At 46.1% G+C, this 256,762-nt stretch overlaps 1 protein-coding gene across 1 annotated transcript; it reads left to right on the forward strand.

The window, feature by feature from the left end:
- The first annotated feature begins 81,101 nt into the window (after positions 1 to 81,101).
- Positions 81,102 to 215,020, forward strand: LOC309891415 (E3 ubiquitin-protein ligase KCMF1-like). Its single transcript, XM_082785786.1, has 7 exons — positions 81,102 to 81,279; positions 144,092 to 144,259; positions 161,665 to 161,804; positions 201,793 to 201,894; positions 204,474 to 204,648; positions 210,449 to 210,728; positions 213,654 to 215,020. The coding sequence occupies exons 1-7, from the start codon at positions 81,264 to 81,266 to the stop codon at positions 213,913 to 213,915; spliced, it is 1,143 nt and encodes a 380-aa protein (XP_082641912.1). The 5' UTR covers positions 81,102 to 81,263; the 3' UTR covers positions 213,916 to 215,020.
- The last annotated feature ends 41,742 nt before the right edge of the window (positions 215,021 to 256,762 follow it).

Here is a 256,762-nt window from a genome sequence, read left to right on the forward strand (position 1 = left end):
AAGCAGCGCACCTTTTGGTGACAACTTGATCTGGACCATATCAATATAAAATTGGCCTCCATCCCCTGGCTGGGGATTTGGCTTTTGGAAAGGCAAGCTAATATCTTGATTCTGAATAAACATGACTTGTTCCTAGACAAGGGAATATTGTTATCAATGAAATGTCAAGTAAAAATGTGCAGCTTTGTTTTTAAAATGGAAATAAAATTTGTTAAACAGTACCTCCCCGTCGTGAACCCATGTTGGCTGGGACCAATGACTGCATTGTCCCCCAGGTGCGCTTCAATAACTTCAAGAATCATCTCCATAATTTTACCAGGCAATGAAGTGAGACTGACAGGCCTGTATTTGCTAGGGTCTTCTTTCTTGCCCTTCTTGAAAATTGGCACATTTGCCAGCTTGCAGTCTATTGGGACCTCTCCAGATTCCCAAGATCGTTGAAAAATAATTGAGAGAGGTCCCACAATGATGTCAGCCAGCTCTCTGAGCACCCTGGGATGGATCCCATCCGGACCCATGGACTTGTATGGATCCAGGTGGAGCAGCAAATCCCGCACACGTTCAGGGTCGGTTGGGAGTTTGTCATTCCCACCGTCATGGTCCTCCCGCTCAGGGCACCCAGGATCCCGAAGCCCATCATCAGCACTGAAGACAGAGGTGAAGAAGGCATTAAACGTCTCTGCTTTGCCTATGTCCTTGTCTGTGAGGAGACCTTCCCCGTCAAGTAGCGGACCTATGTTTTCTTTGGTTCTCCTTTTTCTGTTCACATATCTAAAAAACACTTTTTTATTGTCTCTCACAGACATGGCCAGCTTCAACTGTAGTTGGGCTTTGGCCACACGAATTTTTTCCCTACAAACATGGACAGCATCCTTGTATTCCTTCCTTGTCACCTGACCCTCCTTCCAGCAGCCATACACTTTCTTTTTCCATCTAGGCTCCAGTAGAAGATCCCTGGTCAGCCAGGCTGGCTGGCTGTGCCACCTGCCTGTCTTCCGATATTTTGGAATTGCCTGATCTTGTGCTTTTAGGAGGCAGTGCTTAAAGACTAACCAGCACTGATGGATGCCAACGCCTTCAAAAGCAGCTTCCCAGGGGACCTTGCTGACTAGTTCCCTGAGCAGCCTGAAGTCTGCTTTCCCAATATCCAGGGCTGAAGTTTTGGTGGCAGTTTTCCTTCTGTCACCATAAATTCTAAATTCAACCACTTCATGGTCAATATGGCAGAGATGGCTGCCAATTGCCACGTCCCCCACAAGACCCTCTCTGTTCTCCAGCAACAGATCTAGGAGGGCACCTTTCCTAGTGGGATTCCTTAGCACCTGCATCAAGAAGTTATCATCTAGGTGCTTTAGGAACCTTCTGGACTTGCTCGTGTCAGCCGTGTGGTGATCCCAGTTGACGTCTGGCAAGTTGAAATCCCCTGTAAGGACAAGGGAAGTTGACCTCGAGGCATCTCGTAGTTCTGCAAAGAATAATTCATCGGCATTGTCGTCCTGGCCAGGTGGTTTGTAATAGATTCCCACAACGACATCCCCTTTATTTGTTCGTCCCTTAATCCTTACCCAGAGGCTCTCAACTTTGCCATCGCCAACTTGAAGTTCCATGCAGTCCAGCCCATGCTTCACATACATCGCCACCCCGCCACCTCGCCTACCCTACCTGTCCCTCCTGAAGAGCCCGTAACCATCTATTGCAGCACACCAGCTACAGGACTCATCCTACCAGGCTTCGCTTATGCCAACGATGTTGTAGCTGTGGGACTGGGCCAAGATTTCTATCTCATCCATTTTATTCCTCATACTGCGTGCATTTGTGTAGAAGCACTTCAAATGCGCTTCCCTACACACAGCACCTTGTGGAGCCGACCGAAGGACCTCTCTGGCACACAGTCCCTCTGATTCTAGCGCACCATCCCTTAGCTCATCACCGGCGTGCCTGATTTTATCCCCTTCCCCCTTCAACTCTAGTTTAAAGCCCTAACTACCAGCCCCGCCAACTCCTGAGCCAAAATCCTTATCCCTCTCTGAGAGAGGTGCATCCCATCTGGTGACAGCAGGCCTGGCGTCACATAGACCTTCCCATGATCAAAAAACCTGAAGTTCTGTCGGTTGCACCAGTCCCGAAGCCACATGTTAATGTGGTAAGCCCGCTTGTCAGCATCGATCCCCCCTATCAGAAGGACAGAGGCAAATACAACCTGTGTCCCTAAACCTTTGACTAGTCGCCCCAAAGCCCTAAAGTCCCTTTTGATCGCTCTTGAACTTCTCGTTGCTACCTCATCATTACCAGCCTGAAAGACCAGTAGCAGGTAGTAGTCGGTGGGCTGTACCAGGTGCTTGACTTTCTTAGCTAAGTCTCTCACCCGAGCCCCGGGGAGGCAGCAGACTTCCCTGTCGGTTGGGTCCAGTCGGCGTATCAGGCCCTCTGTCCCTTTCAAAAGGGAGTCCCCCATGCCAATAACCCCTCTGTCTTTCTTGACAGACAATGTAGCAATGCGGAGGGTAGGTTGCCTTGCCTTAGGCACCCTCTCCAACTGGGATGGGCTTTCGTCTACTTCATTGTTCTATGGTGTTCTAGAGCGTCATACCTGTTACATAAGGGTAGATGGGAAGGTGAGGTGGGCAGGGACAGGTCTGACCTACCACCCCAAACAGGAACCTGCCTCCATTCCCCCCCTTGGCCTAGGTCCCCTCTTACTGCCTGGTGGGATGAGGGGACTTTTGCCTTCTGCGCAGCAGGAGGCACCTGTGCTGCGGCAGGCTCCTGAGTCTGTCTCAGGGAGGGTAGAGTACACCTCCACCAGTCAATTTCCCTCTCTGACTCCCTGATGCTCCTGAGCCTGCTCACCTCCTCCCGAAGTTCCGCTACCTGTTTGAGCAGCTCTTCAACCTGGGCACACCTCCCACAGGCATACCCCTCGCTGCTGCTGTCTGATAGGGACAGAAGACTTGGGCACACCCTGCAGCCCAAGACCTGGATGGAGGTGTGTTTCCCCGAGCTCTCCATCTGAGTGGCCACATTGGTGACCGCGGCTGAAGAGGCTGCAAGAGATGCGGAGGCCATGTTTTTCTGCCTGGTTGATACCATGGCCAGGTTTCTCGCAAGCAGGCTACCAGTACCAGTACCGAAGCGAAAGACCGCTGCAAGAGAGCTGCGAGGGGCCCTCCCTGCACGAACTGCCGCACAAACTGCTGCTCCACTCCCTTCTGATGCGTCACGCCCTGTTTGCCCGCCCTGCTCGACGTGCTCCTGGTAGCTCGTGCTCCCTAGGGGCTGCTTTAGAACGTCCGGGGAGGGGGCGCTGCTGGCTCCACCTATGCCTTGTCAGCCTCCCTCGCGAGGGCTGCCGGGTCCTGGCGGCTTCCTTGGCTGCTTCGAGTGGACTCGATGCCGAAGAAAAAGCCCTGCCCGTCTCGATCCCCTGCTCCATGGCAGAACGCGTCTGCCCCGGAGCCGATCACCTTGGCAAGAAATAAAACCTTACTTAAAGTAAGTTCATGAGGAAAAAAAAGTACTAAAAATGTCTTTCAAATTTTCAGAGGAAGTCAGGGGGTTCAATGAGCAATTCAAAAAGCCTCAAACTCTTTGAAGTGAGTTCCTGTGGAGGCCTCCTTCTTTTCTTTCCTTGCCGTTTCCCGTCTTCCCTCTAGATTTGGCATAAAGCAAAAAAGCAGCAAAATACAAAAGCAAATACGTAAAAGTCAGTTTAGTCCTTAATAGATCAGGCCCTAGAGAATAAGAGAAATAGGAATGTGAAGGTAATTGCAGGTAAAGGTTGGGAGCATGATGAAGATTCCTTTCTGACAGAAGTGTGACCTAGAGCTAGTAAATTGATTACCTAAATAGTACATATACAAATAGTACTTACTTGGCTTAGACTATATTGCTATTGTGTCACTGGAAAAAAATAAGAGTGCTTTGTAGGAAACTTGTTAGTAACTGGTAGGAAAAGATGACCTGTATAAAAACAAACACAGATCTTGCTGGTTTCTTTTAGTTCATAATATCTTAAAAACAAAACAAAAAAAAGTGCATTGCCCAAGAAGTACATCATACAAGCAAAGCTACTGCTTTTAATTTAAAGTAAATAACGTAGAATCACAGAATATCCGGAGCTGGAAAGGACCCAAAAGGATCATCGATTCCAACTCCTGGCACCACACAGGTCTACCCAAAAATTCAGACCATATAACAAAGTGCACAGTCCAAACGCTTCTTAAACTCCAACAGGCTTGGTGCAGTGACTAAATACCTGGGGAGCCTGTTCCAGTGCACGACAACCCTCTTCAGGCTGGACATCAGGAAGAACCTCCCCTGAACCTCCCCTGTCACAGCTTGACACCATTCCCACGGGTCCTATCATTGCTCACTAAAGAGAATAGATTGGCGCCTGCCCCTCTGCTCCCCATCGTGAGGAAGCTGTAGACTGCGATGAGGTCTCCCCTCAGCCTCCTCTTCTCCAGGCTGACCAAAGCAAGAGACTTCAACCGCTCCTCATATGTCTACCCCTCTAGACCCTTCACCATCTTTGTAACCCTCCTTTGTACATTCTCTAATAGTTTCATGTCTTTCTTATACTGTGGTGCCCAGAACTGCACACAGTACTCGAGGTGAGGCCAGCACAGAGTGTAGTGGGACAGTCACTTCCCTCAACTGGCTAGCAATGTCGTACTGGATGCACCCCAGGATATGGTTGGCCCTTTTGGCTACCAGGGAACACCACTGACTCATACTTAACTTGCCATTAGCAGAACTCCCCGATCCATTTCTGCGGAGCTGCTCTCCAGCCTCTCGTCCCGCGGTGTATACATATATACAGGATTGCTCCATCTCAGGTGCAGATCCCAGCACTTGCTCTTGTTAAACTTCATATTGTTGGTGATTGCCCAGCCCTCTAACTTGTCAAGATGTCTCTGCAAGGCCTCTCCACCTGTGTGGGAGTCCACAGCTCCTCTCAATTTAGTGTTATCCACAAACTTGCTTTGCACACCTTACAGTCCTGCATCCAAAAAATGGTGCCCTGCAGAACCCTATTAATGACTGGCTGCCAGCCTGATGTAACCCCATTTACTATAAGCCTTTGAGCCCAACCCGTCTGCCAAATGTTAACCCGTCTTTTTATGTATTTGTCTAGCTGTAAACTGAACATTTTGTCCAGAAGGATACTGTGAGAAACAGTATTGAAAGCTTTGCTGAAATCCAAAAAGATCACATCAACTGGCTTCCCTTGGTCAACTAGATGGGTGACCTTGTCATAAAAGGAAATTAAGTTTGTTAAACAGGGCTTTTCATTTGTTGGCCTGTGTTGGCTGCGTCCAATGACTGTGTTGTCTTTCAAGTGTTTTTCAGAATAATCTTCTCCATAATTTTACCAGGCGCTGAAGTGAGACTGACAGGCTTGCAATTACCAGGGTCTTCACAGACCGGACCCAGCACCGACCCCTGGGGAACACCGCTAGTCACAGGGCTCCAGCCGGACTCTGCACCACTGATCACCAACCTCTGAGCTCGGCCAGTCAGACAGTTCTCAACCCACCTTACTGTCCACTCATCTATCCCACAGGGAGGCTCAGTCTGCCTCCCTGCCAGGAGCTCTTGCTGCAGTCAATCCACACCAGGTCCTCACTAAAAATAAAGTTCTTTCTTGTCCTTGAAAATCGGGACAGCATTTTCCACCTTCCGGTTGACTGGGACCTCTCCAGATTCCCACAGCTGTTTAAAAATAATTGAGAGAGGTCTCGTGAAGACATCAGCCAGCTCTCTGAGTACCCTGCGATGAACCCCATTGGGCCTTATATGCATTCAGCTGGAGCAGCAGATCCCGCACAAGTTTGGAGTTGGCTGAGAGTTCATCATTACCAGTGACAGTCCTCCCCAACTCAGGGCTCTGGGGGTTCCAGGGCCCATCACTGGTGTTAGCGGTGTTTCCCAGGGGTCAGTGCTGGGTCCAGGCTTGTTCAACATCTTCATCGACGACCTTGATGAGGGAATAGTGTCCACCCTCAGCAAGTACGCCGATGGCACAAAGCTGAGAGGAGTGGCCAACACGCCAGAAGGCTGTGCTGCCATTCAGCGAGACCTGGACAAGCTGGAGAGCTGGGCAGGAAGAAACCAAATGAGATTTAATAAGAGCAAGTGTAGAGTCCTGCACCCGAGAAGGAACAACCACTTGTACAGGCTGGGGGCTGACCTGCTGGAGAGGAGCTCTGTGGAGAAGGACCTGGGGGTCCTGGTGGACGACAGGTTGACCATGAGCCAGCAGTGTGCCCTGGTGGCCAAGAAGGCCAATGGGATCCTAGGCGTGCGTTAAAAGGAGTGTGGCCAGCACGTCAAGGGAGGTGATTCTCCCCCTCTACTCTGCCCTGGTCAGGCCTCACCTGGAGTACTGTGTCCAGTTCTGGGCTCCCCGGTACAAAAAAGACAGGGATCTCCTGGAAAGAGTCCAGTGGAGGGCCACAAAGATGATATGGGGCCTGGAGCATCTTCCTTATGAGGAAAGGCTGAGAGACCTGGGTCTGATCAGCCTGGAGAAAAGAAGACTGAGAGGGGATCTTATTAATGTTTACAAATATCTTAACTGTGGGAGACAGAGGGATTTGTCCAACCTCTTTTCAGTGGATTGTGGGGACAGGACAAGGGGAAATGGCCAAAAAATGGATCACAGGAAGTTCCGCACCAACATGCGAAAGAACTTCTTCACGGGGAGGGTGACAGAGCACTGGGACAGGCTGCCCAGGGAGGTTGTGGAGTCTCCTTCTCTGGAGATATTCAAGGCCCGTCTGGACGCCTACCTGGGCAGCCTGCTCTAGGGAACCTGCTTTGGCAGGGGGGTTGGACCCGATGATCTCTTGAGGTCCCTTCCAACCCCTACAGTTCTGTGATTCTGTGACCTGCACAAGAGATCCATTTTTCAGGAATAAAATAACAAGAGGGACGTCACGTCATCAGATCCCAGTGGATGCGATCAACAAAATAACAGCTATGTCTCCACCAACTAGCAAAAAAGAAACGCAAACTTTCCTAGGTGTCATGGGGTTTTGGACAATGCACATTGCAAATCACAGCCTGATTGTAAGCCCGCTCTATCAAGGAACCTGTAAGAAGAATGATTTCAAATGGGGCCCCAAGCAACGACAAGCCTTTGAACAAATTAAATGGGAGATAGTTCCTGCTTCAGAAGCAGTCGGTACTGAAGCACAGCTCCTCCTGGCACCCCGACTGCTGGCACTGGGCTGGATGTTCAAAGGAAGGACCCTGTTTACATATCATGTAACTGATGCTACACGGAGTAAGTAGGTTGCACTGATTACTCAGCGGGCTCAGATAGGAAACCCTAGTCGCACAGGAATCCTGTAAGTGACCGTGGACTTGACAGAAGGCAAATATTTCGGGATATCACTGGAGGAGGAGGTGGCCTGTGCTGAAGAAGCCCCACTGTACAACAAGCTATCAGAAAATGAGAAAGCAATTGTGGTGGTTTTACTCGGGTGGGCAGCCGAGCTCCACCACAACTGCTCTCTCACCCCACCCCCCCCCCCCCCCCCCCCCCAAAGAGGAAGGGGGAGAAAATACAACACAGAGAACTTGAGGTTTGAGATGAGCATGGTTTATTTTAAGGGAAAGGGAATGGGGAGAAAAAGAAACAAAAGAAACAATAAGTCCGCACAGAAGCACAGAGAGAAAGAAAAAAAAAGTTGCTCTCTACTTCCCATCAACGAGCGATGTTCGGCCATGTCCTGGGAAGCAGAGCCTCAAAATGCGTAGTGGTTGCTCAGGAAGACAGCCCCCTCCCTCACAAGAACCCCCCTTTTTTATTACTGAGTGTGACATCAGTTGTTACGGAATATCCCTTTGGTTGGTTTAGGTCAGCTGCCCTGGCAATGTCCCCTCCCCATCACTTGCCCACCCCCAGCCTACTGGCTCCTGGGGGCTTGGAAGGAGTCCTGATGCTGTGCCAGCACTACGCAGCAATAGACACAACACTGGAGTGATACCAGTGCTGTTCCAGCTACGAGTGCAGAGCACAGCACTGTGTGGGCTGCTGCAGGGAAAGGTGACTCCATCCCAGACAGACCCAACACAGCCTTCACCCCTTATTCCATAACATTTGTGTCACACTCAGGTCCCACATAGTTTAGTATATAGGTATTCTCATCACCATTGTTCTTCGTCCATTGAAGTATTTATACGATTTTACTTTTTTTAATTCCATAGGTCTTTACCCAAAATGTTCATAAAAACTGTTGATGGTTTCAGCTTCATCTGTCAAAGTGGTCACTCAGGGCAGGCGAAGTTGGTTTTCTTGACACCAGCACCAGCTTAGCTCAAATCACTGTTGCAGTTGCCTAGTTCCTTGTGATATTGACCTGTCATTGGTTCTGCAGTGTCCTCTTACAACATATAACTTGGATTACAGATTAATTTTCTCCCAAGGTTAAATCTCCTTGAGGCACACACCTGATATCCCCATCCTTCTGCATTACCCACCAGGTATACCCTGGTCCTTGGGTGAAGACAATCCCACAAGCGGGTTTGCCTTTTCCCATGGCAGGAGCAACCCACACCGCCTTCCCCAGCCACTTCCCTACATGCGCTACAGGGACTTTAGCTTCTCCCATAGTGTGTAGGGGTTTTGTTTCGGCAGGACCAGCACGGCTGTCAGACCCCCTATTGTTAACTAGCCAAGTGGCTTCTGGTAGATTTGTGTCCCATTGTTTCCATGTCCCAGCACCTAATGCTCGTAACATAGTCTTTAACAGTCCATTGTACCTCTCAACCTTCCCAGAGGCTTGTGGGTGATAAGGGATGTGACACACCCACTCAATGCCATGTCTCTTGGCCCAGAAGGTGACAAGATTGTTTCGGAAGTGACTCCCATTGTCAGACTCAATTCTCTCTGGTGTACCATGTCGCCACAGTACTTGTCTTTCCAGGCCCAAGATAGCGTTTCAGGCCGTGGCATGGTTTACTGGATATGTTTCCAGCCACCCAGTAGTTGCTTCTACCATGGTAAGTATGTAACGTTTGCCTTGGCGGGTTTGTGGGAGTGGTCCAATGTAGTCAATCTGCCAGGCCTCACCGTATCAAAATCCAAGCCATCTCCCCCCTATTCCAGGGAGACTTTACCCTCATGTCTCATTTGATTGCAGCACAGGTCTCACACTCATGGGTAACCTGTGTAATGGCCTCAGTGGTCAGGTCCACCCCTCGATCACGAGCCCATCTGTATGTGGAATCCCTCCCTAGATGTCCTGATGTTTCATGGGCCCATCGAGCTACAAACAGCTCACCCTTACGTCCCCAGTCCAGGTCCACCTGAGCCACTTCAGTTTTCGAAGCTCGATCCACTTCTTTGTTGTTATGATGTTCTTTGGTGGCACAATTCTTAGGCATGTGAGCATCTACATGACGTACCTTTACAGACAGGTTTTCTACCCAGGCAGCAATATCTTGCCACAGGGTAGCAGCCCAGATAGGTTTACCTCTGCGCTGCCAGTTGTTCTGTTTCCATTGCTGCAGCCACCCCCACAGAGCATTTGCCACCATCCATGAATCAGTGTAGAGATACAGTACTGGCCATTTTTCTCTTTCAGCAATTTCTAGGGCCAGTTGTATAGCTTTCTCTTCTGCATACTGACTCGACTCACCTTCCCCTTCCATGGCCTCCACAGCTTGTCGTGTGGGACTCCACACAGCAGCTATCCACTTCCGATGGCTCCCTACCACACGGCAGGATCCGTCAGTGAACAACACATACTGCTTTCTGTCTTCTGGCAACTCATTGTATGGTGGTGCTTCTTCAGCACGGGTTACCTCTTCTGTTGGTACTCCGAAATCCCTGCCCTCCGGCCAGTCCATAATCTCTTCCAGGATTCCCGGGCGGTTGGGTTTCCCCATTTGAGCCCGCTGTGTAATTAACGATACTCACTTACTCCAAGTAGCGTCGGTTGCATGATGTGTAGTGGGGATCTTCCCTTTGAACAGCCAATGTAACACAGGTAGCCATGGAGCCAAGAGGAGTTGTGCTTCTGTACCAACAACTTCTGAAGTGGCTCGAAGCCCCTCATATGCTGTTAATATTTCCTTTTCAGTTGGGGTGTAATTGGCTTCTGACCCTCGATAGCCCCGGCTCCAGAAACCCAGAGGTCGACCTCGAGTTTCTCCTGGGGTCTTCTGCCAGAGGCTCCAGGTGAGCCCATGCTCCCCAGCTGCAGTGTAAAGTATGTTTTGCACAGCTGGTCTAGTACGGACAGGCCCAAGGGCTACTGCACGAGCTATTTCTTGTTGTTTTTGTTCAAAAGGCCTGTTGTTGCTCAGGACCCCACTTGAAATAGTTCCTCTTTCGAGTGACTCGATATAGAGGACTCACAAGCTGACTATAGCCTGGCACATGCATTCTCCAGAATCCCACAAGGCCTAGGAAAGCTTGTGTTTCTTTTTTGCTAGTTGGTGGAGACATAACCATTATTTTGTTGATCACATCTGTCGGAATGTGGCAACGTCCATCTTGCCATTTTACCCCCAAGAACTGGATTTCCTGTGCGAGTCCCTTGACTTTACTCTGTTTAATGGCAAAACTAGCTTTCAGGAGAATTTGAATTATTTTCTTCCCTTTCTCAAAAACATCTTCTGCTGTGTTACCCCACACGATGACATCATTAATGTACTGCAGGTGTTCAGGAGCGTCCCCCTGTTCCAGTGTCGTCTGGATCAGTCCATGGCAAATGGTAGGGCTGTGTTTCCACCCCTGGGGCAGTCGATTCCAAGCGTATTGGATGCCCCTCCAAGCGAAAGCAAACTGTGGCCTGCATGCTGCAGAGGGATGGAGAAAAACGCATTAGCGATATTGATTGTAGCATACCACTTGGCTGCCTTGGACTCTAGTTCGTACTGGAGTTCTAGCATGTCTGACACTGCAGCACTCAGTGGTGGCGGGACTTCGTTCAGGCCACGATAGTCTACCGTTAGCCTCCACTCGCCATTAGACTTTCGCACTGGCCATATAGGACTATTAAAGGGTGAGCGAGTCTTGCTGATCACTCCTTGGCTCTCCAGATGATGAACTAACTCATGGATAGGGATCAGGGAGTCTCAGTTGGTGCGATATTGCCGCCGGTGCACAGTTGTAGTCACAATTGGCACTTGCTGTTCTTCAATCCTCAGCAATCCTACAGCAGAAGGGTCTTCTGAGAGACCAGGCAAGGTAGACAGCTGCTTAATCTTCTCTGTGCTCAAAGCAGATATGCCAAAAGCCCACCGGTACCCTTTTGAATCCTTGAAATATCCTCTCTTGAGGTAGTCTATGCCAAGGATGCGTGGAGTATCCAGGCCAGTCACAATACGGTGCTTTTGCCACTCATTCCCAGTTAGACTCACTTCAGCTTCCAATACAGTTAGCTGTTGGGATCCCCCTGTCACTCCAGAGATACAGATGAGTTCTGCCCCTTGGTGGCCTGACGGCATTAGGGTATACTGTGTGCCTGTGTCCACTAAAGCTTTATATTTCTGCGGGTCCGGTGTGCCAGACCATCGAATCCACACAGTCCAGTAAATCCAGTTGTCCCTCTCCTCTACCTGGCCAGAGGCAGGGCCCCACTAGTCCTGGTTGGAGCATCTATCAATTAATTCTTCCAAATGTGAAGCAGAGGTCTCTTTGTCAGCGTCAGGAGTAATACTAGCCCTTCTATTGCCTCCGGGTGACTGCCCAACAGAAACTGGGGCAGCAATCCTCCTAGGGACCTCTTTTCTTGCTGCTGTATCTTTCTGCAGTTCATGTACCTGAGCAGCTAGGGCCAAGGTTGGTTCACCATCCCACTTCCTCATATCTTCCCCATGGTCACGTAAATAAAACCACAAGGTACCCCGCGGTGTGTGTCCTGGATTCTCCCTTGCTTGAGCCGGAGAATGCTGGTACTTAATGGATGAAAGATTCTTCCATCTAGGTGAGGAGGAAGTTATGTGTTCTTCTAACCATTGGGACAGTCTCTCCACAGCTGAAATGCAGGCCCGTACTGGGGCAGAGAGATTTTCTTCATATTTATGAAGCTGGTTGGACACATTATCCACAGTTGGCCCCATCCCCTCTTCCCAATCTGTTGCTGCCAGCGTGCTGGCATGTGATGAGGGTGCAGCCTGTACAAACTTCCGCCACATGGATGTTGTGCACTGGGCTTCATCAGGGTCTTTAGGTGTCTGGGCATTGTTCAAATCACTATATCACTATATCACTGGAGTGATACCAGTGCTGTTCCAGCTACGAGTGCACAGCACAGCACCATGTGGGCTGCTGCAGGGAAAGGTGACTCCATCCCAGACAGGCCCAACACAGCAATATGCCCTGTTCACTGATGGGTCCTGTTGTATTGTGGGAGATGGAAGGCTGCTGTATGGAGTCCTGCATGACAAGTTGCAGAAGCTGCTGAAGGAGAAGGTGAATCAAGTCACTTTGCAGAAGTGAAAGCCATCCAGCTGGCTTTAGATCAGGCCACCTGGTTAGTCAACACTAGGGGATCTGCCAACTGAGCTGGACCTGACCAGTCAAACCTGTTACATACTGTAGAAGGGGATGAAGTCCCTGTAGTGCTCATAAAATACATGCTGAGGAAGACAGTCTGACACAGAACTGCACACATTACTCGAGGTGAGGCTGCACCAGCACAGAATAGAGCAGGACAATTACTTCCCTCGACTGACTAGCAATGCCATGCTTGATGCACGCCAGGATGCAGTTGGCCCTCCTGGCTACCAGGGCACACTACTGGCTCATATTCTGCTTGCTATCAACCACAACCCCCAGATCCCTCTCTGCAAGGCTGCTGTCCAGCATCTCATTGCCCAGTTTGTACATATAGCCAGGGTTGCCCCTTCCCAGGTGCAAGACCTGGCACTTGCACCTGTTAAATTTCATGCAGTTGGTGATCGCCCAGCTCTCCAATCTGTCCAAATCTCTCTGCAAGGCCTTTCCATGCTCAGCAGAGTCAACAACTCCTCCAGGTTTAGTGTCATCAGCAAATTTGCTCAAACACCTTCTAGTCCTACATCCAAATCATTTTAAAAAATATTGAAGAGGATGTCTTCCAATTCTATACTGCATAAGAAAAAGATCAAGTATTCTTTAATTTTACTTTCTACTTGTTGTACTACTTGCTCAATTGTGTTTCATATGTTATGAAGCCTAGTGTGCATACAAAATATTTTTATCAGTTGTGCAAAAACACTTATAGGTTAATTAACTGTATCCTAGCCAAAACCGGGACATAGGTTCAGGTTATTAATCTTTTTATTTTACACTTAGTCAATTGTCCAATACAAAGAGTAGTCTTATCTTTGCATGCAGTGCTTTTCCTTTCAAAAAAAAAAAAATAAATCTAGTAATTCAGGAAGTGTTAATTATGTGGCTTTATTTGCTGCAACAAGTTTTAGTAGTCACCTACCTTTTAGGTGAAAAGTTGTTAGCTTCCCGTATTTGTAGACATTACAGAGCAGTGGATACCTTATTTATACCTCTGTTTTTATTTGTGTGGGAGTGTGTTAGGATTTGGAAAGGTGAGGGGGGAGGGAGGGATGACAAAAGAAACATTATAGAATAAGATTATATAGAATAGGATTATAACTTTAAAATAAAAATTCGTTTCCTGATCTGCTACCAATTTTCATGCACATTATATGGAATAAAAAAAGAGGTATTCACATAGCTTGATTAAAACGTATCAAATATCTGGCCTTTAAGAAAAGCATGCAGTTGTCTAACTAAGTAATTTTTAATGATTACTTTATAGTAGTTGAGTTTCTGCATCATATTATTTTTTGGAGTGCAAGCATTTCCATCTTTTTTTCCAGTTGGCAACTGCAAAGATGCCAGTGAAGCAGAATTGGCATGCTTTGCTCGTGAGTTGTTCCTTAACTGCTGTTCCAATATGACTTTGTGTTGTGGTTTAACCTGGCCAGAAGCTAAGCACCACATAGCGGTTCGCTCACCCTCCCCCCTCCCTCTCTGGGAAACAGGAAAGACAGGAGGGTTATTGTTGTTGGTGACTCGATTCTTAGGGGAACAGAGGGCCTTATTTGTCGGCCTGACCCTACCCGTAGGGAAGTCTGCTGTCTCCCTGGGGCCAGGGTCAGGGACGTTGCCAGGAAGCTTCCTAACCTGGTACGCCCCTCTGACTATTACCCCCTTTTGATAGTCCAGGCGGGCAGTGATAACATCGAAGAGAGAAGCCTCAAGGCTATCAAAAGGGACTTTAGGGGAATGGGTCGGTTAGTGGATGGAGCGGGAGTGCAGGTGGTGTTTTCGTCCATCCCTATGGTGGCAGGGAGGGGTTCAGAGAGGACACGGAAAGCCCACCTGTTAAACACGTGGCTCCGGGGCTGGTGCCAACGCAGAAATCTTGGGTTTTTTGATCATGGGGCACTTTACTCAGCACCTGGCCTGATGGCCGCAGACGGGTCCCTATCTTTTAGGGGAAAAAGGATCCTGGGCCAGGAACTGGCAGGGCTCATTGAGAGGGCTTTAAACTAGGTAGGAAGGGGGATGGGGCTGAGGCTAGGATTGTTGGGGCTGTGCCAGGGGGAACAATGGCAAGGCCGGAGGATAAGGCAATGGCCCAGCTGAAGTGCATCTACACCAATGCACGCAGCATGGGTAACAAACAGGAGGAGCTGGAAGCCATCGTGCGGCAGGCAGGCTACGACTTGGTTGCCATCACGGAGACGTGGTGGGACCAGTCTCATGACTGGAGTGCTGCAATGCCTGGCTATAAGCTCTATAGAAGGGACAGGCAGCATAGAAGGGGTGGTGGTGTGGCTCTCTATATTAGAGAGTCTTTCGAGGTTGTAGAACTCGAGGTTGGGAATGACAAGGTCGAGTCCCTTTGGGTTAGGATCGGCAGGGACAACAAGGCTAGTGTCCTGGTCGGGGTCTGCTATAGACCGCCGAACCAGGATGAGGAGACGGATGAGGAATTCTACAGGCAGCTGACAGAGGTTGCAAAATCATCAGCTCTTGTACTCGTGGGGGACTTCAACTTCCCTGACATATCCTGGAAGCACAACACAGCCCTGAGAAAGCAGTCTAGGAGGTTTCTGGAGAGCGTGGAAGATAGCTTCCTGACACAGCTGGTTAGTGAGCCTACCAGGGGAGGTGCCCCGCTAGACCTTCTCTTCACAAACAGAGAAGGACTGGTGGAGGACGTGATCGTCGGGAGCTGTCTCGGGCAGAGTGACCACGCAATGGTGGAGTTCACTATTCTTGGCGAGGCCAGGAAGGGGACCAGTAAAACCGCTGTATTGGACTTTCGGAGGGCTGACTTTGAACTGCTCAGGACACTGGTTGGTGGAGTCCCTTGGGAGGCGGTTCTGAAGGGCAGAGGGGTCCAGGAAGGCTGGGCGATCTTCAAGAGGGAAGTCTTAATGGCGCAGGAACGGTCTGTCCCCAAGTGCCCAAAGACGAGCTGGTGGGGAAGAAGACCGGCCTGGCTCAACAGAGAATTGTGGCTTGATCTTAGGAGGAAAAAGAGGGTTTATAAGCTTTGGAAAAGTGGGCAGGCCACTAAGGAGGACTTTAAAGAAGTAGCGAGGCTGTGCAGGGACAAAATTAGGAAGGCCAAAGCTCATCTGGAGCTCAATCTGGCTACTGCCGTTAAAGATAACAAAAAATGTTTCTATAAATACATCAACACAAAAAGGAGGACTAAGGAGAATCTCCATCCTTTACTGGATGCGGGGGGAAACTTAGTTACAAGAGATGAGGAAAAGGCGGAGGTGCTCAATGCCTTCTTTGCCTCAGTCTTTAGCGGCAATACCGGATGTTCTCTGGATACCCAGTACCCTGAGCTGGTGGAAGGGGATGGGGAACAGGATGTGGCCCTCACTATCCATGAAGAACTGGTTGGTGACCTGCTACGGCACTTAGATGTGCACAAGTCGATGGGGCCGGATGGGATCCACCCAAGGGTACTGAGGGAACTGGCAGAGGAGCTGGCCAAGCCACTGTCCATCATTTATCAACAGTCCTGGCTATCGGGGGAGGTCCCAATCGACTGGCGGCTAGCAAGCGTGACGCCCATCTACAAGAAGGGCCGGAGGGCAGACCCGGGAAACTACAGGCCTGTCAGTTTGACCTCAGTGCCAGGAAAGCTCATGGAGCAGATCCTCCTGAGAGTCATCATGCAGCACTTGCAGGGCAAGCAGGCGATCAGGCCCAGTCAGCATGGCTTTATGAAAGGCAGGTCATGCCTGACGAACCTGATCTCCTTCTATGACAGAGTGACGCGCTTGGTGGATGAGGGAAAGGCTGTGGATGTGGTCTACCTTGACTTCAGCAAGGCTTTTGACACTGTTTCCCACAGCATTCTCCTCAAGAAACTGGCTGCTCTTGGCTTGGACTGGCGCACGCTTCGTTGGGTTAGAAACTGGCTGGATAGCCGGGCCCAAAGAGTCGTGGTGAATGGAGCCAAGTCCAGTTGGAGGCCAGTCACTAGTGGCGTCCCCCAGGGCTCGGTGCTGGGGCCGGTCCTCTTTAATATCTTCATCGATGATCTGGACGAGGGCATCGAGTGCACCCTCAGTAAGTTCGCAGATGACACCAAGTTAGGTGCGTGTGTCGATCTGCTTGAGGGTAGGAAAGCTCTGCAGGAGGATCTGGATAGGCTGCACCGATGGGCTGAGGTCAACTGCATGAAGTTCAACAAGGCCAAGTGCCGGGTCCTGCACCTGGGGCGCAATAACCCCAAGCAGAGCTACAGACTGGGAGAGGAATGGTTGGAAAGCTGCCAGGCAGAGAAGGACCTGGGAGTGATGGTTGATAGTCAGCTGAATATGAGCCAGCAGTGTGCTCAGGTGGCCAAGAAGGCCAACGGCATCCTGGCTTGTATTAGGAACAGCGTGACCAGCAGGGCTAGGGAGGTGATCGTCCCAATGTACTCAGCTCTGGTGAGGCCGCACCTCGAGTACTGTGTTCAGTTTTGGGCCCCTCGCTACAAGAAGGACATCGAGGTGCTTGAGCGGGTGCAGAGAAGGGCGACGAAGCTGTTGAGGGGCCTGGAGAACAAGTCCTACGAGGAGCGGCTGAGGGAGCTGGGCTTGTTCAGCCTGGAGAAGAGGAGGCTCAGGGGTGACCTTATCGCTCTCTATAGGTACCTCAAGGGAGGCTGTAGCGAGGTGGGGGTTGGTCTGTTCTCCCACGTGCCTGGTGACAGGACGAGGGGGAATGGGTTTAAGTTGAACCAGGGGAGTTTTAGGTTAGATGTTAGGAAGAACTTCTTCACTGAAAGGGTTGTGAGGCACTGGAACAGGCTGCCCAGGGAAGTGGTGGAGTCACCATCCCTGGAAGTCTTCAAAAGACGTTTAGATGTAGAGCTTAGGGATATGGTTTAGTGGAGGGCTGTTAGCGTTAGGTTGGAGGTTGAACTCGATGACCTTGAGGTCTCTTCCAACCTAGGAAATTCTGTGATTCTGTGATTCTGTGAATCGACTGCCCCAGGGGTGGAAACACAGCCCTACCATTTGCCATGGACTGATCCAGACGACACTGGAACAGGGGGACGCTCCTGAACACCTGCAGTACATTAATGATGTCATCGTGTGGGGTAACACAGCAGAAGATGTTTTTGAGAAAGGGAAGAAAATAATTCAAATTCTCCTGAAAGCTAGTTTTGCCATTAAACAGAGTAAAGTCAAGGGACTCGCACAGGAAATCCAGTTCTTGGGGGTAAAATGGCAAGATGGACGTTGCCACATTCCGACAGATGTGATCAACAAAATAATGGTTATGTCTCCACCAACTAGCAAAAAAGAAACACAAGCTTTCCTAGGCCTTGTGGGATTCTGGAGAATGCATGTGCCAGGCTATAGTCAGCTTGTGAGTCCTCTATATCGAGTCACTCGAAAGAGGAACTATTTCAAGTGGGGTCCTGAGCAACAACAGGCCTTTTGAACAAAAACAACAAGAAATAGCTCGTGCAGTAGCCCTTGGGCCTGTCCGTACTAGACCAGCTGTGCAAAACATACTTTACACTGCAGCTGGGGAGCATGGGCTCACCTGGAGCCTCTGGCAGAAGACCCCAGGAGAAACTCGAGGTCGACCTCTGGGTTTCTGGAGCCGGGGCTATCGAGGGTCAGAAGCCAATTACACCCCAACTGAAAAGGAAATATTAACAGCATATGAGGGGCTTCGAGCCACTTCAGAAGTTGTTGGTACAGAAGCACAACTCCTCTTGGCTCCATGGCTACCTGTGTTACATTGGCTGTTCAAAGGGAAGATCCCCACTACACATCATGCAACCGACGCTACTTGGAGTAAGTGAGTATCGTTAATTACACAGCGGGCTCAAATGGGGAAACCCAACCGCCCGGGAATCCTGGAAGAGATTATGGACTGGCCGGAGGGCAGGGATTTCGGAGTACCAACAGAAGAGGTAACCCGTGCTGAAGAAGCACCACCATACAATGAGTTGCCAGAAGACAGAAAGCAGTATGTGTTGTTCACTGACGGATCCTGCCGTGTGGTAGGGAGCCATCGGAAGTGGATAGCTGCTGTGTGGAGTCCCACACGACAAGCTGTGGAGGCCATGGAAGGGGAAGGTGAGTCGAGTCAGTATGCAGAAGAGAAAGCTATACAACTGGCCCTAGAAATTGCTGAAAGAGAAAAATGGCCAGTACTGTATCTCTACACTGATTCATGGATGGTGGCAAATGCTCTGTGGGGGTGGCTGCAGCAATGGAAACAGAACAACTGGCAGCGCAGAGGTAAACCTATCTGGGCTGCTACCCTGTGGCAAGATATTGCTGCCTGGGTAGAAAACCTGTCTGTAAAGGTACGTCATGTAGATGCTCACATGCCTAAGAATTGTGCCACCAAAGAACATCATAACAACAAAGAAGTGGATCGAGCTTCGAAAACTGAAGTGGCTCAGGTGGACCTGGACTGGGGACGTAAGGGTGAGCTGTTTGTAGCTCGATGGGCCCATGAAACATCAGGACATCTAGGGAGGGATTCCACATACAGATGGGCTCGTGATCGAGGGGTGGACCTGACCACTGAGGCCATTACACAGGTTACCCATGAGTGTGAGACCTGTGCTGCAATCAAATGAGACATGAGGGTAAAGTCTCCCTGGAATAGGGGGGAGATGGCTTGGATTTTGATACGGTGAGGCCTGGCAGATTGACTACATTGGACCACTCCCACAAACCCGCCAAGGCAAACGTTACATACTTACCATGGTAGAAGCAACTACTGGGTGGCTGGAAACATATCCAGTAAACCATGCCACGGCCTGAAACGCTATCTTGGGCCTGGAAAGACAAGTACTGTGGCGACATGGTACACCAGAGAGAATTGAGTCTGACAATGGGAGTCACTTCCGAAACAATCTTGTCACCTTCTGGGCCAAGAGACATGGCATTGAGTGGGTGTGTCACATCCCTTATCACCCACAAGCCTCTGGGAAGGTTGAGAGGTACAATGGACTGTTAAAGACTATGTTACGAGCATTAGGTGCTGGGACATGGAAACAATGGGACACAAATCTACCAGAAGCCACTTGGCTAGTTAACAATAGGGGGTCTGACAGCCGTGCTGGTCCTGCCGAAACAAAACCCCTACACACTATGGGAGAAGCTAAAGTCCCTGTAGCGCATGTAGGGAAGTGGCTGGGGAAGGCGGTGTGGGTTGCTCCTGCCATGGGAAAAGGCAAACCCGCTTGTGGGATTGTCTTCACCCAAGGACCAGGGTATACCTGGTGGGTAATGCAGAAGGATGGGGATATCAGGTGTGTGCCTCAAGGAGATTTAACCTTGGGAGAAAATTAATCTGTAATCCAAGTTATATGTTGTAAGAGGACACTGCAGAACCAATGACAGGTCAATATCACAAGGAACTAGGCAACTGCAACAGTGATTTGAGCTAAGCTGGTGCTGGTGTCAAGAAAACCAACTTCGCCTGCCCTGAGTGACCACTTTGACAGATGAAGCTGAAACCATCAACAGTTTTTATGAACATTTTGGGTAAAGACCTATGGAATTAAAAAAAGTAAAATCGTATAAATACTTCAATGGACGAAGAACAATGGTGATGAGAATACCTATATACTAAACTATGTGGGACCTGAGTGTGACACAAATGTTATGGAATAAGGGGTGAAGGCTGTGTTGGGTCTGTCTGGGATGGAGTCACCTTTCCCTGCAGCAGCCCACACAGTGCTGTGCTCTGCACTCGTAGCTGGAACAGCACTGGTATCACTCCAGTGTTGTGTCTATTGCTGCGTAGTGCTGGCACAGCATCAGGACTCCTTCCAAGCCCCCAGGAGCCAGTAGGCTGGGGGTGGGCAAGTGATGGGGAGGGGACATTGCCAGGGCAGCTGACCTAAACCAACCAAAGGGATATTCCGTAACAACTGATGTCACACTCAGTAATAAAAAAGGGGGGTTCTTGTGAGGGAGGGGGCTGTCTTCCTGAGCAACCACTACGCATTTTGAGGCTCTGCTTCCCAGGACATGGCCGAACATCGCTCGTTGATGGGAAGTAGAGAGCAACTTTTTTTTTCTTTCTCTCTGTGCTTCTGTGCGGACTTATTGTTTCTTTTGTTTCTTTTTCTCCCCATTCCCTTTCCCTTAAAATAAACCATGCTCATCTCAAACCTCAAGTTCTCTGTGTTGTATTTTCTCCCCCTTCCTCTTTGGGGGGGGGGGGGGGGGGGGTGTGGGGTGAGAGAGCAGTTGTGGTGGAGCTCGGCTGCCCACCCGAGTAAAACCACCACAATTGCTTTCTCATTTTCTGATAGCTTGTTGTACAGTGGGGCTTCTTCAGCACAGGCCACCTCCTCCTCCAGTGATATCCCGAAATATTTGCCTTCTGTCAAGTCCACGGTCACTTACAGGATTCCTGTGCGACTAGGGTTTCCTATCTGAGCCCGCTGAGTAATCAGTGCAACCTACTTACTCCGTGTAGCATCAGTTACATGATATGTAAACAGGGTCCTTCCTTTGAACATCCAGCCCAGTGCCAGCAGTCGGGGTGCCAGGAGGAGCTGTGCTTCAGTACCGACTGCTTCTGAAGCAGGAACTATCTCCCATTTAATTTGTTCAAAGGCTTGTCGTTGCTTGGGGCCCCATTTGAAATCATTCTTCTTACAGGTTCCTTGATAGAGCGGGCTTACAATCAGGCTGTGATTTGCAATGTGCATTGTCCAAAACCCCATGACACCTAGGAAAGTTTGCGTTTCTTTTTTGCTAGTTGGTGGAGACATAGCTGTTATTTTGTTGATCGCATCCACTGGGATCTGATGACGTGACGTCCCTCTTGTTATTTTATTCCTGAAAAATGGATCTCTTGTGCAGGTCACAGAATCACAGAACTGTAGGGGTTGGAAGGGACCTCAAGAGATCATCGGGTCCAACCCCCCTGCCAAAGCAGGTTCCCTAGAGCAGGCTGCCCAGGTAGGCGTCCAGACGGGCCTTGAATATCTCCAGAGAAGGAGACTCCACAACCTCCCTGGGCAGCCTGTCCCAGTGCTCTGTCACCCTCCCCGTGAAGAAGTTCTTTCGCATGTTGGTGCGGAACTTCCTGTGATCCATTTTTTGGCCATTTCCCCTTGTCCTGTCCCCACAATCCACTGAAAAGAGGTTGGACAAATCCCTCTGTCTCCCACAGTTAAGATATTTGTAAACATTAATAAGATCCCCTCTCAGTCTTCTTTTCTCCAGGCTGATCAGACCCAGGTCTCTCAGCCTTTCCTCATAAGGAAGATGCTCCAGGCCCCATATCATCTTTGTGGCCCTCCACTGGACTCTTTCCAGGAGATCCCTGTCTTTTTTGTACCGGGGAGCCCAGAACTGGACACAGTACTCCAGGTGAGGCCTGACCAGGGCAGAGTAGAGGGGGAGAATCACCTCCCTTGACGTGCTGGCCACACTCCTTTTAACGCACGCCTAGGATCCCATTGGCCTTCTTGGCCACCAGGGCACACTGCTGGCTCATGGTCAACCTGTCGTCCACCAGGACCCCCAGGTCCTTCTCCACAGAGCTCCTCTCCAGCAGGTCAGCCCCCAGCCTGTACAAGTGGTTGTTCCTTCTCGGGTGCAGGACTCTACACTTGCTCTTATTAAATCTCATTTGGTTTCTTCCTGCCCAGCTCTCCAGCTTGTCCAGGTCTCGCTGAATGGCAGCACAGCCTTCTGGCGTGTTGGCCACTCCTCTCAGCTTTGTGCCATCGGCGTACTTGCTGAGGGTGGACACTATTCCCTCATCAAGGTCGTCGATGAAGATGTTGAACAAGCCTGGACCCAGCACTGACCCCTGGGAAACACCGCTAACACCAGTGATGGGCCCTGGAACCCCCAGAGCCCTGAGTTGGGGAGGACTGTCACTGGTAATGATGAACTCTCAGCCAACTCCAAACTTGTGCGGGATCTGCTGCTCCAGCTGAATGCATATAAGGCCCAATGGGGTTCATCGCAGGGTACTCAGAGAGCTGGCTGATGTCTTCACGAGACCTCTCTCAATTATTTTTAAACAGCTGTGGGAATCTGGAGAGGTCCCAGTCAACCGGAAGGTGGAAAATGCTGTCCCGATTTTCAAGGACAAGAAAGAACTTTATTTTTAGTGAGGACCTGGTGTGGATTGACTGCAGCAAGAGCTCCTGGCAGGGAGGCAGACTGAGCCTCCCTGTGGGATAGATGAGTGGACAGTAAGGTGGGTTGAGAACTGTCTGACTGGCCGAGCTCAGAGGTTGGTGATCAGTGGTGCAGAGTCCGGCTGGAGCCCTGTGACTAGCGGTGTTCCCCAGGGGTCGGTGCTGGGTCCGGTCTGTGAAGACCCTGGTAATTGCAAGCCTGTCAGTCTCACTTCAGCGCCTGGTAAAATTATGGAGAAGATTATTCTGAAAAACACTTGAAAGACAACACAGTCATTGGACGCAGCCAACACAGGCCAACAAATGAAAAGCCCTGTTTAACAAACTTAATTTCCTTTTATGACAAGGTCACCCATCTAGTTGACCAAGGGAAGCCAGTTGATGTGATCTTTTTGGATTTCAGCAAAGCTTTCAATACTGTTTCTCACAGTATCCTTCTGGACAAAATGTTCAGTTTACAGCTAGACAAATACATAAAAAGACGGGTTAACATTTGGCAGACGGGTTGGGCTCAAAGGCTTATAGTAAATGGGGTTACATCAGGCTGGCAGCCAGTCATTAATAGGGTTCTGCAGGGCACCATTTTTTGGATGCAGGACTGTAAGGTGTGCAAAGCAAGTTTGTGGATAACACTAAATTGAGAGGAGCTGTGGACTCCCACACAGGTGGAGAGGCCTTGCAGAGACATCTTGACAAGTTAGAGGGCTGGGCAATCACCAACAATATGAAGTTTAACAAGAGCAAGTGCTGGGATCTGCACCTGAGATGGAGCAATCCTGTATATATGTATACACCGCGGGACGAGAGGCTGGAGAGCAGCTCCGCAGAAATGGATCGGGGAGTTCTGCTAATGGCAAGTTAAGTATGAGTCAGTGGTGTTCCCTGGTAGCCAAAAGGGCCAACCATATCCTGGGGTGCATCCAGTACGACATTGCTAGCCAGTTGAGGGAAGTGACTGTCCCACTACACTCTGTGCTGGCCTCACCTCGAGTACTGTGTGCAGTTCTGGGCACCACAGTATAAGAAAGACATGAAACTATTAGAGAATGTACAAAGGAGGGTTACAAAGATGGTGAAGGGTCTAGAGGGGTAGACATATGAGGAGCGGTTGAAGTCTCTTGCTTTGGTCAGCCTGGAGAAGAGGAGGCTGAGGGGAGACCTCATCGCAGTCTACAGCTTCCTCACGATGGGGAGCAGAGGGGCAGGCGCCAATCTATTCTCTTTAGTGAGCAATGATAGGACCCGTGGGAATGGTGTCAAGCTGTGACAGGGGAGGTTCAGGGGAGGTTCTTCCTGATGTCCAGCCTGAAGAGGGTTGTCGTGCACTGGAACAGGCTCCCCAGGTATTTAGTCACTGCACCAAGCCTGTTGGAGTTTAAGAAGCGTTTGGACTGTGCACTTTGTTATATGGTCTGAATTTTTGGGTAGACCTGTGTGGTGCCAGGAGTTGGAATCGATGATCCTTTTGGGTCCTTTCCAGCTCCGGATATTCTGTGATTCTACGTTATTTACTTTAAATTAAAAGCAGTAGCTTTGCTTGTATGATGTACTTCTTGGGCAATGCACTTTTTTTTGTTTTGTTTTTAAGATATTATGAACTAAAAGAAACCAGCAAGATCTGTGTTTGTTTTTATACAGGTCATCTTTTCCTACCAGTTACTAACAAGTTTCCTACAAAGCACTCTTATTTTTTTCCAGTGACACAATAGCAATATAGTCTAAGCCAAGTAAGTACTATTTGTATATGTACTATTTAGGTAATCAATTTACTAGCTCTAGGTCACACTTCTGTCAGAAAGGAATCTTCATCATGCTCCCAACCTTTACCTGCAATTACCTTCACATTCCTATTTCTCTTATTCTCTAGGGCCTGATCTATTAAGGACTAAACTGACTTTTACGTATTTGCTTTTGTATTTTGCTGCTTTTTTGCTTTATGCCAAATCTAGAGGGAAGACGGGAAACGGCAAGGAAAGAAAAGAAGGAGGCCTCCACAGGAACTCACTTCAAAGAGTTTGAGGCTTTTTGAATTGCTCATTGAACCCCCTGACTTCCTCTGAAAATTTGAAAGACATTTTTAGTACTTTTTTTTCCTCATGAACTTACTTTAAGTAAGGTTTTATTTCTTGCCAAGGTGATCGGCTCCGGGGCAGACGCGTTCTGCCATGGAGCAGGGGATCGAGACGGGCAGGGCTTTTTCTTCGGCATCGAGTCCACTCGAAGCAGCCAAGGAAGCCGCCAGGACCCGGCAGCCCTCGCGAGGGAGGCTGACAAGGCATAGGTGGAGCCAGCAGCGCCCCCTCCCCGGACGTTCTAAAGCAGCCCCTAGGGAGCACGAGCTACCAGGAGCACGTCGAGCAGGGCGGGCAAACAGGGCGTGACGCATCAGAAGGGAGTGGAGCAGCAGTTTGTGCGGCAGTTCGTGCAGGGAGGGCCCCTCGCAGCTCTCTTGCAGCGGTCTTTCGCTTCGGTACTGGTACTGGTAGCCTGCTTGCGAGAAACCTGGCCATGGTATCAACCAGGCAGAAAAACATGGCCTCCGCATCTCTTGCAGCCTCTTCAGCCGCGGTCACCAATGTGGCCACTCAGATGGAGAGCTCGGGGAAACACACCTCCATCCAGGTCTTGGGCTGCAGGGTGTGCCCAAGTCTTCTGTCCCTATCAGACAGCAGCAGCGAGGGGTATGCCTGTGGGAGGTGTGCCCAGGTTGAAGAGCTGCTCAAACAGGTAGCGGAACTTCGGGAGGAGGTGAGCAGGCTCAGGAGCATCAGGGAGTCAGAGAGGGAAATTGACTGGTGGAGGTGTACTCTACCCTCCCTGAGACAGACTCAGGAGCCTGCCGCAGCACAGGTGCCTCCTGCTGCGCAGAAGGCAAAAGTCCCCTCATCCCACCAGGCAGTAAGAGGGGACCTAGGCCAAGGGGGGGAATGGAGGCAGGTTCCTGTTTGGGGTGGTAGGTCAGACCTGTCCCTGCCCACCTCACCTTCCCATCTACCCTTATGTAACAGGTATGACGCTCTAGAACACCATAGAACAATGAAGTAGACGAAAGCCCATCCCAGTTGGAGAGGGTGCCTAAGGCAAGGCAACCTACCCTCCGCATTGCTACATTGTCTGTCAAGAAAGACAGAGGGGTTATTGGCATGGGGGACTCCCTTTTGAAAGGGACAGAGGGCCTGATACGCCGACTGGACCCAACCGACAGGGAAGTCTGCTGCCTCCCCGGGGCTCGGGTGAGAGACTTAGCTAAGAAAGTCAAGCACCTGGTACAGCCCACCGACTACTACCTGCTACTGGTCTTTCAGGCTGGTAATGATGAGGTAGCAACGAGAAGTTCAAGAGCGATCAAAAGGGACTTTAGGGCTTTGGGGCGACTAGTCAAAGGTTTAGGGACACAGGTTGTATTTGCCTCTGTCCTTCTGATAGGGGGGATCGATGCTGACAAGCGGGCTTACCACATTAACATGTGGCTTCGGGACTGGTGCAACCGACAGAACTTCAGGTTTTTTGATCATGGGAAGGTCTATGTGACGCCAGGCCTGCTGTCACCAGATGGGATGCACCTCTCTCAGAGAGGGATAAGGATTTTGGCTCAGGAGTTGGCGGGGCTGGTAGTTAGGGCTTTAAACTAGAGTTGAAGGGGGAAGGGGATAAAATCAGGCACGCCGGTGATGAGCTAAGGGATGGTGCGCTAGAATCAGAGGGACTGTGTGCCAGAGAGGTCCTTCGGTCGGCTCCACAAGGTGCTGTGTGTAGGGAAGCGCATTTGAAGTGCTTCTACACAAATGCACGCAGTATGAGGAATAAAATGGATGAGATAGAAATCTTGGCCCAGTCCCACAGCTACAACATCGTTGGCATAAGCGAAGCCTGGTAGGATGAGTCCTGTAGCTGGTGTGCTGCAATAGATGGTTACGGGCTCTTCAGGAGGGACAGGTAGGGTAGGCGAGGTGGCGGGGTGGCGATGTATGTGAAGCATGGGCTGGACTGCATGGAACTTCAAGTTGGCGATGGCAAAGTTGAGAGCCTCTGGGTAAGGATTAAGGGACGAACAAATAAAGGGGATGTCGTTGTGGGAATCTATTACAAACCACCTGGCCAGGACGACAATGCCGATGAATTATTCTTTGCAGAACTACGAGATGCCTCGAGGTCAACTTCCCTTGTCCTTACAGGGGATTTCAACTTGCCAGACGTCAACTGGGATCACCACACGGCTGACACGAGCAAGTCCAGAAGGTTCCTAAAGCACCTAGATGATAACTTCTTGATGCAGGTGCTAAGGAATCCCACTAGGAAAGGTGCCCTCCTAGATCTGTTGCTGGAGAACAGAGAGGGTCTTGTGGGGGACGTGGCAATTGGCAGCCATCTCTGCCATATTGACCATGAAGTGGTTGAATTTAGAATTTATGGTGACAGAAGGAAAACTGCCACCAAAACTTCAGCCCTGGATATTGGGAAAGCAGACTTCAGGCTGCTCAGGGAACTAGTCAGCAAGGTCCCCTGGGAAGCTGCTTTTGAAGGCGTTGGCATCCATCAGTGCTGGTTAGTCTTTAAGCACTGCCTCCTAAAAGCACAAGATCAGGCAATTCCAAAATATCGGAAGACAGGCAGGTGGCACAGCCAGCCAGCCTGGCTGACCAGGGATCTTCTACTGGAGCCTAGATGGAAAAAGAAAGTGTATGGCTGCTGGAAGGAGGGTCAGGTGACAAGGAAGGAATACAAGGATGCTGTCCATGTTTGTAGGGAAAAAATTCGTGTGGCCAAAGCCCAACTACAGTTGAAGCTGGCCATGTCTGTGAGAGACAATAAAAAAGTGTTTTTTAGATATGTGAACAGAAAAAGGAGAACCAAAGAAAACATAGGTCCGCTACTTGACGGGGAAGGTCTCCTCACAGACAAGGACATAGGCAAAGCAGAGACGTTTAATGCCTTCTTCACCTCTGTCTTCAGTGCTGATGATGGGCTTCGGGATCCTGGGTGCCCTGAGCGGGAGGACCATGACGGTGGGAATGACAAACTCCCAACCGACCCTGAACGTGTGCGGGATTTGCTGCTCCACCTGGATCCATACAAGTCCATGGGTCCGGATGGGATCCATCCCAGGGTGCTCAGAGAGCTGGCTGACATCATTGTGGGACCTCTCTCAATTATTTTTCAACGATCTTGGGAATCTGGAGAGGTCCCAATAGACTGCAAGCTGGCAAATGTGCCAATTTTCAAGAAGGGCAAGAAAGAAGACCCTAGCAAATACAGGCCTGTCAGTCTCACTTCATTGCCTGGTAAAATTATGGAGATGATTCTTGAAGTTATTGAAGCGCACCTGGGGGACAATGCAGTCATTGGTCCCAGCCAACATGGGTTCACGACGGGGAGGTACTGTTTAACAAATTTTATTTCCATTTTAAAAACAAAGCTGCACATTTTTACTTGACATTTCATTGATAACAATATTCCCTTGTCTAGGAACAAGTCATGTTTATTCAGAATCAAGATATTAGCTTGCCTTTCCAAAAGCCAAATCCCCAGCCAGGGGATGGAGGCCAATTTTATATTGATATGGTCCAGATCAAGTTGTCACCAAAAGGTGCGCTGCTTTTATCTTCATGCTCTCAGTTGTCTTTCACCTGTTTCTCCACTAGCAATGAGGCTCCAGAGCAGGTGGACTGACTTGTTAATCTGGCAAACATTTGTTCCAGGGAAAATATATTTGTGAAGGGGAAGGGGGTAGCTTGTTGCAAATTAACAAGATCATCCTTTCTGTAGTGAGGAGTCAGTTAACTTCAAACAATCTAAGGAACTGGGTAGTACCTTCTACTTAGCATAATCCATGCAGGAGCTAAAAATAAAGCAATAATCTGATGTCATATTCCATTCCCTTTGCCACTGATCTTTAACCTCAGCTTGCCTTATTGTGATAAGGAGCTTGCCAAGAGAAGTTGTGGATGCTCTATCCCTGGAGGTGTTCAAGACCAGGTTGGATGAGGCCCTGGGCAACATGCTCTAGTAGCTAGCACCCCCACCCAAGGCAGGAGGGTTGGAACTAGATGATATTTGAGATCCCTTTCAACCCAAGCCATTCTATAATTCTCTCATTTTGAAAAAGGGCAGAAAGGAGAACCTGGGGAACTACAGACCGATGAGCTTCACCTCTATGCCTGGCAAGGTCATGGAACAGATCCTCCTGGAAGCAATGTCAAGGCACATGCAAGACAAGGTGATCCGAGACAACCAGCATGGCTTCACCAAGGGTAAATCGTGCCTGACCAATCTGGTGGCTTTCTAGAACGGAGTGACTGCATCAGTTGACAAGGGAAGACCGACCGATGTCATCTACCTGGACTTCTGTAAGGCCTTTGACACGGTCCCTCGTGACATCCCGATCTCTAAATTGGAGAGAGATGGATTTGATGGGTGGTCCATTCAGTGGATAAAGAATTGGCTTGAAGGCTGCACCCAGAGAGTGGTGGTCAATGGCTCTATGTCCAGGTGGAAGCTGGTGATGAGTGTTGTCCCTCAGGGGTCTGTCCTGGGACCGGTACCGTTTAATACCTTCATCAATGACATAGACGGTGGGATCGAGTGCACCCTCAGCAAGTTTGCAGATGACACCAAGCTGAGTGGTGCGGTTGATACAATAGAAGGAAGGGATGCCATCCAAAGGGACCTGGACAAGCTTGAGAAGTGGGCCCACGTGAACCTAATGAGGTTCAACACGTCCAAGTGCAAGGTGCTGCATCTGGGTTGGAGCAATCCCAGGCATGAGTACAGACTGGGAGAAGAACTCATTGCGAGCAGCCCTTCAGAGAAGAACTTGAGGGTTCTGGTGGACAAAAAGCTTGACACGAGCCAGCAGTGCATGCTTGCTGCCCAGAAGGCCAACTGGGCTGCATCAACAGAGGCATGGCCAGAAGGTCAAGGGAGGTGATTGTTCCACTCTACTCTGCCCTTGCGAGGACCCACTTGGAGTACTGCGTCCAGGCCTGGAGCCCCCAGCACAGGAAGGATGTGGACCTGTTAGAATGGGTCCAGAGGAGGGCCACAAAGTTGATCAGAGGGCTAGAGCACCTCTCCTATGAAGAAAGGCTGAGAGAGCTGGGGCTCTTCAGCCTACAGCATTGAAGGCTCTGGGGTGATCTCATTGTGGCTTTTCAGTACTTACAGGGGACTTATAAAAAAGATGGAGAGCAACTCTGCTCAAACAGATAATGACAGGACGAGGGGGAATGGTTTTAAACTAAAAGAGGGGAGATTTCGATTAGATGCTAGAAGGAAATTCTTCACTCAGAGGGTGGTGAAGGAGGCACTGGAACAGGTTGCCCAGAGAGGTTGTGGATGCCCCGTCCCTGGAAGTGCTCAAGACCAGGTTAGATGAGGCCCTGAACAACCTGTCTAGTGGGTGGCGTTCCTGCCTATGGCAGAGAGGTTGAAACTAGATGATCTTTGAGGTCCCTTCCAACCTGTGCCATTCTACGATTCTATGCTAATACAGTACCTGGGTGCTGAATCTGTGAACATCAGAGGCACTGACTAGATCAATGGAAGACATGGAAGAAGAGCTACTGAAGTACTAGCAAAGACAAAAAATAATAATAATAAAAAAATCGCAGGTAATCTAACCAAAGATGCAACAGATCATTCCAGACCAACTTGCAAGCACAAGATATGGAAGAAAATGAAAACAAAAGCACCATAAGCATCAAGATAGCAGTGAATACTGATTTCATGCAACTATTACGTATTATAGTCCCAGCATAGCCCTCTGAGGAGCATAGTGTTTCCAGTAAGAGTAAAAAAAAGTCAACTGAGCATGATGCAAGAGACTGGATTTTATTGTGTTTTATTCAATTCAATGAATTTTGGTGAAGGAATCTTAAAAACCACTGAGCGGTTAGCAAACTGTTTTTTTTCGCTTTAATATCTCTGACAATCTTGATACAAATCAAGAGTATTGTAAATAGATGCTCAGATAAGTATTTTTTTGAGCCAAGACAGAAGAGTCCTTCTCCAATTCTAGCTACTTCAGTTGAAAATGAGTAAACCATTAAAAGTTACTAGAAATATCTACAGAAAATCAGTCTCAGCTACCCATACAAATTATATAGAAAATATCATGTCATCCCATTAGTCTGAGGTGACCATGGAAAATATATTACCTTTGGAACAAATCGATGAGCCTCCACAGCAGAATATGCATCTCCAGAAGGTAAGGATATTGGCCAGTGTAATCTGACCTTTTCACTTTGAGACTGCAACAAGATACGTTTAATTATTGGTAGTCAGATATTACTGGGTAGACTATTAAGCAGTGAGTCATCCTCAATCTATATAGTGGCTACCACATTAAAACAAGAACTAACGCTGTCCCTGACAGGCATTAAGTTGGTGTCCTGCTGGACTTCTCAGTTAAGCGAATGGGCCTGGAGACTGAATTACCCATTCATCTATACTTCAAGGTATGTTTCTGGGTTAAGGAAAATTGATCAACAGCATTAAGGATGTTGCATCAATGTAGTAGTAACAATCACTCAAAACTTTTACTTGCCATTAAGAGACCCCACCATAGGTAAATTCTGTTGCATACTGTATGTCTACTGGTAAGTCTTATAATTCTTAACCAAGTCACTGTATTCACAAGCCTAAATGCTTAAGACAAAGGATGTACCACTTTGTTATTCCCTCTCATTTTATACACTACTATATGTTCCCATATACTGTATATTTAATCCCATGCATTTTATCTTTTTTTCATCTTTTTTTCATCCTTGCCACAGAAGTGTATTCAAGAAATGAGTTAGAGAAGTAGCTAGAGCCTACACATTTTTTTAAAATAAAAAAGAAACATCAGTAGAACTATATCTTTCCTATTTCACATACCGCTATCACCAAAAGAAACTTCAGGGCAGTAATTAGGATTCGAGAAATAGCTGCAGTGTTTGATATTCTTACTTGCACAGGGCATTAGTTACGTATGTGATAATTACATTTTCTCACAAATACAAAGATAAGTTTTATACAGGACCCTAATATACTTATTTAAGAATTAGAAACCAGAGATATTCCATTAGGTTAACACTTATACTGTCCTTTTCTATGTGAACTGTGAAGTCACATTCTCAAAATTAGTGTTAAGCAACAGTATTCAACCATAGTAAAAATTAAGAACTAAATTCCAATTATAAGTGTCAGTATAAAATATCTAGAGTTTCAGGAGATGCACCCCAGGATTGAGTTTAAGTCACAAAAGTCTTCTATGAAGTGCCCATCATTAACATTTTTCAAGCATCGATACCCATTCTTCCATTTTATCCTGTCTATCGAGAGCAGCTTCAACAGCATCAAAGAATTCTTCTTCATTAATCAGACTATTAGGACCCTCCTAGAGCATAAGAAACAAAACTAGTTTAAATTTTTGGAGACAAGAGCTCCAGCTAAGTTTAATATTGGAAATATATATGTATATATTATGCATATAACTGAGAGAAGGAAATTCCTCCACAGACCTCAAATATTTTCACCAATATTCTTAGATTACAATTCAACTGAAAACCCTACTTGTTAAAGGAAGTTATTCCCTCTAACTACAATTTAGTGGTAGTTATATAAACAAGTAAAAACAAACAGGAAACTGAGGATTGAGGAAGTGGCAATACACTTTGACATCAGATTTAAGCTTTTATTAACATATCTCCTCTTAAAAGTGTTTAAAGTGTGTCAGAAAAGTAAGCATATTATCATAGTTGTGCAGTTAGACTTCTTCTGAGTATTCATTCCAGTGTCTTAGGGTAAATTTCAGATATGTACTCAAAACATAACGATACAAGATAAAATCCTGGGAATCTCTTAAGAATTCTTGGAAAGAACAGTTTAGCACTAAACAGCAGGTAGAGCTGAGTCAAGTATTAAAAACTTAAGTCTAAATACAAAAAATGGTAATTTAAGAAGACTAGGTTTGCTGCTTTTATTGTATTGTAAAACAAACCAGTCTAGCAAATTTCATAAAACTACAACAGGGATATCTGGGAGAAGCAGCTGGGTTCATAATCAGGTAGACAAAGTCCAACTTCCTATCCATCTTCTTCTTTTACATTGCATGCCTATGTCATAGCAGAGAACCTAAGCACAACTATCTATTAAATATCTCAATGCATTACTACTATTTCTCAGGCTATGATTTGTAAACAGAAACAAGTGCTTGATTAATCTACATGAGAGGGTCAAGTTCTTGCAAATTACAGAAACTACAATATAGATGCATTAGCTTAAACTACCTTCTGAAGAAGAATATATCTTAGAATTTTACTAAATACCTGAGGAGGAAGCTGCTGAAATATGCAATTTGTCAGCTGAAGCAGGACTTAAAATGATTGAATTTATGAACACATTTAAAGTGGCAGTGACAAGTTAAAAATCAATTTAAGTTAAACTTCAGATTCTAGGACTACCTCCGTAGTCAGGGTTTTCATATTTGTATTACATACTATACAGCTAACCCATTAAAAAGCAAACATACAAAACTATTGCATATGGATAGAGCAACAACAACAACAACAAAATCACAAGTAATTAGAAATATCTGTAAGAAAAATGCTCTAGACAAAAGCAGAACAAGAAAATCTGGGGTAAATACAGACTTCTATTCTCAAGAAGTTAAGGACTGAGATTCTTCATCCAGTTTCCGTTTCCAAGGTAGAAAAATAAAAGTGGTATGAACACCTAACACCTTGATTTACAAACACACACACAAAAACACACACACACCACTTTTGAGAAATAAACCAGTCATTAAACGCCTTAGCATTTTTTAAATTATCCAAGCAGAATTTCTACCTCATAGTCCAGCCCTCCAAAGTGGGACTTTTTCTTTAGTTCTGTCAAAGCATTTTTGTATGCTTCTTCTATTCTTCTCCTCTTCTCCATGTCCTGCAAAATTACACAACCATGTAATGCAGCAAGAATGAACTGGCTGATAATAGTAAATATGCCAGCCAATAAATGGAATAACCAGTATAGGGTTTTTTTTCCTAAGGAAAGATTACAAACCTGCAGATTTTATTTGCATGAATGCATGACGTGTGCCCATATAAACGCGTATATAATACAAAGCTTGGAAAGCTACTTGTCTTGAGGATAGCTTTTTTAAGGTCATGTGGAAGAAACCAGATCAGCAAGCAAAAACTGGTACCTAGTTTAAACATAGCTATTCATGGTTTGTTGAGGGTCAGACTTGGTATCTGACTGACAGTTTATATAAATCTCCTTGACTGTTGTGGTTTAACAGGGCTGGCAGCGAAGCACCACTCAGCCCTTTGCTCACCCTCCCCCCCTGCAGTGGGATGGGGGAGAGAATCGAAAAAAAGTGAAACCTTGCGGGTTGAGATAAAGACATTTTATTACGACAGAAACAAAAGGAAAATAATAATACTAATAATGATAATAGTGCTACTACTAATAATGTGTACAAAACAAGTGATGCACAATGTAGTTGCTCACCACCCGCTGACCAATGTCCAGCCTATCCCCAAGCAGCCAGTCCCCCCCATCCCGGCTAGCCACCCCTATATATTGTTTACCATGATGTCAGATGGTATGGAATACCCCTTTGGCTAGTTTGGGTCAGCTGTCCTGGGTCTGTCCCCTCCCAGCTCCTGCTGCATGCCTGGCCTGCTCGCTGGCAGGACAGAGCAAGGAGCTGAAAAGTCCTTGGCTTAGTGTAAGCACTGCTCTGCAACAATTAAAACATCGGCATGTTATCAGAACTCTTCCCATCCTAATCCAAAACATAGCACCCTACCAGCTACTAGAAGGAAAATTAATTCTGTCCTAACTGAAACCAGGACAATGGTTGATGATTATTCTTTGTACAGTGCTGTGCTCTGTACTTGTAGCTGGAACAGCAGTGGTATCACACCAGTTGTAGTGCAATTGCCTGAAGTAACTAGGAAAATAAAACTAACATTCATAATTTAAAGAAAATGTACAGCATTGAAGAGGCTTTCAAGGTCAGGCGTAGCTGCATTACCTGAGCGTTCCCTAGGCTTCCAACCTTAGATGCTATCGCGCTGGGGAAACCTCTTGGCAAGTCCGCCAAATCCACACTCAAAATCCCAGATACCCCAAATTCAAAGAGAGGTTCAAACCTAATAGGGACCGGGGTGAGTTGTGGTGTAAGGCCCTAGGTTTGGGTGTACCCCGACCATTCTTGTGTGGTGCCTCTATGGAGGACCTCCGTACATTAGTCCAACTTCTGTGTAAGAAAAATATTCCAGCTGGGGAAAATTGCCTTACTGGAAAACCCCCAACCCATAAGGAAACTGCAACTTCTGCACCGAGCCCAATTGAGGAGGCAGAAGCTCAGCACAAAAACTCCTATCCCCGGGGAGGGCAGTGAGCCACCCTGCTCGGTGGGTATTAGCAATTCAATGGCTCTCTAATGAACACTCTGACCCTATCATTGCCATTCCTGTTGAACCCCAAAAATATTGGTAAATTTTCTTATTGACACCGGGACCCAAATGTCAGTAATTACACATGAGACAACACAAACCCTGGGCATAACACCTGCTCGATGCAGGGTTAAATTCACGGGAATCGACGGTGTGGAAAAACAATGGCCCACTGCAAAAATTTCACTCTGGTTGCCAGAGGAACAAAAATTAACCAGGGTAGAAGTATTAGTTGGTGCTGCATATACTAATATTTCAGGATTCGACATACTGCATGGTCATATGTGGAAACTCCCTGATGGAACTGTGTGGAGTTTCACGACATATCAAAGGGATTCAGACACAGTAAAACTGAGCCTGTTACAAACATCCATACCCTTATCCCCCGCTAAAATCATTAATGTTCGGCAATAGCACTTATGGGAATTGACGGGGTGGTAACAGAATTGGAAGAAAGAGGCATTATTAAAAGGACTCATTCACCTTACAATTCACCAGTGTGGCCGGTAAAGAAACCAATCAGGCAATGGCCTTTTACGGTGGATTACAGACAGTTGAATGCTAACACTACACCTTTGACTGCCGCAGTTCCAAACATGGCAGAGATAGTGAAAGCCATCTGTGCATCTAACAATAGCAATGGTGCTAATTACTCCCGAATATCTCTATGCATGGGAAGTCAAAGCTTGCTATTTCGCCCTCTTTCTAACCCTGCCGGTTGAATACAACCGAGCATATTTTATTTTCTTTTGTGTTCACAGGAATCCTGAGTGAACTGTGTATGGACAGCTGGAGGATGACAAATCAACAGTTTGGATTAATAATGATATGCTTTACCCTGACCTTGATGCAATTACAAACCTTAAAGGAAACTTCGCTACTGTGGTTGTGCATGGAGCTGAGGTGTTTCACCATGGCATCTAACCATGTATTGTCACAGTATAGCATAATCACTGGAACACCTCAGAACAAAAAGGATCTAAATCTCTCTACTTTAGTTCTACATGGAAACAAAATATTTTCAAAAGATGAATGGAGTTGGAACGATTCTTTTTGAGAACTGCTTACACCAGCTGGTGAGCACGGTTACACGGACGTTCTCTGAAACAATCTTGGCACATGCCACGGGATGCAACTGGGTTATTGGGAATATTAGGTATATTAAATAGCATTGATGCTGAGGTCCTAATGAGTAGAATAACGGCTACTACAGAGGTCCTAAGGAAACTGCAACGACCAATAAAATCATCCTTATTGGCTTTAGGAGCAAATCAATGGCTTATATCTGATGTTTTACCACATTGGGAACAAACTGAGGAAAATGATCATCAATTAATTGTAAATGCCCTTGGAAAAACCCAAGGCAATACCTCCCTTGCCTTGAGCTGCATCCAAGTGCAGTTATGGATACAATCTGTAGCAGCAGCTATCATTAGAGAGGGAGAAGGAGGAATTTTGCCCACTGAAATTCGAAAACTGATTTGGGATAATGCTTCGGAATTTGAGTGTCGTGGTTTAACCCGGCTGGCAGCTAAATACCACGCAGCCGTTCGCTCACCCTCCCCCCTCCCTCTCTGGGACGGGGGAGAGAAATGGAAAGTGAAGCCCGTGAGTTGAGATAAAGACAGTTTAATAAGACAGGAAAATAATAATAACAAAATAATAAAAACAATAATAATAATAATAACACAATGGCGATAATAGGAAAATAATAATAATATGTACAAACAAGTGATGCACAATGCAATTGCTCACCACCTGCTGACCGATGCCCAGCCTAACCCCGAGCAGTCCGGCCCTCTCCCCCCGGCTAGCCACCCCTATATATTGTTTAGCATGACGTCAGATGGTATGGAATACCCCTTTGGCTAGTTTGGGTCACCTGTTCTGGGTCTGTCCCCTCCCAGCTCTTACTGCACCCCCAGCCTGCCTGTTGGCAGGACAGAGCAAAAGGCTGAGATGTCTTTGGCTTGGTATAAGCACTGCTCGGCAACAATTAAAACATCGGGGTGTTATCAGCATTCTTCTCATCCTAAGCCAAAACACAGCATTCCACCAGCTACTAGGAAGAAAATTAATTCTGTTCTAACTGAAACCAGGACATCTATCCACCCCTTATTCCATACCATTTATGTCATGCTCAGGTTAAACTCTTTTCCATACATTCTAATTAGTCACCTACAGTAGTCATAGTAGTGATAACATACAGTATTATATAGTAATTAACATGGTACAATTCAGTTCATGGGCTATTCTCACCCAGTATTAAATCTCATTGAGGTACACACCGGACCTCTCCGTTCTTTTGCATCACCCACCAAGTGTATCCAGGTCCCTGAGCGAAAACAATTCCAAGAATAGGTTTGCCTTTTCCTGAGGCAGGAGTAGCCCAGACTGTTTTACCGAGCATATTTCTTACACGCACTACAGGAACTTTATCCCCATCTACAGTACGTAACAGGTTTGATTGGGCAGGTCCAGCTCGGTTGGCAGATCCCCTAGTATTGACTAACCAGGTGGCCTTTTCCAAATGCGTATCCCAATTTTTGAATGTCCCAGCGCCCATTGCTTTCAATGTAGTCTTTAACAGTCCATTGTATCGTTCAACTTTCCTGGAGGCTGGTGCATGATAGGGGATGTGATACACTCACTCAATACCATGTTCTTTGGCCCAAGTGTCTATAAGGTTGTTTCGGAAATGAGTTCCATTGTCTGACTCTATTCTTTCTGGGGTACCATGTCGCCATAGGACTTGCTTTTCAAGGCCCAGGATAGTGTTCCGGGCGGTGGCATGAGGCACAGGATATGTTTCCAGCCATCCGGTGGTTGCTTCCACCATTGTAAGTACGTGGCGCTTGCCATTGCGAGTTTGAGGGAGTGTGATGTAATCAATCTGCCAGGCCTCTCCATATTTATATTTCAGCCATCGTCCTCCATACCAAAGAGGCTTTGACCGTTTGGCTTGCTTGATTGCAGCACGTTTCACAGTCATGAATAACCTGTGCTATAGCATCCATGGTCAGGTCCACCCCTCGATCACGAGCCCATCTGTATGTTGCATCTCTACCTTGATGGCCTGAGGTGTCATGGGCCCATCGGGCTATAAATAATTCACCTTTATGCTGCCAATCCAGGTCCACCTGAGCTACTTCAATCTTAGCAGCCTGATCCACCTGCCGGTTGTTTTGATGTTCTTCAGTAGCCCGATTCTTGGGCACATGAGCATCTACGTGTCGTACTTTCACAGCCAGGTTCTCTACCCGAGCAGAAATGTCTTGCCACAATGCAGCAGCCCAGATGGGTTTGCCCCTACGCTGCCAGTTGTTTTGCTTCCATTGCTGTAACCATCCCCACAGGGCATTTGCTACCATCCATGAATCGGTGTAGAGATAGAGAACTGGCCATTTTTCTCGTTCAGCAATGTCTAAAGCCAGCTGAATGGCTTTCACTTCTGCAAACTGACTCGATTCACCTTCTCCCTCAGCAGCTTCTGCAACTCGTCGTGTAGGACTCCATACAGCAGCCTTCCATCTCCGATGCTTCCCCACAATACGACAGGACCCATCAGTGAACAGGGCATATTTCTTTTCATTCTCTGGTAACTGGTTGTACAGTGGGGCTTCTTCAGCACGACCCACCTCCTCCTCTGATGATATCCCAAAGTATTTGCCTTCTGGCCAGTCCATAATCACTTCCAATATTCCTGGGCGACTGGGGTTTCCTATTCGAGCCCGCTGAGTAATCAGTGCAACCCACTTGCTCCATGTAGCATCAGTTGCATGATGCGTAGAAGAGACCCTTCCCTTGAACATCCAGCCTAGTACCGGCAATCGGGGTGCTAGGAGGAGCTGCGCTTCAGTACCGACCACCTCCGAAGCAGATCGAACTCCTTCATATGCTGCCAATATCTCCTTTTCAGTTGGAGTATAGCGGGCCTCAGATCCTCTGTATCCCCGACTCCAAAACCCCAGGGGCCGACCTCGAGTTTCCCCAGGTTCTTTCTGCCAGAGGCTCCAGGTGGGGCCATTCTCCCCGGCTGCAGTGTAGAGCACATTCTTTACATCTGGTCCTGTTCGAACTGGCCCAAGGGCTACTGCATGGACTATTTCCTGCTTGATTTGTTCAAAGGCTTGTCGTTGTTCAGGGCCCCATTCAAACTCATTCTTCTTACGGGTTACTTGGTAGAGCGGGTTTACAATCAGACTGTAATTTGGGATGTGCATTCTCCAAAACCCCACAACACCTAGGAAAGTCTGTGTTTCTTTTTTGTTAGTTGGTGGAGACATAGCTGTTATTTTGTTGATCACATCCATTGGGATTTGACGACATCCATCTTGCCATTTTATTCCTAAAAACTGGATCTCTCATGCAGGTCCTTTGACTTTATTTTGTTTTATGGCAAAACCGGCTTTCAGAAGGATTTGGACTATTTTCTTCCCTTTCTCGAAAACTTCCTCTGCTGTGTCACCCCACACAATAATGTCATCGATGTACTGCACGTGTTCAGGAGCTTCCCCCCTGTTCTAGCGCAGACTGGATCAGCCCATGGCAAATGGTAGGGCTGTGTTTCCACCCCTGGGGCAGCCGATTCCAAGTATATTGGACTCCCCTCCAAGTGAAGGCAAATTGTGGCCTGCACTCTGCTGCTAGAGGGATGGAGAAAAATGCATTAGCGATATCAATTGTGGCGTACCACTTGGCTGCCTTCGATTCAAGTTCGTACTGAAGTTCCAGCATGTCCGGCACTGCAGCACTCAGTGGTGGCGTCACTTCGTTCAGGCCACGATAGTCCACTGTTAGTCTCCACTCGCCATTAGACTTTCGCACTGGCCATATGGGACTATTGAAAGGTGAATGAGTCTTGCTGATCACTCCTTGGCTCTCCAATTGACGAATTAGCTTATGGATGGGAATCAGGGAGTCTCGGTTAGTGCGATATTGCCGCCGGTGCACAGTTGTGGTAGCGATTGGCACTTGCTGTTCTTCGACCCTCAGCAACCCCACAACAGAGGGGTCCTCTGAGAGACCAGGCAAGGTAGAGAATTGTTTAATGCCTTCTGTCTCTAAGGCAGCTATACCAAAAGCCCACCGGAACCCTTTTGGGTCCTTGCAATATCCTCTTCTGAGATAGTCTATGCCAAGGATACATGGAGCATCCGGGCCAGTCACAATGCGGTGCTTTTCCCACTCATTCCCAGTCAGACTCACTTCAGCCTCCAATACAGTCAACTGCTGAGATCCCCCTGTCACTCCACAAATATAGATGGGCTCTGGTCCTTTATAGTTCGATGGCATTATAGTACATTGTGCACCGGTGTCTACTAAAGCCTTATACTTCTGTGCGTCTGACGTGCCAGGCCATCGAATCCACACAGTCCAATAAACTCGATTGTCCCTTTCCTCCCCCTGGCTGGAGGCAGGGCCCCCCTAATCCTGGTCAGAATCTTCTTCATTTCTGTGTTTGAAGGACTGTCTGCTGGAAGTTGGAGCAGCAAACTTTTCAGAGAATCCCTTTTTCTTGGTTGTTTTCTTTTGCAACTCACGTACCCGTGCCTCTAGGGTCGCAGTAGATTTTCCATCCCATTTTCTCATGTCCTCTCCATGGTCTTGTAAGTAAAACCACAGGGTGGCACGGGGTGAGTACCCACCATATCGTCTTCCTTGTGTGGATGAACGCCTACCCCTGATAGCTGAGACACTGCTCTGTACAGGTACGGAGGAGAATAATCTCTCTTCAAGTTGGTGAACCTTTTCAGAAAGTTTCTCCCAAGTGTTCTCTTTTGGTCGGTGGACACTGGTTGGTTCAGGTGGGGAGGACGATAGATTCTCTTCAAGTTGGTGAACCTTTTCAGAAAGTTTCTCCACAGCTGAGACGCAGGCCTGTAAGGAAGAAGAGAGAATTTCTTCGTACTGCCGGAGTTGTTTAGCCGCTTCATCCACTGTGGGTTCCTCATCCTCTTTCCAGGCCATTATTGCCAATGAGCTGGCATATGATGATGGTGCACTCCGTACAAACTTCCGCCACATGGATCGCGTACACCTGACTTCATCTGGATCTTTGGATGTTTGTCTGAGGTCTGGATCCTCATAAATCACTTCCCGTACGGCTAATTCCCTCAGGTACTGGATTCCCTTCTCCATAGTGGTCCACTTGCCTGGTAGACATAAAAGTTCTTCCTTGAAGGGATACCTTTCCCTCACAGCTGAGAGGAGACGCCTCCAGAGACTGTGAGATAGTGCTCCATCTGCAATTGCTTTGTCAATGCCAGCATCTCTAGCAAGGGATCCCAGTCGCTTGGCTTCCCTGCCATCTAATTCCACACAATTGGCTCCAGTGTCCCAGCATCGGAGCAGCCAGGTGACAAGCTGCTCACCTATACAGCGACCAAAATATTTTCGCACATCTCGTAACTCACGCTTGTTTAGGCTTCAGGTAGTTACTGTTGATTTTTCGGCATCCCCATCTTCCTCCTCCTGAACCCTTGATGGCCCAGCGTTGTTGTCGTCTCCATCGTCTCTATACCTAGATTTGGCAGAAGACTCTCTGCGTTCTAAACAACCTGAATCTCTATACCATTTTTTCACCTTCTCTACAGGGGCAGCTTGCACTGCTACTGCTCGTTTCTCTGACCTTGTTACAGGGTCTGCCACAGGGGTTGGAATACCCTCTGCAGGGTCAACTTGCACTGCTACTGCTCATTTCTCTGACCTTGTTACAGGGTCTGCCACAGAGGTTGGAATACCCTCTGCAGGGTCAACTTGCACTGCTACAGCTCGTTTCTCTGACCCCGTTACAGGGTCTGCCACAGGGGTTGGAATACCCTCTGCAGGGTCAACTTGCACTGCTACAGCTCTTTTCTCTGACCCAGCCACAGGAGCTGGAGCGGCTGCAGGAGCTGGAGCAGCTTCAGGAACCGGAGCTGGAGCAGCTGCAGGAACTGGAGTTGGAGCAGTTGCAGGAGCTGGGACTGGAGTAGTGGCAGGAGCTGGAACTGAAGTGGCTGCAGGAGCTGGGACTGGAGCAACTGCAGGAGCTGGGACTGGAGCAGCTGCAGGATCTGGGACTGGAGCGGCTGCAGGAACCGGAGCTGGAGCAGTTGCAGGAGCTGGGACCGGAGTGGCTACAGAGTCCACCGTAGGGGTCACAGTGGCCGTTGGATCTGTCACGGGACTTGGAGTGGCCGCAGGGTCTGTCACTAAGTTGATAGCAGTATCCATGGCAGCTCGATAGGCATGAGCCAGGCCCCAGCATGTTACAATGATTTGTGTTACTTTGGAACTGCCAGAATCATGACACCTTTTTTTCAAGCATTCTGCCAGTTTTTGAGGATTTTGCAGTTGTTCAGGGGTGAATTTCCAAAACACTGGGGGTGCCAACTGCTCTAGATGCCTGCCCATATCCTCCCATACTCCCTGCCACCCACAACTATACTGCCTCCAGGCAGATCTCTGGATGAGCTTCCTAAGTAGTTGTTTAACTTTAAGCAGAACCTGAAGTGCATTCAGGAGGCAGAACAACAAGACTATGCTGGTCTGAGTATCCCAAGGATATTCAATATCTTGGAGAGCTATTGTAGCAAGCTCGGAGGGTAAGAGGGTGGTGAAGGAGGAAGGCATAGTGATCCAGGAGGATACAGGGGTGGTGAAGGAGAAAGGGAGAGTAATCAAGTAAGAAAAAATATCTTCCCCTTTCCCCTCCACAGATTGACTCCCTAATGGAAAAAAATAATAGGTATAATTGCTAATAGTTTCCAAGATACAGTTTCCAAAATAAAGAGTCGACGATGTTACTGAGTACAAATACCAAGTTAGAGTCATGACCAGATATCTCATCGTCTCATAAGCCATTGCTACAGCACTCAGTACCATAATGATCTGAAACCAGGGCCTGGAGAGGATAAACAACATGACAGAGAGCACATACGGAAAATAATGTACTATAATACTCAATTTGGAAAACAGCAGAGTTGAGATTAAAGCAATCAGCATTATGACAAGTGACTATTAAGCAGGTCTAATACTTACACCAATTTTAGTTTAACACACTCTGTTCAGATCTGCCGTTATCTCAACCTTTCAAGCCCCACGTTGGGCGCCAAAAAGGCTGTCGTGGTTTAACCCGGCTGGCAGCTAAATACCATGCAGCCGTTCGCTGCCAAAACACAGCCGAAAGCCAAAACACAGCATTCCACCAGCTACTAGGAAGAAAATTCATTCTGTTCTAACTGAAACCAGGACATTGAGAAAGAGTTTCAAGCATGGTGGCAAGTAGTCAACTTTATACTTACCATAAGTAATGCCACCGTTTACAGTGTATATCAAATCATTGCATTAGGACTCAATCATAATGGAACTATACTTTATCCTAAGGAGCATGAGGTATGGGCCCATCAAAAGGGAGGAAAGTGGCAAACAATTGATTTCAATGCATGTATAGTGCGTGAACAAAAAGGCTTCATCTGTGAAAGTAACATGCTGGAAACCCAAGACATTTGTCTTGACGCTGAACAAAATATTTGCCACTTTGAGATACATCCTAATGAAACCCTTGAAACTGTACTTGTATATATCGGGAAAGGTTGTGTTTGCATGAGAACCCATTGTGATTCCATAGTCATAGATAATACAATTGTAGATACCTTTATAGATAATACAATTTCATAGATAATACAATTGTCAGCTCGTTTAGTAAGGGAAGAAGCTAAGAAGGAGGGAGAAGGGGAAATGGCAGGCACCTCTAAAGCAGAGCCATCACAAAAACAGCAGGAAGAAGAGATGGAAATCATAAAGGAATCAGAAACCACTCGATCCCTATCCCTGAGCGAGTTGCGAGAAATACGAAAGGGTTATGGTCAACGCCCAGGTGAACACATCCTCACCTGGCTGCTTCAATGCTGGGGCCAATAGCATACAATTAGAAGGCAATGAAGCCAAGCAGCTGGGATCCCTCTCTAGAGAAATGGTAATTGACAAAGTAATTGGGAGAGGAGCACAGGTCCTCAGCCTCTGGAGATGACTTCTGGCAGCTGTGAAAGAAAGATATCCCCATAAGGAAGATATTGTATATCAAGTAGGCAAGTGGACCACTATGGATAAAGGTCTCCAGCATCTGCGGGAATTAGCTGTGCGGGAGATGATTTATAGTGATTTGGACAATGCCCAGACACCTCAAGACCCCGATGAAGTCCAGTGCACAACATCCATGTGGCGTAAATTTGTGCGAAGTGCACCATCAGCACATGCCAGTACACTGGCAGTATTTAACTGGGAGGAGGGGATGGGACCAACAGTGTATAATCTGTCCTGCCAGCTTCAAAATTATGAAGACAATCTCTCTGCTCCGCTACAGTCCTGTGTCTCAGCTGTGGAGAAACTGTCTGAAAGACTTGACCAGCTCGTGGAAGGAGCATATTCCCCCTCATCTAGACGGAGTGATACTTCAGCCACTAAGAATCAGCATTTGCCTGCTCAAGAGAGAGAGTACCCAAGACGCACACCACGTGGCACCTTGTGGTTTTATCTGCGTGACCATGGGGAAGATATGAGGAAATGGGATGGTGTACCTACTTCAACCCTAGCTGCTTGGGTACGTGAACTGAAAGGAAATACAGCAAGACAATGTTATAAATGGCTCAGGATTCAAGTTAGGATTAAATAAAAAAATAGGATTTATTAAAAGAATATAAAGGAATAGAGGTAAGCAAACAGCGCTGGGTGCACCGGGAGTCTCCGCTCCACCAGGACGCACACCAGTTACATCAAGCAGCTGATTTTTATGCTCCTAGACTAATACATATTCATTACTACTTCTAAAAAAAATAGATTATTAAAATTAGCTTCCGGGGTGCAGTCCCTCCTACTGGAGCATGCGCAGTCTCCTCTGGGGTCTCTTCTGGGGGTCTCTAGGGGTCTTTCATGCTGAAGGCTCGTAGTCTTCCTCTCCCCCTTTGTACTTACTGGGCACCATGCCAAGTTTATAGAACATCCTCTTCAAGTCTTGTCCCAGCCGTCCTTCAGCTTCTTTCTCCTTCCTCTTTATCTCTCGGCCCCCCCTAACCAGATACCAAAGATCCACATAGTATCCCATAATAGTCACTAGTTGTTATCAGTTGTTCTGAAACTCCCAGACACACGAGTAATTAAAACATTCTTCCCCAGCCATTCACAGACACATCTATAGCAGTGTTAGAAATAGAAGTCCGGAATAACAAAAGCAAACAGGTTCATAAATTTAAGAAGTGATAAATTGACTAGAATGAGGGGGAGACTGGGACACACTGCATCTGTGGTTCAAGAATTAAATTGCCAGTGCAGGGCCCAGAGGCAGACAGGATTCAAACAGAATTGTTCTTTATGGACACGGATTGTTAAAACATTCCTCACAATCCCTTATCTTCTTTTTAATATGAACAATTCGTGTCACTTCTGTTGTTAATAACTGGATTTCATCAGTTCGTTCTTGGAGGGTCCAATTCTTAAACATCATAATTGACATATCCCCTTCCTTTTTTAATGAAGTTATTACAAATGTACTATTTATCACCCGGTATATTAATAACATAAGGCAAGGTATCATACAAGGTATATACAATAACATAATTACACCACATGACAGTAAAAATAACACTCTTTTAACCCATGGTCCACCAGGCAGCCATGAAAATAAATCCCATTCCATATCCTTCCAGGTTTGTGTTTGCTCGCTCACCTCCCCCCTCCTTCTCTGGGATGGGAGAGAGAAATGGGAAAGTGAAGCCTGTGAGTTGAGATAAAAACAAGAAAATAATAACAATAATAATAACAATAATGATGATAATAGTACTACTAGTAATAATGTGTACGAAACAAGTGATGCACAATGCAATTGCTCACCACCTGCTGTCCGATGCCCAACCTAACCCCAAGCAGTCCGGCCCTCCTCCCAGCCTGCCTGCTGACAGGACAGTGAGAAGCTGAATTTGGCTTGGTCCTTGGCTTGGTGTAAGCACTGCTCTGTAACAATTAAAAACAATTAAAAAATCATCATATTATTAACATTCTTCTCATCCTAAACCAGAACATAACATTCTATCAGCTACCAGGAAGAAACACCCTTTTTATCAATCTTTAAACAGCAATTACTAAAGCTAAATTTTCCACAGACTTCTCCTTCTTGTGCTAGTAAATAATCCAAAGCTAGGCAATTTTGATACAAAGCAGTTCTCATCTTTAAAACTCATTTAAATCAGTTCTCATCATTTATAACTATTTCTATTACAGCTAATAACCTAATTATTCTATTAAGTATATATACTGAGGTCCTATAGCCCCAGGATCTGTCTTCTGCCCACGTAGCTGGATCATAATAGGCAAAAGCCTTCAGTCAAGGAGTTAGGCCCGCTTTCAGGGTCAATTCAGGCTTGTGTTACCGTTCGGCCTGTCAGGGTGATCCAGCTCCTGTAAAACGAATCACAATTTTATATAGGTTTAAAAAAAAGAGTTTTTTTTATGTTATTTTCTCGGGACAACCTGATCTTAGTGTGGGAGAAGTCCGGTCGAGGCCCTCTCACTCAGCAGTCAATACCCATAGGGGTTGCCTCCCTCGGTAGACCATACACACCGCAGTGGAGGGTCCTGCCCCGGTCTTGCCTTCTCCCTTTTCTCCCTTTAGGCTTGTCCCCTTTATTTGGCATCCTTAATTCATGCAGAGCCTCGTTGCCAGAATATTAGTTCTCCCTTAGCTTGAGTTTCAGTTTCCCAGGAGCGGACTCAACCCTCCAAGTTTCAGTAGTTACTGGTCCTTTTATTCTGGATGCGTGGGTCCCTTTCTGCAGTTCTCACAGCTGTTTCAGTAGTCAGTAAAACAAGGTACAGTCCCTCACATCGGGGGTTCAGTGATTCTTCCCTCCCATGGCTGCTTGTTGAAACACTTTCTTTTTTATCTTCTGACAAGTTAAATAACAGTTATCTAATTTGCTTTGCCGTATGGCCCTTTCCAGGTTCCTGTAGCAGGATTCATCTGATATCCACGGCTACATTCACATTCGTAGCCACCTTTCAGGTTGATACAGATTTGACTACAGATACCAGGGTTTTGGCATTCATCACTATCTCCACAGTTTCCCAGCTGGACAGTCACATTCATTTATGTTGCATTCCTTCAGGGGCTCATCACCCCAGTCCTTGCAGTCTCTCTGCTGGTTACACACTTTATTGATATCTATGCATTCTCCACTTCTGCACTTGAATTTGCCAGGTCCAGAGCACTGAATACAGTTTGCTTCATCAGTGCCATCCAGACAGTCTCTCACACCACTGCACTGCCTTCTCCTATGGACACAGTTCCCATCTTCACATCTGAACTGGTCTGGTCCACAGGTCCAAGAAGGGCAGTTAATTTCATCACTTCCATCCTTGCAATAAAGATCTCTGTCACATCACCACTTCTTGTAGATACATTCACCTGAGCCGCACTGCACCTCACTCACAGAACACTTCACCGGAGGTGCAGGCTGGCGGCCACACTGCTCCAAAGATTCATCCGAGTGGTCGGAGTAGTCACCTTGACCATTGCAGACAAAGCTTTTGGAAATACATTGTCCACTACTGCATGTGAACTCTGCTGCACTACAAGTCACATTGCCACAATTCTCTTCATCTTCTCCACTGTCACAGTCTTTTTCACCATCACATTTCCATGACACTGTTCTCATATGACACAGCTCAGCACTTTCGTCAGACCCATCTTCACAATCTGGATCCCCATCACACTGCCATCTGTTTAGCACACACTGACCACTGTTGCACGCAAAGTCAGATTCAGCACACATCTTCTTCACACAAGCACTCTCATCACTGCCATCTGAACAGTCTTCACATTTTGCTCTAGCACCGTCGGCAGCAGTGCACAGGCCGGCGAGGGCGAGCAGCAGGCAGAGTGCCCTGCACCGTCACCTGTGTCACTTATACTACTCCTATTACCCATGCTGTTAGTGTCAGTGGCATCCTCCTTTTCTTTTTGCCACTGACCATTCACCACAACTGGATGAGACACATGATTACTAGTTAGGAAAGAGAGTGTAACGTCTACTATACGGCTGCAGGCAGTGCCAGCTGCAACCTTAGGTTTGTGAAAGAGCCTGCTGGTGGTCATTTGGCAGTGTAATCTGCGTCTCTGCACTCCTGCCCCGCAATAGAGCTAAGTCGTCATTAGTAATGGTTATAACACCGATCTGGGGACTAATAGTCTTTTTTGCATTGCAAGATAAACCTTTTATAAAAAGAATGCTAGAGTGAAGCAGCACAGCCGCTGCTGCCGCTGCCTCCATGGTTATGTCAGACAGGCTGCAGGGTCCTGATGTCCGCCCCTCTGCTCTGTGCCGACTCGCCTCACGGTGAGAGTCGGCTGCCGGTGTCCACTGACGCCTCTGGTCTCCCGTAGCAACTCGATCTCGGATGTTCCGCAATTACTTCAATTTCCCCGCGTTTTGCAGCTTCTGTCAGGTCTATTCTTTGTCTCTCAGAGCCGTCCGTGGCTCTGAAGCGTCTCTCAGGGCTCTCTCCGTCCAGCGGTAGTCCCTCCGTAGTTTCTCTGGTCTCCCAGCGCCGCTCCAGTCTCTCGGCGCCGCTCCGGTCTCTCAGCCTGTTCAGGTCTCAGCGAGTCCAGGTCTCGGCCTGTGCGGGCCTCATATGTTGCAGGAAGCACAGCCGAAAGCACCAGTAGAGTCAGATCATGCTCCTGCCTTTTTCTTGTCACAGTCAAAACATTTAAGAGCAAAAATAGGATACACAAGATACACAAGATACACCGGGCCCATATATTAGGCACCACCACTCAAAACTTGGATAAAACAGCACTTCTTTTCAGTCTGTCATGCACTTTGTTCGTCTCTGCCCACTCCCCTTGCAGAGAGTATGGAACCATGGATCGGAACTCTGCACTCGCTTTGCAGCAACGCTGCGTCTCACTCACACAGCACAATCGCACACGGAGGCCTCCAGCACATCTCATTCATACCACAGGAATATAACTTAGAATCATAACCAACCAAATAAGTATTGTCTCTGACTGTGTTCTTTGTGAAGTGACTTGTAACACTTTGTTTCAAACCCTTACACTTACACAAATACTTTCAACACAAAATACATACAATATGCAAATATTACAATATACAAAATTTCAACACAAAATACAACACAAAATACATAAAAACACATACAATTATTAACACTCCAGTTAGTATCCCTCCAGCAGCCGAAAACATACCGTTTGTCTGCAGTTTCAGGAGATCTTTGCTCCTGCGGTGAGCAGCTGAGAGTGGAGTCCCCTCCGAGCAAAACGCTCAGGGTGCACCTAGGGGCGTCCGCGCTGCAGCCGATCCCGCAGCCGAGCAGAGTGTCTCCTGCCTGTCTCACCAAAATGACTCACAGAAAGCTGACTCCACAATCCGTAAGACTGTAAAGTAGGTATGTTTACTCAGTTCTATGCAGCACGGTGCGGGTAGTCCCACCAAAGTCGTACACGCCTAACATGGCAAATTGCTTTAGTAAAGAGTTACATATACATGAACATTCCTATACATATGCATAGCCTGTCCCTTTGTGAACAGTCCTCCTTATCTCAGACCACTTGATTAAAGTCTGAACCATGAGGTTGTTTTTGATCTGGTTCTCGGGGTCCGAGAGGCTCCTGTTATCCGGTGGTATAAGTGCAGCACAGGCACAAATGTAGCACATATTCATTCTTAATCAATTGCTCTCTAATTTCTAATTCCAATGTTTCAGCTTGCTCTTTTCCGGATCCACGGGTATTCTACTATTAATGTTCAAAGCCTGACAGACCCCGTCCTCCGTGGATCAAAATACATGGGGTCTTAAGGGTTCTTTTGGTCATTCTATCATAAAATACTGGATCATTTTCAATTTACTCTTTAATTTTCTGGGGCCCCTATTGTTCCAATTTCTAATCATTATTCATAATGGACTTTTTGGTCATATATCTGGTAATTTGCTCCCTTTCTGGTCCTTGGTCTTCGATTTTATCTGACCCATCCGGGAATTTTACTAGTGGCAATTCCCACAGCCCTTGGTTGCCCCCAGTGAGAGTGTCTTGCAGGGGGTTTAGGACCTATCACCCACCCACGTATCACTCCATTCACCAGCCCAGCCCCCCCGACAGGAGATTAGAACCAGTGAGAAAACAAAAAGACTTCTACGCAGACTTTAGAAGCCTCAGTTACACTCTCACACACAAACACGGGCAACCGTACCTTTACCCAACCGGACGGTATCTTACGAATCAGTCGTCTTCGTCCAGAGTCCAACCGGACGGTATCCACAAGCGTCTTCGTCTGGGATCGAACCAGACGGTATCCAAACGACTGTCGTCTTCGTCCAGTTCGATCCCGGACACCGGAACCCAACCAGACGGTATCCAAACGACCCTGTCGTCTTCGTCCAGATCTTCGCGCGCAGAATTACGGGCACAAAAACAGCCGGAAAGGAAGCTCAAAAAAAAATCAAATTCTTTGCTTACCTTTATTCAGGTTCAGGATGGCATTAGTCCCGATCTGACTCAAACAGGAGCCACCAAATGGTGGGGCGCCTCACCTAGATTAAATCAGAATTCAGGAACTATAGCCATCCCGGACGAGCCCCCAAATTGTTATAAATGGCTCAGGATTCAAGTTAGGATTAAATAAAAAAATAGGATTTATTAAAAGAATATAAGGGAATAGAGGTAAGCAAACAGCGCTGGGTGCACCAGGAGTCTCCGCTCCACCAGGACGCACACCAGTTACATCAAGCAGCTGATTTTTATGCTCCTAGACTAATACATATTCATTACTACTTCTAAAAAAAATAGATTATTAAAATTAGCATCCGGGGTGCAGTCCCTCCTACTGGAGCATGCGCAGTCTCCTCTGGGGTCTCTTCTGGGGGTCTCTAGGGGTCTTTCATGCTGAAGGCTCGTAGTCTTCCTCTCCCCCTTTGTACTTACTGGGCACCATGCCAAGTTTATAGAACATCCTCTTCAAGTCTTGTCCCAGCCGTCCTTCAGCTTCTTTCTCCTTCCTCTTTATCTCTCGGCCCCCCCTAACCAGATACCAAAGATCCACATAGTATCCCATAATAGTCACTAGTTGTTATCAGTTGTTCTGAAACTCCCAGACACACGGGTAATTAAAACATTCTTCCCCAGCCATTCACAGACACATCTATAGCAGTGTTAGAAATAGAAGTCCGGAATAACAAAAGCAAACAGGTTCATAAATTTAAGAAGTGATAAATTGACTAGAATGAGGGGGAGACTGGGACACACTGCATCTGTGGTTCAAGAATTAAATTGCCAGTGCAGGGCCCAGAGGCAGACAGGATTCAAACAGAATTGTTCTTTATGGACACGAATTGTTAAAACATTCCTCACAACAAGAGGCTCCTAAGAGAAACGCTGCTCCAGTGTCTCTTGGGCAGTTCCCCAGAGGCAGTAGAAGAGCTGATGTTGTTCTTGACCCTGATGAAGGGACCTCTGCTTCTCATTTGCAAGAATTAAGTGGCAGACGCTCCAACCAGGACTAGAGTGGCCCTGCCTCTGGCCAGGTAGAGGAGAGGGATAACCAGATTTATTGGACTGTGTGGATCCAATGGCCTGTCACATTGGAACCACAAGAATACAATGCTCTAGTGGACACTGGCGCACAATGTACCTTAATGCCATCAGGCTACCAAGGGACAGAACTCATCTGTATCTCTGGAGTGACAGGGGGATCCCAACAGCTAACTGTACTGCAAGCTGAAGTGAGTCTAACTGGGAATGAGTGGCAAAAGCATCCCATTGTGACTGGCCCAGAGGCTCCATGCATCCTTGGCACAGACTACCTCAAGAGAGGGTACTTCAAGGATCCAAAAGGATACCGGTGGGCTTTTGGCATAGCTGCTTTGAGCACAGAGAAGATTAGGCAGCTGTCTACCCTGTCTGGCCTTTCAGAAGACTCTTCCTTTGTAGGATTGCTGAAGGCTGAAGAACAGCAAGTACCAATCGCTACCACAACGGTGCACTGACGGCAATATCGCACCAACCGAGACTCCCCAATTCCCATTCATGAGTTGGTTCATCATCTGGAAAGCCAAGGAGTGATCAGCAAGACTCGCTCACCCTTTAATAGTCCTATATGGCCAGTGCAAAAGTCTAATGGCGAGTGGAGGCTAACGGTGGACTATCGCAGCCTGAACGAAATCATGCCACAACTAAGTGCTGCAGTGCCGGACATGCTAGAAATTCAGTACGAACTGGAATCAAAGGCAGCCAAGTAGTACGCCACAATTCATATTGCTAATGCATTTTTCTCCATCCCTCTGGCAGCAGCATGCAAGCTGCAGTTTGCTTTCGCTTGGAGGGGCATCCAATACACTTGGAATCAACTGCCCCAGGGGTGGAAACACAGCCCTACCATTTGCCACGGACTGATCCAGTCTGCACTGGAATAAGGGGGAGCTCCTGAACACCTGCAGTACATTGATGACATCCTTGTGTGGGGAAATACAGCAGTTTTTGAGAAAGGGAAGAAAGTAATCCAAATTCTCCTGAAGGCTGGTTTTGCCATTAAACAGAATAAGGTCAAGGGACCTGCACAGGAAATCCAGTTCTTAGGGGTAAAATGGCAGGATGGACATTGCCATATTCCGATGGATGTGATCAACAAAATAACAGCAATGTCTCCGTCAACTAGTAAAAAAGAAACGCAAGCTTTCCTAGGCCTTGTGGGATTCTGGAGAATGCATGTGCCAGGCTATAGTCAGCCTGTGAGTCCTCTATATCGAGTGACTCGAAAGGGAACCTATTTCGAGTGGGGCCCTGAGCAACAACGGGCCTTTGAACAAATCAAACAAGAAATAGCTCGTGCAGTAGCTCTTGGGCCTGTCTGTACTGGACCAGCTGTGCAAAACATACTTTACACTGCAGCTGGGGATCATGGCCTCACCTGGGGACTTTGGCAGAAAACCCCAGAAGAAACTCGAGGTCGACCTCTGGGTTTCTGGAGCTGGGGCTATCGAGGATCAGAAGCCAATTACACCCCAATTGAAAAAGAGATACTCACAGCATATGAGGGTGTTCGAGCTGCTTCAGAAGTTGTGGGTACAGAAGCACAGCTCCTCTTGGCACCGAGGCTACCTGTGTTACATTGGATGTTCAAAGGGAAAATTCTCACTACACAACATGCGACTGATGCTACGTGGAGTAAGTGGATAGTGTTAATTACACAGCGGGCTCGAATGGGAAAACCTAATCGCGCAGGAATCCTGGAAGAGATCAAGGACTGGACGGAAGGCAGAGATTTCGGAGTGCCAACAGAAGAGGTAACCTGTGCTGAAGAAGCACCACCATACAATGAGTTGCCAGAAGACAGAAAGCAGTATGTGTTGTTCACTGACGGATCCTGCCGTGTGGTAGGGAGCCATCGGAAGTGGAAAGCTGCTGTGTGGAGTCCCACATGATGAGTTGTGGAGGCCATGGAAGGGGAAGGTGAGTCGAGTCAGTATGCAGAAGTAAAAGCCATACAACTAGCCCTGGAGATTGCCGAAAGAGAAAAATGGACAGTACTGTATCTCTACACTGACTCATGGATGGTGGCAAATGCTCTGTGGGGGTGGCTGCAGCAATGGAAACAGAGCAACTGGAAGCGCAGAGGTAAACCTATCTGGGCTGCTACCCTGTGGTATTGCTGCCCGGGTAGAAAACCAGGATGTTAAAGTACGTCATGTAGATGCCCACATGACCAAGAGTCGTGCTACTGAAGAACATCAGAACAACAAAGAAGTGGATCGAGCTTTGAAAATTGAAGTGGCTCAGGTGGACCTAGACTGGGAACGTAAGGGTGAGCTGTTTGTAGCTCGATGGGCCCATGAAACATCAGGACATCTGGGGAGAGATGCCTCTTACAGATGGGCTCGTGATCGAGGGGTGGACCTGACCACTGAGGCCATTACACAGGTTACCCATGAGTGTGAGACCTGTGCTGCAATCAAGAAAGCCATGAAGGTAAAATCTCCCTGGAACAGGGGGAGGTGGCTAGGGTTTCAGTATGGTGAGGCCTGGCAAATTGACTATATCGGACCACTCCCACAAACACGCCAAGGCAAATGGTACATACTCACCATGGTAGAAGCAACTACTGGGTGGCTGGAAACATATCCAGTAAACCATGCCACGGCCCGAAACACTATCTTGGGCCTGGAAAGACAAGTACTGTGGCGTCATGGTACACCAGAGAGAATTGAGTCTGACAATGGGAGTCACTTCCGAAACAATCTTGTTACCTCCTGGGCCAAGAGGCATGGTATTGAGTGGGTGTACCACATCCCTTATCACCCACAAGCCTCTGGGAAGGTTGAGAGGTACAATGGACTGTTAAAGACTGTGTTACGAGCATTAGGTGCTGGGACGCGGAAACAATGGGACACAAATCTACCAGAAGCCACTTGGCTAGTTAACAATAGGGGGTCTGACAGCCGTGCTGGTCCTGTCGAAACAAAACCCCTACATACTGTGAAAGGAGCTAAAGTCCCCATAGTGCATGTAGGAAAGTGGATGGGGAAGGCAGTGTGGGTTGCTCCTGCCTCGGGAAAAGGCAAACCCACTCGTGGGATTGTCTTCGCCCAGGGACCAGGGTATACCTGGTGGGTCATGCAATAGAATGGGGATATCAAGTGTGTGCCTCAAGGAGATTTGACCTTGAGAGAAAATTAATCTGTAATCTAAGTTATATGTTGTAGGAAGATGCTGTAGGATCAACGACAGGTCAACTTTGCAAGGAGCCGGGCAGTGCAACAAGGACTTGAGCTAAGCTGGTGCTGGTGTCCAGACATCCAACTCCACCTGCCCTGAGTGGCCACTTTGGCAGATGAAGACCTAATCATCAACAGTTCTTATGAACATTTTCCAAGAAAGACCTATGGAATGAAAAGATATACCTGCCTATTAATCCTGTCCTGTTAAATCCTTGTCCTGTTAAAGGACAAGGAATAATGATGAGAATACTTGTATGCTAAAGTATGGGGGATCTGAATGTGACACAAATGTTATGAAATAAGGGGTGGAGGCTGTAATGGGTCTAGCTGGAATGTTAACTTTCCCTGCAGCAGCCCATACAGTGCTGTTCTCTGCACTTGTAGCTGGAACAGCACTGGTATCACACCAGTGTTGTGTCTACTGCTGAGCAGTGCTGGCACAGCATCGGGACTCTCTCTAACCCTCCTAGGGTGTGGGCAAAAAAGTGAGAAAGAAACATCACCAGGGCAGCTGGCCTAAACCAACCAAAGGGATATTCCATACCATATGATGTCACACTCACCAATAAAGGGTGGAAAAAGGAAGAAGAGGGGAGGGGTGGGCTCTCGTTGTGAAAACGTCAGTCCACCTCCCAAACACCGGCTGCGTGCGTTGAGGCCCTGCTTCAAGGACGTGGTCAATCATCGCTCATTTGTGGGAAGTAGAGAGTAATTTCTTTCCTCTGCACTTCCATATAGCCTTCATTTGTTTTATTTGTTTTCCTCCCTTTTTTCCCTTTCCCCCTCCCTTTTCCCCTTTCCCTTTTTTTTCCCTTTAGTTAAATTGTTTAGTTCATAATAATCTTTCTTTAATTATTATTATTATTTCCCTTTAATTAAATTATCCTTATCTCAACCCGTGAGTTGTTCTTTGCTTTACTTCTTCCCCTCCTCATCTAAGGAAGGGGAGTGAGAGAGCGGTTGTGGTGTTTAGCTGCCCACCATGGTAAAACCACCACAGAAGGAAAAGCAGAGCAAAACTAATGGCCAGGCACTTCAAATAGGAATATCCGCAGTGGAAGAAGGAGGAAAAACTTCCTCCTTCTATGTAATAGACTTCTTCCAAGTTATTGTAATGACTTGTTCCAAGTCATTACAACACAGGCTTAGAGCAAGCAGTGACTTGAGAATTAGCATCATAACACAAACATATGCTATGGAAGTATCTCCTAAATTACAGTGTTACAGAGACTGATCTCAAAAATATTTGGGAAAAAAACAAGATCCTACATAAAGTGGCTCAAGATGACACTTCCTGGGTATTTAGAGACATGTGGGAGAAACTAACTTCATGGATACCTGAATGGAATTGGCTCAAACAACTATTTGTTGGTATTATAATAGTAATGGCATTGTGTGTCTGTCATCCCCCATGACATCCAAAGAAAAATATTGTGCCCTAATATTGGAAAAACTCAAGAGTGGGGGATGTGAAGTGGTGCAAAAATGACAACAGGAGTAAGAAAATAAGAGGGGGGAATTGTGAGAAACAAAGGTGGTTTTGGTTGTGTGGGTTTTTGTTTTTTTTTTTTTTTTCAGTAGAATGTGTTTTTGCAGTGGAAAATTCCACTAACCTTGCATATTCAAAAGTGATTGTGCAGGCATGACAGTTGCATAGCAGTGGGGAGTATGTTAAGAAGCTAAGGGGAAGGTCCCACTGTCCCAAAATAAGGAGGATAGCTAAGAAAAACAGGACGAGCAGTGCAAAATCAGTAAAAACAAAAATCACGGACACTCTAGTCAAGAGAGAAGAAGGGAAAAAAAAAGGAAAAGGAGAAATTAATGGTTGGACAAATAAAATTGTGCATATATGGTATAGCAAGAAGCATCGAGTAGTTTGTGAACTTGTAGTACACAGCCGATGAGGAAACGGGAGGAATCAAGCATCAGGCAATAGGGAATATAAGGCTATGATATACTTTTACTGTGCGCTCCTGCTTGCAGGACTCCCACCATTGCAATTGCGAATAAAATAGCTTCACAGAAGACCCTGTCTGAAAAAAATATTGAGATTTTTCTCACAGTCAGTAGGACTAAGGAAGCAATTGTCTCCCTATACTCAGCCCTGGTAAGACCATACCTTAAGTACTACGTTCAGCTTCGGGCCCCTCACTAGAAGAAGGATATTGAGTTGCTGGAATGCATTCAGAGAAGAGCAACTAACCTAGTGAAGGAACTAGAAAACAAGACACAAGGAGCATCTGAGGGAACTGGGGTTGTTTATTCTGGAGAAGAGGAGGCTGAAGGGAGACCTCATCGCTTTCTACAACTACCTGAAAGGAGGTTGTAGAGAGGAGGGTGTCTATTTTCTCAGGTGAAAAGTAATAGAATGCGAGACAACGGCCTCAAGTTCCGCCAGGGGAGGTTTAGATTGAATATTAGGAAGAATTTGTTCGTGGAGAGCGTGGTCAAGCACTGGAACAGGCTGCCCAGACAAGCAGTGGAATCTTTAAGAGACGTATGGATGTAGCACTTCTGGACATGACTTAGTTCTGGACTTGATGATCTTAAGGGTCTTTTTCAACCTAAATGATACTATGATTCTAAGATGTTTTTTAGATGCACAGATTGTTCGCAAGATTGGTTGGAACAACTTAAGAAGTTAAATGACTTTCAGTAAGTTTTCCCATTGTATTACTTTCAAAGTTTTAGCATTTAATGTTAACTTATGGCTCCACAGCATGCATGCATCAATCCTCTTTTTCCTATGGAACACATACATAACATTTACGATGTTGCCATTTAACCCCATATGCAATATACAAGAATAACTGTCACCAGGGGTCAAGTTTAAGCCATGCACCTCAAATAGTGAACAAAACATTGAATTAATATATACTGGTACACACACAATTTTATCTCATGAATAAGTAAAAATAAAGAAAGTGAAGCCTAAGAAGAAATATCTAGAAATATTTTCAAAAGTATATTTGCGTATCATTCAAAAATTTCTTTCCAAACTGTGAATTCTCAGAGCATAGATTTCCAAGTCATTACAACACAGGCTTAGAGCAAGCAGTGACTTGAGAATTACACATGAATGAGAGACTTCTCTGCTCAAAGGGAGTTCTAAGAAAGTAGCCGTATATCGGTATATTCAGCTGTTCTGAGCTTTAAATCCTTAAAGCAAGTAGCATAATGTATACATCCAGTACTTTTCTTTTTAAACCTTTTTTTTTTTTTAAGTGAAAAAGAAAATAAGACTAAAAGAGCTGAAAACTTGAATAATATGATTCGAATCACTAAAAACAGTTTTTGTTAAAACAGTAATCTTGTGGAGGCTTAAAACAGGTATAACAAGAAATAAGCGTCCAATGTCAACAGCATCTTAACACAAACATATGCTATGGAAGTATCTCCCGAATTACAGTGTTGGTGTTATAGGGGATACAACAGCAATTAAGAGGACTACTTGCTAGCCCTTGCCACTATTCTTCCACATTCAGTACAGCCTACAACCCCTGCTACGTCCCCAGATACAACCAGAAAAGAACATATTCTCTAAACTCTCACCACTATTTCTCTCCACCATGGCACTTTCTGGTACAGCATACTGGGGGGGGTGTGCATGTAGATGTTAAACCTTTTGAATTTGAAGTTAATTTAGAAGTAATCATTTTATAAGATAAATGTAACAGTCCAATAATTTGATGTCTGCCAAAACACCTAACCCAAAAGAATAAACCAGATTTCACGTACTAGAACCAAAGAGAAAGCAAGCTTTTAACTTAAAGAGATAGAAACTTACTATAATTTTTAGCATGTTATTTGGGGAAAAAAAAATAAAATGTTCCTAAGCAATGAAACAAATATACATGTTTATAACTATGGCAAACAGTTCCAATATTAACTGTTACTTACCAAAATCTACCCTTGTTAGTATGCACTGCATGGGATGGTCAGTTGTATGCCTCGTTGTTGTTGCACCACTTTCATAACAAGTTGCACACAAATCGTAATCATAGCAAATTAAACACTTGTATCTGCGACCTCGAAAATTTCCTTTTAAACATGCATCACAGCTGACACCTGTGAATAAAAAAAAAATAGAGGAAAAAATAATTTTACATTGTTATAATGATACAGATTTGTTGCTATCATCTCCCAACAACAACCAAAAAAGAAATTCAGCCCAAAGCTTTTATGTAGCTGATGAAAATAAGACAGCTTTAAACATATTTTTATTTTTAAAAAGGCAACAGTCACCCGAATTGAAAGTTAAACTTAAAGTAAAATAAATTAAAAAACACAGTCAGTCACCTAAACTGATAGATGGTTAAGCTATAAATTATTTTATAATCACTTCTTCCTTGTTTGGAATTTTGGTTCAAAACATTCTCAAGGTTAAACAGTATAGCAGTTGATCTGGAAGTTTCTACAAAAACAAGCAAACAAAAACTCCCCACAGCAGACCATCTCACAAACCACAGATAAGCACATACCACCACATAATAACATCCCTCCCAGGCTTTTGTGTTTATTTTTTATACATTCTAACATTTCAATTCTGAAGAATGCCACTCTTCACAATGCATACATATCTGTGTGGTGGTTTCGCAGCTGTAGGTAGCTCAGCACCACCAGACTGCTCTCTCACTCCTACTCCTCAAAAGAAAAGAGGGAGGAAAGATGATAAAAATAGCTCATGGGTTGAGATAAGGACAGGGAGATCACTCACCAACTGTCACAAGCAAAACAGACTCAGCATAAAGGAGATGTAATTGATAACAGACTTAGAGCCGTGAGAACTAAAAACAAACTAAAAACACCTTCCTCCCCCATCCACCCTCTTCTTCCACCTCCCTGAGCAGCACAGGGGAATGGGGATTGTGGTCAGTCCATAACACTTAGTCATGTGCTGCTCCTTCATGGTTAGTCTTTTCTCCTGCTCCAGCGTGGGGTCCTTCCCGCAGGACATGGTCCTTCCCAAACTTATCCTACATGGGCTTCCCAAAGACTGCAGTTCTTCAAGAACTGCTCCAATATGGGTCTGTGCCATGGGGTGCAGTCCTTCAGGAACAGACTGCTCCAATATGGGTCCCCCATGCACAGCAGTTCCTGCCGGAGCACCTGCTCCACCGTGGGCTCCTTCACAGGCTACAGAGTGGATATCTACTCCACTGTGGTACTCTATAGGCTGAAGGGGGAACAGCCCGCTCCACCATGGTCCTCTCCAATACAATCTTGGAGTTGAGATCAGGGTCTTCTATTTTGAAGTAAACATGAAAATTAAGATGTACGCAAGTTACATTGCATCAGCTCTTCAGCTTCTTCCTTTTGGGAGGTTCAATCTTTGCACTACAAATCAGTCACACTGCCTGTGTCAGGAAAAGGCTTCGTAACTTCTAAAGGTTTTGCAATTTTCTCTATACTGTTTCAGCTCTCTATTGTCTCTTCCCACTGACTGGAAGAGGAGAAACAACCCCCATTTTTAAAAAGGGAAAAAAGGAAGACCTGGGGAACTACAGGCCAGTCAGTCTCACCTCTGTGCCCAGCAAGACCATGGAGCAGATCCTCCTGGAAACTATGATACAGCACATGGAAAATAAAAAGGTGATTTGTGACAGCCAACATGGCTTCACTAAGGGCAGATCATGCCTGACAAATCTGGTGGCCTTCTATGATGGGATTACGGCATTGGCAGATAAGGGAAGAGCAACTGCCATCATCTACTTGGATTGTGCAAAGCATGTGACGCTGTCCCACACAACATCATTGTCTCTAAATTGGAGAGACATGGATTTGAAGGACGGACCACTTGGTGGGTAAGGAATTGGGTGGATGTTCTCACTCAAAGAGTTGCTGTCAATAGGTCAATGTCCAGGTGGAGATCAGTAACGAGCGGTGTTCCTCAGGGGTCAGCAATGGGACCGGCGCTGTTTAACATCTTTGTTGGTGATATGGACAGTGAGATTGAATGCACCCTCAAGCAGGTTTGCCAATGACACCAAGCTGTGTGGTACGGTTGACATACTGAAAGGAAAGGATACCATCATAGAAGGACTTTGACAGGCTTAAGAAGTGGGTCTGTTCAAACCTCATGAAGTTCAACAAGGCCAAGTACAAGATCCTGCACCTGGGCTGGGGCAATCCTAAACACAAATACAAGCTGGGCAGAAAATGGATTGAAAGCAGCCCCAATGAAAGGACCTGAGGGTCTTGGTTGATGAGAAGCTCAACATGAGCCAGCAATGTGTGCTTGCAGCCCAGAAAGCCAACTGTATCCTAGGCTGCATCAAAAGAAGCATGGCCAGCAGGTCAAGGGAGGTGATTCTCCCCCTCTACTCTGCTCTTGTGCGACCCCACCTGGACCACTGCATCCAGCTCTGGGGCCCCCAGCACAAGAAGGACATGGACATATTAGAACAAGTCCAGAGGAGGGCCTCAAGGCTTTAAAGTAAAAGAGGATAAGTTTAGATTAGATATAAGGAAGACATTCTTTACTCTGAGGGTGCCAAGGCACTGTAACAGGTTTCCCAGAGAATTAGTAGATGCCCCATCCCTGGAGGTGCTCAAGGCCAGGTTGGATGGGGCTTTGAGCAACCTGATCTAGTGGAAGGTGCCCCTGTCCATGGCAGAGGGTTGGTCTAGATGACCATAGAATATGCCGAGTTGGAAGGGACCCATAAGAATCATTGAGTCCAACTCCTGGCTCCACACAGGTCTATCCAAAAATTCAGACCATATGACTAAGAGCACAGTCCAAATGCTTCTTAAACTCCGACAGGCTTGGTGCCGTGACTACTTCCCTGAGGAGCCTGTTCCAGTGCGTGACAACCCTTTCAGTGAAGAATCTCTTCCTGATATCCAGCCTGAACCTCCCCTGTTGCAGCTTGACTCCATTCCCTTGGGTCCTATCACTGGTCACCAGAGAGAATAGATTGGAGCCTGCCCCTCCGCTCCCCCTTGCGAGGAAGTTGTAGACCGCAACGAGGTCTCCCCCTAGCCTCCTCTTTTCCAGCCTGAACAGGCCAAGTGACCTCAGCTGCTCCTCGTACATCTTCCTCTCTAGGCCCTTCACCTTCTTAGTAGCCCTTCTTTGGACACTCTCCAATAGTTTCACATCCTTTTTGTACTCTGGTGCCCAGAACTGCACACAGTACTCGAGGTGAGGCCTCACCAGTGCAGAGTAGAGCGGGACAATCACTTCCCTTGCCCGACTAGAAATGCTGAGCTTGATGCACCCCAGGATACGGTTGGCCCTCCTGGCTGCCAGGACACGCTGCTGGCTCATATTCAGCTTGCTATCAACCAACTGTCTGAAAAAAAATATATATATATTGAGATATTTCTCACAGGAGGACGATCACCTCCCTGGTCCTGCTGGCTACACTATTCCTGATACAAGCCAGGATGCCGTTGGCCTTCTTGGCCACCTGGGCACACTGCTGGCTCATGTTCAAGCAAGCATCAACCAACACCCGCAGATCCTTTTCCTCTGCACAGCTCTCCATCCACTCTGCCCCAATCCTGAAGCGTTAAATGGGATTCTTGTGGCCAAAGTGCAGGACTCGGCACTTAGCCACGTTGAACCTCATCCCATTGGCCTCTGCTCATCAGTCCAACCTGAGCAGGTCCCTCTGCAGGGCCTTCCTATCCCCCGGGAGATCGACACTTCCCCCCAACTTGGTGTTGTCTGCAAACTTACTGAGGGTGCGCTCAATTTCCTCATCCAAATCATCAATAAAAGTATTAAGGGGGCCTTAATGATGGGCCCCAACATCGACCTCTGGGGAGCACCACTCATGACCGATGAAATCAACTGCCCCAGGGGTGGAAACACAGCCCTACCATTTGCCATGGACTGATCCAGACTGCACTTGAACAGGGGGAAGCTCCTGAACACCTGCAGTATGTTGATGACATCATTGTGTGGGGCAACACAACAGAAGAAGTTTTTGAGAAAGGGAAGAAAATAGCCCAAATCCTTCTGAAGGCTGGCTTTGCCATAAAACAAAGTAAGGTCAAAGGACCTGCACGAAAGATCCAGTTTTAGGAATAAAATGCCAAGATGGACGTAGTCAGATCCCAATGGCTGTGATCAGTAAAGTAACAGCTGTGTCTCCACCAACTAGCAAAAAAGGAAACACAAACTTTTTTAGGCGTCATGGTTTTTTTGAGAATGCACAATCCAAATTACAATCTGATTTCTCTTTCAAGTGACCCAGAAGAAGAACCATTTCAGATGGGTCCCTGAACAACAACAAGCCTTTGAACAAATGAAACAGTAGCCCTTGGGCCAGTCTGGGCAGGACAAAATGTAAAAAAAAAAAAAGTGCTCTACACTGCAGCCAGGGAGAATGGCCCTAGCCAGAGACTCTGGCAGAAAGAGCCAGAGGAGACTTGAGGGTGACCCCTAGGGTTTTGGAGACAGGGATGCAGAGGATCCAAGGCCTGCTATACCTCAATTGAGAGATACTGGCAGTATATGAAGGAGTTCAAGCTGCTTCGGAAGTGGTTAGTACTGAAGCACAGCTCCTCTTGGCACCCCGACTGACGGTGCTGGGCTGGATGTTCAAAGGAAGGGTCCCCTCTATGATGCAACTGATGTTACAGAGGAAGTGGGTTGCACTGATCACACAACAGGCTCAAATTGGAAACCCCAGGGGCAACCTTATGGCACTCTACAGGTACCTGAAAGGAGGCTGTAGCGAGGTGGGGGTTGGTCTATTCTCCCACGTGCCTGGTGACAGGACGAGGAGGAATGGGCTAAAGTTGCACCAGGGGAGGTTTAGGTTGGATATTAGGAAGAACTTCTTTACTGAGAGGGTTGTTAGGCATTGGAATAGGCTGCCCAGGGAAGTGGTGGAGTCACCATCCCTGGAGGTCTTTTAAAGACGTTTAGATGTAGAGCTTAGTGATATGGTTTAGTGGAGGACTGGTTAGTGTTAGGTCAGAGGTTGGACTAGGTGATCTTGGAGGTCTCTTCCAACCTAGATGATTCTGTGATTCTGTGAACTTTGTACGCGATCGTAGACCATCCAGAGGGCAGGGACTTTGAAATATCACCAGAGGAGGAGAAGATGCATGCTGAAGAGGCCCCACTGTATAAATAAACTACCAGAATATGAGAAGTAGTATGACCTGCTCACTGGTGGGTCCTGTTGTATTGTGGAAAAGAATCAGAGGTGGAAGGCTGCTGTACGGAGTCCCACAAGACAAGTTGCAGAAGCTGCTGAAGGAGAAGGTGAATTGATCCAATTTGCAGAAGTGAAGGCCAGAGTCAGGCCACTGAAGAACATCAAAAAACAACCAGCAGGTGGATCCGGCTGCTAGAATTGAAGTGGCTCAGGTGGATATGGACTGGAAATCTAAGGGTAAGTTTTTTATAGCTCAGTGGGCCCATGACACCTCAGGCCATCAAGAGATGTTCTGTCAAGTATTGGGGCAATGCAACCAGAACTGGCTTCAGCCTACAACAAAGCACTACCACGTAACACCTCTAATGCCTATAAGGATCATTATGACAGAGGGAGCCCAAAGTCATGGACTAAATAAGCACAACAGGCATTTTAAAGGGATGTTCTATGGACTAAGGGAATGATATCTGTGTACATCCAAGGACGGAAAGGGTGAGGGCGATTAATGGGGACATATTGGGATGTGTAAGACCTGAGATAGCATAGAATATGGGGTGGATATTGTCCTGGTTTCAGCCGGGATAGAGTTATTTTTCTTCGTAGTGGATGGTATGGTTCTGTCTTTTGGATTTAGGATGACAATAATGTTGATAACACACCAATGTTTTAGTTGGTGCTGAACATTGCTTACACTAAGTCAAGGACTTTTCTGCTTCTTAAACTTCCCTGCCAGAGAGGAGGCTGGGGGTGCACAAGAAGCTGTGAGGGGACAGAACCACAACAGCTGACCCGAACTGGCCAAAGGGATATTCCACATGACATGCTCAACAATAAAACTCGGGGGAGCTGGGGGGGGGGAGGGGGCTGCCGCTGCTCGGGCACCAGCTGGGCATTGGTCAGCAGGTGGCGAGCAACTGCACCGTTCATCACTTGCTTTGTATATTCTTTTATTATTATAATTATTAATATTTCCCCTTCCTTTTCTGTCCTATTAAACTGTCTTTATCTCAAACCCCAAGTTTTACCTTTTTGTGGTTCTCTCCCCCACCCCACTGTGGGTCGGGGGAGTGAGCAAATGGCTCAAATGTTCCCAGGGGGTCAGGGGGGTTGTGGTGCCACCTAAGGAGTACCTAAATAATAAGTCGAAGGCATGCTCAAGTGCCTGCTGCTCTGGGGTGAGGCTGTTCCCTCTCTAACTCCTAGTCCTGCTGCATCCCTTTTTGCAAAATGAATATTATGTAAATATATTTGCATATAAATATATACATTTATAAAATTTATAAACTGTTCTTTGCTAAAATATTATAAAATAATTAAATGTGAACAGAAAGTAATTAAATAAGAGGAAAACAAAACAAAACAAAACAAAACAAAAAAAACAGATTTGGGTCATGCCACTAGAGAAGTCTGTTGAACAAGCCCTAAAATGTTTGGGATGGAAAGGAAAGTTTAAGAGAATGGGGTGTACCAAAAGAACCGGAAGGAGAACTGGAGACACAAATAAGTTTGAGCATGCACAAAGGCTATGGGTCCCTCCAAGGAGGCTACTACTTGAGGGGCATCCATGTAACCCCTGCTCCAGGCAAAGATACCAGTCCTGTGAGCTGAAACAAGAAGCCCCCATGCCCAAGATGCAAACCGCCAGGATGACCATGCTGGATTACTAGGGCAGTTTACAGGCTTTACGCTGTGCTGCAAGACACAGGCAACACTATCCACTAAAATGGATATCTAGAACAAAATGCCAATTTCAAAAGAACATGCAATGTAGTGATCCTAACTGTAGGACTCTTGTACATCAAGGAGTTACTGATCCACATAACAGTTAGCCTGAGTAGGCCCAGGCCTGTGTTGTGCTGCACATATCCCTTGGCTGTGGGGAAAACTTAGCCAGCTCATTGTAACAGAGGACCCTGCAGGAAGCTCCCACTTGGTACCAGCATTTAGAATCATAGAATATCCTGAGCTGGAAGGAACTCAACCCACAAGGATCATTGAGTCCAACTCCTGGCTCCACACAGGACCACCCAAAAATCAAACCATATTTCTGAAAGCATTGTCCAAACACTTCTTGAACTCTGGCAGGCTTGACCACTTCCCTCGGGAGCCTGTTCCAGTGCACAACCACCCTCTCAATGAAGAACCTTTTCCTGCCTGAACCTCCTCATCACAGCTTCATGCCATTCCCTCGGGTCCTATCACTAGTCAGAGAGAAGAGATCAGCACCTCCCCCTCCACTCCCCCTCGAGGAAGACCCTCAGTCTCCTCCTCTCTAGGCCAAACAAACCAAGTGACTTCAGCCACTCCTCATAGGTCTTGCCCTCTAGACCCTAGTTGTGGTTTAACCCAGCTGGCAACCAAGCACCACACAGCCATTTGCTCACCTTCCCCCCTCCCTCTCTGAGATGGGGGAGAGAATTAGAAAGAAATGAAAGCCTGTGGGTTGAGATAAAGTTTATTAGGACAGAAAACAAAGGAAAATAATAATAATGATAATAGCACTACTACTAATAATGTGTACGAAACAAGTGATGCACAATTGTACTGGGTCTGGCTGGAATGTTAACTTTCCCGGCAGCAGCCCATACAGTGCCGTACTCTGTACTTGTAGCTGGAACAGCAGTGTTATCACACCAGTGTTGTGTCTACTGCTGAGCAGCAGTGGCACAGCATTGGGCCTTTCTCTAACCCTCCTAGGGGGTGGGCAAAAAGTGAGGAGAGAAACATCACTAGGGCAGCTGACCTAAACCAATCAAAGGGATATTCCATACCATGTGGTGTCACACTCAGCAATAAAAGGTGGAAACAGGAAGAAGAGGGGAGGGGTGGGCTCTCGTTGAGAAGACATCGGTCCTCCTCTCGAACACCGGCTGCGTGCGTTGAGGCCTTGCTTCAAGGACGTGGTCAATCATCGCTCATTTGTGGGAAGTAGAGAGTAATTTCTTTCCTCTGCACTTCCATATAGCTTTCATTTATTTTGTTTGTTTGTTTTCCTCCCTTTTTCCCCTTTCCCTTTTATTTCCCCTTAGTTAAATTGTTTAGTTCATGGTAGTCTTTATTTAATTATTATAATTATTTCCCTTTAATTAAATTATCCTTATCTCAACCCGTGAGTTGTTCTTTGCTTTACTTCTCCCCCTCCTCATCTAAAGGAGGGGGAGTGAGAAAGCGGTTGTGGGGTTTAGCTGCCCAGCACGGTAAAACCACCACAACAATGCAATTGCTCACCACCCGCTGACCGATGCCCAGCCTATCCTGAGCAGCCAGTCCCACCACCCCGGCCAGCACCCCCATATTAATTGTTCAGCATGACTTCAGATGGTATGGAATACCCCTTTGGCCGGTTTGGTCAGCTGTCCAGGGTCTGTCCCCTCCCAGCTCCTGCTTCACCCCCAGCCTGCAGGACAGTGTGAGAAGCTGAAAAGTCCTTGGCTTAGTGTAAGCACAGCTCTGCAACAATCAAAACTTGGGGCACAACAAACCCAAGCAGAAATACAGGCTAGGAGATGAGTGGCTGGAAAGCTGCATTGCAGAGAAGGACCTGGGAGTATTGGTTGATAGTTGGCTGAATATGAGCCAGCAGTGTGCTCAGGTGGCCAAGAAGACCAACAGCATCCTGGCTTGTATAAGAAGCAGTGTGGCCAGCAGGTCTAGGGAAGTGATTGTCCCCGTGTACTTGGCTCTGGTGAGGCCGCACCCCAAATACTGTGTTCAGTTTTGGGCCCCTCACTACAAGAAGGACATCGAAGTGCTTGAGTGAGTCCAGAGAAGGGCAGTGAAACTGGTGAGAGGTCTGAAGAACAAGTCTGGGGTTGTTTAGCCTGGAGAAGAGGAGGCTCATGGGCAACCTTATCGCTCTCTACAGGTACCTGAAAGGAGGCTGTAGTGAGGTGGGGATTGGTCTATTCTCCCACGTGCTTGGTGACAGGACGAGGAGGAATGGGCTAAAGGTGAGCCAGGGGTGTTTTTGGTTGGATATTAGGAAGAACTTCTTTACTGAGAGGGTTGTTAGGCATTGGAATAGGCTGCCCAGGGAAGTGGTGGAGTCACCATCCCTGGAGGTCTTTTAAAGACGTTTAGATGTAGAGCTTAGTGATATGGTTTAGTGGAGGACTGGTTAGTGTTAGGTCAGAGGTTGGACTAGGTGATCTTGGAGGTCTCTTCCAACCTAGATGATTCTGTGATTCAGTGTGATATCAATATTATTCTCATCCTAAATCCCAAACACAGCACCATACCACCTACTAGGAGGAAAATTAACTCTATCCTAACCAAAACTAGGACAATCCTTCACCATCTTCATAGCCCTCCTCTGGACACTCTCTAATAGTTTTATGTCTGTCGTATATCATGGTGCCCAGAACTGTACAAAGTACTCGAGGCCACAACAGCGCAGAGTAGAGTGGGACAATCATTTCCCTCAACATGCTAGTAATGCCGTGCCTGATGCCCCCCAGGATATAATTGGCCCTTTTGGCTGCCAGGGCACACTGTTGACTCATATTCAACTTGCCATCTACCAAAACCTCGAGATCCCTTTCCATGGGGCTGCTCTCCAGCCTCACATCCTCCAGTCTTTACGTATATCCAAGATTGCTGCATCCCAGGTGCAGAATCCAGTACCATGAGGTCCATCCCTCAGGAGAAAACTGCTCCAACCTGGGTCCCCCACGGGCAGCAGCTCCTGCCAGGTCACCTGCTCCTGCATGGTCTCCTCTCCACGGGCTACAGGTCCGGCTTGGAATCTGCTCTGGCAGGGGTCTTCCACAGGGGGCAGCCTCTGTTGGTGCAGGTCCACCTGCTCCACCGTGGTCTCCTCCATGGGCTGCAGCACGGAACCCTGCTCCACCGTGGTACTCCATGGGCCGCAGGGGGACAGCCTGCTTCACCATGGTCCTCACCACAGGCCGTAGGGGACTTCTGCTCCGGCGCCTGGAGCACCTCTCCCCCTCCTTCTTCACTGACCTTGGCGCCTGCAAGGCTGTTCCTCACTCCTCTCACTCTCCCAGCTGCTGTGTGGCGCAGCGTTTTTTTCCCCTGTCTTAAATATGCTCTCACAGAGGCGCAAAATAACATCGCTTATTGGCTTGGCTCTGGTCAGCAGTGGGGCCCTTACCAAACATGGGGCAGCTTCTAGATCCTTCTCACAGAAGCCACCCCTATGGCCCCCTGCTACCAAAACCTTGCCACGTAAACCCACTACAGACATGAAAGGAAATTTGTTAAACAGGACTTTCCCCTCACAAACCCATGTTGGCTGTGACTGATGGCTGTGTTTGTCCTTCAGGTGTTTTTCAATAACTCCTATTCTAGGAGTTATTGAAATAGGAATTATATCAGGCACTAAAGTGAGACTGACAGGCCTGTAATTCCCAGGGTCTTCTTTCTTGCTCTTCTTGAAGACCGGGACAACATTTGCCAGCTTCCAGTCGACTGGGACCTCTCCAGATTCCCAAACCATCCAAGGGAATATTCCATACCCTGTGGATATGGGGGGTGGGGGAACCACTGCTCAGCAACTTGCTGTACATTGGTCAGCTGCTGCCAAGAAACTGTCTCGTGCATCACTTGTCATTTCCTCTGTTTTTTGTTTTTTTTTTTTCTCCTTTCTTATTAGTGTCCTTATCTCAACTCACAAGTTCTTGCATTTTTTTTCAGTTCTCTCCCCCATCTTATGGAGGAGGCAGGTGAGCAAATGGCTGTGTAGTCGTTAGCTTCCTGCCAGTTTAAACCATAGCAAAAGCATTTTTAGTATTATATAATGTACCCTAATGCAAAGGTGTGTTTGCTTAGAAGCTTTCAAAGAAAATTATTCAAGGTTCCAGGAACAAGAGCTAATGACTTCTATAAGAAAACACGCTTAGTGAATGAGGAAAAGGCCGTTAATACTGTTTACTTGTGCTTTAGCTCTTTCCCACAGCATTCTCCTAGAGAAGGTGGCTAATTACAGCTTGGACAAATGTACTGTTTGCTGGGTTAAAAGAAAAAAAAAAGTCTATAGCTGTACCTAAAGGGTCACTGTGAATGGAGTTAAATCTGATTGGCAGACAGTCACAACTGGCTTCCCCCAGGGCTCAGTATTGGGTCCAGTTTTGTTTAACATTTTTTCAGTGATCATGATGAGGGGATCAAGTGCACCCTCATTAAGTTTGCAGATGACGCCAAGTTGGGCAGGGGTGTTGATCTGCTTAAGGGTAGAAAGGCTTTGCAGAGGAATATGGAGGAATAATACCTCACCCTCCTCCCATGATAGGTGTTTTATCTTTACAATTTTTTTCTAAACCAATGTCTTTTTTCAAAAGAGGGAAAGGAAATAAAATAACAGGATGCACAAAATGTATGGTAATATCCTGATAACATGGCTTAATTCACCTATGACAAATCAGTATGTTACTGTGGTCCTGAGAGAGGGAGTTAAGAGAATCTTATCAAGTAGCAATAGAGCGCTGACGGCATTAAACTAGGATGCTACTAGTGTCTTTGCTAACTATGGTGCATTGTGCTAATTAACTAAAGCAAGAAGCCTTGGGCCCCTCACCAAGGTCAGTCTCCTAATAAGAGTGTGAGCCTATCTTAAGAAACTGGTAGAAACTGGTCCTGCGGATGGACAAGAGCCAAGGAGCAACTGAGTCTGCGCAAAGACAAGAGGTCAACTAGCGGTGACGAGGAAGAGTCATCAATCTTCGTCCCCACGACCCCCGATGACCACCACTAGGACACACTGCATAAGCGCAGATGGGAGGAGTTTACAGAAATGACTCCTTGGAACTAATTTTAATACGAAGCAGGGATAGGTTATGAATATGTATAGGCATATTGTGAAACTTCATGCATATGTAACTCTTTACTGCATAAAACCAAGGCAAGTTGCTGCATCAGGTGTGCACAACTTTGGTGGGACTACCCCCCATGCTGCCCAGTGCTGAATAAACATACTTACTTTACAATCTTATTGATTGTGGAGTCCGTTTTTTGCAAGTCAGCCCCAGGGTCGCCCCCTCTTCAACTCTCAACATTTTGCAACCTAAGGAGAAATACTGAGTCTTATCAAAACTAGGTAAAACCCACACATAGGCAATATGGCACCCGTTGCAGGCAGGCTGACATTTTCCTTTCCTGTCTGATTTAGAATTTATCAGAGTACCCCCAGCACTGCGAGTCAGACAGCTGGGATGGGGCAGAAAGCATCAGGGCATGTGTCAGATTCAGTGCTGCACCTCCCATATTACAAAGAAGGCTTTGCAAGCCACATTGGAAAGGAGCAGCTGTTGCAAAGCACGGACGAAAGCACAACAGACACCAGCAGAGTCAGATCATGCTTCACCATTTTATTGCCCAAATCGCCCAACTTTTATAGTGAATTTTACAGGGGTGGACAGTGTTTCACACAAGATTATTGGTCAAAAGCACTCAGACAAACCGTTAAGAAAATAACACCACCTGCAAGAAAAGAACCCCCCTTTTTGATTAGAAGTTAGGAAAACAACCCCCTTTGTGCTTAACGGCCACGTAGACCTAGTCCTTGAGGCCAGCTGCTGATAACAATATTATCTGAGTTCCTTAATTGGGTGATGTGGGAGTCATTGCAGTGGGAGCTTCTCACAGTTACTCTGGCAGCTTGGTTTGCTCAACTACAGCAGGCCCTGAGATTTCTAAGGCCTACCCTGGTTGCTTAAAGCAAGCTTAGATCGAACAATTATGCCAATTCCCAACAATTCCCCCGTTTTCTTTTAGTACAGGCAGTACTTGGTTTTACAGTAGGTGTCAAATATACAATATAACACAACTATATAACTTAACCCTAATAATACTATAATTACTGTAAGCATTTAATGGTAACACAATCTAATAGTAACACACTTAAACCTAATCACTTGATGGTGATCAAAGGGTGTCACAGCCCACGTCATTGTCAGAATGATTATCAGGAACCTCTTCATGGTCGTCTTCAGCGTGTGCAGATTCTAAAACTGCTTCAGTCCACTTTGCAGTGATCCACTGGGTACCTGTTCCCGGCACCACTTCAAAATCCCTATAACATTTTGCAAGTAACCCTTTAACCACATTTAACATAATACTATGTGTAATGATGATTGACACCACAATGAACAGAATCCTTAATCCCCCTTTGACTAATCCCAGTAACCATCTATGCATTGTTTCAAACAAATCAGTGAACCATTGATTGAAAGGATTGATACCATATTGACTCTTTCTCATGTGCTCTTTCAGGAAAGTAATGAATTTGTGAGTTGAAAAGGTCTAAACAGTACATTCCCTTAAATTTCTCCAAGTGGCTACTTCAAACAATGACTCCGTACTAGTGAAACTTGATTTTGCTCAACCGATCACAACTAGCCCTGCTAGTTGCTTACAATTGACTCCCCGTTTTTCTAACAGCGCTGTAATAAATCCATTTCTTCTGATTTTTGCCGGCACCAATTTCCTATGCTTTTAGCCTGCCCTATGGTTATATCCCGGGATCCTGCACTGTGGCAACAATAACCTGTACTAAGGCTATATTCCGGAATCCTGCACTATGGCAACAATAACCTGTACTATGGTTATATTCCGGAATCCTGCACTATGGCAACAATAACCTGAACTATGGCTATATTCCGGAATCCTGCACTATGGCAACGATAACCTGTACTAGGGCCATATTCCGGAATCCTGCACTATGGCAATAACCTGCACTAAGGCAATAATCTGCACTGTGGCAAACCTGCACTAAGGCAATAACCTGCACTATGGCAAACCTGCACTATGGCAATAACCTGCACTATGGCAAAAGCGCGCTCTCATTCACACAGTACAATCACACATACAGAGCACAATCGCACACCCAGAGGCCTCTGGCACATCTCACTCTCAATCATACCACAAGAACATAATTTAGAATGATAAGCAAACAAACAAGTATTGTCTCTCATTGTGTTCCTCGTGAAATGACTTGCAACACTTTGTTTTAAAACCTTACCCTTACACAAATACTTTCAACACAAAATACCTGGACATTTAAGAATAACACACACAATTATTAACACTCCAGTTAGTATCCCTCCAGCAGCTGAAAACATACTGTTTGTCTGCAGCTTCAGGAGATCTTTGTCTGCTCCTGCGGTGAGCAGCTGAGAGTGGAGTCCCCTCCGAACAAAACGCTCAGGGTGCACCTAGGGGCGTCCACACCACAGCCGATCCCCACAGCCAAGCAGTTGTTACGTGCGGCTGCAGATGCCACTCCAGGCACTAAAATTGCCAATGCCGCTCTAGCTGCAACCCCACACAATTCAACATTATCATTGCAATCCGGTGCAAGCAATGCCCATTTATGTCTGGTGATCTCACACAACTGTAACAAGCTAGGAGCAAATACAATGAGTTTATCTAAGTAACATGGACATCTGATAGCATTTGCAGGGATACCTTGCCAGGCCCTATCACCACAAATCAGAAAAACATCAGGAGGTAAGGCCAAAGCTGTACAATTGTTCCAAACACTGTAGTTGTTACCCCTTGTCTCCATGCTATAAGCCCCTAAACCCTGCTTAGCAGCGTCATTGTAATCACAGGTGTTATTTGTATTTCTATACCTGTATGGCCCTTTCCAGGTTCCTGTAGCAGAATTCATCTGATATCCACGGCTACATTCACATTCGTAGCCACCTTTCAGGTTGATACAGATTTGACTACAGATACCAGGGTTTTGACATTCATCAATATCTCCACAGTTTCTCTTGTCTACAAACTCAAACCCAGCTGGACAGTCACATTCATTTATGATGCATTCCTTCAGGGGCTCATCACCCCAGTCCTTGCAGTCTCTCTGCTGGTTACACACTTTATTGATATCTATGCATTCTCCACTTCTGCACTTGAATTTGCCAGGTCCAGAGCACTGAATAACATTGTTACAGTTTGCTTCATCAGTGCTATCCAGACAGTCTCTCACACCACCGCACTGCCTACTCCCATGGACACAGTTCCCATCTTCACATCTGAACTGGTCTGGCCTGCAGGTCCGAGAAGGGCAGTTAATTTCATCACTTCCATCCTTGCAATCAGGATCTCTGTCACAGTCTTTTTCACCATCACATTTCCAGGACACTGGGATACACTGGGTTGACTGAGGACCACAGCTGATTTCATTTACCCGGCATGCTCTCATATGACACAGCTCAGAACTTTCGTCAGACCTATCTTCACAGTCTGGATCCCCATCACACTGCCATCTGTTTGGCACACACTGACCACTGTTGCACACAAAGTCAGATTCAGCACACGTCTTCTTCACACGAGCACTCTCATCACTGCCATCTGAGCAGTCTTCACATTTTGCTCTAACACTGTCGGCGGCAGTGCACAGTCAGGTGAGGGCAAGCAGCAGGCAAAGCGCCCCACAGCACGGCAGCGCCCGCCGCCGCCCTGCACCTGTGTCACTTATACTACTCCTATTACCCGTGCTGTTAGTGTCAGTGGCATCCTCCTGGTACCGTTTCTGTCTTTGTCGCCCCTTACTCTCCCCCTTTTCTTTTTGCCACTGACCATTCACCACAAATGGATGAGACACATGATTACTAGTTAGGAAAGAGAGTGTAACGTCCGCTATACGGCTGCAGGCAGTGCCAGCTGCAACCTTAGAAGCTGTTTGTGAAAGAGCCTGCTGGTGGTCATTTGGCAGTGTAATCTGCGTCTCTGCACTCCTGCCCCGCAATAGAGCTAAGTCGTCATTAGTAATCCGTAGAATGTGGCAACCCCACGGAATGTTATCCAGAAACATAGTTATAACACCGATCTGGGGAGAAATAGTCTTTTTTGCAGTGCAAGATAACCCTCTTATACAAAGAATGCCAGAGAGAAGCAGCACAGCCGCTGCTGCCTCCATGGTTACGTCAGACAGGCTGCAGGGTCCTGATGTCCGCCCCTCTGCTCTGTGCCGACTCGCCACACGGTGAGAGTCGACTACCGTTGTCCACTGACGCCTCTGGTCTCCCGTAGCAACTCCATCTCGGATGTCCCGCATCGCACCGCGATTATTTCAATGTCCCGCGTTTTCCGCGGCTCCTTTTCCCGCGTCCCTGCGCGGTTCCGTTTCCCGCGCTTCCCCGCGGATCTTTTCCCACGCTCCCCACGGTTTCCTTTCCCCGTGTCTTACCGTGAGTCCTTTGTACAGTGTTTGCGGCTCGGTGTCTGGTCAGGTGCAGCGCCGGTGTGATGTCCGCTCCGATGTCCACTCCGATGTCCCGCGCCGCTCCGATGTCTCAGTCTCGGCGCTGTGATGTCGCGGCGCCGCTGGTCCCCGGCGGCACTGGTCCCGGCGCCGCGCCGATGTCCCGGCGCCCGGCGCCGCTGGTCCCAACGCCGCTGGTCTCCTGCTCTACCTGCGTTCGGATGTGCCGGCGCCGCTGGTGTCCCGCTGCGCTGGTGTCCCGCTGCGCTGCGATGTTCGCCCCGGCGCCGCTGCGATGTCCGTGCTCGGCTGCGATGTCTGCTCCGGTGCTGCGATGTCCTGCTCCGGTGCGATGTCTGTCCCGCTGCGATGTCCTGTTCAGGCCCTGTTCAGGTCTCCCGCTGCGATGTCCTGTTCAGGTCCAGTTCAGGTCTCAGCCTGTTCGGGCGCCATTTGTTGCGAAGCACGGACAAAAGCACGACAGACACCAGCAGAGTCAGATCATGCTTCACCATTTTATTGCCCAAATCGCCCAACTTTTATAGTGAATTTTACAGGGGTGGACAGTGTTTCACACAAGATTATTGGTCAAAAGCACTCAGACAAACCGTTAAGAAAATAACACCACCTGCAAGAAAAGAACCCCCCTTTTTGATTAGAAGTTAGGAAAACAACCCCCTTTGTGCTTAACGGCCACGTAGACCTAGTCCTTGAGGCCAGCTGCTGATAACAATATTATCTGAGTTCCTTAATTGGGTGATGTGGGAGTCATTGCAGTGGGAGCTTCTCACAGTTACTCTGGCAGCTTGGTTTGCTCAGCTACAGCAGGCCCTGAGATTTCTAAGGCCTACCCTGGTTGCTTAAAGCAAGCTTAGATCGAACAATTATGCCAATTCCCAACAAGCAGCAATGGGAAGTACCATTGAATCACGGAAAGCTGACTCCACAATCAGTAAGATTGTAAAGTAGTGTGGTGGTTTTACCGTGCTGGGCAGCTAAACCACACAACCGCTCTCTCACTCCCCCTCCTTTAGATGAGGAGGGGGAGAAGTAAAGCAAAGAACAACTCACGGGTTGAGATAAGGATAATTTAATTAAAGGGAAATAATTATAATAATTAAATAAAGACTACCATGAACTAAACAATTTAACTAAGGGGAAATAAAAGGGAAAGGGGAAAAGGGAGGGGAAAAGGGAAAATATAAAGAAGGGAGGAAAACAAACAAACAAAATAAATGAAGGCTATATGGAAGTGCAGAGGAAAGAAATTACTCTCTACTTCCCACAAATGAGTGATGATTGACCACGTCCTTGAAGCAAGGCCTCAACGCACGCAGCCGGTGTTCGAGAGGAGGACCGACGTTTTCCCAACAAGAGCCCATCCCTCCCCTCTTCTTCCTGTTTCCACCTTTTATTGCTGAGTGTGACATCACATGGTATGGAATATCTCTTTGATTGGTTTAGGTCAGCTGCCCTAGTGATGTTTCTCTCCTCACTTTTTGCCCACCCCCTAGGAGGGTTAGAGAAAGGCCCAATGCTGTGCCACTGCTGCTCAGCAGTAGACACAACACTGGTGTGATAACACTGCTGTTCCAGCTACAAGTACAGAGTATGGCACTGTATGGGCTGCTGCAGGGAAAGTTAACATTCCAGCCAGACCCAGTACAAGTAGGTATGTTTATGCAGCGCTGGGCGGCATGGGGGGTAGTCCCACCAAAGTCATGCGCCCCTAACACGGCAACTTGCTCTGCTTATATGCAGTAAATATTTACATATTCATGAGGTTTCCCAGTATGCCTATACATATTCATAACCTGTCCCTGCTTAGTATTAAAATTAGCTCCAAGAAGTCATTTCCATAAACTCCTCCCCTCTGCGCTTGCGCGGTGCCTTCTGGTGGTGGGCACTGAGGGTCATGAGGATGAAGTAAGATGTCTTCATCAGGGTTGAACTTTTCATCTCGTCTCCTTGTGCATGCTCTCTGAGCCCTTGGTCACTATCTGGGCCATAAGGTTGGTTTAGTCCGATTCTCCGGATCTGAGGGGCCTTGCATTTTTGATATCCCTTTTTAAGAATAGTCCTCCTTATCTCTGAGCCCTTGGTCACAGTCCGAACCATAAGGTTGGCTTGATCTGGTTCTCGGGGTCCCAGGGGCTCCTGTTATCTGGAGGCCTAAGCGCAGCACAGGCACATCGCAAATGTAGCACATATTAAGCAATGAGCGTTGCCTACATATTCATTCTTAATCAATCGTTTTCTAATTTCTAATCCCATGTTTCAGTCCCCCCTTTTCTGGAAAATCTAGTAAATTCTTTTACTTAACACAAAAATTCTTCTTCCCAGTTTCTATGATATGTTCCCCTCAATGCCTTGCCATGTACTTTTATCAAGGAAGCTAATATAGCCATTCATTGTAACAATTTCCAATTCCAAACGAGTATTACAAAAGACAATATTAAATTTATACCAACTAATATCAGTAAAACAATAATTGGGTGACACAATGTGTTCAAAATCCTAGTTGCAGTTGGTGACCATCCAAAGAGTGCATCCCACCAGTTGTGATTTTTGTCTTGTTTTACTCTTTGCAAAACTCTGCTTATTTCCTTTGTATCATGATGGACAGTGATTAGAGTCTTCTCTCCATTTTCCTGAATGCTTTTTAAAATTTTGATCAGGTCTTGGTGTTTAACTAGTTGCTTCACTAATGTGAGGTTCATCCCAATAGGTGTAGGTAATAACTTACGATACATTGTGTTGTTAGACTTGATCAACTGGTGGGATACCACTGGTGCCAAATATAGAAAATCACACCCAACGATTCTGACAAAGTTACAAATACAAAAGTTGGAATGATTTTTGCTAGGGAGAGTTATGTTCTCCTTATCTACTTCTACAAAAGCACAAGCAGTTCTTAAACACACACAGCTTTAACCAATATATACATGCACAGTCTTTTGACTAGTATTTGGATGAATTTCAAAGTGGCAAACACCTTGCTCTGTGTCAAGACATACATCCTGAGCATCAATTGTGTTGCTTTCACAAATAAATCCTTGTTGTTCCCAAGTAACACATGATTCTAGATTTACAGACTGCCATTTCTCATTCTCCATCCATGCCCATGTTCTATGCTCCGAAGGATAGAGCACTGTCTCCTCATGGTTTAATCCTAGTGCAATGATAGGGTGGATAACATAAACTGTGGCACTACTTATAGTAAGCACAAAGGCAGTAGCCATGTTAACAATGGGATCATAGGTAAAATTTACCGGAGTCTGCCAAGATCGGAACTTCTTCTCAAAATCATTGGCATTGTCCCAAACAGTCTTTTGGACTTCAGCTGGAAAAATGCCTTCACTTCCTTCCCTAATGATCAAGGCAGCCGTTGCCTGCATCCATAACTGTGCTTGTATACAACAAAGAGCTAAAGATACGTTATCTTGAACCATACTAAGTGCATCTATTATTAGTTTGTGGTCTTGGTCTTCAGCCTTTTCCCATCTCAGTAACACCTTTGAAACTTGCCATTGGCTAGTTCCCAATGCAAATAAGGATGATTGTAGGGGCTGTTTTAGTTTTGTCCCACTGTTGTAGGAAGTACAGCCAAAAACAGCTAATTACTACAGTCTGTGTTAATATAAAATTATACCAGCAATCTGATTTACCTGGGCAGATACAACCTTCTTGTTGGCCACTTTTGGAAATCAGTTTTACTAAAATCCCCGTTACTTTCTCGTCAGTTGTTCCATTAATCATTCAGCACCCTATTTTAATTCCGTCCCCTACGGTTCTTTGGTGTGTCCACTCTTCCCCTAATTTTTGCCATTCTTATAATGTATATAAATGGTCACCATTTGTTCACCAAATAACCATAACTGCTAACTTTCCATTAATGCTCTTATCCTCTGTTGTTACGGCTTTGGACCAAGGCCACTCACCATTCTCTATTATCATAGAGACACCTTCTTGAATCACAATTAAAACTTATAAGCAATAGAAATAAAACAATTCTGTTAACTAAATTCCTGCTAACTATATTACTAAATACTCCTGACCATAATGTCCTCATTTTACTCAACTGAGCTTTAGTTTCAGTTCACTGTCACCTGGCGTTACTTTCCAGGGGGTTCTGGAGCTTTCTTCACTTGAGAATGGTGAATCCAGGCACTCTGTTCCTTGATCTTAATTGCAGTGAAGGTTGTAAGGAGCACCTGGTATAGTCCTTTCCACTGTGGTTTCAAAGTTTTCTCTACAAGAGACTTAGTTACCTCTCAGGCTTTGGCAGTCCTAGTGGGGAAAGCCTCTGGCCATCCTGAAAAGGTATCTGTTAACACCAGTAAATATCAACACCCCCCTTTTCTTGGAAGTTCAAAAAAGTCAATTTGCCACTGTTGCCCAGGCCCATGGCCTTTTACAATTTGACACAGTTTTGGTCTGGGGGCATTTTTAGGGGTAGTCTGGAGACAAAGATCACATTTTTGAGTGATGGCAGCATATAAGTTCCTGGCAATATTTTTTCCAATTAGATAGTTATACAAAGCGTCTATTCCCCAATGTGTTTTCCGGTGTTCTTTCTTTACCAGCGACCACAATAAATTGGAGGGGATGACTAGCTTCCCTTCCCTTCTTTGGTAATAGCCCATCCCTCTTGGTTATATTTTCCCTTTTGTCTTTCGATTAATTTTCTATCCTTTTTGTTATATACAAGGTTACCTTCAAGGGAAATTTGCCTGTCTGGAATCAGGGCTCCCTCAGTTGCTACCTCACCTTCTGCTGCTTCTTTTGCCTCTCTGTCTGCCAGATCATTTCCCTCCTCCAATTCTGAGTTCACCTTCTGGTGTGCCTCAGTGTGCATGATTGCTACCTTTTCAGGCAGCTGAATTGCTCTCGTTATTTAGTCCAGGTTCTATTACATCTTTGCAAGTGGTAACTGCATACCCAGCATGTTGCTTTCCGCTGATGACGTAGCTGCTCCCATATTTCCACATCATCAAAAGGAGCATCCTTCAGATCTGGATGGCTGGACTAGGTCTCCAGGCAGTCATGGTGTCCCCTTGGTTTCTGCTGATTTCAGGAACCTTTGTGGGGAAAGCCAGAACCATAAGGTTGGCTTGATCTGGTTCTCGGGGTCCCAGGGGCTCCTGTTATCTAGAGGCCTAAGCACAGTACAGGCACATTGCAAATGTAGCACATATTAAGCAATGAGCGTTGCCTACATATTCATTCTTAATCAATCGTTTTCTAATTTCTAATCCCATGTTTCACCATGAAACACCATGCTGAACTTGTCCCCTTTCTTAAGGCTGCTATTGGGTTCCTGCTACTCCTTGTTAGGGGACAAGGAAGGAATCTGTGCATACACAAAGGTGCAACCCCACCAGTACAGTAGCACGTTCTACAAACAGGGGTGAGTGGGGAGACTCATCCCCTCCCTCTCCTGTGGCACACAGAGAGCTGTCAGAGGTTGGAATGGTGGAGGAGGATGTGTCTCAGGTGAATACCTGGAGACAGCAGTCTTTCCTAGTTTGGAGGAGCAAATAGGAGAGCCCCATCCAGTACGTGTAAACTACGCTCGATCCCACAGCCTTCCTTTCTATTGGCTATATATTTCCTCTTCCTTCCTGCATGCAGTAGGCATCAGCTATTGGGCAGAGAAGGAATGAAGAGATAAATAATTTTAAAAAGCAGGCAGAGAAGAAAAGGAATTGGAAGAGTATGAGCCTAGGACGAGAAAGAGGAGGAGTCCAAGGAGTTTGTTGTCACTGTAGCAGTAGAAGAGGAAACAGGGGTGAATACTCAGGAAGAAGAAGGAAGAGGGGTGTGGATTACAGCGGCGGAAAAGGAAGGCGTAGTTAGGTTCCGGTGGGGCCTAAGATTCACTGTATCGCGGTGCTAAAGAAATCGCCGCTGGTGGATCCACCCTCTCCCTCCTCCCCCCGCGAGGGAGGGAGTTAGAGTGAAGCAGGCTGGGGCGGTCGGAACAGACTCCTCTGTGCCCCCTCCCCCCCCCCCCGCTTCAGTCGCTTGTTTGCTTCGTGCCTAGGGAGGAACCTAGGCTGGAGAGACGCCTGAACAGCCCAGCGCGAGCCTGGGGACAGGCCTAGGCTGTAGCTTCAAAATTAGGATGTCCCGACATGAAGGTGAGAGACCCAAGGGGGGAGGTGGTGGGAAGAAAAAGAAGGAGGTATCCTTGAGCTTCATATGGCATTAGGGTCTGTCATGCCGCTGTGTGAGGTGGGTCAACATGGCGGCGCTGCCTTCACTGAGAGCGGGGCCTGTGGAGTCGGTCGCGGGAAGTGGCCGTGGTGGGAGGAGGAGGAATGTGGCGGCCAGGTCTAGCTTTGCAGTGTTACGGGACGGGAGGAGGTGGCCGTTACGGGTAGGCTCTGAGTTCCTTTTCTGTCGCCAGTAAGTGCGGATGCCAGGTCCGCGTATGCTGAGGTTGAGGGGCCTGCTACGGTTTGAGACAGGCTTGGTCTGTGTCCCTCGCTAGCTTGCGGTTCAGGCTTTGTTTTGCCCTGGACAGGCAAATAATATAGGGGAGGAAACAGGACAGCTGTTTATTTTCACTCCTCTTACTCTAGTGTTTAAAGGATCGCCCTAAGGGAATCTATTTGGGGAGTGCAAGGTGCATGGGAGTGCTGGGGGTGGGAGGTGTGTGTCGGTGTGTGTCAGTGTGGTTTGCTGACACGGTCCTTTGAATTGTGAAGGGAGAAGGGGTGCAGGGGAGAAAGGGGAGTTAGGCTTACCGTGATATACTCCCTGTGAGGAAAATATCCCCAAGTTTCTTAGGGTATGGAAGTGGGGAAGGGACTGTGGGGCATGAGGTACGAGGAGGGTAGTGCTCAAGGGGAAGCAGTGCAAAGAAGGTGGCCTGGCATCTAGGGGAAGTGGAAGGTCTGTTTTTGTATAACGAAGGTGGGGAGATTGCATGGCAGGTGGAGAAGCAACTCATGCATGTAGTTGGCTGTGGTATTTGGATTGGGAGAAAAAGAGTTTGCACAGTCTTTATGGCCTTGTTTAGGTGTATTTTGGTAGCTTGAGAAGTAATCTGTTCTACTTCTGTATCTTAAAAGAGGAAATACACGGATGTTGTTTTTCTATCTCCTTACAGGTAGTTGGACTAGTAAAAAAAAAAAAAAAAAAAAATTCTGTAAAAATCATGCCTTGTTTCTTAAGATTTTTTTTTCTGTTAGGAACTAAATTTAGCACGTGTTTCTGTACATGATTTTAACTCTTATAGAGCTATAAAAATAATCTTTTTGAAAGGAATGGAGACATCTTTATTTAATCTTAATATTTTGAAAGCAGTGCTCTAGAATTGTGGTAGTGAGTAATAATACCGATTTCCAGATGGAGGGTTGGTAGCTTGATGCTTAAACAGAGTATGATAACACTCTATTAAGGAATAAGTATGATGGGTATTCAGTGTATAGCTACAATATTTTGCATTTTGTTAGTGCGTGTGCGTGCATGTGTATCAAAGATCAGTCTTGCCTGAATCTGCTAACACTTCTCTAGTAAAATTACCGAGTCCTCTTGGTTCTTTTCTGATTATGATGCACTTTTTTCTTTCTTTTTCTAAAGAGGTCGGGTGAGGTTGTTGGTTTATCTGTATACTATGTAGATAATGAGGCAAAGGCTAACAACGGTGAGTAAGATGAGGGTTAATAACAAATGTGTTTTTTTGTGTTTTTGTTGGAGAAAGTACTCTGTAAACTGCTGCTCTGATAGATAACAATTGTATGTAATTTAAAGTATTGTAGCATGGTATAGACTTGTTAGATTGCACTGTACATACATACACAAGTAGTATGATGTGTTGATCTCAAATTGCTCAGTGTTAACTCTCTTAGGAGTCTCTGAAATACTGTTAAATTATAGAATCATAGAATGGTTTGGGTTGGAAGGGACCTTAAAGATCATTTAATTCCCCCCCCCCCCCCCCGCCCTGGGCAGGGACACCTTCCACTAGACCAGGTTGCCCCCATGTAACCTGGCCTTAAACACTTCCAGGGATGGGGTATCCACAACTTTTCTGGGCAAAAATGGGCAAAAAATTGGTTGTAGTACTTAGTAAAAATATTTCAGTTTGGGGTGATGCTTTAATAAAGGAGAATTATTTTTTTTTTTTTTTTGAAGTATGTTTCTGATAGAGGTTACTTTGAGTCTGTTTCTAGTGGATGTTAGGTTTTGTTGGGGGGGGGTGGAGGAGAAGGAAGAAATAATAAGTTGTACTCCATTTTAGAAATTGAAATAGTTATCTTCTGATAAGCTGAAATGTGTTTTCCTGATGTTACATCGTTAACGTAAACATCTTTAAATACATAAAAGGAAGAAAACACATCAAAACTGAGATATAAAGCTGCAGCCACAGTTGTACTTTCCTTTTTTTATATAGGAAAATGGTTTATATTGAGTTTTCTTAATGATTTTCGTTTATTACCAATTTAACAATTGACAAGTTAATTTTAAATTAGTTGTAGGATTAGAATAAGTTACCTTGATGTGTAGGATCTGTTTTTGCTGAGAGCTTTCAATCTACTAGTTGATGGAAGTTGTTTTTGGAAGGATAAGGTATAGGAGATAAGTGAGCTTCAGTCATGTTAGCAAATTGTCTCTCTGCTGCCTGTTCTTGTCAAAATGGCTTATTCTTGAAGGTACAAATAAGGCTTGATTGATTTAGTAATCTAGCTCTTGCTGGAATTAGTGTTGTGTTGAGAAAGGATGTATTTGAGAAGATAAATAATGGAAGATTTTGAATTCCAATGTCTCAGGGCTCTGAAGTATCTGATAGAACTTATTTTTTTATTAGGTTCTTAGCAGTTTTCTTTGCTTTGTGGTGAGAAATTGTTATCATGTGAATCAGAAGTTGGGAGATGGGAGAAGAAAGTAGACTTAAATAGTTAATAGCAAAAGGTTGATAGCTGAGTACTTTCAGAAATGAAACTAATATAGAACTTCAAATTATCAAATTATTTTGGAGGGGGAGTAGTGGGACAGAAACATTTGCAAATGAGATAATTATTTGAGCTGGTGATTACTGGAAGGTCTTCCAAGGAACTTTAGGAAGAGCTAAATAAACTTAATGCATGAATAGCACAAGATAAGTGAAATGTACTTGTTGAAAATAAAAGTACAGGGAGAAGTTAACTTTTCAGATACCTTAAAGTGTCTATTTCAGTGGGATCATGCGTTTGTTCTTACTGCTGCAATGTTTACTGGTAAGATATGAAGAATGTTACTGCATTCAAGAAGCTGCTCAGAACAGCGAGGCTGTCAAGTTGAGCACTCAAGAATTGGGATGTGTCAGAACTAGGTTATGGGGAGAACCCTAATTCGGTCCTCTGTGTACCTGTACTGTGAAATTACATGGCTGCGCATTATCTTCTCTGTGGTACCTACTGTGCCTTGTCAAGGGTGTTTAGAGAAGGAGGCAGTCATATGTAGGACCCTTGTTCTGTTTTTGGAGGTGGGCAGTAAACAAGGAGACAAGGCATTATAGAAAGAAAGTATTTTTATGATGTTGACTTTTTTTTTGGGGGGGGGGGGGCAGGTGGTGGTGGTGGTGAAAAGTTGGATTGATTCCCACTTTTCCTATGGAGTTTCTAGGAAATGACAGATAAATCATTTTGACAAGAGTTCACAAGTGGTTACTATCTGTATGTTTCTTTATGCAGGACCAGCTGAAGAGGTGGTTTTTTTTTTTTTTGAGCATTCACAGCTGCAACTCTAATACCTGGATGATGAGCTTTGAGATAATTCTGAATGGATTTTTTCCAGAGTATTTAATTTTCTAAAGATGGGTATTATTTCAAAGTGGGCATCTAGAGTTTTGATTCTAATCTTTCTATGTTGTAATTTTCATTCATTACACAGGGAGGAAAATACCACAGAAGTGTTGAAATCAAGCTCACTGATGTGTAGAGCATTTCATTGCTGTATAAACGTGCTTCATAGAGAAGGCTGTGGAAGGCTGGAGCACCTCTCCTATGAAGAAAGGCTGAGAGAGCTGTGGCTGTTCAGCCTGGAGAAGAGAAGGCTCCAGGGTGATCTCATTGTGACCTTTCAGTACTTAAAGGGGACTTATAATAAATAAAAAAAAAAAAACAAAACAAAAAAAAAAAAAAACAAAAAAAAAACGAGAGAGAGAGCAACTCTGCTCAATCAGATAATGACAGATGACAGGACAAGGGGGAATGGTTTTAAACTGAAAGTGGGGAGATTTAGGTTGGATGTTAGGAAGAAATTCTTCACGTGGAGGGTGATGAGGGAGGCACTGGAACAGGTTGCCCAGAGGGATTGTGGATGCCCCATCCCTGGAAGTGCTCAAGATCAGGTTAGATGAGGCCCTGAGCAACCTGATCTAGTGGGTGGCATCCCTGCATATGGCAGGGAGGCTGTTACTAGATGATCTTTAAGGTCTCTTCCAACCCGAGATATTCTATGAAAAAATTAATCTGTGCTCAGTGTAGATTTTGAAAAGTGTGCATTAAATTAAGTTTCATAGCAAATAGGATAAAATAGATACTAAGTACTTGTTTACGAACACAATTTATAACTTTGTGCGTTGAATGAACTTAATACTTTTATAGAAAAGACTATCATATAAAACTGTTGTTTATGGATTTCAATCGTGGCCTGATGCATGTATTTTGAGATGAGCAAATTAGTGGCTTTTTCCTTATTTCAGTTTCTAGTAATGTTTTGGCTGAAGCTTCCCAACAAAATGCCTTTTTGACCTAAGGAACTTTACTACATTTGTCCATCTAACTTAAAGGCTGTTAAAATGGAGAAGGCGATCAAACTTACTGAAATTGGACAGTGCTGCCTAAATTAACTATCACAAGTGTTATAAAGTATCGTATGCAGCTTGATCCCCTACCAAGAATTCAAGAAGTGATATGATTCAGGGTGTTGTGGGGGAGAGAACACACACGGAACTATTGCATGAATAGAGACCGAAAAAAAATCTTTACTTTCAAGGCTGACAGAATCTAAAGAACCATGAATAGCCTAAATAATATAGATCAAGAGTGCCTATAACTTTTTCATAATTGAATAACCTCATGTTCTTGTATTATTAAAGATGCCGATTAGAAACAGATTAACAGAAGCACTTCTTCAGTGTACAGCTAGACTATAAAATACTTTTCCATTTAAAAAAAGTTATCAGTACCACCTGGTTTCCAGTTTGAAGGATTAAATTTTTGAATTCTATCTCAAACTTCATATTTCGTGTTTCTTATCTATTAGATAAAAAGGTTGCAGTAGAGTATCTGGTATTCTGTGAAGTTCCTACACGTTTCCCTGAGGCATCAGTTGAATCTGATTAGAACTCATGATCACAGAATCACTGAATGGTTTAGGTTGGAGGGGAGGTAATCTCCTCTCTGGAGGTCATCTGGTCTGGTGCCCTTGCTCAAGCAGGGCCACCTAGAACAGGTTGCCCGGGACCAGTGATAATTATGTTCTTATGTAAACGTGATCCTTACTGTCATTGCCACTTGTATTGTGTTTGCATGGCAAGGGCCAACAGGGGTGGCCTGGTGGGAGCCACTGAGCAGGAGCAGGTTCCTGGCGAGGGGTGTGGTAACAGTGGATGTGGGATAGATCTGGATGCAGGAGCTGCACAGGAGTAGGTATTTCCCTATGGAGTGAGGGAACCATGTCAGAGCAGCCCCATGGTGTGAGAGTGAGACCCAAGCAGGAGTTCTCCAGAAGGGAGCTGCAGCCCCTGGAGTGGGGACTGTGCAGGAACAGGTGTACTTCCAATGCATGGAGGGGTCTTCACTGGAGCTGGCTCTTGAGATGAACCACTGCCTGTGTAGAGGAGCTTTTGCAGGAGAAAGGGAAAAGCATGAGGAAGGAGGAGTGGCAGAGATGAACTATTATGAACTAAACACAGCCCTCTATTCTACGTTTCCCCTGTAACAGTGGTAGAAGTAGAATGGCTGGGAATGTAGGAGCAAAGTTGAGCCTAAGAAGAACAGGTGGGTTGAGGGAAGGTGTTTTAGTTCTTGTCTTTGTTTCTCACTGTGAGAAACACTCTGTAGCCAATAACTTAAGCTCAGGTGAGAATCTCAGTGAAGTAGCAATTTTATTCGTGACTGCGGTGGTGGGCGTCCCACAAGCAGGAACATACCTACTAGTCACATAGTACAGTTCATATACTTTGTCTCGATGACCAGGACCCTCTCCTGTTTCCCCATTGACGGGGTAATCCAGGTTTACAACCTATCCAATGCTTCGCAGACAGTACATGGCCTTCAGTTGCTGACCTGTTAAATTTCAAACTTCTTTTGATTTTTTTTTTTTTTTTTTTTTTACTGTTTGAAGTGGTGATGTTTCTTCACTTTGGACGCTACCATCCCTTTCCATTTACCAAACCAAGATTCCAACCATCTCTGCCAATTCACTGGCGAGGGTGGTAAGCCCTTGCAATGCTCTAGTTACTGTGCCATCTGGGGCAGTACTGTTGGGTATAAAAGTGCAACAATGGTTGCTCAGTATTACACACACACGCCTCCTTTCTCTGCGAGCATCATATCTAATGCTATCCTGTTTTCCTAAGCCATTTTGCTGGTGGCATCTAGTTGTTCAGCGATTCTTATCGTATCCCTTGTATAATTTATGAATTTCTGCTGATTATAATAAATATAATTAATCCAATCCACATTTTTATTGATCGTTACCCACCAGAACAATGACGACTTAAACCCTGCAGCAATTTGATTCCTGGCTTTATGTTTATCAGGAACTCCTCTAGGCACCCCAATAGAATCTATGTACACTCTATCATCGAATGATACTCCTAAGCTTCTTTAACTTCTTCTGGGTATTTGTGATGTTTCTCTTTCAAATGCCAGGGTGAAGGGTATAGCTAATTGAACAAGTGCACAAGTGCTTCCCCAATTAGATGGTAGGGTGAACTGTAAGATCTTCCCTCCACAGTACCACCAGAGATCCGCCCTGGGGATCTCAAGTCTTGAGCAGTTTCCCATCAAGTCCTCGGTAGCATTCAAGGTCCTCATGCACAAGGCAAAGTCTCCCAGATGCCGGGTAGCACTCATACCCTGCTGTGAGAGGCAAGCTGTATGGTTACCTACAGCTGTAGAGAATACAGGGGGAACCCTGATACTGCTATCACGCAAGGAGGGGAACAGCAAAGAGAGAGACTTATAGGCCTCAATTACCCAGGCAGTCTTTTCTTGGTACAATGCAATCATACATTGCATCCCCTGGGAATCCTTAGTCCACCCCCATGGGAAGGGCACTATCTGGGCAATCGGTCATCCTGAGGCACAAGCATAGCAATTGCTATGGCTGGGACTCTGGACAGTATATTTGATCCATTCTATCCAGGCATTTGCATCCCCATACCCTGTTTCAATCTCAAATGTTTGCCTAAGATCTTTTATTTCTTTAACTGTGACAATTGCCACATTTCAAAGAGGGCCTCCTGTTTTTTCCTCGAGTGTCTTCCTATCTTTGGTGGCAATAGAGAATCATTTCCATTTAGCCAAATTGAGAACAGCTGTTGGGTCTCTCCCAGTTATTTGTTCTCTCTGCTCAATTGTCATTGGGCATTTAAGTCTCCACAAGCTAACACCTCACAAGCATCAAACGTGATGGATTGTGGTACATAACCCTCTGTCACAGTCACCCATATTTTGACAGGGTATCCCATCTTTGCTATGCCTTTTCCAAGTTGCCAATTGACCAAGGTCTTCTCTGAGGCCTACAATCACTAGAAACAAAAATTAATAGTTGATTTTTCTCTGCCATTATTTTTAACCCTTAGGTTTCCAAATAATTATCAATACAATTATCAATACAAAGAATAAGATGCACAGTACTGCTAGAACAAAAACCCCTTGGGAGCACTTCGATTCCCTATAGGTCAGTCCTTTCTCTCAATCTCAAGTCACACTCAGTCACCTGTGAAAATAAAAGGTTAGTTTATAATTGTAAGCTTTTATCCTGCTCTGAGTCTTTTCTTTTTGACTTTAACTTTCAACAAGTCTTCTGTAGGAATAACTTCCCAGGTACTAGGGTCGACAGGTGATTTCACTTGAGTATAGTGAGTCCAACCTTTTTCCACAGTTCCTATGGCTGTTTCAGTGGTTAGTAGTACTTGGAATGGTCCTTCCTATTCAGGCTGGAGTTCTGGATTCTTTCCAGGTCCAAATTGTCGTGGTTCCGCTCGAGTGGGCAGCCGAGCTCCACCACAGCCGCTCTCTCACTCCCCCTCCTCAAGGAGGAATGGGGAGAAAATATGTGAAAAGGGCTCAAGGGTTGAGATAAGGACGAGAAAATCACGCAATAATTATTGTAATGGGCAAAACAGACTCGGCATAAGGAGATAGTAAGATTTATTGCCTATTACTAACAAGCGAGAGAAGTGAGAAAACAAAGGAAAAAAAAAAACAAAAGCACCTTCCCCCCCCATCCACCCTCTTCCACCTCCTCCCCCCGAGCGGCGCAGGGGAACGGGGGAATGGGGGTTATGGTCAGTCTACAGCACTTCTTCTCTGCCGCTCCTTCTCGGTCACTCTCGTCCCCTGTGCTGTGGGGTCCCTCCCACTGGATGCAGTCCTTGATGAACTGATCCGGCGTGGGCTTCCCACAGGCAGCAGCTCTTCCAGAACTGCTCCAGATATGGGTCCGTACCACGGGGTCCATCCCTCAGGAGAAAACTGCTCCAACCTGGCTCCCCTACGGGCAGCAGCTCCTGCCAGGTCACCTGCTCCTGCGTGGTCTCCTCTTCACGGGCTACAGGTCCGGCCCGGAATCTGCTCCGGCAGGGGTCTTCCACAGGCGGCAGCCTCCATTGATGCAGGGCCACCTGCTCCACCGTGGTCTCCTCCACGGGCTGCAGCGTGGAACCCTGCTCCACCGTGGTACTCCATGGGCTGCAGGGGGACATCCTGCTTCACCATGGTCCTCACCACAGGCCGCAGGGGACTTCTGCTCCGGCTCCTGGAGCACCTCTCCCCCTCCTTCTACACTGACCTTGGAACCTGCAAGGCTGTTTCTCACTCCCGGCTGCTGTGTGGCGCAGCATTTTTTTCCCTGTCTTAAATATGCTCTCACAGAGGCGCAAAACAACATCGCTTATTGGCTCAGATCTGGAAAACAATGGGGCCCTTCCCAAACATGGGGCAGCTTCTAGATCTTTCTCACAGAAACCACCCTTATGGCTCCCTGCTACCAAAACCTTGCCACGTAAACCCACTACACAAATCAGGACCCAATTTCCTGGTTGATGGTGGTGAATGGGGAATTCCAGAGGTGGGGTTTGAGCCAACAGCCCACGGGTCCTGAGAGATGAGAAAGAGGACAACTCCAGAATATAGTTCTTAAGAAAACTCTTGTTTTGAATTGTGTTATCTCATCCCTTCTGCCCAGATAGTGTAATCTGAACAGCATCTCATGGTGAAATTCCTATATCCTTTCTTGCTGCTGTTTGAACCTGGAGGAGTGCTAAGGGTAAGCATTTCACCTAAGGAAGTAGGGTTTCTAACACTAACTTAGTTAATTGCTTCTTTAATGTCTGGTTAATTTGCTCCACCTTCCCAGAAGAGGAGGGGTGCCAGGGGGTGTGGAAATCCCATTCAGTCTCTGAGGCCTGCATTAATCCTTGCAGTACTTGTGAAGTGAAATGACTTCCTTGATCTGAATCAATGTTTTCAACTATCCCATATCTAGGGACTATTTGCTTCAGTGATACCTTAGGCACTGTGTTTGCAGTGGCAGATACCGAGGGGAAAGCTTCCACCCATCCAGTCACGTAGTCAATTAGGACAAATAAGTACTTAAGTCTCCCTACTTTAGGTAACTCAGTAAAGTCTACCTGAATACTTTGGAAAGGTCGAATCCCTGGCTTATGTCCCCCCTCTAGGTGGGTTATGGATGACCTTTTTATTTACCTTTTGACATATGGTACATCCTCTGCATATTTGCTTCGCTAAAGTGTATATTCCTATACAGACATACTTAGCACAACATCACACATTGCTTGCACCTCCCAATGACTCTCTCGATGTAAAACAATTAATATTTGCCTCATTGGTGCTTTATTCAGCATTTCTTTCCCATCAGGGAGTATCCATTTTCCTTCAGACTTCGTGGCTCCTGATTCCTTAAAAAAAAAAATAAAAAAATCTTTTTCTTAAAACTTCTTAGTTCTTTCTTAGTTTTCAACAATTCCCTGAATCCTCTCTAGATTTATTCTTCATTCCCCCTCAGACACTAGATGCCTTAAATATTTGACTTTTTTTCTACATATTGTAATTTATTTTTCAGTACTCCCAAGCCCTGCTTTCCCAGAAAGTTGAATAGCTTGTTAGTGGCTTCCTTTACAACTGTTTTCTCCTGTCCTGACAATAAAAGATCATCCACATATTTGTAACAGTAACACCTCCTCGGGAGGTTGGAATTGCTCTAAAATTTGTTCTAGACCTTGTCCAAATAAATTGGTGGCCCTGTAAACCCCTGAGGTAAAACTGTCTATCTGTATTGTTGCTTCTGCCTTGTTTCAGGATCTTTCCAGTCAGAGGCGAATATATCTTTGCTCTCAGGATCTGAGAGCACCCCATTAATAACACCATTATTCCAGTTGTCGTGGTTTAACCCGGCCGGCAGCTAAACACCACGCAGCCATTCGCTCACCCTCCCCCCTCCCTCTCTGGGACGGGGGGAGAGAAATAGAAAGTGAAGCCCGTGAGTTGAGATAAAGACAGTTTAATAAGACAGGAAAAATAATAATAACAAAATAATAATAACAATAATAATAATAATGATACAATGGTGATAATAGGAAAGTAATAATAATATGTACAAACAAGTGATGCACAATGCAATTGCTCACCACCCGCTGACCGATGCCCAGCCTAACCCCGAGCAGTCCGGCCCCCTCCCCCCGGCTAGCCACCCCTATATATTGTTTAGCATGACGTCAGATGGTATGGAATACCCCTTTGGCCAGTTTGGGTCACCTGTCCTGGGTCTGTCCCCTCCCAGCTCTTACTGCACCCCTAGCCTGCCTGTTGGCAGGACAGAGCAAGAAGCTGAGATGTCCTTGGCTTGGTATAAGCACTGCTCTGCAACAATTAAAACATCGGGGTGTTATCAGCACTCTTCTCATCCTCATCCAAAACACAGCATTCCACCAGCTACTAGGAAGAAAATTAATTCTGTTCTAACTGAAACCAGGACAAGCGGCAAAAACAGTTGTTCTCTGGATACCCAATCCCTTGAGCTGGTGGAAGGGGATGGGGAACAGAATGTGGCCCTCACTATCCATGAGGAAATGGTTGGCGACAATATATGGCACTTGGATGTATGCAAGTCGATGGGGCCGGATGGGATCCACCCGAGGATACTGAGAGAACTGGTGGAGGAGCTGGCCAAGCCACTTTCCATCATTTATCAACAGTCCTGGCTATCGGGGGAGGTCCCGGTGGACTGGCAGCTAGCAAATGTGACACCCATCTACAAGAAGGGCCAGAGGGCAGACCCGGGAAGCTATAGGCCTGTCAGTTTGGCGACAGGATGAGGGGGAACGGGCTAAAGTTGAGCCGGGGTGTTTTAGGTTGGACATTAGGAAGAACTTCTTTACTGAAAGGGTTGTTAGGCATTGGAATGGGCTGCCCAGGGAAGTGGTGGAGTCACCATCCCTGGAAGTCTTTAAAAGACGTTTAGATGTAGAGCTTAGGGATATGGTTTAGTGGAGGAATGGCTAGTGTTAGGTCAGAGGTTGGACTCGATGATCTTGAGGTCTCTTCCAACTTATACAATTCTGTGATTCTGTGGACTGTGCACTTAGTCGCATGGTCTAAACTTTTGGGCAGACCTGTGTGGTGCCGGGAGTTGGACTTGATGATTCTTATGTGTCCCTTCCAACTTGGGATATTCTGTGATTCCGTCTCTCCTCCTTCTTCCACTCTGGATATTCCTATTTGAAGTGGCCAGCCTGACTACACTTAAAATATCTTATCAAAGCCTGTCCAAGCTAGGATTCAGGCCACAACACAGGTTGCCTACCTTCCTTGCCTGGCATTCCTTCATCCCTCTTCCTCTCGTTTCTGTCCTGTCCCTGACTCCCCCTGAAAATTTTCTTCCTCTTTCTCCAACCCTCTGCCTCACTACCTGGTGCACTGTCAATACCATTAGTTTCGCTCTCTGCTTTTCCTTCTCATCTCCCTTCCGGACACACACCTCCAGGGCCTCCCGCAGGAGGGTCCCCCAGTGACTGTTCACTACATCCCCCCACCTTCTGGAGCATTTTCTGTGTATCTGGCCAGGCTTTAATCACAAAATGAACTTTCAAGAGCTCTTGGGATACCAGGTCCTCAGGATTCATCCCCGAGTACTTTCTCATTCTGACCCCAAGTCTCATATGATATCTGTGTTGCGCACTAAAACTCCAGCCAGGATTGGCAAGTGGTTATTTCTGCCTTGCCGGTATTACCCTTGGTCCTGGAGGAAGAGCTCTTTCCCATTTTTGTATAGCAGCTCTCCTCCTGATCATTCCCCTTTCTTCCCCTGTGAACGACATACTTAGTATAGACATCATTTCCCCCCAAGAGTATAAGTCAGGTCCTAGGAACTGGTCTAATTGTTCAGCTAGCCTGATGGGGTCCTCAATTAAAGACTTCATCTCCTTAAAAGCCCTAACACCTCTCTGCTGGTAAGGAGAGGGGAAGTTCACCTAAGAGGATACACAGTTAGTGTTAATACTGTTAGTATCAGGGAAGGCAAAATATCTCTTCTACCTTGTTCTAATTCTTACCAGAGCCTATAGTATACTCTTCTCTAGGGACAGTGTTAATTACAGTCCCTGTCTCCCTTCCTGGAACGACTGCTGCTGCCACCGGTGCAATATTAGGATTATAGGGAGCATAACTTGGCTCCTTCTCCGAAAAAGGAATCTTAATGTTTACACATGAATTTAAAGCCTGAATTTTCATCAGACCTGTATTTTGGCCAAAATACTGCTGTTTCCTTAATTGGTTCTTTTGTCCAGACTGATACACGATATTTAACCATTTTTTTCTTTTATCATCTCCTCTAATTTTGAGATTATTTTTCCAGTTTCTTATCATTCTTCAGGAAGAACTGTTGGTAGGCACTCCCCCAGGGATATCTCCCTGTCCCCTGTACAGCATATTTTCCCATTTTTCCTAGCCCTTGTCAGTGTGCTGCTACAGAAATTTTCGTCCTGCAGGGTACCACACACTAGCGTTCTGATTCTGGAAAATGAGGGTGTACTGTCAAGCACTTCACCGGGCAAGGGGTACTGTAGACCAAATTTCCCGAGACTCTTCCTTTCTTATGTCACGCTTTGTCCATCTCTGTCCTCACCCCTTGTGGAGCTACGGAACCGCAGATCAGGACTCCACGCTCGCTTTGTACATAAGTATGTCTCAATCACACGTCACACAGAGTCTCACCTGACCCCCAAGGAAATACTTAATATTTCTTACCTTGGTCTGTGCACGGAGTTACCAGATCAGTTCTTAAACCCGGAGTGCCTACCTTCTTCCCTTCCCCACTACTTCATGGATCCTGCCTCTTTAATCAGTCTTAGGCCCTCTGTCAGCTCTCCTCAGAACCGCTACCACTGCAGAACCACCACCGTCGATACACAGGACCACTGAAATCAGCGGGGCATGCCTTCCTGCTGCTGGGGCAGTGGGGCTCCCCAGTAGGTGACTGGCTCATGGACGAGCCCCCGAATTGTGAGAAACACTCCATAGCCAATAACTTAGGCTCAGGCAAGGATCTCAGTGAAGTAGCAATTTTATTCGCGATTGCAATGGCGGGTATCCCACAAGCAGGAGCGCGCTTACTAGTCACATAGTACAGTTCATATACTTTCTGTCTCGACGACCAGGATCTTTTGATACAGTTTTGACACGGTTTCCCATAGGATCCTACTGGACAAAATGTCCACCATACAGCTAAATAAAAACATCATACGATGGGTGAGCAATTGGCTAACGGGCAGGGCCCAAAGGGTTATGGTAAATGGGGCTGCGTCAGGCTGGCGGGCGGTCAACAGTGGGGTCCCTCAAGGCTCCATTTTAGGGCCGGTACTTTTCAATATTTTTATAAACGATCTGGATGTAGGAATAGAAGGTATTTTGAGCAAGTTTGCTGATGACACCAAACTTGGAGGAGTTGTGGACTCGAATGAGGGTGGAAAGGCCTTGCAGAGGGATCTGGATAGGTTGGAGAGCTGGGCGATCACCAACCGCATGAAGTTCAATAAGAGCAAGTGCCGGGTCCTGCACCTGGGACGGGGAAACCCTGGCTGCACGTACAGACTGGGCGATGAGACGCTGGAGAGCAGCCTAGAAGAGAGGGATCTGGGGGTCGTGGTAGACAGCAAGTTGAATATGAGCCAGCAGTGTGCCCTGGCAGCCAGGAGGGCCAACCGTGTCCTGGGGTGCATCAAGCACGGCATCGCTAGTAGGTCAAGGGAGGTGATTGTCCCGCTCTACTCTGAGCTGGTGCGGCCTCACCTCGAGTACTGTGTGCAGTTCTGGGCACCACAGTATAAAAAGGACATGAAACTGTTGGAGAGTGTCCAGAGGAGGGCTACGAAGATGGTGAAAGGCCTGGAGGGGAAGACGTACGAAGAACGGCTGAGGTCACTGGGCCTGTTCAGCCTGGAGAAGAGGAGGCTGAGGGGAGACCTCATCACAGTCTACAACTTCCTCGTAAGGGGGTGTCGAGAGGCAGGAGACCTTTTCTCCATTAACACCAGTGACAGGACCCGCGGGAACGGGGTTAAGCTGAGGCAGGGGAAATTTAGGCTGGACGTCAGGAGGGGGTTCTTCACAGAGAGGGTGGTTGCACACTGGAACAGGCTCCCCAGGGAAGTGGTCACTGCACCGAGCCTGTCTGAATTTAAGAAGAGATTGGACTGTGCACTTAGTCACATGGTCTGAACTTTTGGGTAGACCTGTGCGGTGTCAAGAGTTGGACTTGATGATCCTTAAGGGTCCCTTCCAACTCAGGATATTCTATGATTCTATGATTCTATGATCCTCCCCTGTTTCCCCGTTGACTGGGTAGTCCAGGTTCACAATCTATCTGGTGCTTTGCAGACAGTACATGGCCTTCAGTTGCTGACCTGTTAAATTTCAAACTTTTGTCTTTTTTTAATGTTTGAAGTGATAATGTTTCTTCACTTATCTGACTTGACACCATGATTTTCACCTAATTGTCCTAAGGAGTCTGGTTGTCTGCATTTTACAAGGCTGCCTGCTAAGCTTTCTTATCACTGCAAGCATATTTCAATACCACATTCCTTACCTTTAAACAATGTAACTCTATGCAAAAACAACATTTTTATTCCTACATCACCATCATACTCTATTTTTAATTGGCAATAAATTAACTTTCCCCAAGTCAAGTTGGTTTTGCCTGTGATGGTAATTGGTAAATGACCTTTCTGTCTTTATCTGTGTAAATCAGGTTTTTGGTTTTGAGCTATTTCCTGAAGATTTATTTTCCTTAGCCTCCAGACAATCATTGAGTTGACAAATGAGGTCTCTGCAAAATTGAATTTGTGCGCTCTCGTCATAGAAATACCTTTAGCTTCTCTCATCACTTGCGTAAGTGTTCTTTGTCCAGACTTCAGGACTGAATTTCAAAAGCAAGTACAAGTGATTGTTTGACTCATAATATTGGCAGTCTTTGGTTCTATGTTGGAGCTCTTTTTTTGAACATGGTTAAACCATGGGGGTACTCTGAAGAATGACTGTTATTTCATTTGAAGTTGTCTTCTGAACTTTGGGGGGGGAGACATACCTGGAAGAGATGCAAAGGAACCAGTGCATGCCAATACTCCAGAAAACAACGGTGAGATACCTGTGAATCGTCCCATAGGAATTGGGAATGACTCCTCTAAAAAGGTAATGTGGCCCATAGCCCAGCTGAAGTTCCTCTACGCCAGTGCATGGGGAATAAGCAGGAGGAGTTGGAAGCCATGGTGCAATTAGAAAACTATGATCTAATTGCTGTCACGGATATGTGGTGGGATGAATCACACAGCTGGAGCACTGGAATGGAGGGCTACAAGGTTTTCAGGAGAGATAGGCAGGGAAGGGGAAGGGTGGGGGTGTTGCCCTCTGTGTTAAGAAGTGGATAGATTGTGAAGAGTTGCTGCTGAGAAGCAGCCACAAGCAAGTTGAGAGCCTGTGGGTAAAAATTAAGCACCAGACCAATAAAGGGCACCTTGTGGTTGGGGTCTACTACAGGCCGCCCAATCAAGGGGAGCCTTTTGATGAAGCCTACTTGCTTAACTACCAGAAGTATTGTGCTCACGAGCTCTCATCCTGATGGGGGATTTCAGCCACCTGGATGTCTGCTGGGAAAGCTACATGGCAGGCAGTAAGCAGTCCAGGAGACTCCTGGAGAGTGCATTGAGGACAACTTCCTTGTCCAGGTATTAGACAAACCAACCAGAGGAGAAGTGTTACTGGACCTGGTGCTTACCAATGTAGATGACCTCATTAAAGAGGCTAAGATTGTAGGCAGTCTGTGTTGCAGTGACCACGTCCTGGTTGAGTTTGTGATCCTGAGGGATATAGGCTTGGCAAAGAGCAAAGTTAGGACCCTCAACTTTAGAAGAGCCAACTTCCAGTTGTTCAAAGAACTAGTGGATGAGATCCCATGGGACACTGTCCTTAGGGACAGAGGATCTGATCAGAGCTGGCAACTCTTTAAAGATATTTTTCTTAGAGCACAAGAGCTCTCTATCCCCATGTGCAATAAATCAAGCAGGGAAGGCAGGAAACCGGTAAGGCTGTGCAATGACCTCCTTGTCAAACTTAGGCAAAAGAAGGAACTGCACAGGCAGTGGAAACACTGTGTGCCCTGGGAAGAGTACAGAAATGCTGTCTGGACATGCAGGGATGGGATCAGGAAAGCCAAGGCACTGACAGAGCTAAACTTGGCAAGGGATGCAAAGAATAACAACAAGGGATTCTACAGGTACATTGGCCAGAAAAGAAAGACTAAGGAGATTGTACCAGCTCTGAAAAATGTAGATGGAGGACCAATGACAACAGACATGGAGAAGGCTGAGGTACTCAACAATATCTTTGCCTCAGCTGTTAGTATCTCTTTTTCAGTTGGGGTGTAATTGGCTTCTGATCCTCGATAGCCCCAGCTCCAGAAGCCCAGAGGTCGACCTCGAGTTTCTTCTGGGGTTTTCTGCCAAAGTCTCCAGGTGAGGCCATGATCCCCAGCTGCAGTGTAAAGTATGTTTTGCACAGCTGGTCCAGTACAGACAGGCCCAAGAGCTACTGCACGAGCTATTTCTTGTTTGATTTGTTCAAAGGCCCGTTGTTGCTCAGGGCCCCACTCGAAATAGGTTCCCTTTCGAGTCACTCGATATAGAGGACTCACAGGCTGACTATAGCCTGGCACATGCATTCTCCAGAATCCCACAAGGCCTAGGAAAGCTTGCGTTTCTTTTTTACTAGTTGACGGAGACATTGCTGTTATTTTGTTGATCACATCCATCGGAATATGGCAATGTCCATCCTGCCATTTTACCCCTAAGAACTGGATTTCCTGTGCAGGTCCCTTGACCTTATTCTGTTTAATGGCAAAACCAGCCTTCAGGAGAATTTGGATTACTTTCTTCCCTTTCTCAAAAACTGCTGTATTTCCCCACACAAGGATGTCATCAATGTACTGCAGGTGTTCAGGAGCTCCCCCTTATTCCAGTGCAGACTGGATCAGTCCGTGGCAAATGGTAGGGCTGTGTTTCCACCCCTGGGGCAGTTGATTCCAAGTGTATTGGATGCCCCTCCAAGCGAAAGCAAACTGCAGCCTGCATGCTGCTGCCAGAGGGATGGAGAAAAATGCATTAGCAATATGAATTGTGGCGTACTACTTGGCTGCCTTTGATTCCAGTTCGTACTGAATTTCTAGCATGTCCGGCACTGCAGCACTTAGTTGTGGCATGATTTCGTTCAGGCTGCGATAGTCCACCGTTAGCCTCCACTCGCCATTAGACTTTTGCACTGGCCATATAGGACTATTAAAGGGTGAGCGAGTCTTGCTGATCACTCCTTGGCTTTCCAGATGATGAACCAACTCATGGATGGGAATCGGGGAGTCTCGGTTGGTGCGATATTGCCGTCAGTGCACCGTTGTGGTAGCGATTGGTTCTTGCTGTTCTTCAGCCTTCAGCAATCCTACAAAGGAAGAGTCTTCTGAAAGGCCAGACAGGGTAGACAGCTGCCTAATCTTCTCTGTGCTCAAAGCAGCTATGCCAAAAGCCCACCGGTATCCTTTTGGATCCTTGAAGTACCCTCTCTTGAGGTAGTCTGTGCTAAGGATGCACGGAGCCTCTGGGCCAGTCACAATGGGATGCTTTTGCCACTCATTCCCAGTTAGACTCACTTCAGCTTCCAGTACAGTTAGCTGTTGGGATCCCCCTGTCACTCCAGAGATACAGATGAGTTCTGTCCCTTGGTAGCCTGATGGCATTAAGGTACATTGTGCGCCAGTGTCCACTAAAGCTTTGTATTCTTGTGGTTCTGATGTGCCAGGCCATCGGATCCACACAGTCCAATAAATCCGGTTATCCCTCTCCTCTACCTGGCCAGAGGCAGGGCCCCTCTAGTCCTGGTTGGAGCGTCTGCCACTTAATTCTTGCAAATGAGAAGCAGAGGTCCCTTCATCAGGGTCAAGAACAACATCAGCTCTTCTACTGCCTCTGGGGTACTGCCCAAGAGACACTGGAGCAGCGTTTCTCTTAGGAGCCTCTTGTCTTGCTGTATTTCCTTTCAGTTCACGTACCCAAGCAGCTAGGGTTGAAGTAGGTACACCATCCCATTTCCTCTTATTTTCCCCATGGTCACGCAGATAAAACCACAAGGTGCCACGTGGTGTGCGTCTTGGGTACTCTCTCTCTTGAGCAGGCAAATGCTGATTCTTAGTGGCTGAAGTATCACTCCGTCTAGATGAGGGGGAATATGCTCCTTCCACGAGCTGGTCAAGTCTTTCAGACAGTTTCTCCACAGCTGAGACACAGGACTGTAGCGGAGCAGAGAGATTGTCTTCATAATTTTGAAGCTGGCAGGACAGATTATACACTGTTGGTCCCATCCCCTCCTCCCAGTTAAATACTGCCAGTGTACTGGCATGTGCTGATGGTGCACTTCGCACAAATTTACGCCACATGGATGTTGTGCACTGGACTTCATCGGGATCTTGAGGTGTCTGGGCATTGTCCAAATCACTATAAATCATCTCCCGCACAGCTAATTCCCGCAGATGCTGGAGACCTTTATCCATAGTGGTCCACTTGCCTACTTGATATACAATATCTTCCTTATGGGGATATCTTTCTTTCACAGCTGCCAGAAGTCATCTCCAGAGGCTGAGGACCTGTGCTCCTCTCCCAATTACTTTGTCAATTACCATTTCTCTAGAGAGGGATCCCAGCTGCTTGGCTTCATTGCCTTCTAATTGTTGGCTATTGGCCCCAGCATTGAAGCAGCCAGGTGAGGATGTGTTCACCTGGGCGTTGACCATAATCCTTTCGTATTTCTCGCAACTCGCTCAGGGATAGGGATCGAGTGGTTTCTGATTCCTTTATGATTTCCATCTCTTCTTCCTGCTGTTTTTGTGATGGCTCTGCTTTAGAGGTGCCTGCCAATTCCCCTTCTCCCTCCTTCTTAGCTTCTTCCCTTACTAAACGAGCTGACAATTAATGATGTTAAATAGTGTTTGATAGGAGTAAGCCAGAACCCAGCACAATGCTGCAAGCTGTCGTTTCTCCGGCATTATCAGGGTCAGGGCATACGACTCTTAAAACATTCTATCAGGTTTTTAGGATTTAGCACTTGTTCAGGGGTGAAGTTCAAAACTATTGGAGGAGACACCCATGACAGGTACCTGCCTATATCCTCCCACACACCTTGCCACAAGACTGTTTCAAGACAGATTCCTGGGTAAGCTTTCTAAACAATCGACTAATCTTAGAGAGAAGAGGAAACCCGTTATTCAGAATTAGAAATAGCAATATATGGGTTACACATGGATATTCAAAATACTCAGAAACTGTTGTAATTAGCCCACTGTGAAAGGAGGAGGAGGTACCATTCCTGATAGTATTCATACTCTGACTTCCAGATGAGGAATGGAAGGCAGTGTAGTTCTGAATATTCTCTAAAAGATAGTTTTCATGAGACCCAAATGATAACAGTGCAGAGCCTGAATGCCAGATTAAACTCAAGGCCAGTGCTTGGCAGCACAGCAAATTAAAAAAAACGAACTCAGATTGTAGCACATTCTCGGATCAGATATAGAGGAGAAAGGAGAACATGACAGGGATTGCATGACATATGATCAAACAAGACAGTATTAACAAGACACTGAACATGGTTACTAGAGAGTAAGTGTGTTAGTTGTAAGCGTTTTAATCAATTCTGTTGCTATCTCAACCCTTCGAGCCCCACGGTGGACGCCAAAAAGGACTGTGGTGGTTTTACCGTGGTAGGCAGTTGAACTCCACTACAACCACTCTCTCTCTCCCCCTCCTTAGAAGAGGAGGGGAAGAATTAAAGGAAAGAACAACTCACAGGTTGAAATAAGGATAATTTAATTAAATGGAAAAAACTATTATTATTATTTTTATTATATATTTAATTAAATATAATACAATAATATATAATACTCAATATAATATAACACGTAATATAATATAATACTTACATAATACTATAATAATAATTATAATATTTATAATTAATTAAAGAATTGAACTAAAGGGAAAAAAGGGAAAGGGGAAAAGGGAGGGGGAAAGGGAAAAAATTAAAACAAAGGCTGTGTGGAAGTGTAGAGGAAAGAAATTACTCTCTACTTCCCACAAATGAGTGATGCTTGACCACATCCTTGAAGCAGGGCCTCAATGCACGTAGCCAGTGTTCGGGAGGAGGACTGACGTTTTCACAACGAGAGCCCACCCCTCCCCTCTTCTTCCTGTTTCCACCCTTTATTGGTGAGTGTGACATCATATGGTATGGAATATCCCTTTGGTTGGATTAGTTCAGCTGCCCTGGTGATGTTTCTTTCTCACTTTTTTGCCCACACCCTAGGAGGGTTAGAGAGAGTCCCGATGCTGTGCCAGCACTGCTCAGCAGTAGACACAACACTGGTGTGATAACACTGCTGTTCTAGCTACAAGTGCAGAGCACAGCACTGTATGGGCTGCTGCCGGGAAAGTTAACATTCCAGCCAGACCTGGTACCTGGGGAAGAAGAGCAGCCTGGCTCAACAGAGAATTGTGGCTTGATCTTAGGAGAAAAAAGAGGGTTTTTAATCTTTGGAAAAGTGGGCAGGCCACTAGGGAGGACTATAAGGATGTAGCGAGGCTGTGCAGGGACAAAATTAGGAAGGCCAAAGCTCATCTGGAGCTCAATCTGGCTACTGCCGTTAAAGATAACAAAAAACGTTTCTATAAATACATCAACACAAAAAGGAGGACTAAGGAGAATCTCCATCCTTTACTGGATGCGGGGGGAAACTTAGTTACAAGAGATGAGGAAAAGGCGGAGGTGCTCAATGCCTTCTTTGCCTCAGTCTTTAGCGGCAATACCGGTTGTTCTCTGGATACTCAGTACCCTGAGCTGGTGGAAGGGGATGGGGAGCAGGATGTGGCCCTCACTATCCATGAAGAACTGGTTGGTGACCTGCTACGGCACTTGGATGTGCACAAGTCGATGGGGCCGGATGGGATCCACCCAAGGGTACTGAGAGAACTGGCAGAGGAGCTGGCCAAGCCACTGTCCATCATTTATCAGCAGTCCTGGCTATCGGGGGAGGTCCCAGTTGACTGGCGTCTAGCAAACGTGACACCCATCTACAAGAAGGGCCGGAGGGCAGACCCGGGAAACTACAGGCCTGTCAGTTTGACCTCAGTGCCAGGGAAGCTCATGGAGCAGATCCTCCTGAGAGTCATCATGCAGCACTTGCAGGGCAAGCAGGCGATCAGGCCCAGTCAGCATGGGTTTATGAAAGGCAGGTCCTGCTTGACAAACCTGATCTCCTTCTATGACAAAGTGACGTGCTGGGTGGATGAGGGAAAGGCTGTGGATGTGGTCTACCTTGACTTCAGCAAGGCTTTTGACACCGTCTCCCACAGCATTCTCCTCAAGAAACTGGCTGCTCTTGGCTTGGACTGGCGCACGCTTCTTTGGGTTAGAAACTGGCTGGATAGCCGGGCCCAAAGAGTCGTGGTGAATGGAGCCAAGTCCAGTTGGAGGCCAGTCACTAGTGGCGTCCCCCAGGGCTCGGTGCTGGGGCCGGTCCTCTTTAATATCTTCATCGATGATCTGGACAAGGGCATTGAGTGCACCCTCAGTAAGTTTGCAGATGACACCAAGCTATGCGCACGTGTCGATCTGCTTGAGGGTTGGAAAGCTCTGCAGGAGGATCTGGATAGGCTGCACGGATGGGCTGAGGTCAGCTGTATGAAGTTCAACAAGGCCAAGTGCCGGGTCCTGCACCTGGGGCGCAATAACCCCAAGCAGAGCTACAGGTTGGGAGAGGAATGGTTGGAGAGCTGCCTGGCAGAGAAGGACCTGTGAGTGATGGTTGATAGTCGGCTGAATATGAGCCAGCAGTGTGCTCAGGTGGCCAAGAAGGCCAACGGCATCCTGGCTTGTATCAGGAACAGTGTGACCAGCAGGGCTAGGGAGGTGATTGTCCCCCTGTACTCGGCTCTGGTGAGGCCGCACCTCGAGTACTGTGTTCAGTTTTGGGCCCCTCGCTACAAGAAGGACATCGAGGTGCTCGAGCGAGTCCAGAGAAGGGCGACGAAGCTGGTGAGGGGCCTGGAGAACAAGTCCTACGAGGAGCGGCTGAGGGAGCTGGGCTTGTTCAGCCTGGAGAAGAGGAGGCTCAGGGGTGACCTTATCGCTCTCTATAGGTACCTCAAGGGAGGCTGTAGCGAGGTGGGGGTTGGTCTGTTCTCCCACGTGCCTGGTGACAGGACGAGGGGGAATGGGCTTAAGTTGAGCCAGGGGAGTTTTAGGTTAGATGTTAGGAAGAACTTCTTCACTGAAAGGGTTTTTAGGCATTGGAACAGGCTGCCCAGGGAAGTGGTGGAGTCACCATCCCTGGAAGTCTTCAAAAGCCGTTTAGATGTAGAGCTTAGGGATATGGTTTAGTGGGGACTGTTTGTGTTAGGTCAGAGGTTGGACTCAATGATCTTGAGGTCTCTTCCAACCTAGAAATTCTGTGATTCTGTGAAGTGCAAACAATATCGCTTATTGGCCTGGCTTTGGCCAGCAGCGGGGCCCTCACCTACCATGTGGCAGCTTCTGGATTCTTCTTGCAGAAGACACCCCTATGCCCCCCCCCGCTACCAAAACCTTGCCACCTAAATGCACTCCAAGAGTGCATGCTCAGTGAAGGGTGTTTGCAACTTGGAGGCATGTAGCTTTTTGGATGGTGGTGTGTTTTGGCATTATAATAAGCAAATGTTCACCAGACTACAGCATTTTGTCAGAAACGTGAGAGGTCGTTGGCTCAGGGTAGCAAATGTGCAGTTTATCGGTCTTGGTATGCACAAGAACATTGTCCCCATCTGGTCACAGAGCCTAGCCCCGGTGTCTCCGCTCTGCTCTGCATTCCGTACTGTTCCTTAGAGTCAGCATACCAAGTTTCCCTAGTGCATCTAAGGTTGGAGGCCTAGGGAACACTTAGGTAGTCGAGCTACCCTTCACCCTGAAAGCTTCTTCAGTGCTGTACATTTTCTTCAAAATGTGAATATTAGTTTAATTTTCCTAGTCACTTTAGGCTCCACGTTACCCACCCCGTGACTATAGTTACTCAAGCTTCATGACATTTGGAATGTGTCAGGTATATCACATACATTCCTCTGTATGAGGATTATCGAGTGTATGTATATTGTGTAGGGATACTAAAAGTTTCATCATAATCCAGAGTTTAACAGACAAACTAATTGTTAGCATAAAGCATAATACAGTGAGTATTAATAATACGACAGTAGTGTAAAGCATCTTGTTGAAGGTTCCTGTGGCAGTTGGCGACTATCCAAAATGTCCCACCAACAGTGTTTTTCATCTTTCTTTACTCTTTCCATCACTTGATGTATTTCTTCTATATCATGATGGACAGTAATCAGAGTCTTTTGTCCATTTTTTTGAACTTGTTTCATTAACTGCTTCAAATCTTCATGTAGTAGGCAGCAGATTGTGAAGCAGAATATAATTGGATGTAATAAGTTGGTAAGTGTTGACAGGAGCTGAGTAACTAAAATCACATCCTAGGTTTTTGGTAAAATTACAAACACAAGCATGGGAGTGATTACTGGTATCTACAATTGTATTATCTATGACTATAGAATCACAATGGGTTCTCATGCAAACATAGCCTCTCCCAATATATACAAGTACAGTTTCAAGGGTTTCATTAGGCTACTTTCCTCCCTCTTGATGGGCCCATACTTTATGCTCCTTAGGATAAAGTATAGTTCCATTATGATTGCCTAATGCAATGATTGGATATACATTGTACATGTATACTGTGGCATTGCTTATGGTACTAATTACCACCATGCTTGAAACTCCTTTTCAAATTCTGAAGCATTATCCCAAATCAATTTTCGAATTTCATTGGGCAAAGTTCCTCCTTCTCCCTCTCTAATGATAGCTGCTGCTACAGATTGTATCCATAACTGCACTTGGATGCAGCTCAAGGCAAGGGAGGTATTGCCTCGGGTTTTTCCAAGGCTAATGTGTAGTGCTAGCTCTACCCTTTTTAGAGACCTGCTAGGGTTAAAAAGAAATTGTTGCTGTCCCACGTTTTTAATCATGTAAGGACCTGGGCTGAAGATGGAAGGAGTTAGACTAATGGGAGGCCAAGTTGGTATGTTTTCAAACATCTGCAGGGGCAGAGGCTTCTTATCCTTTGCACTTGATGCAGATGTTGCTCTATTGATCATAAGTTCAAATAGTAACCCCAAAGACAGTACACAATTAAAGTTTTGGTGAAGGTAAAATTGTGCCAGTGATCAGAATTTGGTGCATTTTTTTTTGTTGCAATCAGTACTATAAGTTTGTGGTCTGGAAGAATCAGCATAAATTGTCTTAGTTTCAGTCGGCCTATTTTAAGTAGATCCATTAGTCATTCGGCAACTGATTTGTATTGTCTGGCCTGAAGTGTCTTGAAGTTCAGCCATTCGAAGAGAATCATCCCAACTCCATTCATCTTTTGAAAATATTTTGTTTCCATGTAAAACTGAAGTAGAGATATTTAGGTCCTTTTTGTTTTGAGATGTTCCAGTGCTTGCGCTATACCATGACAATGCGTGGTTCCAAGGGGTCGTTATGAGATGTCACAGTGAAACACCTCAGCTCCATGCACAACCACAGTAGCTAAGTTTTCCTGATGGCACGTGTTCCAATAATCCAGTGTCAGGGTAAAGCATAGCATTATCAGTCCAAGCTGTTGATTTGTCATCCTCCAGCTGTCCACAGGCAGTTCACTCAGGATTCCTGTGAACACAAAAGGAAATAAAATATGCTCGGTTGTATTCAACTGGCAGGGTTAGAAAAAGGGTGAAATAACAGTCTTTGACTTCCCATGTATAGGGATTTTTGGGAGTAGTTAGTACCATTGCTACTGTTCCAATCTGAGGCATTTTCACTAGCACAGGTTGTCCAGTATAAAATCATGTAGTATGTTCTTCTGGTTTATAATAAACCTTTGGGGTGATTGTATTGGTAGATGCACAGAAGGCTTTCACTATCTCTGCCATGTTTGGAACTGTGGCAGTCAAAGGTGTGGTGTTAGCATTTAACTGTCTGTAATCCACTGTAATATGCCATTGTCTGATTGGATTCTTTACCAGCCACACTGGTGAATTGTAAGGTGAATGAGTCCTTTTAATAATGCCTCTTTCTTCCAATTCTGTTACCATCCTGTCAATCCTCATAAGTGCTGTTGCTGGCAACAGATATTGCCGAACATCAGTGATTTTAGAGGGGGGTAAGGGTATGGATGTTTGTAACAGACTTAACTTCACTCTGCCTGAATCCTTATGATGTGTCGCGAAACTCCACATAGTTCCCTCAGGGAGTTTCCACATACGACCATGCAGTATGTTAAATCCTGAAATATTAGTATGTGTAGCACTGACTAATACTTCTGTACTGGTTAATTTTTGTTCCTCTGGCAGCCAGAGTGAAATTTTTGTGATGGGGCATTGTTTTTCCACACCATTAATTCCTGTGAATGTAACCTTGCATTGACCAGGTGTTATACCTAGGGTTTGTGCTGTCTTGTGTAATTACTGACATTTGGGCCCTGGTGTCAATAAGAAAGTTTACCGCTATTTTTCGGGGTCCAACGGGAATGGCAATGACAGGGTGAGAGTGTTCATTAGAGAACTATTGAATTGCTGATACCTGCCAAGCAGGGTGGCTCACTGCTCTTCCCGGGGACAAGAGTTTTTTTTGCAAAGCTTCTGCCTCCTCAATTAGACTCGGTGCAGAAGTTGCAGTTTCCTTATGGGTTGGGGGTTTTCTGGTTAGGCAGTTTTCCCCAGCTGGATTATTTTTCTTACCCAGAGATCAGTCTAATGTACAGAGGTCCTCTGTAGAGGCACAATGCAAGATTGGACGGGGTACACCCAAACCTAGGGCCTTACACCACAACTCACCTCATTCCTTATTAGGTTTGAACCTCTCTTTGAATTTGGGGTATCTGGGTTTTGAGTATGGATTTGGTGAACTTGACGGGAGTGATCTGGGGGCTTAGTACTGGATGAACTAATCCAGCCCATTCGGCATCCGTACTTATCTATGTCTTGTACAAATTCACTCCAGGTGGGAATGGGGGAGTGTGGATTTCACCTATGATCACCATCCCCACGAGCAGCTTGTATGCGATCCTGGGTATTTGCTACAAACATCTTAAGACAATCAGGGAGTCCACGGATAAGAGGGGTTAATCGAGCTGGGTGGATAGGAGCTAACACCGGGGATTTCCTGAATTCATCTCTTTCATATATCGCCTGAATGCAGGCTGCTTTCTGTACTGCTACAGCCAGGTCAGAATAACTTGTGGCTCTAATTTCCAGGGGTTCCCCTCTCTCCTGGGGATCTATACCACCTGCCCAGTATGCCACCCGTGCAGTTATAGAGTAATTATGGGGTCTCCTGGTGTGGTGGTTAAAAATACTCCTGGTTCCCAAAACCCTCTTGCTTCTTTCTCACTCAACATAATTTGATCTCTTCCTTCAAGAGAAACTCGCCACACATACTCAACTTCCGATTCCCCTGACTGCCTTGAGAACTTCTCCTGTATTTTAACCAACTCTGCAGGTGACCATGGAATCGTTCGCACAGTAGTGTGGATTTCATCTTCATCATAAACAGTAGTCTCTGTTTTAACCAAAGGTCTCAAGGAATTCGACTGGGGTTCAGAATCAGTAGTCTCTTTGACCTCATCATCACTGTCAAACTAAATATCGCAATCCCAGTTTTCAGGGTCTGCACTATGCATTAATCTACAAACCTGCTTAACTGGAGAAGAAGGATGTATTTTATTTAATGGGTGATTAAACCTCTCCAGTAATTGTTTAAGATGATTATTCTCATCCAGAAGTTTATCATTTTCAGTCAGAAGTTTATCCGCTCTGAATCCTAATGTTTTTCCCGTCTCCTTTTCAAAGGCCAATCACAGAATCGTCTAGGTTGCAAGAGACCTCCAAGATCACCTAGTCCAACCTCTGACCTAACACTAACAAGTCCTCCACTAAACCATATCACTAAGCTCTACATCTAAACGTCTTTTGAAGACTTCCAGAGATGGTGACTCCACCACCTCCCTGGGCAGCCCATTCCAATGCCTAACAACCTGTTCAGTAAAGAAGTTCTTCCTAATATCCAACCTAAACCTCCCCTTTGCGCAACTTTAGCCCATTCCCCCTTTTCCTGTCGCCAGGCACATGGGAGAATAGACCAATCCCCACCTTGCTACAGCCTCCTTTAATGTACTTATAAAGAGCAATGTTATAAATGGCTAAGTCCCAAAATAGGATTATAATCAAAGTTTACAATTTATTAAAGGAATAGAGGTAAGCAAACAGCGCTGGGTGCGCCGGGAGTCTCTGCTCCACTGAGATGCACGCACGTTACATCAAGATGCTGATTTTTATGCTCCTAGACTAATACATATTCATTACTACGTCTAAAAAAAACAGGATTATTATTATAATTAGTTTCTGGCATCCAAACCCTCCTACTGGAGCATGCATATCAGTCTCCAGTGGTCCCTCTGGGGGTCTCTCTGTTTAACCACTTTTCCATTATCATTAATTTGTAAGCAACAATTAGAATCATTTAGTTTTCTACACACCCCCCCCCTCTTCTGCTAGTAAATAGTCTAAAACCATTCTATGTTGAAAGATAGCATTCCTCATCTGGGTAGACTGATCAGCCAAAAGATCCAATGCTGTCGCTGTTTGATTGGTTATAATTTCGAGGACAGCTTGCAACCTGATTATTCAATTCAAATTATAAATAGGTTCTTGGGCCCCGGATATTACCTCATTCAGGTTCCAGGTAGCTGGTCCATAATACTGTATGATTCTTTCAGGAGGCCATTCATTCTCTCTCCATTTTTGGGCACTACCCCCGGCTAAAGAAGAATCAGTAGATCGTTTCACTCTATTCAGATCATCATATAATTTTATTCCTAAGTGATTTCCTTGTATTTGTGACAATAAAAAGAACAAGGGTCTTATGTACCCCACATAGCATATTCATGACCAGTCTTTTGGTAGCGTTTTGTAGGCCTGTTTGCCACACACCCAATAATGTCCCTTTAGAGCCCATGTCCCATTTGGAAAAGGACCATCCCATTCTCTTTTATTCTTTGGGACGTGAAAATACAGAGTGTTTTCATTACAAGGTGGTCCTGTTACAATGTCTGCCCCATTAGTACTCGTATATATACACCTCCAAGCTCCCGCACTGGATTTCCACTTACAATTACAACCAAGTTCTCCTTGGCGGCTTGTCATATTACGAGCTGACCAGAAATGTTTAAAGAACACTTGTGTCCCATTCTCATCTTGCCACCTCCAGCGGTAGACCCTTACCACATGCTGCTCCCTAGTGGTGTTATCACGCTGACAACTCAGGATCTGAACGTCGAATTGTCCCTTTGCTTGTGCTCTTGCATGGCTTTACATCCAGGTCCAAAACATTCCTTATATGAGCATTTCAGCCAAGTCCCGTTTTTCAGCTGGACATGTGTAGCGTTCCATTTCCCACTACTTGCTGTACAGTTTATAGGTCCACATTCAGGATCAGTACAATCATATCCAGGAGACAGAGTCCAATTACAAATGCTTTTTCCCACCTCTACTGTTCCTGTTCTGTTTAAACAGTATATATCCCGCTCTGATGAGTGTAATTGCCACGGGCCTCCTTCCTCTTTCCAAAATTGTGTCCCATTATGAACTTCACTCAAATTACTAACCCACCACTTCGGTTCAACCGGGCCAGCTACCCAGGGCCAATTTTAAATTCCCCCGGTCCTCCACAAACCCAGCAGTTACTAAGGTTAAAGGCCTTGGCCACTTCCTCCCCCAAAATGAAAAAGTTATTCCTCCATTCTTGCCCATGGCTTAATTGCCCCTGTAAAAATAGTACCAGGAAGTATAACATCCTTCTGCGTCGTCCAGGGGGTGGCGTGGGGGTGTGAGAAATGCCTTCAATCAAGGGGTTGGGCCCACTTCCAGGATCTATTTGAGCTTGTGTTACCGTTCAGCCTTTGAGGGTGATCCAGCTCCTGGAAAACTAATTATAATAGGTTTTTAAAAAATCTTATTTATTATATATATATATATAGTTGTTTGTTTGTTTGTTTTTATTTCCCCGGGACAACCTGGCCTTAGTACGGGAGAAGTCCGGTCGAGGCCCTCTCACTCGGCAGTCAATACCCATAGGGGTTGCCTCCCTCGGTAGACCATACACACCGCAGTGGAGGGTCCTGCCCCGGTCTTGCCTTCTTCCTTTCCTCCCTTCAGGCTTGTCCCCTTTATTTGGCATCCTTAATTCATGCAGAGCCTTACTGCCAGAATATTAGTTCTTCTTTAGCTTTAATTTCAGTTCCCCAGGAGCAGACTCAACCCTCCAAGTTTCAGTAGTTATTGGTCCTTTTATTCTGGATGTGTGGGTCCAACCCATTTCTGCTGTTCTCACAGCTGTTTCAGTAGTAAGTAAAAGAAGGTATAGTCCCTCCCATTGGGGTTTCAATGATTCTTCCCTTGAGGTTTTTATTAAGACCTTGTCTCCTGGTTGTATCTTATGAATAGCAAATCCTAAAGGTGGTGTTTGAGCCATCATTCTAATTTCTCTTAGCTCTTGTAATCTCCTTCCAGTAGTAAATATATATTTCTGAATACTACGATCCTCAACTACATTGTTCCCTAGAGGCATCCCCTGTGAATAAGGCATACCATATAACATTTCATATGGCGATAATCCAGTCTCACTGTGTGCTTTAGTTCTTATGTTTAAAAGTGCCAATGGGTAAGCATTTTGTCCAGGGCATTTGTGTCTCGATCATTAATTTAGCCAATTGTTGTTTTATTGTTTGATTCATTCTCTCTACTTTCCCTGAGCTTTGTGGGTGCCATGGAGTATGGTATTCCCACTGAATACCTAATGATTGACATAATAATTTTATTATTTTAGAAATAAAGTGTGTGCCCTGATCAGAATCAGTGTACTGGATTATCCCATATCTAGGTATCAGGTGTTCTAATAAAATTTTTGCCACCATTTGTGCTGTAGCTCGTGCTACGGGATAAGCTTCTACCCATTGTGTTAAATGATCTACTATTACCAACAGATATTTTATCCTCCCTACCTTGGGCAATTCAGTGAAATCAACTTGTACTTTCTCAAAAAGCCTATAAGCTGTTTTCCTTCCTCCCGTGGCTGCTTGTCAAAACACTTTCTTATCTTCTGACAAGTTAAGCAACCTTGTGTAATTTGCTTTGCTATTTCAAAAAACCCAATGCAACCAAATTGTTTAAGTAAATGATTACTTAATGCTTTTGTACCCCAATGTGTTTGTGTATGCAAACGTCCCAATATTTGCCTTGCATAAGCTTTTGGCAATATCTCTCGCCTGTCTGGCAATGTCCATTTTCCTTGTTCTAATTTAGCCCCTATTTTCTCCAGTTTTGTCTGCTCTTCGGGGTAAACTTTTTTTCTCCTCCCTCTTGCCTTTCTTCCTCCTGTACTATATTAATTTTAGCAGCCTGAGTTCTCAAGGCTGCTTCCTGAGCTTCTTTATCTGCTAGATTATTCCCTCTGGTTTGGTAATCTAATCCCTTTTGGTGTCCTTTTACATGTACCACTGCTATCTCCTTTGGTTCTCTTAATGCCCTTAAAATTTTTATTATTAATTCTCGATGTATAAGATTCCTCCCTTGAGTATTAATTAAACCTCTTTCTTCCCATACTTTTTTCCAAAAGTATGAACCACCCCATATGCATATTTAGAATCTGTATATATAGTTCCACTTTTCCCCTTTAATAGTTCCAGGGCCCTACATAGGACATACAGCTCACAAGCCTGAGCTGACCATGATGGGCTCAAGGGTCCTGATTCCACAGGTTCTAGGTCCTTATTAATTATTGCATATCCTGATTTTCTTTTTCCCTCCACTACTTGGGAGGAGCCATCTACAAACACAGAATCACACAGAATTTCTAGGTTGGAAGAGACCTCAAGATCATCGAGTCCAACCTCTGACCTAACGCTAGCAGTCCCCACTAAACCATATCCCTAAGTGCTAAACAGTGCTTCTCCTTTCTCCAACTCAGTATCCCTTAAATCTGGTCTTACTTTAATCTGGGTCTCAATTACCTCTAAACAGTTATGTTGTAATTCCTCCGATGGTTTTCCGAATAAAAATTGTGCTGGACTCTGAGCAGAGGTTACCCTTAGTTCTAAATCAGGGGAGTCAATTTGTATTGCTTCATACTTTAGGATCCGTCTGTCTATTAACCATTTCTCCGCTTTCTGTTGTAAGACACTTCTGACATTGTGTGGAGTATACACTTTTAAGGGAGCACTAAAGGTGATCTTCCTAACTTCCTCTATTAATAATGCTGTAGCGACCAAAGCTTGGAGACAAGCAGGCCACCCTCTACTTACTGGATCAAGTAATTTAGAACAATACCCCACAGGTTTCTGAATTCCTGCCCAGTCTTGAGTAAGAACTCCATATGCCGTCTGGTTTGATGTGTTCACAAAGAGATAAAAAGGTTTTTCCAGATCTGGGAGGCTCAATACTGGTGCTTGTATTAATATCCTTTTTATTTCCTCAGATTTTTGATCATCTTCTGCGGACCACTTAAGTTGGTTATTAGTTAATTTCTCATATAAGAATTAGACCTTTTCACTGTAGCTTTCAAGCCATGGTCTACAATATCTTAATAATCCCAACCTTTGCCGGATTTCCGTTTTAGTTTGTAGCGGTCTTAAGGATAGGATCCCAGATACCCTGTCAGGATCTAACTTCTTTTTTCCCTTACTCAACCAATGTCCTAAGTATTTTACTTCCTGTTCCACAAATTGTAATTTTGATCGAGATACCTTTAATCCCTTTTCTCCCAGGAAATTTAACAATTTAATAGTAGCTTCTCGTGTTCCCTTTTCAGTTTCTCCTGCTACTAATAGATCATCCACATATTGCAATAATTTTACCTCCCTGGGTAATGTAAAATCTTGTAAAACTTCTCTAAAGTTTGTCCAAATAGATTTGGTGACTCTGTAAACCCCTGTGGTAGCACAGTCCACCTTAATTGTTGTTTCCGTCCCGTTTCCGGGTCCTCCCACTCAAAAGCAAAATAATCTCTGGATTTTTCATCCAGAGGGCAGGCCCAAAAAGCATCTTTCAGATCTATTACACTATACCAAGTATGTCTGGGAGAGATATGACTTAGTAAAGTATAGGGATTTGTTAGGGGATTTTTGAAACAGCAAAGATCCCATGGCTTGCTGCAGCTGAGCAAACCAAGCTACCAGGACGACTATGAGAAGTTCCCATGACAGTGTTCCCACATTGCCCGATTGAGGAATTTAGAAAAATATTGTTGCCAGCAGCTGGCTTCAAGGACGGGATCTATGTGACTGCTAATCACAAGGGGGTTGTTTTCTTGCAGTTGTTTGTCTGAGTGCTTTTGACCAATAATCTTGTGTGAGACACTATCTGCCCCTGTTAAGTTTGCTATAAAAGTCAGGCTATTCGGGTAATGAAGAGAGACCATGATCTGACCATACTAGTGTCTGTCGTGTTTTTGGCCGTTCTTCCTGCAACAGGGATTTGCCACCACGGGGAATTTAGTGATTGTTCATTGATTTACAGCTCTCAGGTCCTATACCATTCTGTATGACCCATTCGATTTCTTTACAGGGAGGATAGGTGTATTATGAGGTGACATACACGGTTCTAGAGTTCCTTTTTCCAGAAGTCTGTCAACTACAGGTTTTAATCCTTTTTGACCCTCCATTGGTATAGGGTATTGTTTGATTCTAATTGGACGATGTGCATCCATTATTTATGGGGTCCATTTCTATTTTTCCAATTTCCCCTTCCTTATACCACACTGAAGGGTTAATGAATTCTTCATCCTTTTGTGTTAAAGTGTATAATTTAATCTGCAATTTATCCCCTTGGCTTTGAATGCTCAAGTTTAATTTCAAAATCAAATCCCTTCCTAGTAGATTGTACTCTGCTTCAGGGAGCAAAAGTAAATCATTAAGACAATTTTTTTTTTCTGTTTCTACTTCTACATCTTTCAAAACAGGTACCTTAAAGGGCTCTCCTTTTGCCCCTATTACTGACATATAACTCTTCCCTTCTTTTGTTCCTTTTGGAAGTTTTTGAATAGTGGATTTTTCAGCCCCTGTGTCTACTAAAAATAAGACTTCCTCTTTATGGGGACCAATTAATAGTTTTATCAAGGACTTCGTTGATGTTGAAGTCCCCAGAAGATATAGCCCCTGACACCCCTATTCTTCTTTAAATATTTTCTCATCTTGTTCCCGTTTACGACAGTTCCTCTGAACATGTCCCTTCTTGTTGCAATAGTAACAGGCGGGAATTGTCTATTTCCCTCGACAAGGCTGACCCCTAGGGGTTTTCTCTATTCTTTTTTGTTCTCCTCTCTCCGGACAAGGTCTTTTCCTGACTTTCTCTTACTGCTGCTACAAAGAGCTTGGCTTTTGCTTTTTGTTTTTCCTCATCTCTCCTAACATATACTTTCTGTGCTTCCCGAAGTAATTCTTCTAATCCTCTCTCTTGCCAGTCTTCTAGCTTTTCTAATTTTCTTCTTATGTCCCCCCAGGATTTAGCTACAAATTGCGTTCTAAGGAGTGCGGTTCCAACCACTGTATTCGGATCAATTCCTGAATACATTTGTAGGCTTTTCCTTAATCTCTCCAACCATTCTGTTGGAGATTCATCTTTCCCTTGTCATTCATTAAATGCTTTATTAATGTTTTGTCCTCGGGGAACCGCTTCCCTTATTCCCTGTATGATTAATGTTCTCAAATCCCTCATATTCTGTCTTCCTTGGGGTTGTTGATGATCCCAGTGGGGATCCACATTTGGCCATTTTTGGTCTCCTGGGGGTCCTGCTTGATTCCGTCTTTCCCAAATCCTCATTCCAGCTTGCCTAATCATTCCCTTTTCCTCAGCAGTAAATAAGATTCTTAAAATGGACTGCATTTCTTCCCAGGTATAAGTATTGGGGCCTAGGAATTGGTCCAGGTTTTCAGCTACTCCGAGGGGGTCATTTAATAGGGTCCCCATTTCTTTCTTAAAATTCCTTACATCTGTGGTATTTAATGGGACTGCCACAAACCCGATGCCTCCCTGATTGCCTCCGAGGGGTACCTCTCTTAACAGTTATAGAGAGGCTCTCTCAGATATGGCAGTCCTACTTCTCGTACATGCAGCCAGAGGTCGGTCTAATTCCGGTGCTGTTAGTGGTGGAGGCAGGGGCAACGGTGGTACTGCTGGAGATATTACGGCCACCGGAGGGGGAGCCGCCGGGGGTGGATTGTTAGGATATGGAGGTGGTAGGTTATCCAGTGGCTCCCATTTATCATCTTTTTCTTTTTTTCTGTTTTTCTTATTCTTCTTCAAAATTCTCATTTGCTTTTAGTGTAAATATTGAGGCTGGACGTGAAGTCCTGATCCATAATCTTGCATAATCACTTTCTTCCCGGCAAAAAGGTTTCCTTGAATTAACATGTATATTTAAGGCCTGGCAAATCCAGTCTTCAAAAGATCCAAAAACAGGCCAAAAGACATGAGGTCTTAAAGGCTCCTTTGGCCATTCTATCATGCAATACTGAACCATTTTTAATTTACTTTTTCCTTTTCTGGGGCCCCTATCGTTCCAATTTGTAATCATTATTCCTAATGGACTTTCTGGTGGTATATCTGGTATTTCGCTCCCTTCCTTCTGGTCCCTGGTCTTTGACTTCGTCTGACCCATCTAGGAATTTTACTATGGCAATTCCCACAGTCCTTGGTTACCTTAGTAAGAGTGTCTTGCAGGGGGTTTAGGACCTATCACCCACCCACGGATCCTATAGGAATCGCTTTGTTCCTTCACCGGCCAAGTCCCTTGCGGGAGATTGGAACCACGGTTAGAAAACCTCCATACTCGCTTCGGAACTGAGTTCCGTCTCAGTCACACTCTTACACACACAGGCAACCGAATCCCACCCAACCAAACAGTATACGCCTTAAATACTTACGACTCCGTCGTCTTCGTTCAGATCTTCATGCGCAGAATTACGGGCAAAAAACAGTGCTGCAGCTGGCAAGGGAGCTCATAAAAACATCAAAATCTTTGCTTACCTTTATTCAGGTTCAAGATGGTATTGGTCCCAGACAGGAGCCACCAAATGGTGGGGCACCTCTCCTAGATTAAAATTCAGGAATCAAAGCCATCCTGGACGAGCCCCCAGTTGTTATAAATGGCTAAGTCCCAAAATAGGATTATACATGTAATCACAGTTTACAATTTATTAAAGGAATAGAGGTAAGCAAACAGCGCTGGGTGCGCCGGGAGTCTCTGCTCCGCTGAGATGCATGCACATTACATCAAGATGCTGATTTTTATGCTCCTAGACTAATACATATTCGTTACTACTTCTAAAAAAAACAGGTTATTATAATTAGTTTCTGGCATCCGAACCCTCCTACTGGAGCATGCGTATCAGTCTCCAGTGGTCCCTCTGGGGGTCTCTGGGAGTCTCTCATGCTGAAGGCTCATAGTCTTCCTCTCAGTTTTTTTTTTTTTTTGTCCTTCTCCTTTGTCCATCTTGGCTGTATGTCCGAGGCTTGCACAGCGTTCCCTGCAAGCTTTGTCTTTTAGCCGTCCTTCAGCTTTCCCCTTCTCCTTAATCTCCTGGCCAGATATCAGAGACTTGCATAGTGTCCCATGCAATAGTCATAATAGCAGTTATTCTGAAACCCTCCAGATATCAGAGACTTCAAGGAAAAGCCTACAAATATATTTCCCTTCAAGTTCTCTATTGACACGAATTGCTAAAACATTCCTCACAGCAATAAGGTCGCCCCTGAGCCTCCTCTTCTTCAGGCTGAACAATCCCAGCTCCCTCAGCCGCTCCTCATAAGACTTGTTCCCCAGACCCCTCACCAGCTTTGTTGCTCTTCTCTGGACATTCTCGAGCACCTCCGTGTCCTTCTTGTAGTGGGTCAGTAATTATGCTTATTTTCTGATTTTAAAGCTGTATATTTCACATTAGGAATTAATTTGGGAGCAGGAGTTTCTTCAGCTTTTTGCTGAGCACAGGACAAACAGGCTCTTAACACAGCACAGAAGTCACACCTTTACCCTTTCTTTCTTCAGTCTTTTGTGCAGCCTGACAATGGTTAATGCTTTCTACCACTTTCTCTTGATTTTTCCAAAATTTTTCAGCCCACTCCTTCCCCACCTGGGAAGGGGTCACATTTACATTTTTGCAGCAGTTTATCCATAGCAATCCTGCCGACTACGCCAATTTCTCTGTCTCATTAAGGGGAGTAGCCAATTAACCATTATGGGTCTGGTGGGATTCAGGGTACTGAACTATCACAGTCACAGATTCACCAATAATGTAGCACACCCTCGCTCTAGTCACATCCAATAACTATCACAGCTAGGAACAATGCAATTAAGTGCAATTTATTACAGCAACAGGTACACAGGTTCTTTGGATTGCCGGGATAAATTCACTGTCTGCAAAAGCAAGCTAGCATGCATGAAATACACAGGTACACAGCCTGGCTATTAATGCGTTAAAAGGCACAAAGACTCTGTAGAGATTTCTAAGTTTCCGTGGAGACACCTGGTATAACCAAGTGTTCAAATCTCACCCAAAGGCATCCCAATGGGGGGGGGGGTGGGAGGAGGAGGAGGAGGAGGAGGAAGAAGGGAGGCTCAGCCTGTCAACTGATCCCAGAGGTCAGAAGGTTCTCGTGATGGTGTCTTCCCTAACATTCCCTTTCTCTTAAGCCAAAATATTGCTAAATGTGTAATGCTTCATACTGTTTGAGGCAGAGAGCATGAAACAACTGAATATGTTTCAGTTTAACAGTGTGATTTTCCCTTGACCATGCATTCTTCGTAATAGATCTGACATCGCAAGTTGTGGAGGTGGCTTGTGTTAATACTACATTTTTTCTGTTAAACTGTGATCATAGAATTTATAGTTAGGAAATGATCATTAGGACATTTGCAGTTTTGAGACCTCATTGATCATAGAATGACTTGTGTTGGAAGGGACCTTAAAAATCATCTAGTTCCAACCCCCCTGCCATAGGCAGGGTTGCCACCCACTAAATCAGGTTGCTCAGGGCCTCATCTAACTTGGTCTTGAATGCCTCCAAGAATGGGGCATCCACTACTTCTCTGGGCAACCTGTTCCAATGCCTCCCTATCCTCTGAGTGAAGAATTTCCTTCTAATCTAAATCTCCCCTCTTTTAGTTTAAAATCATTCTCCCTTGTCCTGTCATTATCTGACTGAGCAAAGAGTTGCTCTCCATCTTCTTTATAAGTCCCCTTTAAGTACTGAAAGGCTGCAATGAGGTCACTCCAGAGCCTTCTCTTTAGGCTGATCAGCACCAGCTCTCTCAGACTTTCTTCTTATGAGATCTTTGTCTACTAATCCTCTTGGAGTCTATGTCATGGTTTTATTTCAGTAATTTTAGTTGCTTCTATGTTTTCATCCTTCAGTGTAAATACAGAAAAGTTTGTTTTAATTGATGCTGAAAGAGGACTTTGAAGATAAAATTGTGTTTATAGCAGTTTACTTTCATGAAAGCCCTTAATTTACTACTGCAAATGAAGGAAGCTTTCAAGGGCCTTTACAGATGAAAAGATGTTGCTGCTTCCTCTGCCTTTATCTAAATTAACAATAATAGAATCACAGAACAGTTTGGATTAAAAGGGAGGGACACAGAGCTGAGGGAATAAGTCAAGAGAAAAAAACACAAAACAACAACAACAACCACACAAATATTTTTTCAAGACAAATATGCAAAATAACCCCAGAAAGGCAACGTATTAACCTGTGGAGAGGTCAAGACAGCAGCTCCTGCTAGTAAAGGAGTGTCATCCTCTTTACTTGGCTACTGAGGCAAGAATCTATTTGGGATGTGCTGATTTTGCCTGAATTGCTTGTCCTGTTTATTGCAATTTTCCCCTGCCAACTCCTTAGCTCTGGAGAGGTTTATTTATTTTTGTGCTTGAAGATCACCCCATTGGGCTCTGTTAAAGTCTCACAAATTACATTCTGCAGCAACCGCCTTCTGGATTTCTAGTCTGCTTATGGCACTTCTGCAGCTACACTGTCACCACCTTCTCTGGGACAACTTCCTACCCCCAAGCAAAAGACAGAACTGTTTAGTTGCATAGCTAAATAAATATTACGCTGATGGTCTGTGGCATAACAAAGCCTAGTTTGGGTGACTAAGCATCCCGTTCAAGAAGAGAGTTTCCTGGAAGAGCCCTTAGAGAATTACTATGTTTCTCTAAAACCTTCACATGGAACAGGCTATACAGAAAGCAGACCTAAGATGGCAGGACCTACATTTGTGTAACAAGTCTGAGGACATCCAGTCTGTCTCACCAGGGACTGTATTACAGAAGTTTGTCCCTTCGCTGTCCCCACATCAGCAAGAAACCCTTCAGTCCCAGACTAAAACCTATAGTTTTAAGTCAAGAGGAAGAGGGCAGATGAAGACATGGGGTGACTACTCAATCAACTGAGTCACAGCCACTAAGAGGAGGCAGGACAGAATGGAGCAGAAGAACTGAGAAAGTGATGGTGATAAACAAAAAAAAGCAAGGTTGACTGTCTATGAAACAACATCAGAACGTGGTAAGAAGTCCTAGCAGAGAGATAGGTATCAGCAACATAACCACCTCCTCCAATTTAAGTGTCCTGGTGGAAGGGTTCTTGGTTTTGGTGTTTCAGTGTTTGTTTTTTTTTTTTTTTAAACAAACAAAACAACAACAAAAAACATAAACACCTCAGCAATGAATTCCTCTTGGTATTTCAGACTCTTCCCAACTCCGCTGGCCACCCTGTGCTTTCCCATTCTTAGCACCCTTCCCTTCCCCTAACCTATGTTCTTCCCTTCAGCTGGTACAGAAGGAGGGCTCACTCCCAGGCTCTACAATCCAAAGGTACAGCCTTTTATCAGGAGACGCAGGGAGGAACGGAGCTTCTATAAGTGTTCTTTTTTTTTTTTTTTTTAAAAAAAAAAAAAAAAAGTGTGCTGTGGAAGTGACTTCCAAAAGAATAAAAACACTCAGTTTTGAAACAAGGACTACTTGAGAGCTTGCCTGTAAGGGCACATGGAGACTATCAGTGACACAAGTACTTGAGCCAAGGAGTTCCAATGGTAGCAATGACACAAGGGTAGCAAACCCGTCTCCCAGTGGGTCAACTCCAGATATTTTGCCTTGGTTTCATCTCTCAGTCCTGGAACGTGAAGGTCATTGGTAGAGCAGATAAAATATCAGTTTGTCATCCTCCTCCACAAATACATTCAATGAGCGATCATTGTTGTTCCATGGATGAAGTAACTGGACTTCGTATGATACTGGAGGCATGTCCATTAGTAAGTCCAGACATGTGGGTTTGCTGTAGACAAGTCCCTGGAGCTCCTGTTTCAAAGACCTGTATACTGGGTCCCTCGTATCCACAGTCTTTATCTCACCTATGACCTTCTGACCCATTGTGCGTTCTGTTTTTGCCTATTTAGGCTCCCAAAGCCAGCTCATCGATTTGCCTGGATGCTTCTGCTGTCATGCACATCTACAGGAAATGTTGCTTGGAGACCATGTTGAGATGTACGCTAGTCAGTCTTGCTGTCTGCAGGCCGCCTGCCGCCCTATGGCAGTGGCCACGCCGGGTCCGGTCGCAGGCTGCTCCTGGGCCTATGCCATGCAGCTCCTCTGGGAGGAGCTGTTGACACTGTCGAGGGTGGAAAGGCCTTGCAGAGATCTGGACAGATTGGAGAGCTCATTTAGTCCATGAATTTGGGCTCCCTCTGTCATAATGATCCTTATAGACATTAGAGGTGTTACGTGATATTGGTTTGTTGTAGGCTGAAGCCAGTTCTGGTTGCATTGCCCCTATACTTGACAGGTTCCATCAAGGTTCATTCTTCATTAGTTTGGGTGACTCTTACTGTAATGCCATTGACATGACATATAGCAGTCATAGTAGTAATGACATACAGCATCATTTGGCATCATACAACTGAAATCATGGGCTATTCTCACCCAACATCAAATTCCCTTGAGGTACACATCGGAATTCCCTATTCTCCCACTGAGCCAGCAGTGCACGCTTGCTGCCCAGAAGGCCAACTGCATCCTGGGCTGCATCAAAAGAGGAGTGGCCAGAAGGTCGAGGGAAGTGATTGTGCCCCTCTACTCTGCCCTTGTCAAGCCCCACTTGGAATATTGCATCCAGGTCTTGGGCCTCCAGCACAAGAAGGATGTTAATCTGTTAGAACGGGTCCAGAGGAGGGCCATGAAGTTGATCAGAGGGCTGGAGCCCTTCTCCTATGAAGAAAGGCTGAGAGAGCTGTGGCTGTTCAGCCTGGAGAAGAGATGGCTCAGGTAATCTCATTGCAGCTTTTCAATAATTAAAGGGGACTTATAAAAAAAAATGGAGAGCAACTTTTTGCTCAGGCAATGACGGGACAAGGGGGAATGGTTTTAAACTAACAGAGGAGAGATGTAGATTAGAGATTAGGAGGAAATTTTTCACTCAGAGGGTGGTGAGGCACTGGAACAGGTTTCCCAGAGAGGCTGTGGAAGTCCCTGGAGGTGTTCAAGACCAGGTTGGATGAGGCCCTGGGCAACCTGATCTAGTGAGTGGCATCCCTGATCATGAGGTTGTTTCAGAAATAAGTCCCATTGTCTGACTCAATGGATTCTGGGGTGCCATGTCAAAATAAGACTTGCTTTTCAAGGCCTAGGATAGTGTTTCGGGTGGTGGCATGGGACACAGGATATGTTTCCGGCCATCCAGAGGTTGCTTCCACCGTTGTAAGCGCATGGCACTTGCCGTGGCGGGTTTTAGGGAGTGTGATTGATTAACTGGCCAGGCCTTCCCATATTGATATTTCAGCCATCATCCTCCATACCAGAGAGGCATTTGGCTTGTTTGATTGTTAGTGCATATTTTGCATTCACACATAACCTGTGCAATGGTGTCTGTGGTCAGGTCCACCCCTCGATTGCGAGCCCATCTATATGTTGCATCTTTGGGCAAACTGGCCAAAGGGGTATTCCATACCATCTGAAGTCATGCTGAACAATTAATATGGGGGTGCTGGCCGGGGTGGTGGGACTGGCTGCTCAGGATAGGCTGGGCATCGGTCAGCGGGTGGTGAGCAATTGCATTGTTGTGGTGGTTTTACCGTGCTGGGCAGCTAAACCCCACAACCGCTTTCTCACTCCCCCTCCTTTAGATGAGGAGGGGGAGAAGTAAAGCAAAGAACAACTCACGGGTTGAGATAAGGATAATTTAATTAAAGGGAAATAATTATAATAATTAAATAAAGACTACCATGAACTAAACAATTTAACTAAGGGGAAATAAAAGGGAAAGGGGAAAAAGGGAGGAAAACAAACAAACAAAATAAATGAAAGCTATATGGAAGTGCAGAGGAAAGAAATTACTCTCTACTTCCCACAAATGAGCGATGATTGACCACGTCCTTGAAGCAAGGCCTCAACGCACGCAGCCGGTGTTCGAGAGGAGGACCGACGTCTTCTCAACGAGAGCCCACCCCTCCCCTCTTCTTCCTGTTTCCACCTTTTATTGCTGAGTGTGACACCACATGGTATGGAATATCCCTTTGATTGGTTTAGGTCAGCTGCCCTAGTGATGTTTCTCTCCTCACTTTTTGCCCACCCCCTAGGAGGGTTAGAGAAAGGCCCAATGCTGTGCCACTGCTGCTCAGCAGTAGACACAACACTGGTGTGATAACACTGCTGTTCCAGCTACAAGTACAGAGTACGGCACTGAATGGGCTGCTGCCGGGAAAGTTAACATTCCAGCCAGACCCAGTACAACGTCCACCCCTTATTCCATAACATTTGTGTCACACTCAGATCCCCATACTTTAGCATACAAGCATTCTCATCATTATCCCTTGTCCTTTAACAGGACAAGGATTTAACAGGACAGGATTAATAGGCAGGTGTATCTTTTCATTCCATAGGTCTTTCTTGGAAAATGTTCATAAGAACTGTTGATGATTAGGTCTTCATCTGCCAAAGTGGCCACTCAGGGCAGGCGGAGTTGGATGTCTGGACACCAGCACCAGCTTAGTTCAAGTCCTTGTTGCACTGCCCGGCTCCTTGCAAAGTTGACCTGTCGTTGATCCTACAGCATCTTCCTACAACATATAACTTAGATTATAGATTAGTTTTCTCTCAATGTCAAATCTCCTTGAGGCACACACTTGATATCCCCATTCTTTTGCATGACCCACCAGGTATACCCTGGTCCTTGGGCGAAGACAATCCCACGAGTGGGTTTGCCTTTTCCCGAGGCAGGAGCAACCCACACTGCCTTCCCCATCCACCTTCCTATATGCACTACGGGAACTTTAGCTCCTTTCACAGTGTGTAGGGGTTTTGTTTCGGCAGGACCAGCACGGCTGTCAGACCCCCTATTGTTAACTAGCCAAGTGGCCTCTGGTAGATTTGTGTCCCATTGTTTCCACATCCCAGCACCTAATGCTCCTCCCAGCACCTAATGCTCGTAACATAGTCTTTAACAGTCCATTGTACCTCTCAACCTTCCCAGAGGCTTGTGGGTGATAAGGGATGTGGTACACCCACTCAATACCATGCCTCTTTGCCCAGGAGGTAACAAGATTGTTTCGGAAATGACTCCCATTGTCAGACTCAATTCTCTCTGGTGTACCATGATGCCACAGTACTTGTCTTTCCAGGCCCAAGATAGTGTTTCGGGCCGTGGCATGGTTTACAGGGTATGTTTCCAGCCACCCAGTAGTTGCTTCTACCATGGTGAGTATGTACCGTTTGCCTTGGCGAGTTTTTGGGAGTGGTCCGATATAGTCAATTTGCCAGGCCTCACCATATTGAAACCCTAGCCATCTCCCCCTGTTCCAGGGAGATTTTACCTTCATGGCTTTCTTGATTGCAGCACAGGTCTCACACTCATGGGTAACCTGTGTGATGGCCTCAATGGTCAAGTCCACCCCTCGATCACGAGCCCATCTGTAAGTGGCATCCCTCCCTAGATGTCCTGATGTTTCATGGGCCCATCGAGCTACAAACAGCTCACCCTTACGTTCCCAGTCTAGGTCCACCTGAGCCACTTCAATTTTCGAAGCTCGATCCACTTCTTTGTTGTTCTGATGTTCTTCAGTAGTGCGACTCTTGGTCATGTGGGCATCTACATGACGTACTTTAACATCCAGGTTTTCTACCCGGGCAGCAATATCTTGCCACAGGGTAGCAGCCCAGATAGGTTTACCTCTGCGCTGCCAGTTGCTCTCTTTCCATTGCTGCAGCCACCCCCACAGAGCATTTGCCACCATCCATGAGTCAGTATAAAGATACAATACTGGTCAATTTTCTCTTTCGGCGATATCTAGGGCTAGTTGTATGGCTTTTACTTCTGCATACTGACTCGACTCACCTTCCCCTTCCATGGCTTCCACAACTCGTCGTATGGGATTCCACACAGCAGCTTTCCATTTCCGATGGCTCCCTATCACACGGCAGGATCCGTCAGTAAACAACGCATACTGCTTTCTGTCTTCTGGCAACTCATTGTATGGTGGTGCCTCTTCAGCACGGGTTACCTCTTCTGTTGGCACTCCGAAATCTCTGCCTTCCGGCCAGTCCATAATCTCTTCCAGGATTCCTGGGCGATTGGGTTTTCCCATTCGAGCCCGCTCTGTAATTAACGCTATGCACTTACTCCATGTAGCATCAGTTGCATGGTGTGTAGTGGGAATTTTCTCTTTGAACATCCAATGTAACACAGGTAGCCGCGGTGCCAAGAGGAGCTGTGCCTCTGTACCCACAACTTCTGAAGCAGCTCGAACACCCTCATATGCTGTGAGTATTTCTTTTTCAGTTGGGGTGTAATTGGCTTCTGATCCTCGATAGCCCCGACTCCAGAAGCCCAGAGGTCGACCTCGAGTTTCTTCTGGGGTGTTCTGCCAAAGGCTCCAGGTGAGCCCATGCTCCCCAGCTGCAGTGTACAGTATATTTTGCACAGCTGGTCCAGTACGGACAGGCCCAAGGGCTACTGCACGAGCTATTTCTTGTTTGATTTGTTCAAATGCCTGTTGTTGCTCAGGGCCCCACTCAAAATAGTTTCTCTTTCGAGTCACTCGATATAGAGGACTCACAAGCTGACTATAGCCTGGCACATGCATTCTCCAGAATCCCACGAGGCCTAGGAAAGCTTGCGTTTCCTTTTTGCTAGTTGGCGGAGACATTGCTGTTATTTTATTGATCACATCAATTGGAATATGGCGACGTCCATCCTGCCATTTTACCCCCAAGAACTGGATTTCCTGTGTAGGCCCCTTGACCTTGCTCTTTTTAATGGCAAAACCAGCTTTCAGGAGAATTTGGATTATTTTCTTTCCTTTCTCAAAAACTTCTTCTGCTGTGTTGCCCCACACGAGGATGTCGTCAATGTACTGAAGGTGCTCAGGAGCTCCCCCTTGCTCCAGTGCAGACTGGATCAGTCCATGGCAAATGGTAGGGCTGTGTTTCCACCCCTGGGGCAGCCGATTCCAGGTGTATTGGATGCCCCTCCAAGTGAAGGCAAACTGCGGCCTGCATGCTGCTGCCAAAGGGATGGAGAAAAATGCATTAGCAATATCAATTGTGGCGTACCACTTGGCTGCCTTTGACTCTAGTTCGTACTGAAGTTCTAGCATGTCCGGCACTGCAGCACTCAGTGGTGGCGTGACTTCATTCAGGCCTCGATAGTCCACTGTTAGCCTCCACTCACCATTAGACTTTCGTACTGGCCATATAGGACTATTAAAGGGTGAGCGAGTCTTGCTGATTACTCCCTGACTCTCCAGTCGGTGAACCAACTCATGGATGGGAATCAGGGAGTCTCGGTTGGTGCGATATTGCCGTCGGTGCACCGTTGTGGTAGCAATTGGTACCTGTTGTTCTTCAACCTTCAGCAATCCTACAACAGAAGGGTCTTCTGAAAGGCCAGGCAGGGTAGACAGCTGCCTAATCTTCTCTGTGCTCAAAGCGGCTATGCCAAAAGCCCACCGGTATCCTTTTGGATCCTTGAAGTACCCTCTCTTGAGATAGTCTATGCCAAGGATGCACGGAGCCTCTGGGCCAGTCACAATGGGATGCTTTTGCCACTCATTCCCAGTTAGACTCACTTCAGCTTCCAGTACAGATAGTTGTTGGGATTCCCCTGTCACTCCAGAGATACAGGTGAGTTCTGTCCCTTGGTAGCCTGATGGCATTAAGGTGCATTGTGCGCCAGTGTCCACTAAAGCTTTGTATTCTTGTGGTTCTGATGTGCCAGGCCATCGGATCCACACAGTCCAATAAATCCGGTTATCCCTCTCCTCTACCTGGCCAGAGGCAGGGCCCCTCTAGTCCTGGCTGGAGCGTCTGCCACTTAATTCTTGCAAATGAGAGGTAGAGGTCCCTTCATCATGGTCAAGAATAACATCAGCTCTTCTACTGCCTCTGGGGTACTGCCCAAGAGACACTGGAGCAGCATTTCTCTTAGGAACCCCTCTTCTTGCTGCTGTATTTCCTTTCAGTTCACGTACCCGAGCAGCTAGGGTTGAAGTAGGTACACCATCCCATTTCCTCTTATTTTCCCCATGGTCACGCAGATAAAACCACAAGGTGCCACGTGGTGTACGTCTTGGGTACTCTCTCTCTTGAGCAGGCGAATGCTGATTCTTAGTGGCTGAAGTATCACTCTGTCTAGATGAGGGGGAATATACTTTCTCCACGAGCTTGTCAAGTCCTTTAGACAGTTTCTCCACAGCTGAGACACAGGACTGTAGCGGAGCAGAGAGATTGTCTTCATATTGTTGAAGCTGGCAGGACACATCATACATTGTTGGTCCCATCCCCTCGTCCCAGCGAATTGCTGCCAGTGTACTGGCATGTGCTGATGGTGCACTCTGCACAAATTTACGCCACATGGATGTTGTGCACTGGACTTCATCGGGGTCTTGAGGTGTCTGGGCATTGTCCAAATCACTATAAATCATCTCCCGCACAGCTAATTCCCGCAGATGTTGGAGACCTTTATCCATAGTGGTCCACTTGCCTATGTGATATACCATATCTTCCTTATGGGGATATCTTTCTTTGATAGCTGCCAGGAGTCGTCTCCAGAGGCTGAGGGCCTGTGCTCCTCTCCTGATTACTTTGTCGATTACCCTTTCTCTAGAGAGGGATCCCGGCTGCTTGGCTTCATTGCCTTCTAATTGTATGCTATTGGCCCCAGCATCCCAGCATCGGAGCAGCCAAGTGAGGATGTGTTCACCTGGGCGTCGACCATAATCCTTTCGTATTTCTCGCATCTCACTCAGGGATAAGGATCGAGTGATTTCTGATTCCTTTATGATTTCCGTCTCGTCTTCCTGCTGTTTTTGTGATGGCTCTGCTTTAGAGGTGCCTGCCAATTCCCCTTCTCCCTCCTTCTTAGGAGAGCCTTCTTCCCTTACTAAACGAGCTGACCTCCGTTTCCATTGTTTTGACTTGACTATGGGGGCGACTGATACCATAGTTGGTTGATCCTCTGGGTCAGCCACAGCATGTGTTACTTGGTCATCAGATTCAGAGACTTCCTCCCGCTCTTCAAGTTGCTGGATGATGTTAAACAGTGTTTGATAGGAATAAGCCAGGACCCAGCACAATGCTGCAAGCTGTTGTTCTCCGGCATTATCAGGGTCAGGACATACAACTCTCAAACATTCTACCAAGTTTTTAGGATTTAGCACTTGCTCCGGGGTGAAGTTCAAAACTATTGGAGGAGACACTCGTGACAGGTATCTGCTAACATCATCCCACACACCGTGCCACAAGACTGTTTCGGGACAGATTCCCAAATAAGTTTTCTAAACAATCGACTAATCTTAGAGAGAAAATGAAACCTGTTATTCAGAATTAGAAATAGCAATACATGGGTTACAGATGGATCTTCAAAATACTCCCAAACTGTTGTAATTAGCCCACTGTGAAAGAAGGGAAAGGTACCATTCCTGATATTATTAATAAACTGGTGTCCAGATGAGAAAAGGAAGGCAGTGTAGTTCTGAATATTCTCTGAAAGATAGTTTCCATGGGACCCAAACGATAACAGCGCAGAGCCTGAATTCCAGATTAAACCTAAGGTCAGTGCTTGGCAGCACAGCGAATTAAAAAAAGTGAACACAGATTGTAGCACTTTGTCGGATCGGATATATAGGAGAAAGGAGAATATGACACGGATTGCATGACATATGAACAAAGCCATTATTATTAACAGGACAATGTACATGGTTACTAGCAAGCAAGTGTGTTAGTTGTATGCGTTTAATCAATTCTATTGTTATCTCAACCCTTCGAGCCCCACGTTGGGCGCCAAAAAGGACTGTGGTGGTTTTACTGTGCTGGGCAGCTAAACCCCACAACCGCTCTCTCACTCCCCCTCCTTTAGATGAGGAGGGGGAGAAGTAAAGCAAATGTTATAAATGGCTCAGGATTCAAATTAGGATTAAATAAAAAAATAGGATTTATTGAAAGAATATAAAGGAATAGAGGTAAGCAAACAGCGCTGGGTGCACCGGGAGTCTCCGCTCCACCAGGACGCACACCAGTTACATCAAGCAGCTGATTTTTATGCTCCTAGACTAATACATATTCATTACTACTTCTAAAAAAATAGATTATTAAAATTAGCTTCCGGGGTGCAGTCCCTCCTACTGGAGCATGCGCGGTCTCCTCTGGGGTCTCTTCTGGGGGTCTCTAGGGGTCTTCCATGCTGAAGGCTCGCAGTCTTCCTCTTCCCCTTTGTACTTACTGGGCACCATCCCAAGTTTACAGAACACCTTCTTCAAAACACCTTCTTCAAATCTTGTCTCCCAGCCGCCTTTCAGCTTCTTTCTCGGCCCCCCCCCCTAACCAGATACCAAAGATCCACATAGTATCCCATAACAGTCACTAGTTGTTATCAGTTGTTCTGAAACTCCCAGACACACGGGTAATTAAAACATTCTTCCCCAGCCATTCACAGACACATCTATAGCAGTGTTAGAAATAGAAGTCCGGAATAACAAAAGCAAACAGGTTCATAAATTTAAGAAGTGATAAATTGGCTAGAATGAGGAATGAGGGGGAGACTGGGACACACTGCAGCTGTGGTTCAAGCATTGAATTGCCAGTGCAGGGCCCAGAGGCAGACAGGATTCAAACATTTCAAACAGAATTGTTCTTTATGGACACGAATTGTTAAAACATTCCTCACAATCCCTTATCTTCTTTTCAATATCCCCAATTCGTGTCTCTTCTGTTATTAATAATTGGATTTCATCAGTTTGTTCTTGGAGGGTCCAATTCTTAAACATCATAATTGACATATCCCCTTCCCTTTTTAATGAAGTTATTACAAATGTACTATTTATCACCCGGTGTATTAATAATGTAAGACAAGGTATCATACAAGGTATATACAATAACATAATTACACCACATGACAATAAAAATAACACTCTTTTAACCCATGGTCCACCAGGCAGCCATGAAAATAAATCCCATTCCATATCCTTCCAGGTTTGTGTTTGCTCGCTCACCTCCCCCCCTTCCTTCTCTGGGATGGGAGAGAGAAATGGGAAAGTGAAGCCTGTGAGTTGAGATAAAAACAAGAAAATAATAACAATAATAATAATAACAATAATGATGATAATAGTACTACTAGTAATAATGTGTACAAAACAAGTGATGCACAATGCAATTGCTCACCACCTGCTGTCCGATGCCCAACCTAACCCCGAGCAGTCTAGCCCTCCTCCCAGCCTGCCTGCTGACAGGACAGTGAGAAGCTGAATTTGGCTTGGTCCTTGGCTTGGTGTAAGCACTGCTCTGTAACAATTAAAAACAATTAAAAAATCATCATATTATTAACATTCTTCTCATCCTAAACCAGAACATAACATTCTATCAGCTACCAGGAAGAAACACCCTTTTTATCAATCTTTAAACAGCAATTACTAAAGCTAAATTTTCCACAGACTTCTCCTTCTTGTGCTAGTAAATAATCCAAAGCTAGGCAATTTTGATACAAAGCAGTTCTCATCTTTATAACTCATTTAAATCAGTTCTCATCATTTATAACTATTTCTATTACAGCTAATAATTCTATTAAGTATATATACTGGGGTCCTATAGTCCCAGGATCTGTCTTCTGCCCACGTAGCTGGATCATAATAGGCAAACGCCTTCAGTCAAGGAGTTAGGCCCGCTTTCAGGGTCACTTCAGGCTTGTGTTACCGTTCGGCCTGTCAGGGTGATCCAGCTCCTGTAAAACGAATCACAATTTTATATAGGTTTAAAAAAAAGGTTTTTTTTTTATGTTATTTTCTCGGGACAACCTGATCTTAGTGTGGGAGAAGTCCGGTCGAGGCCCTCTCACTCAGCAGTCAATACCCATAGGGGTTGCCTCCCTCGGTAGACCATACACACCGCAGTGGAGGGTCCTGCCCCGGTCTTGCCTTCTCCGTTTTCTCCCTTTAGGCTTGTCCCCTTTATTTAGCATCCTTCATTCATGCAGAGCCTCGTTGCCAGAATATTAGTTCTCCCTTAGCTTGAGTTTCAGTTTCCCAGGAGCAGACAACCCTCCAAGTTTCAGTAGTTACTGGTCCTTTTATTCTGGATGCGTGGGTCCCTTTCTGCAGTTCTCACAGCTGTTTCAGTAGTCAGTAAAACAAGGTACAGTCCCTCACATCGGGGGTTCAGTGATTCTTCCCTCCCATGGCTGCTTGTTGAAACACTTTCTTTTTTATCTTCTGACAAGTTAAATAACAGTTATCTAATTTGCTTTGCCGTATGGCCCTTTCCAGGTTCCTGTAGCAGGATTCATCTGATAGCCACGGCTACATTCACATTTGTAGCCACATTTCAGGTTGATACAGATTTGACTACAGATACCAGGGTTTTGGCATTCATCAATACCTCCACAGTTTCTCTTGTTTACAAACTCAAACTCAGCTGGACAGTCACATTCATTTATGTTGCATTCCTTCAGGGGCTCATCACCCCAGTCCTTGCAGTCTCTCTGCTGGTTACACACTTTATTGATATCTATGCATTCTCCACTTCTGCACTTGAATTTGCCAGGTCCAGAGCACTGAATAACATTGTTTCATCAGTGCCATCCAGACAGTCTCTCAGACCACTGCACTGCCTACTCCTATGGACACAGTTCCCATCTTCACATCTGAACTGGTCTGGCCTGCAGGTCCAGGAAGGGCAGTTAATTTCATCACTTCCATCCTTACAATAAGGATCTCTGTCACATCGCCACTTCTTGTAGATACATTCTTGTAGATACAAGTCACATTGTCGGGCGAAGGTGAACAGCAGGCAGAGCGCTCCGCACCGTCACCTGTGTCACTTATACTACTCCTATTACCCATGCTGTTAGTGTCAGTGGCATCCTCCTTTTCTTTTTGCCACTGACCATTCACCACAAATGGATGAGACACATGATTACTAGTTAGGAAAGAGAGTGTAACGTCTGCTATACGGCTGCAGGCAGTGCCAGCTGCAACCTTAGGTTTGTGAAAGAGCCTGCCGGTGGTCATTTGGCAGTGTAATCTGCGTCTCTGCACTCCTGACCTGCAATAGAGCTAAGTCGTCATTAGTAATGGTTATAACATCAATCTGGGGACTAATAGTCCTTTTTGCATTGCAAGATAAACCTTTTATAAAAAGAATGCTAGAGTGAAGCAGCACAGCCGCTGCTGCCGCTGCCTCCATGGTTACGTCAGACAGGCTGCAGGGTCCTGATGTCCGCCCCTCTGCTCTGTGCCGACTCGCCTCACGGTGAGAGTCGACTGCCGGTGTCCACTGACGCCTCTGATCTCCCGTAGCAACTCGATCTCGGATGTTCCGCAATTACTTCAATTTCCCCGCGTTTTGCAGCTTCTGTCAGGTCTATTCTTTGTCTCTCAGAGCCGTCCGTGGCTCTGCAGCGTCCCAGGGCTCTCTCCGTCCAGCGGTAGTCCCTCCGTAGTTTCTCTGGTCTCCCAGCGCCGCTCCAGTCTCTCGGCGCCGCTCCGGTCTCTCGGCCTGTTCAGGTCTCAGCGAGTCCAGGTCTCGGCCTGTGCGGGCCTCATATGTTGCAGGAAGCACAGCCGAAAGCACCAGTAGAGTCAGATCATGCTCCTGCCTTTTTCTTGTCACAGTCAAAACATTTAAGAGCAAAAATAGGATACACGAGATACACAAGATACACCGGGCCCATATATTAGGCACCACCACTCAAACTTGGATAAAACAGCACTTCTTTTCAGTCTGTCAAGCACTTCGTTCATCTCTGCCCACTCCCCTTGCAGAGAGTATGGAACCATGGATCGGAACTCTGCACTCGCTTTGCAGCAACGCTGCGTCTCACTCACACAGCACAATCGCACACGGAGGCCTCCAGCACATCTCATTCATACCACAGGAATATAACTTAGAATGATAACCAACCAAATAAGTATTGTCTCTGACTGTGTTCTTTGTGAAGTGACTTGTAACACTTTGTTTCAAACCCTTACACTTACACAAATACTTTCAACACAAAATACGTACAATATGAAAATATTACAATATACAAAATTTCAACACAAAATACAACACAAAATACATACATAAAAACACATACAATTATTAACACTCCAGTTAGTATCCCTCCAGCAGCCGAAAACATACCGTTTGTCTGCAGTTTCAGGAGATCTTTGCTCCTGCGGTGAGCAGCTGAGAGTGGAGTCCCCTCCGAGCAAAACGCTCAGGGTGCACCTAGGGGTGTCCACGCTGCAGCCGATCCCACAGCCGAGCAGAGTGTCTCCTGCCTGGCTCACCAAAATGACTCACAGAAAGCTGACTCCACAATCCGTAAGATTGTAAAGTAGGTATGTTTACTCAGTTCCATGCAGCACGGGGCGGGTAGTCCCACCAAAGTCGTACACGCCTAACATGGCAAATTGCTTTAGTAAAGAGTTACATATACATAAACATTCCTATACATATACATATTCCTAACCTGTCCCTTTGTGAACAGTCCTCCTTATCTCAGACCCCTTGATTAAAATCTGAACCATGAGGTTGTTTTTGATCTGGTTCTCGGGGTCCGAGAGGCTCCTGTTATCTGGTGGTATAAGTGCAGCACAGGCACAAATGCAGCACATATTCATTCTTAATCAATTGCTCTCTAATTTCTAATTCCATTGTTTCAGCTTGCTCTTTTCCGGATCCACAGCTATTCTACTATTAATGTTTAAAGCCTGACAGACCCCGTCCTCCGTGGATCAAAATACATGGGGTCTTAAGGGTTCTTTTGGTCATTCTATCATAAAATACTGGATCATTTTCAATTTACTCTTTAATTTTCTGGGGCCCCTATTGTTCCAATTTCTAATCATTATTCATAATGGACTTTTTGGTCATATATCTGGTAATTTGCTCCCTTTCTGGTCCTTGGTCTTCGATTTTATCTGACCCATCCGGGAATTTTACTAGTGGCAATTCCCACAGCCCTTGGTTGCCCCCAGTGAGAGTGTCTTGCAGGGGGTTTAGGACCTATCACCCACCCACGTATCACTCCATTCACCAGCCCAACCCCCCCCAACAGGAGATTAGAACTGGTGAGAAAACAAAAAGACCTCCACGCTGACTTTAGAAGTCTGTTACACTCTCACACACAAACACGGGCAACCGTACCTTTACCCAACCGGACGGTATCTTACGAATCAGTCGTCTTCGTCCAGAGTCCAACCGGACGGTATCCACAAGCGTCTTCGTCTGGGATCGAACCAGACGGTATCCAAACGACTGTCGTCTTCATCCGGTTCGATTCCGGACACCGGAATCCAACCGAACGGTATCCAAACGACCCTGTCGTCTTCGTCCGGATCTTCGCGCGCAGAATTACGGGCACAAAAACACAGCCGGCAAGGGAGCTCAAAAAAAATCAAATTCTTTGCTTACCTTTATTCAGGTTCAGGATGGCATTAGTCCCGATCTGAGTCAAACAGGAGCCACCAAATGGTGGGGCGCCCCTCCTAGATTAAATCAGAATTCAGGAACTATAGCCATCCCGGACGAGCCCCCAAATTGTTATAAATGGCTCAGGATTCAAATTAGGATTAAATAAAAAAATAGGATTTATTGAAAGAATATAAAGGAATAGAGGTAAGCAAACAGCGCTGGGTGCACCGGGAGTCTCCGCTCCACCAGGACGCACACCAGTTACATCAAGCAGCTGATTTTTATGCTCCTAGACTAATACATATTCATTACTACTTCTAAAAAAATAGATTATTAAAATTAGCTTCCGGGGTGCAGTCCCTCCTACTGGAGCATGCGCGGTCTCCTCTGGGGTCTCTTCTGGGGGTCTCTAGGGGTCTTCCATGCTGAAGGCTCGCAGTCTTCCTCTTCCCCTTTGTACTTACTGGGCACCATCCCAAGTTTACAGAACACCTTCTTCAAAACACCTTCTTCAAATCTTGTCTCCCAGCCGCTTTTCAGCTTCTTTCTCGGCCCCCCCCCCCTAACCAGATACCAAAGATCCACATAGTATCCCATAACAGTCACTAGTTGTTATCAGTTGTTCTGAAACTCCCAGACACACGGGTAATTAAAACATTCTTCCCCAGCCATTCACAGACACATCTATAGCAGTGTTAGAAATAGAAGTCCGGAATAACAAAAGCAAACAGGTTCATAAATTTAAGAAGTGATAAATTGGCTAGAATGAGGAATGAGGGGGAGACTGGGACACACTGCAGCTGTGGTTCAAGCATTGAATTGCCAGTGCAGGGCCCAGAGGCAGACAGGATTCAAACATTTCAAACAGAATTGTTCTTTATGGACACGAATTGTTAAAACATTCCTCACACAAAGAACAACTCACGGGTTGAGATAAGGATAATTTAATTAAAGGGAAATAATTATAATAATTAAATAAAGACTACCATGAACTAAACAATTTAACTAAGGGGAAGTAAAAGGGAAAGGGGAAAAAGGGAGGAAAACAAACAAACAAAATAAATGAAAGCTATATGGAAGTGCAGAGGAAAGAAATTACTCTCTACTTCCCACAAATGAGCGATGATTGACCACGTCCTTGAAGCAAGGCCTCAACGCACGCAGCCGGTGTTCGAGAGGAGGACCGACGTCTTCTCAACGAGAGCCCACCCCTCCCCTCTTCTTCCTGTTTCCACCTTTTATTGCTGAGTGTGACACCACATGGTATGGAATATCCCTTTGATTGGTTTAGGTCAGCTGCCCTAGTGATGTTTCTCTCCTCACTTTTTGCCCACCCCCTAGGAGGGTTAGAGAAAGGCCCAATGCTGTGTCACTGCTGCTCAGCAGTAGACACAACACTGGTGTGATAACACTGCTGTTCCAGCTACAAGTACAGAGTACGGCACTGTATGGGCTGCTGCCGGGAAAGTTAACATTCCAGCCAGACCCAGTACAATTGTGCATCACTTGTTTCGTACACATTATTAGTAGTAGTGCTATTATCATTATTATTATTTTCCTTTGTTTTCTGTCCTAATAAACTTTATCTCAACCCACAGGCTTTCATTTCTTTCTAATTCTCTCCCCCATCTCAGAGAGGGAGGGGGGAAGGTGAGCAAATGGCTGTGTGGTGCTTGGTTGCCAGCTGGGTTAAACCACAACTAGGGTCTAGAGGGCAAGACCTATGAGGAGTGGCTGAAGTCACTTGGTTTGTTTGGCCTAGAGAGGAGGAGACTGAGGGTCTTCCTCGAGGGGGAGTGGAGGGGGAGGTGCTGATCTCTTCTCTCTGACTAGTGATAGGACCCGAGGGAATGGCATGAAGCTGTGATGAGGAGGTTCAGGCAGGAAAAGGTTCTTCATTGAGAGGGTGGTTGTGCACTGGAACAGGCTCCCGAGAGAAGTGGTCAAGCCTGCCAGAGTTCAAGAAGTGTTTGGACAATGCTTTCAGAAATATGGTTTGATTTTTGGGTGGTCCTGTGTGGAGCCAGGAGTTGGACTCAATGATCCTTGTGGGTTGAGTTCCTTCCAGCTCAGGATATTCTATGATTCTAAATGCTGGTACCAAGTGGGAGCTTCCTGCAGGGTCCTCTGTTACAATGAGCTGGCTAAGTTTTCCCCACAGCCAAGGGATATGTGCAGCACAACACAGGCCTGGGCCTACTCAGGCTAACTGTTATGTGGATCAGTAACTCCTTGATGTACAAGAGTCCTACAGTTAGGATCACTACATTGCATGTTCTTTTGAAATTGGCATTTTGTTCTAGATATCCATTTTAGTGGATAGTGTTGCCTGTGTCTTGCAGCACAGCGTAAAGCCTGTAAACTGCCCTAGTAATCCAGCATGGTCATCCTGGCGGTTTGCATCTTGGGCATGGGGGCCTCTTGTTTCAGCTCACAGGACTGGTATCTTTGCCTGGAGCAGGGGTTACATGGATGCCCCTCAAGTAGTAGCCTCCTTGGAGGGACCCATAGCCTTTGTGCATGCTCAAACTTATTTGTGTCTCCAGTTCTCCTTCCGGTTCTTTTGGTACACCCCATTCTCTTAAACTTTCCTTTCCATCCCAAACATTTTAGGGCTTGTTCAGCAGACTTCTCTAGTGGCATGACCCAAATCTGTTTTTTTTGTTTTGTTTTGTTTTGTTTTGTTTTCCTCTTATTTAATTACTTTCTGTTCACATTTAATTATTTTATAATATTTTAGCAAAGAACAGTTTATAAATTTTATAAATGTATATATTTATATGCAAATATATTTATATAATATTCATTTTGCAAAAAGGGATGCAGCAGGACTAGGAGTTAGAGAGGGAACAGCCTCACCCCAGAGCAGCAGGCACTTGAGCATGCCTTCGACTTATTATTTAGGTACTCCTTAGGTGGCACCACAACCCCCCTGACCCCCTGGGAACATTTGAGCCATTTGCTCACTCCCCCGACCCACAGTGGGGTGGGGGAGAGAACCACAAAAAGGTAAAACTTGGGGTTTGAGATAAAGACAGTTTAATAGGACAGAAAAGGAAGGGGAAATATTAATAATTATAATAATAAAAGAATATACAAAGCAAGTGATGAACGGTGCAGTTGCTCGCCACCTGCTGACCAATGCCCAGCTGGTGCCCGAGCAGCGGCAGCCCCCTCCCCCCCCCCAGCTCCCCCGAGTTTTATTGTTGAGCATGTCATGTGGAATATCCCTTTGGCCAGTTCGGGTCAGCTGTTGTGGTTCTGTCCCCTCACAGCTTCTTGTGCACCCCCAGCCTCCTCTCTGGCAGGGAAGTTTAAGAAGCAGAAAAGTCCTTGACTTAGTGTAAGCAATGTTCAGCACCAACTAAAACATTGGTGTGTTATCAACATTATTGTCATCCTAAATCCAAAAGACAGAACCATACCATCCACTACGAAGAAAAATAACTCTATCCCGGCTGAAACCAGGACAATATCCACCCCATATTCTATGCTATCTCAGGTCTTACACATCCCAATATGTCCTCATTAATCGCCCTCACCCTTTCCGTCCTTGGATGTACACAGATATCATTCCCTTAGTCCATAGAACATCCCTTTAAAATGCCTGTTGTGCTTATTTAGTCCATGACTTTGGGCTCCCTCTGTCATAATGATCCTTATAGGCATTAGAGGTGTTACGTGGTAGTGCTTTGTTGTAGGCTGAAGCCAGTTCTGGTTGCATTGCCCCAATACTTGACAGAACATCTCTTGATGGCCTGAGGTGTCATGGGCCCACTGAGCTATAAAAAACTTACCCTTAGATTTCCAGTCCATATCCACCTGAGCCACTTCAATTCTAGCAGCCGGATCCACCTGCTGGTTGTTTTTTGATGTTCTTCAGTGGCCTGACTCTGGCCTTCACTTCTGCAAATTGGATCAATTCACCTTCTCCTTCAGCAGCTTCTGCAACTTGTCTTGTGGGACTCCGTACAGCAGCCTTCCACCTCTGATTCTTTTCCACAATACAACAGGACCCACCAGTGAGCAGGTCATACTACTTCTCATATTCTGGTAGTTTATTTATACAGTGGGGCCTCTTCAGCATGCATCTTCTCCTCCTCTGGTGATATTTCAAAGTCCCTGCCCTCTGGATGGTCTACGATCGCGTACAAAGTTCACAGAATCACAGAATCATCTAGGTTGGAAGAGACCTCCAAGATCACCTAGTCCAACCTCTGACCTAACACTAACCAGTCCTCCACTAAACCATATCACTAAGCTCTACATCTAAACGTCTTTAAAAGACCTCCAGGGATGGTGACTCCACCACTTCCCTGGGCAGCCTATTCCAATGCCTAACAACCCTCTCAGTAAAGAAGTTCTTCCTAATATCCAACCTAAACCTCCCCTGGTGCAACTTTAGCCCATTCCTCCTCGTCCTGTCACCAGGCACGTGGGAGAATAGACCAACCCCCACCTCGCTACAGCCTCCTTTCAGGTACCTGTAGAGTGCCATAAGGTTGCCCCTGGGGTTTCCAATTTGAGCCTGTTGTGTGATCAGTGCAACCCACTTCCTCTGTAACATCAGTTGCATCATAGAGGGGACCCTTCCTTTGAACATCCAGCCCAGCACCGTCAGTCGGGGTGCCAAGAGGAGCTGTGCTTCAGTACTAACCACTTCCGAAGCAGCTTGAACTCCTTCATATACTGCCAGTATCTCTCAATTGAGGTATAGCAGGCCTTGGATCCTCTGCATCCCTGTCTCCAAAACCCTAGGGGTCACCCTCAAGTCTCCTCTGGCTCTTTCTGCCAGAGTCTCTGGCTAGGGCCATTCTCCCTGGCTGCAGTGTAGAGCACTTTTTTTTTTTTACATTTTGTCCTGCCCAGACTGGCCCAAGGGCTACTGTTTCATTTGTTCAAAGGCTTGTTGTTGTTCAGGGACCCATCTGAAATGGTTCTTCTTCTGGGTCACTTGAAAGAGAAATCAGATTGTAATTTGGATTGTGCATTCTCAAAAAAACCATGACGCCTAAAAAAGTTTGTGTTTCCTTTTTTGCTAGTTGGTGGAGACACAGCTGTTACTTTACTGATCACAGCCATTGGGATCTGACTACGTCCATCTTGGCATTTTATTCCTAAAACTGGATCTTTCGTGCAGGTCCTTTGACCTTACTTTGTTTTATGGCAAAGCCAGCCTTCAGAAGGATTTGGGCTATTTTCTTCCCTTTCTCAAAAACTTCTTCTGTTGTGTTGCCCCACACAATGATGTCATCAACATACTGCAGGTGTTCAGGAGCTTCCCCCTGTTCAAGTGCAGTCTGGATCAGTCCATGGCAAATGGTAGGGCTGTGTTTCCACCCCTGGGGCAGTTGATTTCATCGGTCATGAGTGGTGCTCCCCAGAGGTCGATGTTGGGGCCCATCATTAAGGCCCCCTTAATACTTTTATTGATGATTTGGATGAGGAAATTGAGCGCACCCTCAGTAAGTTTGCAGACAACACCAAGTTGGGGGGAAGTGTCGATCTCCCGGGGGATAGGAAGGCCCTGCAGAGGGACCTGCTCAGGTTGGACTGATGAGCAGAGGCCAATGGGATGAGGTTCAACGTGGCTAAGTGCCGAGTCCTGCACTTTGGCCACAAGAATCCCATTTAACGCTTCAGGATTGGGGCAGAGTGGATGGAGAGCTGTGCAGAGGAAAAGGATCTGCGGGTGTTGGTTGATGCTTGCTTGAACATGAGCCAGCAGTGTGCCCAGGTGGCCAAGAAGGCCAACGGCATCCTGGCTTGTATCAGGAATAGTGTAGCCAGCAGGACCAGGGAGGTGATCGTCCTCCTGTGAGAAATATCTCAATATATATATATTTTTTTTCAGACAATTGGTTGATAGCAAGCTGAATATGAGCCAGCAGCGTGTCCTGGCAGCCAGGAGGGCCAACCGTATCCTGGGGTGCATCAAGCTCAGCATTTCTAGTCGGGCAAGGGAAGTGATTGTCCCGCTCTACTCTGCACTGGTGAGGCCTCACCTCGAGTACTGTGTGCAGTTCTGGGCACCAGAGTACAAAAAGGATGTGAAACTATTGGAGAGTGTCCAAAGAAGGGCTACTAAGAAGGTGAAGGGCCTAGAGAGGAAGATGTACGAGGAGCAGCTGAGGTCACTTGGCCTGTTCAGGCTGGAAAAGAGGAGGCTAGGGGGAGACCTCGTTGCGGTCTACAACTTCCTCGCAAGGGGGAGCGGAGGGGCAGGCTCCAATCTATTCTCTCTGGTGACCAGTGATAGGACCCAAGGGAATGGAGTCAAGCTGCAACAGGGGAGGTTCAGGCTGGATATCAGGAAGAGATTCTTCACTGAAAGGGTTGTCACGCACTGGAACAGGCTCCTCAGGGAAGTAGTCACGGCACCAAGCCTGTCGGAGTTTAAGAAGCATTTGGACTGTGCTCTTAGTCATATGGTCTGAATTTTTGGATAGACCTGTGTGGAGCCAGGAGTTGGACTCAATGATTCTTATGGGTCCCTTCCAACTCGGCATATTCTATGGTCATCTAGACCAACCCTCTGCCATGGACAGGGGCACCTTCCACTAGATCAGGTTGCTCAAAGCCCCATCCAACCTGGCCTTGAGCACCTCCAGGGATGGGGCATCTACTAATTCTCTGGGAAACCTGTTACAGTGCCTTGGCACCCTCAGAGTAAAGAATGTCTTCCTTATATCTAATCTAAACTTATCCTCTTTTACTTTAAAGCCTTGAGGCCCTCCTCTGGACTTGTTCTAATATGTCCATGTCCTTCTTGTGCTGGGGGCCCCAGAGCTGGATGCAGTGGTCCAGGTGGGGTCGCACAAGAGCAGAGTAGAGGGGGAGAATCACCTCCCTTGACCTGCTGGCCATGCTTCTTTTGATGCAGCCTAGGATACAGTTGGCTTTCTGGGCTGCAAGCACACATTGCTGGCTCATGTTGAGCTTCTCATCAACCAAGACCCTCAGGTCCTTTCATTGGGGCTGCTTTCAATCCATTTTCTGCCCAGCTTGTATTTGTGTTTAGGATTGCCCCAGCCCAGGTGCAGGATCTTGTACTTGGCCTTGTTGAACTTCATGAGGTTTGAACAGACCCACTTCTTAAGCCTGTCAAAGTCCTTCTATGATGGTATCCTTTCCTTTCAGTATGTCAACCGTACCACACAGCTTGGTGTCATTGGCAAACCTGCTTGAGGGTGCATTCAATCTCACTGTCCATATCACCAACAAAGATGTTAAACAGCGCCGGTCCCATTGCTGACCCCTGAGGAACACCGCTCGTTACTGATCTCCACCTGGACATTGACCTATTGACAGCAACTCTTTGAGTGAGAACATCCACCCAATTCCTTACCCACCAAGTGGTCCGTCCTTCAAATCCATGTCTCTCCAATTTAGAGACAATGATGTTGTGTGGGACAGCGTCACATGCTTTGCACAATCCAAGTAGATGATGGCAGTTGCTCTTCCCTTATCTGCCAATGCCGTAATCCCATCATAGAAGGCCACCAGATTTGTCAGGCATGATCTGCCCTTAGTGAAGCCATGTTGGCTGTCACAAATCACCTTTTTATTTTCCATGTGCTGTATCATAGTTTCCAGGAGGATCTGCTCCATGGTCTTGCTGGGCACAGAGGTGAGACTGACTGGCCTGTAGTTCCCCAGGTCTTCCTTTTTTCCCTTTTTAAAAATGGGGGTTGTTTCTCCTCTTCCAGTCAGTGGGAAGAGACAATAGAGAGCTGAAACAGTATAGAGAAAATTGCAAAACCTTTAGAAGTTACGAAGCCTTTTCCTGACACAGGCAGTGTGACTGATTTGTAGTGCAAAGATTGAACCTCCCAAAAGGAAGAAGCTGAAGAGCTGATGCAATGTAACTTGCGTACATCTTAATTTTCATGTTTACTTCAAAATAGAAGACCCTGATCTCAACTCCAAGATTGTATTGGAGAGGACCATGGTGGAGCGGGCTGTTCCCCCTTCAGCCTATAGAGTACCACAGTGGAGTAGATATCCACTCTGTAGCCTGTGAAGGAGCCCACGGTGGAGCAGGTGCTCCGGCAGGAACTGCTGTGCATGGGGGACCCATATTGGAGCAGTCTGTTCCTGAAGGACTGCACCCCATGGCACAGACCCATATTGGAGCAGTTCTTGAAGAACTGCAGTCTTTGGGAAGCCCATGTAGGATAAGTTTGGGAAGGACCATGTCCTGCGGGAAGGACCCCACGCTGGAGCAGGAGAAAAGACTAACCATGAAGGAGCAGCACATGACTAAGTGTTATGGACTGACCACAATCCCCATTCCCCTGTGCTGCTCAGGGAGGTGGAAGAAGAGGGTGGATGGGGGAGGAAGGTGTTTTTAGTTTGTTTTTAGTTCTCACGGCTCTAAGTCTGTTATCAATTACATCTCCTTTATGCTGAGTCTGTTTTGCTTGTGACAGTTGGTGAGTGATCTCCCTGTCCTTATCTCAACCCATGAGCTATTTTTATCATCTTTCCTCCCTCTTTTCTTTTGAGGAGTAGGAGTGAGAGAGCAGTCTGGTGGTGCTGAGCTACCTACAGCTGCGAAACCACCACACAGATATGTATGCATTGTGAAGAGTGGCATTCTTCAGAATTGAAATGTTAGAATGTATAAAAAATAAACACAAAAGCCTGGGAGGGATGTTATTATGTGGTGGTATGTGCTTATCTGTGGTTTGTGAGATGGTCTGCTGTGGGGAGTTTTTGTTTGCTTGTTTTTGTAGAAACTTCCAGATCAACTGCTATACTGTTTAACCTTGAGAATGTTTTGAACCAAAATTCCAAACAAGGAAGAAGTGATTATAAAATAATTTATAGCTTAACCATCTATCAGTTTAGGTGACTGACTGTGTTTTTTAATTTATTTTACTTTAAGTTTAACTTTCAATTCGGGTGACTGTTGCCTTTTTAAAAATAAAAATATGTTTAAAGCTGTCTTATTTTCATCAGCTACATAAAAGCTTTGGGCTGAATTTCTTTTTTGGTTGTTGTTGGGAGATGATAGCAACAAATCTGTATCATTATAACAATGTAAAATTATTTTTTCCTCTATTTTTTTTTTATTCACAGGTGTCAGCTGTGATGCATGTTTAAAAGGAAATTTTCGAGGTCGCAGATACAAGTGTTTAATTTGCTATGATTACGATTTGTGTGCAACTTGTTATGAAAGTGGTGCAACAACAACGAGGCATACAACTGACCATCCCATGCAGTGCATACTAACAAGGGTAGATTTTGGTAAGTAACAGTTAATATTGGAACTGTTTGCCATAGTTATAAACATGTATATTTGTTTCATTGCTTAGGAACATTTTATTTTTTTTTCCCCAAATAACATGCTAAAAATTATAGTAAGTTTCTATCTCTTTAAGTTAAAAGCTTGCTTTCTCTTTGGTTCTAGTACGTGAAATCTGGTTTATTCTTTTGGGTTAGGTGTTTTGGCAGACATCAAATTATTGGACTGTTACATTTATCTTATAAAATGATTACTTCTAAATTAACTTCAAATTCAAAAGGTTTAACATCTACATGCACACCCCCCCCAGTATGCTGTACCAGAAAGTGCCATGGTGGAGAGAAATAGTGGTGAGAGTTTAGAGAATATGTTCTTTTCTGGTTGTATCTGGGGACGTAGCAGGGGTTGTAGGCTGTACTGAATGTGGAAGAATAGTGGCAAGGGCTAGCAAGTAGTCCTCTTAATTGCTGTTGTATCCCCTATAACACCAACACTGTAATTCGGGAGATACTTCCATAGCATATGTTTGTGTTAAGATGCTGTTGACATTGGACGCTTATTTCTTGTTATACCTGTTTTAAGCCTCCACAAGATTACTGTTTTAACAAAAACTGTTTTTAGTGATTCGAATCATATTATTCAAGTTTTCAGCTCTTTTAGTCTTATTTTCTTTTTCACTTAAAAAAAAAAAAAAGGTTTAAAAAGAAAAGTACTGGATGTATACATTATGCTACTTGCTTTAAGGATTTAAAGCTCAGAACAGCTGAATATACCGATATACGGCTACTTTCTTAGAACTCCCTTTGAGCAGAGAAGTCTCTCATTCATGTGTAATTCTCAAGTCACTGCTTGCTCTAAGCCTGTGTTGTAATGACTTGGAAATCTATGCTCTGAGAATTCACAGTTTGGAAAGAAATTTTTGAATGATACGCAAATATACTTTTGAAAATATTTCTAGATATTTCTTCTTAGGCTTCACTTTCTTTATTTTTACTTATTCATGAGATAAAATTGTGTGTGTACCAGTATATATTAATTCAATGTTTTGTTCACTATTTGAGGTGCATGGCTTAAACTTGACCCCTGGTGACAGTTATTCTTGTATATTGCATATGGGGTTAAATGGCAACATCGTAAATGTTATGTATGTGTTCCATAGGAAAAAGAGGATTGATGCATGCATGCTGTGGAGCCATAAGTTAACATTAAATGCTAAAACTTTGAAAGTAATACAATGGGAAAACTTACTGAAAGTCATTTAACTTCTTAAGTTGTTCCAACCAATCTTGCGAACAATCTGTGCATCTAAAAAACATCTTAGAATCATAGTATCATTTAGGTTGAAAAAGACCCTTAAGATCATCAAGTCCAGAACTAAGTCATGTCCAGAAGTGCTACATCCATACGTCTCTTAAAGATTCCACTGCTTGTCTGGGCAGCCTGTTCCAGTGCTTGACCACGCTCTCCACGAACAAATTCTTCCTAATATTCAATCTAAACCTCCCCTGGCGGAACTTGAGGCCGTTGTCTCGCATTCTATTACTTTTCACCTGAGAAAATAGACACCCTCCTCTCTACAACCTCCTTTCAGGTAGTTGTAGAAAGCGATGAGGTCTCCCTTCAGCCTCCTCTTCTCCAGAATAAACAACCCCAGTTCCCTCAGATGCTCCTTGTGTCTTGTTTTCTAGTTCCTTCACTAGGTTAGTTGCTCTTCTCTGAATGCATTCCAGCAACTCAATATCCTTCTTCTAGTGAGGGGCCCGAAGCTGAACGTAGTACTTAAGGTATGGTCTTACCAGGGCTGAGTATAGGGAGACAATTGCTTCCTTAGTCCTACTGACTGTGAGAAAAATCTCAATATTTTTTTCAGACAGGGTCTTCTGTGAAGCTATTTTATTCGCAATTGCAATGGTGGGAGTCCTGCAAGCAGGAGCGCACAGTAAAAGTATATCATAGCCTTATATTCCCTATTGCCTGATGCTTGATTCCTCCCGTTTCCTCATCGGCTGTGTACTACAAGTTCACAAACTACTCGATGCTTCTTGCTATACCATATATGCACAATTTTATTTGTCCAACCATTAATTTCTCCTTTTCCTTTTTTTTTCCCTTCTTCTCTCTTGACTAGAGTGTCCGTGATTTTTGTTTTTACTGATTTTGCACTGCTCGTCCTGTTTTTCTTAGCTATCCTCCTTATTTTGGGACAGTGGGACCTTCCCCTTAGCTTCTTAACATACTCCCCACTGCTATGCAACTGTCATGCCTGCACAATCACTTTTGAATATGCAAGGTTAGTGGAATTTTCCACTGCAAAAACACATTCTACTGAAAAAAAAAAAAAAAACAAAAACCCACACAACCAAAACCACCTTTGTTTCTCACAATTCCCCCCTCTTATTTTCTTACTCCTGTTGTCATTTTTGCACCACTTCACATCCCCCACTCTTGAGTTTTTCCAATATTAGGGCACAATATTTTTCTTTGGATGTCATGGGGGATGACAGACACACAATGCCATTACTATTATAATACCAACAAATAGTTGTTTGAGCCAATTCCATTCAGGTATCCATGAAGTTAGTTTCTCCCACATGTCTCTAAATACCCAGGAAGTGTCATCTTGAGCCACTTTATGTAGGATCTTGTTTTTTTCCCAAATATTTTTGAGATCAGTCTCTGTAACACTGTAATTTAGGAGATACTTCCATAGCATATGTTTGTGTTATGATGCTAATTCTCAAGTCACTGCTTGCTCTAAGCCTGTGTTGTAATGACTTGGAACAAGTCATTACAATAACTTGGAAGAAGTCTATTACATAGAAGGAGGAAGTTTTTCCTCCTTCTTCCACTGCGGATATTCCTATTTGAAGTGCCTGGCCATTAGTTTTGCTCTGCTTTTCCTTCTGTGGTGGTTTTACCATGGTGGGCAGCTAAACACCACAACCGCTCTCTCACTCCCCTTCCTTAGATGAGGAGGGGAAGAAGTAAAGCAAAGAACAACTCACGGGTTGAGATAAGGATAATTTAATTAAAGGGAAATAATAATAATAATTAAAGAAAGATTATTATGAACTAAACAATTTAACTAAAGGGAAAAAAAAGGGAAAGGGGAAAAGGGAGGGGGAAAGGGAAAAAAGGGAGGAAAACAAATAAAACAAATGAAGGCTATATGGAAGTGCAGAGGAAAGAAATTACTCTCTACTTCCCACAAATGAGCGATGATTGACCACGTCCTTGAAGCAGGGCCTCAACGCACGCAGCCGGTGTTTGGGAGGTGGACTGACGTTTTCACAACGAGAGCCCACCCCTCCCCTCTTCTTCCTTTTTCCACCCTTTATTGGTGAGTGTGACATCATATGGTATGGAATATCCCTTTGGTTGGTTTAGGCCAGCTGCCCTGGTGATGTTTCTTTCTCACTTTTTTGCCCACACCCTAGGAGGGTTAGAGAGAGTCCCGATGCTGTGCCAGCACTGCTCAGCAGTAGACACAACACTGGTGTGATACCAGTGCTGTTCCAGCTACAAGTGCAGAGAACAGCACTGTATGGGCTGCTGCAGGGAAAGTTAACATTCCAGCTAGACCCATTACAGCCTCCACCCCTTATTTCATAACATTTGTGTCACATTCAGATCCCCCATACTTTAGCATACAAGTATTCTCATCATTATTCCTTGTCCTTTAACAGGACAAGGATTTAACAGGACAGGATTAATAGGCAGGTATATCTTTTCATTCCATAGGTCTTTCTTGGAAAATGTTCATAAGAACTGTTGATGATTAGGTCTTCATCTGCCAAAGTGGCCACTCAGGGCAGGTGGAGTTGGATGTCTGGACACCAGCACCAGCTTAGCTCAAGTCCTTGTTGCACTGCCCGGCTCCTTGCAAAGTTGACCTGTCGTTGATCCTACAGCATCTTCCTACAACATATAACTTAGATTACAGATTAATTTTCTCTCAAGGTCAAATCTCCTTGAGGCACACACTTGATATCCCCATTCTATTGCATGACCCACCAGGTATACCCTGGTCCCTGGGCGAAGACAATCCCACGAGTGGGTTTGCCTTTTCCCGAGGCAGGAGCAACCCACACTGCCTTCCCCATCCACTTTCCTACATGCACTATGGGGACTTTAGCTCCTTTCACAGTATGTAGGGGTTTTGTTTCGACAGGACCAGCACGGCTGTCAGACCCCCTATTGTTAACTAGCCAAGTGGCTTCTGGTAGATTTGTGTCCCATTGTTTCCGCGTCCCAGCACCTAATGCTCGTAACACAGTCTTTAACAGTCCATTGTACCTCTCAACCTTCCCAGAGGCTTGTGGGTGATAAGGGATGTGGTACACCCACTCAATACCATGTCTCTTGGCCCAGGAGGTAACAAGATTGTTTCGGAAGTGACTCCCATTGTCAGACTCAATTCTCTCTGGTGTACCATGACGCCACAGTACTTGTCTTTCCAGGCCCAAGATAGTGTTTCGGGCCGTGGCATGGTTTACTGGATATGTTTCCAGCCACCCAGTAGTTGCTTCTACCATGGTGAGTATGTACCATTTGCCTTGGCGTGTTTGTGGGAGTGGTCCGATATAGTCAATTTGCCAGGCCTCACCATACTGAAACCCTAGCCACCTCCCCCTGTTCCAGGGAGATTTTACCTTCATGGCTTTCTTGATTGCAGCACAGGTCTCACACTCATGGGTAACCTGTGTAATGGCCTCAGTGGTCAGGTCCACCCCTCGATCACGAGCCCATCTGTAAGAGGCATCTCTCCCCAGATGTCCTGATGTTTCATGGGCCCATCGAGCTACAAACAGCTCACCCTTACGTTCCCAGTCTAGGTCCTTTGATGCAGCAATTAGATTTTGTGTGTGTGTGAACTGTAAGGACCAGGTCCCACAATGTTGGTGAGCATTTTCATAAGAACCTTGCTGTAAAGAAATAGAGGAAATAAAAGGTGTATAGTTCCTATTTCTATTTTTCTCAAGGGAAACTTATTGTGACCTTAAGTGTGACAGGATTTCTCATAATAATTATATAACTTGTATAAATAGGGAAGTAGTGGTAATAAGAGAACACATCTGGAAACTGGCATCTCAACTGTGAGATTTGGAGCCTGACTGGCTTAAGGATTTTTAATTTCCTGGATTTCATTCAAAGTAATATGGTGATCCCTTAATATTAATGGTTGTTAAGAGTGTGGCTTCCTCTTCCAGTCCAAGACTCCTATCTGCCCAGCCTGGGAACCCAGGATCTCTACCCGAGCTGAGGGACATGGCTGCCGCTTCTGTGTTTGTAGGTTCAACCAGTAGCAAAGCTGAGCACGTATCCCAGAGACACACAGACACACACAGAACACGGACACAGCCAGTCACACAGATTGCCACAGACAAGGCACTGCCTTCAACAGCACCTACATATAGGATTCACATAAAACAAATATAGACAGCCGAGTCCCCTTTCTCCTATTCAGATGGTAGTGAAGAGGAGAAAGTGTCAGCCTGATTTACTGACTAGGGAAGTTTGCTACCTGCCATGGGCTTGGATCTGGGATGTTGTGGAGTCACTGCCGAAGCTGGTCCGGCCCTCTGACTACTGCCCCCTGCTCTTACTCCACGTGGGTGCAAATGATACTGCAAGGGGAAACCTGGACAGTATCAAAAGGGACTACAGAACTCTGGGGGAAGTAGTCAAGGGCATGGGGGCCTAGGTGGTGGTCTCCTCAATCCTGATGGTGAGTGGAAAAGATGTGAGAAGAGGAGCACTGATAAGACAGGTCAATAATTGGCTGTGGAGCTGGTGTCAGTGACAGGGTTCTGGGTTCTAAGACCATGGGACCCTGTCTGACAATCATCTGCTTTGGATAGATGGATTGCACCTCTCTAAGCGGGGCATCCTATTTGCCATATGGATGCAGGGCATCTATTTTTGCCAATAGGATCGCTGACCTCATAAGGAGGGCTTTAAACTAGGAGTGACGGGGGAAGGAGAGGGTAACAAGCAATACACTGAAAGAGTGACTGACAGGGTTGCTGAGAAAAGGGCATTGGGTGATGTGACAGGGAGGGATCACAAAATCAATTAAATGGGAATTAAGCAGGGTCACCTCCAGCGCTTGCAGGTTAACAAGGTAATGCCTACCAGGCAACATTATAGCAAAATCCCCCAAATGCTTTCTAGGAACCCAACATGCTGGGGTGCCCCTCCAAAGTGTCTGGACACTAACGCATGCAGTATGGGGAATAAACAAGATGAGTTAGAGACGTGTGTATGGTTGCAGGGCTGCGATCTTATTGGGATCGTGGAGATTTGGTGGAATGGCTTCCATGACTGGAGTATTGCAATATAAGGATGCAGGCGCTTTAGGAAGGACAGGCTGTTGAGAGGAGGAGGGGGTGTCGCCCTCTATGCCAATGACCAGCTGGAGTGCACAGAGCTCTGCCTGGGGATGGATGATGAGCCAAGTGAGAGTTTATGGGTAAAGATTAAAAGAGAGGACAGGTAAGGGTGACATTGTAGTGGGTGTCTGCTATAGACCACCTGACCAGGAAGAGCAAGCGGATGAGGCCCTCCACAGACAAATAGAAGCAGCTTCACATTCACAGGCCCTGGTCCTCACGGGGGACTTCAACAACCCCGATATCTGTTAGAGGGACAACGCAGCAGGGCATAAGCAATCCAGGAGGTTCCTGGAATGTGTTGATGATAACTTCCTCCTCCAAGTGATAGAGCAACCATCAAGGAGCGGGGCTCTGCTGGACCTCATTCTCACCACCAAGGAGGGTCTTGTTTGGAATACAAAGGTCAAGGGCAACCTTGGCTGCAGTGACCTTGAGATGGTGTAGTTCAGGATCCTGAGGGGAGGGAGCAGGGTAAAAAGCAAGCTCACAGCCCTGGACTTCAGGAGAGCAGACTGTGGCCTCTTCAAAGAGGTGCTTGGAAGAGTCCTGTGGGATAAGGCCCTGGAGGGAAGAGGGGCTCAAGAAAAATAGTTAATATTCAAGGGTCACCTCTTCCAAGCTGTGCATCTCAATAAAGAGGAAGTCAGGAAAAAATGCCGGGAGGCCTGTATGGATGAACAAGGGGCTCCTGGCAAAACTCAAACACAAAAGGGAGGCATGCAGAGAGTGGAAGCAAGGGCGGGTAACCTGGGAGGAATACAGAGACATTGTCCGAGCACCCAGGAATGAAGTTAGAACAGCTAAAGTCCAAATGGAATTGAATCTGGCCAGGGATGTCAAGGACAACAGGAAGGGCTTCTACAAGTACAGGTTGGAAAGTAGGAGAAATTTCTTCTTAGAAAGAGTGGTTAGGCATTGAAACGGGTTGCCCAGGGAGGTGGTGGAGTCACCGTCCCTTGGGAGCGTTTAAGGAAAGTGTAGATGTGGTACTTAGGGACATATGGTTTAATGGGTAATTTTGGTGGTAGGGGGACGGTTGGACCAGATGATCTTGGAGGCCTTTTCCAACCTTAATGATTCTATGATTTTAGTAAGAATTTTGAATGATTTTTTAAATTTTCATGATGGGTTTGGCTCATGTTAATTGCTAAGTTAGCAGCTTAAGGGAAGCTGCTGCTTCAGTATTTGAGAAGTGCTAAAGTATTGAAACTGGTACGTAACATCTCACTCATTTTGCTTCACTAAAACAAATTATTATTGTTAAACACCAGTTCAGCTACAGCACCAATATCAACATATGGAGTACTGGTGTCACTGAGTCATTTTAAATTACAATATTTAAACTAGATTTGTTGTAAGGCTGAGAGCACAGTGCATCTTCAAGGTATCCCTTCAAGGAAGAACTTGTATGTCTACCAGGCAAGTGGACCACTATGGAGAAGGGAATCCAGTACCTGAGGGAATTAGCTGTACGGAAGGTGATTTATAGGGACCTAGACAACGAAACAAATATCCACAGATCCAGATGAAGTCAAGTGTACACGACCCATGTGGCGGAAGTTTGTATGGAGTGCACCATCATCATATGCCAGCTCATTGGCAATATCGGCCTGGAAAGAACATGAGGAACCCACAGTGGATGAATTGACTAAACAACTCCAGCAGTACGAAGAAAGTCTCTCCTCTTCCCTACAGGCCTGTGTCTCAGCTGTGGAGAAACTTTCTGAAGAGTTCTACCAACTTAAAGAGAATTTATTTTCCTCCCCACCTGTACAAACCAGTGTCTCACCTATCAGGCGTAAGCGTCCATCCGTGCAAGGAAGACGATACAGTGGGTACACACCCCGTGGTACCCTGTGTTTTTACCTACGTGACCATGGAGAGGACATAGGAAAATGGGATGGAAAATCTACCTCGACCCTAGAGGCACGGGTATGTGAGTTGCAAGGAAAAACAATCGGGAAAAAGGGGTTCTTTGAGAAGCTTGCTGCTCCAACTTCCAGCAGGCAGTCCTCCAGATGCAGAAATGAAGATTCTGACCAGGATTAGAGGGGCCCAGCCTCCAGCCAGGGGGAGGAAAGGGACAATCGAGTTTATTGGACCACGTGGATTCGATGGCCTGGCACGTCAGGCGCACAAAAGTATAAGGCTTTAGTAGACACTGGTGCCAGAACCTGTCTGTATTTATGGGGTGACGGGGGGATCCCAGCAATTGACTGTATTGGAGGCTGAAGTGAGTTTAACTGGGAATGAGTGGCAAAAGCACTGTATTATGACTGGCCCAGATACTCCATGCATCCTTGGCATAGACTGCCTCAGGAGAGGATATTTCAAGGACGCAAAAGGGTTCCGGTGGGCTTTTGGCATAGCTGCCTTAGAGACAGAGGACATTAAACAGTTGTCTACCTTGCCTGGTATCTCGGAGGACCCTTCTGTTGTGGGGTTGCTGAGGGTCAAAGAACAGTAGGTGCCAATCGCTACCACAACTGTGCACAACTGTGCACTGGTGGCAAGACTCCCCCAATTCCCATCCATAAGCTAATTCGTCAACTGGAGAGCCAAGGAGCGATCAGCAAGACTCATTCACCTTTCAGTAGTCCCATGTGGCCAGTGCGAAATTCTAACGGCGAGTGGAGGCTAACAGTGGACTATCGTGGCCTGAACGAAGTCACGCCACCACTGAGTGATACAGTGCCAGACATGCTAGAACTCCAGTACAAACTGGAGTCAAAAGCAGCCAAGTGGTACACCACAGTCAGTATCACTAATGCATTTTTCTCCATCCCTCTAGCAGGAGAGTGCAGGCTACAGTTTGCTTTTTCTTGGAGGGGTGTCCAATACACCTGGAATTGGCTGTCCTGGGGGGGAAACACAGCCCTACCATTTGCCATGGACTGATCCAGTCTGCGCTGGAACAGGGGTGTAATAAATGACTGAGTCCCAAATAGGGTTACAATCAAAGTTTACAATTTATTAAACGAATAGAGGTAAGCAAACAGCGCTGGGTGCGCCGGGAGTCTCTGCTCCACTAAGACGCACACCAATTATATCAGGCGGCTGGTTTTTATGCTCCTAGGCTAATACATATTCATCACCACTTTTGGAAAAGGCAGGGTTATTATAATTAGTTTCCCGTCCCGAACCATCCCACGGATGCATGCGTATCAGTCTCTGGTGGGCCCTCTGGGGGTCGCTCGTAGAGGCTCGTAGTCTTCCTCCCAGGCTTTGTCCTTTGGTTGTTCTTCAGCTTCCCCCCTCTCCTTATTTAGTAGTCTCTGTGCCAGATGTCAGAAAGTTGTGTCTCGTGCAATAGTCAACAGTTATCTCAAAAAACTCCCCCCTATTCTCTTATCTCCCAGACCCGAGTCTCAAGGTTTACCCTTCAAACCCTCTATCGACATGAACTGCTAGACCATTCTTTTGCAAGATGCAAGAGCTATATACACTAACCACTCTGTTTCTCTTGGACTTGTGGTTATTTATACAAGGGTATGTAAGACAGAAGGTCACATTTCATTATGAGGCCCTAGCGCTGTTCCATATTGACACGAATCAAATGAACATATTTCACAGGGGGAAGCTCCTGAACACCTGCAGTACATTAATGACATCATCGTATGAGGTGGGTGACACAGCAGCTGATGTTTTTGAGAAAGGGAAGAAAACAGTCCAAATCCTTCTGAAGGCCGGTTTTGCCATAAAACAAAATAAACTCAAAGGACCTGCACGAGAGATCCAGTTTTTAGGAATAAAATGGCAAGATGGACGTCGTCAAATACCAATGGATGTGATCAACAAAATAACAGCTATGTCTCCACCAAATAACAAAAAAGAAATGCAAACTTTCCTAGGTGTCGTGGGGTTTTGGAGAATGCACATTCCAAATTACAGTCTGATTGTAAGCCCGCTCTATCAGGTAAGAACAATGATTTCAAATGGGGCCCTGAGCAATGACAAGCCTTTGAACGTATTAAATGGGAGATGGTTCATGCAGTAGCCCTTGGGCCAGTCCAAGCAGGACAATATGTAAAGAATGTGCTCTACAGCGCAGCCAGGGAGAATGGCCCCACCTGGAGCCTCTGGCAGAAAGAGCCTAGGGAAACTCGAGTTCTACCCTTCGGGTTTTGGAGTCAGGGGTACAGAGGATCTGAGGCCTGCTACAGTCCAAACGAAAAAGAGATATTGACAATGTATGAGGGAGTTTGATCTGCTTCGGAGTTGGTCAGTAGTGAAGCACAGCTCCTCCTGGCACCCCGACTGCTGGTACTGGGCTGGATGTTCAAAGGAAGGGTCCCCCTTTACACATCATGCAACTGATGCTACGTGGAGTAAGTGGGTTGCACTGATTACTCAGCGGGCTCGAATAGGAAACCCCAGTCGCCCAGTGTAGTGAGTTTATGTGGCAAGGTTTTGGTAGCAGGGGGCCATAGGGGTGGTTTCTGTGAGAAGGATCTAGAAGCTGCCCCATGTTTGGGAAGGGCCCCACTGCTGACCAGAGCCGAGCCAAGAAGCGATGTTGTTTGCACCTCTGTGAGAGCATATTTAAGACAGGGAAAAAAAAAACGCTGCGCCACACAGCAGCTGGGAGAGTGAGAGGAGTGAGGAACAGCCTTGCAGGCGCCAAGGTCAGTGAAGAAGGAGGGGGAGAGGTGCTCCAGGCGCCAGAGCAGAAGTCCCCTACGGCCTGTGGTGAGGACCATGGTGAAGCAGGCTGTCCCCAATGGAGTACCATGGTGGAGCAGGGTTCCACGCTGCAGCCTGTGGAGGAGACCACGGTGGAGCAGGTGGCCCTGCACCAACGGAGGCTGCCACCTTTGGAAGACCCCTGCCAGAGCAGATTCCGGGCCGGACCTGTAGCCCGTGGAGAGGAGACCACGCAGGAGCAGGTGATCTGGCAGGAGCTGCTGCCCGTGGGGGAGCCAGGTTGGAGCAGTTTTCTCCTGAGGGATGGACCCCGTGGTACAGACCCATATCTGGAGCAGTTCTGGAGGAGCTGCTGCCTGTGGGAAGCCCACATCGGATCAGTTCATCAAGGACTGCATCCCGTGGGTGGGACCCCACAGCACAGGGGACGAGGGTGACCGAGAAGGAGCAACGGAGAAGAAGCGCTGTAGACTGACCATAACCCCCATTCTCCCGTTCCCCTGCGCCGCTCGGGGGGGAGGAGGTGGAAGAGGGTGGATGGGGGGGGAAGGTGCTTTTGTTTTTTTTTCCTTTGTTTCTCACTTCTCTAGCTTGTTAGTAATAAGCAATAAATCTTACTGTCTCCCTATGCAGAGTCTGTTTTGCCCGTCACAATAATTACTGCGTGATCACCCTGTCCTTATCTCAACCTTTGAGCCCTTTTCATCATATTTTCTCCCCATTCCTCTTTGATGAGGGGGAGTGAGAGAGCAGCTGTGGTGGAGCTTGGCTGCCCTCTCAAGTGGAACTACGACACCCAGGAATATTGGAAGTGATTATGGACTGGCCAGAAGGCAAATATTATGGGATATCACCAGAGGAGGAGGTGGTCCGTGCTGAAGAAGCCCCACTGCACAACAAGCTACCAGAAAATGAGAAGCAATATGCCCTGTTCACTGATGGGTCCTGTCCTATTCTGGGGAAGCATCAGAGATGGAATGCTTCTGTATGGAGTCCTACACGACGAGTTGCAGAAGCTGCTGAGGGAGAAGGTGAATCGAGTCAGTTTGCAGAAGTGAAAGCCATTCAGCTGGCTTTAGATATTGCTGAACGAGAAGAGTGGCCAATTCTCTATCTCTACACTGATTCATGGATGGTAGCAAATGCCCTGTGGGGGTGATTACAGCAATGGAAGCAGAGCAACTGGCAGCACAGAGGCAAACCCATCTGGGATGCTGCACTGTGGTAAGATTTTGCTTCCCGGGTAGAGAACCTGGTAGTAAAAGTACACCGTGTAGATGCTCATGTGACCAAGAATGGGGCCACTGAAGATCATTGAAACAACCAGCAGGTGGATCAGGCTGCTAAGATTGAAGTGGCTCAGGTGGACCTGGACTGGCAACATAAGGGTGAATTATTTATAGCTCGATGGGCCCATGACACCTCGGGCCATCAAGGCAGAGATGCAGCATACAGATGGGCTCGTGATCGAAGGGTGGACCTGACCATGGACACTATTGCACAGGTAAATCATGATTGTGAAACATGTGCTGCAATCAAGCAAGCCAAGCGGTTAAAGCCTCTTTGGTATGGAGGATGATGGCTGAAATATAAATATGGGGAGGCCTGGCAGATTGATTACATCACACTCCCTCAAACCCACAAAGGCAAGCGCCACATACTTATGATGGTGGAAGCAACCACCGGGTGGCTGGAAAGCTATCCTATGCCCCATGCCATTGCCTGGAACACTGCACTGGTCCTTCAAAAGCAAGTCCTATGGCGACATGGCACCCCAGAAAGAATAGAGTCAGACAATGGGACTCATTTCCAAAAGAATCTCATGGACACTTGGCCAAAGAGCACGAAAATGATTTGGTATATCACATCCCCTATCATGCACCAGCCTCAGGGAGAGTTGAGCGATACAATGGATTGTTAAAGAGCACACTGAAGGCTGCGACATTCAAAAATTGGGATACAGATTTGGCAAAGGCCACCTGGTTAGTCAATATTAGGGGATCTGCCAACTGAGCTGGACCTGCCCAATCAAACCTGTTATGTACTGTAGAAGGGGATAAAGTTCCTCTAGTGCATGTAGGGAACATGCTGGGGAAGACAGTCTGGGCTACTCCTGCCTCAGGAAAAGGCAAACCCATTTGTGGGATTGCTTTTGCTGAGGGACCTGGATGCACTTGCTTGGTAATGCAAAAGAATGGGGTGTCCGGTGTGTACCTCAAGGGGATCTAATACTGGGTGAGAATAGCCCATGAGTTGAATTGCTTTATGTTAATTATTATATAATACTCTATGTCATCACTACCATGATTGCTATATGTCACTGCCTTATTAATGGTACCACTGTAACAGCCACACAGATAATAATGAATGAATTTTGATAGAAATGGACAAGCACAGAGATGTGATGGAATGAGAACGGGCTTGTAGCATCTCACACCGCGATCTCTTTATCAATCAATTAATCTCCGCGTCTTACCGCGATTCCTTTGTTCCCGCGTCTCACCGCGATCATCTGTGTCCAGGTCGGTGTAGCCAGCTGCTGGCAACAATATTTCTCTAAATTCCTCAATTGGGCGATGTGGGAACACTGTCATGGGAATTTCTCATAGTCGTCCTTGTAGCTTGGTTTGCTCAGCTGCAGCAAGTCATGGCCTCCTTGCTGTTTCAAAAATCCCTCCACAATTCCCCCTTTTTCTTTTTGAGCAAACCAAGCCCGATGTAACAGTTTTGCAAGTAACCCTTTAACCACAGTTATTACAATACAACACGCAATGATGATTAACACCACAACAAACAGAATCCTTAATCCCTCTTTGACTAATCCCAGTAACCTTCTATGCATCGTTTCAAACAAATCAGTGAGCCATTGATAGAAAGGATTGATATCATATAGAATCTTTCTCATGTGCTCTTTCAGGAAGGTAATGGATTTGTGAATTGACTCATTATGATCAAAAGGGTTTAAACAGCATATTCCCTCAAAGTCCTCACACCCATGCCCTTGAGCCAAGAGCAAGAAGTCAGTAGCAGCTCAACCCTGTAAGAGCGCATATCGCAGACTATTTTGATCTGGTAACATCTCCTCAAGTATCTCTGTCGTGGCATGGGCTTGCTTCTCAGCCCAGCATACCAATGTTTCTAAGTTGTTAAGTGCGGCCGCAGATGCCACTCCTGGCACTAAAATTGCCAATGCCGCTCTAGCTGCAACATCAAGCAATTCAACATTATCATTGCAATCTGGTGCGAGCAATGCCCATTTATGTCTAGTGATCTCATGCAACTGCGACAAGCTAGGAGCACATATAGTAAGTTTACCTAAGTAACATGGACCTCCGATAGCATTTGCAGGGATACCTTGCCAGGCCCTATCCCCGCAAATCAGAAAAACATCAGGAGGTAAGGCCATTGCTGTAAGATTGTTCCAAATGCTATAGTTGTTACCCCTTGTCTCCATGCCATAAGCCCCTACACCCTGCCTAGCAGTGTCATTGTAACCACAGGTGTTATTTGTATTTCTGTACCCGTAAGGCCCTTTCCAAGTTCCTGTAGCAGGATCTCGGTAATTCATTCTTATTTGTGGTAACACAATTGGTGCTGCTATATGTTCAAAGGAAGGGTCCCCCTTTACACATCATGCAACTGATGCTACGTGGAGTAAGTGGGTTGCACTGATTACTCAGCGGGCTCGAATAGGAAACCCCAGTCGCCCAGGAATATTGGAAGTGATTATGGACTGGCCAGAAGGCAAATATTATGGGATATCACCAGAGGAGGAGGTGGTCCGTGCTGAAGAAGCCCCACTGCACAACAAGCTACCAGAAAATGAGAAGCAATATGCCCTGTTCACTGATGGGTCCTGTCCTATTCTGGGGAAGCATCAGAGATGGAATGCTTCTGTATGGAGTCCTACACGACGAGTTGCAGAAGCTGCTGAGGGAGAAGGTGAATCGAGTCAGTTTGCAGAAGTGAAAGCCATTCAGCTGGCTTTAGATATTGCTGAACGAGAAGAGTGGCCAATTCTCTATCTCTACACTGATTCATGGATGGTAACAAATGCCCTGTGGGGGTGATTACAGCAATGGAAGCAGAGCAACTGGCAGCACAGAGGCAAACCCATCTGGGATGTTGCACTGTGGTAAGATTTTGCTTCCCGGGTAGAGAACCTGGTAGTAAAAGTACACCGTGTAGATGCTCATGTGACCAAGAATGGGGCCACTGAAGATCATGATATGAATGGTATCACAGTAAGAGTTATGCAGATAATGATGAATGAATTTTGATAGAATTGGACGTGCACAGCTTTGTGATGGAACCAGAACGGGTTTCAGTGGGTGATGATCCAATATCACACACCATGTCAACAAAGATTGGTGTGACAGTTGGAGCCCAAAGTTAGTCATGGTCTGAACAAACTCAGTAGACATTTTATATATACATATACTAGGGAAAATGTTTGCCCGCTGCTGAATGTGGCGGGTGCTATGGTGCCAAAGGATACAGAAACAGCAGAGATGCTGAATGCCTTTTTTGCTTCAGTCTTTACTGCTAAGACTAGTCCTCAGGAATCTCAGACCCTGGCGACAAGTGAAGAAGTCTGGAGAAAGCACGTCTTTCCCTTGGTCGAAGAGGATCGGGTCAAAGATCATCTAAGCAAACTTGACGTTCATAAATCCATGTGCCTCAATGGAATGTACCCACGGGTGCTGAGGGAGCTGGCCAATGTTATTGCTAGGCCACTCTCCATGATCTTTTAAAGGTCCTGGAGAACAGGAGAGGTGCCTGAGGACTGGAAGAAAGCTAATGTCACACCAGTCTTCAAAAAGGGCAAGAAGGAGGACCCAGGCAACTACAGGCCAGTCAGCTTCACCTCCATCCCTGGAAACGTGATGGAGCATCTCATCCTGGAGGTCATCTCCAAGCATGTGGAGTATAAGAAGGTGATCAGGAGCAGTCAGTAATGATTCACCAAGGGGAAATCTTGCTTAACCAATCCGATAGCCTTCTATGATGGGATGACTAGCTGGGTAGATGAGAGTAGAGGGGTGGATGTGGTCGACCTTGACTTCAGCAAGGTGTTTGACACTGTCTCCCATAACATTCTCATAGAAAAGCTCGGGAAGTGTGGCCTAGATGAGTGGACGGTGAGGTAGATTGTCAGTTGGCTGAATGGCAGATCTCAGAGGGTTGAGTTTAGTGGTTCAGGGTCTAGTTGGAGGCCTGTAACTAGTGTTGTCCCCCAGAGGTCCCCAGGCATTTCTTTACTGTGAGGGTGACTGAGCACTGGAACAGGTTGCCCAGAGAGGTTGTGGAGTCTCCTCCAGAGATATTCAAAACCTGCTTGGATACCATCCTGTGCAATGTGCTCTATGTGATCCTGCTTGGCAGGAGGGTTGGACTAGATGATGTTCAGAGCCCTTCCAACCTGAACCATTCTGTGATTCTGTGATATGAAAAGTGGTGATTAATTGGGATGTATTGGAAAGTGTGGGACCGATGCATGACGTATATGGTATGGAATAAGGGGTGGATATTGTCCTGGTTTTGACTAGGATAAAGTTAATTTTCCTCCTAGTAGCTGATATGGTGCTGTGTTTTGGATTTAGGATGAGAATAACACACTGATGTTTTAATTGTTGCAGAGCAGTGCTTACACTAAGCCAATGGACTTTTCAGCTTCTCGCTCTGTCCTGACAGCGAGGAGGCTGGACGTGCAGCAGGTACTGGGAGGGGACAGAACCAGGACATCTGACGCAAACTGGCCAAAGGAGTATTCCGTACCATATGACGTCATGCTGAGCAATTGATATGGGGTGGCTGGCTGGGGTGGGGGGACCGGTTGCTCAGGGATGGGATGGGCATCGGTCAGCGGGTAGTGAGCAATTGCATTGTGCATCTCATCACTTGTTTTGCACACATTGTTATGATTACTTTTATCATTATTATTATTATTTTCCTTTTCCGTCCTAATAAACTGTCTTTATCTCAACCCACAATCTTTTACTTTTTTTTTTTCTTCCCAATTCTCTCCCCCATCCTGCTTTTGGTGGAAAGGGTGAGCGAACGGCTGAGAGGTGTTTAGCTGCCTGCTGGATTAAACCACAACACTCTTCCTGAATATTAGAAACTTAAATTGTTTATTAGTGAAAATGCTGTGTAGTCTGTCTATTTGTTTGTCAGTTGAGTCATTGAACAACTATACAATATCAGCATCTTCACTTTGTGCGGAATTAAAATATTTATTTTGATTAACGAATGAATGAATTTGACAGTTATTACATGCACATAGGAATATATAAAGAATTATATGAAAAAAAGAATGGGCTATGCTGCTTAATAATAACTCCTCTTAAAACATCATCTTTTTCCAGATTTGTATTATGGTGGAGAAGCTTTCTCTGTAGAACAGCCACAGTCTTTTACTTGTCCTTATTGTGGAAAGATGGGTTATACAGAAACATCTCTTCAAGAACATGTTGCTTCTGAACATGCAGAAACATCAACAGAGGTGGTAAGCTGCTTCAGCATTTTTTTTATTACAGTGAAAGCATATGAAAATTTCTCATCTAGAAATTGAATATATTTTTTTCCTTGAAGTGTTTGTTCATTTAAATGCTGAGTGGGGAGGTATGTACCTGTATTTGAGAGATGGGAATGTTTTATTAAGGTTTTTTGTAGTTAGTGAGTACACTCAACAAAATGTTTCATTTCAGTTAGGTACATGGAAAATGATTAAGTCACCATTGAGTTGTGCGCCTCTGTTACTTTTGTTTTTTAACTGGGCAACTTCTAATGTTGTAGTAGCATAGTACTAAATATTTTATTTACACGTAGCTTCTGCCTCTATGAATATTAGTGCCCATGCCGTTATATTCTGACTATAGGGTGAGTATAGCAGAGAATCATTGACTTCAGAACTTTAATGCTAATGTTAAATTAGCCCAACAGTGTTCTGTTAGTTTGTTTTGTTTGAAAACAAACAAAAATCCAGAAAGCATTTCCTGAAAATCAGTGGAGGTATTGGAAGTTTCCTACATCTTACTGGTATTCTAATATAGTGAGATTGATCACGTAAAAGAGGAAGAAACTACACTATTTAGTTGGCTTGATATTAAGGCTGCCCTTTTTGGAGCTTATTTACTATATGTTTGGCAATATTTAGAATGTTCTCATGGTTATTCTATATAGCAGTGTCTCTCCATTCACATGTAGTTGCCTAGCTGTCAATCTGGCACACAATGTCCTATAGGTCTATAGTTATGTCAGATGTCAGCCTTCTTTAGTTGGAGATAGAGAAAGGTATGCAGCTAATCTGTTGATCTGTTTTTTTTTTAAAAAAAAACTTTTGAAATCTGGTATATTTGTGCATCATAACTTGTTTTTCTGTTAGGATTATTACTGTTGTTTCCCTCTACCACCAGCATTAAAACAGATGGCATGTTTAAGAATATGCTTCATGAAATATTTCTGTTTACAGTCCACTATCTGAGGTATCAGTGCCTGACAACTTAGTTGGAGTAGAAGAATGTGGCTAAGCAGCTAACAAGCTCTTTGTTGGGGTAGCTAATATCATATTTGAGATGTATAACCTCAGATTCTAAAATATTATCACAGATTCCTTTCTGGAAAGGCCTGTTGATAGAAAAAGTTACACATGTAGGTGCCTTTGAAATTCTGATCTATGTGTAAGTGTTAAAATATATATACTTCATTTTGAAAATAGTTAAGGCTAAAATGGCCTTATCTTTTCTACCTCACCACCCCTCCAACAGTAGTAATTGGTGCAAAGCGATTATACACCATACAATAAAGGAAGAATTGTTCTGCTTCTGTTTTTGTTGGTAATCATTTTAATCTCTTCTAATTTTTATATCTAGATATCACTGTTGCTTGAGCCAAAAGGTCTGAAATTTTTCGAAAGTGTGAGATGACTTTGCACTTGGTTTTGATGCTATTTGAAATGGTTTATTATCAGACTTCATTACAGTTTTAAGAAACTACATACTTGCACTGCTTAGTGTTCAGTCTACTTTATTTTTAGAAAAATCTGTAGCCCTGTTTTTAGATTTCTCTTTTTGGTATGGGGGTATGTTTTGTATTTATTCTTAAAGCTTGCTTCGCTAATTTAAGTTATGTATGTTGGCAATCCTAGGTTAAATTCTTAATCATGAAGTTTTGGCATGTTTCCACCAGTGGAGGTTATTGCAGAGGAGGATATAGAATCATAGAATGCTTTATATTGGAAGAGATTTTAAAGATCACCTAATTTCAACCTCCCTGCCATGGGCAGGGACACCTTAGATCAGGTTGCTAAAAGCCCCATCCAACCTGGCCTTAAACACTTCCAGAGATGAGACATCCACAATTTCTCTGGGCAACCTGTTCCAGTGCCTCACCACCCTCAGAGTAAAGAATTTCTTCCTTATATCTAATCTAAACCTACCCTCTTTTAGTTTCAAGCCGTTACCCCTTGTCCTATCACTACACTCCCCGACAAAGAGTCCCTTTCCAGCTTTCTTCTAGGCCCCCTTTAGGTACTGGAAGGCCACTATAAGGTTTCCTCAGAGCCTTCTCTTCTCCAGGCTGAACAACCCCAACTCCTTCAGCCTGTCTTCATAGGAGAGGTGTTCCAGCCCTCTGATCATCTTCGTGACCCTCCCCTGAACTTGTTCTAATAGGTCTATGTCCTTCTTACATTTGGGCACCCCAGAGCTGGATGCAGTGGTCCAGGTGGGGTCTCACAAGAGCGGAGTAGAGGGGGAGAATCATCTCCTCTGACCTGCTAGCCATGCTTCTTTTGATGCAGCCCAGGTTGCAAGCCAGGTTGGCTTTCTGGGCTTGTGGTGTTTTTGCCCGACTTCCTCTTTCTTGGGATGTATCGCTCCTGAGCTTGGAGGAGGTGATCACAGAATCACAGAATCACAGAATTTCTAGGTTGGAAGAGACCTCAAGATCATCGAGTCCAACCTCTACCTAATGCTAACAATCTCCACTAAACCATATCCCTAAGCTCTACGTCTAAACGTCTTTTAAAGACTTCCAGGGATGGTGACTCCACCACTTCCCTGGGAAGCCTGTTCCAGTGTCCAACAACCCTTTCGGTAAAGAAGTTCTTCCTAACATCTAACCTAAAACTCCCCTGGCGCAACTTAAGCCCATTCCCCCTCGTCCTGTCACCAGGCACGTGGGAGAACAGGCCAACCCCCACCTCACTACAGCCTCCTTTGAGGTACCTGTAGAGAGCAATAAGGTCGCCCCTGAGCCTCCTTTTCTCGAGGCTGAACAAGCCCAGCTCCCTCAGCCGCTCCTCGTAGGACTTGTTCTCCAGGCCCCTCACCAGCTTTGTCGCCCTTCTCTGGACTCGCTCGAGCACCTCGATGTCCTTCTTGTAGCGAGGGGCCCAAAACTGAACACAGTACTCGAGGTGCGGCCTCACCAGAGCCGAGTACAGGGGGACAATCACCTCCCTAGCCCTGCTGGTCACACTGTTCCTGATACAAGCCAGGATGCCGTTGGCCTTCTTGGCCACCTGAGCACACTGCTGGCTCATATTCAGCCGACTATCAACCATCACTCCCAGGTCCTTCTCTGCCAGGCAGCTCTCCAACCACTCATCTCTCAGCCTGTAGCTCTGCTTGGGGTTATTGCGCCCCAGGTGCAGGACCCGGCACTTGGCCTTGTTAAACTTCATGCAGCTGACCTCAGCCCATCGGTGCAGCCTATCCAGATCCTAATGCAAAGCCTTCCTACCCTCGAGCAGATCGACACGCGCATAGCTTGGTGTCATCTGCAAACTTACTGAGGGTGCACTCAATGCCCTCGTCCAGATCATCGATGATGATATTAAAGAGGACTGGCCCCAGCACCGAGCCCTGGGGGACACCACTAGTGACTGGCCTCCAACTGGACTTGGCTCCATTCACCACGACTCTTTGGGCCCGGCTATCCAGCCAGTTTCTAACCCAACGAAGCGTGCGCCAGTCCAAGCCAAGAGCAGCCAGTTTCTTGAGGAGAATGCTGTGGGAGACGGTGTCAAAAGCCTTGCTGAAGTCAAGGTAGACCACATCCACAGCCTTTCCCTCATCCACCCAGCGCGTCACTTTGTCATAGAAGGAGATCAGGTTCGTCAAGCAGGACCTGCCTTTCATAAACCCATGCTGACTGGGCCTGATCGCCTGCTTGCCCTGCAAGTGCTGCGTGATGACTCTCAGGAGGATCTGCTCCATGAGCTTCCCTGGCACTGAGGTCAAACTGACAGGCCTGTAGTTTCCCGGGTCTGCCCTCCGGCCCTTCTTGTAGATGGGTGTCACGTTTGCTAGCCGCCAGTCAACTGGGACCTCCCCCGATAGCCAGGACTGCTGATAAATGATGGACAGTGGCTTGGCCAGCTCCTCTGCCAGTTCTCTCAGTACCCTTGGGTGGATCCCATCCGGCCCCATCGACTTGTGCACATCCAAGTGCCGTAGCAGGTCACCAACCAGTTCTTCATGGATAGTGAGGGCCACATCCTGCTCCCCATCCCCTTCCACCAGCTCAGGGTACTGGGTATCCAGAGAACAACCGGTATTGCCGCTAAAGACTGAGGCAAAGAAGGCATTGAGCACCTCCGCCTTTTCCTCATCTCTTGTAACTAAGTTTCCCCCCGCATCCAGTAAAGGATGGAGATTCTCCTTAGTCCTCCTTTTTGTGTTGTTGTATTTATAGAAACGTTTTTTGTTATCTTTAACAGCAGTTAAAGTTCCTTGAATATTAACCAGCTTTCTTGGGTCCTTCTCCCCTCCAGGGCTTTGTCCCATGTGACTATATCAAGCAGATCCCTGAAGAGGCCGAAGTCTGCTCTTCCAAATTCCAGGGTAGCAAGCTTGCTGTGCTCCCTCCTTGCTTCCCTCAGGAAAGCTTCCCTAAACTGCACCATTTCATGATCACTACAGCCAGGGCTGCCCTTGCACTTCACATGCCCTACCAGCCCCTCCTTGTTGGTGAGAATGAGGTCCAGCATAGCACCTCTCCTTGTTGGCAACAAGGACAGTGTCATCAATGCATTCCAGGAACCTCCTGGATTGCCTATGTCCTGCTGTGCTGTCCCTCAAACAGATATCATGATTCTTGAAGTCCCCCATGTGGTGGTTTTTACCTTGTTGGGCAGCTGAACTCCACCACAACCACTCTCTCACTCCCCCTCCTTAGAAGAAGAGGGAAAGAAGACAGTATGCTGGAAAGAAAAAAAAAAAAACTCACGGGTTGAGATAAGGATAATTTAATTGAAGGGAAAAGGAAAAGGGGAAAACAAACAAACAAACAAACAAAAAACAAACAAACAAACAAACAAAAAAAACCACCACAAAACAGGCAAAGGCTGTGCGGAAGCACAGAGAGAGAGAAAAAAGAAATTACTCTCTACTTCCCATCAACAAGTAATGTTCAGCCATGTCCCAGGAAGCAGGGCCTCAATGCAAGTAGCAGTTGTTTGGGAGGACAGACGTTTTCATAACAAGAGTCCACCCCTCCCCTCTTCTTCCCTTTTCCACATTTATTGCTGAGTGTGACATCGTATGGTATGGAATATCCCTTTGGTTGGTTTAGGTCAGCTGCCCTGGTGTTTGTCCCCTTCCCATCTCTTGCCCACCCCCAGCCTGCTGGCTCTCAGGGGGTTGGAGGGAATCCTGATGTGGTGCCAGTATTGCTCAGCAATAGACAAAACACTAGTGTGATACCACTGCTGTTCTAGCTACAAGTGCAGAGCACAGTGCTGTATGGGCTTCAGCATGGAATATTAACTTCATCCCAGCCAGATCCAGCACACCCCACAAGAACCAGGGCTTGTGAATGTGAGGCTGCTTATATCCATCTATAGAGGGCCTCATCTGCTTGGTCTTCTTGGTCTTCAGGTGGCCTGTAGCAGACTCCCACTATAATGTCACCTGTCCCTGCCCTCTCTTTAATCCTGACACGTAAGCTCTGTCAGCTCCTCATCCATCCCATGCACTCTAGCTGCTCACTGACATAGAGGGTGATGCCCCCTCTTCATCTCCCCTGCCTGTTCTTCCTAAAGAGCCTGTATCCTTCCATTCCAACACTCCAGTCAAGGGAGCTGTCCCTCCACATCTCCTTAATGCCAATGAGGTCATAGTCTTGCAGGCATGCATACATCTTTAACTCCTGTAGTTTAAAGCCCTCTTCATCAGCTTGGCAAGACTATGACCAAAGATGTTCTTCCCCTTCTCTGATAGATGGACCCCATCTCAGCTCCCAGTAAACCAAGTTTCTCAAAGCAAGCCCCATAATCTCAGTAGCTGAACCCCTGTCTGTGGCACCAGTCCTGAAACCATCTGCTGATTTGCCAGATTCAACTGGCCCTTTCAACCCCCTCTCTTTTAACCAGCAGGACTGATGAAAAAACTACCTGCACTCCTGAGTCCTTTACTGCTGCTCCCAGGGCTCTGTAATCCCTCTTGACACTCTTCAGGTTGTTCCTGGCTGCATCATTGGTGCCCACGTGAAACAGCAGCAGTGGATAATAGTCCTTAGGCTGTACAAGGCTTGGCAGTCTTTTGGTAACACCCTTGATACAAGCCCCCAGTAAACAGCAGACTTCCCTTAAAAGCAGAACCAGGTCGGCAGATGAGTGCCTCTGTACCTCTCAGAAGAGAGTCTACTGCTACTATCACCTGTCACTTTTTCTTACTTGGACTAGTTGTTACATGGGGAGCAGACCTGTCTGTCTTACTCAGCTTCACAATTCCTTCCCCCCCAAAAGGGGTTTTTCCTTCTAAGTCCACAGAGGGGTGAAGCGGTTCTGTAAGGGCACCTCAGACTTTGGGGAAAGATTCTTCCTCCTGCTGGTCCTTGTTGCCAGCTTCCATCTTCCAGTATCATTGGCTGCCCTCCCTTCTGTGAGTACTGCTGAGGGAGTTTTGGTCTGTTTGAATACAAATCTATGTCTTTATTCGTGTTTGTGTTCAAATACTTTTTATGGTTGAAGAATGTATGATTATAGAAGGACATTCTGGGAACTCTTGCCTAGTTGTTTTTGCTGTAGGTTGCTATAAAAATGTGCATGCTTGAGGAAGAATATTCAGATCTTAATAAGTTGTAGAGAAATGACTTGTGATTTCCAACTTGTTTGTTCTGACCTCTAAGCTATTCTCACATTTTGACGAATTCTGTAGGAGAAGGAGGCCTGCTAGGGGTCTCATGTGAAGGAGTAGTAGTGGAGGTAAAATTGCTCCACCTATTTTAAGATTCAAAGGCTTCCTGGTCTTTCCTAAGAACATATGAACTACTGCTTATAGTTGTACTGGTTTTACCCTGCTGGGCAGCTTAAACTCCACCACAAACACTCTCTAACTATCTTCTCAGAAGAAGAGGGGGAAAAGAAAGTATGCTGGAAAGAAAAAAAAAATCCTATCAGTGAGCGATGTTGACAATGAAGCTTATCTGTTTCTAGTGGTTTTACCCAGCTTGGCAGTTAAGCTCCACCACAACTGCTCTCTCACGCCTCTTCCTTGAAGAGAAAGGGGGAGAAAATACGATGAAAAGGCCTCAGGGGCTGAGATAAGGACAGGGAGATCAACAAACTAAAAACACCTTCCCCCCATCCATCCTCTTCCACCTCCTCCCCTCAAGCGGTACAGGGGAATGGAGGAATGGGGGCTGCAGTCAGTCTATAGCACTTTGTCTCTACTGCTCCTTCACAGTCATTCTCTTCCCCTGCTCCAATGTGGGGTCCCTCCCACTGGATACAGCCTTTCCCGAACTGATTCTGCATGGGCTTCCCAAAGGCAGCAGCTCTTCTAGAACTGCTCAAACATGGGTCTGTACCACGGGGTCCATCCTTCAGTAGCAAGCTGCTCCAACATGGGCAGCAGCTCCTGCCAGATCACCTGCAAATGTGTGGGCTCCTCTCCCTGGGCTGCTCCAGCATCAATCAGCTCCGGCAGGGGCTTTCCACAGGCCGCAAGCTCCTTCAGGCCTGATCCTCCTGCTCCACCATGGGCTCCTCCGTGGGCTGCAGTGTGGAAATATGATCCACCGTGGTACATCATGGGCTGCAGGGGAACAACCTGCTCCACCAGGGTCCTCTCCACAGCCCACAGGGGAACTACAGCTTTGGCACCCGGAGCACCTCCTTCTGCACTGACCTTGGTGTCTGCAGGGCTGGTTCTCACTCCTCGCTCTCCCAGCTGCTGTGGGGGAGGTTACAGCAATGGAAGCAGAGCAACTGGCAGCACAGAGGCAAACCCATCTGGGATGCTGCACTGGGGCAAGATATTGCTGCCCAGGTAGAGAACCTGGTAGTAAAAGTACACCGTGTAGATGCTCATGTGACCAAGAATGGGGCCACTGAAGAACATTGAAACAACTAGCAGGTGAATCAGGCTGCTAAGATTGAAGTGGCTCAGGTGGACCTGGACTGGCAACATAAGGGTGAATTATTTGTAGCTCGATGGGCCCATGACACCTCGGGCCATCAAGGCAGAGATGCAGCATACAGATGGGCTCGTGATCGAAGGGTGGACCTGACCATGGACACTATTGCACAGGTAAATCATGATTGTGAAACATGTGCTGCAATCAAGCAAGCCAAGCGGTTAAAGCCTCTTTGGTATGGAGGATGATGGCTGAAATATAAATATGGGGAGGCCTGGCAGATTGATTACATTACACTCCCTCAAACCCACAAAGGCAAGCGCTACATACTAACAATGGTGGAAGCAGCCACCAGGTGACTGGAAACATATCCTGTGCCCCATGCCACTGCCCGGAACACTATCCTGGGCCTTGAAAAGCAAGTCCTATGGCGACATGGCACCCCAGAAAGAATAGAGTCAGACAATGGGACTCATTTCCCAAACAACCTTATAGACACTTGGGCCAAAGAACATGGTATTGAGTAGGTGTATCACATCCCCTATCATGCACCAGCCTCCGGGAAAGTTGAGTGATCCGGAAAGTTGGGTGTCCAGTGTGTACCTCAAGAGGATTTAAGACTGGGTGAGAATAGCCCATGAGTTGAATTGTTTTATGTTAATTATTATATAATACTCTGTCATCACTACCATGATTGCTATATGTCACTGTCTTATTAATGGTATCACTGTAACAGCCACGCAGATAATAATGAATGAATTTTGATAGAATTGGATAAGCACAGAGATGTGATGGAATGAGAACAAGCTTCAACGTGTGGCAATGCAACATCACACACCATCTCTTCTGCCCTGAAAGACTTCTATGACAGATGGAGCCCGAAGTCAGTCACGGACAATACAAATTCAGTGGACATTCTATATACCATAGATGAACATGGTGATTAATTGGAATGAATTGGAAAGGGTGTAACCTGAGCTTGACATAAATGGTATGGAATAAAGATTGGATATATGTCCAGGTTTTGGCTAGGATAGAGTTAATTTTCCTCCTGGTAGCTGTTAGCATGCTGTTTTGGATTAGGATGAGAAGAGTGTTGATACCATGCTGATGTTTTAATTGTTTCATAGCAGTGCTTCCACTAAGCCAGGGAGCTTCTTGCTCTGTCCTGACAGCGGGCAGGCTAGGGGTGCAGCAGGAGCTGGGAGGGGATAGACCCAGGACAGCTGACCCAAACTGGCCAAAGGGGTATTCCATACCATCTGATGTCATGCTGAACAATATATAGGGGTGGCTAGGTGGGGGATGGGGGGGGCGGCTGCTCGGGGATAGCCTGGGCTTCGTTCAGCGGATGGTGATAATTGCATTGTGCATCACTTGTTTCATACACATTATTATTAGTAGTACTTTTATTATTATTATTTTCCTGTCTTAAAAAACTGTCTCTATCTCAACCCACAGGCTTCACTTTCCTGTTTCTCTCCCCCACCCCAGAGCGGGAGGGGGGAGGATGAGCGAACGGCTGTGTGGTGCATAGCTGCCAGCCAGGTTAAACTACACCAGCTTCTAACACTCTGACAGGCTTGGCGCCGTGACAACATACCTGAGGAGCCTGTTCCAGTGCGCAACCACCCTCTCAGTGAAGAACCTCTTCCTGATATCCAGCCTGAACCTCCCCTGTTGCAGCTTGACTCCATTCCCTTGGGTCCTATCATGGGTCACCAGAGAGAATAGATTGGAGCCTGCCACTCTGCTCCCCCTTGTGAGGAAGATGTAGACCGTGATGAGGTCTCCCCTCAGCATCCTCTTTTCCAGCCTGAACAGGCCAAGTGACCTCAGCTGCTCCTCGTACATCTTCCCCTCTAGGCCCTTCACCATCTTCGTCACCCTCCTCTGGACACTCTCCAATAGTTTCACATCCTTTTTGTACTGTGGTGCCCAGAACTGCACACAGTACTCGAGGTGAGGCTGCACCAGTGCAGAGTAGAGCGGGACAATCAGATCCCTCGACTGACTAGCAATGCCGTGCTTGATTTACCCCAGGATACAGTTGGCCCTCCTGGCTGCCAGGGCACACTGCTGGCTCATATTCAGCTTGCTATCAACCACAACCCTCAGATCCCTCTCTGCGGGGCTGCTTTCTAGCGTCTCGTCGCCCAGCCTGTACATATAGCCAGGGTTGCCCCATCCCAGGTGCAGGACCTGGCACTTGCTCCTGTTAAACTTCATGCGGTTGGTGATTGCCCAGCTCTCCAATCTGTCCAGATCTCTCTTCAAGGCCTTTCCATGCTCAGCAGAGTCAACAACTCCTCCAGGTTTAGTGTTATCAGCAAATTTGCTCAAAACACCTTCTAGTCCTACATCCAAATCATTTATAAAGACATTGAAGAGGAGTGGCCCTAAAATGGAGCCCTGGGGGACCCCACTAGTGACCTTCCGCCAGTCTGATGTGGCGCCATTTACTACAACCCTTTGAGCCCTGTCCGTCAGCCAATTTGCTCACCCATCATATGATGTTTTTGTTTAGCTGTACGCTGGACATTTTGTCCAGTAGGATCATATGAGAAACTGTGTCAAAAGCTTTATGGAAATTCAGAAAATCAGAACAGCTGGTTTCCCTTGATCAATTAGATGGGTGATCTTATCATAAATGGAAATCAAATTTGTTAGGCAGGACCTACCCCTCGTGAACCCATGTTGGCTGGGACCTTGACTGCATTGTCTCCCAGGTGCGCTTCAATAACTTCAAAGATTATCTTCTCCATAATTTTACCAGGCACTGACATGAGACTGACAGGCCTGTAGTTACCAGGGTCTTCTTTCTTGCCCTTCTTGAAAATTGGCAAAAAACATTTGCCACCTTCCAGTCTACTGGGACCTCTCCAGATTCCCAAGACTGTTGACAAATAATTGAGAGAGGTCCCGCGATGACGTTAGCCAGCTCTCTAAGCTCCCTGGGAAGAAACTCATCAGGACCCATAGACTTGTATGGATCCAGGTGGAGCAGTAGATCCCACACACATTCAGGATTGGTTGGGAGTTTATCGCTCGCACTGTCACAGTTGTCCGGCTCAGGGCACCCGGGGTCCCAAAGCCTATCATTGGCATTGAAGATAGAGGCAAAGAAGGCATTAAATGTCTCTGCTTTGCCCATGTCCTTGTTCGTGAGTTGACCTTCCCCTTCAAGTAGTGGACCTATGTTTTCTCTGGTCCTCCTTTTTCTATTCACATATTTAAAAAAAAACCTTTTCATTGTCTCCCACAGACCCGGCAAGCTTCAACTCTAATTGGGCTTTGGCCACACAAATTTTCTCCCTGCAAAGGCAAACAGTGTCCCTGTAGTCCTTCCATGTTGCCTGACCCTGCTTCCAGCAGCCATACACTTTCTTTTTATGCCCAAGCTCCAGAAGACCCGTGGTCAGCCAAGCCAGCTGTCTGCCCCGCCTGCCTGACTTCCAATATTTTGGAATTGCCTGATCCTGTGCTTTTAGGAGGCAGTGCTTAAAGACTAACCAGCACTGATGGACACCAATGCCTTCAAAAGCAGTTTCCCAGGGGATCTTGCTAACTAGTTCCCTGAGCAGCCTGAAGTCTGCTCTCCCCATATCCAGGGCTGAAGTTGTGGTGGCAGTTTTCTTCCTGTCACCAAAACTTTTAAACTCAACTGCTTCATGGTCACCATGACCAAGACGGTCGCCAATTGACACATCCCCCACAAGACCCTCTCTGTTCTCCAGCAACAGATCTAGGAGGGCACCTTTCTTAGTTGGATCCCTTAGCACCTGTACTAAGAAGTTATTATCGAGGTGCTTTAGGAACCTCCTGGACCTGCTTATGTCGGCTGTGTGATATTCCCAGTTAACGTCTGGCAAGTTGAAGTTCCCCATAAGGACAAAGGCAGCTGATCTTTAGGTATCGCTTAGTTCCTCAAAGAATAATTAATCGGTGTCATCATCCTGGCTGGGTGGTCTGTAATAGACTCCCATGATGACATCCCCTTCATTTGTTTGTCCCTTAATCCTTACCCAAATACTCTCAACTTTGCCATTGCCAACTGCAGTCTCCACACAGTCCAGCCCCTCCTTTACATACAGCACCACCCCACCGCTTCACCTGCCCTGCCTATCCCTACTGAGGAGCCTGTAACCATCTGTTGTGACATACCAGTCACAGGACTCATCCCACCAGGTTTCACTTATGCCAATGATATTGTAGCTCTGGGACTGGGCCAATATTTCTAGCTCATCCAGTTCATTTCTCATACTGTGTGTGTTGGTGTAGAAGCACTTCAAATGTGCCTCATTGTACACAGCACCTTGTGGAGCAGACCAAAAGACCTGTCGTGGTTTAACCCGACCGGCAGCTAAACACCACGCAGCCGTTTGCTCACCCTCCCCCCTCCCTCTCTGGGACGGGGGAGAGAAATGGAAAGTGAAGCCCGTGAGTTGAGATAAAGACAGTTTAATAAGACAGGAAAAAAATAACAAAAATAATAATAACAATAATAATAATGATGATACAATGGTGATAATACGAAAGTAATAATAGTATGTACAAACAAGTGATGCACAATGCAATTGCTCACCACCCGCTGACCGATGCCCAGCCTAACCCCGAGCAGTCCGGCCCCCTCCCCCCGGCTAGCCACCCCTATATATTGTTTAGCATGACGTCAGATGGTATGGAATACCCCTTTGGCTAGTTTGGGTCACCTGTCCTGGGTCTGTCCCCTCCCAGCTCTTACTGCACCCCCCAGCCTGCCCGTTGGCAGGACAGAGCAAAGGCTGAGATGTCCTTGGCTTAGTATAAGCACTGCTCTGCAACAATTAAAGCATCGGGGTGTTATCAGCACTCTTCTCATTCTAAGCCAAAACACAGCATTCCACCAGCTACTAGGAAGAAAATTAATTCTGTGCTAACTGAAACCAGGACATCTATCCACCCCTTATTCCATACCATTTATGTCATGCTCAGGTTACACTCTTTTCCATACATTCTAATTAGTCACCTATAGTAATCATGGTAGTGATAACATACAGTATAATATACTATTTAACATGGTGCAATTCAGTTCATGGGCTATTCTCACCCAGTATTAAATCTCCTTGAGGTACACACCAGACCTCTCCGTTCTTTTGCATCACCCACCAAGTATATCCAGGTCCCTGAGCGAAAACAATTCCACGAATAGGTTTGCCTTTTCCTGAGGCAGGAGTAGCCCAGACTGTTTTACCCAGCATATTTTTTACATGCACTACAGGAACTTTATCCCCATCTACAGTACGTAACAGGTTTGATTGGGCAGGTCCAGCTCGGTTGGTAGATCCCCTAGTATTGACTAACCAGGTGGCCTTTGCCAAATGCGTATCCCAGTTTTTGAACGTCCCAGCGCCCATTGCTTTCAAGGTAGTCTTTAACAGGCCATTGTATCGTTCAACTTTCCCGGAGGCTGGTGCATGATAGGGGATGTGATACACCCATTCAATACCATGTTCTTTGGCCCAAGTGTCTATAAGGTTGTTTCGGAAGTGAGTCCCATTGTCTGATTCTATTCTTTCTGGGGTGCCATGTCGCCATAGGACTTGCTTTTCAAGGCCCAGGATGGTGTTCCGGGCAGTAGCATGAGGCACAGGATATGTTTCCAGCCATCCGGTGGTTGCTTCCACCATTGTAAGTACGTGGCGCTTGCCATTGCGAGTTTGAGGGAGTGTGATGTAATCAATCTGCCAGGCCTCTCCATATTTATATTTCAGCCATCGTCCTCCATACCAAAGAGGCTTTGACCGTTTGGCTTGCTTGATTGCAGCACATGTTTCACAGTCATGAATAACCTGTGCTATAGCGTCCATGGTCAAGTCCACCCCTCGATCACGAGCCCATCTGTATGTTGCATCTCTACCTTGATGGCCTGAGGTGTCATGGGCCCATCGGGCTATAAATAATTCACCTTTATGCTGCCAATCCAGGTCCACCTGAGCTACTTCAATCTTAGCAGCCTGATCCACCTGCTGGTTGTTTTGATGTTCTTCAGTAGCCCGATTCTTGGGCACATGAGCATCTACGTGGCGTACTTTCACAGCCAGGTTCTCTACCCGAGCAGCAATATCTTGCCACAATGCAGCAGCCCAGATAGGTTTGCCCCTACGCTGCCAGTTGTTTTGCTTCCATTGCTGTAACCATCCCCACAGGGCATTTGCTACCATCCATGAATCGGTGTAGAGATAGAGAACTGGCCATTTTTCTCGTTCAGCAATGTCTAAAGCCAGCTGAATGGCTTTCACTTCTGCAAACTGACTCGATTCACCTTCTCCCTCAGCAGCTTCTGCAACTCGTCGCGTAGGACTCCATACAGCAGCCTTCCATCTCCGATGCTTCCCCACAATACGACAGGACCCATCAGTGAACAGGGCATATTTCTTTTCATTCTCTGGCAACTGGTTGTACAGTGGGGCTTCTTCAGCACGACCCACCTCCTCCTCTGATGATATCCCAAAGTATTTGCCTTCTGGCCAGTCCATGATCACTTCCAATATTCCTGGGCGACTGGGGTTTCCTATTCGAGCCCGCTGAGTAATCAGTGCAACCCACTTGCTCCATGTAGCATCAGTTGCATGATGCGTAGAGGGGACCCTTCCCTTGAACATCCAGCCTAGTACCGGTAATCGGGGTGCTAGGAGGAGCTGCGCTTCAGTACCGACCACCTCCGAAGCAGATCGAACTCCTTCATATGCTGCCAATATCTCCTTTTCAGTTGGAGTATAGCGGGCCTCAGATCCTCTGTATCCCCGACTCCAAAACCCCAGAGGCCGACCTCGAGTTTCCCCAGGTTCTTTCTGCCAGAGGCTCCAGGTGGGGCCGTTCTCCCCGGCTGCAGTGTAGAGCACATTCTTTACATCTGGTCCTGTTCGAACTGGCCCAAGGGCTACTGCATGGACTATTTCCTGCTTGATTTGTTCAAAGGCTTGTCGTTGTTCAGGGCCCCATTCAAACTCATTCTTCTTACGGGTTACTTGGTAGAGTGGGTTTACAATCAGACTGTAATTTGGGATGTGCATTCTCCAAAACCCCACAACACCTAGGAAAGTCTGTGTTTCTTTTTTGTTAGTTGGTGGAGACATAGCTGTTATTTTGTTGATCACATCCATTGGGATTTGACGACGTCCATCTTGCCATTTTATTCCTAAAAACTGGATCTCCCGTGCAGGTCCTTTGACTTTATTTTGTTTTATGGCAAAACCGGCTTTCAGAAGGATTTGGACTATTTTCTTCCCTTTCTCAAAAACTTCCTCTGCTGTGTCACCCCACACAATAATGTCATCGATGTACTGCAGGTGTTCAGGAGCTTCCCCCTGCTCTAGTGCAGACTGGATCAGCCCATGGCAAATGGTAGGGCTGTGTTTCCACCCCTGGGGCAGCCTATTCCAAGTATATTGGACTCCCCTCCAAGTGAAGGCAAATTGTGGCCTGCACTCTGCTGCTAGAGGGATGGAGAAAAATGCATTAGCGATATCAATTGTGGCGTACCACTTGGCTGCCTTCGATTCAAGTTCATACTGAAGTTCCAGCATGTCCGGCACTGCAGCACTCAGTGGTGGCGTGACTTCGTTCAGGCCGCGATAGTCCACTGTTAGTCTCCACTCGCCATTAGACTTTCGCACTGGCCATATGGGACTATTGAAAGGTGAATGAGTCTTGCTGATCACTCCTTGGCTCTCCAATTGACGAATTAGCTTATGGATGGGAATCAGGGAGTCTCGGTTGGTGCGATATTGCCGCCGGTGCACAGTTGTGGTAGCAATTGGCACTTGCTGTTCTTCGACCCTCAGCAACCCCACAACAGAGGGGTCCTCTGAGAGACCAGGCAAGGTAGATAATTGTTTAATGCCCTCTGTCTCTAAGGCAGCAATACCAAAAGCCCACCGGAACCCTTTTGGGTCCTTGCAGTATCCTCTTCTAAGATAGTCTATGCCAAGGATACATGGAGCATCCGGACCAGTCACAATGCGGTGCTTTTCCCACTCATTCCCAGTCAGACTCACTTCAGCCTCCAATACAGTCAACTGCTGAGATCCCCCTGTCACTCCACAAATATAGATGGGCTCTGGTCCTTTATAGCTCGATGGCATTATAGTACATTGTGCACCGGTGTCTACTAAAGCCTTATACTTCTGTGCGCGTGATGTGCCAGGCCATCGAATCCACACAGTCCAAAACAGGCACAGCAGACCTGAGATCAAAAAAATCAGTATTGTGATGAGCAACTATTAAACTGATCTAACACTTATAAGAATTTTGTTTTAACACGCTCTGGTCAGATCTGTCGTTATCTCAATCCTTCATGCCCCACGTTCAGTGCCAAAAGGACTGTTGTGTTTTAACCCATCTGGCAGCTAAGCACCACACAGCTGTTTGCTCACCCTCCCCCCCAAAGTGGAATGGAGGAGAGAATCAGGAAAATGAAGCCTGTGGGTTGAGATAAAGACAGTTTGTTAGGACAGAAAACAAAGGAAAATAAAAATAATGAAGATAATAGTACTACTACTAATAATGTGTACAAACAAGTGATGCACAATGCAATTGCTCACCACCCGCTGACCAATGCCCAGCCTATCCCCGAGCAGCTGGTCCCCTCACCCCAGCGAGCCACCTGTATTGGGTCTGGCTGGGATGTTAACTTTCCCTGCAGCAGCCCATACAGTGCTGTGCTCTGCACTTGTAGCTAGAACAGCAGTGTTATTACACCAATGTTGTGTCTGCTGCTGAGCAGTGCTGGCACAGCATCAGGATTCTCTCTAAACCCTCCTAGGGTGTGGGCAAAAAAGTGAGAAAGAAACATCACCAGGGCAGCTGGCCTAAACCTACCAAAGGGATATTCCATACTATATGATGTCACACTCACCAATAAAGGGTGGAAACAGAAAGAAGAGGGGAGGGGTGGGCTCTCGTTGTGAAAACGTCGGTCCTCCTCCCGAACACCGGCTACGTGCGTTGAGGCCCTGCTTCAAGGACGTGGTCAAGCATCACTTCCACACAGCCTTTACTTGTTTTTTGTTTGTTTGTTTGTTTTTGCTTGTTCGTTTTTTTTTTTATTTTATTTTCTTTATTTTCCCCTCCCTTTTCCCCTTTCCCTTTTTTCCCTTTAGTTAAATTGTTTAATTAGTAATAATCTTTCCTTAATATTTTTTTCCCTTTAATTAAATTATCCTTATCTCAATCTGTGAGTTCTTATTTCCTTTACTTCTTCCCCTCCTCTTCTGTGGAGGGGGAGTTAGAGAGCAGTTGTGGTGGAGTTCAGCTGCCTAGCAGGGTAAAACCACCACAACTCCCCCTATCAATTGCTCAGCATGATGTCAGATGGTATGGAATACCCCTTTTGCCAGTTTGGGTCAGCTGTCCTGGTTTTGTCCCCTCCCAGCTCCTGCTGCATCCCCCAGCCTGTCCACTGACATAGTGAGAAGCTGAAAAGTCCTTGGCTTAGTGTAAGCACTGCTCTGCAACAATTAAAACATCAGCATGGTATTATTCTCATTCTAAATCCCAAACACAGCACCCCCCTACCAGCTACTAGGAGGAAAATTAACTCTGTCCTAGCTGAAACCAGGACAACCTGCTACAGAGGCTTCTGGTAGCATAGCTATATTATGCATGAGTGTGGTCTGCATCCCTTCACTATGAGCAGAAGCTGCTATCCTATCAGTGACACTAGGTAAGGCACACTTCATTGATAACTTCTTATGCTGGCTGAGAGAAATCAAAGTGGACAAAAATTGTGCAATTAGAGACAGCTGGAGCTGCAGCACTTCCAAGCCTCACAACTCTGAAACTTTCATGTCAGACAGCAGGAATGGGACTGGGATTTAGCAGGGGAAAAAGTAGATTTGGGACATAGAGAAGAAAGGAGGTAATCTGGATAAAGGACAAAGCAAACTAGTTAACAGAGACAAATATACCATTTTTTCTATTTTTTTCTACAATTTAAAAATATTTGGAAAACTATACCTTTTGTAATAGTATAGCATTTAGGTTGCTGCAGCTCTAGGAAATTAATTCCAGACAGCTGGTTTAGTTTTGCCAATGACTAAAACCAAACAGGACTTTTTGTACTGAGACAGTCTTTCTCCACATTTTTTTTTGCAGTGATGTTGAGATACTCTAGTGTGCCGTATGCAGTGAAATAAGGATCCTTCAGTTCCCTAAATTTTATAACACTTATGAAATGGTATCCTCTGATTCTGGTATAAAACCTACAGCACTGAGGAGAACAAAAAAGAATGCAGACTGCATTGTATGTTGACTTACTAACTGATGGACATTTCCATGATCAACCATGGGAATTGAACAACAGGTGAAGGAAAAAAAAAAGTCAGATCTGGTCTTTTAATCTTTTAAAGGAAATGCACAGTCATGGACTGGTGACTCTCCCTTTCTTGGGGATCCCATAGCTGTAGCCTATTGTTGCAGACAAAGATCCTGGATTGCAATTCCGACTTTTTGATAGTTTCCAGGATGTGTACTGAGTGGGCTACTAACTAAAAGATTAACCACTTCACTGCTAAATATGCACTATGAAATTCTCAACCAAACTTTTAGTATCAAATAGTTTTTGGTGTGGTACTATCATGTTCTTTTATTCTTCCAGGTTAACCTGTCTTTCAAAAATATGCAGTACTGTGCATTTTGATAAAATTACACTTCCCTGATGAAAGCAGTGTTTAAAGTTCAGGTAGCAAGTTAACAGATTTAAAAGCACTTTTTTGTGGAGTGGGGGTGGGGACACATGAGAAATTGTCAGAAATATAATTCAACAGTTTTCTGAAAGATAGGAGAAACACACAAATAGGCCTCAACAGAAGGCATCACTAACGCTGAAGTGAATTTGGTTCTTCCATTTGGGCTTCCATTCAGCTTCAAGGAGAATAAATGTGTACAGGCTTCTACCTACTATACATGGTGAGACATGGTATCATGGCCCTACCGCATTGAGCACTGTTGTTGTGAGGTGACCTTGGCAGGCTGCCTGGTGCCCACCACACCACTTTCTCCCTCCCTATCCTCAGAAGGACACGAATTAGAAAATGCAATGAAAAAAACTCATGGGTTGAGATAAGGACAGGGAAACTACTCACCAATTACAAGCAAAACTTCAGGCTGTTCAGGGAACTAGTCAGCAAGGTCCACTGGGAAGCTGCTTTTGAAGGCATTGGCATCCATCAGTGCTGGTCAGTCTTTAAGCACTGCCTCCTAAAAGCACAAGATCAGGCAATTCCAAAATATCGGAAGACAGGCAGGCGGGGCAGATGGCTGGCCTGGCTACCAAGGATCTTCTACTGGAGCTTAAGCGAAAAAAAAGAAAGTGTACAGCTGCTGGAAGGAGGGTCAGGCGACGAGGAAGGAATATAGGGATGCTGTTTGTGTTTCTAGGGAGAAAATTTGTGTGGCCAAAGCCCAACTAGAGTTGAAGCTGGCCAGGTCTGTGGGAGACAATAAAAAGTTTTTTTTTTTTAAGATATGTGAACAGAAAAAGGAGAACCAAAGAAAACATAGGTCCGCTACCTGATGGGGAAGGTCTCTTCACAGACAAGGACATAGGCAAAGCAGAGACGTTTAATGCCTTCTTCACCTCTGTCTTCAGTGCTGATGATGGGCTTCGGAACCCTGGGTGCCCTGAGCTGGAGGACCATGATGGTGGGAATGATAAACTCTCAACCGCCCCTGAATGTGTGTGGGATTTGCTGCTCCACCTGGATCCATACATGTCCATGGGTCTAGATGGGATTCATCCCAGGGTGCTTAAAGAGCTGGCTGACGTCATCGCGGGACCTCTCTCAATTATTTTTCAGTGGTCTTGCAGAGAGATCTGGACAGATTGGAGAGCTGGGCAATCACCAACCGCATGAAGTTTAACAGGAGCAAGTGCTAGGTCCTGCACCTGGGACGGGGCAACCCTGGCCATATGTACAGGCTGGGTGACGAGACGCTGGAGAGCAGCCCCACAGAGAGGGATCTGAGGGTTGTGGTTGACAGCAAGTTGAATATGAGCCAGCAGTGTGCCCTGGCAGCCAGGAGGGCCAACCGTATCCTGGGGTAAGTCAAGCACGGCATTGCTAGTCAGTCGAGGGAAGTGATTGTCCCACTCTACTCTGCGCTGGTCCGGCCTCACCTCGAGTACTGTGTGCAGTTCTGGGCACCACAGTACAAAAAGGATGTGAAACTGTTGGAGAGTGTCCAGAGGAGAGTGACGAAGATGGTGAAGGACCTAGAGGGGAAGATGTACGAGGAGCAGCTGAGGTCACTTGGTCTGTTCGGGCTGGAGAAGAGGAGGCTGAGGGGTTATGTCATCATTGTCTACAACTTCCTTGCAAGGGAGAGTGGAGAGGCAGGTGACCTATTCTCTGTAATCACCAGTGATAGGACCCGCGGGAACTGTGTTAAGCTGAGGCAGGGGAGGTTTATGCTGGATATCAGGAAGAGGTTCTTCACCGAGAGGGTGGTCGCACACTAGAACAGGCTCCCCAGGTATGTAGTCACTGCACCAAGCCTGTCTGAATTTAAGAAGTGATTGAACTGTGCACTTAGTCACATGGTCTAAACTTTTGGTTAGACCTGTGAGGTGCCAGGCATTGGACTTGATGATCCTTCTGGGTCTCTTCCAACTGGGGATATTCTATGTTTCTATGATTCTATGATAAACATACTCCAGGGAGGGAACAGATAAGATTAGAATATAAAAGAGTGTTAGGAGTTAGTGTAAAAAGAAAGAGAAGGAAGAAAAAAAGAGAAGAAGAAGAAATTAGAGTGAGGAAAAAGGAAGAGCGGGGTGGGGTGGAGAAGAAATTGGAAACCCAGAAGAGACTGTGCACTTTCTCCTCCACCAAAAGAGGGATGCCTTTTTGGTAAGCTCTGCACCTTCACCCTTTGGTGAGGAATAGCTGGAATAGAATTTTGCTAGCACTGTTATCATATATTAGAACTATTGCAGTAAGTGTATTTATCAACAGCAGTTCTGAATCTATTATATCTCTTGCCTTATTAAATACATTCAACTTTGTGAAACTGTCTCAGGGAAAGTCCTTAGCAGGGTTCTGAAATAGGCAAATGATGGACTCTGATAAGTCCCCTTTAACATGACACTGATAAATGATGGAAAGCGGCTTGGTGAGCACTGATGAGCTCTCTTGGTGAGCTTCTTTTTGCTTAGGTTCCAGTGCTAACAGTTGTTGGGAAATATCAATCCCTAAGTACCGCACTTTCTGCTGAGTCACTTGGGCCTTCTTCTGGGATACTCTGTATCTGGCTATTCTTGGGTAATTTAACAGACGGAGAGTGAGTTGTACACAGTTTTCTTTGGTTTGAGCTCCTAACAACAAGTTGTCAACATATTGCAGCAGACTTCCTTCATTTAAACTCTGCCAGTTGTTTAAGTCCACAGCCAAGGCAGTCCCAAGTACCGCTGGACTATTCTTGAACCCCTAGGGTAGTACTGTCTAGCACATTTGAGTCTTTTTCCCAGTTGTGGGATTTTCTCACTCAAAAGGAAATGTAGTCTGACTATCTGGATATAAGGATATAGAAAATAAGATGCCTTTTAGCTCCAATACTGTGAAGTAGGTATCCTTTTAAGATAATGCTGTTAGGAGGGTGTATGGATTTGGTACCATGGGGTGTCTGTCTTCAGTTATCTTATTTATGGCTTGCAAATCTTGTACAAACCTGTACTCACTGCTATTTGGTTTCTTTACAGGTAGTATCAGGGTGTTAAAACTAAATTAGCATTTGCAGATCAACCCATTAAAAAAAATCTTGTCTATTAACAGCTCCAGCCACTTTCTCGCTGTGAACCTAATTTGATATTGTGGTACTGTCGTGGTTTTGGCTGGGATAGAGTTTTTTACTATTGATTTTCTTCATAGTAGCTTGTATGCTGCTGTGATTTGGATTTTTGATGAGAATAATGTTGATAACACACTGATGTTTTAGTTGTTGCAGAACAGTGCTTACAGTAAGTCAAGGACTTTTCAGCTTCTCACACGGCCCTGCCAGCAAGGGGCTGGGGGTGCACAAGAAGCTGGGAGGGGACATGGCCAGGACAGCTGATGCAGACCAGCCAAAGGGATTTTCCATGCCATATGACATCATGTTCAGCAATAGAACTGGGGTAAAGGAGGAGGAAGGGAAGATGTTTGGAGTGATGGAGTTTGTCTTCCCAAGAGACCATTACGCATGATGAGCCCTGCTTTGCTGGAGGTGGCTAAACATCTGCCTGCCAATGGGGAGTAGTGAATTAATTCCTTGTTTTGCTTTGCTTGCGCACAGCCTAGTAAACTGCCTTTATCTCAGCCCATGAGTTCCTCTGCACTTTATACCTTTCCTATTCTCTCCTGGTACTGGATTTATGTGTCAAGGGCTTGGTAGCAGGGGTGGCCTTGGTGAAAAGAGTCCAGAATCTGCCCCATGTCAGATAAGAGCCAGTTTCAGACGGCTCCAAAAAGGACCTGCTGCTGGCAAGAGCCGAGCCAATAAGTGACGTTGCTTGTGCCTCTGTGAGAGCAGATTTAAGAAAGGGAAAAAACTGCTGTGCAACAGCAGCTGGGAGAGCGAGGAGTGAGAACCAGCCCTGCAGACACCAAGGTCAGTGCAGAAGGAGGTGCTCCGGGTGCCAAAGCTGTAGTTCCCCTGTGGGCTGTGGAGAGGACCCTGGTGGAGCAGGTTGTTCCCCTGCAGCCCATGATGTACCACGGTGGATCAGATTTCCACACTGCAGCCCACGGAGGAGCCCATGGTGGAGCAGGAGGATCAGGCCTGAAGGAGCTTGCGGCCTGTGGAAAGCCCCTGCCAGAGCTGATTCTGGGCCGCAACAGCAGCCCAGGGAGAGGAGCCCACACATTTGCAGGTGATCTGGCAGGAGCTGCTGCCCATGGGGGATCCATGTTGGAGCAGCGTGCTACTGAAGGATGGACCCCGTGGTACAGACCCATGTTTGAGCAGTTCTTGAAGAGCTGCTGCCTGTGGGAAGACCTTGCAGGATCAGTTCGGGAAAGGCTGTATCCAGTGGGAGGGGACCCCACATTGGAGCAGGGGAAGAGAATGACTGTGAAGGAGCGGTGGAGTTGAAGCATTATGGACTGACTGCAACCCCCATTCCCTGTTCTCCTGTGCCACTGAGGGGTAGGACGTAAAAGAGGGTGGATGGTTGTCGTGTTAAGGGGTGTAGCTGATTAAATGATATGGGTCCAGTTGGATTCAGGGTACTGAACTATCATGGTCACAAATTCACCAGTAACGTAGCATGCCCTCACTCTAGTCGCATTCAATGAGAACTGTGAAACGGGCTCGTAACACAGCACAAAAATCATACCTTTACCCTTTCTCTCTCCAATCTTTTGTGCAGCCTGACAATGGTTAATGCTTTCTACCACTTTCTCTTGATTTTTCCAAAATTTTTCAGCCCACTCCTTCCCCACCTGGGAAGGGGTCACATTTACATTTTTGCAGCAGTTTATCCATAGCAATCCTGCCGACTACGCCAATTTCTCTGTCTCATTAAGGGGAGTAGCCAATTAACCATTATGGGTCTGGTGGGATTCAGGGTACTGAACTATCACAGTCACAGATTCACCAATAATGTAGCACACCTTCACTCTAGTCACATCCAATAACTATCACAGCTAGGAACAATGCAATTAAGTGCAATTTATTACAGCAACAGGTACACAGGTTCTTTGGATTGCCGGGATAAATTCACTGTCTGCAAAAGCAAGCTAGCATGCATGAAATACACAGGTACACAGCCTGGCTATTAATGCGTTAAAAGGCACAAAGACTCTGTAGAGATTTCTAAGTTTCTGTGGAGACACCTCATATAACCAAGTGTTCAAGTTGTTTTGTTTTGTTTTAATACCCCATTTTAACCCCCCTTAAAGGATTAATCATCCATATTGTTTTACAACCTGTTGACCCCTGTCGATATTTGGGTTCCACTCAGGGTCTTTCTGAATTGGTACTAATTCTTCCACCTCTTCCTGTGGGCACCTCTGCCTTGCCTCCACGTGAGCTTTTTCCAGTTCTCCTTTTCTGTACAGTCAAAAAGGTGTTTAATAAAGCTCACATATCTCCCCAATTGGGGTTATGGGTAATCATGATGGTTTCTAACAGCTGTTACGTTACTGACGGATTATCCCTGTAGGGCCCAACAGACTGTTTCCAGTTTACCAAATCTGACCTGGTAAATGGAACGTGAACAAAACTAGGGTCTCCCTCTGGTCCTACTGTTGCAGGAGGAACAGCCGAAAACACGACAGCCTGACTTTTATAGCAAACTTAACAGGGGCAGATAGTGTCTCACACAAGATTATTGGTCGAAAGCACTCAGACAAACAACTGCAAGAAAACAACCCCCTTGTGATTAGCAGTCACGTAGACCTTGTCCTTGAAGCCAGCTGCTGGCAACAATATTTTTCTAAATTCCTCAATTGGGAGATGTGGGAACACTGTCATGGGAACTTCTCATAGTCGTCCTGGTAGCTTGGTCTGCTCAGCTGCAGCAAGCCATGGGATCTTTGCTGTTTCAAAAATCCCTCAACAGTCCTACCACCTGTTTTAGCCGAGTCTGGATGACTGTCGCCATCTGTCGTCGAGTATTACGCACTGCAGGGCTAAAGTTAGAATTGGGACCTAGAAGAGGCCTCTGGCGTTTCAGCTGAAGCTCTGGAGGTAAGGGAAACATCTGAGCCCCTTTCCATAGAGGAATAACATGGCGGTGGTGCTGAGGATACAAATAACAAAACCTCTTTCTGTTCTAAATCTGGATAAGTTGTCAGGGGTTTATCAATCCCCTTCCTCCCTTTTGTTTTGGCGCATGAACATAATACAGTCCTGCCACAATCCACATTCAGCCTGACTTTTCAGGCAATGACATAAAAGCACTGATATACACCAACTTATCCCATTTACTTCACGCCATCAAAGTAACATCAATTGCAATATTGTAATGTATTTCAAGGATTCATTCACTGGCCATTGTTCCCAATCATCTAATTTGTACTGAGGCTCTGATTACAATATTGCCTCATTTTACCCTTTGGAGTCACCACCAAATTTAGACCAGTTTTTAAGGATGCATCCCAAGGGGGAACAAGAGGGAATTTTAGACCGAACACATCCCATTTTCCCTTCAGTGGCTGCTCACATTTAACTTTGACTTTAACCAATCAGTCAACTAAGAGGGCTCACAGGTCTGTATCCCATTCTTGCTAAACCACAGCATCTGTGTGGGAGGCTGATGATCTTCTCTCCAAATATTCATGGGAAAGATATAAACTGTACTTACCAGTCCAGTGATTTCCCCCTTATCTCCAGACATTCAGTGAATTCCTTAAAGCATTGTGCCACTCACTGGCCCCAGACTTTTGGAGGGGTTGAGGGCAGACCTCCAATTGTAGTCCCAAAACTGTGAAAAAAAAACAAGAAAACCTTGAAGAAAATAGGGAGGCCTGTAGCTTATGTAGTCTTTCTATAGCTTGTGAAGTCTCTTAGCTGAGAAAACGAGGAAAGAGAGAGACAGGTAGCCTTGAGCTAGCAGAAGCAAGGAAGATAAGGGATAAAAGGTAAAAAACAAAGAAAAAAGTAGCTCCACACTGACCTATAGTAACTTTTTGCTCATTAATGGTCATTAACATATTTAAACCACACCAATCTAAATGCTAATGTATGTTAATGTGGGATTTGGTGTTGCATCTCCCCCACCCCTGCTATTCCTCTGTAAAGCACAAACACAATGAAATCATCAGTGCACACTTGTTCTTTGTCATTCTTCCCCTCCAACAGCAATGTCGACAAGTTGGACTGGGCAATGCTACTTTTAGGGTCCAATCTAAGTTACCAAAACTGTTATCCCTAATAGGGAATACTATCCAGGGTACTGGATAACAGAGTACTGTCCAGGGATGGCTGAGGAGCGAGTTGAGAGTCTGTGGGTGAGAATTAAGGAGCAGGCTGGCATGGGGGATACTGTTGTGGGTGGCTGTTACAGGCCACCAGAACAGGATGAGGAAGTTGACGAGGCCTTCTACAGGCAGCTGATAGCAGCCTCGTAATTACAGGCCCTGGTTATCATGGGGGATTTTAACTACCCTGACATTTGCTGGAAAGCCTATTCAGCCAGCCATCTGCAGTCCAGCAGGTTCCTCGAGTGCACTGATGATAGATAGCTTCCTGATGCAAGTGGTAGATGTGCCAAGTAGGAGAGGAGTGCTGCTGGATCTTAGTCTCACTAACAAGGAGGGGCTGGTTGAAGCAGTGAAGGTTGAGGGCAGCCTTGGTTGCAGCGACCATGAGATGGTGGAGTTCAGGATCTCATGCGGCAGTGTGGTGCTTTTACCTTGCTAGGCAGCTGAACTTCACCACAACCGCTCTCTCACTCCCCCTCCTCAGAAGAGGAGGGGAAGAAGAAAAGGAAAGAAACAACTCACAGGTTGAGATAAGGATACATTAATTAAAGGGAAAAATATTATTAATTAAACAATTTAACTAAAGGGAGGTAAAGGAAAAAAGGAAAAGGAAAAAAAAAAAAAAACAACAAGCAAAGACTGTGTGGAAGTGCAGAGGAAATAAATTAGTCTCTACTTCCCACAAACGAGTGATGCTTGGCCAAGTCCTTGAAGCAGGGCCTCAATGCACATAGCCGTTGTTTGGGAGGACAGACGTTTTCACAACGAGAGCCCACCCCTCCCCTCTTCTTCCTTTTTCCACCTTTTATTGCTGAGTGTGACATCATATGGTATGGAATATCCCTTTGGTTGGTTTAGGTCAGCTGCCCTGGTGATGTTCCTTTCTCATTTTTTTGCCCACCCCCAGCCTGCTGACTCTGGGAGGGTTAGAGAGAGCCCTGATGCTGTGCCAGCATTGCTCAGCATAAAACAAAACATTGGTGTGATACCACTGCTGTTCTAGCTACAAGTGCAGAGCACAGCACTGTATGGGCTGCTGCAGGGAAAGTTAACATCCCAGCCAGACCCAGTACAGGCAGGAGCAGAATACCGAGCCGAATTGCAGCCTTAGACTTCAGTAGGGCCGACTTTGGCCTTTTCAAGCATTTGCTAGGGGAAATCCCATGAGACAAGGTACTTGAAGGAAAAGGGGTCCAAGATAGGTGTTAGCATTCAAGGACTGCTTCTTCCGAGCTCAAGATCAGAGCATCCCAACAGGTAGGAAGTCATGAAAAAGAGGCAGGAGACCTTCATGGTCTCCCAACAGGGAATTGTTGGGCAAACTCAAGTGGAAGAGGAGATTCTACAGATCATGGAAGGAGGGACTGGCCACTTGGGAGGAATATAAGGCTGTTGTCAGAAGACGTAGGGAGGCAACTGGGAAAGCTAAGGCCTCCATAGAATTAAACCTTGCAAGAGGAGTCAGGGACAACAGAAAGGGCTTCTTCAAATACACTGCAGATAAAACTAACACTAGAGGCAGTGTGGGCCCACTAATGAATGAGGTGGGTGCCCTGGTGACAGAAGATATAGAGAAGGCAGAGTTACTGAATGCTGCCTTTGTCTCTGTCTATAATGCCAGAGGCTCTCCTGAGGAGCCCCGTACCCCTGAGGCCCCAGAGGAAGTTGGGGTAAAGGAGGAGTTTGCCTTGGTTGATGAGGGCTGGGTTAAGGACCAATTAAGCAAGCTGGACATCCACAAGTCCATGGGTCCTGATGGGATGCATCCGTGGGTGCTGAGGGAGCTGGAGGAAGTCATTGCTAGACCACTCTCCATCATCTTTGGTAAGTCGTGGGGAATGGGAGAGGTGCCTGAGGACTGGAGGAAAGCAAATGTCACTCCAGTCTTCAAAAAGGGCAAGAAGGAGGACCCGGGTAACTATAGACCGGTCAGCTTCACCTCCATCCCTGGTAAGGTGATGGAACAACTTATCCTTGGTGCTGTTTCTAGGCATATCACATGATGTGATTTGTCTTGATTTCAGATAGCCTTTGACACCGTCTCCCACAGCATCCTCGCAGCTAAACTGAGGAAGCGTGGTCTGGACGATTGGGTAGTGAGTGGGTAGTGAGGTGGACAGTAAACTGGCTGAAGGGAAGAAGCCAGAGGGTTGCAGTCAATGAGATGGAGTTGAGTTGGAGTCCTGTATCTAGTGAAGTCCCTCGAGGGTTGGTACTGGGACCAGTGTTGTTTAATATATTCATTGATGACTTGGATGAGGGAATGGAATGCACTGTCAGCAAGTTTGCTGATGACATTAAACTGCGAGGAGTGGCTGACATGCTGGAAGGCTGTGCTGCCATCCAGCGGGACCTAGATATGCTGGAGAGTTGGGCAAGGAGAAACTTAATGAAATATAACACGGGCAAGTGTAGAGTCTTGCATCTGGGCAAGAGCAACCCCAGGCACCAGTATAAGTTGGGGACCGCCCTGTTGGAGAGCAACGTAGGGGAGAGGGACCTGGGGGTCCTGGTGGACAGCAGGATGACCATGAGCCAGCACTGTGCCCTCGTGGCCAAGAAGGCCAATGGCATCCTGGAGTGTATTAGAAGGGTTGTGGTTAGTAGGTCAAGAGAGGTTCTCCTCCCCCTCTACTCTGCTCTGGTGAGACTTCATCTGGAATATTGCATCCAGTTCTGGGCCTCTTAGTTCAAGAAGGACAGGGAACTGCTTGACAGAGTACAGTGCAGAGCCACGAGGATGATTAAGTGAGTGGAGCATCTCCCTTACAAGGAAAGGCTGAGGGAGCTGGGTCTCTTTAGTTTGGAGCAGAGGAGACTGAGGGATGACCTTATTAACATTTATAAATATGTAAAGGGCAAGTGTCAGGAAGATGGAGTCAGGCTCTTCTCGGTGACATCTTAATGATAGGACAAGGGGCAGTGGGTGTAAGCTGGAACATAGGAGGTTCCGCTTAAATATGAGACAAAACTTTTTCACAGTGAGGGTGACAGAACACTGGAACAGGCTGCCCGGGGGCTTGTAGAGTCTCCTTCTCTGGAAAGTTTCAAAACCCACCTGGACATGTTCCTGTGTGACATGGCATCACCAGCTGGGTAGATGAGGAGAGAGCAGTGGATGTCATCTACCTTGACTTTAGCAAGGCTTTCGATACTGTCTCCCATGACATCCTGATAGCAAAGCTGAGAAAGTGTGGGATAGAATAGTGGACAGTAAGGTGGGTTGAGAACTGGCTGACTGGCCGAGCTCAGAGGGTGGTGATCGGTGGTGCAGAGTCCAGGTGGAGACCTGTGACTAGCGGTGTTCCCCAGGGGTCAATGCTGGGTCCAGTCTTGTTCAACATCTTCATCGACGACCTTGATGAGGGAATAGTGTCTGCCCTCAGCAAGTACAATGATGACGCAAAGCTGGGAGGAGTGGCCAACACGCCAGAAGGCTGTGCTGCCATTCAGCGAGACCTGGACAAGCTGGACAGATGGGTAGGAAGAAACCAAATGAGGTTTAATAAGAGCAAGTGTAGAGTCCTGCACCCGAGAAGGAACAACCACATGTATCAGTACAGGCTGGGGGATGACCTGCTGGAGAAGAGCTCTGCGGAGAAGGACCTGGGGGTCCTGGTGGACGACAGGTTGACCATGAGCCAGCAGTGTGCCCTGGTGGCCAAGAGGGCCAATGGGATCCTGGCGTGCATTAAAAGGAGTGTGGCCAGCAGGTTAAGGGAGGTGATCCTCCCCCTCTACTCTGCCCTGGTCAGGCCTTACCTGGAGTACTGTGTCCAGTTCTGGGCTCCCCAGTACAAAAAAGACAGGGATCTCCTGGAAAGAGTCCATCGGAGGGCCACAAAGATGATATGGGGCCTGGAGCATCTTCCTTATGAGGAAAGGCTGAGAGACCTGGGTCTGTTCAGCCTGGAGAAAAGAAGACTGAGAGGGGATCTCATCAATGTGTATAAATACCTGAGGTGTGGGAGACAGAGGGATTTGGCCAACCTCTTTTCAGTGGATTGTGGAGACAGGACAAGGAGTAATGGCTACAAGATAGAGCACAGGAAGTTCCGCAGCAACACGCAAAAGAACTTCTTCACGGGGAGGGTGACAGAGCACTGGGACAGGCTGCCCAGGGAGGTTGTGGAGTCTCCTTCTCTGGAGATATTCAAGGCCCGTCTGGACACCTACCTGGGCAGCCTGCTCTAAGGAACCTGCTTTGGCAGGGGGGTTGGACCCGATGATCTTTCGAGGTCCCTTCCAACCCCTTCAATTCTGTGATTCTGTGATGATTTAGGTATTCCTGCTCTGGCAGGGGGATTGGACTAGATGATCTTTCAAGGTCCCTTCCTATCCCTAACGTTCTGTGATTCTGTGAATAGGTTCGTGCCCAGTGCACCTAGCCAATAAGCACACAGAATCGGAATCCATGCAAAGGTCTTTAATTCTGCACAGAATTAGGTGCTTAGCGAACTTTTGGAAAGCAAACACGCTCTCACCTAGAAACACAGTTATTTATACATAGCTGCTTGCAAGACTATTATTTCCCTTTACTGTTTCAGATTGGTTGTTCTGACCTGCCTAACTTATCTCTATGGGGCATATGTCTTATGAGATCAGAAGATTCTAGATTTGTGGGGAATGCTGTTGTCCCATTTCCATATTGGTGGGAATGTTCTTTAATATATTAATGACCCTTAATGAGTATAAAGATTATGGTGGGGTGGTTCCTTTCTGGTCACGTCCTCATTTTTCCTGTCCTCCTTATTTACTGTACCTTGAGACTTTAAAATAAGGAGGTGTTTTTTAGTTTTTTGTTTGTTTGTTGTTTTTCCCATTGTATTTTCTCCTCCTGTCTTTTTGAGTAAGAGGAGAGAGCAGTCTGGTGGTGCTGAGCATCCCATTGGTGTTAAACCACTACTGCATACTGACCAGCAAATCTGTTTACACATCTGTCCTTTTTTATTCCTTTACCCCTCTATTTTCCCACACTTGTTCTTCCCTGAATCATCTAACCACCTTCCCTTTCCTGCTTCTGGTTTCTTCTCCAAACATTCTGTCATGGTAATCATAGAATCATAGAATCATAGAATATCCTGAGTTGGAAGGGACCCTTAAGGATCAAGTCCAACTCTTGACACCGCACAGGTCTACCCAAAATATTTCATATTTGAGAATTCTTGCTAAGAAGTTTATACTAACAGAAGGAACATTCTTTTGGACCAAAAGCTAGCATTTTGATTGTTTCTATCTCCCACTTCTCAGCTAAGATAAAACCATGTGTGCCACTCCTACAGGCCCCACTATAACGTCAATTGTGACAGTTAACAAGATACTTAAGGAGACCATTCCTTCCATGCATGGGTACTGCACTTTCTTGACATATAAATGATTGTCTGGTGTCCATTCTTCCCAAGAATGCACACCTGGCTTTGGTAACATTAGAATGATTTTCCTTACCTCTTTCCTTTCTTTGAAACAGTATATGTCATGTCTCTGCAAACACTGGATAGAGACCACAGGGACAGAGAGGGAGATGCTCCTCAAGCATTCTCTCACTATGATCATTCTCTCACTGTGATCACAGTTAATAAAGCTTCTGTCTGACCTGTCTTAAATTGTACTTGTGTTATTACGTGCTTGGAGTCCCGATACTCACCAACAATCCCATAATAAGTCCTGTACAATTCTGAACTGCTTTTCCCCTTCATCCGGTAATGTGTCCCACCCTCAGGTAGTGACACCCCTTAGTCCAAAAGATGATCTGGAGAGCTACACCTGCTGACTCATTGTGATGTGTTTCACACTGTCGTGGTTCCGCTCGAGTGGGCAGCCGAGCTCCACCACAGCCGCTCTCTCACTCCCCCTCCTCAAAGAGGAATGGGGAGAAAATATGTGAAAAGGGCTCAAGGATTGAGATAAGGACGAGAAAATCACGCAATAATTATTGTAACGGGCAAAACAGACTCGGCATAAGGAGATAGTAAGATTTATTGCCTACAACTAACAAGCGAGAGAAGTGAGAAAACAAAGGAAAAAAAACAAAAGCACCTTCCCCCCCCATCCACCCTTTTCCACCTCCTCCCCCCGAGCGGCGCAGGGGAACGGGGAATGGGGGTTATGGTCAGTCTACAGCACTTCTTCTCTGCCGCTCCTTCTCGGTCACTCTCGTCCCCTGTGCTGTGGGGTCCCACCCACGGGATGCAGTCCTTGATGAACTGATCCGGCGTGGGCTTCCCACAGGCAGCAGCTCTTCCAGAACTGCTCCAGATATGGGTCCGTACCACGGGGTCCATCCCTCAGGAGAAAACTGCTCCAACCTGGCTCCCCTACGGGCAGCAGCTCCTGCCAGATCACCTGCTCCTGCGTGGGCTCCTCTCCACGGGCTACAGGTCCGGCCCGGAATCTGCTCCGGCAGGGGTCTTCCACAGGCGGCAGCCTCCGTCGGTGCAGGGCCACCTGCTCCACCGTGGTCTCCTCCACGGGCTGCAGCGTGGAACCCTGCTCCACCGTGGTACTCCATGGGCTGCAGGGGGACATCCTGCTTCACCATGGTCCTCACTACAGGCCGCAGGGGACTTCTGCTCCGGCGCCTGGAGTACCTCTCCCCCTCCTTCTACACTGACCTTGGTGCAAGGCTGTTCTCCCACTCCCTTGACTCTCCCGGCTGCTGTGTGGCGCAGCGTTTTTTCCCTGTCTTAAATATGCTCTCACAGAGGCGCAAAACAACATCGCTTATTGGCTCGGATCTGGAAAACAATGGGGCCCTTCCCAAACATGGGGCAGCTTCTAGATCTTTCTCACAGAAACCACCCCTATGGCTCCCTGCTACCAAAACCTTGCCACGTAAACCCACTACATTCCACCCCTCGCCTCTGTTAAAAGCATATTTAAGACTACTCACAACATACTCTTACTTTACAATTATCACAACAACCTTCACGAAATTCACTTAAATCAAAACGAAAAAGAATTCACCACACCAAAATAAACATAACATCATCACAGCACCGACAAGGTGGACATTTTACACACACACCACCCCTCGTCCCTTCACCACACTAACATATCACAGTTACTGCTTTCTTAATTCTTCACAACTTGTACATTCCTAACAATCATCCTGCACATATTTTTGCCCGTTACTTCTACTAACTATCATCTTATCTCAAATTCCTTGAGCCCCACGTTGGGCGCCAAAAAAAGACTGTCGTGGTTCCGCTCGAGTGGGCAGCCGAGCTCCACCACAGCCGCTCTCTCACTCCCCCTCCTCAAAGAGGAATGGGGAGAAAATATGTGAAAAGGGCTCAAGGATTGAGATAAGGACGAGAAAATCACGCAATAATTATTGTAACGGGCAAAACAGACTCGGCATAAGGAGATAGTAAGATTTATTGCCTACAACTAACAAGCGAGAGAAGTGAGAAAACAAAGGAAAAAAAACAAAAGCACCTTCCCCCCCCATCCACCCTTTTCCACCTCCTCCCCCCGAGCGGCGCAGGGGAACGGGGAATGGGGGTTATGGTCAGTCTACAGCACTTCTTCTCTGCCGCTCCTTCTCGGTCACTCTCGTCCCCTGTGCTGTGGGGTCCCACCCACGGGATGCAGTCCTTGATGAACTGATCCGGCGTGGGCTTCCCACAGGCAGCAGCTCTTCCAGAACTGCTCCAGATATGGGTCCGTACCACGGGGTCCATCCCTCAGGAGAAAACTGCTCCAACCTGGCTCCCCTACGGGCAGCAGCTCCTGCCAGATCACCTGCTCCTGCGTGGGCTCCTCTCCACGGGCTACAGGTCCGGCCCGGAATCTGCTCCGGCAGGGGTCTTCCACAGGCGGCAGCCTCCGTCGGTGCAGGGCCACCTGCTCCACCGTGGTCTCCTCCACGGGCTGCAGCGTGGAACCCTGCTCCACCGTGGTACTCCATGGGCTGCAGGGGGACATCCTGCTTCACCATGGTCCTCACTACAGGCCGCAGGGGACTTCTGCTCCGGCGCCTGGAGTACCTCTCCCCCTCCTTCTACACTGACCTTGGTGCAAGGCTGTTCTCCCACTCCCTTGACTCTCCCGGCTGCTGTGTGGCGCAGCGTTTTTTCCCTGTCTTAAATATGCTCTCACAGAGGCGCAAAACAACATCGCTTATTGGCTCGGATCTGGAAAACAATGGGGCCCTTCCCAAACATGGGGCAGCTTCTAGATCTTTCTCACAGAAACCACCCCTATGGCTCCCTGCTACCAAAACCTTGCCACGTAAACCCACTACACACACCTGGACAATGAGGCTGCAGGTCTCCTGCAACAGTCCTGGGAGGAGCACAAACAAGGTATTCTTGTTGCTCAGATTCTTTGATTTGGATTCCTGCTTGCCATTGTAGCCCCGGTGCTCCTGTGGGATTGTGGAAATGGGCCTTTGGTGGGTTTGTTGTGCGCTAAAACATTTGGATTCGTTACCCAGTGTGCAATAAGCCAAATAATAATAAGCAAAGTTTACCATCGGACATTACTGTTCCTCTTCTTTTGCCAACTTGGCCCAATTCCCCTTGGCATGTTGATTACCCCATCCAAGTTCCTTATATTCCAGGATATTCTACACAATAGATAATGCTAGTTCTACATTCATACAATCCAGGTTACGGAACAGTGACTGGACCTAACAATAGTTGCCCTAGTAACAATTCCCCCCTTTGAGACTTATCTAACTCATATTATATGAGTCTCATCTTATTGCTTCCTAGGTCTATTAGTTTAGATCTTTACCCACAACTTTAGATCCAGAAACCAAGTCAGACATTGCCAGGCTTCAGAAAACCCATATGAAGCTATCAATTCAAAGTGGGTCTTCTGGCTCCAGGGATTCAAAAACGTTTCTCAGTTTCCTTAACTGCCTGGTTTCTCAACCAACAAAAGACTGCCATTGCTTTTAACCCCCTCATTTTCTAACTTAATGAAACATAACTTTAGCAAAAAGTATATCTATATATATATGCAGTCCATTAACTTTGGTGATTTTCAACTTTGAAGGCCCTGTTTTTTTTCAGTTTTCCATAGCTGTGGAGGAGCAGCTTTCACTTAGGTATAATGAATCCATGAATCAGTCTCTCAGTGCTTCATAGCAGTATTTGTCATTAACAGCAGCGGGTATAGTCCTTTCCACTTTTCAGCTAGGAGGTCGTCCCTCCAGGTTCGCAGTTAAACTTGATCTCCAGGAGAAAAGTGTACAAAAGGAGTGAACCAGTGCATCCACCATAATCGGCACCCTTAATAGTACGCATCTGTGGATGAGACTCAAAGCTTTTGTTAAAGGCAAAATATAATCAGTAAGTGCTTGATTCCCAGTTACACGCATCTAATTGGATTTTCCAGTTAAATTTACAGCATATGTTTTTCCGTATAGTAATCCAAACAGGCTTACTTTTTCCCAAGCCCTTGGAGTTATCCAAGAAACCGTGTTTCTTGGCACAATTTCCTTATTTGTCCTTTCAGTGTTTGGTTCGTTCTCTCTACTTGGCCACTAGATTGTGGCATCCATGGGGTACATAAGTCCCATTTTATATTCAATACTCTAGACATTTCTTTAGTAATCATTGCTACAAAATGTGGTTCCCTATCAGAAGACTGGCACTCCAAATCTCAGTATTATTTCTTTCAATAGACATTTCACTACTTCCCTAGCCTGATTGGTTCAACACAGGTATGTGATTCAGCACAGGCAGGCAACAGGAACAACCACAGACTTGCAGCTAAAATACAAAGAGTAGATTTATTCTTGTTGCCTTGCCAACCGGGGGATCCCTGAAGCAACACCCAAGCAGAGGCACATGAGCAGAGGCTCACAAACAGGGACACAGGAACTGCTAAACAGGGTCCATGCTAGGAGATCACCAGCCTGCTAGTTTCGCCTGTTTTTATCAAGGGTTCATACAGGTGCAGTTTTTACCACTGTGCTGTGATACTCACTGTGCTTCTTTGATCTTCTCTGTACCAAGGCCAGGAGCACAAACGCATCCAATAGGGTGCCCCGAGTCCACCAAACACCTATGTTATCTATGCACAGATGTGCTACTTGCCAAACACACAGAGCACAAACAGCATCAGTCATAATTTATATGTTTTCTACATTGCTGCTCTTCAGACTTTAAGCATTCCCAGCTGCAAGGTCACTTGAGCCTATTTACAATCCTCTGTGCCAGTCTTCCTTTCTGATCCCATCCTCCTTGCCAATCTTCCATTTTTAACCCATTCTTCCCAATAACGGGAAAACTTCTGGCCAAACAGAAAATATAATTCAAGTAATTCCCTTTTTTTACCTCTCTAGGAGCAGGTTTTACCTGTATTTTATGATTGTTTTTAAGGCACAGCTCATAATTTTGAGTTATACTTTCTGCAATCAGTAACATCTTAGTTCCAATAGCATATCTTTTGACACTCTCTACCAGAGCCTCAGCTCCCATATGGGTTTCTGGATAGACCTGAGTCATAAGTTGTCTCGTTCTTTCTGGTGTAACAATGCATTGTCCATGGGCACTTATCTACCATCCATTTGAGTCTTTCACACATTTTAATAGCTCAGCCAGCTTGACTTCCTTTTCTGTATATTCAGGAACTGTTATCAGTATTTTTCTAATGGGTAGCAGGAGATTTTATAGTCATCTCATGTCATGTCCCGTTGTTGTTCCCCCCCCCCATGGCTGCTCGTTTGGCAGCTTCATCTACCTTTCAGTTTCCCTTAATAATATCTGAGTTGACACTTTGATGAGCTTTGCAGTGTATTCTGACCACCACTTTAGGTTTCTGAACTGCCTCAAGTAGGTGTTTGTTGAGGATTTTTTGAAACAGCAAGGAGGCCATGACTTGCTGCAGCTAAGCAAACCAAGCCACCAGGACGACTACGAGGAGTTGCCATAATAATGTTCCCTTATTGCCCAATTGAGGAATTAAAAATGTTGTTGCCAGCAGCTGGCTTCAAGCATGGGATCTATGTGACTGCTAATCACAAGGGGGTTGTTTTCTTGCAGGTGGGGTTGTTTTCTTGCAGTTGTTTGTCTGAGTGCTTTCGACCAATAATCTTGTGTGAGACTCTATCCGCCCCTGCTAAATTTGCTATAAAAGTCAGGCTATTTGGGTAATAAAGAGAGAGCATGATCTGACCATATTGGTATGTGTCATGACTTCGGCCGTTCTTCCTGCAACAGGTGTTCAAGACCAGGTTGGACAAGGCCCTGGGCAACCTGATCTAGTGGGTGGCATCCCCATGGCAGGGAGGCTGGAACTAGATGACCTTTAAGGTCCCTTCCAACCAAAGCCATTCTATGATCTGTGATCTATGATCAGTGCATTACTGGCATTACTGGTAACTTCTTTTTCTTCTTGCATGTCATGATAAAATGTCTGTTCTGTTTGGCTATGTGTCCACTTGTATTGCTTCTGTAGTGGTGAGAGATTTGGAAAGCAGAATCTAGTGAAGTGAAATTCTGAGCTAAAGGGGAAAGGGATTGTAACAAAAGACTCTCCATAAAATCTTATTGTCCTTTATGATGACCAGTACTTTCTAAAAATAAACCAGCATTGAAGATTTGGCAACCACTCTCAGAGAGATTAGGTCTTGCAATAAATACATTCTAGGACATCCTCCTTGCCCCCCTCCCCGCCAAGGGTCAAAAAGGTATTTGTGCTTTCAATTAAATGTCTTTTATGCCCACAGTCTTTTGAGAACCATTGTGAACAACTTGAATGTATGCATGAAGAGAACAGTTTAAGAACCTGGTTTTGCATCTGTTGTGGTTTAACCTGGCCAGCAGCTAAGCACTACACAGCTGTTCGCTCACCCTCCCCTCTCCCTCTCTGGGATGGGAGAGAAAATCAGAAAGAAATGAAAGCCTGTGGGTTCAGATAAAGACAGTTTATTAGGGCAGAAAAGAAAGGAAAATAATAATAATAATAATGATAATAGTACTACTAGTACTAATGTGTACAAAACAAGTGATGTACAATGCAATTGCTCACCACCCCCTGAACAAAGCCCAGCCTATCCCTGAGCAGCCGGTCCCCCCACCCCGACCAGACACCAGTGTGTTATCAACATTATTCTCATCCTAAATCCAAAATGCAGCACCCTACCAGCTACTAGGAGGAAAATTAACTCTATCCTAGCTGAAACCAGGACAATATCCACCTCTTATTCCATATCATTTATGTCATACTCAGTTTACACCCTTTCCAGTACGTTCCAATTAATCACCACTTTTCATATATGTATATACAATGTCCACTGAGTTTGTGTAGTCCGTGACTGACTTCGGGCGCCATCTGTCACAGCAGTTTTTTAGGGCAGAAGAGATGGTGTGTGATGTTGGATTATCTCCAGTTAAAGCCTGTTCTCGTTCCATCACACCGCCGTGCTTATCCAATTCTATCAAAATTCATTCATCATCACCTATGTGGCTGTTACTGTGATACCATTAATAGGACACTGACATATAGCAATCATGGTAGTGATGACATACAGTATTTGATAATAATTAACTAATACAATTCAACTCATGGACTATTCTCACACAGTATTAAATCCCCTTGAGGTACACACTGAACCTCTCCATTCCTTTGCATTACCTACCAAGTGCATCCTGGTTTTTGAGCAAAAGCAATCCCATGAATGGGTTTGCCTTTTCCTGAGGCAGGAATAGCCCAGACTGTCTTCCCCAGCATGTTTTTTATGTGCACTACAGGGACTTTGTCCCCTTCTACAGTGCGTAACAGGTTTGATTGGGCAGGTCCAGCTCGGTTGGCAGAACCCCTAGTGTTGCTGCCAGTTGCTCTGCTTCCATTGTTGTAACCACCCTCACGGGGCATTTGCTACCATCTATGAACCAGTATAGAGATAGAGAACTGGTCACTTTTCTCATTCAGCAATATCTAAAGCCAGCTGGATGGCTTTCACTTCTGCAAACTGAATCGATTCACCTTCTCCCTCAGCAGCTTCTGCAGCTTGATGTTGCAGAACAGAATGAGAAGCTGAGAAGTCCTTGGCTTAGTGTAAGCACTGCTCTGCAAGAATTAAAACATCAGTGCGATATCAACATTATTCTCATCCTAAATCCAAAACACAGCGCCATACCAACTACTAGGAGGAAAATGAACTGTATCCTAGCTGAAACCAGGACAGCATCACAGCCAGGGTTCCTCTAAAAAGACAAAGCTTGCTCCTGGGAGAGTTGAAGATGGCAAAAAGGTTTACCTGAAGTATTGCAGTCTTGACTGATTAGGGAAGAGAGTTATGTCAGGACTGTAAGTGCCATCTGTTTCTCCCAGAGAAGCAGAGAGTAAAATTCCTCAAAAGTGTTGAGTTCTACTATCAAAGTGATGCTTTACAGAGTACTTAAGACCTAACATATTGTGTGGAATGGATTTCTCCTTTCTGGCTTATTAACCTGTCATCTATCAAACTTTAAGACTGTCCTGCAAAACTTGTAAAGGACTTTTTAAGGCATGCTTCTCTCAGGTGCATGCGAAGTCATTGAGAGGAAAAATAAAAATAATAAATGAAAGTCGCTGTGGCAGTAAGGTTCCCTTAACTTTAAGTGTGTGTTTAGTTTTAAGGTAAAACTAAACAAAACAAAAACTGTAATGACATCTCCCAAAATACTTGGTAGGAATAAGGAGTTTCTCTCCTCTGCCAAACCCCTACTCTCATGCTACCTCAGTGGATGGTCTCAGTGGTGATACTTTAATGAATATTCATATCTGATTTCATTCTCCTTCCCACACTTCTCTGGTGAGATGAATGAGAAGTTGCTTTGAGGATTCAAAGAGCACTAAATGAACTTAATTTTACATGCAGGTACATACAAGCAATTAGTAATCCTGTGTAACCAGACCTACTCTCTGTGCTGGAACTGACATATAAAGAGAAGTTTTAAAGCTGAAGGGATTGCAGATGGGATTTGAAAATTTTACTTTTGGTTTCTGTGGTATTATTAAAAGCAAAATTATAAAGTGGGTCTTGAAAAGGTGCTAAAATTAACAATTTCATTTGAACACATTTACTACTTTAAACTCGTGGCCATCTAGATACAGGATTAGAGTATGATATTTAAAGTATAAGAATCCTTGTTAAGTGATCAACTTTGAGTGATGTGGTTTGTGATTTGTTTAAAGTTGTTTTTTTTTTGTGTGTTTTTTTCCCCCCTCACTTTGTTGTTTCAGATTTGTCCAATATGTGCAGCGTTACCTGGAGGGGATCCTAATCATGTCACAGATGACTTTGCAGCTCATCTTACACTGGAACACAGAGCTCCTAGAGATTTAATATCCTTTCTTAAGTTGAGGGAAAAGGATTAGATTGTTCCATATGATAGCTGTAACTACTTGTTTTGACTTTTGTAGTCAAGCTACATCTGTTTTGCTTATTTTTTAGAATTGGTATTTGGTTGTTGGGGATCTGCATGTCTGAAAATACATATATATATAATCAGATTGTGAATGGGCTTTAGGTGTAGCTAGCCAATGTTGGTGTGTGTTTGTTTTTGTTTTATTCCTGATAGCCAAGCCTTTTAAAGATGTTTCTGACACTAATCTGCTTCTTTCTGCACTGCAGCTTTTACCCTCATTGGTCTTTAGTTCTGATGCCATTTTTGTGTATGTGAAAGTAATACAAATGCAGTAGTATATTATAGATAATTATGTGATTGAAAGCAGTAAAACACAAAAGTGAAAGGTAATGCAATAATTAATGTGTGCTCTTGGTAAGAACAACAATAAAAATTTGTAGATTATTTTGAGTATTTATTTCCTAATTTTGATGTTAAAATCATAGAATCATAGAATATCCTGAGTTGGAAGGGATGCATAAGGAGTCCAACTCCTGGCACCACACAGGTCTACCCAAAAATTCAGACCATATGACTAAGACTACAGTCCAAATGCTTCTTAAACTCTGACAGGATTGGTGCTGTGACTATGTCCCTGGGGAGCCTGTTCCAGTGCGTGACAACCCTCTCAATGAAGAATCTCTTCCTGATATCCAGCCTGAACATCCCCTGTTGCAGCTTGACTCCATTCCCTTGAGTCCTATCACTGGTCACCAGAGAGAATAGATTGGAGCCTGCCCTTCCGCTCCCCCTCGTGAGGAAGTTGTAGACCGCAATGAGGTCTCCCCCTAGCCTCCTCTTCTCCAGCCTGAATAGGCCAAGTGACTTCAGCCGCTCCTCATGTCTTCCCCTCTAGGCCCTTCACCATCTTTGTAGCTTTTCTCTGGACACTCTCCAACAGTTTCACATCCTTTTTGTACTGTGGTGCCCAGAACTGCACACAGTACTCGAGGTGAGGCTGCACCAGCACAGAGTAGAGCAGGACAATCACTTCCCTCGACCGACTAGCAATGCCATGCTTGATGCACCCCAGGATACAGTTGGCCCTCCTGGCTGCCAGGGCACTGCTTGCTCATATTCAGCTTGCTATCAACCACAACCCTCAGATCCCTCTCTGCGGGGCTGCTTTCTAGCGTCTCGTCGCCCAGCCTGTACATATAGCCAGGGTTGCCCCATCCCAGGTTCAGGACCTGGCACTTGCTCCTGTTAAACTTCATGCGGTTGGTGATTGCTCAGCTCTCCAATCTGTCCAGACCTCTCTGCAAGGCCTTTCCAACCTCAACAGAGTCTACAACTCCTCCAAGTTTAGTTTTGTCAGCAAATTTGCTCAAAACACCTTCTAGTTCTACATCCAAAACGTTTATAAAGACATTGAAGAGGAATGGCCCTAAAATGGAGCCCTGGGGGACCCCACTAGTGACCTTCCGCCAGTCTGATGTGGCGCCATTTACTACAACCCTTTGAGCCCTGTCCGTCAGCCAGTTGCTCACCCATCGGATGATGTTTTTGTTTAGTTGCATGCTGGACATTTTGTCCAGTAGGATCATATGAGAAATTGTGTCAAAAGCTTTACTGAAATACAAACAGATCAGAACAGCTGGTTTCCCTTGATCAGCTAGATGGGTGTTCTTATCATAAAAGGAAATCAAGTTAGTCAAACAGGACCTACCCCTCGTGAACCCATGTTGGCTGGGACCAATGACTGCATTGTCCCCCAGGTGCGCTTCTTGTTAAGATTATCTAGGGATAATCTTCTCCATAATTTTACCAGGCACTGACATGAGACTGACAGGCCTGTAGTTACCAGGGTCTTCTTTCTTGCCCTTCTTGAAAATTGGCAAAAAACATTTGCCACCTTCCAGTCTACTGGGACGTCTCCAGATTCCCAAGATTGTTGAAAAATAATTGAGAGAGGTCCCGCAGTGATGTCAACCAGCTCTCTGAGCACCCTGGGATGAATCCCATCGGGACCCATGGACTTGTATGGATCCAGGTAGAGCAGCAAATCCCGCACACGTTCAAGGTTGAAGAAGAAGATCCCTAGTCAGCCAAGCCGGCCTTCTGCTCCGCCTGCTTGACTTCCAGTAGTTTGGAATTGCCTGATCCTGTGCTTTTAGGAGGCAGTGCTTAAAGACTGACCAGCACTGATGGATGCCAATGCCTTCAAAAGCAGCTTCCCAGGGGACCTTGCTAACTAGTTTCCCGAGCAGCAAATCCTTATGTCTATTGAGAAATGTGCTCTGATTAACATGCATCATCAGTTTAAAGTACCTAGTATAAAACTTTGATCCAGAAGGCAGAAAATCCATCCTGACATTTTTTAAACATGATAAAAAGCCTGAAAAAGATTAATTTGCTGTTAGCAGCACTGGGTACCTTGGGTTCAGATCTATAGGTCTGACTGGCACTGTAGCTGTGGTTGCATTACACTTAAAAAGTTGAATCATTATTCACCTAGTAAATGTTTTTGCTGTTTAATACTTGATAACAAATGTCTTTCCTTAACTGCTTGTTTATGATGAATCTAGTGGTGTTCGACATGTACGTAGAATGTTTCACCCAGGCCGGGGTTTGGGAGGCCCTCGTGCACGTAGATCAAACATGCACTTTACTAGCAGTTCCACTGGTGGGCTTTCATCTTCTCAAAGTTCATATTCTACAAGCAATAGAGAAGCCATGGATCCTATAGCTGGTAAGAGTTGTAACCACTGATTTTAGCCCAGTTTCCTTCTTAAATAGACTTTTAAATAAAATCCAAGATGATAATAGTTGCTTTGTTTTTCTGTGTTTTGAAGTTGAAAGTGTATATATGTTTCCCACTGTCATCGTACTTGAAGGATGTTTACTGATGAACAGTATCCTTGATTGGATTGTCTACCTGGAACTTCTGAAGCAAAAACCACTGCCCCTTTAGCTTGTGCTTTTAAATTCAGAGACTTCTAGGCTCATTCCCATGACTGACCTGTTCACAGGTGGTATAAAAGAATGGTTGAGGTTGGAAAGGACATCTCAACATAATTTAGTCCAACCCCCTGCTCAAATAAGGTCAGCTATATCAGGTTGCCAAGGACTGTGCCCAGTTTGGTACTGAATATCTTCGTGGATGGAGACACCACAACCTCTCTGGACAACCTGTTATGGTATTTGACCACCCTCACAGTAGAAAAGTGTTTTGTTGTTTTCAGATGGATTTAATTTGTTTTAATTTTGACTCTTGTTCTGTCAGTGAACACTACTGAAAAGAATCTGTCTCCCTCTTCTTCATTCCCTCCCATCAGATATTTATAGAATCATAAAGTGGTTTGGGTTTGAAAGGACCTTAAAGATCATTTAGTCCAACTCCTCTGCCATGGGCAGGGACACCTCCCACTAGATCAGGTTGCCCAAAGTCCCATCCAACCTGACCTTGAACATTTCTGGGAAGGGGCATCCACAACCTCTCTGGGCAACAAGTTCCAGTGCTTCACTACCCTTAGAGTAAAGAATTTCTTCCTTATATCTAATCTAAACCTACCCTTTTTTAGTTTTATGCCATTACTCCTTGTCCTATCCCTACACTCCCTGGTAAAAAGTCTTTCTTCATCTTTCTTATAAAGCCCCCTTTAAGTATTGGAAGGCTGCAATAAGGTCTCCCTATAGCCTTCTCTTCTCCAAACTAAACAACCCCAGCTCTCTCAGCCTTTCTTCATAGGAGAGGTGTTCCAGTCCTCTGATCATCGTGTCCCTCCTCTGGACCCACTCAAACAGGCCTATGTCCTTCTTATATTGGGTGCCCCAGAGCTTGTTGAGTGTACTCCAGGTGGGGTCTCACAAAAGCGGAGTAGAGGGGGAGAATCACCTTCCTCAACCTACTGACCATGCTTCTTTTGATGTAGCCCAGGATACAGTTGGCTTTCTGGGATGCAAGCGCACATTGCTGGCTCATGTTGAGCTTCTCATCAAACAACACCCCCAGGTCTTTCTCCTCAGAGCTGCTGTCAGTCCATTCTCCACCCAGCCGGTATTTGCTTGAGATTGCCTTGACCCAGGTGCAGGACCTTGCACTTGGTCTTGTTGAACTTCATGAGGTTCTCATGGGCCCACTTCTCAAGCCTGTCAAGGTCTCTCTATGATGGCATTCCTTCCTATTTAAATGTCATCTGTACCACACAGCTTGGTGTCTGCAAACCTGCTGAGGGTACACTTGATCCAACTGTCCGTGTCATTAATAAAGTTGTTAGCCAGTACCAGTCCCAATACAGACCCCTGAGGGACACCACTCATCACAGGTCTCCATCTGGACATTGAGCTGTTGACTGCAACTCTTAGAATGCAAATATCCAGCCAGTTCCTTATCCACCAAGCGGTCCATCCATCAAATGTATGTCTCTCCATTTTAGAGACAAGGATGTTGTACAGGATGGTATCAAATGCTTTGCACAAGTCCAGGTAGATGACATCAATTGCTTTTTCCTTGTCCACTGATATAGTCACTCCATCACAGAATGCTGCTAGATTGGTCAGGCACAAATTGCTCTTGGTGAAGCCTTTTTGGATGTCTTGAATCACCTTCCTGTCTTCCATATATCTTAACATAGCTTTCAGGAGGGAGGATCTTTTACATGATCTTTCCAGGCACAGAGATGAGGCTGAGTGATTGGTCAGTAGTCCCCAGGGTCCTCCTTTCTACCCATTTTAAAAATGTTTGTGATATTTCCCTTTTTCCAGTCACTGAGGACTTTGCTTGACTGCCATGACTTTTCAAATGTGATGGAGAGTGATTTGGCAACTACATCAGCCAGTTCCCTCTGGACCCTGGGATGCATCTCATCAGGCCTCATAGACTTATTTATGTTCAGGTTGTTCAGGTGGTCTCAAACCCAATCTTCACTCATACTGGGAGAGACTTCATTACCCTAGCCTTGAGGTTCAGGGACTTCAGAGATGTGGGAAGAGTAGATTGCCAGTGAAGACTGAGGTTAAAAAAATAACTGTTGAGTACCTCAGCCTTCTCCATGTCTATTGTCACCAGTTCTGCCATCTAATTTATCAGGGGGGTACATTCTCTTTAGTCTTCCTTTTCTGGCTAATTTACCTGTAGAATCCCTTCTTGTTATTCTTTGCATCCCTTGCCAACAAGGTCAGCTCCAGCTGTGCCTTGGCATTCCTGATCCCATCCCTACACATTCGGGCAGCATCCCTATACTCTTCCCAGGCCACATGTCCCTGCTTCAACCAGCAGGTCCTTACTCAGCCATGCTGGTCTCCTGCTTTCCCTGCCTGATTTCTTACATGTGGGAATGGAGGGCTCTTGTGCTCTATGAAAAGTGTCCTTAAAGAGCTGCCAGCTCTGAACAGTTATACACATCGATAAGATTTCCCACTTTAGCCTTCTCTTTTCCAGGCTGAAGAGTCCCAGGTCTCTTCACCTCTCTTCATATACATGTATGAATATATTTTTAAATGTAGTTGTTTCTAACCACTATTACCTACTTCAACTTTAATTTGCTGTATGCACAGAGATGTTTATGGAGGAAATTAAGAATCTTTATTTTTTTTTAGCACAAACTAAGTGTGTACTTGGGTTCATTGAGATGAAATTAGCTCAATTAGAATATTACTGATAGACATTAAAAAATGTAAACAGCACATCAGATTAAAGTTTGAATGTTAGGCTTGCTGATTTTTAGGAGGTCTTTTAAGTCTTTTTAAATTCTTAATTAATTGTATTTTTGTAAGTATTTTGTGTCATATTTTGGATAATTTTAGGAGAATTTTGAAGGGCAAGATGTCTCATTTTTAACTTCCAACAATCGTGCAGACATGTTTTTAAGATTTACAGATATAATCTGTAAGTATGTGTTGAGTTTTGTAATTTTCAAGAATAATTTCTCTATAAAGATTTTTTTAAATGACCAAGAAGTTGGTTTATAAAAGTTCTATAATTTCTTCTAATACAAAATCTTAATGGCATCAATATTACACTGTTATGGGGAAAGATGATAAGTGTCAGGAAAACTTAAGAACTTCCTGCTGTTATCTGCCTTTATTTTAGTTGCTGGAAGGGCATGAATGTTTAAATTGGAGCTTCTCATTGTTGTTGGGCTGTGATTCCTTGAAAGGCAGTGAGACAATTTAAGAACACATCACTCTAGAAAGAGGAAGCTGCAGCTCTACCCTCCCTCTTTCTATAAGCATAGTCCCCTTGCCTCTGTTGTGCTGGCTTGAGTATTCTTCAGGCCCTCTGTGAGCTGATTTAACTCATTGAAATGGCAGAAAAAAAGTAGTAGAATAATTTAGATTAGAATGGACCTCTGCAGGTTGTCTAGTTACAACCCCTGCTCAAAGCAGAGATCAGGTTGCTCAAGGCCTCTTTCAGTTGAGTTTTGAATGCATCCAAGGACAAAGATCCCACAACCTCTCTGGGCAACATGTTCTAGTATTTAACAACCTTCATGTTTAAACAACCCTTTAGATGTAATAGGAATTTCCCATGTTTCCTTCTCTGACTCTTGTCCTATTGCTGTATACCTCCGAGAAGAGTTTGGTTTGGTCTTCTCCATATCTTCAATTGGTAGTTTCAGAGTAATTTCAGACAGAAATAAGATTTCTTCAAAAGTAGTCTATTCCAATCTGAACAAACCCAGTTCTCCCCACTCTTTCCTCATGTCCTGTGTGTTTCAGCTTCCTGATCATCTTGGTGGCCCTTCACTGGACTTGCTCCATTATGTCCATGTGTCTCTTGTCCTGGGGAACCTAAACTGAACACAGCACTCTGGATGTGGCCTTGACAGTGCCAAATAGAGGGGAAGAATCGCTTCCTGGGACCTGCTGGCTGCACTCCTACTAAAAATATTGCAGCAAAAGAGGAAAAAAAGTTTTCTTTTGTCTTAGTGAGTTAAGTTAAGTCATGTGTTTGAAAAGCACTAGAGTTCATGCAAGAAGGGAGGATGTTTGTGTGTCCTGGAGTGCAATACTTATTACTGTTACAGTGGATGTTAGTGCAGCTCAGTTAAATGTGAAGTGACTGCCTTGGTTTCAGCCTCACAAGGCCTTCCCATTTAGGAGCATAAAAGGTGTAATAAAATGGCATTCCTTTGAGTCTTGTCTTTTTTTTTTTTTTGGGGGGGGGGGGGGGTTGGAACTTATTTATTTATTTACTTATTTATTTGCATTTTGAGAATGTAGTGCCATCTGATTGGGTGTCTATCTCATACCAAGCCTGTGTCTCAAGCTCAGATCTGCTACTGCCATCTGATTGGGTGTCTATTTCATACCAAGCCTGTGTCTCAAGCTCAGATCTGCTACCAGGGTACAGTTAGGCTATACTCAAAGTGATTTTTTTCAAAGTGAGGATAAGTACAGCAGTCTTGATTGACAGCGTTATTAGTCTTCCCTTTTTATTGGGGTAATAATTAGCACATACTACCAGAAGTTAGAACTTGTGCTTGTAACAGATCTCTAAACATTATTTATTTTTCTCTTTGTTGTAGTTGTCAGTAATTAATGAAATAAAATATTATTGGTAGCTAATCTTGATATGATTAGCTGTGCTGATTAAAAGTGACTTGAGCATTCCAAGAGTTCCTGATGAAAGAGCAACTGCATTGGGCTTTATTCCCCTAAGAAATGCCTAGTTTCAAAGGTTTATATCTTGAAAGTAAGATGGAAGAAAAATTTTTATGACCTATAATAACGACTTGTATGAGGGTTGGGTAGATGGAGAACAAATTAATCTTCTGTCCTCCTTGCATCAAACACATCAAAGTAGTACTCACAAATTTGTTTGGAATATAATCTGTAGTAAATGCAACTGTACTGAGTTTACTGTAGTAAACTGAGCAATAACTTATTATTAACATTTATTTTAGGAAATGCTTAGCATGGACAGAATTTGTCGGTCTTGAACTTTGGAAGAAAGCAATTCATGCCATATTTTATTTATTTATAATTGTTATAATTTCTTTATTTCCAGCAGAGGTCACACACAAAAAAACACCGCTGAACTATATATTTTCTAGAAATGTCTGAAAAGAGTCTCTGATTTTTCTGTCTTTCTGCAACACAGCTACCCTCTGGAATATGTATTAAAGGTGGATTTGGGGGGGAGAATAAAACCACCAACTGAAGTGAAAATTGAAATGGTTTCTTAGTAACTACTTTGACTCGAAGATAACATTTTAGAAAATTGTTGCACAGGATATTGCTTATAGGACATTTCTCATAGGTTGACTCTTATTGGTTTAAAAAGCTTTAAGCTTTGAATCTTTTATGCACAGTTCTTTACTCTAGATGAGTCTTAATCTTCCTTGCCCTATGGGTTTTGAGATATGGGATGCTTGTAATGGATAGCCCATGAAGCTTTCCAAATCAATATTTGTTCATTAATTTCATTGATGAAAGGTTTTAGAAAGCAAAATAATTGATATACTGGTATTCAGGACATATTTATGTTGTTGCATGGTATGTATTCAAGCAGATTTCACCGTAGAAACTTTTCTCTCTTCTGGCAGAGCTTTTATCTCAGTTATCAGGCGTGAGACGTTCTGCAGGGCAGCTCAATTCTTCTGGCCCTTCTGCTTCTCAGTTACAGCAGCTGCAGATGCAACTGCAGTTGGAGCGACAGCATGCTCAAGCAGCAAGACAACAACTGGAGACTGCACGCAATGCAACTAGACGCACTAATACAAGCAGCATCCCCACCACTCTTACACAATCTGTAGCAGCAACCAATACATCTAACACAGAAAACATTCAACAGACTATCCAGAATTCCCAGTTTCTTCTTACAAGGTAATTTATTCTAGGGGTTTAACTCTTCTGCCATTTCTGTTTTCCTTGTCCCTGTTATAGACGGAGTTTGGTGAAACTACTATGCATTTAGTTTGGCATGTGCTTTAGTATAGCAAAGTAGGGTCTTTAACTACAGATAAATATATCCCAAGATTAACAGGCCAATCAGTGAATTTTACAGAATACGCTGATGTTAGAGGTCAATAGCTGTTGTAGAATATCTGTAATTCATAACTTAATGTAAAAGAAAAATATTTCACACTTTAGTGCAGCACCATTAAAAGCAGTAAACTTCATCCACTTAATTGTTCTTAAACTTGATTACTGTGTACTTAAAGATGTGGTAGTAGCCTGTGCTTTGTCAAAATATCAGAATAACATTAAATAGCACATGTTGTGTACTGAATCATAAGAAATGTGATGTGTTAACATTTTTCAGTTTATGTGCAGTTAGGTATTTATGCACAAACTTATAATACAGTCACAAAAATTAGATAGAACCACATCGTTAGGAGTAAAGCAAAACCAAGGAAATGCTATCTGAGTAGTAGTTTGTAGCTGGCCTGAAGGGAATTCTTCTATTTTCAGAAAAACAACTCCCAAGAGTTGGCTGCAGAAATAACCCATGGAGTCTCTGTTCATGAAAGTGAGAGGCAGTCTCACAGGGATGCTGCATTTCATCTATGTGTCTAGGAACGTATTTAAAGCTTTAGACTGGAATATGGATTAATTGTTTTCTGCAGGCCTTGGAAAGGAGGTTAGTCTGTGGTGGTTCCACTCGAGTGGGTAGCCGAGCTCTACCACAACCACTCTCTCACTCCCCCTCCTCAAAGAGGAATGGGAAGAAAATATGATGAAAAGGGCTCAAAGGTTGAGATAAGGACAAGGAGATCACGCAGTAATTATTGTAACGGGCAAAACAGACTCGGCATAGGGAGACAGTAAGATTTATTGCTTATTACTAACAAGCTAGAGAAGTGAGAAACAAAGGAAAGAAACCAAAAGCACCTTCCCCCCCCCATCCACCCTCTTCCACCTCCTCCCCCCGAGAGGCGCACGGGGACAGGGGAATGGGGGTTATGGTCAGTCTATAGCGCTTCTTCTCCGTTGCTCCTTCTCGGTCACTCTCGTCCCCTGTGCTGTGGGGTCTCTTCTACGGGATGCAGTCCTTGATGAACTGATCCGATGTAGGCTTCCCACAGGCAGCAGCTCTTCCCGAACTGCTCCAGATATGGGTCTGTACCACGGGGTCCATCCCTCAGGAGAAAACTGCTCCAACCTGGCTCCCCCATGGGCAGCAGCTCCTGCCAGGTCACCTGCTCCTGCGTGGTCTCCTCTCCACGGGCTACAGGTCCGGCCCAGAATCTGCTCGGGCAGGGGTCTTCCACAGGGGGCAGCCTCTGTCAGTGCAGGTCCACCTGCTCCACCATGGTCTCCTCCACGGGCTGCAGCACGGAACCCTGCTCCACCATGGTACTCCATGGACTTCAGGGGGACAGCCTGCTTCACCATGGTCCTCACCACAGGCCGTAGGGGACTTCTGCTCTGGCGCCTGGAGCAGCTCTCCCCCTCCTTCTTCACTGACCTTGGTACCTGCAAGGCTGTTTCTCCTCTCACTCTCCCAGCTGCTGTGTGGCGCAGCATTTTTTTCCCCTGTCTTAAATATGCTCTCACAGAGGGGCAAAACAACATCACTTATTGGCACAGCTCTGGTCAGCAGTGGGGCCCTTACCAAACATGGGGCAGCTTCTAGATCCTTCTCACAGAAGCCACCCCTATGGCCCCCTGCTACCAAAACCTTGCCACGTAAACCCACTACAGTCTTATAACTTGAGCTATATAGCTGTATGAGTTGCTTACAGTTTCAGCCATGGAACTTCTGACAGATTCCTATTGAAGTTTGTAGTTGAGGTACTATGTTTTTGTTTCCATTTGCAACATCTCATTTTCAGTCCTGCTGTGTGTCTGCTCCTAGGCAGTGAATAAATATTACTTGCTGTTTTTCAATTTCAAAAGAAACATAAGGAATATTGCTTTACTAAACTGTGCTTGTTTATCCTACTACTTCTTATAAAACAAGAGCATTTACAATAATATGTTTCAAACTTTTATGCTGATAATGTTAGGGGAGAGATCTTAAAAGGTAGTGTTATTTAATAGGAAATCTGTAATTAAGGCTGAAGGTCAAATACAGGTTTATATATAAAATATTTTGGATCAAAAAAGCAAATAAGGAACTTACTATTAATAAGCAGAATACATAGCTGTTTCAGAAAGTATAGTTAGATCCTAGAGTTCCTCTGTAGAAGAGTTGCCCACACTTAGTCCATCTCTTCTGGGAGGTTTAGAATATTGATTTTCAAGATTCAAATGGGGGTTTTGGGTGTTTTTCAATTGTATGTTGGGAAAGAGAACAGATAATTAAACAGTTGCTGTGTCTAGATACCTGGGTTGGAACAAGTTATTGCTGTCATGCTTATTTTTATCTAAACTCATAATAATATCTCAATCCAAAACTTTTTGAAAATAATAACTTTAATGAAAGTATGTGCAAATGTCAGTCATTGATCTTGTGAGCTAGGATAGAACTGGAGTAAGTTCCTCAAATCCCTCTGAAGGGTAAGAAACTTTGGAAATAGCTATTTGTTCCTTCAGCCTTAGAATCCACTTATGTGAATTTTTTTATAGTAACTAGGAGCAAGTTTGTTAAATGTCTGTATTCTTGTTGCATCAGGAGTGCCAGGCATTGTCAGATATGCATGTGTCAAAAGTGCAGCAGTACCTAGGCTGTTTTCAAACGGAATGATTTTCAGATGTTATTCAGCATGCATCAGTCCAACTGTTAGGCTTAGTAATATCATCAACAATATCATCAATGGGCTGTCACTAACTGCAGGTCTTCTCTCTTTCTGTGCTGCTATGCAGGTTGAATGATCCTAAGATGTCAGAAGCAGAGCGTCAGTCAAAGGAAAGTGAACGGGCAGACCGTAGCTTATTTGTTCAAGAGCTTCTACTATCTACTTTGATGCAGGAAGAAGGTTCCTCCTCAGATGAGGATGAGCGGGGAGAAATTGCTGATTTTGGTGCTATGGGCTGTGTAGATATTATGCCTCTAGATGTTGCTTTAGAAAACCTAAATTTAAAAGAGAATAATAAAGGAAATGAGCCTCTTCTGCCTCCTTTTTGATGGCATCCCATTTTGCAAACAATGTCCTCTGTGCTGTATTTGCCAATGAAATTGGACAACAACTATCTTGGGTTTGTTTTGGTGATTGTAATTTTAGGTCTGTTGCTCTTGTTACATTGTGTACATTCAAAGGAAGAGAGAAAAGATATATATGATAATCATTTCCACTTAACCAATTTTTACTTTTAGCAGGTAAATATAGGTTGCAGTGCAGAGAAAAAAGTTCTGTGTCCCGTAGCTTGACATGCAAAAAGCTCTCCTAATACTCCACATTCAAACTGAAGGGGAAAAAATGAAAAATCTCTAATGAAGCTGCTGTGTGTATTTATGACTATTAATGAATAAAAATTGCTTGGATGGTTTACCTTAACTACTGCATGATGTTTTTTGCAGCGTGCATGAGTTTTAGTGACCTTGTCATTAAAAAAAAAAAGTACAAGTAGTAAAAGTATAAAATCCCAAAGCTTTCCTATTATTCAAAGGTAATGTGACAAAAAAGATTAATACTCACTAGCAGTTTGTAGCGATGAAGTAGCCTTTGAGTAACATATGACCAATGACCTTTTCTATGTACTCTCCCTGTGTATTAATGCAAACTCTGCAGTGGGCTATATTGTTATTTCCAGGGTGTGGTGTTTTGCTATACTGTAACCACTATGATGCCCTGTTAGCCATCATATTCATATGGAATTCAACTTTTTATACATCAGTAGGAGACAAAAAAATAACAAGGGTCACTACTGGGAATCTACCACAAAGAGCTTCTGTGTGCCCTAAAAACAAATTTCATTCATAATTCTTAAAAGCTTTCATTTTTGTGTTTAATTTCTTTTAACTGTTAAATATACTTTACTTAGGTGTAGATGTTGCATATATTCACTGCTGGGGGAGAGGGGGAATTAACCTGGATTATGTTATCTTAGTTCTAAGTCTTCACAGTCCTTATCATTTTGAGTTATTTATGTATTTGCTTCATAGCTTGCAGAGGCTTCTCAGTATCAGGAAAGCTTGAGGATTTGATTCCCAGATATCTCCATATGTTATAATTGAGTTCTTAATGCTAATTTCCTATTAATCTTTATTTATTGGGTTTTGGGGTTATATTTCTGACATAAAAAAAATAAAGTGTTTTTGAGTCATACCACCTACTTGCCTATACTGTTAATCCTATATGCTTTTAAATTAGTTTTTGTGTTGTGGGGTAGACCTCCTTTGAACATTCTTTAATAGTTTTGTATCTGTCTTATATCGTGGCACCCAAAACTGCACACAGTACTCAAGGTGAGGCCGCACCAGTGCAGAGTAATGTGCGACAATCACTTGCATCGACCAGCTAGAAATTCTGTCCTTAGTACATTCCAGAATATGGTTGGCCCTTTTGGCTGCCAAGGCACACTGTTGAGTCATAAACAACTTGCCATCAACCAAAACCCCAGATCCCTTTCTGTTGGGCTGTTCTTCAGCCTGTCGTTCCCCAGTCTGTATGTACATCCAGGGTTGCCCCTTCCCAGGTGCATCATCACTGGACTAGGGAAGTGATTGTCCCCCTGTACTCGGCTCTGGTGAGGCCTCACCTCGAGTACTATGTTCAGTTTTGGGCCCCTCACTACAAGAAGGACATGGAGGTGCTTGAGTGTGTCCAGAGAAGGACAACGAAGCTGGTGAGGGGTCTGGAGAACAAGTCTTACAAAGAGCGGCTGAGGGAGCTGGGATTGTTCAGCCTGGAGAAGAGGAGGCTCGGGGCAACCTTATCACTCTACAGGTACCTGACAGGAGGCTGTAGCGAGGTGGGGATTGGTCTATTCTCCCACGTGCTTGGTGATAGGATGAGGGGGAATGGCCTAAAGTTGCACCAGGAGAGGTTTAGGTTGGATATTAGGAAAAACTTCTTTACTGAGAGGGTTATTAGGCATTGGAATGGGCTGCCCAGGGAAGTGGTGGAGTCACCATCCCTGGAGGTCTTTAAAAGACATTTAGATGTAGAGCTTAGTGATATGGTTTAGTGGAGGACTTGTTAGTGTTAGGTCAGAGGTTGGACTAGGTGATCTTGGAGGTCTCCTCCAACCTAGATGATTCTGTGATTCTGTGAAAAGAAGCATGGCTAGGAGGTCAGAGGAGGTGATTTTCCCCCTCTACTATGCTCTTGTGAGACCCCACCTGGAGTACTGTGTTCAGCTCAGTTTCTGGATGAAAACTTTGCATAAAAATAACAAGAAGGGTTTCTATCCGTACGTTGGCCAGAAAAGAAAGGCCAAGGAAAGTGTACCCCCTCTGACAGACAAGAAGGGAGAACTGGTAACAACAGACATGGAGAAGGCTGAGTTACTCAACAACTTCTTTGTCTCAGTCTTCACTGCCAGTCAGGCTTCCCATGTCTCTCATTTCCCTGAAACTGTAGGTCAGGGCTGTAAGAGCAAAGTCCTTCCCACTGTAAGTGAAGAGCAGGTTTGAGTCTACCTGATGGAACTCTGTTCCCATGTGTTGAAGCCCAGGTTGGATGATGCCCTGGGCAACTGGCTCTAGTGGGCGGCATGGTGTGTGATGTTGGATTATCTCCAGTTAAAGCCTGTTCTCATTCCATCACACCACCGTACTTATCCAATTCTATCAAAATTCATTCATCATCACCTATGTGGCTGTTACTGTGATACCATTAATAAGACACTGACATATAGCAATCGTGGTAGTGATGACATACAGTATTTGATAATAATTAACATAATACAATTCAATTCATGGACTATTCTCACACAGTATTAAATCCCCTTGAGGTACACACTGGACCTCCCCATTCCTTTGCATTACCTACCAAGTGCATCCTGGTTTTTGAGCAAAAGCAATCCCATGAATGGGTTTGCCTTTTCCTGAGGCAGGAATAGCCCAGACTGCCTTCCCCAGCATGGTTTTTATGTGCACTACAGGGACTTTGTCCCCTTCTACAGTGCGTAACAGGCTTGACTGGGCAGGTCCAGCTCGGTTGGCAGAACCCCCAGTGCTGACTAACCAGGTGGCTTTTGCCAAATGTGTATCATCCCAAAGCTTGAATGTCCCAGCACCAATTGCCTTCAGTGTAGTCTTTAACAATACATTATATCACTTGATTTTCCCGGAGACTGGTGCATGATATTGGATGTGATACACCCACTCAATACCATGCTCTTTGGCCCAAGTGTCTATAAGGTTGTTTCAGAAATGTGTCCTATTGTATGGCTCGATTCATTCTGGGGTGCCATGTCACCCTAGGACTTGCTTTTCAAGGCCCAGGATAGTGTTCCGGGCAGTGGCATGGGGCACAGGATATGTTTCCAATCACCTGGTGGTTGCTTCCACCATTGTTAGTATGTAGCGCTTGCGGTTGTGGGTTTGAGGGAGTGTGATGTAATCAATCTGCCAGGCCTCCCCATATTTATATTTCAGCCATCATCCTCCATACCAAAGAGGCTTTAACCGCTTGGCTTGCTTGATTGCAGCACATGTTTCACAATCATGATTTACCTGTGCAATAGTGTCCATGGTCAGGTCCACCCTTCAATCACGAGCCCATCTGTATGCTGCATCTCTGCCTTGATGGCCCGAGGTGTCATGGGCCCATCGAGCTACAAATAATTCACCCTTATGTTGCCAGTCCAGGTCCACCTGAGCCACTTCAATCTTAGCAGCCTGATTCACCTGCTAGTTGTTTCAATGTTCTTCAGTGGCCCCATTCTTGGTCACATGAGCATCTCCATAGTGTACTTTTACAACCAGGTTCTTTGCCCAGACAGCAATATCTTGCCCCAGTGCAGCATCCCAGATGGGTTTGCCTCTGTGCTGCCAGTTGCTCTGCTTCCATTGCTGTAATCACCCCCACAGGGCATTTGCTACCATCCATGAATCGGTGTAGAGATAGAGAACTGGCCACTCTTCTCATTCAGCAATATCTATAGCCAGCTGAATGGCTTTCACTTCTGCAAACTGACTCGATTCACCTTCTCCCTCAGCAGCTTCTGCAACTTGTCATGTAGGACTCCATACAGAAGCCTTCCATCTCCGATGCTTCCCCAGAATAGGGCAGGACCCATCAGTGAACAGGGCATATTGCTTTTCATTTTCTGGTAGCTTGTTGTGCAGTGGGGCTTCTTCAGCAAGGACCACCTCCTCCTCTGGTGATATCCCAAAATATTTGCCTTCTGGCCATAATCATTTCCAATATTCCTGGGCGACTGGGGTTTCCTATTCGAGCCCGCTGAGTAATCAGTGCAACCCACTTGCTCCATGTAGTATGAGTTGCATGATGTGTAGAGGGGATCCTTCCTTTGAACATCCAGCCTAGTACCGGCAGTCTGGGTGCCAGGAAGAGCAATGCTTCAGTACCGACCAACTCTGAAGCAGATTGAACTCCCTCATATGCTGCCAATATATCCTTTTCAGTTGAAGTGTAGTGGGCCTCAGATCCTCTGTATCCCCAACTCGAAAACCTGAAGGGTAGAACTCGAGTGTCCCGAGGTTCTTTCTGACAGAGGCTCCAGGTGGGGCCATTCTCCCCAGATGTGGTGTAGAGCACATTCTTTACATATTGTCCTGCTCGGACTGGCCCAAGGGCTACTGCATGAACTATCTTCCATTTAATACGTTCAAATGCTTGTTGTTGTTTGGGGCCCCATTTGAAATCATTATTCTGGGTCACTTGATAAAGCGGGCTTACAATCAGACTGTAATTTGGAATGTGCATTCTCCAAAACCCCACGACATCTAGGAAAGTTTGTGTTTCTTTTTTGCTAGTTGGTGGAGACATAGCTGTTATTTTTTGATCACATCCATTGGGATTTGACAACGTCCATCTTGCCGTTTTATTCCTAAAAACCAGATCTCTCGTGCAGGTCCTTTGACTTTATTTTGTTTTATGGCAAAACCAGCCTTCAGAAGGATTTGGACTGTTTTTTTCCCTTTCTCAAAAACTTCCTCTGCTGTGTCACCCCACACAATGATGTCATCGATGTACTGCAGGTGTTCAGGAGCTTCCCCCTGTTCCAGCTCAGACTGGACCAGTCCATGGCAAATGGTAGGGCTGTGTTTCCACCCCTGGGGCGGTTGATTCCAGGTGTATTGGACTCCCCTCCAAGTGAAGGCAAACTGCGGCCTGTACTCTGCTGCTAGAGGGATGGAGAAAAATGCATTAGCGATATCAATTGTGGCATACCACTTGGCTGCTTTTGATTCCAGTTCGTACTGGAGTTCTAGCATGTCTGTCACTGTAGCACTCAGTGGTGGCGTGACTTCGTTCGGGCCACGATAGTCCACTGGCCATATGGGACTATTACAGAGTGAGCGAGTCTTGCTGATCACTCCTTGGCTCTCCAGTTGACGAATTAGCTTATGAATTGCAATCAGGGAGTCATGTTAGTATCAGGGAAGGTGAAATTCTTAGTATCTGTTAAACATTGTTGTAATTCTTGCCAGAGCCTAGAGTGCACTTCTTCTCTAGGGACAGTGTTAATTGCAGTCCCTGGCTCCTTTCCTGGAGTTGCTGCTACTGCCACCAGTGACTTCTCTTTTCTTGGTCCTGACCCTTTTCAATAAAAACTGACTTACCCCGTGCACCCAGCAAGCAGCATAACTTGACTTCTCCAAAAAAGGAGTCTTATTGTTTAGATATATATTTAAACTCTGAATTTTTATCAGATCTACATTTTAGCCAAAATACTGCTCTTTCTTCAATTGGTTCCTTGGTTCAGATTAATACACAGTATTTAATCTTTCTTTTTAAAATCATTTCTTCTTACACTTATGGGTTTACCGGATTCCCTGGTGTATTGCCAAATGCTTTACCATGCAAGGAGGTACTGTACACCAGATTTCCCCAAGACTCTTCCTTTCTCCCTTCTACCTCTTGCTTTGCCCATCTCCATCTGCACCCCTTCGCAGAGCTACAGAACCACGGATTGGGACTCCACACTAGCTTCATACAAAAGTACATCTCAATCACACTTCACACAAGAGTCTTGCCCAACCCGCAAGGCAATACTTAATATTTCTTACCTTGGTCTGTGTACAGAGTTACCAGTTAAATTCTAAAAACTGTAGTGCCTATCTTCCTTTCTTCCCTAATTCTTCACCAGTTGTGCCTTCTTAACCAGTCTCAGTTCTGTTGTCAGCTCTCTGCAGAACCACCATCACCAATGCACAGGACTGCTGAAATCAGCAGGGCATGCCTTCCTGCTACGGTGGTAACAGGGCTCCCCAGAAGCAACAGGCTCCTGGATGAAACCCCAACTTGTGAGAAACAATCTGTAGCCAATAACAAAGGCTCGGGCGAGGATCTCAGTGAAGTAGCATTTTTATTTGCAATTACAATGGTGGGCGTCCTGCAAGCAAGACTGCACAGCAAAAGTATATTATAACCTTATATTCCCTATTACCCGACACCTGATTTCTCTCGTTTCCTCATTGGCTGAGTACTACAGGTTCACAACCTACTAAGCGCCCATCTATACCATATATGTACAATTTTATTTGACCAACCTTTAATTTCTGCTTTTCTTTTTTTTTTTTTTTTTTTTTTTTTTTACTGATTTCACACTGCTAATCTCATTTTTCTTAGCTATCCTCCTTATTTTGGGACAGTGGGACTTTCCACTGCCCCCTTATCTGCTTAACATGCCCCCCATTGTTATGCCACTGTTATGCCTGCACAATCACTTTTGAATACGCAAGGTTAATGGAATTTTACGCTGCAAAAACACAACTTTAATTCTTAAAGCAGCATGACCCTCTGGCGTATCAGCCCCTCCTCTCAGCAAACTTGCTGAGGGTACACTATCCCATCATCCAGATCATAAATGAAGATGATAAACAGGACCGGACCCAGTATTGACCCCTGCAATTCTCCACTCTTTACTGGCCTCCAACTGGATTTTACACCACTGATCACCACCCTCTGGGCTTGAACATTCAGCCAGTTTTCTATCCACCTCACCATCTACTCATCCAGCCCGTACTTCAACAGCTTGTCTAAAAGGATCTTATGGGAAACAGTGTTGAAAGCCTTCCTGAAGTCCAGGTAGACTATAGCAACGGCTCTCCCCTCATCTATCCGTGTTGCAGGAAGAACGGCTGAAAACACGACAGACACCAGTATGGTCAGATCATGCTCTCTCTTTATTACCTGAATAGCCTGACTTTTATAGCAAATTTAGCAGGGGCGGATAGAGTCTCACACAAGATTATTGGTCTTATCAGTGACATAGACAGTGGGATCGAGTGCACCCTCAGCCAGGTTGCAGATGACACCAAGCTGAGTGGTGCAGTTGATAAAACAGAAGGAAGGGATGCCATCCAAAGGGACCTGGACAAGCTTGAGAAGTGAGCCCATGTGAACTGCATGAAGTTCAACAAGACTAAGCACAAGGTGCTGTACTTGAGTTGAGTCAATCCCAGACATGAGAACGGACTGGGAGAAGAACTCATTGAGAGCAGCCCTGCAGAGAACTTGGGGGTTCTGATGGACGAAAAGCTGGACAGGAGCTGACATATGACTGTCCAGTTTGCATGTCTATTCCCTGACCTGATCCTGTTCTAGCAAGGGTACATCTGCCTTGCTCCAAGCTTTCCTCCTGCTCTCTGGGACCTGGGATTCCTGAGGGCCAGACTTGCTGTTAAAGACTGAGGCAAATAAACCATTCACGACCTCAGCCTTTTCACTGCCCTTTGTAAACAAGTCTCCCATTTCCTTCAGCAAAGGGCCCACATTTTCCCTAGTCTGCCTTTTGTCACTGATGTACCTGTAGAAGCCCTTCCTGTTGTCCTTGACATCCCTGGCCAGATTCAATTCCATTTGGACTTTAGCTGTTCTAACTTCATTCCTGGGTGCTCGGACAATGTCTCTGTATTCCTCCCAGGTTACCCGCCCTTGCTTCCACTCTCTGCATGCCTCCCTTTTGTGTTTGAGTTTTGCCAGGAGCCCCTTGTTCATCCATACAGGCCTCCCGGCATTTTTTCCTGACTTCCTCTTTATTGAGATGCACAGCTTGGAAGAGGTGACCCTTGAATATTAACTATTTTTCTTGAGCCCCTCTTCCCTCCAGGGCCTTATCCCACAGGACTCTTCCAAGCACCTCTTTGAAGAGGCCACAGTCTGCTCTCCTGAAGTCCAGGGCTGTGAGCTTGCTTTTTACCCTGCTCCCTCCCCTCAGGATCCTGAACTACACCATCTCAAGGTCACTGCAGCCAAGGTTGCCCTTGACCTTTGTATTCCAAACAAGACCCTCCTTGGTGGTGAGAATGAGGTCCAGCAGAGCCCCGCTCCTTGATGGTTGCTCTATCACTTGGAGGAGGAAGTTATCATCAACACATTCCAGGAACCTCCTGGATTGCTTATACCCTGCTGCGTTGTCCCTCTAACAGATATCGGGGTTGTTGAAGTCCCCCGTGAGGACCAGGGCCTGTGAATGTGAGGCTGCTTCTATTTGTGTGTTGGGGGCCTCATCCGCTTGCTCTTCCTGGTCAGGTGGTCTATAGCAATCAACTCCACTACAACCCCTGTGACAGACCCTGCAGCCACTCCAACTCCTACAATGGTCCCTGCAATCACTCTAACTCCTGTGACGGGTGCCATGGCTGGGCCAGAGAACCAACCTGTGCCATTATCAGTTACCCCTATATGCAAGAGAAAACAATGGATGCAAAACTCAGGTCCTTTAGAAAGGAAAGGAACTCCTACTCAGACAAGGAAGGAGGAAGAAGATGACAAGGCAGGATACTCCAAAGTGGGGACATCATGTGAACAGAAGGACAAAGAGGAAGATATAAATATGTCAGTAACCACATGATCCCTAGCCCAGTGTAAGCTATGAGATACGCGAAAAGATTTCAGCCATTGTCCAGCTGAGCACATTGTCACCTGGATGCTCCAATGCTAGTATAACAGAGCCAATAGCCTAGAATTAGAGGGCAAGGAAGCCAGGCAGCTGGGATACCTTGCTAGGGAAGGGAGCATTGACAAAGCAATTGGATAAGGGTCAGAAGTCTCCACCCTCTGGAGGTGTCTCCTGTCAGGTGTGAAGGAAAGGTATCCCTTCAAGGAAGATCTTGTATGTCAACCAGGAAAGTGGATCACCATGGAGAGGAGAATCCAATACCTGAGGGAATTAGCCATACAGGAGGTGACTTTTGATGACCTAGACAACGAACATATATCCAAAGATCCAGATGAAGTCAAGTGCACATGACCCATGTGGCAGAAGTTTGTAAGGAGCACACCATCATCAAATGCTATCTCATTGGCAGTAATGAACTGGAAAGACCAAGAGGAACCCACGGTGGATGAATTGACTAGACACCTCTGGCAGTACAAAGAAAGTCTCTCTTCCTCCCTATTGGCTTGTGTGTCAGCTGTGAAGAAGCTTACTCAAGAGGTCCACCAGCTTAAAGAGAATATATCTTCCTCCCCACCTGTATGAACCTGTACCTTGGCTATCAGGAGTGTCATTCCTCTTCAAGAAAGTTGATATAGTGGGTGCACACCACATGCCATGCTGTGGTTTTACCTACGTGACCATGGAGAGGACATGAGAAAATGGGATGGAAAAATCTACCTCGACCCTTGCAAGGTCTTGGTAGTGGGGGGACTGCAGGGGTGGCCTCTGTGAGAAGACTCCAGAAGCTGAGCCGTGTTAGATAAGGGCCAGTTTCAGCCAGCTCCAAAGGAACCTGCTGCTGCCCAGAGATGAGCCAATAACTGATGTTGTTTGCGCCTCTGTGAGAGCAGATTTAAGAAAGGGGAAAAAAAAAAAAAAAAAAAAAAAAAAAAAAAAAAGCTCTACCACAGCAGCTGGGAGAGCAAGGAATGAGAAACAGCCTTGCAGACACCAAGGTCAGTGAAGAAGGAGGGGGAGGAGGTGCTCCAGGCTCCAGAGCTGAAGTTCCCCTGCAGCCCATGTAGAGGAGACCATGGTGGAGCAGGTTGTCCCCCTGCTGCCCATGGTGTACCATGGTGGGTGGTGGAGCAGCTTTCCATGCTGCATCTTGTGGAGCAGGTAAATCTGCCCTGAAGGAGGCTGTGGCCTGTGGAGAATCCCCTCTCTGGGATAGTGGAGAGAATCAGAAAAAAATGAAAGCCTTTGGGCTGAGATAAAGACAGTTTATTAGGACAAAAAAAGAAAGGGAAAAAAATAATGTTAATAGCACTTACTACTAATAATAATGTGTAAAAAACAAGCGATGCACAGTACAATTGCTCACTACCCGTTGATGAATGTCCAGTCTATCCCTGAGCAGCAGTCCCCTCCACACTGGCCAGCCATCCCATATTAATCGTTTAGCATGATGTTATATAGTATGGAGTACCCCTTTGGCCAGTTTGGGTCAGCTGTTCTGGTTCTGTCCCCTCCCAGCTCCTGCTGCACGCCCATCCTGCCCACAGGCAGGACAGAGTGAAAAGCTGAAAAGTAGGACTTCAGTGTAAAGATGCTGTGGTTTGGCAAGAACGGGATATAGACCCATGAGCCACCAGAGCTGATTGGTGGTTGAAGTCAAGGCCGAGTGTGAGCAGCTAACTAATGGAAAATGGGAAGCAGTCAGTACTCCTTGCTCCCCACTTTGGATGCATCCTTAAAAATTGGTCTAAGTTTGAGTAAATATTGTAATCAGTGGTGGACCCAATATAAACTGGATGATCACAGAATCACAGAATGAACAACGTTGGAAGGGACCTCTGAAGATCATCCCTACTGAGCAGAATTACCTAGAGCACATTACTCAGGATGGCATCCAGGAGGGTTTTGACTATCTCCAGAGAAGGAGACTCCACAACTTCTCTGGGCTACCTGTTCCAGTGCTCAGTCACCCTCACAGTAAAGAAGTGCCCTCTCATATTCAGCCGGAACTTCCTGTGCTTCAGTTTGTGCCCATTGCCTCTCTCTGCCAGTCCTGTTGCTGGGCACAACTGAAAAGAGACCAGTTCCATCCTCTCAACACCCTCCCCTCAGAAATTTATATACATTAATGAGGTCACCCCTCAGTCTTCTCTTTTCCAAGCTAAACAGGCCCCCTCAGCCTGTCCTCGTACGACAGGTGCTCCAGTCCTCTAATCATCTCAGTAGCCCTCCTTTGAACTCACTCCAGTAGTTCCATGTCCCTTTTGTACAGGGGAGCCCAGAACTGGACACAATACTCCAGTTGTGGCCTCACTAGGGCTGAGTAGAGGAGGAGAATCACCTCCCTTGACCTTCTGGCAACACTCTTTTTGTTGACTATTCCTCATCACATGCTTGGAAATGACCTCCAGGATGAGCTGCTCCATCACCTTTCCAGGTGGGTCTGACTGGCCTGTAGTTGCCTGGGTCCCCCTGAACTTGCCCTTTTTGAAGACTGGTGCAAGTTAAAATTCCACCTGAAAATGCATGGAAGGCATTTGTTTACTGACAGAACCAAAGACAGATGAAAGCTAGAAAGTCCCTGAAGAGATGTTGAATGCAGTGGCTTCTTTTCCATGGGCAGGAAAACAGCCTGGGAGAGAAAAAAAATGTGCTCCCAGTTCAAATTGAGCTAAAACTAGAAGCTATCTACAGGCTTGGGGCAGAGTGGCTGGAAAGCTGTGCAGAGGAAAGGGATATGCCCTGATGGAGGCTGCGGCCTGTGGAGAACCCATGTTGGAGCAGTGTGCTCCTGAAGGATGGACCCCGTGGTATGGACCCTTATTTGGAGCAGTTCTTGAGGAGCTGCTGTCTGTGGGAAGCCCACGCAGAATCAGTTCGGGAAGGACTGCATCTCGTAGGAAGGACCCCACTTTGGAGCAGGGGAAGAGAGTGACCGAGAAGGAGCAGTGGAGACAAAGTGCTATAGACTGACCGCAACTCCCATTCCCCTGTTCCTCTGAGCTGCTCTGGGGGAGGAGGTGGAAGAGGGTAGATGGGGGGGGGGGGGGAAGGTTGTTTTGCTTCCTTTCCTTTGTTACTCACTTCTCTAGCTTGTTAGTAATAGGCAAAAAATCTTACTGTCTCCCTACTCTGACTCTGTTTTGCCCATCATGATAATTGTTGAGTGATCTCCCTGTCCTTATCTCAACCCTTGAGCCCTTTCCACCACATTTTCTCCCCTTTCCCTTTGAGGAGGGGGAGTGAGAGAGCGGTTGTGGTAGAGCTCAGCCGCCCACCTGAGTAAAACCACCACAGTCACCAGAAGAGGAATAACATCAGAAGAAGGAGCACAGAAAGCTTTGTGACAAGTAGAACCAACTGAGGACTTGAAATTGCTGTTTAAAAGGACAAAATTATTTTTAATCCAGTTATACTTACCTTAATGGGACTAACCTACAGTTCTAATCCCTGGACACAGGATTCCATAGTTCAGGTAATGCAGGAAGAACGGCTGAAAACATGACACACACCAATATGGTCAGATCATGCTCTCTCTTTATTACCCGAATAGCCTGACTTTTATAGCAAATTTAGCAGGGGCGGATAGAGTCTCACACAAGATTATTGGTCGAAAGCACTCAGACAAACAACTGCAAGAAAACAACCCCACCTGCAAGAAAACAACCCCCTTGTGATTAGCAGTCACATAGATCCCGTGCTTGAAGCCAGCTGCTGGCAACAACATTTTTAATTCCTCAATCGGGCGATAAGGGAACATCATCATGGGAACTCCTTGTAGTCGTCCTGGTAGCTTGGTTTGCTCAGCTGCAGCAAGCCATGGCCTCCTTGCTGTTTCAAAAATTCCTCAACAAGGTAACTTTAAACTTAACCCATCTTCCAAATATATCATCTTTTTGAGTTTGCTCACATGTACCTGTTTTGCCTGTTTTTGTAAATGAGGGAACTCCCATCTGTGCTATACCACTCACTGTGAATAAGACAGATTTGTGTCAATTAACAAACTCGAGCAATGCTAGTATCTCCTCTCCACTTTCTCTCTATCCCTGTGTATGCTATTGAAAGGGAAACTCTGTCATGTATAGACTTAATTAATAGTACCGATAAGGAGAATGCCATCCAGGGATCGTATGTAGGTTCGTGGAATTTGACTGGACAATATAAAACTATTATTACAGTTGAAACTACCAATTATGATATCATAAGAAATTATGGAAATAGAAGCAGGCCTATTGGCCTCTATTTGTGAATAGCCCCAGGAGGAGTATATTGGCTATGTGGTCTACGAGCGTGTAACGCACTTCCTCCCGGATGGTATAGGACCTGTGTCCTGGGAGCCTTAGTTCTGGATGTTAGAGTCTATAACCACTCAGATATGAGGGGTTGGCCTAGATCACAGCCTATCTTTATGACACCTCAGGAAATACGAGCAGTGTATAATAATCTTTCAGAAAGAAATATCTTGTTTCATTCTTTGTGAAGAGCTTTAGTCCCCACATTGGGAATAATAGAACTTGAGAGGGCAATAGTAAATATTTCTGCAACATAGAAATCATAAGCAGTGCTACTACTGATGCTCTTGGTCAAATACAAACAGAAATAGAACAGGTATCTCAAATAGCCTTAGAAAACCATCTTGCCTTAGAAACCCTACTTGCGGCTCAGGGAGGCGTCTGTGCCGTGATGAAGCACAGCTGCTGTCTCTATGTAAATGAGAAGAATCAAATCCAAACAGATATTAACCAAATCTGGCAAGCATCCCATTTATTTCACCAAGTGTCTCAGGATGCAGCCATTAACAATGGGGCTAGATTTCTCCTGGCTCACATCATGGTTGCCAAACTTTAGGTGGTTAAAACAACTGTTTTTATTTGTTGCATTAATGATAGTTATAGTAATCATATGTAGTTGTACCTTGCAATGCATGCATATCTGACTAAATTTGTGTAGAGCTTTGTTTAGCTGACCTAAGCAAATAATTTTATCAAGATGAGATATGGATAATATAGGACTTCATAAAATAGGCAGAAATCACAGAATCACAGAATCATCTAGGTTGGAAGAGACCTCTAAGGTCACCTAGTCCAACCTCTGACCTAACACTAACAAGTCCTCCACTAAACCATATCACTAAGTTCAACATCTAAATGTCTTTTAAAGACCTCCAGGGATGGTGACTCCACCACTTCCCTGGGCAGCCTGTTCCAATGCCTAACAACCCTCTCAGTAAAGAAGTTCTTCCTAATATCCAACCTAAAACACCCCTGGTGCAACTTTAGCCCGTTCCCCCTCATCCTGTCACCAGGCACATGGGAGAATAGACCAACCCCCACCTCGCTACAGCCTCGTTTAAGGTACTTATAAAGAGCGATAAAGTTGCCCCTGAGCCTCCTTTTCTCCAGGATGAACAACCCCAGCTTCCTCAGCCGCTCCTCATAAGACTTGTTCTCCAGACCCCTCACCAGCTTCGTTGCCCTTCTCTGGACTCGCTCGAGCACCTCCATGTCCTTCTTGTAGCGAGGGGCCCAAAACTGAACACAGTACTCAAGGTGCGGCCTCACCAGAGCTGAGTACAGGGGGACAATCACTTCCCAACCACTCATCTCCCAGCCTGTAGCTCTGCTTGGGGTTATTGCACCCCAGGTGCAGGACCCGGCACTTGGCCTTGTTGAAGTTCATACAGTTGGCCTCAGCCCATCGGTCCAGCCTATCCAGATCCTCCTGCAGAGCCTTCCTACCTTCGAGCAGATTGACAAACGCACCTAACTTGGTGTCATCTGCAAACTTACTGAGGGTGCACTCGATCCCCTCATCCAGATCATCAATAAAGATATTAAAGAGGACTGGCCCCAGTACTGAGCCCTGGGGGATGCCACTAGTGACCGGCCTCCAACTGGATTTGACTCCATTCACCACAACTCTTTGGGCCCGGCTATCCAGCCAGTTTTTAACCCAACGAAGTGTACGCCAGTCCAAGCCATGAGCAGCCCGTTTCTTGAGGAGAATACTGTGGGAAACAGTGTCAAAAGCCTTACTGAAGTCAAGGTAGACCACATCCACAGCCTTTCCCTCATCCACCAAGTGTGTCACTTTGTCATAGAAGGAGATCAGGATCGTCATGCAGGACCTGCCTTTCATAAACCCATGCTGACTGGGCCTGATCACCGGGTTGCCCTGCAAGTGCTGCGTGATGACACTCAAGATAATCTGCTCCATGAGCTTCCCTGGCACTGAGGTCAAACTGACAGGCCTATAGTTCCCTGGGTCTGCCCTCCAGCCCTTCTTGTAGATGGGCGTCACATATGCTAGCCGTCAGTCGACTGGGACCTCCCCCGATAGCCAGGACTGTTGATAAATGATGGAAAGTGACTTGGCCAGCTCCTCCGCAAGTTTTCTCAGTATCTTTGGGTGGATCCCATCTGGCCCCATCGACTTGCGTACATCCAAGTGCCGTAGCAGGTCGCCAACCATTTCCTCATGGATAGTGAGGGCCACATTCTGCTCCCCATCCCCTTCCACCAGCTCAGGGTGCTGGGTATCCAGAGAGCAAAAGAAGTGTTTAAGGACAGGTTGGATGGGGCTTTGAGTAACCTGGTTTAGTGGAAGGTGTCCCTGCTCATGGCCAGGGGGTGGTGGTGGTGGTGGTGTGTGGAGTCAGATGATCTTTAAGGTCCCTTCCAGCCCAAACCATTCTATGATTATATCAGTTCCACCATTCTCTGATTCTCAGATTCTCTGATGTTGGAGCAGTTTCCTCCTGATGAATGGACCCTGTGGCATGGACCCATATTGGAGAAGTTCTTGATGAGCTGCTGCCTGTGGGAAGCCCACATAGGATCAGTTTGGGAAGAACTGCATCCTGTAGGAGGGACCCCACACTGGAGCAGGAGAAGAGAGTGACTGTAAAAGAACAGTGGAGATGAAGCGTTATTGACTGACCGCAACCCCCATTCCCTGTTCCACTGTGCTGCTCAGGGGAAGGACACATAAGAGGGTGGATGGGGAATGTGTTTTTACTTTGCTTTTAGCTTCTCACTGTTCTAGTCTGTTAGCAATAGGCAATAAATTATATTCATTTCCCTATGTTGCATCTATATTGCTCGTGATGATAATTGTTATCTCCCTGTCCTGATCTCAGCCCTTAAGCCCTTTTCATCATATTTTTTCCCTCTTTATCTTTGAGGAGGGGTAATAGCAGTTGTTGTGGAGTTCAGCTACACAGCAGGGTAAAACCACCACAGTTGGCAGAATGGTTACATCATAACCTAGGTCATACTAGTAGGGAAGTGTTTTACTTTGCTTCACAGAGTAAGGGCTGGCACATAAAGAGAAAAACTTGTAAAACTATTCTTACAGAATGTCCGTGGTGTAGACTGAAATTAAAAGCAGATCATCCTGCTAAAGCACCACCTCTACATATCAACGAAGGGAAAACTTTATGGTCCATCTGGCAAATTGATCATTTTGGACCATTCAAATCCTCTGTGGGATATTAATGTACCGTCAAAGGAGTGAAAGTAGTCTCTGGCTTGATTATGACAACTAAGTGTCAGAAAACCAATAGGTGAAACACAATATGAGGACACTTGTCTTGTTTCTCACATCTACCTACCTTGATATTATCCACAGTGATAATGGCTCACATTTCTCATGTAAGGAAGTGCAGGATTGGGAAAAACAAGGATTCAATGGGTATTTCACACTCCATACTACCCTCAATCAAATGGGTTGGTAGAAAGAGCAAATGACTTGTTGAAAAGGAATCTCAAAGCAAGGGAGGCTCAACGGAATACATGAGTTTTCAAGGTGCTCCATCAATTAAATAACCGATGCAGACCTAATGGAAGCCCTGTAGGCTGGGTTTTCTTTGTAAAAACAGAAATTAGCGCTCCACCTACTGGGGAAAGAGTATATCCGACAAAATTACAGCCAGGGCTGCTTTTGATGGTCAATTTACCATCCATTGGTTCTGTACCTATAACTAACGAATCCTCGTGGCTCACTTGCCTGGGAAGCTACTTCTCTAAATTATATGAGGTCTTCCAGGGCCCGGAGGAGAACCCATCTGCTTTTTTTTTTTTTTTTTTTGAACGCCTCTGTCAAATAGCTAGAAAGTGGACAGATCTAAATGCAGAGGAGGAGGAAAATAAAATAATAAAAAAAAAAAGTTTGCCATGCTGTTTATAGGGCAGTCAGCTCCAGACATTAGGAAAAAAAGCTGCAAAAGATAGAGGGGGGCAGAGGAATATCAATCTCTTAGCTGATCAACAGTGCCTATAAGGTTTACAATAACTGAGAAGTAGAGAGAAAGAGAGAAAAAAATGAGAGTACTGGCATCACTCATAGCAGCAGCTATGAGAGACAGACAGGGAGCCTGTGGGAGAGACAAAGGTAGGAGTAGAGGTGAAATGGAGGAAATTTTAGAGAGGAAAGGATGAGAGTGGGCAAGGGAAGCACAAAAACTGTTCGCTTGGGCCCCAGTTGATGTGCTATCTGCAAGAAGGAGGGACACTGGAAGAGAGAATGTCCACTGAAGAAGAAAAAGAAAGCAAGCAGTGAGGCAGTGATTATGCTGGAGGACTCATACTGATGGGGACCTGGTGATGAACTTCCAGTTTTCCCAGCAGATCCCCTGGTTCCAGTGAAGCTGAGGGCGGGGGGAAGGGGAATAAATGATTTTCTGGCTAGTAGAGCAACTCATTCAGTAGTAACAAATTGCAAAGGATCTTTAAGTAAAGAAAAAATTCCAATTGTAGGAGCAACTGGGAAATGGCTTTTAAGACCCTTTTTACAATCCATGGATCATGAGATTGGAAGGAAGGGTTTTGTTGCACCAATTTTTATATAGGCTCAAATGTTCTCTCCCTCTGTTGGAAAGAGATTTGTTGTGCAAACTGCATGCACAGGTAACCTTCTCTATAAACAGAATAAAAGCTAAAATTCCTGAAAATGCATGGAAGGCCTAAATTTGTTTATTGACAGAGGACAATAGGAAAGCCAGCAAGTCCCTGAAGAGGTGTTGAACGCAGTGGCTCCTTTCATATAGGCAGGAAAAGTACGTGGGAGAGCAAAAAACGCACTCCCGGTTTTGATTGAGCTAAAATCAGGAGCTATACCCTTACGAGTGCCACGATATCCAAATAGCCTTAGAGCAAGGAAGGGGATGGAGCCACTAATAGATAATTTCCTATTTTATGGGCTAATCCGTGAATGCCAATCTAGTTTCAACACCCCAATACTACCAGTAGAGAAATCAAATAGCAGTGAATATAGGTTTGTGCAAGATTTGCAAACCATAAACAGACTAACCGAAGACATCCACCCAGTAGTGCTGAACCCTCTGTCCTGGTTTCAGTTAGAACAGAATTAATTTTCTTCCTAGTAGCTGGTGGAATGCTGTGTTTTGGCTTAGGATGAGAAGAGTGCTGATAACACCCCGATGTTTTAATTGTTGCAGAGCAGTGCTTATACTAAGCCAAGGACACCTCAGACTTTTGCTCTGTCCTGCCAACAGGCAGGCTGGGGGTGCAGTAAGAGCTGGGAGGGGACAGACCCAGGACAGGTGACCCGAACTAGCCAAAGGGGTATTCCATACCATCTGACGTCATGCTAAACAATATATAGGGGTGGCTAGCCGGGGGGAGGGGGCCGGACTGCTCGGGGTTAGGCTGGGCATCGGTCAGCGGGTGGTGAGCAATTGCATTGTGCATCACTTGTTTGTACATATTATTATTAGTAGTACTATTATCATCATTGTATTATTATTATTATTATTATTTTCCTGTCTTATTAAACTGTCTTTATCTCAACTCACGGGCTTCACTTTCCATTTCTCTCCCCCGTCCCAGAGAGGGAGGGGGGAGGGTGAGCGAACGGCTGCGTGGTGTTTAGCTGCCAGCCGGGTTAAACCACGACACCCTCATACCCTCCCAACAACACTATTCAAAAGAGACTGATACTTACAGTACTAGATATTAAAAACGCCTTCTTTTGTATACCCCTGGAGCCTGATAGTCAGACTATGTTTGCTTTTGTGTGGGAAAACCCCACAGCAGGGAAAAAGACCCAAATGTGCTGGACAGTACTACCACAAGGATTCAAGATAGCCCTTCATTATTTGGGACTTCTTTGGGGGCAGATTTAAAAAACTGGCAGAGAAAGGAAGGACTTCCAACAATTAATGGGAATTTTAGGCTGGGTCTGGCTGGAATGGAGTTAACATTGCCTGCAGCAGCCCATATAGTGCTGTGCTCTGCACTTGTAGCTAGAACAGCACTGGTATCACACCAATGTTTTGTTTTATGCTGAGCAGTGCTGGCACAGCATCAGGACTCCCTCCAACACCCCCCAAAGCCAGTAGGCAAGAAGCAGGGAGGGGACATCACCAGGGCAGCTGACCTAAATCCACCAAAGGGATATTCCATACCATATGATGTCACACTCAACAATAAAAGGTGGGAAAGAAGAAGGAGAATGGGGGCAAGAAGACGTTATGAAGACATCAGTCCTCTCAAACAACTTCTACGCGTATTGAGGCCCTGCTTCCCAGGACATTGATGGGACGTAGAGAATATATATATATATTTCTTCCCTCTGCTTCCACGCAGCCTTTCCTTGTTTTTCCCTCTTACCTTTCCCTTTAATTGAATTATTCTTATCTCAGCCTTTTTTTTTTTTTCCCAGCATACTTTCTCTCCCCTCCCCCCCCCCCCCCCATCTTCTTTTGAGGAGGGGGAGTGAGAGAGCAGTTGTGGTGGAGTTTAGCTGCCCAGCAGGGTAAAACCACCACACCCCTTCACCTTCTCTTATAATTGCTGCTACAATATATTGCATCCATATTTCATCTTGGATACAACTAAGAGCTAGAGAAACATTATCTCGGGCAACACCAAGTGCATCTACAGTTTGTTCTCCCTTCTATTAATTCTTTCCCACTGAGTCAATATGTCTGATAAGAGCCATTGGTTAGTTCTCAATGCTAATAGAGAAGACTGCAGTGGATGCTCTAATTTGTTTAAATCTCTTGTTGTTGTGTTTAGCTTATTTATGAGTACTTCAGCATCTATACTATTTAAGACTCACAATCCTGTTCCTATGATACCAGTCACATCTCTCCTTGTTCCTTTTGGAGACGTGAGGGTTCACCTTCATAACCATGTTAACTATCCTGAATAGAACCTACTTTGGAAAGGTGAACAGGTTAGTTTGATTGCAAAGATATTAGTTCGTATCAATAGCTTTACTCATTTAAGAAACCATGGTCACATACAGTTGAATTTCAGAGATCCATGGGAACAGAATTTTCTTATTCTTAGTTGTGGTCAATGTTGTTGCATTAAGCTTAGTAATGTCTATTTTAAATCTAAATGATAGTCCCATGCTATGGTGAGCCCAGAGGCAGACTACAAAAGCAGGTTTTTGTCAAATCTCGATCCCCAGTTCTGGAGCAATAGCAAAACTTCAGTATAAAGCAACAAAGGGTCCACAAAGTGTGTTGTAGTGGTGTAGTGGCTTTACATGGCAAGGTTTTGGGGCCATAGGGGTGGTTTCTGTGAGAAGAATACAGAAGCTGCCCCATGTTAGATAAGGGCCCCGCTGCTGTCCAGAGCCGAGCCAATAAGCGATGTTGTTTGTGCCTCTGTGAGAACATATTTAAGACAGGGAAAAAAATGCTGTGCAACAGCATCTGGGAGAGCTATGAGTGAGAAATAGCCTTCCAGACACCAAGGTCAATGAAGAAGGAGGGGGAGGAGGTGCTCCAGGTGCTGGAGCTGAAGTTCCCATGTGGCCTGTGGTGAGGACCATGGTGGAGCTGGTTGTCCCCCTGCAGCCCATGGTGTACCACGGTGGAGCAGGTTTCCATGCTGTAGCCCATGGAAGAGACCACGGTGGAGCAGGTGGCCCTGCACCGACGGAGGCTGCAGCCTGTGGAGGACCCCCACTGTAGCAGATCCTGGGCTGGATCTGTAGCCTGTGGAGAGAAACCCACATGGGAGCAGGTGACCTGGAAGGAGCTGCTGTCTGCGGGGGAGCTTCTGCCCACCCCAGTAAAACCACCACAGGTGAACTGCTGAGTGCCATAATGGATTTGATGACATAAAAAGGGCCTTGGTGTCAGCCCCAGCCCTTTGTTCATGAACGAAAGTGGCAGCCAGGGTGGTGACCTAGATGTTGGGATGCTGTAGAACAGTGGCCTACTTTTCTAAACAGCTAGGCAAAACGAGTAAAAGATGGCTGTCTTGTCTGAGGGCAGTAGTAGTGACTGCACTCCTTGTCCAAGAGGCAAGAAAATAGACTTTGGGAAAACTTTTGATGGCATTTGTGACACTTAGAATCATAGAATCATAGAATATCCTGAGTTGGAAGGGACCCTTAAGGATCATCAAGTCCAACTCTTGACACCGCACAGGTCTACCCAAAAGTTCAGACCATGTGACTAAGTGCACAGTCCAATCTCTTCTTAAATTCAGACAGGCTCGGTGCAGTGACCACTTCCCTGGGGAGCCTGTTCCAGTGTGCAACCACCCTCTCTGTGAAGAACCCCCTCCTGATGTCAAGCCTAAATTTCCCCTGCCTCAGCTTAACCCCGTTCCCGCGGGTCCTGTCACTGGTGTTAATGGAGAAAAGGTCTCCTGCCTCTCAACACCCCCTTACGAGGAAGTTGTAGACTGTGATGAGGTCTCCCCTCAGCCTCCTCTTCTCCAGGCTGAACAGGCCCAGTGACCTCAGCCGTTCTTCGTACGTCTTCCCCTCCAGGCCTTTCACCATCTTCGTAGCCCTCCTCTGGACACTCTCCAACAGTTTCATGTCCTTTTTATACTGTGGTGCCCAGAACTGCACACAGTACTCGAGGTGAGGCCGCACCAGCGCAGAGTAGAGCGGGACAATCACCTCCCTTGACCTACTAGCGATGCCGTGCTTGATGCACCCCAGGACACGGTTGGCCCTCCTGGCTGCCAGGGCACACTGCTGGCTCATATTCAACTTGCTGTCTACCACGACCCCCAGATCCCTCTCTTCTAGGCTGCTCTCCAGCGTCTCATCGCCCAGTCTGTACGTGCAGCCAGGGTTTCCCCGTCCCAGGTGCAGGACCCGGCACTTGCTCTTATTGAACTTCATGCGGTTGGTGATCGCCCAGCTCTCCAACCTATCCAGATCCCTCTGCAAGGCCTTTCCACCCTCATTCGAGTCTACAACTCCTCCAAGTTTGGTGTCATCAGCAAACTTGCTCAAAATACCTTCTATTCCTACATCCAGATCGTTTATAAAAATATTGAAAAGTACCGGCCCTAAAATGGAGCCTTGAGGGACCCCACTGTTGACCGCCCGCCAGCCTGACGCAGCCCCATTTACCATAACCCTTTGGGCCCTGCCCGTTAGCCAATTGCTCACCCATCGTATGATGTTTTTATTTAGCTGTATGGTGGACATTTTGTCCAGTAGGATCCTATGGGAAACCGTGTCAAAAGCCTTGCTGAAGTCCAAAAAAATCACATCAGCTGGTTTCCCTTGGTCCACCATACGGGTGATCTTATCATAAAAGGAAATCAGGTTAGTTAGGCAGGACCTACCCTTCACAAACCCATGCTGGCTGGGACCAATGACTGCTTTGTCCCCCAGGTGCGCCTCAATAAGTTCGAGAACCATCTTCTCCATGATTTTACCAGGCACTGACGTGAGACTGACAGGCCTGTAATTGCTAGGGTCTTCTTTCTGACCCTTCTTGAAAATCGGCACAACATTTGCCAGCTTCCAGTCTACCGGGACCTCTCCAAATTCCCAGGATTGTTGAAAAATAATTGAGAGAGGTTCCTCGATGATGTCCGCCAGCTCTTTCAGCACCCGGGGATGAATCCCATCCGGACCAATGGACTTGTAGGGATCCAGGTGGAGTAGCAAATCCCACACACGTTCAGGGTCAGTTGGGAGTTTGTCATCCCCACTGTCCCGGTCCTCCAGCTCAGGGCACCCTGGGTCCCAAAGCCCATCATCGGCATTGAAGACAGAGGCAAAGAAGGCGTTAAGCGTCTCTGCTTTGCCTATGTCATTGTCTGTGAGGAGACCTTCCCTATCAAGGAGCGGCCTTATGTATTCTTTAGTTCTCCTTTTTCCATTAACATATCTAAAAAAACCCTTTTTATTTTCTCTCACAGACACAGCCAGCTTCAACTCTAGTTGTGCTTTGGCCACACGAATTTTCTCCCTACAAACACGAACAGCATCCCTGTATTCTTTCCATGACACTTGGCCCTCCTTCCAGTAGCGAAACACTCTCTGTTTCTGCCTAATCTCCATTAGAATGTTCCTGGTCAGCCATGCCGGCCACCTGCCCCGCCTGCCTGACTTGCGATATTTAGGAATTGCCTGATCTTGTGCTTCTAGGAGGCATCGCTTAAAGAATGACCAGCACTGGTGGACATCGAGGCCTTCAAGAGCAGTTTCCCAGGGGACCTTGCTGACTAGTTCCCTGAGCAGCCTGAAGTCCGCTTTCCCCATATCTAGGGATGAGGTTTTGGTGTCACTTTTCCTTCTGTCACCGTAAATTTTGAACTCAACCACTTCATGGTCGCTATGACCAAGGCGGCCACCAATCACCACATCTCCCACCAGACCCTCTCTGTTTTCTAGCAACAGGTCTAGGAGGGCTCCTTTCCTAGTTGGCTCCGTTAGCACCTGCACCAAGAAGTTATCATCTAGGTGCTTCATGAACCTCCTGGACTTGCTCGTGTCAGCTGTGTGGCACTCCCAGTTAACGTCTGGCAAGTTGAAGTCCCCCATAAGGACAAGGGGAGTTAATCTCGAGGCCTCTCTTATTTCTGTAAAGAATAATTTATCAGTTCTATCGTCCTGGCCAGGTGGTCTGTAATAGACTCCCACAACGACATCCCCTTTATTCGTTCGTCCCTTGATCCTTACCCAGAGGCTCTCAACTTTGCCATTGCCGACCTGAAGTTCCACACAGTCCAGCCCCTGCTTCACATACATCGCCACCCCACCACCTCGCCTACCCTGCCTGTCCCTCCTGAAGAGCCTGTAACCATCTATCGCAACACCCCAGCCACAGGACTCATCCCACCAGGTTTCACTTATGCTGATGATGTCGTAGTTGCGGGACTGGGCCAGGACTTCTAGCTCATCCATTTTATTCCTCATACTGCATGCATTTGTGTAGAAGCACTTCAGGTGCGTCTCCTTACACTCGGCACCTTGTGGATCTGACTGAAGGACCTCACTGGCACACAGCCCCTCTGATTCTAGCGTACCATCCCTTAGGTCTTCACCAGCGTGCCTGGTTTTAGCCCCTTCCCCCTTCGACTCTAGTTTAAAGCCCTATCTATCAGCCCTGCCAACTCCTGACCAAAGATCCTTACCCCTCTCCGAGAAAGGCGCATCCCATCCGGTGCCATCAGGCCCGGTGTAGCATAGACCTTCCCGTGATCAAAGAACCCAAAGTTCTGCCGGTCACACCAGTCTCGAAGCCACGAGTTTATGTGAACAGCACGCCTTTCAGCTTCGATCCCCCCTATCGGAAGGACAGAGGCAAACACAACCTGCGCCCCTGATCCTCTAAGTAGTCGCCCCAAATCCCTAAAGTCTCTTTTGATCGCCTTCAGACTTCTCGTTGCTACTTCATCGCTACCAGCCTGAAAGACCAGTAGCGGGTAGTAGTCAGTGGGCCATACCAGGTGCTTGACTTTCTTGGCAAAGTCTCTCACCCGAGCCCCAGGGAGGCAACAGACTTCTCTGCGGGTTGGGTCCAGTCGGCATATCGGTCCCTCTGTCCCTTTCAGAAGGGAGCCCCCCATAACAATAGCCCTTCTTTCTTTTTTGAAGGATGATGTGGCAATGCGATGTGTAGGTCGCCTTGTCTTAGGCGCCCCCTCCAACTGGGACGGGTTTTTATCTACTTTGTCATTCAGATTGTCTTGTTCTAGTCCTTCATATCGATTATTTAAGGGTAGATGAGAAGGTGAGGTGGGCAGAGAGAGGGCTCGCCTACCACCCCGAATAGGCACCTGCCTCCATTCCCCCCCTTGATCTAGGTCTCCTCCCGCTGCCTGGCAGGAGGAGGGAACCTCCGTCTTCTGCATAACAGGAGACGCCTGTGCTGTGGCAGGCTCGTGAGCCTGCCTCAGAGAGGGTAGAGTGCACCTCCACCAGTCAATTTCCATCTCTGATTCCCTGATGCTCCTGAGCCTGTTCACCTCCTCCCGGAGCTCCGCTACCTGGCTGAGCAGTTCTTCAACCTGGGCACACCTCCCACAGGCATACCCACCACTGCTGTCGGAGACCGACAGAAGGCTGGGGCACACTCTGCAGCCCAGGACCTGGACGTCTGCATGTTTCCCCGAGCCCTCCGTCTGAGTAGCCACATTGGTGACCGTGGCTGGAGATGCCGCACGAGATGCGGAGGCCACGGTTTTCTGCCTGGTTGATACCATGGTCAGGTTCTATGCAAGCAGGTTACAAGCACCGAAGGGAGAGGCAGCTGCAACAGAGTGACGATGGGCCCCCCGCTCACCCTGCCCGTGCAAACTGCCGCGCCATGCCCTTCGACGCGCCACGCCCTGTTTGCCTGTCCTGTTTACCGCGCTCCTGGTCGCTCGCGCTCCCTAGGGGCAACTTTTAAACAGCCTGGGAGGGGGCGCTGCTGGCTCTGCCCGCGCCTCGTCAGCCTCCCTCGCGAGGACTGCCGGGTCCCGGCGGCTCCCCCGAGTGGCCTCGATGCCGGACAAAAAGCCCTGCCCGCCTCGGTCCCCTGCTCCGCTGCAGAACACGTCTGCCCCGGAGCCGATCGCCTCAGCAAATAGCTGAGTGGTGCAGAGTCTAGTTGGAGGCTGGTAACTAGCGGAGTCCCCCAGGAGTCAGTCCAGTGTTGTTCAACTTACTCATCAACAACCTGGATGATGGAATGGAGTGCACCCTCAACAAGTTTGCAGATGACACAAAGCTTGGAGGAGTGTCTGATACCCCAGAGGGCTGTGCTGCTATTCAGAGGGACCTTGACAGGCTGGAGGGTTGGGTCGAGAGGAACCTCATAAAGTTCAACAAGGTCACATTCAGGGTTCTGCCCCCAGGGAGGAATAACCCCAAGCACCAGTACAGGCTGGGGGGTGACCTGCTGGAGTGCAGCTCTGCAGAGAGGGACCTGGGAGTACTGGTGGACAGCAGGCTGACCATGAGTCAGCAATGTGTCCTTGTGGCCAAGAAGGCCAACATGCAGCCCAAGTAACTTGGGCTGCATTTGGAAGAGTGTTGCCAGCAGGTCAAGGGAGGTGATCCTCTCCCTCTACTCAGCCCTGGTGAGGCCACACCTGGAATATTGTGTCCAGTTCTGTGCTCCCCAGTACAAGAGGGACACGGAACTACTGGAGAGAGTTCAAAGGAGGGCTACTAAGATGATTAACTAAGATAATTAACTCTAATAATTTTAATAGAGTTAATTTTCCTCATAGTAGCTGGTAGGGTGCTGTGTTTGGGATTTAGGATAAGTGTGGAGTGATTGCCTAAAGTAACTTGAAAAATCAAACTACTATTCGTATTCTAAAGAAAAGTACAGTATTGAAGAAGTTTTCAGGGCAGGGTGCAGCTGCATGACCTGAGTGTTCCCTAGGCTTCTAACCTTGGATGTTACCATCATGTGCTAAATCTAAGGAACAATATCGAGCGCTCTGAATTTCTTGGAGCCTATACCTTTAAACGAAGGCGAGAAAACTTTTCACCAATCATAACTAAGATATGCTTGACTAGAGTCACTCAAGCTCCACCTTTGTACTGGGTCTGGCTGGAATGTTAACTTTCCCGGCAGCAGCCCATACAGTGTCGTACTCTGTACTTGTAGCTGGAACAGCAGTGTTATCACACCAGTGTTGTGTCTACTGCTGAGCAGCAGTGGCACAGCATTGGGCCTTTCTCTAACCCTCCTAGGGGGTGGGCAAAAAGTGAGGAGAGAAACATCACTAGGGCAGCTGACCTAAACCAATCAAAGGGATATTCCATACCATGTGGTGTCACACTCAGCAATAAAAGGTGGAAACAGGAAGAAGAGGGGAGGGGTGGGCTCTCGTTGAGAAGACGTCGGTCCTCCTCTCGAACACCGGCTGCGTGCGTTGAGGCCTTGCTTCAAGGACGTGGTCAATCATCGCTCATTTGTGGGAAGTAGAGAGTAATTTCTTTCCTCTGCACTTCCATATAGCTTTCATTTATTTTGTTTGTTTGTTTTCCTCCTTTTTTCCCCTTTTCCCTTTTACTTCCCCTTAGTTAAATTGTTTAGTTCATGGGAGTCTTTATTTAATTATTATAATTATTTCCCTTTAATTAAATTATCCTTATCTCAACCCGTGAGTTGTTCTTTGCTTTACTTCTCCCCCTCCTCATCTAAAGGAGGGGGAGTGAGAAAGCGGTTGTGGGGTTTAGCTGCCCAGCACGGTAAAACCACCACAGTCTTTTTTGGAGCCCAACGTGGGGCTCGAAGGGTTGAGATAACAATAGAATTGATTAAACGCATACAACTAACACACTTGCTTGCTAGTAACCATTTACATTGTCCTGTTAATAATAGCTTTGTTCATATGTCATGCAATCCGTGTCATATTCTCCTTTCTCCTATATATCCGATCCGACAAAGTGCTACAATCTGTGTTCACTTTTTTTAATTCGCTGTGCTGCCAAGCACTGACCTTGGGTTTAATCTGGAATTCAGGCTCTGCGCTATTATCATTTGGGTCCCATGGAAACTATCTTTCAGAGAATATTCAGAACTACACTGCCTTCCTTTTCTCATCTGGACACCAGTTTATTAATAATATCAGGAATGGTACCTTTCCCTTCTTTCACAGTGGGCTAATTACAACAGTTTGGGAGTATTTTGAAGATCCATCTGTAACCCATGTATTGCTATTTCTAATTCTGAATAACAGGTTTCATTTTCTCTCTAAGATTAGTCGATTGTTTAGAAAACTTATTTGGGAATCTGTCCCGAAACAGTCTTGTGGCACGGTGTGTGGGATGATGTTAGCAGATACCTGTCACGAGTGTCTCCTCCAATAGTTTTGAACTTCACCCCGGAGCAAGTGCTAAATCCTAAAAACTTGGTAGAATGTTTGAGAGTTGTATGTCCTGACCCTGATAATGCCGGAGAACAACAGCTTGCAGCATTGTGCTGGGTCCTGGCTTATTCCTATCAAACACTGTTTAACATCATCCAGCAATTTGAAGAGCGGGAGGAAGTCTCTGAATCTGATGACCAAGTAACACACACTGTGGCTGACCCAGAGGATCAACCAACTATGGTATCAGTCGCCCCCATAGTCAAGTCAAAACAATGGAAACGGAGGTCAGCTCGTTTAGTAAGGGAAGAAGGCTCTCCTAAGAAGGAGGGAGAAGGGGAATTGGCAGGCACCTCTAAAGCAGAGCCATCACAAAAACAGCAGGAAGACGAGACGGAAATCATAAAGGAATCAGAAATCACTTGATCCTTATCCCTGAGTGAGATGCGAGAAATAAGAAAGGATTATGGTCGACGCCCAGGTGAACACATCCTCACTTGGCTGCTCCGATGCTGGGATGCTGGGGCCAGTAGCCTACAATTAGAAGGCAATGAAGCCAAGCAGCTGGGATCCCTCTCTAGAGAAAGGGTAATCGACAAAGTAATCGGGAGAGGAGCACAGGCCCTCAGCCTCTGGAGACGACTCCTGGCAGCTATCAAAGAAAGATATCCCCATAAGGAAGATTTTGTATATCACATATGCAAGTGGACCACTGTGGATAAAGGTCTCCAACATCTGCGGGAATTAGCTGTGCGGGAGATGATTTATAGTGATTTGGACAATGCCCAGACACCTCAAGACCCCGATGAAGTCCAGTGCACAACATCCATGTGGCGTAAATTTGTGCAGAGTGCACCATCAGCACATGCCAGTACCCTGGCAGCAATTCACTGGGATGAGGGGATGGGACCAACGATGTATGATGTCTCCTGCCAGCTTCAAAAATATGAAGACAATCTCTCTGCTCCGCTACAGTCCTGTGTCTCAGCTGTGGAGAAACTGTCTAAAGGACTTGACAAGCTCGTGGAACAAGTATATTCCCCCTCATTTAGACAGAGTGATACTTCAGCCACTAAGAATCAGCATTCGCCTGCTCAAGAGAGAGAGTACCCAAGACGTACACCACGTGGCACCTTGTGGTTTTATCTGCGTGACCATGGGGAAGATATGAGGAAATGGGATGGTGTACCTACTTCAACCCTAGCTGCTCGGGTACGTGAACTGAAAGGAAATACAGCAGCAAGAAGAGGGGCTCCTAAGAGAAATGCTGCTCCAGTTTCTATTGGGCAGTACCCCAGAGGCAGTAGAAGAGCTGATGTTATTCTTGACCATGATGAAGGGACCTCTACCTCTCATTTGCAAGAATTAAGTGGCAGACGCTCCAGCCAGGACTAGAGGGGCCCTGCCTCTGGCCAGGTAGAGGAGAGGGATAACCGGATTTATTGGACTGTGTGGATCCGATGGCCTGGCACATCAGAACCACAAGAATACAAAGCTTTAGTGGACACTGGCGCACAATGCACCTTAATGCCATCAGGCTACCAAGGGACAGAACTCACCTGTATCTCTGGAGTGACAGGGGGATCCCAACAACTATCTGTACTGGAAGCTGAAGTGAGTCTAACTGGGAATGAGTGGCAAAAGCATCCCATTGTGACTGGCCCAGAGGCTCCGTGCATCCTTGGCATAGACTACCTCAAGAGAGGGTACTTCAAGGATCCAAAAGGATACCGGTGGGCTTTTGGCATAGCTGCTTTGAGCACAGAGAAGATTAGGCAGCTGTCTACCCTGCCTGGCCTTTCAGAAGACCCTTCTGTTTTAGGATTGCTGAAGGTTGAAGAACAACAGGTACCAATTGCTACCACAACGGTGCACCGACGGCAATATCGCACCAACCGAGACTCCCTGATTCCCATCCATGAGTTGGTTCACCGACTGGAGAGTCAGGGAGTAATCAGCAAGACTCGCTCACCCTTTAATAGTCCTATATGGCCAGTACGAAAGTCTAATGGCGAGTGGAGGCTAACAGTGGACTATCGAGGCCTGAATGAAGTCACGCCACCACTGAGTGCTGCAGTGCCGGACATGCTAGAACTTCAGTACGAACTAGAGTCAAAGGCAGCCAAGTGGTACGCCACAATTGATATTGCTAATGCATTTTTCTCCATCCCTTTGGCAGCAGCATGCAGGCCGCAGTTTGCCTTCACTTGGAGGGGCATCCAATACACCTGGAATCGGCTGCCCCAGGGGTGGAAACACAGCCCTACCATTTGCCATGGACTGATCCAGTCTGCACTGGAGCAAGGGGGAGCTCCTGAGCATCTTCAGTACATTGACGACATCCTCGTGTGGGGCAACACAGCAGAAGAAGTTTTTGAGAAAGGAAAGAAAATAATCCAAATTCTCCTGAAAGCTGGTTTTGCCATTAAAAAGAGCAAGGTCAAGGGGCCTACACAGGAAATCCAGTTCTTGGGGGTAAAATGGCAGGATGGACGTCGCCATATTCCAATGGATGTGATCAATAAAATAACAGCAATGTCTCCGCCAACTAGCAAAAAGGAAACGCAAGCTTTCCTAGGCCTCGTGGGATTCTGGAGAATGCATGTGCCAGGCTATAGTCAGCTTGTGAGTCCTCTATATCGAGTGACTCGAAAGAGAAACTATTTTGAGTGGGGCCCTGAGCAACAACAGGCATTTGAACAAATCAAACAAGAAATAGCTCGTGCAGTAGCCCTTGGGCCTGTCCGTACTGGACCAGCTGTGCAAAATATACTGTACACTGCAGCTGGGGAGCATGGGCTCACCTGGAGCCTTTGGCAGAACACCCCAGAAGAAACTCGAGGTCGACCTCTGGGCTTCTGGAGTCGGGGCTATCGAGGATCAGAAGCCAATTACACCCCAACTGAAAAAGAAATACTCACAGCATATGAGGGTGTTCGAGCTGCTTCAGAAGTTGTGGGTACAGAGGCACAGCTCCTCTTGGCACCGCGGCTACCTGTGTTACATTGGATGTTCAAAGAGAAAATTCCCACTACACACCATGCAACTGATGCTACATGGAGTAAGTGCATAGCGTTAATTACACAGCGGGCTCGAATGGGAAAACCCAATCGCCCAGGAATCCTGGAAGAGATTATGGACTGGCCGGAAGGCAGAGATTTCGGAGTGCCAACAGAAGAGGTAACCCGTGCTGAAGAGGCACCACCATACAATGAGTTGCCAGAAGACAGAAAGCAGTATGCGTTGTTTACTGACGGATCCTGCCGTGTGATAGGGAGCCATCGGAAATGGAAAGCTGCTGTGTGGAATCCCATACGACGAGTTGTGGAAGCCATGGAAGGGGAAGGTGAGTCGAGTCAGTATGCAGAAGTAAAAGCCATACAACTAGCCCTAGATATCGCCGAAAGAGAAAATTGACCAGTATTGTATCTTTATACTGACTCATGGATGGTGGCAAATGCTCTGTGGGGGTGGCTGCAGCAATGGAAAGAGAGCAACTGGCAGCGCAGAGGTAAACCTATCTGGGCCGCTACCCTGTGGCAAGATATTGCTGCCCGGGTAGAAAACCTAGATGTTAAAGTACGTCATGTAGATGCCCACATGCCCAAGAGTCGCACTACTGAAGAACATCAGAACAACAAAGAAGTGGATCGAGCTTCGAAAATTGAAGTGGCTCAGGTGGACCTAGACTGGGAACGTAAGGGTGAGCTGTTTGTAGCTCGATGGGCCCATGAAACATCAGGACATCTAGGGAGGGATGCCACTTACAGATGGGCTCGTGATCGAGGGGTGGACTTGACCATTGAGGCCATCACACAGGTTACCCATGAGTGTGAGACCTGTGCTGCAATCAAGAAAGCCATGAAGGTAAAATCTCCTTGGAACAGGGGGAGATGGCTAGGGTTTCAATATGGTGAGGCCTGGCAAATTGACTATATCGGACCACTCCCAAAAACTCGCCAAGGCAAACGGTACATACTCACCATGGTAGAAGCAACTACTGGGTGGCTGGAAACATATCCAGTAAACCATGCCACGGCCCGAAACACTATCTTGGGCCTGGAAAGACAAGTATTGTGGCGTCATGGTACACCAGAGAGAATTGAGTCTGACAATGGGAGTCATTTCCGAAACAATCTTGTTACCTCCTGGGCCAAGAGGCATGGTATTGAGTGGGTGTACCACATCCCTTATCACCCACAAGCCTCTGGGAAGGTTGAGAGGTACAATGGACTGTTAAAGACTATGTTACGAGCATTAGGTGCTGGGACGTGGAAACAATGGGACACAAATCTACCAGAGGCCACTTGGCTAGTTAACAATAGGGGGTCTGACAGCCGTGCTGGTCCTGCCGAAACAAAACCCCTACACACTGTGAAAGGAGCTAAAGTTCCCGTAGTGCATATAGGAAGGTGGATGGGGAAGGCAGTGTGGGTTGCTCCTGCCTCGGGAAAAGGCAAACCCACTCGTGGGATTGTCTTCGCCCAAGGACCAGGGTATACCTGGTGGGTCATGCAAAAGAATGGGGATATCAAGTGTGTGCCTCAAGGAGATTTGACATTGAGAGAAAACTAATCTATAATCTAAGTTATATGTTGTAGGAAGATGCTGTAGGATCAACGACAGGTCAACTTTGCAAGGAGCCGGGCAGTGCAACAAGGACTTGAGCTAAGCTGGTGCTGGTGTCCAGACATCCAACTCCGCCTGCCTTGAGTGGCCACTTTGGCAGATGAAGACCTAATCATCAACAGTTCTTATGAACATTTTCCAAGAAAGACCTATGGAATGAAAAGATACACCTGCCTATTAATCCTGTCCTGTTAAATCCTTGTCCTGTTAAAGGACAAGGGATAATGATGAGAATGCTTGTATGCTAAAGTATGGGGATCTGAGTGTGACACAAATGTTATGGAATAAGGGGTGGAGGTTGTACTGGGTCTGGCTGGAATGTTAACTTTCCCGGCAGCAGCCCATTCAGTGCCGTACTCTGTACTTGTAGCTGGAACAGCAGTGTTATCACACCAGTGTTGTGTCTACTGCTGAGCAGCAGTGGCACAGCATTGGGCCTTTCTCTAACCCTCCTAGGGGGTGGGCAAAAAGTGAGGAGAGAAACATCACTAGGGCAGCTGACCTAAACCAATCAAAGGGATATTCCATACCATGTGGTGTCACACTCAGCAATAAAAGGTGGAAACAGGAAGAAGAGGGGAGGGGTGGGCTCTCGTTGAGAAGACGTCGGTCCTCCTCTCGAACACCGGCTGCGTGCGTTGAGGCCTTGCTTCAAGGACATGGTCAATCATCGCTCATTTGTGGGAAGTAGAGAGTAATTTCTTTCCTCTGCACTTCCATATAGCTTTCATTTATTTTGTTTGTTTGTTTTCCTCCCTTTTTCCCCTTTCCCTTTTATTTCCCCTTAGTTAAATTGTTTAGTTCATGGGAGTCTTTATTTAATTATTATAATTATTTCCCTTTAATTAAATTATCCTTATCTCAACCCGTGAGTTGTTCTTTGCTTTACTTCTCCCCCTCCTCATCTAAAGGAGGGGGAGTGAGAGAGCGGTTGTGGGGTTTAGCTGCCCAGCACGGTAAAACCACCACAACCTTAAGGATAGAAAATAATATAAATTGGCTTAAGGGAGAGGGGATGTTAGGGAAGATACCATCATCAGGAAAGATACCATCACGAAGATACCATCCTGACTTCTGGATCAGTCGACGGGCTGAGCCTCTCATGTCCCGTCCCCCCCCATTGGGATATCTTTGGGTGAGATTTAAGGGCTTGAATAACCTCTGAAGTCTTTGTACCTTTTAACACATTAATAACCAGGCTGTGTACCTGTGTATTTCATGCATGCTAGCTTGCTTTTGGAGACAGTAAATTATCGCTGGCAATCCAAAGAACCTGTGTACCTGTTGCTGTAATAAATTGCACCTAATTGCATTGATCCTAGCTGTGACAGTTCTCACTGAGCGTGACTAGAGTAAGGGCATGTTAAGTTGTTGGAGAATCCATGATTGTGATAGTTCAGTATCCTGAGTCCGACCAGGCCCACATGGGTTAATAAGTTAGTGGTGAATCTGTGACCATGATAGTTCAGTACCCTGACTCTGACCAGACCCATAACGGTTAATCAGCTTTAATGTGACAGATGAGAATAACGTTGATACCATGCTGATGTTTTAATTCTCCCAGAGCAGTGCTTACACTAAGCCACTTTTCAGCTTCTCACACTTTCCTGCCAGTGGGCAGTGGGGGTGCAACAGGAGCTGATGATGTCATACTGAACAATTAATATGGGGTTGCTGGGGGTGACCGGCTGCTCGGGGATAGGCTGGGCATTGGTCAGCAGGTGGTGAGCAATTGCATTGTGCATCACTTGTTTCGTACACATTATTATTAATACAACTATTATTTTTATTATTTTCCGTTCTTTCCTGTCCTAATAAACTGTCTTTATCTTGACCCACAGGCTTTTTTTTCTATTTTTTTTTTTCTTTTCTGATTCTGTCCCCCATCCCAGAGAAGGAGGGGGGAGGGCAAGCGAACAGCAGTGTGGCGCTTAGTTGCTGGCCAGGTTAAACCACAACACAGTAACACAGTGTAAGGCCCACAAAAAGGGTGATCATGACATAATAATAGGGAATAGGAAGCTACTAGGAAGAAAATTAACTCTGTCCTAACTGAAACCAGGACAGCTGTCTTAGCAGCCAAGGAAGCAGCTAAAAGAGCACCAGGAGACCTACAAAGCATGCTACTCCTCTGTGCAAAGACCTAATTTAATCTACCAGAATATACCACTAAATAGATCCAAGTAGCAAAAAAACTAAAATGCACAAAGCGAAAAGATGGATGGTGGGAAATCCCTAGTGAACAGACCATGATAACAGAAACTGACTGTCGTGGTTTAACCCGACCGGCAGCTAAACACCACGCAGCCGTTCGCTCACCCTCCCCCCTCCCTCTCTGGGACGGGGGAGAGAAATGGAAAGTGAAGCCCGTGAGTTGAGATAAAGACAGTTTAATAAGACAGGAAAAAAAATAACAAAAATAATAATAACAATAATAATAATGATGATACAATGGTGATAATACGAAAGTAATAATAGTATGTACAAACAAGTGATGCACAATGCAATTGCTCACCACCCGCTGACCGATGCCCAGCCTAACCCCGAGCAGTCCGGCCCCCTCCCCCCGGCTAGCCACCCCTATATATTGTTTAGCATGACGTCAGATGGTATGGAATACCCCTTTGGCTAGTTTGGGTCACCTGTCCTGGGTCTGTCCCCTCCCAGCTCTTACTGCACCCCCCAGCCTGCCCGTTGGCAGGACAGAGCAAAGGCTGAGATGTCCTTGGCTTAGTATAAGCACTGCTCTGCAACAATTAAAGCATCGGGGTGTTATCAGCACTCTTCTCATTCTAAGCCAAAACACAGCATTCCACCAGCTACTAGGAAGAAAATTAATTCTGTGCTAACTGAAACCAGGACATCTATCCACCCCTTATTCCATACCATTTATGTCATGCTCAGGTTACACTCTTTTCCATACATTCTAATTAGTCACCTATAGTAATCATGGTAGTGATAACATACAGTATAATATACTATTTAACATGGTGCAATTCAGTTCATGGGCTATTCTCACCCAGTATTAAATCTCCTTGAGGTACACACCGGACCTCTCCGTTCTTTTGCATCACCCACCAAGTATATCCAGGTCCCTGAGCGAAAACAATTCCACGAATAGGTTTGCCTTTTCCTGAGGCAGGAGTAGCCCAGACTGTTTTACCCAGCATATTTTTTACATGCACTACAGGAACTTTATCCCCATCTACAGTACGTAACAGGTTTGATTGGGCAGGTCCAGCTCGGTTGGTAGATCCCCTAGTATTGACTAACCAGGTGGCCTTTGCCAAATGCGTATCCCAGTTTTTGAACGTCCCAGCGCCCATTGCTTTCAAGGTAGTCTTTAACAGGCCATTGTATCGTTCAACTTTCCCGGAGGCTGGTGCATGATAGGGGATGTGATACACCCATTCAATACCATGTTCTTTGGCCCAAGTGTCTATAAGGTTGTTTCGGAAGTGAGTCCCATTGTCTGATTCTATTCTTTCTGGGGTGCCATGTCGCCATAGGACTTGCTTTTCAAGGCCCAGGATGGTGTTCCGGGCGGTAGCATGAGGCACAGGATATGTTTCCAGCCATCCGGTGGTTGCTTCCACCATTGTAAGTACGTGGCGCTTGCCATTGCGAGTTTGAGGGAGTGTGATGTAATCAATCTGCCAGGCCTCTCCATATTTATATTTCAGCCATCGTCCTCCATACCAAAGAGGCTTTGACCGTTTGGCTTGCTTGATTGCAGCACATGTTTCACAGTCATGAATAACCTGTGCTATAGCGTCCATGGTCAAGTCCACCCCTCGATCACGAGCCCATCTGTATGTTGCATCTCTACCTTGATGGCCTGAGGTGTCATGGGCCCATCGGGCTATAAATAATTCACCTTTATGCTGCCAATCCAGGTCCACCTGAGCTACTTCAATCTTAGCAGCCTGATCCACCTGCTGGTTGTTTTGATGTTCTTCAGTAGCCCGATTCTTGGGCACATGAGCATCTACGTGGCGTACTTTCACAGCCAGGTTCTCTACCCGAGCAGCAATATCTTGCCACAATGCAGCAGCCCAGATAGGTTTGCCCCTACGCTGCCAGTTGTTTTGCTTCCATTGCTGTAACCATCCCCACAGGGCATTTGCTACCATCCATGAATCGGTGTAGAGATAGAGAACTGGCCATTTTTCTCGTTCAGCAATGTCTAAAGCCAGCTGAATGGCTTTCACTTCTGCAAACTGACTCGATTCACCTTCTCCCTCAGCAGCTTCTGCAACTCGTCGCGTAGGACTCCATACAGCAGCCTTCCATCTCCGATGCTTCCCCACAATACGACAGGACCCATCAGTGAACAGGGCATATTTCTTTTCATTCTCTGGCAACTGGTTGTACAGTGGGGCTTCTTCAGCACGACCCACCTCCTCCTCTGATGATATCCCAAAGTATTTGCCTTCTGGCCAGTCCATGATCACTTCCAATATTCCTGGGCGACTGGGGTTTCCTATTCGAGCCCGCTGAGTAATCAGTGCAACCCACTTGCTCCATGTAGCATCAGTTGCATGATGCGTAGAGGGGACCCTTCCCTTGAACATCCAGCCTAGTACCGGTAATCGGGGTGCTAGGAGGAGCTGCGCTTCAGTACCGACCACCTCCGAAGCAGATCGAACTCCTTCATATGCTGCCAATATCTCCTTTTCAGTTGGAGTATAGCGGGCCTCAGATCCTCTGTATCCCCGACTCCAAAACCCCAGAGGCCGACCTCGAGTTTCCCCAGGTTCTTTCTGCCAGAGGCTCCAGGTGGGGCCGTTCTCCCCGGCTGCAGTGTAGAGCACATTCTTTACATCTGGTCCTGTTCGAACTGGCCCAAGGGCTACTGCATGGACTATTTCCTGCTTGATTTGTTCAAAGGCTTGTCGTTGTTCAGGGCCCCATTCAAACTCATTCTTCTTACGAGTTACTTGGTAGAGTGGGTTTACAATCAGACTGTAATTTGGGATGTGCATTCTCCAAAACCCCACAACACCTAGGAAAGTCTGTGTTTCTTTTTTGTTAGTTGGTGGAGACATAGCTGTTATTTTGTTGATCACATCCATTGGGATTTGACGACGTCCATCTTGCCATTTTATTCCTAAAAACTGGATCTCCCGTGCAGGTCCTTTGACTTTATTTTGTTTTATGGCAAAACCGGCTTTCAGAAGGATTTGGACTATTTTCTTCCCTTTCTCAAAAACTTCCTCTGCTGTGTCACCCCACACAATAATGTCATCGATGTACTGCAGGTGTTCAGGAGCTTCCCCCTGCTCTAGTGCAGACTGGATCAGCCCATGGCAAATGGTAGGGCTGTGTTTCCACCCCTGGGGCAGCCTATTCCAAGTATATTGGACTCCCCTCCAAGTGAAGGCAAATTGTGGCCTGCACTCTGCTGCTAGAGGGATGGAGAAAAATGCATTAGCGATATCAATTGTGGCGTACCACTTGGCTGCCTTCGATTCAAGTTCATACTGAAGTTCCAGCATGTCCGGCACTGCAGCACTCAGTGGTGGCGTGACTTCGTTCAGGCCGCGATAGTCCACTGTTAGTCTCCACTCGCCATTAGACTTTCGCACTGGCCATATGGGACTATTGAAAGGTGAATGAGTCTTGCTGATCACTCCTTGGCTCTCCAATTGACGAATTAGCTTATGGATGGGAATCAGGGAGTCTCGGTTGGTGCGATATTGCCGCCGGTGCACAGTTGTGGTAGCAATTGGCACTTGCTGTTCTTCGACCCTCAGCAACCCCACAACAGAGGGGTCCTCTGAGAGACCAGGCAAGGTAGATAATTGTTTAATGCCCTCTGTCTCTAAGGCAGCAATACCAAAAGCCCACCGGAACCCTTTTGGGTCCTTGCAGTATCCTCTTCTAAGATAGTCTATGCCAAGGATACATGGAGCATCCGGACCAGTCACAATGCGGTGCTTTTCCCACTCATTCCCAGTCAGACTCACTTCAGCCTCCAATACAGTCAACTGCTGAGATCCCCCTGTCACTCCACAAATATAGATGGGCTCTGGTCCTTTATAGCTCGATGGCATTATAGTACATTGTGCACCGGTGTCTACTAAAGCCTTATACTTCTGTGCGCGTGATGTGCCAGGCCATCGAATCCACACAGTCCAATAAACTCGATTGTCCCTTTCCTCCCCCTGGCTGGAGGCAGGGCCCCCCTAATCCTGGTCAGAATCTTCCTCGTTTCTGTGTTTGAAGGACTGTCTGCTGGAAGTTGGAGCAGCAAACTTTTCGGAGAATCCCTTTTTCCTGATTGTTTTCTTTTGCAACTCACGTACCCGTGCCTCTAGGGTCGCGGTAGATTTTCCATCCCATTTTCTCATGTCCTCTCCATGGTCTCGTAAGTAAAACCACAGGGTGGCACGGGGTGAGTACCCACCATATCGTCTTCCTTGTGTGGGTGAACGCCTACCCCTGACAGCTGAGACACTGCTTTGTACAGGTGCGAAGGAGAATAATCTCTCTTCAAGTTGGTGAACCTTTTCAGAAAGTTTCTCCCAAGTGTTCTCCTTTGGTCGGTGGGCACTGGTTGGTTCAGGTGGGGAGGACAATAGATTCTCTTCAAGTTGGTGAACCTTTTCAGAAAGTTTCTCCACAGCTGAGACGCAGGCCTGTAAGGAAGAGGAGAGACTTTCTTCGTACTGCCGGAGTTGTTTAGCCGCTTCACCCACTGTGGGTTCCTCATCCTCTTTCCAGGCCATTATTGCCAATGAGCTGGCATATGATGATGGTGCACTCCGTACAAATTTCCGCCACATGGGTCGTGTACACTTGACTTCATCTGGATCTGTGGATGTTTGTTTGAGGTCTGGATCCTCATAAATCACTTCCCGTACGGCTAATTCCCTCAGGTACTGGATTCCCTTCTCCATAGTGGTCCACTTGCCTGGTAGACATAAAATATCTTCCTTGAAGGGATACCTTTCCCTCACAGCTGAGAGGAGACGCCTCCAGAGGCTGGTGGGTCGTGCTCCATCTGCAATTGCTTTGTCAATGCCGGCGTCTCGAGCAAGGGATCCCAGCCGCTTGGCTTCCCTGCCGTCTAATTCCACACAATTGGCTCCAGAGTCCCAGCACCGGAGCAGCCAGGTGACAAGCTGCTCACCTATACAGCGACCAAAATCTTTTCGCACATCTCGTAGCTCGCGCTCGTTTAGGCTTCGGGTAGTTACTGTTGCTCTTTCGGCATCCTCATCTTCCTCCTCCTGAATCCTTGACGGCCCAGCGTCGTCATCATCTTCGTCATCTCTATACTTAGTTTTGGCAGAAGCCTTACCTGGATTGGCAGAAGACTCTCTGCGTTCTAAACGACTTGAATTTCTATACCATATTTTCACCTTCTCTACAGGGGCAGCTTGCACTGCTACTGCTCGTTTCTCTGACTTTGTTACAGGGTCTGCCACAGGGGTTGGAATGCCCTCTGCAGGGTCAACTTGCACTGCTACAGCTCGTTTCTCTGACACGGCCACAGGAGCTGGAGCGGCTACAGGAGCTGGAGCAGTTGCAGGAACCGGAGCTGTAGCGGCTACAGGAGCTGGAGCTGGAGCAGTTGCAGGAGCTGGGACTGGAGCAGCAGTAGGAGCTGGAGCTGGAGCGGCTTCAGGAGCTGGAGCTGGAGCGGCTTCAGGAGCTGGGACTGGAGCAGTTGCAGGAACTGGGACTGGAGTAGCGGCCGGAGCTGGAACTGGAGCGACTGCAGGAACTGGGACTGGAGCAGCTGCAGGAGCTGGAGCTGGAGCGGCTTCAGGAGCTGGAGCTGGAGCAGCTTCAGGAGCTGGGACTGGAGCAGTTGCAGGAACTGGGACTGGAGTAGCGGCCGGAGCTGGAACTGGAGCGACTGCAGGAACTGGGACTGGAGCAGCTGCAGGAGCTGGGACTGGAGCGGCTGCAGGAGCTGGGACTGGAGCGGCTGCAGGAGCTGGAGCTGGAGCGGCTGCAGGAGCTGGAGCTGGAGTGGCTGCAGGAGCTGGGACTGGAGCGGCTGCAGGAGCTGGGACTGGAGCGGCTGCAGGAGCTGGAGCTGGAGCGGCTGCAGGAGCTGGGACTGGAGCGGCTGCAGGAGCTGGGACTGGAGCGGCTGCAGAATCCACCGTAGGGGTCACAGTGGCCGTTGGATCTGTCACTAAGTTGACAGCAGTATCAATGGCAGCTCGATAGGCATGAGCCAGGCCCCAGCACGTTACAATGATTTGTGTTACTTTGGAACTGCCAGAATCATTACACCTTTTTTTCAAGCATTCTGCCAGTTTTTGAGGATTTTGCCATTGTTCAGGGGTGAATTTCCAACACACTGGGGGTGCCAACTGCTCTAGATGCCTGCCCATATCCACCCATACTCCCTGCCACCCACAACTATACTGCCTCCGGGCAGATCTCCGGATGAGCTTCATAAGTAGTTGTTTAACTTTAAGCAGAATCTGAAGTGCATTCATGAGGCAGAACAACAAGACTATGGTATTCTGAGTATTCCAGAAATATTCAATATCTTGGAGAGCTATTGTGACAAGCTCAGGGGATAAGAGGGTGGTGAAGGAGGAAGGCAGAGTGACCCAGGAGGATACAGGGGTGGTGAAGGAGAAAGGGAGAGTAAGCAAGTAAGGAAAAATATCCTCCCCTTTCCCCTCCACAGATTGACTCTCTAATGGAGAAAAACAATAGGTATAATTGCTAATAGTTCCCAACATGCTGTTTCCAAAGTACAGAGTCCACGATGTTACTGAGTATAAATACCAAGTTAGAGTCATGACCAGATATCTTATCGTCTCATAAGCCATTGCTATAACACTTAGTACCATAATGGTCTGAAACCAGGGCCCGGAGAGGAGAAACAACACTACAGAGAGCAAATACGGAAAATAATGTACTATAATACTCAATTTGGAAAACAGGCGCAGCAGAGTTGTGATTAAAGCAATCAGCATCATGACAAGTGACTATTAAGCAGGTCTAATCCTTCCACCAATTTTAGTTTAACACACTCTGATCAGATCTGCCGTTATCTCAACCTTTCGGGCCCCACGTTGGGCGCCAAAAAGACTGTCGTGGTTTAACCCGACCGGCAGCTAAACACCACGCAGCCGTTCGCTCACCCTCCCCCCTCCCTCTCTGGGACGGGGGAGAGAAATGGAAAGTGAAGCCCGTGAGTTGAGATAAAGACAGTTTAATAAGACAGGAAAAAAAATAACAAAAATAATAATAACAATAATAATAATGATGATACAATGGTGATAATACGAAAGTAATAATAGTATGTACAAACAAGTGATGCACAATGCAATTGCTCACCACCCGCTGACCGATGCCCAGCCTAACCCCGAGCAGTCCGGCCCCCTCCCCCCGGCTAGCCACCCCTATATATTGTTTAGCATGACGTCAGATGGTATGGAATACCCCTTTGGCTAGTTTGGGTCACCTGTCCTGGGTCTGTCCCCTCCCAGCTCTTACTGCACCCCCCAGCCTGCCCGTTGGCAGGACAGAGCAAAGGCTGAGATGTCCTTGGCTTAGTATAAGCACTGCTCTGCAACAATTAAAGCATCGGGGTGTTATCAGCACTCTTCTCATTCTAAGCCAAAACACAGCATTCCACCAGCTACTAGGAAGAAAATTAATTCTGTGCTAACTGAAACCAGGACACTGACTGAACAGTTAGTGAAAGACTTAGATGAAGGTGTGAAATGTGTTCATCTGATTTGTGTCAATATGGAACAATGCTAGGGCCATATGATATGATGAAATGTGACCTTCTGTCTTACACACCCTTGTATAACCACAAGTCTAAGAAAAACAGAGTGGTTAATGTATATAGTTCTTGTATGTTGCAAAGGAATGGTCCAGCAATTCGTGTTAATAGGGGATAAGAGAACAAAGGGGTTTTAGAATAACTGGTAACTATTATGACTATTCCATGGGACACTATGCAAGTCTCTGATATCTGGCCAGGAGATTAAGGAGAAGGGAAAAGCTGAAGGATGACTAAAAGACAAAGCTTGCAGGGGATGCTGAACAAGTCTCTGACATATAGCCAAGTTGGACGAAGGAGAAGGACAAGAAAAAAAGCCTGGGAGGAAGACTATGAGCCTTCAGCACGAGAGACCCCTAGAGGGACTACCGGAGACCGATACACATGCGCCAGTAGGAGGGTTTGGATTCCGGGAACTAATTATAATAACCCTGTTTTTTTTAGAAGTAGTAATGAATATGTACTAGCCCAGGAACATAAAAATCAGCTGCTTGATGTAACAGGTGTGCGTCTTGGTGGAGCAGAGACTCCCGGTGCACCCAGTGCTG

The sequence above is a fragment of the Aythya marila genome (genome assembly GCF_965140915.1).
Source record: "Aythya marila genome assembly, contig: HAP1_HAP1_SCAFFOLD_229, whole genome shotgun sequence".
Lineage (NCBI taxonomy): Eukaryota > Metazoa > Chordata > Aves > Anseriformes > Anatidae > Aythya > Aythya marila.

What these genes read in the sequence shown, in the direction of transcription:
- LOC309891415 (XM_082785786.1), top strand. An exon ending in ACAGAGCTCCTAGAGATTTA is followed by an intron (nt 201,895 to 204,473) that starts ATATCCTTTCTT and finishes CTGCTTGTTTAT; the next exon opens with GATGAATCTAGTGGTGTTCG. An exon ending in AGCCATGGATCCTATAGCTG is followed by an intron (nt 204,649 to 210,448) that starts GTAAGAGTTGTA and finishes CTCTTCTGGCAG; the next exon opens with AGCTTTTATCTCAGTTATCA.